The sequence below is a fragment of the Poecile atricapillus genome, chromosome W (genome assembly GCF_030490865.1).
Source record: "Poecile atricapillus isolate bPoeAtr1 chromosome W, bPoeAtr1.hap1, whole genome shotgun sequence".
Classification (NCBI taxonomy): Eukaryota; Metazoa; Chordata; class Aves; order Passeriformes; family Paridae; genus Poecile; species Poecile atricapillus.
The window spans coordinates 94,219,424-94,505,301 of NC_081288.1; the positions used below are offsets into that span (position 1 = coordinate 94,219,424).

The window sequence follows — 285,878 nt, forward strand, 5'->3', positions numbered from 1 at the left end:
GAAATTATAGCAACCCATCACCTGTGTGCTGCACTGTGGAATTTTCTGTCCAATCACTTACTATTACCCAAAAACCTCTAGAAGAAAACATGAAGAAGAAAGAAAAAGGAAAAGAAACAACAGTCTAAATCCTCCATCTTGCCTTCTGCTTTCTAAACTGACTTTTTCACCCAGTGACTTAAGAAACTCTCTAATCTACACACTCACACTTTTAGCTATTCTATCTAACTTTAACAGTTGTTTTCATGTATCACCATGAAAACATGCTCATAAATTTCATATTGTATGAAATTCAGTGTTTTTCTGGATCTCAGAGCTAAATATCAGAAACAAGTGCACACACACTGTGTCTCAGACTCCAACAGATGTGAGCCTGACTGGAAATGAGTAGAAGAAGCACCCTATTGTAACTGGCCCAGAAGCCACATGCATTTTGGGCATAGATTTCCTCCAAAGCTAGTATTTCAAAAACTAAAAAAAACTCAAGTAGGCATTTAAGATAGCAGCTGTAGAGACAGAAAGTGTAAAACAATTAAACACCTTGCCTAAACTATCAGAGGACCCATCTTCAGTAAGATTTCTGAAAGAGAAAGAACAAGTACCAAGTGCCACGTCAACAGTGCACCACCAGCAGTATAAAACAACTCTAAATGCTATGATCTCCATCCACAAGATGATTTGTGTGTGGATGCTAACTCTGGAGCAGGCAGCAAAGTGCCTGTGAAACTGCAAGCCTGAGAAGCTTGCCTGGGAAAAACATGAGAAAGAATTAAAACAATCCTCAGGGACAGAGGACAGCCTTGCAGGTGTTGTTTTCTATCCCTTGTTTTCTTTGCAAGAGAAAGTCAGAGGGTGTTGTGCCCCACTGACCAATGATGGTGATGTAGCAGTTTACTAACCAATAAGAGTTTCCTTTCTGTACTTTCCACGTATCGGTCTATAAAGAGACCTGAAGCAATAAACTAGAAAAAATTCTCCTGTTCTGACTCCATGAGAGTCTGTGTCGTCTCTTCCCAGCCGTTCCTTAATAGAGTGACAATCTGTGAGCTAGAAAACCAAAGAGTAGTCAACAAAACCCACTCACCCTTCAACAACCCCTATTAGCCTGTATGCAAATCTAAAAAAAATTAGAAATTGTCTGTAAGCTATCGTGCCTTAAATGAAGTGACTCCATTGTTGAGTGCTGCTGTGTGAAACATGCTAGAACTCCAGTATGAACGAGAGTCCTTGGCAGCAAAGTGGTACACCACTATTAACATTGCCAATGCATTTTTCTCCATTCCTTTAGCAACAGAAGGCAAGCCACAGTTTGCCTTCACCTAGAGGGGCGTGCAGTACATCTAAAACCAACTGCCCCAGAGGTGGAAGCACAGTACCACCATCTGACATGAACTGGTTCAAACTGCACTAAAAAAAAGTAAAGCTCCAAAACACCTGCAAAACATTGATGACATCATTGCGTGAGGGAATACGGCTGCAGAAATCTTTCAAAAAGGAAATAAAATCAACCAGATTCTCCTGAAAGCCGGGTTCACTACCAAAAAGAGCAAAGTTAAAAGACCTGCACAAGAAATCCAGTCCCTGAAAATAAAGTGGCAAAAGAAACAGTGTCAAATTCCCACCAATGTCATCAACAAGATCACAGCAATGTCTCCACCAACCAGCAAAAAGAAAATGCAATCTTTCTTAGGCGCCATAAAATTTTGGAAAATGCATATTCCTAAATACAGCCAGACTGTGAGCCCTCTCTACCCAATCATGCACAAAAAAGCACTTTCCAGTGGGGCCCTGAACAGCAACAAACCTTTGCCCAAATCACGCGGGACATCACTCATGCAGTAGCCCTTGGCCCAGTCAAAATAAGACCAGATGTGAAAAATGTTCTCTACTCTGGAGCCAGGAGCCATAGTCTGTCCTGGAGCCTTTAGCAGAAAGTACTTGGTGAGACTCAAAGCCGACCACAGATTCTGAAGTCAAAGCTACAGAAAGTCTAAAGGAAACTACACTCCCACAAAAAAAAATAAAAAAAATTACCAGCCTAAGAAAGAGTTCAAGCTGCCTCAAAAGTGTTTAGCACAAAAACACAACTCCTCCTGGCACCCTGACTACCGGCTGAAGTCTGCAATAAAGGACCCCTGTGGAATGGTACACAGTTTCCTGTCTCTCATCTATGCATCAGTTGGGGTAACCCATGAGCAAAGCTGGGCTGATCTGAGCCGATCACTAGAGCCGAAATCACTTCTAAAAGAGCTGATCACGTGAAGCCTCAAGCGGCTCCTAAAGGTTACCTGTCACCCTGAAAACTAAGCCTTCTGATCTTGTTTTCATAGTTTTAGTTACTTTCCCAGGAAAGTAACTATAAACATAAAGTGTTTATGCACTCCTTCTAAGAAACATCTTTGATGGACGTTTCACATGACCAGTGTGATTGGGAAGGTGGTAACTTAGTTATCCAATCCCTGGTCATTGTCAAGAATCTATAAATACTGGAGTAAGAAAATAAAGTTACTTTCTTTCTTGTCATACCACTGAGACGTGTCTGTGTGAATCATTCCATGTCCTTTAGCGACAGTTACTCCTGGCTGGAAACTGCCTGAGACTCCCTAGACAGCTGTTCCTTCTCCAATCCGGGATAGCTTGTGGCAGAGCTGGGGGTTGGACAGACCTCTAGCTCCAACCTCAACAGCTACCAGGGTAGAATAACTGTCTGTAAAAGTCCATCATGTAAATGCCCATTTCCCCAAGAGTAGGGCTAATGAAGACCACCAAAATAATAAGCAGGTAAATCAGGCTGCAAAAATAGAGGTGTCAAAAATAAACTTAAATTAGCAACACAAAGAAAAGTTGTTCCTAGCTCAATAAACTCATAATGCCTCAAGTCATCAAGGTGGAGATGCCATGTATAAGTAAGCACGAGACTGAGAAGTAAATTTAACCATAAACAGTATTTCTCAGGTTATCCATTACTGTAAAGCATGTGCTGTAATCAAGCAAGCCAAGCAGTTGAAGCCCCTATGGTATGGAGAGCGATAGTCCAAATATAAGTATGGGGAGGCCTGGCAAATTAACTACATCACCCTTCCCCAAACCTGCCAAGGCAAATGCTACATGCTCACAGTAGTAAAAGTCACCACTGGATGGCTACAAACCTACCCTGTGCCTCACGCCACTGCCCAGAACACCATCCTGGGCCTTAAAAAGCAAGTCCTTTGGAAGCATAGTACCCCTGAAAAGATTGAGTCAGACAATAAAACTAATTTCGAAAATAACCTTATAAACACCTGAGCTAAAGAACATGGCATTGAGTAATTGTACCATATCCCTTATCATACACCAGCGGCTGAGAAAGTAAAAAAATACAATAGACTGTTAAAAACCACCTTAAAAGCATTGGGTGGGGAATCTTTCAAAAGTTAGGAGCAGCATCTAGCAAGTGTCACCTAGTTAGTTAACACCCAAAGTTCCAGCAACCAAGCAGGCCCTGCCCAATCTGAGCCCCTGCATACAGTAAATAGAAACAAAATCCCAGTAGTATATGTCAAGACTTTGATAGAGAAAACAGTTTAAATCAATTCTGCTTCGAATACAGACAAACCCATTCATAGAGTTGTCTTCGCTCAGAGACCAAGCTGCACATGGTAAATAATGTAAAAAAATAAAACAACATGATGTGTACCTCAGGAAGATCTGATTGTTAGGTGAAAACCATAAGTAAATATCACTGCCCTTATCTGTATATATGTATACATATGTGTGTGTATATAATGTTTGTGTTTGTAAAGTTAAAACATATATTAATTTTGGCAATAAGTTGATGACATGAGGATAAGGGGTGGAATGATCTGGGGTGACTTTATGATGCCTGTATCCCAAATCACTTTGTTTATGTTACATATTAAGTTCTGCACCTTTAAAACTGTCTCTGAAAGCAAAAGGAGAGAAAAAGAAGCGTGCAGTTTGTGTTGAGAAACAGAACTCACTCCCTTGCATCCTACTCCTGGACTGTTTGTCTGCAGCATGGACAGACAGCGGGACAGAGCTCTCCTTTGATTTTAGTTAGTTTTTATCTAGCTGAGTCTGAGAAGTTCCCTGGACTGGTTTTTTCCTTTCTCTTGGATCTGTTCAAACCTGCTCTAGACTGAAAAACAGACAAACCTTGGGAGCACACACCTGTGGCCCACCAGGGCTTGGGTCTCAGCAATTTCTGGCTCCGGAGGGACTGATAAGAACCTGAGTGAGCTGAGCAACACCACATGAAAAAAACTTTTCCTGGATTTGCCATTTCATCGAACAGCGAGAGGTTTTATTGTTTAATATTATTCAATTGCTGTTAAATACACTTTTTTTTCCCACTTTTCTACAAGGAAAACTTTTCCTGAAACTTTTCCAGTTGGGAGAGGGGCTGCTTAAATTTGTTTCCTGTAAAGACCCCATTTAAAAGTTCTCTCCCAAATTTGCCCTAAACCAGGACAGGTGTACGTCCCTTCCAAAGATGCCAAGTAGATTTTACCAAAATACCCTTGAGTGGCAAAGTTTAAATATCTTCTGGTAATAGTATGTCAGTTAACAGTGTGGCCAGAAACATTTCCAGCTGTTTCAGCAACTACAGGATCAGTTTTTAAGTTATTTTTGGAACAAATAATCCCAAGATATGGTATTGTGGAAGCAATAGACTCAGGGAACTCATTTTACAGGAAAAAATCTTCAAAGGATTGTGATTACTTTAGAAATAAAATGAAACCTCCATAGCCCCTGGCACCCCCCGAGCTCATGTCAGGTTGAAGGAATGAATGGTGAAATTAAAAAATCCACCATCGGAAGCTGGTGATAGAAACTAAGATGCCATGTGTACGGCCCTTGCCACTGGCTTTAGCAAGAATAAAAGCCAGACCCAGAGGAGATATTCAGTTATCTCCCTTGGAATTGATTTTTTTAATTCCTTGCCCTTGTATTTCTCAGCCTAGTGAGGGGCTGGAAATAAGTGATGTATATTTAAAACAATATGTGGCCAGGATACTGTCTCTTGTGAAATCTCCTTGACAGGAAGCTCGGCTGACACAAGACCCTGCCTTTGGACTTTGCTGTTCATTACATCCAACCAGGAGATTGAGTCCTAGTTAAAGAGCAGAAAATACACCACTGGTGACAAAGTGGCGTGGACCTTTCCAAGTGTTACTGACCACAGAAACAGCTGTCAAGACAGCTGAAGGCAGATTTACCCATCACACTTGAGTCAAGGTGTCTGAAGCCCCAGAGATTTGGACATCTCAGCTGCAAGAGGACAGGAGGCTGTGACTGATACTCTGCAGGAGTGGACTGGATGAACAGCCAGGGCACCAGCATTGGGGGAAGTCTTGTGTGCCTACCTACAGACTGCTGAAATAGTTTGGATGTGCCGTGGCGACGGAAAACCCGGAGCATAGCGACTTCTCTAGAGAAACAGCCCTGAAAAGGGCTGGGCCGAAGCGCGTGTTAGCAGCTTCGGGTAGTCGAGTGATTTTAGCTCAGCTCAGCGGCGGCGTACAGGCGACACGGGAAGCAGGGACGAGAAAGCTGGTCCAGCGTTCCGCTAAGCACAAACCTTTATTCAGGCAGAGCTTTGGCGAAGGGAGCTAGCAACAGCAAATCCACCGAACAGGGAAAAACCCGGGATATTTATAGGAGAGGAGAGGGGTGGGGGGAAGCCCGAGATACCTGTATCGGGGTGGGACAGCAGGGGGGAACACCAATGGGGCACAACAGTTTAGCATAACTAACTCAGCCCTGGGAGCGATACATTGTCTCTCTCTGAGTGAAAGGTGTCTTGCTTCCAGGGGAGAGCTAGGATCTCGGGCTCAGCGGGCTCTTCCGCACCCACATGGATGGGCATCCCTCCTTTAGAATCTCCAGTTGTTGGGAGCTAATCCTCACTGGGTATTGTTTTCTTTATGTTTAGCTGTTTCTGTGCCTTCACTCATCCCAGGTGCTACAGAAGACAACATGAAAATTAGATTAGGAAATTAAATTACACCATTAGAATGTTTTTCTTAATAATCTTACCTTTATATTGTCAGTTAGGTTTGAGCCAGAGGTGGGAGAACCTTTTTTTAGTCCTAGGAGAAGTAGTAGGAAAAACTTTTAACCTTAGCCACTGCTGGATCTGCCGAAGGCCAGGAAGATCTGACAACAGGCCATGGGTAGCCAACATGCCTATTGCAGGCTACCTCCAGACTGGTCAGGTATATATTATGTAGGTGTCAGAGACTGAAATATAGTTTATGACTTAAACATTTTCATTAAGGACTTTTAAAACTGTATTACAAGAGCTGCAGAGATCACCACCACACCCTGAATGGGGCTCTGAGAGGCCTTACACCATTCGCTGAGGAAGATAAGTTAAAGCAACAGCTCAGGGCTGGGGACATTCACAAAGCACAAACCTAATACTAAGCACAAACCTTCGGGGAGGAGACCACAGTCCCAGGGCTATCAGCTGCCAGGCTCACACAGACCCTCACACCTCTGGTCAGAGGCAGTGAACACCCATCCTCCGTTGTGCAGAGGAGCTCAGCTGAGATGCCCCTTCACCCAAGGAAAAACTTATTCACAGTGGAGGGGGTGACATGGTGTGGTGGGTTTAGCACTAGCTAAAATTGCCAGGGTACTTACTCATTTCTTGCTGTGATATGTGGATTAGGAGGAGGGCAAAAAAGGCTCAGAACTTAAAAGGTATGAAAAAAACTTTAATAACAGAACTAAAAGAATAGTAAGAATCAGAATAAAACTTTCAGAACACTTTTTCTCTCCCTGTCTGACTTCTTTCTCAACTGACAACACAGAGACAACACTTGGGATTTAAATCAATAACCACTTCTACAATAGTTTTTCATCAGTTCCTGTAGGGAATTGTTTTCTCTTGTCATGCCGTGGAGACTTCTCAAGAAACAGTTCTCTTGTGGCCTTTCATTTCCAAGAATAGCAGCTGTGCAGGAAAAAATTTGCAATCGTGACGCTCCTCCCATTCTCACAGCCTTCCCACAGCTGAGTTAATGGACCATGTCAACTTATGGGGCATTTTTTTAAGGATGAGCTGTTCAAAAGCAAAGGTTGTCTTCATTTATCTCTGTGAATATCTTCATCTCTGGGAACAGAGATCTTCTCTCCCTGTGGGCAAAGGATCATCATCACTCTCATCTCTCTCTGTTCAAGCTTCTCATGGGATCACAGCTACTTCAATATTTGCTTTGCTTTATTATGGGTACCTCTGCTCACATTTACAGTTTGAACACTCCATCCCCCCATACTTTCTCATGAATTACAGGGGATGTTTTAGTCCATCTCCATGGCCTTACCAAAGAAACTTTCAGCCCCAATACCAGGGCATCTCCTCATTCTCCTTTCATCTGGGACTTGACTCCTTTTCTGACCTTGGTGTTTTCATGTTGTCTTTCTACATGTCATCACTGTCCTTGTCTCTCGCTGGAGAGAGGATCAAGTGCAGGAGTTCAGGACCTCTGATCAACAAACCAATATGATTATGCAGAATGTTGGGGAGGACGAAACAGGGAAACCTTATGAATATGACTGTTTAGAAAAAGTTCTGAAAATATGAAACCTAGAATCGAAATAAAAATGAAAGCTAGCTTTGAGCTATAGGATACTGAGTGCTAGTTAGTATATAACCAAAGAACAATAGCTTACCCAGCTGAAGGAGAATCCCTGTTGATTGAACAATACCCTTCTGCTGATAGAGAATCCAAAGGTCAAGCAGCAAGAGGAGAATTTGAAAGGTAGCTTTTAGAGTTTAAAATGTAACACTGTATTGTAATGTAGTAGTTCTTATAAGCTATATGTAAATTCTATAGAATGTGTGTCATGTATTGGTTGGTTACTGGGAATTAGAACATTCACCATAGAAAGAGATATAATGTACTGTAACAAAAACTTCGCTCGCTTACTTTTACCCTCTATTAACTTCTACACCTCTCTTACTTTTACCTGCCCTTACTTGCTCTTACCTTCTCTTACCCCCTCTTATGTCTCTCTCTCTACCCCCTTAATTACCTTCTTCCCTCATGCTCTCAGCCTCCCCTCTCCTCTCTCTCTCTCCCTCCCTGACCATGTTTAAGCTGTGGCTGGCAGCGTAAACGGATCCCTTCCTCCCTCTACATAAATAATAAACTGCTTAAACCTGAACAGCCTGACCCTGGAGAAGTCTCTCACCACGAATGTGTTTTGTACATCTATAGCAGAAGCCCTTTATTGTTTACATTATGCACTTATTTATAGATTCTGAAACTACTGCACACGCTGATCACACATTTCTTGATTGGTTCCTCTATTTTGTCCATGCGTTCAGCATGCACTTCTCAGTATATGTGATTGGTCACAGCCCAGGTGTTTGCCCCGTTATCTGGTTCTTGTGGTCTTGTTTTTCTGTTTCTCAGCCTCTTCTTTCTTATTTTAGAACAATTTATGTCTCAGCAACCTTAAGGAATTCCAGAGGGTCTGATAAGAAATTCTACAGACAGTTTGGCTGGAGCACACTATGGCCTAAGTTGTTCAGATACATTGCTATAATCAAGGTCTGCATGTCTCCTCTGGGCAGTGCAAGGGTTAATATTTCGCCAAGGCCTGCAGATGGTCGTGGGCAGTGGCCGAAACAGTCACAGTGATGAATTTCAGGCCACACTGGGCCCCTCCCTCTGCCTGGCAGCTGCTGGGGCAGTGTGGGGGCCGCGGTAGAGGCGGCCTGGCCAAAAGCCGGTCCCAGGGCCCAGCGGACCCCAGCTCAGCATGGGCCAGCAGCAGGGATGGAGCAAGGTTTAGAGACAGCAAGATGTTAGCAGCCGTGGCCTTGTGGCCTCCCGTCTCCCACCCAGTCACTGTTGGGGTTCAGCTTAGCCCTGCCAGGACGTGCAACCTGCAGTGGATTTGGGCTGGCCAGACTAGGGCCCAGCTACCTTTCAGGGCCGGAAGCAAGAGACAGATTTCCTGGGCTGGCTCGTTTTTAAAATGTAGATTTCACAGAGGCAGACCCAGCTTCTTAATAGTTTAATAAGATGTCAGTTCTCAGAGGTAGCCAGCTATTAGTTTTTGCTAATGACAGAGGAAGCTCTTAGCAGCCCACTCCTAGGAAAATCATTTCCGTGGGTGGCTTTTTTCCTCCTCACCAAATATCACTTAATACAAAACCAGCACACGCGATCCATGAAAGGCTCACCCAAAGGAGTCGCCAGACCCTGCACTAGAGACTGCAGATGACGCAACAGACGCTCAGTGTTGCAAGGGACAGTGTCAAACTGGCCCCCTGCAAGGGAGGCATATGGGCATTCCCAACGAGCCCAAAGAATATATTAATTCACTGAATTCTGTACTCTGGCATGGCACGGCATGGCGGCAGAACAGGGGACCCGCACCACCAGAAGAGCAGATGGAGGGGAGCAATGACACATTGCTGGGAACGTTGGATGGGTGATATACTTCCAATTAACACTTGTCGCTTTCTTTCTCTGTCCCCGCAACGCCCACTCCCTCCTTCCTTCCCCCCTCCCCTCCTCCCCTCCTCCCCTCCCTCCCTCCCTCCCCTTCCTCCCTCCCTCCCTTCCTCCCTCCCTCCCTTCCTCCCTCCCTTCCTCCCTCCCTCCCTCCCTCCCTCCCTCCCTCCCTCCCTCCCTCCCTCCCTCCCTCCCTCCCTCCCTCCCTCCCCCCCTCCCCCCCTCCCTCCCTCCCTCCCTCCCTCCCTCCCCCCCTCCCCCCCTCCCCCCCTCCCTCCCTCCCTCCCTCCCTCCCTCCCTCCCTTCCTTCCTTCCTTCCTTCCTTCCTTCCTTCCTTCCTTCCTTCCTTCCTTCCTTCCTTCCTTCCTTCCTTCCTTCCTTCCTTCCTTCCTTCCTTCCTTCCTTCCTTCCTTCCTTCCTTCCTTCCTTCCTTCCTTCCTTCCTTCCTTCCTTCCTTCCTTCCTTTCCTTTCCTTTCCTTTCCTTTCCTTTCCTTTCCTTTCCTTTCCTTTCCTTTCCTTTCCTTTCCTTTCCTTTCCTTTCCTTTCCTTTCCTTTCCTTTCCTTTCCTTTCCTTTCCTTTCCTTTCCTTTCCTTTCCTTTCCTTTCCTTTCCTTTCCTTTCCTTTCCTTTCCTTTCCTTTCCTTTCCTTTCCTTTCCTTTCCTTTCCTTTCCTTTCCTTTCCTTTCCTTTCCTTTCCTTTCCTTTCCTTTCCTTTCCTTTCCTTCCTTTCCTTCCTTTCCTTCCTTCCTTTCCCTTTTTCCTTCCTTTCCTTCCTTCCTTTCCTTCCTTTCCTTCCTTTCCTTCCTTCCTTCTTCTTTGCCTCTTTGCGTCTTTTACTATTAAATAAAATATGGCACTTTTTTTGTCACCAACATCTAAGCTCATTTGTTTTTAATCACGTTTTCGGGTATATTTTGAACCTTTCTGAGTTCGATCCATTTTATTTACAGAGACTTAATTTTCTTTGGTATTCTGTGTTTAAACCAGTTTGTAGCACTTGGATGCATCCAAAGGTGGGCAACAAAGTTGGTAAAAAGGCATGTCCTATGAGGAGCAGCTAAGGACACTGGGGTTGTCTAGTTTGGAAAGAAGTGGGGTGAGGGGTGACCTCTACAGCTTCCTGAGAAGAGCAAACAAAGAGGGAGTTGCTGATCTTTTCTCCCTGGTATCCAGTGGCAGGATGGATAGGACTAGTTGAAAGCTGCATCGGGAGAGGTTCAGAGTGGATTTTAGGAAGCATTTCATTACTGAGAGGGTGGTCAAACACTGGGACAGGCTTCTTTGAAAAGTAGGTGGTACTCCATGCCTGTCAGTGTTTAAGATGCATTTGGACAATGCCCTTAATAGTATGCTTTAACTTTCGGTCAGTCCTCAAGTGGTCAGGAAATAGGACAAGATGATTGTTGTAGGTCCTTTCCAATGAAACTATTCTATTTGATTCAATTCTATTCTGCCTTTGTGCTCTTGGAGATGGGTGGTTTATGGACTGCTGGTTCCTTTTACGGGCCTGAGATTAGCCATGACAGGGTATTTTTCAGATCCCCCACCCACCATTGTCTGTCTGCTCATTTGTGGGTGTGCGGATTAGAATTTTATCATATAACCTAACACACACTACTTGACTGTTGTTAAATGTTGCATTTTTAAAAAAACATAAAATGATGAGACTTACAGTGCTGAGCAGAGAGCATTCCATGCTTCACATTAGACTGCAATATATAACAGTTATTTTACATGAACTTAATTTGAATGTTCATTAGAAGTATTTATACACTTTTCCCAAGGGTTTCTCATACAAATGTCTTCAGGCACCTCAAAACCCAAATCAATTTAAAGTGCAACATCAAAGCAAACTTTCAGTGTTTACTCCTCTTTTGTAGTAGAGAAACACCTGACAACTTCAGTTACTGAAAATACATTTCACTCTTCTTCCGGCAACTGTTAAGGACTTTTAAGATATTATTAAATGTAGATTTTTTTTCTTTCAACAATTCTGCTATCATCTTGATACAGGACAGAGAAAATGCATTATAGATACTTATCTGATATTTCTGTGCTTTAAACTTCAGGTAGTCATTCAATTATTTTTTCATTCCTGTATAATGGGTTATAAACTTCAGTCAGTTTATCTACTGAATTATGACCATTTTTTTTAAATTTTGATTATGTCTAATCGGAAGTCTCAATCTACAAGAGGGAGAAATCCAATCATTAGTTTTAGTAATTTCCCTGCATTAATTATAAAAGAAACAAATTGAAGTCAAATAGAAAGTTACAGACTTTCTGAATTAACATACTTCAGATTTCACTTGTACTAAACATTATTACATTTTATAGTTTACCCAATAGACTTTCTGATACCAAACACCATTTTGTAGAGGACAGATAGATAGGGGAAGGTAGAAGTAGAGGAGTGTACACTTGTTTTTACTCCTTGCTCTACATTTCAAAATCAATCCACTCAACTACTCTTATTACAACATGTTCAAGCATAGTATAGGGGGAAAACAAGATAATTGTTTTTTTTTTAAAAGTATGAAGGTGTTTAAAAATCTGAGGAAATGGAGAAAAGTGAAGGATGCATAACTGCATTGAAAGCTTTTTATTTCCTTGTGGCTTACACAACTAATTCTGTTCACAAATCTTATGATGGTGCATTTTTAAGCAACTAAACTTCTAAGAGTCCAGCATTTCCTTGAATTCCATAAGAGCTTGACATTAAAATAGAACTCACCATATCAATGTTATATTTCTGCTCAACAAATTTAACACCAGTAGGAAGTCTGTTGTACATCTGCAAGTAAAATTGATTCAAAAGACTAGATCTTGTTAGAATACTCATATCTTCTTTTTGTGAAATGCAAAAACATTTAAGATAAGAAACCTTGTTGAGTTGCACTGCATGATACAATATCTGTAAGATCTCTCTGAACCTTTTTTACATCCTTCTACTTTCAGACTCAAAACATTATGTATGACATGATTTCTGACTTAAATGAAAGAAGTGAAGATTTTGAGAACAGAATTGTTACGCTGGAGACTAAACTGGAAACTTTAATTGGCAGCATTCAAGCTCTCCCTGAACTGATTAGCCAGACAATCAGCCAACAACAGAAGGATCTCCTTGAGACTCACATACAAAATTATAAACGTTGCCTACAGTGCTGAGCGATCATGGTCTTTGTCAAGATCTTCCTCCACAACACCACCAACTTCATCAGAGAGTAGCTAGAAGAGAATAAGTTAATCACTTTTTGCATCATATGGTTAATATTTTAGCTTTTATTGTAAAGCCATATGGTTCTAATCAGTGTTATCTGGGTTCTGATGTCAGAATCCTGGAAACCTGGACACAATATTAAAGGCCAAAATGAATTAAAACTGTTTTCCCCCTCTCCTTTCAGATGCACAGTGAATGCACTAATTATTGCTATATTAGATTGTTTCTCCTGTAATTTCATTAACTTTTTATTAATGCACTTTTAACAAAATTTATTCCCGTAGTATGTAATAAAAACAATGTAAAGGGTTATTTCTGCACAGATTTGCTTGCTTACTTGGACTTTAACAGTTAAAAAAAGGTAATGATCAAAAGACTTAATTCTAAAACTTTAAGTATCAAAATTCAAGTGTAATTATCCTTTAGGTATGAAAACACATTCTCTAAACTTTGCACTGGAGGGGGGAAAAATAAAAATCAAACAAAAAAATTTTAAAAATTAATGTTCATCTAAAAGTGTGCTTTTTATGTATAGTCATTTTAAAAGGTCACTGACAGGTTCAGTTTCTGAAGTGATTAATTTAAATTATAATTTACCCATGAAATCAGAAAGACAGTAATACAGAAGGAGCAGAGACATGTTAGGCAAGACAGAAGAATTGTTCTCCCAAACAATCAAAATTCCACAAAACAGTCTGAAACTCAACACACACTTTAGGCCTATTTATTATAAAGACTTTGACTTTTTGATGTAAAGTATATAACCAATGAGCACAAGTTAGCTGATGAACATAAGTTATATCCATCGGCATTGCTTGGTTATAAAAAGCTCAAGAGTTTCTCCAATACTTTTTTTTGTCCTTGGGAAATAAAATGACTTCACAGATTTTTTCCCTCCTAGATTAGCAGAATGGCTTGGGAGTGTTTTATTTAGATGGTGATATTTTGTGACTGGAAGCCCTATGCACAGTATTTACAGTTCTGCTTTTGTTTTTGTGAAGTTCTTTTGAGTTACCAAAGGAAGAGGTTGTTATAGTGGTAATGTTGTGCTAGTTCAGACCTCAGCTAGATGAGGTTTTTGAAAGGTGATAAGGCCATCTCATTTACAATACTGGCAGGATTAGATGTATTGATTAATAATATTGGGATTTAATAGTTAAATATCAACATTTTCTTCTTGTAGATTTTCCTTTTTTCCCATTCTCCCTTTTTTCATCTATAATTTTGAATATTTTATCCTGTTACTGAATGTGAATGCCCTTTCTGTATCTTAAATATTGCATTTTGTCATGCCAGCATGAACTCTCTTTTGCTTAGAAAATCATCATCTTTTTATATATTTCTAAATTGGATTTTTTTTTAAATTTTCCTCCTCTAGATTGTATAATTTTTTAAAGAACTTTAGTTCCATATTGAAAATTCTTACCAATCTGTTACAATTAACTGAATTAAGATCTAACTACAAGTACTGAGCTAGTTAATCCTGCTGTGAAAGAGCAACTGTTATCTTTCACCTCTCAATTCTCTGTTATACAGTAGGACTCCAGAGCCTGAACATAATAAATTATTTCTATAGCTTTATTCAAGCAGGATATTAGATGTAATAAAATTATTCATTGTAACAGAATTTTATAATAGCTGGCCAAATTCTTTTGTATTCTTTTTAGTTTTAAAGCAAACAACAAATGACAACATTGAATACTCTGGTTCAGTTTCTTAATTTACTTTAAAGTTCACTACAGATATTTTATCTGTATAATTCTAATAACTCTTTCCTTCTAATACCTGCTTTTGAAAAGTACTTCTATGTGTTGTGTTGGAGTCTGGGATACAGAGTGTGTGCTCTTGTTTCTGATACTTAGTTCTAAGATCCAGGAAAACACTGAATTTCATATAATATGAAATTCATGAGCATGTTTTCATGGTGATACATGAAAACAACTGTTAAAGTTAGAAAAAGCTAAAAGTGTAAGTGTAGATTAGAAAGTTTTCTTAAGTCACTGGGTGAAAAAGTTAGTTTAGAAAGCAGAAGACAAGATGGAGGATTTAGGGTGTTTGTCTCTTCTTCTTTCTTCATGTTCTTCTTCTAGAGGTTTTTGAGTAATAGTAAGTGATTGGTTAGAAAATACTGCAGTGTAGCACACAGGTGAAGGGTCATTGGGTCATTAAGAAAAATATTATACGTGTCTATTGTTAATTGGGTAAGAATAAATATAAAGATAAAAGAACTGCATAATTTGGGGCCATTTTGTGCTATCAAACACAAAGTGAGCCACAAGGCCTTGTTGTACCATCAGAAGAAGGAAATGTACCAGATTGTAAAGAATTAAGCTTGTGCAGCTAGTCTGGAGAGACCTGTCAAGTTTTGTAATGACCTAATAAACACGAGAAACAAGATTCTAATGAGCTCGGGAGTTTTTTTCAAACCTAGAGAACAGAGATAAGCAAAGCTCCCCACGAGGGAGGATCCCAAAAGAATTCAGTCCAAAGGAGACTGAGAAATCCAGGAAGAGAAAGAAAAATACAGAAGAAATGCAGCAGAATCAGAAAAAGAGAAAAAGGATTTTTTAGAGAAAAGTTACATGTTGGACACTAAATTATTCACATGGACACAGCTCAATGTGTGATAGGAAAAAGAGAGCTATTTATTCCATGGTTCCAGTATTTCAAAAACATTCTTTTGTGGCATTAGTTTATTGGTTAATTAACCTTTAAAAGATCTTGTGACCTGTAGTCTTGGGACCACTGACCAAGAAGATCTGGTGAATAAGGTGAAGACGTACTTGCTCCTTCATGAGACTGTAGAAAAAAATAATAAATCATGCTTTGAAACGTCTCCTTGTGATCCTGTCTCTCTCACAAAATCCCAACAGACAGGCAAGGAAGGAGAAGCAGTGAACTGGCTCTGTACATTAGGGGGTGTTTTGACTGTATAGAGCTCAAGGACAGTGATGATCAGGTTAAGTGTCTATGGATAAGAATCAGGGGCTGGCCAACAAGGCAGAGATTGTGGTGGGAGTCTGTTATAGACCACCCATCCAAGATTAAGAGGTGGATGTATTATTCTACAAGCAGCTGTCTGATGTTTCACAATCACCACTCCTTGTTCTTGTGAGAGATTTTAACCTGCTGGATGTCTGCTGGAAACTCAGAATCACAGAATCAGCTGAATTGGAAGGGACCCTCAAAGATCATTGAGTCCAACTCCCAGCCTTGCACAGCACCATCGCCAAGTCACACCATGTGCCCGAGAGTATTATCCAGATGCTTCTTGAACTCTGTCAGGCTTGGTGCTGTGACCACTTCTCTGGGGAGCCTGTGTCAGTGCCCAACCACCCTCTGGGGGAAGAGCCTTTTCCTGTTATCCAACCTAAACTTACCCTGACACAACTTTAGGTCATTCCCTTGGGTCCTGTCACTGGTCATCAGAGATCAGTGCCTGCCCCTCCTCTTCTCCTCTTAAGGAAGTTGTAGACTGTGGTGAGATCTCCCTTCAGTCTCCTCCAGGCTGAACAGATCAAGTGACCTCAACCACTCCTCATACTGCTTCCCCTCAAGGCCCTACACCATCTTCATTGCCCTCCTTTGGATGCACTCTAACAGCTTTATCTTATATTGTTGTGCCCAAAACCACACCCAGTATTCAAGGTGAGGCCACACCAGTGTAGAACACAGCAGGACAATCCCCTTTCTTGACTAGCTGGCAATGCTGTGCCTGATGCACCCCAAGACACAGTTGGCCCTCCTGGCTGCCAGGGTACTACTAACTCATCTTCAACTTGCCATTGACCAGGACCCCCAGGTCCCTTTCCGCAGTGCTGCTTTCCAGCATCTAATTCCCTAGTCTGTACATACATCCAGGGTTGCCCCATCCCAGGTGCAGAATCCACCACTTTCCTTTGATGAACTTCATATGGTTGGTGATTTCCCAACCTTTTAATTGGTCAAGGTCTCTCTGCAGGGCCTCCCTACCTTCAAGGGAGTCAACAGCTCCTCCCATTTTTATATCATCTGCAAACTTGCTTAGCATCCTTTCCAGTTCTGCGTCCAGGTTGTTAATGGAGATGTTGAAGAGAACAGGGCTGAGGATAGAGTCCTGTGGAACCCCACTAGTGACAGGTTATTGAGAGTCCGCCAGTTTATTCACCAGCCTTCACAGAAGTAAACGTGAACACCGTTTATTTCTATTATTAACACACCTTTTATAGGGTTCTACAGGGTCCGCGGGCTAAGCAAGTTACCATTGGTTAACACACACAGGTTTACATTTTTCTCTTACACACAAGGATATTGTTTTGCTTTACTCTCTCTTCTGCAGGAAGGTTTCAAGGACTTTAGCCTTTAATATCATGACTTATTTCAAAGGCTGGTTTGTGCAGACAGACCTTTACTAATATATAAAATATATCAACAACAGGTCACCAGCCTGATGTCACCCCATTCACTGTAACCCTTTGTGCCCGACCCATGACCCAGTTGCTCACCCATCACATGATGCATTTATCCAGCTGTGGTCTGGACATTTTGTCCAGAAGGATCCTGGGAGACAGTATTGAATGCTTTACTGAAATCCAAAAAATTATATCAACTGTGTCCCCTTAATCAACTAGGTGGGTATCCTTGTCATAAAAGGAAATCAGGTTTGACAAGCAGGACTTTCCCCTCATGTAGCCATGCTGGCTGTGACTGATGACTGTTATCTTTCAAGTGTTCTTCAACAGCTCTCAGAATAATTTTTTCCATTACATTACCAGTCACCGAAGTGAGATTAACAGGCCTGTAGTTTCTGGAGTCATCCTTCTTGCCCTTCTTGAAAATCAGGACAATGTTCACCAGCTTCCAGTCAGGTGGGATCTCTTTGGATTCCCAAGACTGCTCAAAAACCATCAAGGGAAGTTTTGTGATGGCATCAGCAGCTTTTCGAGGATTCTTGGCTGAATACCATCAGGCCCATAGATTTGTAGGGATCCAGGTGGAGCAGTGGATCCCACACAAGTTCAGGGTCGACTGGGAGTTGATCATTCTTACAGTCATGGTCCTTCAGCTCAGGGCACTGAGACGCCCTTGGTCTGTCACCTGTGTTGAAGAGAGGCAAATAATGTGTTAAACATCTCTGTCCCCATTTGTGAAGTGACCATCCACATCCTGTAATGGGCCAATGTTATTTTTGCACTGCCTATTGCCATTAATATATTTGAAAAAACTCTTTGTATTGTCCCCCACAGTTCTGGTAGCTTCAACTCCAACTGAGCTTTGGCTACATGAATTTTCTCCTTACAGTGGCAAACAACATCTCTGTATTCTTCCCACATCACCTGACCTTGCTTCCACTGGCCATTCACATTCCTTTTTTACCTTATTTCCAAGAGATGATCACTGTTCAGCCAAGCTGGCCTTCTGCCTCATATGCTTGTCTTCCAGCATTTTGGAATTGCCTCAACACAGGAGAGAGGAGACATTCCAGGATGTTCCTGGAGTATGTGGAAGAGAACTTCCTGACATAAGGGACCCTACCAAGGGCAGTGTGCTGCTAGACCTGCTGTTTACAGAGAAGGGCTGGTGGGAGATGTGGTGGTTGGAGGTTGTCTTGGGCATAGCAATCACAAAATGGTAGAGTTTTTGATTCTTGGTGAAGTATGGAAGGGGGTCAATAAAACCGCAACCTTGGACTTCTGGAGGGTGGACTTTGGCCTGTTCAGGACATTGCTTGAGAGATTCCCTTGGGAAAAAATCCTTTAAAAGAAAGGGGACCAGGAAGGCTGGACATAATTTAAAAAAGAAATCTTAAAGGTACAAGAGGAGGCTGTCCCTATGTGCTGAAAGATGAGCCAGTGGGGAAGAAGAGCGGCCTAGCTGAACAGAGAGCTGTCGCTGGAACTCAGGGAAAAAAAGAGTTTATGACATTTGGAAGAAGGGGCAGGACACTCAGAAATCACAGAAACACAGAATTAACTAGGTTAGAAAATACCTTTAAGATCATTGAATCAAACCTTTGACTGCTCACCACCTTGTCAACTACACCATGGCACTAAGTGCCACATCCAGTCATTTCTTAAACACCTCCAATGAAGGTGACTCCACCACCTCCCTCTGCAGTCCATTCCAATGTCTAATCATCCTTTCTGTGAAGAACTTCTTCCTAATGTCCAGCCTAAACTTCCACTGGTACAGCTTAAGGCCATGTCCTCTTCTCCTGTCAATACTTGCCTAGAAGAAGAGACTGACCCCTACCTGGATACCACCTCCTTTCAGGTAGTTGTAGAGAGTGATAAGATCTCCCTTGAGCCTCCTTTTCTCCAGGCAAAACAACTCCAGCTCCGTCAGTCACTCCTCATCGGACCTGTGCTCTAGACTCTAAAAAGAGTACAAGGATGTCATTCTGATAGTGGAAGATTTTACAATCATAGAAAATTTGGGGAGTTAGAAAGAAAGTTAGGCTTGGTAGGCCCTGGGAAAGTGTTTGTTGTGGTTTTAAAGTGTTAAAAGTAGGCCCTGGAAAATGTTAGGCCTTGTACTTGCTAGATCATGTGAAACTGCACCTGAGTAGTCAGTATATGATAAATGATATAATTGTTAGATGTGATTAGATATAATTATTGTTTAAAGAATCATGAGAAACTATGTTAGGGGGTTTGAGGCAGATCATGAGAAATCCATGCTCGGATTAAATCAATGTATACAATAGAACAAGGTAAGTTTAATAATTAATATGTAAGTTATATAACGATAGAGTATAAAAACATGTTCAGCTCAAAACCAAGTCCGGTCAAATTTGAGTATGTGTACCCCTGACACCCAGAGCTCTTAATAAAGCACCTTCATATGATCATTCTGTGATTATGTGTTCCTGAATGCTAACAGTAAGGTCACGTAGAAAGAAAATTCGAAAGGCAAAAGCTCAACTAGAGCTCAATCTGGCCACAGCTGTGTGTCCTAGTTACAGGAGTAGAGTGCCAGTTTAGCACTATGTGGATGTAACCAAACTTTGTACTCGACCCCCTCTGTGTCATTTCTGATGAACTGTCAATGATGGATTGCTTTCAGTAGCTGCCCAGTGAACACCTGACACCTCAGGCTACAAGCTGGGTGTTAAATGAGGGTCGTGGTTTTAAAGCAGTAACTAAAAAATTACTAGAAAACTTACTTATTTCTTGCTGTGACATATGGATTAGAACAAGAGCAAAACAGGCTTAAAATTTAAAAGGAATAAAGAAAGTTTATTAACAAAACTACAAGAATAAGAACACCAGAATAAACCTCCAGAAAACCCCTTTATCTCCCACTACCCAACCATTCCCTTGTTCACATGACAACATAGAGACAAAAAACTTTGGAACTTTGGTGTTTAAAACAGTCCCAATTCCTGCTAGAGTCTTTTCATCAGCCTTTGTAGAGAAACAGAAGTCTTCTTCTGCTAATCTATGGAGTTTCTCACAAGAAAGCTATTTCTGTTATAGCTTTCTATTTCTCTGATGCCAGCTGCCCAGAAATCCTGTCATCAGTTCACTCCTCCCATTTCACATCACTCTGAGGTGTGTTATGGGTCAAATGAGTCTAGGGATGTCATTTTAAGGATGAGTTATTCAAAGGCAAAAGTTCTCTTCATCTGTCTCTGTTAGCTTCTCTGGAAACAGAAGTTTTCTCTTTGCCTCTCAAAAGGCCACAAATCTTCAACTATTACTTCTCCCCCCTCTGTTCCAGCACCTCACTGTACCACAATTACTCCACCTTTTGGTCAAAATCCACGCTTTGAACACTCCATTCCTCCCAATATACTCTGTCATGAATTAAAGGATTTTTTTCAGAACACTATTGTCCATCTCCATAGCTTTAACAGAAAAATATTTAACCTTATAAAGCATCTCCTTATTCTCTCTTCCCCATCTTAACTCTTTTCTTCACGGTCTTTGATGGTTTTATGATGTCTTTTTTCATGTTGATTCTCTCTCTCTCTCTCTCTCTCTCTCTCTCTCTCTCTGGGAAAAAGGAGTAATCTGTATGTCTCATCCAGGTAGTAATAGAGTTAAAGTCTTGGAAAGCTGCAGATGTTCATGGCATCAGGTTTCAGTTCAGCAACAGAAACTGCAAACCGAGCCAGGCCGGCTAGCTCCGTTTCTTCCCCCCCCCCCGCAGCCTTGTCCGGCCTGGAGGGGGGGGAGGAGGCTGAGACAGAGCCTGTTACCTCTTCAGAAGCTGGAAACCAAAGAGAGCAAGAGAGCCCTGGCTTTACATCTTACGGTGGTGTTCACAAGTTGATCTCACTTTTGAATGGTTAAAACTGCCGCCAATTCTCAGAAATGACCGATAATTGGTCAGGAGAAAAGACTCCCATCAGCCACCAGCAGCTTCAACTTCCTTAGCTCCCAAAGCTATCTTAAAGGTAAAGTCACCCCATGACAATGAGATAAGGAAAAAGGCAAACCCTGTGAGGCAGAGTAGTGTTTCTTTTCTTTCACACAAATGACTCCACTGTGATAATTCCCTTCTGAGGAAGCACCAGCACAGTTACACCCAGCCTGGGGGGTCATCTCTGCTAATGGGCCATAATGGATTCAATGCCACCAGCAGAGTAGGCAGCTGCAAGGACTTAGACCATCAAAGACTCCCAAAATCTTTCATGACTCAGTGTTACATCATTCCCACCCTGGGGGAGGTACTGAGCATTCCCACCTGAACCTGAGTATATATAATCTTTGGGTTTGGGGAATTCTGGCACTACTTGATGGATCTGGAGGAGGACCATTACTTCAACAGGACTGTGACCACTGCTTTTTTACAAGACTGCAAACATTACTTGAACAGGACTGTGACCATAACTGATCAACAGGGTTCTAGGTTATACTCTGCCTTTGTGGGTTAAAACTAGTTTCTTTGTATCACTATATTGTAATCTCTTAAGTAAATTGTAACTCCAATCTGTAGTCTCTCGTGAGGCAGTTGAGTGGGGTTCATTTCTCTCACTGGTTTACTTTTTAAACCAGCACACTGTGAAAGAAAATAAAAAAAAAGTCTTTATTAATTGTCTTGGTTTGAAAAGACAGGTGTTTGCTAAGGAAGACAGAATTCTCCCTTGAAATGGAAAAAACGTAAAACCCAAACCCCCCCTCTGAATTATAATCTTGAAATCAAGGGGCTCTCAGGAAAAAATATGGGAATAGGAATAACAGATCTTTACTAAGAAAATTAAAATGCAGTAGTACCAAAAAAAAAACCAAAAAACAAACCACTGACAGAGTCAGAAAGTCAGAATACAACCTGACACCCTGTTGGTCAGGGTGTTGGTAGCAGTCCAATTAAATGATGGCTGCAGTTTTCTTGGAGTGACAGATGTGGTTCTGTTGAAGCAGTGGTCCTGTAGAAGGGTGTAGTTTTCCTCTGAAGGTCATGGTGGTGTAGATGGGTCTGGTCTTTCTCTGGGAATCTAGTGGAAAAAAGCTGACTGTGGTGTTCCAAATCTCATATTATATCCAGGTAGAAATGCTTGGCTCCTCCCCCTGGTTGGAGCATCTCACAATGGGATGATGTAATTTTATCAGTCATGCAGTGAGACTCAATGGCCCATTAACAGATGTCCCCCTGGAGGGAGGATGGGTCATGGAAGAGATAAAGCTCACTGCCACACCTGGCTTTAACAGCTGGCCCATTAACAAAAAATATCCCCCTGGAGTTATGGGAGATGGGTCATGGAAGAGATAAAGAACACTGCCCTACCTGGTTTTAACAGATGGTAATAGAATACATACTTTTGGTTACATCTTGCATTGCAACCCATGATATTAATACATTAACAAAAGGAGAGCCAAGGAAAATCTCCATCCTTTATTGGATGAGGAGGGGAACATTGTCTCCAAGGATGAGGAAAAGGCCGAGGTACTTAACATCTCCTTTGCCTCAGTCTTCAACAGTAAGACTGGTTATCCTCAGGGCAACTAGCCACCTGAACTGGTAGACAGAAACAGGGAGCAGAACAGACTCCCTGCAATCCAGGAGGAGGTAGTGACCTGCAGAGACACTTAGACACAAGTCTATGGGGCTGGATGGGATTCATTTGAGGGTACTGAGAGAGCTGGCGAAAGAGCTCACCAAGCCACTCTCCATCATTTGTTATCAGTCCTGACTAACCAGGGAGGTCCCAGGTGACTGGAGATTGGACATCCCATTGGCCATCTACAAGAAGGGTCAGAAGGATAAAGCTACAGGTCTGTCACCCTGACCTTGGTTCTGGGAAAGGTCATGTAGCAGACCATCTTGAGTGCCATCACTCAGCACATACAGGACAACTAGGGGATCAGGCCCAGCCAGAACAGGTTTAAGAAAGTCAGGTCCTGCTTCCCCAGCCTGTTCTCTTTTTATGACCAGATGCCCTGCCTAGTGGAAAGGCTGTGGATGTGTCTGCCTGGACTTCAGTAAAGCCTTTGATACTGTCTCCCACAGCATTCTCCTGGAGAAACTGGCAGCCCATGGCTTGGACAGGTGTGTCGCCCTGAAAACTCAGCTTCTGAGCTTGCTGACATGGTTTTCTAAGGACTTTCCCAGGACAGTAACTATAAACATAGATATGTGTACATTCTTTCTGTTACACATCTTGTGATGGGCATCTCTCATGGCCAGTGCAGTGAGAAAGTGTTATCCTGACCATCCAATCCCTGGCCGTGGTAAGAAGCCTATAAATCCTGGGAGGAAAAATAAACTCGGCTCTTTCTCTCACCACACCTCGACCTGTGTCCGTGTGATCTGTTCATCATCAGCGGCAACACAGGTGCACTCTTAGCTGGGTTAAAAACTCTCTGGCCCAGGGAATGTTGCTGAATGGTGCTGCATCTGTTAGCATTCGTGAACACACATTGTCATAGAATGATTATATGCAGGTGCTTTTATTGAAGAGCACGGGAACTAGGGGTATCAGCAACCCAAATCTAGCCCCATCGTCTTTGTCCAAAGTGCACATATTTATACAATTTCAGCTGTAGCAGTAATCACTATAACAACCTTATCAATATTGTTTTATTAAACCTTAGCCCATCCTTGTACGAACATGTATGAATCTTATCTCTAGGTATCTTAGAGACCCTGAGTACCAATTCCCATTACTATAAACATCTTAGCTTGCTGAACCATCCCAAATACCAAGCATTCTTGTGGCCTACTTTTACATGATTTTCAGAAACATTTAACCCTATAGTAACACATCCAGCTGATAGGTGGTCACTAGTGGTATCCACCAGTGCTCAGTATTGGGTCCAGCCTTGTTTGATATCTTTATCAATTATTTGGACAAGGGAATCAAGTGCACCCTCAGTAATTTTGCAGACAGCACTAAGTCGGGCAGGAGCATTAATCTGCTGGAGGGTGGAAAGGCTCTGCAGAGGGATCTGGACAAGCTAGATCAATGGGCTGAGGCAAATGGAATGAGGTTCAACAAGACAAAGTGCTGAGTCCTGCACTTCTGTCACAACAACCCCCTGCAGTGCTGCAGGCTTGGGAAGAGTTGCTGCAAAGAGGCCCAGTGGAAAAGGACCTGGTGGTGCTGGTCAAGAGCCAGCTGAACATGAGCCAGCATGTGCCCAGGTGGCCATGAAGGCAAATTGCATCCTGGCTTGTATCAGCAATATTGTGGACAGCAGGACCAGGGAAGTGATCGTCCCTCTGTACTTGGCCTTGGTGAGTCGGCACCTCGAGTACTGTGTCCCATTCTAGGCTCCTCACTTCACATAAGATATTGAGGTGCTGGAGCAAAATAAAATATTATAAGAATAAAATAGTAAAATATCATAATAATAATAATAACAACAGTAATGAAAAGGAGCATAACAAAAAGACAGAGAGGAATAAAACCCAAGAAGAACAAGTGTTTCACAAAATAATTGCTCACCACCTGCTGACCTATGCCCAGACACTTCTGAACAGTGATCAGCCCCTTCTGGCTAACTCCTAACAGATTATATACTGAGCATGATGTTCTAGGGCATGGAATATGCTTTTGCCGAGTTCAGGTCCTGGCTGTGTCCCCTCTCTAATTCTTGTGCCACTCCAGCCTTCTCACTGTCAGGCTACAGGAAGCTGAAAAGTTCTTGACTTAGTATAAACACAACTCAGCAACAACTAAAAATATCAGTGAATTATTAACATTATTCTCATATTGAATCGAAAACACAAGCTACTAGGAAAAAATTAACTCTATCCCAGGAGAGTATCCATCCCTTATTCCAAACCATTTGCATCATGCCAAGTCCCACACTTCTCAATATGGCATCACCTTTCCTATCTTGACATATACACACAGATATTATTCCCTTAGTCTATGGACCCTCCTTATAAAATGCCCATTGATTTCATTTATAGAATCACAGAATCATTTAGGTTGGAAAAGGCTTCTGAGATCGAGTCCAACCTTTGACTGATCCCCACCTTGTCAACTACACCATGGCACTAAGTGCCATATCCAATCATTTCTGACGCAGGCCAGAGATTTCTTGGGCTAGCTCAGGTTTTCTTTCTCTCTGGCTCGGGCCAGGAGGGGCTCGAACCAAGGCTACTGTTTTAGCCCCAGTTTGGGTTTGAGCTTTTCACCTCTTCTTTGAACACGTGTCTCTGGGGTCAGGCGAAGGAATGAAGGGAGCACTTTCTTCTGGTTTGCAATTCACAGATTTATTCTGTAAGGAGAAATACAGGAGAAAAGACAAAGGACAGGGGGTCTGAGCATCTCCTTTTAAAGGGTTAACACCTCGGGGGTTGGGAATTGTGAGAACCAGTTAGAAATTACAGCTGACGGACACACAAACTTTTATAAGATACAGACAGATAAAGATAAGCGATAACGGACATGGGAATTCTCTAATTAATTTCTGAGGATTAGGGTTTTTTTCACAGGCGGGAGACAGCGGGGTGGAGTTGCAGAGAGGGGGAGAGGGGGAGAAACTGAGACACCCGAGCCTCTGCCACTGGGACACAGGGAACCGGAAACACACAGGCCAAAGCAGCAGAGACACTGCGCCAGGGCCGGAGTAACAAAAGAGCGGATCCCCATCTGGGGGATAGAAAAAGCTCGATTTGAAATTCGTGAGGACAAAGTGCAGTACACCAGCCCATGGACTTACCTTGGACTCCAAATTCATGAAAGAAACATCGTACCCCAGCAGCTTGCCATCCAAGACGACCCAAAGACCCTGAGAGACTTGCACAGTTTATGTGGGTCCATCAACTGGATCCATCCCCTAATTGGAATTACAACAGAGGACCTTGCCCTCCTGTTCCATCTTCTCTGGGGCAACGGAGACCTGGACTCTCCATGCGCCCTCACACCAGAAGCCTGAGATACCATCACCGAAATTCAAGAAGCCCTGTCTTCACATCAAGCCCATCGCTTCAAGCCCAGCCTGCCTTTCCAGTTTGTCATTCTGGGAGAAGCCCCCCGTTTCCATGGACTGATTTTCCAATGGGACCCTCAACTCAGAGACCCTCTGTTGATACTTGAATGGATCTTTACAAACAGCCAGCCTACAAAAACAATTACCACCTTTGAGGAAATCATGGCACATCTAATTAAAAAAGCCAGGACCCACCTCCGCTCTCTTGCAGGGTGTGAGTTCACATGCATATACCTGCCACTGACTACTGGAGACTTAGAGCATTTGCTCCAGACCAATGAAAAACTCCAGTTCGCCCTGGATAGCTATACAGGACAAATTTCCATCCACAAACCAAAACATAAACTTTTTAATGCGGTCTTTAATCTGACCCCAAAATTGGTCCAAAGCAGGGCACCTCTCAAAGATCTAACTGTTTTTACAGATGGCTCAGGGTCATCCCACAAGTGTGAGATGACCTGGAAAGACCCCAAGAGTCAAAAGTGGGAATCTGTGTAGAAAAATTTTAACAGAGTAAAAGCATGAGATTTTAGTAAAAGCCTGTCTGCACAAGCCAACCTTTGGTATAAGCAACAATATTAAAGGTAATGTCCTTGAAACTCCTGAAGGAGGGAGAATGAAAGAAAAACAATGGCATTGTAGTCTGGGGAAAGAATGTAAACAATATGTATTAGTCAATAGTAGCTTGTTAAGCCCTCAGACCCTGTTGGACCCTATAAAAGTGTGCTAAATATAGAAATAAACTACGTTCACTATACCTCCATGAAGACTCTGAATAGTCTGAGCAGTTTCTCAATATCTGGCGGTTCGATCAGGGACCCCCTGCAGGCAGAATGATTTGGCAGGTCTGTGAGCGGTGAGACACGGACGAGGGCTGGTGGAGTGGATCCGTGAGCGGGAAGATGCGGACTTTGATCAGTAACAGGTAGGTGAGTCCATGCGCGGGAGGACTTGGACGCGGGCCGCTGGGGGAGGCAAAGAGCAGAGGAGTTGAGGAGGGGTCGCTCCCCTCCCCCTGCCCATGGGCTGCCGACATGGAAGTTGGGTTTGCGGCAGCACAAACTGCTTCTAAACATTATTGTTAAACGAAGTGAAGCAGTCAAGAATATGGACCTTGAAAAGCTCGTTTTATGGGCTAGAGATAATAGGCACGGGCGCCCCCAGGTCCCGCTGCTGCCTTTTGCAGCAGAAGAATGGAAAGACATAGGAGATTTGTGGAAGAAAATGATTACAGGGAAAAGCAAAGACACTGTCTCTCGGTCCAACTTGGCAGATTGTAATTAATACCTTAAAAAATAGAAAAGTGAGATATGCTGAGGCTGTGAGCCCCATAATTCTACCTGCGCCACAGCAGCAGCCATCTTTACCTCCCATTGCTGGGTGAGCATTCCTATCTATGCTGCTCTTGGAGAGAGGGAGGGAGAGTCAGAGAGAAGAAAATAAGAAGAAAGCGGCCCCACAGCAAACGCTGAAACAATGAACAGAATCTGTTCAGCAACGGCAGGATGTGATACATCCTGAACTATTTGCTCCACCTTTGAAGACACTTTTAACACCACAATCTTTTTTAAGTTCCAACTTTACTACCCTGGAAGAAGAGAAGCCAGATTTAAAATGATTTCCACCCGAACCAGGGGGACATGGGGGAAAGCACTGAGGTGTGCGCAGAGAATAAAGGCATCCCCAGGGCAAAGGCAGTGCAGAAAAAGCTCCAAGGCCAGGCTGGACAAATATCAGCAATTACAGAAACAGTTGAGCAGAAACAGGTGACTCAGACAGCTTCAAAGAGAGACAAAATAGCCAAAAAATCGCTAACTATATGGTATCTAGTTTGAAATTCATCACTGTAATTAAAGGTTAATAAGCTGCAATGATCACCGTTGTTACCACCTGGCCCTGAGAGGCTTTTCATGTAACATCTCCTGCTTTTGTAAAATCGTGCCCTTTTTCCTCTATCTGTGAACAACGAGAGAGATATTGAGAGAAAGAACTGCATTTGTTAAGGTTAACTTTGTGAAGTTTTTTTTTTTCTCTTCGTTTTTCCCCTCTGCGAGAGTATGTGGGGGATGACGGAGACATTACTCAAACCTTCTAGAGATAACAGCAGCAGAGAGCAGCAGCAGAGTGGGCAGTTCACTCCCCCCGCTCCCTCTCTAAGAAAAAGCACCGGGATAGTACCCAGTTTGTTAAAAAGTCATGATTTATTGGTTTTTTAAAATGTTTTTATATACCCTTTTAGAGTTAATTTTGTGTTTTAAGTAATTATAAGTATATGCGGTTGCGGGTGTCTCCACTCTGCTCCAGTGCGGGTGCTACTTGGTAACACTCACCCGTTCTCAACCACGCTGTGGAATCTTCTGAAAGCTACGGTTTGGACGCTGCTTAGCAACGTGTCTCCGTGCTTGAAGGCTGCAGCGGAAAACTTTTAAAGAGTTTGGGGCACAGACATTGTGTGGCAACACTCTCCTCATGCTCAACCACGCAGTGGCTTCCCCATATAGCCCAGGTGAGACGTTGCTTGGCAATGCCATCCCATGCTTGGAGGCCCCACTGAACACCAGGGGTACAGATGTTGCTTGGCAACGCTTGCCCTGAATTCAGCCACGCAGCAGCTCACCTCTAAAGACCAGGTGCCAACACTGATTAGCAACGGCCGGCCTGTGCCAGAGGGTGCCGCGAAACAGGTTTAAAGAGTCTTGGTATTGCGGTGCTTAGCAGCGCAAACCATACTCGAGATGGCCTTAAAGGGTGAAAAACCAGTCTTTTTAGTTACCAGTGATGGAGAAGTGTCTCACCGATGGAGAAGGTGTGGAGCAGCTTCCGTTGGGCGCCAGTTATTCATGTACAAAACACGCTCGTGGTGAGAGACTTCACCAGGGTCAGGCTGTTCAGGTATAAGCAGTTTATTATTTAGGTAGAGGGTGGAAGAGATCCATTTATGCTGCCAGACACAGCACAAACATGGTCAGAGAGGGAGAGAGAGAGTGGAGAGACAGGTCAGAGATCATGAAGGCTGAAGGTAATTACGAGGGTAGAGAGAGAGGGGTAAGAGCGGGGAGTAAGAAAGGAAGTTAAGAGAGGGGAAGAGAGCAAATTAAGAGATTAAGAGAGATTAAGAGTAAGAGTGGATCTTAAGAGAAGGTAAGAAGTTAAGAGAGTGAAGTTTTGTTACAATACATTATATATTTTTCTATAGTGAATATTCTAATTCCCAGTAACCAACCAGTACATGACACACATACTAAAAATTTACATATAGCTTATAAGAACTACTACATTACCATACAGTGTTACATTTTAAACTCTAAAAGCTACTTTTCAAATTCTTCTCTTGCTGCTTGACCTTTGGATTCACTGTCAGCAGAAGGGTATTGTTCAATCAACAGGGATTCTCCTTCAGCTGGCTAGGCTATTGTTCTTTGGTTATATAGTAACTAACACGCAGTATCCTATAGCTCAAAGCTAGTTTTCATTTCTATTTCAATTCTAGGTTTCATATTTTCAGAACTTTTTCTAAACAATCAGATTCATAGGGTTTCCTGTTTCATCTTCCCCAACAGCCCCCTTCGCTGAAGCCTGCATTAAAGACTCTCTGCAGAACGCCACATGGTCTTTCCGTCTCTTGTCTGCCTTGGCTGGTGTAACCCCTGAACAGAGCTGGCTGGGCTGAACAGAGCTGATCACAGAGCAGAAATCTCTGCTAAAAGAGCTGATCACTGAAGCCTTTGCCTGTGCTCCAAGGGTTACCCCTGGCTGGAGGCTGCCTGCAAAACCCCAGACTGCGGCTCTATCCGCTGGGACAGCCTGAATATCTGGGCTTGTTGCCAGCAGAAGCTGGGGGTTGGACAGGCCTCCAGGATCCAGCCAGCAACACACAGGGACAGTCTGTTCCTGTGCCCTCAAGATCTCTGTTTTGAAGCACGCCTACCTTTCCTGGACTCCTTTGATTTTAAAGGCCTCTTCCTGTCTTAGTTTAGGGCAAATTAGGGAGGAAAACTCTAAATGGGGATTTCCCCAGGGAAATGCCCCTCCCCACCAACCGGTCCAGGAAAGGGAAAAAAATTCCTTGGAGAGAAGTGGAAAAAGCTGTTTATTTAACAGAAAATTGAATAATATTAAATAATAAAACCTCTTGCTGTTCGATGGGATGGCAAATCTAGGAAGAAAAGTCCTTTTTATGTGGTGTAGCTCGGCTCGCTCAGTTTCTTATCAGTCCCTCCGGAAAGTGCCGAGGCCCAGGCCCCGGTGGGCCACAGGCGTGAGCTCCCGGGGTTTGGCTGGGTGTTCAGTCCAGAGCAGGCTTGCACAGATCCAAGAAAAAGGAAAAAAACAAAGGTCCAGGGAACTCTTCTGCCTCAGCTAGCTGAAACTAACTAAAAGCCAGAGAGAAACTCTGTCCCGCTGTCTGTCCGTGCTGCAGACACCACAGTCCAGGAGCGAGCTGTGTGGGAGTGATGTTTTTCTTTAACACAAACTGTGCGCTTCTTCTTCCCCCTCTCTTGCTCTCAGAGCCAGTCTTAAAGGTGCAGAACTTAATATATAACATAAACCAGACGATTGGGGATACCAGTATCATAAAGTCACCCCAGGACATTCCACCCCTTATCCCCATATCGTCAACTTATTATCAAAATTAATATATATATATTTTAACTCTACAACACATACATTATACAGACAAGGGAATTAATTCACGCTCTTCACCCAACCATCAGATCTCCCTGAGGTACACATTGTGTTGTTCCATCTTTCCGCATTATCCACCATGTGCAACCCGGTCCCTGAGCAAAAACAACCCCACGAATGGGTTTGTTTGCACTCGAAGTAGAATTGATCCAAACTGTCTTTCCTAACAAACCTCTGAGATGTACCGCTGGGACTTTGTCTCCGTCTACTATATACAGGGCCTCGGATTGGGCTGGGCCTGCTCGGTTGGTGGAACCTCGGGTGTTAACTATCCAGGTGGCCTTTGCTAGATGCTGCTCCCAATTTTTGAAAGATCCCCCACCCAATGCTTTCAAGGTAGTCTTTAATAGTCCATTGTACCTCTCCACTTTCCCTGCAGCAGGTGCATGGTAGGGGATATGGTACATCCACTCAATGCCATGTTCCCTAGCCCAGCTGTTTATAAGGTTATTCTTGAAATGAGTCCCATTGTCTGACTCAATCCTCTCAGGGGTGCCATGCCTCCAAAGGACCTGCTTCTCAAGTCCCAGGATGGTGTTCCGGGCTGTAGCATGAGGCACAGGGTAGGTTTCCAACCATCCAGTGGTGGCTTCTACCATCGTGAGCACGTACCGCTTTCCTTGGCGGGTTTGGGGCAGTGTGATGTAGTCAATCTGCCAGGCCTCCCCATACTTGTATCTGGACCACCGCCCACCATACCAGAGGGGCTTCAACCGCTTGGCCTGCTTGATCATGGCACATGTCTCACAGTCATGGATAACCTGAGAAATACTGTCCATGGTTAGATCCACCCCTCGGTCTCGTGCCCACTTATAGGTGGCATCTCTACCCTGATGGCCTGAGGCATCATGGGCCCATCGAGCTAGGAACAACTCTCCCTTGTGTTGCCAATCTAAGTCTATCTTTGACACCTCTATCTTTGCAGCCTGATCCACCTGCTCATTGTTTCGGTGCTCTTCATTAGCCCTACTCTTGGGGACATGGGCATCTACATGACGGACCCTCACAGACAGTTTCTCTACCCTGGTGGCAATGTCTTTCCACTCATCAGCAGCCCAGATTGGCCTTCCTCTGCGTTGCCAGTTGGCTCTTTTCCACCTTTCCAGCCATCCCCACAGAGCATTGGCTACCATCCATGAATCAGTGTAGAGATAGAGTTTTGGCCACTTCTCTCTTTCAGCAATGTCCAGGGCCAGTTGAACAGCTTTGAGTTCAGCAAGTTGGCTTGATCCACCTTCTCCTTCAGTGGCCTCTGCGACCTGTCGTGTGGGGCTCCATACGGCTGCTTTCCACTTCCGGTTCATCCCTACGATGCGACAGGAACCATCAGTGAACAGAGCGTAGCGTGTTTCTTCTGCTGGAAGCTGGTTATACGGTGGAGCTTCTTCAGCCCGTGTCACTTGTTCCTGCTCCTCTTCATCAGTGAGATCAAAGTTTTCACCTTCAGGCCAGTTTGTAATTATCTCCAAAATCCCAGGGCGATTTGGGTTTCCAATACGGGCGCGCTGTGTGATGAGGGCGATCCACTTGCTCCATGTAGCGTCGGTGGCGTGGTGGGTAGAGGGAACCTTTCCTTTAAACATCCACCCCAGCACTGGCAGTCGGGGTGCCAGGAGGAGTTGTGCTTCTGTGCCAATCACTTCTGAGGCAGCTTGGACTCCTTCATAGGCAGCTAAGATTTCCTTCTCTGTGGGAGTGTAATTGGCTTCGGACCCTCTGTAGCTTCGGCTCCAGAATCCCAGTGGTCGGCCTCGAGTCTCCCCAGGCACTTTCTGCCACAGGCTCCAGGACAGACCATGGCTCCCGGCTGCAGAGTAGAGCACGTTCTTCACATCTGGTCCTGTCCTGACTGGGCCAAGGGCTACTGCATGAGCGATCTCCTGCTTGATCTGAGCAAAGGCTTGTTGTTGTTCAGGGCCCCACTGGAAAGTGTTCTTTTTGCGGGTGACCAGGTAAAGAGGGCTCACAATCTGACTGTACTCAGGAATGTGCATCCTCCAAAAACCTATGGCACCTAGGAAAGCTTGCATTTCCTTCTTGTTGGTTGGTGGAGACATTGCTGTGATCTTGTTGATGACATCAGTAGGGATCTGACGCCATCCATCTTGCCACTTTACCCCCAGAAACTGAATCTCACGAGCTGGTCCCTTAACTTTGCTCTTCTTGATGGCAAAACCGGCTTTCAGGAGAACCTGGATGATTTTCTCTCCTTTCTTAAAGACCTCTTCAGCCGTCTTTCCCCAAACAATGATGTCATCAATGTACTGCAGATGTTCTGGAGCCTCACCCTTTTCCAGGGCAGCCTGGATCAGTCCATGGCAGATGGTGGGGCTGTGCTTCCACCCCTGGGGCAGTCGGTTCCAGGTGTACTGCACTCCCCTCCACGTGAAAGCAAACTGAGGCCTACATTCTGCTGCCAGGGGAATGGAGAAAAATGCATTGGCAATGTCAATAGTGGCATACCACTTCGCTGCCTTGGACTCCAGCTCGTACTGGAGCTCTAGCATGTCCGGCACGGCAGCGCGCAGCGGTGGAGTCACTTCATTCAATGCACGATAGTCCACAGTCAATCTCCATTCTCCTTCAGATTTACGCACAGGCCAGATGGAGCTTTTGAAGGGTGAGTGGGTTTTGCTGGCCACCCCTTGGCTCTCCAGCTCTCGGATCATCTTGTGGATGGGGATCACAGCATCTCGAGTTGTTCTATACTGCCGGCGGTGCACCGTCGAGGTGGCAATTGGTACTTGCTGTTCTTCCACTTTCAGGAGTCCTACTACAGATGGGTTCTCTGACAGTCCAGGCAAGGTGTTCAGTTGCTGGACACCCTCTGTCTCTACAGCTGCTATCCCAAATGCCCACCTAAGCCCCTTTGGGTCCTTAAAATACCCACTTCGGAGGTAGTCTATGCCCAAAATGCACGGGGCCTCTGGGCCAGTCACAATGGGGTGTTTCTTCCACTCATTTCCAGTCAGGCTCACATCAGCTTCCACTAAAGTAAAGTCCTGTGATCCCCCTGTCACACCAGCAATAGAAACAGATTCTGCCCCTACATATTTTGATGGGATTAGGGTGCACTGGGCACCAGTGTCAACCAAGGCCTCATATTTTCGTGGTTCTGATGTGCCAGGCCAACGAATCCACACAGTCCAAAAGACACGGTTTTCCCTAGCCTCTACCTGGCTAGAGGCAGGGCCCCTCTAAGCCTGGTTATCCTTCTTTCCTTGGGTATATGTCTTGGAGGTTCCTTCAAGAGAATCAGACATGTCATCATCATACTCGTCAGTTTGACTACAGGCTACTGGAGCGGCTTTCTTTTTGGTGGAGTATCCCCCCTGAGTCTTGCTGTCTTCCAATTCACGCACACGCTGTGCCAGAGCACCAGTAGATTTTCCATCCCATCTTTTCATGTTTTCTCCACAGTCACGTAGGAAAAACCACAGCTCAGCTCGTAGCTTTTTCTCTCTATCTGGGGAATTTCTGCGTTGAGTCCCGGGGCTCTTGGACTGTACTGCCGAGACTGGAAGAAGATCTTCCTTGAGTTTCTTGAAATTCTCTTCCATTTTGTCTTGGAGGTTTTGCATATCTGTTCTCACAGCTGCAATTGTTGCCTGCATGGGGCCATGCACGGTATCTGCATATGTTCGAAGTTTCTTCGCCATATCCAGCACAGTCTCCTCTCGGTCATCCCGCTTCATTGTTGCTAAAGCAGAAGCGTATTCTTGTGGCCCAAGTCGAACAAGTTTTCGCCACATCACAGATGTACATGGCACCAAGTCTGGATTTCTAGTACCTAAGTCACCCACGAAGACAATCTTTACTATTGCCATTTCTCTCAAGCGCTGAATCCCTTGTTCTATGGTTTTCCAACGAGTTTGCTGTATATAGAGATCGTCTGCACACAGATATCTTTGTGCCACACTTCTTAGGACCCGTTCCCAGAGACTGTAAGGGTCAGCCCCCCTCATCACTTCTTGATCGATAACCGGATCATGTGACAGGGATCCCAGATGCCTCGCTTCAGTGCCATCCAGAACTGTAGCTTCACCTGCAGCATCCCACAGACGGACTAACCAACTAATTATAGATTCATCAGGTCGTCGAGTGTAATCTTTTCTCAGGCCACGAAGGTCCTTCAGGGAGAAAGGTTCACCAGCGCCTTCTGATTTTTGATCAGTTGCTGGTCTTGAGGGTCCTTCCCCCGCATCGCCATTATCATCATCTACTGGCCGATCGGTTTTGGTTTTGAATTTCATACCTCTCGTGGTAGGACCAACAGACACTGGCTTAGACTCACTGTCTGGTTTGGCTGCTGGCTTAGGCTCACTGTCTGGTTTGGCTGCAGCTGGAGTGACTGGGGTAGCTGCTGATTTATCTGCCTGCCCTACAGTATCTAGCAGCGTGCGATAAGCATACACTAGGGCCCAGCTTATTGCAATGAAATTTTTCTTCTTAGAATCATCACAGCAATTCTCTTCCAGATATTTCCCTACTTCATCTGGGTTCTGAATTTGTTCACGTGAAAATTCCCAGGCTGGGGAATCAGAAAATTCCTCTAGAGTTCGGCCAATTCTCTCCCATTCTCTACTCCACTCAGGATTTTTCACACCTGAGCCTACTTCTGGGACAGGGGTTTCATTGGCTCCTCTGGATATCTCAGCCCTCACTCTAGAGAAGTTACAGGCCGTATAGAGGAAGCTTAACAGCTGAACTACCAGGAAAGTGACCAGGAAAGTGGTATCCTTAACACTCAGGGGAAACTGGATATTCTCAAAGAGGGACATAACAGATTCAAAGGAGAAGAAGGAAAGAAAAGGCTGAAAAGCCTCATCCCCTGCTCTTCCTCTAACAAACTGGGTACAATTACCAATAAACTCCCAAAATGTGCTACTGGGACTGGGAGGCAGGGTCGGGCGAAGAAACCATAAGCCAAACATACCTGACAGAAACTTCAGTAGTTCTATAAACTTCCTACAAATAATTATCACCAAGCCCAGCACAATAACCATTCTAATCCATGCCCCTCTATTGTGAAAGAGGGAAAAGACAAGTATTAAAACCTCAAAAACTTTTAGGGACCAGATCGACATGAAGGCTTCCACCCCGAGAGATATTATGTATCCAAACAACATGGCTACTGACTGCTTTATCTTAACACAGAATAAATACAACCAAAAATACAACCAACAATCAGTACAGGTTTTTCCACTTTCTCTCGCCCCGCACTGGGCGCCAAAAGCTGTAATTGTCTTAGTTTAGGGCAAATTAGGGAGGAAAACTCTAAATGGGGATTTCCCCAGGGAAATGCCCCTCCCCACCAACCGGTCCGGGAAAGGGAAAAAAATTCCTTGGAGAGAAGTGGAAAAAGCTGTTTATTTAACAGAAAATTGAATAATATTAAATAATAAAACCTCTTGCTGTTCGATGGGATGGCAAATCTAGGAAGAAAAGTCCTTTTTATGTGGTGTAGCTCGGCTCGCTCAGTTTCTTATCAGTCCCTCCGGAAAGTGCCGAGGCCCAGGCCCCGGTGGGCCACAGGCGTGAGCTCCCGGGGTTTGGCTGGGTGTTTTTCAGTCCAGAGCAGGCTTGCACAGATCCAAGAAAAAGGAAAAAAACAAAGGTCCAGGGAACTCTTCTGCCTCAGCTAGCTGAAACTAACTAAAAGCCAGAGAGAAACTCTGTCCCGCTGTCTGTCCGTGCTGCAGACACCACAGTCCAGGAGCGAGCTGTGTGGGAGTGATGTTTTTCTTTAACACAAACTGCGTGCTTCTTCTTCCCCCTCTCTTGCTCTCAGAGCCAGTCTTAAAGGTGCAGAACTTAATATATAACATAAACCAGACGATTGGGGATACCAGTATCATAAAGTCACCCCAGGACACTTCCCAAGGAACTCTCTGAGTAATTCTCCTAAGCAGGCCAAAGTCTGCCCTTTGGAAGTCCAATGTAAAAGTCTTATTGGTGTTCCTCCTGATTTCACCAAATATTGAGACAACATTTCATGACTACAATTTCATGATCACTATGCCCCAAGCGGCCTCCAACCACCACATCTCCCACCAGCCCATCTCTCTTTGTAAACAACAGGTCTAACATCATCCCTCCCAGCCAAGGCACCAAATAAATGTCATGGTTTTAAAGCAGTAACTAAAAAATTACTAGAAAACTTACTTATTTCTTGCTGTGAGATATGGATTAGAACAAGAGTAAAACAGGCTTAAAACTTAAAAAGAATAAAGAAAGTTTATTAACAGAACTACAAGAATAAGAAAACCAGAATAACTTCCAGAAAACCTCTTTCTCCACCACTACCTAACCATTCCCTTGTTTACATGACAACATAGAGACAAAAAACTTGGAACTTTGGTGTTTAAATTAGTCACAATTCTTGTTAGTCTTTTTATCAGTCTTTGTAGAGAAACAGAAGTCGTCTTCTGCTAATCTATGGAGTTTCTCACAAGAAAGCTATTTCTGTTATAGCTTTCTATTTCTCTGATGACAGCTGCCCAGAAAAAATCTGTCATCAGTTGTCTCCTCCCATTTCACATCACTCTGAGGTGTGTATGGGTCAAATGAGTCTAGGGATGTCATTTTAAGGATGAGTTATTCAAAGGCAAAAGTTCTCGTCATCTGTTTTTTGAGCCTCCTTGGAAACAGAAGTTTTCTCTTTGCCTCTCAAAAGGCCACAAATCTTCAACTATTACTTCTCTCTCTCTGTTTCAGTATCTCACAGCATCACAATCACTTCACCATTTGCTCAAAATCCACGCTTTGAACACTCCAGTCCTCCCAATATACTCTGTCAAGAATTAAAGGAGCTCTTTTTCAGAACACTATTGTCCATCTCCATAGCTTTAACAGAAAAATATTTCAGCTTGATTAAAGCATCTCCTTATACTTTCTTCCTCATCTAAAACTTAACTCTTTTCTTCACTGTTTTTGATGGTTTTATGATGTCTTCTTCATGTTATCCCTCTCTCTCATTCTTCTATCTCTCTCGGAAAAAGGAGTAATCTGTATGTTTTATCCAGGTAGTAAAAAAGTTTAAGTCTTGGAAAAGCTGCAGATGTTCATGGTGTCAAGTTTCAGTTAAGCAGCAGAAACTGCAAACCAAGCCAGGCTACCCAGCTCCATTTCTCCCCCCCTGCCCTTTGTGGCCTTTGTCCGGCCAGGAGGGGGGGGAGGAGGTCAAGACAGAGCCTGTTACCTCGTCAGAAGCCAGAAACCAAAGAGAACAAGAGAGCCCTGGCTTTACATCTTAAGGTGGTGTTCACAAGTTGATCTCACTTTTGAATGGTTAAAACTGCTGCCAATTCTCAGAAATGACCGATAACTGGTCAGGAGAAAAGACTCCCATGAGCCTCCATCAGCTTCAACTTCCTTATCTCCCAAAGCTATCTTAAAGGTAAAGTCACCCCATGACAAGTACTTTTATGAACTTCCTATAAATCATTATCACCGACCCCATCACAATAACTATTCTAATCCGTGTCCCTCTACTGTAAAAGAGTTAAAAGAAAGGTATTAAAACCTCAAAAAAGTCTGAGGACCAGAACCACATGAAGGCCTCCACCCAGAGAGACATTGTGCATCCAAACAACAGGGCTACTGACTAATACAGAGTAAGTACAACCAAAATACAATTAGTAATCAGTACAGGTTTTTCCACTTTCTCAGCCTCACGTTGGGCGCCAAGAACTGTATTTGTCTTAGTTTAGGGCAAATTTGGGAGAAAAACTCCAAATGGGGTTCCCCCAGGAAAGCAAAATTCAAACAACCCCTCCCCCCAACTGGTTTGGGAAAAAGAGATTTCCTTGGAGAGAAGTGGAAAAAACTGTTTATTTAACAGAAATTGAATAATATTAAACAATAAAACCTCTCACTGTTCGATGGGATGAAAAATCTCGGAAGAAAAGTCCTTTTCATGTGGTGTACCTCGGCCCGCTCAGGTTCTTATCAGTCCCTCTGGCACCAGAAAGTGCCAAGGCCCAGGCCCTGGTGGGCCACAGGCGTGAGCTCTTGGGGTTTGTCTGGGTGTTTTTCAGTCCAGAGCAGGTTTGAACAGATTCAAGAAAAAAGGAAATAAAGTCCAGGGAACTCTTCTGCCTCAGCTAGCTAAAACTAACTAGAGAGATTTCGTTGCTTAATATTATTAATTTTCTCATGTTTGTGAATTTGCTTGTTAAATAAACAGGTTTTTTTCCATTTTCTCCAAGAAGATCTTTGTCCCAAACCCGTTGGGGGAGGGCCTGCTGAAATCTGCATTTTTAGAGGAGACCCCTCTGGAAAGTTTCCTCACAAATTTTGTCTCAAACAGGGACAAGAGGCAATTAACACCCATCCTCCCTTACACAAACTGGATCAGTTGTAAAATCCCCCACCCTGAGAAGGACACATACACATGGGACATTCATGTGAGAGGCAGCTGAGAAGGTGTCATAAGCCATCAAAGAACTCCGAAGTGTCCCTGTTGAAGGTTATGATTTTTCTTTTTTTTTCTTTCTTTCAGGAAATGTTTCTCCCATTTGGTGCCTAAGAGATAATGAATGACTATACTTAAAAGACAAAATATGTGTCTGGGATGAGAAGGAGGGGGGAAGGGGTGCAGTTTGCTGCAGTCTCTTAGCTGGGGAGTGAGTTTGCATACCATGAGAGGTGGGGGGGGAGGGGGGTGGGCCTGACAGGCTTGGCTGGTGGTCAAGAGCTGGGCTCAGCCCTCTCTCTCTCTCCCTCGGCAATCAGATGAGAGACAGTTGTATTTTTCATTTTGGCCTGCTGCTGCCCAGAAGATTCACTGCTACTGCTGAATTGGGGAATTAGGACTTTACAACCAAAATTGTAAAATGGTGTGTTTTATTTCCATCAGCTGAAAGCATCAGGGACACATGGGGGATCATCCACCATACATGCATACCTGGTCAAGACAGGTTTCAGGTATAAATACATGTTGATCCCACAAACCCACACCTCCCTGCCTGCCCATTCTCCACCTTCCCTCGCTTGGTATTAGAATTAGCTGCCACGCCTCCTGGTGGTCAAGTTTGGTGGTCTTTGGGATGAAGGCAAAAATCTTCCTCAGTGATCGCTGTTTGACCTCTGCTTCTAGGCAGGTGCAGTGGAGGTTTGGCTCTCTCCCAGGTCAGCTTGCCGCACTCAAAACCACAAGTCTGGTCCTGGCTGATTTCTGGAGCCACAGGTTTCTGCTCTGTTGAATTTTCGCAATACCTAGGTCTTGCTTTGCTGAATTTTTGCAATATATCTTAATGGTTTTTACCTGGCAACTAAGTTCCTATGTGGTTTGTTACAAACTGTTCCTGCTATGTGTTCTATTTGCCCTCCATCTGTTTAAGCATAATATAGGTTTCTAAAATTTTTAATTTCCAGAACCATATATGTTCCCCATCTCACTGCAGAGTTTTGTCCTTCACTGTTTCTCCTTACCATGGATGAGCCTTTGCTCGCAAGAGTGGCCATTGAATTGGAACTTTTCAACACCCAACCTCGCTGGGAGGGACGGTCACCATCTGCTTGGGTGCTTCCGGAGAAACCCGGGACCCCCACCCCCTCCCTCTCTCCTTAGGGAGCACCTCCTGGCTGCTTGCAGGAGCCCGGCTGCCACTGCCATCACCAGGACATCACACAGGACACGTTAGAGGCAGAGGAAAACCTGAAACAACACCCCCTTCTCTACCTTCTGTCTTCTAGGACTGCCCAGCCCCCATTGTTTTCTGACTCTGCTTCAGGGGGTTTTTGCTACACTTATTTCGACACTCCACATCCTCCCTATCTCCCCGCTGCTCCTGCCACTGCATCAGGTTTTTTTCCTATACTTTGGTTGCCACCACGGATGTGCTTGCCTCTGATGTTCCAGCCTGCTGCTCTGAGGCTACTGCTACAGTCCAGTTCACCACCCTGAGTGGCACTGAGACCAGCTGCTCCCTGTGAGTTTTGCAAAAGGAGCCATCTTCTCTCTCCCCCATTGCCCGAGCCACCATTGCCAGTGGAGATGCTGCTGAGCCGTGCCAGTCAGGGACTATACCAGCGCCAGGAGCAACCATGCAGGTGGAACCTGTGCCAGGAGTGTCCCCTGTGGTTGGCACTGGGGGCAGCCCCGAGGCCAGGAGTGGACGGCTCAGTCTGGGATGCGTCCACGTGGCCAGGACTGCTCAGCTGAGACCGGCACAGCTGGGGCGGTGCCACGAGGCCACGGCTATCTTGGCATGGCTCAAAATGAACTTTGCTTAGCCACTTTTAGCCAGCCATACTGCAGACAGAAGGACAAAGGCAGCAGCAGCAGCTTCTCTTATTTTTTGGCGTCCCACATGAAGAGAAGGTGCAGGGTAGCGCCGGCAGCCAGTGTGACTCACATGGTGTCGGCGGAGACTGTGACCAACAGAGAGGCACAGTGAGCGATTTCCCTGATGGAGAACTTTGATGAGATCAACCTTTCAGCACTGCAGAACTCTATAAAAACTGTTTCAATTGATAAAGCTTGAGAACAAATGAACCTACGAACACCAATTCTCTCACAAATCAGGAAAATGAAAGGGTGAAGACATAGAGAAAACAACATGGAACACTGAGGTCAGTAAAGAAGTCATTCTAGATGGGAGGGGATTGAGGAGATTATTGGTGTGTAAAAACGCTCGCTCGCGTTGAGAGACTTCTCCAGGGTCAAGCTGTTCAAGTATAAGCAATTTATTATAAGGGTAAAAAAAGGGGAGACCCGTGTCCGCCACCAGCCTCGGCGTCCACGTGGTCCGGGGGAGGGGAGAGAGACCAGGTAGAGTAGGGGAGGTGAGGTTGGAAAAGGGGAGGGAGGGAGTAAGAGAACAACAGAGGGAAAGAGAGAAAAACCAGAGGGAGAGAGCAGGGAAGACGAGAGGGGAAGAAGCAGGAAGAGGGGGCTGAGAGTTAAGAGTGGGGGAGAGGGGTAAAGGAGTAAGAGGTAAGGGAGAGGAGTTCAGAGGTAAGAGAGAAAAGCTAAGAGCCAAGAGAGCGAAGTTCTTGTTACAATCCAATATATCCTTTTCTATCGTGAATATTCTAATTCCCAGTAGCCAATCACCCTGAGACACACCCACTAAAGAATTTACATACAGCCTATGCGCTTCCCTATATTAACATACAGTGTTGCATTTTAGACTCTACAAAGCTTTACAAGTTCTTTCCTTGCTTCTTGACCTTTGGTCTTTCTATTAGCAGAAGGACATTGTTTTATCAACAGGGATGCTCCTTTAGCTGGCTAGGCTATTGTTCTTTGGTTAACCAGTACTCAGTATCCTAGGACTCAAAACAGGCTTTCATTTCTACTTTGATTCTAGCCTTCATATTTTCAGAATCTAGTGCCAAACAATCACATTCATAAGGTTTCCCTGTTTCACCCTCCCCAACAGGAGATGCCTTAGTCTTGGGCTGAAATTCTTTTGTAAGGCTATGGTGAAGATATATTTGATATATCAGACTTTGTTTTTCCATGTAATTCATGGAATGCCTTGGGGGGATGTAGCATTCTAACTACAGCCATGAGCAGAAGCACCAGTGCTGAAGTAAGCAGATGTTGCAATAGCTGTGATCCAATGAGAAGCTTGAACAGAGAGAGATGAGAAACTTTGCCCCAGGGATAGAAGAAAACCTCTGTTCCCAGAGATGGATGAAAAGAACTTTTTCTTTTATGCTAGAACAGCTCATCCTTAAAATAGCACCCCAATAAGTTGACATGGCCCATGAAAGCAGCTGTGGGAAGGCTGCAAGGCATTGGGAGGGACTTTCACACTGCAGATTTTCCTTTTCCAGGTGGCTGATTCACTGTGACACTGACACCACAAGAGAACTGTTTCTTGTGAAGAGGGAGACTGAGAAAAGATTATTTTAGAGGTGGTAAACTGACTGAAAGTCCCAGGTTTTGTCTCTTTACATTGTCAATGGGAAAGAAAAGAGGGTGAGGGGGGAGAAGAAATGTTCTGAAGGTTTATTCTGGTTTTCTTATTATTTTTCTTTTAATTATGTTAATAAAGTTTCCTTTATACCCTTTAATGTTTTGAGCCTGTTTTGAGCTCCTCCTAATCCATATCTCACAGCAGGGAATGAGTAAATAATTCTAGTGGGTGGATTGGTATTTGGTCAGCACTAAACCCACTATAATAACTTACTTAAGGCTGAGCAAAGACCATGAGAGCCTGCATTACAAAACCATTCACATCAATCTCAGGCAGGCAGAGGGAGGTGTGTTACCCCATGTGTTGGTTTTACACAGCCTGGTTTTTGGTAGCAGGGGGGACCACAGAGGTGGCTTCTGTGAGAAGCTGCTAGAAGCTTCCATGTCCAGAAGAGCTAATCCCTGATGGCTCTGACGATGGACATGCTTCTGGCCAAGGCTGGGCCAATTAGAAATGTTGGTAATGCCTCTGTGATAACATATTTAAGTAGAAAATAAAAGAAAAAGGGAGAACAGGCTTTTTTCTAGCTAGAAGAGGAGGTGAGAACGTGTGAGAGAAAACAACATGGCAACACCAAGGTCAGTGGAGGAGGAGGAGGAGGTACTCCAGGTGCCAGAGCTGAGATTCCTCTGCAGGCTGTGGTGATGACCATGGTGAAGCAGTCTGTCCCCCTGCAGCCCATGGGGATCGACAAGGGATGCAGAGATGCACCTGCAACCCATGGGGGAGGTGCTCACGCTGGAGTGGGTGGATGCCTGCAGGAGGCTATGATCCAGTGTTGTTAGTATTCAGGAACACATAATCACAGAATGGTTATATGAAGGTGCTTTATTAAGAGCTCTGGGTGTCAGGGATACACATACCAAAATCTGACCCCACTTGGTTTTGAGTTGAACATGTTTTTATATTCTATTGTTGTATAGCTTTCGTATTAATTATTAAACTTACACTGTTCTATTGTGTACATTGATTCTATCCAAACAGGGATTTCTTGTGATCCCCCTCAAACCCCTAACATAGTTTCTCATGGTTCTTTAAACACTAATTATATCTAATCACATCTAACAATTATATCATTTAGCATATACTGACTACACAGGTGCAGTTTCACATGATCTTAGCAAGCACAAGGCCTAACATTTCCCAGGGCCTACCTTTAACACTTTTCCCAGGGCTTTCCAAGCTTAACTTTCTTTCTAACTCCCTGAATTTTCTATGATTTTGAAGTCTTTTACTATCACTGCAAGCCCAACCAGCAGGAAGCCCAGACGGCACAAATACAGAAATAAGACAAGGGATATTTGAGCCATTCATTTTATCCATAGATCACCTCACACAAGCCATTGCTGCAATGCAAACAGGAGCCATCAAAACATGATTCAAATGTGGGAAGCCTGGACATATAAGCAAATATTGCTCAGAGCCCATAAAAAATATAAAGCAATCTAATTGTTGTCTTAGATGAAAAAAAAAAAAAAAAGAGAAGACACTATATAAATCAGTTCCAATTTAAATATGACATAGATAGAAATCTTTTATCAGGAAAAGTGTTTCCCACCAAGTAAAACCACTGTGTGAAGATAAAACTAATAGTAGTGGCAACCATCCAAAATTTCTCCGAAGACAGAACACTTGGAGAACTTTGATCAGATCCTAGTCGTAAAATCATCAGCTGTTTCCCTTTTCCCTAATGATTCAAAGTTTTAGGGGATACTAATAGTGAGCTTATAACCTCTGTTATTTTTGTGTTTTATAGGTGACACCGACAAATAGTGACTGTTATTTAATATTACATGAATGTTTAAAAAATGTTGTTTTAACTTTCTCAAACAATTCCTGTGGATATATTAATTGTTTAATGTGAATTCACTGATTTTTGTGATAAGAATTATTTATAAGGTATTGCTATAGTAATTACAGCCAACTTTTATATCCTTTACCATTTCTTTGTGTGATCACCTACAAGACACGTCTCTTCAGGATCCTTTCCTTTTTGTTGTCTAGTTGCTTACATGTTCTTTTTTATCCAGACTACTTCTCTAGCCTATTGTTTCAATGGAGTTCCCAGAAAATATATTTGAGCTTCATCAAAAGCCTCTTCCAGACTGCTAGTTTTGTGGCTTCCTCAGTTATTACTATAAAGGCACTTCAGCAAAGAGTCCAGCTGTAATATTAACTTATGTTCCTGAGTTTTGTGCTGGATTTTTGAAGAAGTTTGCTGTGTTTGAAGCATCTCTATCCTGAAGGAAACTTCAGAGAGATGCAAATACTAGATGGTTTCATTAGTGTTTAACCCTAAGATTTTACACATAACTGCTATTTTTAAGAGCCTTGTTTTAAAATGTTTTAAGTGACATCCACCAATTAGAGTTTGGGCTGTGGCCAGGCCCTAGCTCTACATGGATGGGAAAATTGCCAACAAACCCAAATGTTTCCTGCATCAAAACTACATTCAAGTCATTTTGGCTTGACAATTTGACCGTATTAATATGACAGCTGAAGCCATTTTTAAAGTGAGCTTGGAGAATCATTATTCAGATGTGATTTTCCAATTCTCTATTGATCTGAAGTTTATCAGCTGTTGCAGACTCTTGGACAACAGTTTACTGTTATAGTGATTAGTAATTATATAATTTCACATGTGTTATTGATTGTGTGTATATCAAATTAATTCTTAATTGCTGTCAGTTTCCTTTTCACTACATGTATTGTTTTTCTCTAATGTTTCTTCATACTCATAACAAAAAAAATGTTAATAATGACAACTTATGTAGTTATTTCACATAGCTCTATAAAATTTTGCAAAACAAAACTAATCAATATTTTGTTTTCCATATCAAGGCCTATTTTTTACTTCCAGGTCTCATTAACACTCATTTTCTTCCTCATAAGTTTTTTGGGTTTTTTTCTTCTCAGCTTTAAATTAAGTTTGTCAATACTGTCTCTTTTTGCTTTCATTTTGGTTTTCAGATTCCAGCTTGTTTGTTGAGAGAGCTCATGGTTTTGCCTCCTTGCTGGAGCTGGTCTTTTCATGCTGGTCAGCTTTGGAGGTCGGAGTGCTGGGTGCTTCTCTGGGTCAGACTGGTGCTGCTTTGGATGTGGAGTTGAGCCAGGCTGGTTTGGTGTGGAGTTTGGGTTGATTTCTTCTCATGCTGGGTTGGGGATCTGGCCATCTTGGGCAGTTTGGGGGGCAGGGGCCCCAGGTCGAGCCACAGCACCCAACATTGTTAAGTTTGGACAGTCCAGAAGAGCTCATGAGTTTTTCCACTAAAGTGCTGTCATGGAGTTACTTTACCTTTAAGGAAAGTTGGAGTTGCTGGGGACTGCCTGCAGTCTTTCTCATGACCAATTATCTGTCATTGCTGAGAATTGACAGCAGTTTTAGCCATTGAAAAGTGAGATCAACTTGTGAACCCCACCTTAAAGTGTACAACCAGAACTCTGTTGCTCTCTTTGTTTTCTGGCTGTGAAAGGTAGCAGAGCTTCGGCCTCTCGCTCTCTGCCCGGCCACGTGGCCGGGCGGGGGCCGGGCTGGGCCTGCCGTTCTCCCGGCCGGGAGAATGGGGCCTGCGGGAGCTTGCTCCGAGCCAAGCCGGGCCAGGCCGGTTCTTGGCTTAGCTGCAGGTTTTGCCGTGATGGAATCTACCAGAAAACTGTCGAGTAAAGAAGAAGAGCTCTAAGCCTGCTGCAAGCAGAGACGGTGACTATGCTCTCCAGAGCAGCTATGAGGAACTTTTCATCGCAGACAGCTCCAGCTCCTGTTCAGCAGAAATCACCCAACCATCTACAAAAGCTTGGGCAAGATTTTAACTCTTTCTTATCCAGATGAGACTTTCGGATTAATCTTTTTATCCAGAGAGAGAAAAGGAGAGTGATCAACATGAAAAGAGACTTTATAAACTACTAGTGGCAAGAAAGAAAAGAAACTTCAAGAAAGGTAGAGAATTAAGAAGATGCTTTAATTAAGCTGAAATATCTTTCTGTTAAAACTATGGGGATGGACAATGAAGTCCTGAAAAGAACTCCTTTAATTCATGATGGAGTATGGGGAGGAATAGAGTGTTCAAAGTGTAAATTTGAGAAAAAGTAGAGTAATTATGGTATAGTGAAGTGCTGGGAGATTTGAAGCCTTGAGAGGCAATGAGAAAACTGTTTTCTAGTGAAGCTCACAGAAACAGATGAAGAATACTTTTTGCCTTTGAATAACTTATCCTTAAAATGCTATCCCCAAACTAATGACCTATAACACATTTCAGAGTGATGTGGAATAGGAGGGGTGGGCTCTGATAACAGCAGCTCTGAGCAGCTGATATCAGAGAAACGGGAAACTATAACAAAAATAGTTTTCTTGTGAGAAACTCCATAAATTAACAGAAAGGAACTTCTGTTTCTCTACAGAGACTGATAAAAGACTATAGAAAGAATTAAGAATTGTTTAAACCATCAAAAATTCTAAAGTTTTTGTCTCTGTTGTCATGTGAACAAAAGAATGGTAAGCAGTGAGAAATGAAAAGGTTTTTTCTAAAAGTTTATTCTGGTGTTCTTATTCTTGTAGTTTGTCAATAAACTTTCTTTATTCCTTTTAAGTTTTATGCCTGGTTTGCTCTTGTTTTAATCCATATCTCACAGCAAGAAATAAATAATTCTTTTTTCCCTTTTTTGTTAATTACTGGCTCAAAACCACGACAAGTGCAGAGGTTTTACACAAACAATTTAGAATTTCATTGCAGGATGCTCAAAAAATTATCACAACTTGTCCACAATGCCAGGGCATGATTAGCAGATTGGGTCCTAGAGTTAGCCCTTGTGTCCTGGAACCCTTGCAGTTACGGCAAACTGATATAAGCAGTGTTTTAGTCCCATGTCCCCAAAATAATAGTGTTATTCTTAATTTCAATTCTCCATGGCATAAGAACGTGATTAAATATTGCCAAAATTAGACTTACCCTGGGAGTGCTGGTGCAAATATGACTGTAAGAAAGCTTCCACCAGGTATCTTTCTAATCTGTGGGGATAGGGCATGGCCCTCAATTCCAGGTAATTTGTTTGGTAGACCTTGTTATTTAGGAAAATTAACCATGTTTGCCCCTAGTATGCACAAGATACTGAATCAAGTCTCAAGTCCAAGCCTCTGGAATTTCTCAAGGTTGCTATGGCATAAACTGTTCTAAAATAAGAAAGAAGCTGAGAAACAAATAAACAAGTCCACAAGAATCAGATAACGGAGGACATTTGAACACCTGCAACATGACCAATCACAAAACCTGATGAGTGCATGCTCAACGTGTGGACAGGATAGAAGCACCAATCAAGTAATGCATGATTGTGTGAACAGTAATTTTAGAATCTATAAATAAGTGCATAATGTAAACAATAAATTGCTTCTGTGAAATCATATTGGTTCATTGATTAAAAGTCCTGAGAGCCTGCATGTCATATTCTATGCTTTTCGGGGGGACCTTCACCATGAAGAAGACCAGCTGGAGAGGATCAATGGAACATCATTTGGATCCATGGAATAGTGATATTTTCCTTATTCTGTCTCTGTCACTCTCTCTCTGTTCCCCCCACCTATTTTCTATATTTTTCTTTTCTCTCTCTCTCTCTCCCTCTCTCTCTCTCTCCCTCTCTCTCTCTCATATTTACTATCAAATAAAACCCATACTATTGACATTGGCATATGGTCTTGTTTGCACCTTAATTCAGGCAGAGGCATTTCTAAGAACTTTAATAACTGGATCATAACACTTCCCCTTCTTCATCCCATGGGATGTTCAGTGCTAGTTCCATGGCAAAAAATATCATTTAAGTTATGTGTCTTGCTCTCCTGCATACATCCCATCTCATAGATAATCTAGCCTTGCTCTCCATATGGATTTTTGAAACACTGGTGCTGGTGTACATTATAGATCTGTTTATAGCAAATTCCTCACTTCCAGCCTTTACATTCATGATAGATTTCTACAGTGCCCTTGCAGTTCTTACAGAAAATCATAGCCAAACAATTAATTTCTCTTTTAATAGCTAGGGCCTTGTGCCTATTGAAACATGTTTCCAGGCCTCCTCAGTAGTCTGCAGCTGGGGCACCTTATCCTCCCTAAGTTAACTGTACAGTTGTGAGACAAGCAAAGTCAGCAATAATATTTATAGCTGGCATGAATAGCTCACCATAATGGGGTTGGTCAATCAATAAGGCAATTTATTAATTTGTTGATAAGGGACGAGCAAGCAGTGCTGGGGATGCGGGGAGTCCTTGCTCCACCAACACGTCTGCCTTACCCCTGGTCACTGGCTCTTTTATAGGCAGTTTCTTGTGGGGCTGTGTCATGCCTACTGTGCTGGGGTACAAGTCCAGGCAAGCTCGAACATGTTGGCTATCTCCCCAGCAGCAGTGGCTGGAAGCCCCCCACCAGGTCTGGACAAAGCTGCAACATGTTGCCAGGTTACACTCCTAGCAAGCAGGTAACAGCAGTAACAAGTTTGTTCGCACAAGCTCGCTGTTTCTTTATACATAAAGAGTGGGTATAATTCATAATTAAAGCAATTACACAGTGGAAAAAATTCATAACAGCAAAAGCTAGCAATTCACAGCAAAGGGATTTAAACAAAAATAATGGAATCATTATATTTTCCGTTGTCTCATGTCCATGTTTTACTTTAAGATCAGGATTCCTGTTTATACTGATCCCATGGTGTGTTTCCATAATGACACGAATCACTATATAACATCTCACATAGCTATGGCCATGGTTCTACAGTTTTTGAAAAAGATCACAAACCTTTCCCACTGTTGGGAGTTAGGTGTTCTTCCTTTTGTTCTTGCTCACCTGTGGAATTTTTACCCATCAGTGTGTGAAAAACGAGGTTCACATACTTTTTATAGAATTTAAAAGCTTAATTAAAAAAAAAAGACAATTAGGATAAAAAAATAAAGTATACAGATACGGCCAGTTGTCTCTGCATTCAGCCAAGAGAGCACACCTTACTAACAAAGGATTGTCCCTTAAAAACAGAATCCTACTACATATCCATAAATTCTCATACATATTCATACATTCTTCTTAGGATCTTTGGTGTTCTTCTGTTTAGTTTTCTCTTGCCCCCTTCCCAATAGATCAATCCTCTTGGTGCCATTGAGATTTACACTCTCTGATACCAGGAATGCAATAAATTCCTCCCCCCAGAGTTCTGGTCACTGCTGTCTTCATCTGGATAAGATAGTTTACAAAAGAAAAAAAGGGTCTCCAGCTATATTTTTCAGTCTTTGGGTTATACAGACAAAAGTAGTTTTTGTTTTAATACTATGTCATAGCTTAACATATATGTATTATACCACTATTTCTAACAGAAATAAAGGAAACTATGTTAATACAACAAAATTTCCCATTCTTATACACATAACATTCACTTTAATATTTGCAAAAAGCCAACAGTATAATATATAACTATAACAAGTGGCAGGAAAAATCTGACTGCTGGTACTTAGTGGGTGCTTAAGAAACACAAAGAGTTCGTCCGGGCCCAGTGGGGAAGGGGGGAAGGAAAAAGGGAGGGTGTAGGCAGTTTTGCTGGTTTCTTCGGCTTCGCACAAGGACACTGCTGGGAGCTGTTGCTGCAAAGAGAAGGGAATTCACCATCACCCAGACAGAGCTGCTGCTTCTTCTTTTTCCCTCTTCGTTGGTGGGCCTCGCACACCCTGTCCTATCGGGAAGTGCGGCAGTGCCAGACACTGCCACGGAGCTGCTGATACACCTCATCCACTGGCTCATTCCTGCCATTCCAGCTGGCTGTTCCTCCAAGTCCTGCAGGAGCACCGGGACTGACTGCCCGAGGGGGTTTGTGAAGCAAAGCATCTCCTCCATCCTTTCCCGTCTCAGCCGAAAAAGCTATCACGGGGTCCCTGGTTCTGTTTTGTTGTTAATGCTGTAGTTATTGTTGTTTGTTTGCCTTGCTATACATACTAGTAAAGAACTGCTATTCCTATACCCAGATCTCTGCCGGAGAGCCCCTTAATTTCAAAATTATAATAATTCAAATGGGGGGGGGGGGGAATCTAAATTTTCATTCCAAGGGAGGCTCCTGCCCTCCCTAGCAGACACCTGTCTTCCAAAACCAAGACACCCACCAATATACCTTCCTGCCATAGTTAACACCATAATAATGTTCCTCATGTAAAAGGAGGAAACAGGTCTTAGAATAGTGCAGTGGGTTTACCTTAGCTGGATGCCAGATGCCCACCAAGCTCTTTTATCATCATCTATTCTCAGTTGGACAGGGGGAGAAAAAAATTTGATAAAAGGCTATTGGGTCAAGGTAAGGCCAGGGAGATCACTCACCTATTATCATCATGGGCAAAACCGATTAGACTTGGGGAAATTAATTTAATTTATTACCAATCAGATTAGAGTAGGGTAATGAGAAATAGCCCCCCAGATCTTAAAAAATCTTTCCCCCAGCTCTCCCTTTTTCCTGGGTGTAGTGGTTTAGATTTGTCAATTCTGTTTCCCAGCCAACACACCAAATAAATGTCATGGTTTTAAAGCAGTAACTAAAAAATTACTAGAAAATTTACTTATTTCTTGCTGTGAGATATGGATTAGAACAAGAGCAAAACAGGCTTAAAATTTAAAAGGAATAAAGAAAGTTTATTAACAAAACTACAAGAATAAGAACACCAGAATAAACCTCCAGAAAAACCCTTTATCTCCCACTACCCAACCATTCCCTTGTTCACATGACAACATAGAGACAAAAAACTTTGGAACTTTGGTGTTTAAAACAGTCCCAATTCCTGCTAGAGTCTTTTCATCAGCCTTTGTAGAGAAACAGAAGTCTTCTTCTGCTAATCTATGGAGTTTCTCACAAGAAAGCTATTTCTGTTATAGCTTTCTATTTCTCTGATGCCAGCTGCCCAGAAATCCTGTCATCAGTTCACTCCTCCCATTTCACATCACTCTAAGGTGTGTTATGGGTCAAATGAGTCTAGGGATGTCATTTTAAGGATGAGTCATTCAAAGGCAAAAGTTCTTTTCATCTGTCTCTGTTAGCTTCCCTGGAAAACAAGTTTTCTCTTTGCCTCAAGCGGCCCCAAATCTTCAACTATTACTTCTCTCCTTCTGTTCCAGCACCTCACTGTATCATAATTACTCCACCTTTTGGTCAAAATCCACGCTTTGAACACTCCATTCCTCCCAATATACTCTGTCATGAATTAAAGGAGTTTTTTCAGGAGACTATTGTCCATCTCCATAGCTTTAACAGAAAAATATTTCAGCTTATAAAGCATCTCCTTATTCTTTACCTTTTCTGAAGCTTAATTCTTTTCTTTACTGTCTCTAATAGTTTATAAAGTCTCTTTACATGTTGATTACTCTCTTTTTCTCTCTCTGGATAAAAGGATTAATCTGCAAGTTTCATCTGGGTAATGAAAGGGTTAAAATCTTGCCCAGGCTTTGTCGATGGTTCTGTGATCTCTGCCAGAGCAGCGGCTGGAGTTGTCTGCAATGGAAGATTCTTCATGGCTGCTCTGAAAAGTGTGGTCACTGTCTCAGCTCGCCGCAGGTCAAGAGCTTTTTCTTTCTTTACTCGGCAGTCTCTGGTGAATTCAGTCACAGCAAAAACTGCAGCCGAGCCAGAGACCAGCCTGGCCCGGCCAGATCCCGGGGAGAAACCCCGCAGGCCCCATCTCCCAGCCGGGAGCCACAGCAGGCCCAGCCCTCCCCCTGCCTGGGTCACATGGCCTGGGCAGGGGACGGGAAACCAGCTGGAGCTCTGTTACCTTTCACAGCCAGGGAACAAAGAGACAAAGAAATTCCCAGGCTTTACATCTTAAGGTGGTGTTCACAGGTTGATCTCACTTTTCAATGGTTAAAACTGCTGTCAATTCTTAGAAATGGACAGCTGTTGGCTAGGATAAAAACTCCCATCAGCCTCCAGCAGTTTTAACTTTCTTAGGTGTTTCTCTTTTTCTTAAATGCCAATCTATCACACTGGGCTTAACTTTATTCCCACTTTCTCTACCTCCTCCCCATGAGCAGAGCAGAGGGACAAGGAACGGGGATTGTGGTCAGTTCATCACACATTGTCTCTGCCACTCCTTCTTCCTCACACTTTTGCCCCTGCTCCAGCGTAGCGATGCCTTGAGAAGGCTGACCTAGAACAGAGGCTAGACAGAGTTAAAATAGGTGTTTATTAAAAGGCCTTAATAGATACACCTTGGACAGTACAAGAGCCTGGCCAGGGCTACACCCAAGATGAACCCAAAATGGTCGCAAAATGGATGACCGGTCACGAGGTTTCACACTTTTATAAGTTTTGGTCCAGTTGCATATTGGAGTTAATTGTCCAATTATAGCTTTAGGTTATGAAGTCACTTTGTCCATGTTTTCTCTCTTCAATTCACTGTTTATACTTTTTGGGCCTGAAGCTTGTACGATTGTCCTTGGTTTCAAACTGAAAAAGGGTTGTTTTGTCTACCTACCCTGTGAAGAGGACCTACTAACACTTAATATGAAGCTCAGAGTTACATTAAAGCAGCACAGAATCTGAAAATATGAAAGCTAAAATTTAAGGCATCAGTAGGGTCCCGCCCTTTCATGGGAGACAGTCTTCCATGAACTTCTCCAGTGTGAGTCTTTCACATGTGTCCTTTCCATGGGGTGCTGTTGGAACCATGGACACAGAATTTCATGCTTTCTGTGCTGACAGGCACAGACCCACAAGAAAACACTGTGTTTGACCTGAGGCCATGGAAAAGGCTTCCAAAATTAATACATAGAACTGAAACTGTGAGTATGTAGGTTAAACAGAAGTGTGTTATATCACTTGGTAGAAAAATTAGACTTTAAGGTTTTAGACTATTGTCACCCTGAAAACTCAGCTTCTGAGCTTGCTAACATAGTTTTCTAAGACTTTCCCAGGACAGTAACTATAAACATAGAGATAGGTATACATTCCTTCTGTTACACATCTTGTGATGGACATCTCTCATGGCCAGTGGAGTGGGAAAGTGTAATCCTGACCATCCAATCCCTGGCCATGGTTAGAAACCTATAAATCCTGGGAGGAAAAATAAACTTTCTCTTCCTTTCACCACACCTCGAGTTGTGTCCATGTGATCTATTCGTATCCAGCGGCAACAGACTATAGTAATATGTATGCATCAAGATGAAGGGATTAGGGCATTAACCTGCCTTGTTCTTTCTTCCTTCTTCTTCATCTTCTCCTAGGGTTCTTAGGTAATATCAGGTGATTAGATAGAAGAATCCACATTGTGGGACACAAGTGTTTAGTTATTGGGTTATAAGTGAAAATAAGTTACTTGGCATTTCATTATTGGGCAAGTTGAAACTTAAAAGACCTTGAAGAGATTCATCGCTCTCCATTTTGTAGCATGCTAGCCTAGTGTACATAGCTCCTCACTGTCTGTAAATATGTAATATAAATAAAGAAGAATAAACATCCTAAGCCCAAACACAAAAGCAGTCTCTCTCTCGTTAATCTTAGTCCTGAGGAAAAGAACTGAGCTATCAGTGTCACACCCCAACAAGGTGCAGTCCTTCTGGAATAGATTGCTCCAGCATATGTACCCCATGGAGTCAGAAGTCCTGCCATCAAACTTGTTCCTCTCTTCACAGGTGCACAGGTCCTGCCAGGACAGACTCTCCACAGTGTCACAGCCTCATCCTAGCACATCCACCTACCCTGACATGAAGTCCTCCACGGGCTGCAGGTAAATCTCTGCTCCACTGTTAACCTCCATGGGCTGCAAGGGAATAACCTCCCTTACCATGGTCTTCACCACAGGCTGCAGGGGAATCTCTGCTCTGGCACCTAGATCACTTCTTACCCTTCCTTCATCACTGATCTTGATGTCTGCATGGTTGTTTCTCTCATAGATTCTCACTCCTTTTTTCTGGTTGCTGTTACACAGCATTTTTTTTCTTAAATATGTTATTACAGAGGCACTACCACTGTCATTGATTGACTCAGCCTTGGTCAATGGCAGATCCCTCTTGGAGCCAGCTGATACTGGCTTTATTGGATATATGGGAAGCTTCAAGCTTTGTCACAAAAACTATCCCTGTAGTCCCCTTGGCTACCAAAACCTTACCACACAAATCTAATAGATCTAATACTAATGCTTTGCTTTAAAATCCCTCAACACTTTTTCATCTCAGACAGGAGGAGGATGTGTATATTAACACTCTAGATCTTCAAACAAGGGGATGTCACTCAGCATGACCTTCCTGTTGCACAGACCACCTCAGTCCATTAGGTAGCTTGTTTACTCCACTTATTAATTCTGCATCTGTCAGGTCCCCCACAGCTCAAAGTGCTACAATATTCATGGCAAAACAGAGATTATTATCACTGTTATTTAGATAAATTAAATAGCACCACTGTCAGTCTATAATTTTGGAATGGGGGACAGACTGCAAGATTTTGCTTACCTGACCCCCAACAGCTTTGACAACATTTATAGCCAGGAGGAAAGTCTGATCAAAACAGAGGGCTCTTACTTTGCAAGAAAGTACAGGCCCAGTCTAAAAATTTTGCAGCATTCATATTACTTAATACTGAGAGGATATAAAGACTCATGAATGCTGACATCTTCAAGATGGAGCTCAACATAATCACCAGGATCAAACAGCTGGCATGAATAATCAGAAATTTGCTCTATATCATGAATAAATGTTTCATAAGCCGTGAGAAGTGATACCTGACCAAAATTAACAAATCTGTGTTCTTCTACATTTTGCCTATCCCTGAACCTCCGGATTTGACGTTTCCAATGCCAAACATTTTCTATAGAAGCCACGGAGCTTTCTGTTGCCTTCTCTACCACCTCTACTGAATTTCAGGATGAGGGTAAAGTTGGGTTTTCAAATGTCCACTCAGGACTTGGGAGGACAGCTGATGGTCCTACCTGGAAAATATCATCACTGTGTTCAACAGCCTCTCCCTCTGCAGGGGGTTGCAGTAACTGGCAAGTCCCTTACAGAGACAACATATCTTCTAACCTAGTGGGAGACACATTCAGTGGCCCAGAAAGTTCAGGAAAGCAGTTTGCATATAGGGCCCTTCTGGTCCCCATAAACCTTTGCAAACAAGATGCTTGCAGCAATGCAAATAATTAGCAGTTCTGTTGTGATTTTTTTTCTGGTTTCCTAGAAACAGGAAAACATTCCCACCAGCTCTTTTATCACCACCATCCTACCTGTTACTTCTTTGTGCCCAGAAATAAATATTGTCTTTCAGCTCTGCAGCATGCCCATTGCTCTTACTGATCCATTTCCTCTTTCTGCAATAGCTGAAAAATAGCTGAAAATAGCTGAAAAAATCCCCTAAGAGCACAGGGATGCAGTCTCTGTCCTAAAGCCTGGGTCTTGCTGCTTTCACAGTAATCACTAACAGGACACTCTCAATTACTCAGTCTTCTGCTTCTTTGCAGAGTGCCCTAAGGCAATCACTGACTGTTGGTAGTGCCTCTGTGATAAAATTTTTGAAAAAGGGTGTGATGGATTAGCATTTAAGAAACAAAGAGAAACACCTAAGGAAGTTTAGGCTGCTGGAAGCTGATGGGAGTTTTTTCTCCTGGCCAATTCCTGAGAATTGACAGTAGTTTTGACCATTGAAAAGTGAGATCAACCTGTGAACACCACCTTAAGACCTAAGCCTGGGAACTTCTTTGTCTCTTTGTTCCCTGACTGTGAAAGGTAACATAGCTCCAGCTGGCAACCCCTGTCCCCTGCCCAGGCCATGCGACCTGGGCGGGGGGTGGGCTGGGCCTGCCGTGGCTCCCGGCCGGGAGATGGGGCCTGCGGGGCTTCCCCTGAGCCCAGGCCAGGCCAGGCTCTGCTGCAGCTTCCCAGGAAGTCTCTGGAATGGCTGAATCTTTTCCCAGGGGGGCCCTGGCTCTAGGCGCCACTGAGCTGAAATCTGGCACCATGAACACCTGCAGCTTGAGCAAGATTTTAACCCCTTTACCACCCAGATGAGACTTGCAGATTTAATCCTTTTTCCAGGAAGAAGGAAAGAGAGAGTGATCAACAGGTAAAGAGACACCATAAACTATCAAAAACAGTGAAGAAAGGAATTAAGCTTCAGATGGGGGAGAGAAATAAGGAGATGCTTTATTAAGCTGAAATATTCTTCTATTAAAGCTATGGAGATGGATAATAATGTTCTGAAAAACTCCTTTAATTCATGACAGAGTATATTGGGAGGAATGGAGTATTTCAAAGTGTGGATTTAAGAAAATGGTGAAGTAGTTGTGATCCTATAAGATGCTGGAACAGAAAAAGAGAAGTAATAGTTGAAGATTTGTAGCCTTTAAGAGGCAAAGAGAAAACTTCTGTTTCCAGAGAGGCTCACAGAGACAGATGAAGAGAACTTTTGCCTTTGAATGACTCATCCTTAAAAATGACATCCCTAGACTGATTGACCCATAACACACCTTAGAGTGATGTGAAATGGGAGGAGACAACTGATGACAGAGTTTTCCAGGCAGCTGGCATCAGAGAAATAGAAAGCCATGAGCAAAATGGTTTTCTTGTGAAAAACTCCATAGATTAGCAGAAGAGAACTTCTTTTTCTCTGCAAAGACTGATGAAAAGACTATAGCATAGTTGGGACTGTTTTAAACACCAAGTTTTTTTGTATCTATGTTGTCATGTGAACAAGAAAATAGTTGAGTAGTGGAGAAAAAGGGTTTCTAGAAGTTTTATTCTGGTGTTCTTATTCTTGTAGTTTTGTTAATAAACTTTCTTTATTCCTTTTAAGTTTTAAGCCTGATTTGCTCTTCTTCTAATACCTATCTCACAGCAAGAAATTAGTAAGTTTTCTAGTGATTTTTTAGCTAATGCTTTAAAACCATGACAAAGGGTAAAAAATACTCTGCAGCAGCTGTGAGAGTGAAGTGAGAGAAAAAAACCTGCAGACACCAAGGTCAGTGAAGGAGGGGGAGAAGGTGCTACAGGCAGTAGAACAGAATCCCCTGCAGCCTATGGAGAAGACCATGATGATGCAAGTTGTCCCACTGTAGCCCACAGAGCACCATATCAGACAGCAGAGCAGACATCCACTCTACAGCCCTTGGAGGACCATGCACCAGAGCAGATGGATGTACCCCAAAGGACACTGCAGCCCATAGAAAGGAGCCCACACTAGAGCATGTTTGCTGGCAGGACTTCTTACCCCGTGGAAAGGACACATGCTGGAGCAGTTCATGAAGGACTGTATCCGTTGGGAGGGACTCCAAGCTGGAGCAGGGGAAGAGTGTGAGAAGGGAGTAGCAGAGACAAACACTTATGAACTGATAGGAATCCCCATTGCCTGTCTCTCTGTGCTGCTCAGGGAGGGAAAAGGAGATAGGAGAGTTCATATAATCATTGAACCATAGAATATCCTGAGTTGAAAGAGACCTTCAGTGATCATCAAGTCAAACTCCTGCCTCTACACAGAACAACCTTAAAAATCACATGTTGAGCACTGTACAAATATTTCTTGAACTGTCAGGCTTGGTGTTGTGACCACCTTCCTGGGGAGCATGTTCCAGTGCCCAACCACCCTCTGGGAGAAGAACCTTTTCCTAATATACAAACTAAATCTTCTCCGAGGCAGATTCATGCCATTCCCTCAGGTCTTATCACTGGCCACCAAAGAGATCAGTGCCTGCCCCACTGCCTCCCCTCGTGTGGAAGCTTGTCTTGGTTTGAAATACAGGTGTCTGCCAAGGAAGGTGAGAACCTCCCTTGGAATGAAAAATATGACCCCTTTCCTTCCAAATTATTATAACTTTGAAATTACAGGGCTTTCAGGCAAAGATATGGGAAAAGGAATAACAGTTCTTTGCTAGTATATATATGTATAACAAGGCAAACAAACAACAACAATGGCAGCAACAACAAACAAAACCAGAAACCTAGTAACAGCCTTCTTTCAGCTGTCAGGCACTTTCCCCTTTGGTGTAGTTATAGTTACAGCCGGTAGGGGTGCTGTTTGCTCCTGGCCAGGCAGGGCAAGTGCGATGATTGCCCCCAGCTGCAGAGGGCGCTGTGGCACGAGCTCAGCCACCTCTCTGCATGTTGGTAATGGTGGCTCAGCTGGCAGGAGAGCTAGAAAAGGGCTTCCTTTATTACCTCACAAGGGCGGCCATTCCCGGTGCCCCTCCAGATAGCAAAATGGGCTGTAGCAGGAATCTTGGAAGCAGCAAGCTGGAATAGCAGAGGTGAGCAGACCCCGGGTGACAAACACAATGTAGCAGAGACTCCAGAGCCGTGCCAGAAGCTGCAGGGTGGCCGGTTGTTGGGTTACAGTGTAGCAGGAAGCCTTGAAGCAGTGGCAGAGAACAGCAGACTGCCCTGGGTAGCTCACCAGTGATGGCTGATACTGGGGTCGGGGTGTGCAGAGGGGGTGGTCTCCATCAGGGAACAGTATGCTCCCGGGTCCTGGCACAGCACGCACTGGCTCTGGGCTCCCAAGCAGCAGAGCTGAGAAACAAGCCTGTAAGCTCCAGTCACAGTGACAAAGGGAAGGAAAAAAAAATGGGAAAAAGTTACACTGCAACAGTATCCCTTGACTGCAAGGACGCAACCGCCCCTCACAGCCCCCCAACCCACTACTCTCACAGGACATCCCGGGCTGGCTTTCACCCATCGTGATATTCATGAAACTGGGGGAGGGAGGGGGGAGGAGCAACAACCAACCTGGACACAAAACAAACACAAAACTGGGTATGGGATAAAAAACCATCCCCAAGACAAAGCTGTAGGCTGTTATGAGGTCTCCCCTCAGTTTCCTCTTCCCCAAGCTGAACAGACTAAGTGACCTCAGCTGTTCTTCAGATGACTTCCCCTCTAGACCCTTCACCATCTTTCATAGTCCTCTTTTGGACATTCTCTAATAGCTTTATATCTTTCTTATATTGAGGTGCTCAAAACTGCACCCAGTACTTGAGGTGAGGCCCCACCAGTGCAGAGCAGAGTGGGACAATCCTGTCCCTCGACCAGCTGGTGATGCTGTGCTTGATGTCCCCCAGGACACAGTTGTCTCTCCTGGCTGCAAGGGCACTGCTGACTCATATTCAAATTGCTATCAGCCAGGACACCCAGGTCCCTCTCTGCAGCACTGCTTTCCAGCATCTCATTCCCCAGTCTGTCTGTACATTCAGGGTTGCTCCATTGCAGGTGCAGAACCTGTCACTTTCCCTTTTTAAACCTCATATGGTTGGTGATTATCCATCTCTCTAATTTGTCTAGGGCTCCTTTGAGGGAGTCAGCACTTCCTCCTAATTTAGTGTCATCAGCAAACTTCCTTAGTATACCTTTGAATACTACATCTAACTTGTATGAAGACATTGAAGAGAAGTGGCCTTGAAATAGAGTCCTGTGGAACCCCACTAGTGACCAGCCACCAGCCTGATGTAACCCCATTTGCTATAAGTCATTGAGCCCAACCCAACAGCCAATTGTTCACTTGTGTTGTGGTTTTAAAGCAGTAACTAAAAAAATCACTAGAAAACTTACTTATTTCTTGCTGTGAGATATGGATTAGAGCAAGAGCAAAACAGGCTTAAAACTTAAAAGGAACAAAGAAAGTTTATTAACAAAAACTACAATAAGAAACCAGAATAAAACTTCTAGAAACCCTTTTTTCCCCCAACTACCCAACCATTCCCTTGTTCACATGACAACATAGAGACAAAAAAACTTTGGTGATTAAAACAGTCCAAATTCTTGCTATAGTCTTTTCATCAGTCTTTGTAGAGAAAAAGAAGTCGTCTTCTGCTAATCTATGGAGTTTTTCACAAGAAAACTATCTTCTTCATGGCTTTCTATTTCTCTGATGCCAGCTGCCCGGAAAACTCTGTCATCAGTTGTCTCCTCCCATTTCACATCACTCTAAGGTGTGTTATGGGTCAATCAGTCTAGGGATGTCATTTTTAAGGATGAGTCATTCAAAGGCAAAAGTTCTCTTCATCTGTCTCTGTGAGCCTCTCTGGAAACAGAAGTTTTCTCTTTGCCTCTTAAAGGCTACAAATCTTCAACTATTACTTCTCTTTTTCTGTTCCAGCATCGTATAGGATCACAACCACTTCACCATTTGCTCAAAATCCACACTTTCAAACACTCCATTCCTCCCAATATACTCTGTCATGAATCAAAGGATTTTTTTTTTCAGAACACTACTGTCCATCTCCAAGCTTTAATAGAAGAATATATCAGCTTATTAAAGCATCTCCTTATTTTCTCTTCCCCCTCTAAAACTTAATTCCTTTCTTTACTGTTTTTGGTGGTTTTATGGTGTCTCCTTACATGTTGATCACTCCCTCTCTCTCTTCCTCTCTCTCTGGGAAAAAAAAGGATTAATCTGCAAGTCTCATCCAGGTAGTAAAAGAGTTAAAGTCCTGCTCAAGCTGCAGATCCCCATGGTGTCAGGCTTCAGTTCAGCAGCAGAAACTGCAAACTGGGCCAGGAACCGGCCTGAGCCCAGCCGGACCTGCTTCCCCCCCCGCCCCCCACCCCCCCCGCGGTCTTGTCCAGACTGGTGGGGAGGGGAGGAGGCTGAGCCGGAGCCTGTTACCTCTTCAGAAGCCGAAAACCAAAGAGAACAAGAAATTCCTGGACTTACATCTTAAGGTAGGTGTTCACAGGTTGATCTCACTTTTCAATGGTTAAAACTGTGGGTGCGGAGGAGCCTGTGGGGCCTGAGATCCTGGCTCTCTCCTGGAGGCAAGACACCTCTCACTCAGAGAGAGACAATGTATCGCTCCCAGGGGTCTTTGAGTTAGTTATGCTAAACTGTTGTGCTTCATTGGTGTTCCCCCCTGCTGTCCCACCCCGATACAGGTATCTCGGGCTTCCCCCCACCCCTCTTCTCTCCGATAAATACCCCGAGTTTTCCCCTGTTCGGCAGATTCGCTGTTACCAGCACCCTTCGCCGAAGCTCTGCCTGAATAAAGGCTTGTGCCTCGGTGGAACGCTGGACCAGCTTTCTCGTCCCTGCTTCCTCTGTTGCCTGCCCGCCGCCGCCGCCGCCGAGCCGAGCCGAGCTGAGCTGAAATCACTACTACCACTGAGCTGAGCTGGAATCACTCGACCGCTCGAAGCTGCTCACACGCGCTTCGGGCCAGCCTTTCTCAAGGCTGCCTCTAGAGAAGTCGCGGTGCTCCAGGCTTTCCGTCGCCGCGGCAACAAACCACTGTCAATTCTCAGAAATTGTCAGTTATTGGTCAGGAGAAAAAACTCCCATCAGCCTCCAGCAGTTTCAACTTCCTCTGCTCTCAAAGCTAATCTTAAAGGTGCAGAACTTAATATATATATAAAGCAGGCAATTGGGAATACCAGTATCATAAAGTCAGCCCAGGACAACTTGTCACATTATTTATTTATCTGACTGTATGCTGGACATTTTGTGACTCCCAGTTGGGAGTGACACTGAGCATAAGAAGAAGGGAGTGATTGGGAGAAAAGATGTTTTTATATTTGTTCTTATTTCTCATTTTTCTACTCAGTTTAATTGGCAATAAATTAAACTAATTTCTTGTAGTGGTTTTAAAGCACTAGCTAAAAAAAACACTAGAAAACTTTCTCATTTCTTACTGTGAGATATGGATTAGGAGAAGGGCAAAACAGGCTTAAAACTTAAAAAGAATAAAGAAAGTTTATTAACAAAACTACAAGAATAAAAAAACAGAATAAAACCTCCAGAAACCCTTCTTCCCCATCACCCAACCATTCCCTCGTCTGACAACATAGAGACAAAAGTTGGTGGTTAAAACAGTACCAACTATGTAATAATCTTTTCATCAGTCTTTGTAGAGAAGTTTCCTTTTGTCATTCCATGGAGAGTTCTCCACAAGAAAACAGTTTTCTCATGGATTTTCATTCCCTTGATGCCAGCCGCCCGGAAAAACTCTGACATCAGGCCCCTCCTCCCATTTCACACCACTCTGAGGTGTGTTCATGGGCCATGAACTCAAAGGGTGTAATTTTAAGGATGAGTTATTTAAAGGCAAAGGTTCTCTTCATCTGTCTCTGTGATCATTTCTGGGAACTGAGGTTTTCTCTTTTTTTTCCTGGAGGCTGTGTCTCCATCAACTCTCACTTTTCTCTCTCTGTTCCAGCATCTCATGGGATCACAACTACTTCATTATCTGCTCAGCTTCATCAATAGTTTACTACTGAGAAATCACTCAGACTATTCACTGAGTCCTCATGGAGGTATAGTGAACGTCGTTTATATCTATCTTTAGCACACTTTTATAGGGTTTTACAGGGTCCGCGGGCTTAGCAAGTTACTATTGGCTAATACACGTTGGTTTACATTTTTTCTCCCGTACACAAGGATATTGTTTTTCTTTCATTCTCTCTGCTTCCAGAGAGTTTCAAGGATATTAGCCTTTAATATTGCCACGTATACCAAAGGCTGGCTTGTGCAGATAAACTTTTACTAAAATATCATGCCCACCTTCTGTTAAAATATTAACTACAATTCCCCCTTTCCCTTTTTGCACAAGCCAGGCTTTAGACGAGACTCATTCTACACTTCTACGGAGACAAGATAACATACAACTTAAAACTACTATCCCAATTAACACTATGAGCAAAATTCGTCCCCCTTCTAGCACAAGAGACCTCAACCATCCAGTGATGCTCCAGCTGGCGAACCAACTTCCAATGGGGTCACTATCTTCTTTCAGGGCATGTAACCCATTCTGTAGTTGTTGTAGTTGCTTGTGGATGGAAACTGAGTGATCAGTAAGATTCAAGCAGCACATGCCTTCAAACTCCTCACAACCATGTCCTTGTGCCAAGCGCAAGAAGTCAATTGCAGCTCGATTTTGCAATACTGCATGACGTACACTACTCACATCAGCTGAAAGTTCACTTAACATTGTTGATGTTAAGTTCAGTTCTTTCTTGGTCCAACAAGAGAGCCTTTTTAGATTTGACAAGCCTTTAGCCGCAGCTGTTCCTGGGCTGGAAAAGGCGGCTAGCCATATTATACCACAACTCCAAAAGTCTGGGTCTCTAACATCATCACAATGTATTCAGGCTTCGCTTTGACTGTTTGATGTTTTTTATTTTTCCAGCTATATTTAGCAATTGGTGTAAGTTTGGATGGAACAAAGTTTCCCAAGGTAACAGCATCCTCTGTGTGGGCTAGCAGGAATTCCATTCCATGCTCTATCTCCACAGATTAAGAATATTGAACTAGGTAATTGCCTTGGTAATCGACCTGTGAGATTGCACCGTGAATAAAAAGCTTTACTTTCAGTGTTAGTAACGAGATCAACTATAGGGTTAACTGTAGCCCAGTGTTGCATTACTTTGTTGGAGTGGCTTTTTGTCGGGGCTCAAACATTACCCATCCACCTGAAGTATTTTTGGAACCTAACAAATCAAATTCCTCTGGAGGCCCTATGGTAACATTAAGAACTTCAATAATTTTTTCTTGCCAGCAGGCTTCAAGTTGTCTTAATGTGAAACCAACAGTGCGATTGCACTCTTGCAACATTGCCAATTGATTCAGTCGAGTCTCATTACTAATTAAACCTTTAAATGCTTGAGGATCCCATTCAGGGACTCCTATGAGACATGTGCAAAAAGGATCTCCAGGTGTAGCTAGACTTAGACACATTGATTTTTGGCCTGTTAAGTGTGCTAGAATGACCCATATGTTCTGTCACTTTTGTATGTTATTGAGCAGACAGTTGGTTGGGACTATACACAGTTCAATTACCTTAAGCAGTTTGTTCCATGCAAATGACACCATACTTGCAAACTCACAGTTAAGGCTTTAACGTTAAATGAACTTTTAATTATGCTTACACTAACTCTTGAAGGGGAAATACTTACACCTTATACTAATGTCTTTACTAAACTTACCAATAACCTACAAATAACAATTACGATACAAACTAAAACTCTTTATCTTAAACTATTATCTACTTTTAACACACATGCTCTGGTATATATGCAATCTAAGCGTGAACACAATTTGTTTAAAGGGTAAAATACACAGCTACAATTTGCTTTATATACAGTTAGATGGAGTCTCTACACTCTTTTAAATCTTCTACACAATTTTTCTCACAAAGAATGATTTAACACAATTCAGTCTTGAAACATCTGCTGCTCTCGTGATGTCAGCTGGCAGCCCATCAGTGACTGACTGAGGGCATCGATATTCTGATTGTTCTTCAGATCCTTCGTGCCTGGTTTGGTCCATTGGCTAGGCACCCATAGTGGTCCAGCATCTGTGGAAACACAACTGTAACTGTGCCCGTTAAACAGCAGTGGATTTGGTCCCTCCCAGATACCTGTCTTTGGGTCCTTATAATGTAATTTAATTTCTGGGGTAGCTTGCATCTTTATCTGACTATTATGAATTACCACTGGGGGCTGCTCTAAATCTCCAACTAAACTGAGGAAATTTAGAGTGAATAACATTTGCTGCAATTGAATGACAGGTTCTGATTGTTCAGGTGTTTTCTGTTTACTTAAATACTCTTTAAGGTCTTATGGGCTCTTTCTACAATGGCTTGTCCAGTGGACATATGGGGAATTCCAGTTACGTGTTTGACTCCCCATTTTTGTAAGAACCGAGAAACTCGTGTTCCTACATATGCAGGCCCATTTGTCTGTTTTCAGTTCTTTCGGAACTCCCATTACAGCAAAGCAAGCTACTAAATGTCGAATTACATGTATGCTTCTCTGTCCTACTTGTGCAGTGGCCCAAATCGTTTTTGAAAAGGTATCTACTGTGACGTACATAATTGAGGTGACCAAATTTAGGCACATGTGTTACATCCATCTGCCAGATTTCACAGGCTTGAAGACCCCTAGGGTTAACACCTAAGCCTAGAGTGGTTCCATATTGATTGCATTGTAGACAGGATTTTACAATGACTTGTGCATCTATTGAGCTGATATTAAATTGTCTCTGTAAGGCTTTTGCAGCTTGATGGAAGAGAGCATGGCTCTCTCTTGCAGCTGTGAAAGAGTCTCTTGGTGCTGCAACAACAGGACTGACAAGCGTATCAGCTTTTGCATTGCCTTCTCTGAGACCTAATTCCGTTTGATGACTGCGGATGTGAATGATGCAACAAGATTCTTCTCTATCTTCAATAGCTCTCTTGATTTGCAAGAATAGTTGACACAATTGCTTATTATTCGGTGACTTGATGAGAGCATCTTCAATACGTTGTACCACTCCTACCACATATAATGAATCTGATACAATGTTCAGCTTTCTGTCTCGCCAACGAGACAATGCCCATGAGATGGCTGTAAGTTCTAATGTCTGCAGTGAGTTGTGCATCTCCATCTATGGTTTTGCTTTTCCAACTCAAGTCTTCTTGCCAGGTACAGGCTGCTTTTTTCTGTCACTTTCCTGCATCAGTGTATACTGTAAGGCCTTCTACTGGTTGTTGCATTATTTTGGGCTGTTGCAACCATTGCTGCTTTAAGATGATCTGTAAGCGTAGATCTTTAGGTTGCATGTTATGTACAGTTCCTGGATAATTGAGCAGCACTAATTGAATCGATTCTGAGTGTCTCAGCATCCATTCAAAGTTTTCTATCTTTATCAGTAGACTAATATGGTCTGGTTCAGCACCACTAATTTCCATAATTCGCATTCTCGCCCTTTTTATGAGATAAGCAATTGCTTCTGTTCTCTGCCAAATACTCATTGGTGGCATATGCTGTGTAAAAATCCACTCAAAGATTGCTAAAGGGTCTGCACATTTCATTGATAATCTCACTGACTGTACCTTCTTGACAGGCTGACACTCCTTGATAGGCTGCTTGGCATCTTGACAGCTCTCAGGTGGGTCTTCTCCCCCTTTCTCTTTTTGCCAAGCAGGCCACTGGAATATGATATCACACCGGGCAACAGGATGGTTACAAATCAAAAGTCCTAAAGGCACATCTGGTAATCTTCTCTTTGCTAGCATTGAAAGCAGTTTCTTCCCTAGGGATGTGAGACATTTCTTCTGGTCTATAGAAAGGGTAACAGGAGTTTGTGGATCTGTGCCTTTTAAAAGGCTCATTAAAGGTGCCATCTCATCATTTCTGATACCAGCAATGGATCGTACCCATTGCAGATTTCCAATAAGTTTCTGTGCATCATTGAGAGTGGTGATCTCATTAGTCAATTCTAATTTCTGTGGGCGGACTGATGAAGATGTCAAAATCCACCCTAGATATTTCCATGGAGCTTGTTTTTGAATCTTCTCTGGGGCAACCACCAAGCCTTTTGCTGCGAGTTGAGCGGTGATAAATGCAAGGTCATCATCTTGGAATGGATCACATTGACAGAACAAGATATCATCCATGTAGTGATAGATAATTGTCTGAGAAAGTTTTGCACGCATGGGTGTCAGTGCCCAGTGCACAAAGAGTTGGCACATTGTTGGAGAATTTTTCATCCCCTGTGGAAGGACCACCCACTCAAATCTTTGTGATGGACTTACTTTATTGATTGATGGTAAGGTGAAGGCAAATCGCACTGTGTCCTCTTTTTACAGGGATATTGTGATGAAACAGTCTTTCAAATCTATAACTAAAAGATGCCATTCTTGTGGCAACATTGTGGAAGTGGGCATCCCTGGTTGTAATGCTCCCATTGTCCAAATTTGGTCATTTACCTTGCGCAGATCATGCAGCAATTGCCACTTTCCAGATTTCTTTGGGATGACAAAGATTGGAGTATTCCATGGGCTGAGCTATGGTTGGATGTGTTTTGCTTGTAGCTGTTCTCTGATAAGTTCATGTGCAATTGCCAGCCGCTCCTGATTGAGAGGCCACTGCTCAACCCACACTGGCTCGTTAGATTTCCACTGAATCCTTGGGGTCGGCAGCCTGTCAGCAGTGGCGACTACTGAAAAAGCAATTGGACAGAAAAGGTTAATGTTGCTCCAAGCTGGCTGAGAACATCTCGACCAACGAGCCCTACAAGGCTCCCAGGCAAAGGCATGACGTATGGACATAAAGTGGTAGTCTATCCCTCAGGAAATCGAAACTGAATTGGATGTATGCTTCTCAGTGGTGTGGAGTATCCTCCTATACCTTGTACTGAGCTTAAGGCTCTGTGGAGAGGCCACTCTCTTGGCCACCAAACTTGGCTGACGATGGTGACATCAGCTCCTGTGTCTAACATCATTGTAACATTTTGCTGATTCATTCTCTGGCACGGGATGATTTCAACTACTGGTCAATGGTTCATTTGTTGAACAAGATTCACCACTGTATCTCCTGTAGATCCAAATCCTCTGTCTCCACATCCAGGAGCACTTTGAAAAATGTCCTTCTCAGTTGCTACCTTTTTAAACAACACCAATTGAGGGATTCTTGTCCCTTTTCTAATCGTGAGTGGAGGAGCTAAGGTGTAGGCACAAATTTGGATTTCGCAGGTATAATCAGCATCAATAACTCCTGGGAGAACAATAAGTCCCGCAACTCCAGCAGATGATCTTCCAATTAGCAAAGCACCAAATGCACTGGTGGCAGAATAGATGGGTCCTGTAACTCCAGTTGGGATTTTATGGATGGTGCTGTCGATGAGAGTGACATCTACTGATGCTGCCAAATCAATTCCCAGGCTTCCCCTGGTTGCTGGTGGGTTGAGCAGCTGTACAGAGTTGGGCCGGCTACTTGTGTCCCTGCACAACAGCTCTTCGCACTCTTGCTCATATTTTTTGTGAAACGACATGTAGTAGTAGCATGGGTATCCATCTGGCATCAATCACACCACACGGTAGCTTGGCAGGACTTTCAAAAGTGTCCTCTGTTGCCACATTGGAAGCAAATGTTTGTAGGCATAGTGAAAGGTTTACGTCTATTTCCCAATTTACTGACCACAGCAGCAAGTAGACTTGTTGGTTTTATGGCTTCTGCAACTGCATTGGCTACAAGTTGTTTTTGTTGTGTCTGATTAACCCACAGGGCAATATCTAGCATGTCTCCCACATCTGCTTGTTTCAGGAGCGTGGCAAGGATAGGCTTTATCTTTGAGTTAGCATTCTCAAAAGCTAACAGTTTAAACATGTTCTGTTTGGCTTCCTCAGTCTTGTCATTCTGAGCTTTCAGGGCTGCTGACAGACGATTGATGAAATGAGGATATGGTTCTGTGAGGCCTTGCCATACTGTAGTGAAGGAAGGATGAGATTTAGAATCAGGCACAGCATTGAAGGCTTGACCAGCAAGCTGTGCAGACAAATGATGCATTGCAAGGGGGTAGTTTAACTGTACAGCCATGTGACTGTAGACTCCTGAACCGGTGATCATGTCAGGATTAAGTCCATACAGTACATCATTCTGATCTCGAGGTCGATTGGCTTCTAGATCTGCTAACCTTTTCCATTCCTTCTCCCACACCATAAGTTGTGATGGAGTTAAAAGCAAACGTGCTAAATTCTGGCTGTCTATGGGACTGTTAACATCAGAGGTGAACAGCCAGTCCAATGCAGTGTTTGCAGCTTCAGATTTAATGCCATGCTCAGTAACTGTCTTTTTGGCTTGCTGCAAAATTTTCCAGTTGTGTTGTTCATAGCGTGGATTTTGCTGGTCATATAAAATGGGACAAGCAATTGTTCCTGTTGCTTGCCATTCTCCTTCAAGGATTGCATCTCTAATGATGCCAGTCCACCTTTGCCTTGCTTTTTGTTTTCTGCTCTCTTCTTCTAGGGTAGTAGAATGAGAGCTGGAACAAGATTGTGGTGTTAACAGTGTCTCTAAAGGTGGAGCAGATGGTTCAGGATGCATCATGTCCTGCAGCTGCTGAACTGACTCTGCTTGCTGCTTTGGTTTTTGCTGCAGAGCTGCTTTCTCTTGATGACACTGTGCTCCATTTGCATGTAATGTCTGCTCAATCTGAGCTTGCAGCTGTTGCACAAGCTGTTCTATTTGTTGTTGCCATTCCAGTAGCTCTTTCTTTGATGTATCATTACAATTAATTGGCTCTTCTCCCGCTGGAGGTCGTCCGTCCTCTGAATGCATTGAGATGTCATCATCCGGGGGGAGAGGGACATCTTGCGCCTTTCCCCAGTGAACAGTAGATGGCAGCAAAGGATAGCTTTTTGGTTTGCACTCCAAGGCTCTTACTTCCGCTGACATGTGAGGCTCTGCCTGGCTGGTGCTGGCGGCCTCTTCTTCTGGAGGAGCCGTTGTCGCTCTATTGGGAACAGCGAGAAGAACGACACAGACTCTCTTGGGAGTCGATCGGGAGAATTTCTCTCAGTTTATTAGCTCAGGTCTTTTTAATAGACCGATACGTGAAAAGTACAGAAAAGAAACTCTTATTGGTTAGTAAACTAACACATCACCATCATTGGTCAGTGGGGTACACCACCCTTTGACCTTCTCTTGCAAGAAAACAAGGAATAGACAAACAGCACCTGCAAGGCTGTTCTCTATCTCTGAGGATTGTTTTAATTCCTCTTTATGAATTCCCAGGCCACTTTCCCAGGCAAGACTGAGAAAGCTATGTGGCCTGCAATTTCCACAGGCACTGTGCTCTCTATTTCAGAGTAAGCATCCATAAGCCGTCATTTCTACATCCGCATATGACGGGGTAACTTCCGGTTTGGGCTCTGCCAGCGCGGACCCACCCACTCCAGTGCTCCCCTGGGATTTTAAAAGTTCTGATACGGTGCTACACTGCCTTCCTGTGAGCCCCTTCGCTGACTGAACGTGCCCAACCCCAAAGAAAGCACCCAGATGGCTGATTGATGTGGCAGGAAGTGACTGCGGCACGTCTGTCTCGGGCCAAGCCATGGCTTCCAAGGCAGTGGCCGCGACTGTGGACTCCACCTTCATATCTCTTAAGGTATTCAACACAATTTTCCAAATCAAGCCGAGAGCTACCGCATCTTTGCTCTTCCCCGTGATCACCTTTTCCCACATCAGATCTCCTATATCTTTCCATTCTTCCACTGCAAAGAGCAGCGGCAGCGCCTGAAGGCGCCCGTTTTCTTTAGCCCATAAAACGAGCCTGTCCAGGTCTTTTTCCCTGACTGCTTCACCTTGTTTAACGATAATACTCAGAAGCAGTTTTTTCGCTGCCACAAACTCAACTTCCATGTCGGCAGCCCATGGGCGGGCAGAGGGCCGTGACCCGTCCTCACCTCTTCCACCCTTGGCTTCCCCCAGCTGCCCGCATCCGCGTCCTCCCGCACACGGGCTAGCCTACCCAGTACCGATCCGCGTCCGTGTCTCTCCGCACACGAATCCGTTCCACCAGCCCTGGTCCGCATCCGTGTCTCTCCGCGCACGGACCTGCCAAATCCCCCGGCCCTCAGGGTCCCAGATCGGAGCGCCAAGTATTGAGAAACCACTCAGACTATTCACTGAGTCCTCATGGATGTATAGTGAACTTCGTTTATTTCTATCTTTAGCACACTTTTATAGGGTTTTACAGGGTCCGCGGGCTTAGCAAGTTACCATTGGCTAATACACATTGGTTTACATTTTTTCTCCTGTACACAAGGATATCGTGGTTCTTTCATTCTCTCTGCTTCCGGAGAGTTTCAAGGACATTAGCCTTTAATATCGCCACTTATACCAAAGGCTGGCTTGTGCAGACAAACTTTTACTAAAATATCATGCCCACCTTCTGTTAAAATATTCTCGACAGATTACTTCTGCTCAAATCTGCACTTTGAAATACTTCATTCCCCCCAAAATATTCTTTCATGAATTAAAGGAGTTTTTCAGAACATTATTGTCCATCTCTATGGCCTTAACAAAAGAATATCTCAGCTTATTAAAGCATCTTCTCATTCTCTTCCTATCTGAGGCTTGATTCCTTCCCTCACTGACTTTGATAGTTTATGTTGTCTCTTTACATGTTGATCACTCTCTCTTCTCCTCTCTCTGGAAAAAGGATTAAATCTGCAGGTCTCATCTGGGTAGTGAAAGGGTTAAAATCTGGCTCAAGCTGCAGCAGGTATTCATGGTGTCAGATTTCAGCTCAGCAGGGCCTAGAGCCGGGGCCCCCCTGGGAAAAGCTACAGCCACCCTGCTGGAACAGGAGCTGGAGCCTTCCCTGGAAGGCTGCAGCAGAGCCCGGCCCCAGCCTGGGGCGGTGGGAAACCCTGCAGGCTCCATGCCCCGCCTGGGAGCTGTGGCAGGCCAAGCCCAGACCGTGCCTGGGGCCTCATGGCCTGGGGGGGGGGATGGGGGGGAGGGGAAACGGGAGCTAGCTGGAGTTCTATTACCTTTCAAAGCCAGAAACAAAGAGAGAGCTAGAAGCTCCTGGGCTTAGGTTTAAAGGGTGGTGTTCACAGGTTAATCTCACTTTTCAGTGGTCAAAAAACCTGTAAATTTTCAGAACTAGCTAGCTATTGGCTAGTTCTCAGGTAGAGAAGAAACTCACAGAAGCCTCCAGCAGCCTATCTCAGAGCCTTAATTTTCGTGGGTGTTTTCTACTTTTTCTTAAATGCCAATCCATCACATTTCTCCAAGTCGAGTCTGTTTTGCCCATGGTGGCAATTGCTGAGGGATCTCCCTCTCCTTATCCTGACCCATGAGGTTTTCATAGTACTTTCTCCCCCTGTCCTGTTGAGAGGGGTGAGTGATAGACTAACTTGTGTACCTGGTAACCAGTCAAGGTCAACTCACCACCCTGTCTGCCAGGACCCTCAGGTCCTTCTCTGCCAAGCTGCTTTGCAGCTTGGTGCCCCCCAATATATATTGGTGTATGGATTTCTTATTCCCCAGGTGCAGGATTTAGCAGTTCCCCTTGTTGAATTTCATGAGACTTTACTTACTTTGGTGTCTTTATGTTGTCTTTCTGCATGTCATCACTTTGTCTTTTTCTCTCCCTTGAGAGATGATTAAGGTCTGCAAGTCTCATCTGTGCAGTGAAAGGGTTAATATCTTGTCTTGGCCTGCAGATGGTTATAGGCAGTGGCCAAGCAGTCACTGTGATGGATTTCAGGCCGCGCTGGGCCTCTCCCTCTGTCCGGCAGCCGCTGGGAGGGGTGGGGAGGGGCTGGCATGGCCCGAACTCGCCCCCAGGGCTCGGTGCGGGCCGATGGCGGGGGCAGGGCTTGGTGTTAGCAAGATGTTAGCAGCTGTGAACTGGCCCAACTTCAGCCGGCGGCCTGCAGCCTTCCATCCCCCCGCCCACCCCGCCAGGCTGCGGTGGAGTGGGGCCAGCCCTACCAGATGTTATAAATGCAATGGCAAAATAAGGTCAATAAAAAGCAATTTATTATAAAACAATTTAAACACCTGCAACGAAAGAGAAAAACCACAATAAATAGGTCAGCGCAGTGCTGGGTGGACAGGGGTCTATACCCAAGGTATAGGTGTTCCCAAATCCACCCTAGAGGGTTCTCTGGCCTGGGTTTTTATAGGGATTTTGTGTCCTAAGGCCAAATTCCAAGCAGGCACCATTCACCAAGGGTCCTTGATTGTTGGATGAATGGATTTCCTGGTGTTGGAGAATAGAGTCCATAGACGTTCGGGCAGAGTCTCCTCATATGTAAAAGAAGTTCTGAGTGTTGCTTGATTTCATTTTGGTTCGGGCCATCAGGATGGAGTGGTTGGATCCGGGTTGGAGCCGATGAATATCTCGGCTGGGCTTCTCCCTTTGTCCAGTCTGATTGCTTCTTCAACAGTGGTCTGCAAGGCGGGGTGCTCAGGTCTGGTGATGATTATCTTGTCCGAGCTCGTTCTTTTGTCAGCCTGATTGCTTCCCTAACAGTGGTCTGCAGGGTGGGGTATTCAGGTCCACAACCAGCTCGTTCCTTTGTCAGCCTGATGGCCCGTGTCCTGCTCATTCTCTTCGGTTGATGGGTGCTAGAATCGTTATCTAGGTGCAGCTAGAATTGTTATCTCCTGAATGGGAATTCGGGACTAGATCTGGGGAAGGATTCTTTGGCCACACTGTATTTTATATTTTATATTATTATAGCTACAAATGTATTTATTTAGACCTCCACCAATTTTTATTCATAAGTCCATTTATCACACAGAGCTCATTTAACTTTTGTGAAAAATGAGGTTCACATATTTTTCTTATAGAGTTTAAAAGTTTAATTAAAAGACAATTAAGAGATAAAAATAAAGAAAAGTATACAGATACGGCCGGGTGTCTCTGCATTCAGCCAAGAGAGCACACCTACTAACAAAGGATTGTCCCTTAAAAACAGAACTTTACTACATATCCATAAATTCTTATACATATTCATACATTCTTCTTAGGATCTTTGGCGTTCTTCTGTTTAGTTTTCTCTTGCCCCCTTCCCAATAGATCAATCTTCTAGGCGCCATCAAGATTTACATTCCCTGATAACAGAAATGAAATAAATTCCTCCCTCAGAGCTCTGGTCACTGCTGTCTTCATCTGGATAAGATAGTTTACAAATGCAGGGGGGTCTCTAGCTATCTTCTTAAGTCTTTGGGTTATACAGACAAAAGTAGTTTTTGTTTTAATACTATGCCATAGCTTAACATATATGTATTATACCACTATTTCTAAGTTTCATCAATAACAGAAACAAAGGAAACTATATTAATACAGATAAATTTTCTAATCTTATACATATAACATTCATTATAATATTTGCGAAAAGCCAATAATATAATATGCATTTATAACAGAACAAAACCCGCGCAAGAAGCTCAAGGCTTCCTGCTCCCCTGGACCCACCTTAAAGCTACAGCAAACATTTATGGTCAAAAAGCAGACAATCAGGAATAGAGTATCATCATAAAATCACCCCAAGACACCTTTCTACAGACAGGGTTTTCACAGTGTGCTGGTTCCTGATCAGAGGCCCATTCAATGCAGCACAACTCAGGGTTCCCACCATCTGAAGAAACATAACGTTATCTATATTATCTGTTATAAATACCTATGTAGTTGCTGGCTTTTGCTATTATGTATTGGCTTTTGCAAATTATTATTAATCACAACAATTTTGATATAGTACAGTTTGTAATCACTTTTAACTGTTTTTGATATAGTATAATTATTGAGAGACCGCCAGCTATTCACAACCCTTCACAGAAGTAAACGTGAACGCTGTTTATTTCTATCTTTAGCACACCTTTTATAGGGTTCTACAGGGTTCGCGGGCTAAGCAAGTTACTATTGCTAATACACACAGGTTTACATTTTTTTCTCCTATACACAAGGATATTGTTTTGCTTTACTCTCTCTTCTGCAGCAAAGTTTCAAGGACTTTAGCCTTTAATATCACGACTTATTCCAAAGGCTGGTTTGTGCAGACAGGCCTTTACTAATATATAAAATATAACAACAATTCCCCTGTCGCCGCTGAAGATGAATAGATCATATGGACACAGGTCGAGGTGTGGTGAAAAGAAGAGTTTATTTTTCCTCCCAGGATTTATAGGCTTCTGACCACGGCCAGGGATTGGATGGTCAGGATAAGACTTTCTCACTGCACTGGCCATGAGAGATGCCCATCACAAGATGTGTAACAGAAAGAATGTACACATACCTATGTTTACAGTTACTGTCCTGGGAAAGTCTTTAGAAAACTATGTTAGCAAGCTCAGAAGCTGAATTTTCAGGGCGACATTCCCCCTTTCTCTTTTTGCACAAACCAGGCTTTGGATGTGACTCATTCTATACTTTTATGAAGATAAGATAACATACAACTTAAACTGTCATCTCAATTAACACTATAAGTAAAGTCCATCCCCCTTCTAGCACAAGAGACCTCAGCCATCCAGTGATACCCCAGCTGGTGAACCAACTTCCAATAGGGTCACTATCTTCTTTCAGGCCACATAACCCATCCTGTAGCTGTTGTAGTTGCTTATGGATGGAAACTGAATGATCAGCAAGATTCAAACAGCACATGCCTTCAAACTCCTCACAACCATGTCCTTGTGCTAAGAGCAAAAAGACAATTGCAGCTCGATTTTGCAATACTGCATGATGTAGACTACTCACATCAGCTGAAAGTTCACTTAACATTGTCGATGTTAAGTTCAATTCTTTCTTTGTCTAACAAGCGAGCCCTTTTTGAGTTGCTAAGCCTTAATTCATTCAGGCTTCGCTTTGACTGCTTGATGTTTTTTATCAGACACATTCAGCAATTGATGTAAGCTTGGATGGAACAAAGTAAGTTTCCCAAGATAACAGGGTCCTCTATGTGGATTAGCAGGAATCTCATTCCATGCTCTATCTCCACAGATTAGGAATATGGAACTAGGTATTCGCTTTGGTAATCGACCTGTGAGATTGCACCGTGAATAAAAAACTTTACTTTCAGTGTAACGAGATCAGCTATAGTATGGATGCTAAATCTGAACCAGGGTGCCTGTAGAAATCACAGGCCACATAGCTCTCAGTCCTGCCTGAGAAGCAAGTCTGGGAATTTCATGGGAGGATTCAAAACAATCCTCAAAAACAGAAAACAGCCTGCAGGTGTTGTTTTCTGTCTCTTGTTTTCTTTGCAAGAGAAAGAGGGGTGTTGTGCCCCACTGACCAATGATGGTGATGTAGCAATTTACTAACCAATAAGAGTTTCCTTTCTGTACTTTCCACGTATCAGTCTATAAAGAGACCTGAAGCAATAAACTAGAGAAATTCTCCTGTTCTGACTCCATGAGAGTCTGTGTCATCTCTTCCCAGCAGTTCCTTAATAGAGCGACACTATAGGGTTGACTGCAGCCCAGTGCTGCATTACTTTGTTAGAATGGCTTTTTGTAGGGGGGTTCAAACATTATCCATCCACCTGAGGTATTGGTGGAACCTAAGAAATCTAATTCTTCTGGGGGCTCCATGGTAACATTAAGAACTTCAATAATTTTCGCTTGTCAGCAGGCTTCAAGTTGTCTTAATGAGAAACCAACAGTGTAATTGCACTCTTGCAACACTGCCCATTGATTCACTCGAGTCTCATTACTAACTAAACCTTTAAATGCTTAAGGATCCCATTCAGGGACTCCTATGAGACAGGTGGGAAAAGGTATATATGTAGTCTAAGCGTGACAGCAATTTGCTGAAAGGGTAAGCACACAACTACAATTTGCTTTATATACAATTAGATGGAGTCTCTACACTTTTCTAGATCTTCTGCAGAATTTCCTTCACAAACAGCCTATGATTTAACACAATTCAGTCTTGGAATGTTCACTGCTCCCGTGATGTCAGCTGGCAGCTGATCGGTGACTGAGGGCTTCGATGTTCAGGTTGTTCTTCACATCCTTCTAAATCTTAAAACAGAAGATAACTGAAAAAATTGGTAGAGACACAACATCATAATAACAACACAAAATTTCTGTTGGCAACTGTCTGTGTAGTGTTCAGACACAACTGTGTCCTGACAGGTCCACTTCTGATCCATGTCTGGAGTACCAAGGCTGTGTGATGACATCTCTGTTCACTGGATTTCATGTGTTCAGAGGCAGACAGTCTGGTCATATGAACAGGTGACCTTTTTGAACCTGTCAACAAAACACAGACACTTCTTCCCTTGAAGTTAATGAATTATGCTAATCAAATGCTTTTAGGGCATCAATTTCCCCCCTTTTTTTAAAAAAAATAAAAATAAAAATGAGATGTACTTCTGTTATACACATCAACATTAACACAAAACCATATACACAATGAATAAAAACTTATGGCAGTTAAAATCAATCAAATCATAAACATTATTAATAACATGTTATTGCTGTGTGTAATGTTCGCTCACGGTGAGAGACTTCTCCAGGGTCAAGCTGTTCAAGTATAAGCAATTTATTATATGGGTAAAGAGAGGGGAGACCTGTGTCCGCCACCAGCCTCGGCGTCCACGTGGTCCGGGGGAGGAGGGAGAGAGCAGGGAGAGCAGGGGAGGAGAGGTTGGAAAAGGGGAGGGAGGGAGTAAGAGAGCGAGGCTCTTGTTACAATCCATTATATGCTTTCCTATAGTGAATATTCTAATTCTTAGTAACCAATCACTATGAGACACACCCACTAAAGAATTTACATACAGCCTATGCACTTCCCTATATTAACATACAGTGTTGCATTTTAGACTCTACAAAGCTTTACAAGTTCTTTCCTTGCTTCTTTACCTTTGGACTTTCTATCAGCAGAAGGACATTGTTTTATCAGCAGGGATTCTCCTTTAGCTGGCTAGGCTATTGTTCTTTGGTCATATAGTAACTAGTACTCTGTATCTTATGACTCAAAGCAGGCTTTCATTTCTATCTCGATTCTAGGCCTCATACCTTCAGAATCTTTTGTTAAACAATCATATTCACAAGGTTTCCCTGTTTCATCTTCCCCAACAGTATGTAATATAAAACTACTATTAACTACTAAAACACTGCACCAGCATCCCATAGTTTGCAAACAGAAACAGAAAAAATCAGTGAAGGATTGGATAACCACCTCTGGAAATGATTCTCCAAGCCCACTTCAAAATTGACCCAGCTGTCATGTTAATAGGGTCAAATTGCAAAGTCAAAAAGTGACTCAAATACTGATTTGGAACAGAAAACATCTGGATCTGTTGGCAAACATTCCATCCAGGTAAAGTCAAGGCTTGTCCAGGGCCTTAGACTTTAAACTGGAGAGATGCCTCTTAACTCATTTCTAAAACAAGGTTCTCAATAGTAGCAGCTTTGAGATGCTTACAGCACAGCAAACTGTTAAAATGCATTCGTACAAAGCAAATGATCAGAAGCTTTAGGTACCAGACCAATTAAACCATTCAGCAGTTGGTTTAATCTGAAGCCTCTCCCATGGCAGCTGACCCTCAGCAATGGTACATTTTCTTGAAATTCTGGAAACACTGAAAAATAAGAAAGCTATAAAAAACAAAAACTGCAGAGATTGAAACAAACAATAGAACTTCCAATGAAGTCAAGGGTGTCACAGACTGCATTCACTTCTATTCATAAGCAAGTGTTCATCAGTGTTCTATCAGCTGTTTTAGTTGTAGTTATCTTCATCTCTCTAGGAAAATAACTATACTTTGCAGTTTAGACAAGTGTCTCCAATAAAACATAAAACAATTTAAACTAAACAATATTTAAACTTAATAAAAATTATAACAAAAGGAAATAACAAAACTTAACCTTAAAAGAATATCCAAGTTATAAAACTTAACTTAAAAACATTCAAGCCTAAACATAATAAAACTTGACTTTTCTTAATTCTATTAACACTTAATCTATATTAAATAAAAGCATAACTTATTCTGTTACTACAAAAAGGCAACTAAAAGTTTGATATATACCTTTTAAACACAATATAACAGTAACATGGATTCACTATAAAGATTATAAAAATGTAACAAATACATTACAATTCTATGTCATCTAGCTTTGAGAATAACTCACAATAACTGCAAATGTTACTAAAAATACTTATTCATAACAGAAATTTGCCTAGTATATGCGTAAGTTGGTTAGGATTTTAAAGTGCAGTTTTTCTAGAGAAAAACCACAATAGCACAGGATTTGGCAAGTTGTCATTCAGCTTTTGTAGCACTTTTCAGGAACATCAAGTCCAATTCTTAAGCTAATATTCAAAATCCAAATTGGTATATATGCAGTTATATGTGTTTTATATAACAAAAGGACTCACATTGAAATTACCTTATTAAAATTGTGGAAAAAACAAGCAAATAGATAATATATGCTTTAACTTAACTTTGTCTTGTAAAGTTCTCTTAACTAATTATTTTTTAAACCACAAATCTCTTTTATAGATAACATTAATTGGAAGGTTTTCTTAGTAGCTGTAAATCATACCAGATTTTAACCTTATGTCCTGGTTTAGGGCAAATTAGGGAGGAAAACTCCAAATGGGGATTTCCCTAGGGAAATGCCCCTCCCCACCAACTGGTCCTGAAAAAAAAAAAAAAAAAAAATTTCCTTGGAGAGAAGTGGAAAAAGCTGTTTATTTAACAGAAAATGGAATAATATTAAATAATAAAACCTCTTGCTGTTCGATGGGATCAAGTTTAGGAAGAAAAGTCCTTTTCATGTGGTGTAGCTCGGCTCGCTCAGGTTCTTATCAGTCCCTCTGGCGCTGGAAAGTGCCGAGGCCCAGGCCCCGGTGGGCCACAGGCGTGAGCTCCCGGGGTTTGGCTGGGTGTTCAGTCCAGAGCAGGCTTGCACAGATCCAAGAAAAAAGGAAAAAAACAAAGGTCCAGGGAACTCCTCTGCCTCAGCTAGCTAAAACTAACTAAAAACCAGAGAGAAGCTCTGTCCTGCCGTCTGGCCGTGCTGCAGACACCACAGTCCAGGAGTGAGATGTGTGGGAGTGATGTTTTTCTTTAACACAAACCGCGCGCTTCTTCTTCCCCCTCTCTTGCTCTCAAAGCCAGCCTTAAAGGTGCAGAACTCAATATATAACATAAACCAGACGACTGGGGATACCAGTATCATAAAGTCACCCCAGGACACCTTAGGTTTTAAAACTGATTATTGCAAGGTAACTTCTGTTAATATTCACCTTAAACACCTTTTTTTGAAAAGGGGCTTTTTAAACGTTCAAAGAATCACAATAATTTCTCTAGTAAAACTCTAAAAACTGCAACTGCATAAACTCATAATTACTTAAAACACAAAATTAACTCTAAAAGGGTATATAAAAACATTTTTAAAAACCAATGAATCATGACTTTTTAACAAACTGGGTACTATCCCGCTGCTTTTTCTTAGAGAGGGAGCAGGGGGGGGATGGACTGCCCGCTCTGTTGCTGCTCTCTGCTGTTGTTATTGAGAGGAATGATGAGCTTGTCTTTACAAACAAGCTGTGGGTCAGTTGATAAGATGTAGCTATCAGTGAGAGACTACGGAAACAATGGGATGGATTCCAGTAGAAGATCAAAGAGGCACTGAAAGAACACTATGAATTCCATAAAAGTTAAGAAGGGATTATGCATTGGGGGTGGGGGGGAAGGTATCGCCGCCAGTATCAGGCGTTCCGGGAAGCCTGTACCTCTCAAGTACCTCAGCCTATGGGGAAAGGGAGAAGGGACAAGCGGCCGGGAATTAGGATTAAAAAGGAGGCTGCGCCCTCCAAAAATTTGAGAGACCCCAGGGGAATGCGCCATGGCCTCTCCCTTTATTCGAATAAAGTAAAAGGACTCCTCTGTCTCCTTTTTGGACATAAACCTCTGGTGTTTGTGGATTAATTTTCCTGATAATTTTGGGGGGCTCATCCGGGATTTTTCCACCGCCCGGGGCGGCGGGCAGCGAGCGGAGCTGAAGGCGCTCCTCACCCAGTTTCGGTGATCAGCTCCCCATGGTGGCGGCCAGCACCGGGCGATCGATTGGGTTCCCGAGACTGTCCAGGAGACAGATGAGTGGCGCACCAGGGGGGTCCGTGAAGAGTCCACAGGGAAGGACCACTGAAAATCTCACCGGTGAGTAAAATGGGATCTTTGGGGAGCAAGTCTGGGAGGGCACCCAGGGAGGGTAGCACAGGCAAGCCTGGGAGGGCACCCATGTGTTAAGAAAAAAAGGAGAAGAGAAAAAAAGGGGGGAAGAGGAAAATGGTGAAGACTGGGATGTTTTTCATCACCTTCCCCCGTCTTGTCCTCCGGTGTTACCAGCTGACCCAGGGCCAGCTGAAGACGCCCTGTATCCTCACCTTCCAGGGCAAAGGGATCAGGGAAATGCTGTTCCTACAGCTCCACCTGAGAATAACAATGGTGTGGGCGGGGGGAAGCAGCATATCATATCACCCCCTAGAACTAGAAGGGGAACTCAATTTAGAGCATCAGAAGCCCCCTGGACCCAAGAGACAGGGGTCTATCAAATGCCACTCCGCCAAGTCCCTTTGGGAGGTCAACGGGGAGGATTTAGGTTTGTAGTTGTACCACTTACTACCCAGGATATAAGAGGATTGAAAAAAGAATTACCCCCATACTTGGACGATCCCATAGGGGTGGGGGAAAAGATAGAAGAATATTTGGGAAATGCAGATTATACCTGGAAAGACCGGGATTTCCTTTTGGGGATTTTGTTTGGCCATCAGAGAAACGAATGATTTTGCAAAAAGCTCGGCAGCTGTGGGAAGATGAACATCCACAGGCAGTGGGGGGTTCTGGACCTAATGTACCTATAGTGGATGATGCCATCCCACAGGTGGACCCCCAGTGGGATCCAAATAACCAGGCCAGCCTGGCTCACCTCCGTGATTACCGTGCTTATTTGATTAGGGCAATCAAATCAGCAGCTCCTAGAACTAACAACATAGCTAAGGCTATGTCGTTAGAACAGGAGAAACATGAAAGCCCCTCTCATTGGTTAGAGAGGATTAGGGATGCCTTGCGTAAGCATGGGGGAATGGACCCTGAGGGGCAAGCCTTTGACACATTGTTAAAAGTACAATTTGTTACTAAGGCTTGGCCTGACATAAGGAAAGGAGTACAAAAAGATCAAGAGTGGCAGAATAAGCCTCTAGAAGAATTGGTGAGAAAAACACAGCAAATATATGTAAGAAGGGATGAAGAAAAAGTAAGAGCTAAGGCAAAGATGATGGCAGAGTTTTTGCAGCCCCAAAAGAATAAACCACAAGGTCCAAGGGGTCCCCCGGGGCAGAGGGGACAGGGTCGGCCATAAAGAGGTGTCCAGGGCATTCCCTCCTCGACAGGGGAAAACCGACCGAAACAGCGGCTGGGGAGGAACCAATGTGCCATCTGCAGGAAAGAAGGGCATTGGAAAAGGGAATGCCCACAGAAAGAGCTGGACCCACAAGAGGAAGAAGTCCAGAGGATAATGGAAATGGATTGTTAGGGATGTCAGGGGCTTCCATTATACCAGGGACCCACCACTCAGGAGCCCTTGATAACTTTTAAGGTGGGTCCGGATCAAGAGGAGGTGTGTTTTCTAGTAGACACAGGTGCCTCTTGATCCACCTTAAATTTTATACCTAAAGGAGGGAAACTGTCAAAAAGGTCATTGGTTATTCAAGGAGTAAGCGGAAAAGATGAGCGAGTGCATTTTATTCAACCGCTGTTAATAGATATGGGGGACAAGTTTGAAATGCATGAGTTCCTGTTTGTTCCTAATTGTGATTGTAATTTACTGGGAAGAGATTTGATGGCAAAAATGGGAATGCAAATCAGTATTATAAAAAATGACACTGAGTCCAGCACTGTAATATCTTTGTGTAAAATGTCTGAGAGAGCTTATGCTGAAATAGATCCGGAAGTGTGGGCAGCCCCGGGGAATATGGAAAATTAGACATAGAGCCTCTCCAAATTACTTTGAAGCAACCAGGACAAGTTGTGTCAAAAAAGCAATACCCTCTTTCAAGGGAGGGAAGGGGTTACAGCCTATCATTGAGTCCCTGCTAAAGGCAGGTCTGTTGGAACCGTGCATGTCTCCTTATAACACCCCTATCCTGCCAGTTAAGAAACGAGATGGAACCTACAGAATGGTGCAAGATTTAAGAATAATAAATAAAATTGTCAAATCAAGGCATCCCACAGTTCTGGATCCCTATACGATTCTGAACCAGGTCCCCTCCTCACATCAGTACTATTCAGTACCGGATTTAAAGGATGCTTTCTGGGGGTGTCCGATTACAGAAGAGAGTAAACAGTATTTTGCCTTTGAGGGGGAACAAGAGGAAGGAGGTAAAATAGTAAAACAGCAATTGACTTGGACAGTCCTCCCACAGGGTTATACAGAGTCACCTGTTTTGTTTGGACAAGCTTTGCAAAAAATACTAAGAGAATTTACTCCACCCTCCGGAGTTAAGTTGTTACAGTATGTGGATGATTTACTGTTATCAGGAGAACAAGAGGAAATGGTTGAAAGAGCTACTGTGAAACTGCTTAATTTTCTTGCTAAAAAAGGACTTAGAGTGTCTGAAAAGAAAGCACAGTTGGTAGAGAAACAGGTCAAATATTTGGGGCATATTTTAACTGGAGGGTTACGGTGTATTGATCCAGAAAGGATACAAGGAATTCTACAAGTACCATTACCCCAAACAAAAAGGGAATTACGGCAGTTCTTAGGGTTGGTATGATACTGCCGAGTGTGGATAGAAAACTTTTCTGTTGTGGCCAGACCTTTATATGGCTTTTTAGCACAAGACAGTCCTAATGTTGTAGTATGGACACCAGAAGGAGAACAAAGTTTTAAAAAATTAAAAGACAAATTGGTTAAGGCCCCAGTCCTAGCTCTTCCAGATACAGAAAAAGAATTTGAATTATATGTAGATGTTACACAAGGTCATGCAAAAGGAATTTTGGTTCAGGAGCATGGGGGAACACAGAGACCTGTTGCCTATTTTTCAAAAATGTTAGACCCGGTCGCCAGAGGCTGGCCCCATTGTTTGCAAAACTGTGCAGCCACAGCGCTGATGGTGGCTGAGGCCCGAAAGCTGACAAGGGGGGGTTATCTGATTGTTAAAGTTTTACACCAGATTAAAGCTTTGTTAACTGAGAGAGCCTCTAAGTGGATGACCAGCTCTCGGTTGTTACAATATGAGATGTGTCTATTAGAACAGGAGGATTTAGAATTTAAAAGCAAGGAAGGTTTTAACCCAGCCTCCTGTTTGAATGGCCCTGAGGAGGGGAGCCAAGGCAAATTCCATGATTGTATTCAAGTAATAGATCTGCAAACTAGGGCAAGGAATGATTTGCGAGACATTCCATGGCCTGAAGGGGAAAACGTGTTTATTGATGGGTCTTCAAGAGTGATAGAAGGAAGACGATTTACAGGGTACTCTGTCGTGAATGGAAAGCAATTAAAGGAAGGGGGGAGGTTTCCACCCACTGGTCAGCTCAGACGGCCCGAGCTGTATGCGCTTGTGAGAGCCTGTGGGTTATACCGAGACAAGACAGTAAATGTTTTTACTGATTCTAAATATGCATATGGTGTGATACACGCATTTGGGAAACTGTGGGAAGAGAGAGGTTTATTAACCTGCAGAGGAAAAACGTTGGCTCATGAGAACTTTATCTCCCGCCTATTAGAGGTGGTGAATTTACCAAAAAAGGTAGCAATAATACACATCAAGGGACACCAGGCAGGGTGCTCGGAAGAGGCAATAGGAAACAGACTGGCTGATGAAGAAGCTCGGAAAGCTGCATTGTTGCCAGAAATCTCTAAGTTACTTCCCTTGCTCCCAGTAACTGCCCCCTTGCCAGAGAAGCTGTCTTTTCCACCAGAAGAACTTGAGATAGTTAAAAAGAGTGGGGCAGAAGAAAGAGGGGGTAATTGGTTTACAAGAGATGGTAAGCAGTGGATACCAAAAGCTTTAGCCTCACAACTGCTAAAACAGCTCCACAAAGGGAGTCATTGGGGCTCCCGAGGGATAGCAGAAGCCTTCCTAAAAATGTATGCTGCTGTGGGTCTTTTTGTTCTGGCAAAACGAGCTGTTGATGGTTGTTTAATTTGTGCTAAGACAAATAACAAAGTTACAAAGAAACTGGCCAGGGGTGGGAGACCTTGGGCTGTACATCCCTTCCAAAGATGCCAAGTAGATTTTACTGAGATGCCCCGGGTGGGGAAATTTAAATATCTTTTGGTGATAATATGTCAGTTAACAGGATGGCCAGAAGCCTTCCCTGCTGTTTCAGCAACCACAGGGTCAGTTATTAAAGTATTCTTGGAACAAATAATTCCAAGATATGGGATGGTGGAAGCAATAGACTCAGATAGAGGAACTCATTTTACTGGAAAAATTCTTAAAGGAGTAATGACTGCTTTAGGGATACAATGGAACCTCCACACTCCCTGGCATCTCCAAAGCTCAGGCCAGGTTGAAAGGATGAATGGAGAGATAAAAAAACATCTTCTGAAGCTAGTGATAGAAACGAAAATGCCATAGCTGCGGCTCTTACCACTGGCTTTAGCAAGAATAAGAGCCAGACCCAGGGAAGATATTCAACTATCTCCTTTTGAATTGATGTTTGGAATTCCTTATCCTTGTAATTCTCAGCCTGGGGCGGGGGTAGAGATAAGTGATGTATATCTAAAACAGTATGTGGCTCGGATACTGTCTCTTGTGAAATCTCTTCGACAGGAAGCTCAGCTGACACAGACCCTGCCTTTGGACTTTGCTGTGTATAATATCCAACCAGGAGACTGGGTCCTAGTTAAAGAGTGGAAAGAAGCACCCCTAGAGGCTAAGTGGCGTGGACCTTTCCAGGTGTTGCTGACCACAGAAACAGCCGTCAAGACAGCTGAACATGGGTGGACACATCACACTCGAGTCAAGGTCTCTAAAGCTCCAGAGATTTGGACATCTCAGCTGGAGGAGAAGGATGGGAAGCCGCGACTGACACTCCGCAGGAGTGGACTGGAGCAGTAGCCGGTGCGTCAACATCGGGGGAAGCCCCGAGTGCCTACCCACAGACTGACTGATGAAATTGTATGGGCATCCCTACTCTCAAATCTCCAGACACTGGGAGCCAATCCATGCTGTCATTGCTTTCTTTATGCTAAGCTGTTTCTGTGCTTTCACTTGCCACAGGTGGTGTAGAAGACAACGTGAAATTGAAAATTAGAAATTAGATTATAACACTATTAGAATGTTTCTCTTAATAATTTTACCTTTATATTTTCAGTTAAGTTGGGGTCTAAAGTGGGAAAATAATTTTTTTACTTTAGGAGAACAAGTAGCAAAGACCTTTAACCTTAGGAACTGTTATAAATGCAAAGGCAAATTCAGGTTAATAAAGAGAAATTTATTATAAAACAATAAAGAACAAACAACGAGAAAAACCACAATAAAATGGGCAGCGCAGCGCTGGGTGGACAGGGTCTATACCAAAGGTATAGGTGTTCCCAAATCCATGCTTGAGGGTTCTCTGGTCTGGGTTTTTATAGGGATTTTGTGTCCTGAGGCCAAATTCCAAGCAGGCACCATTCACCAAGGGTCCTTGATTGTTGGATGAATGGATTTCCTGGCATTGGAGAATAGAGTTAGTAAATGTCTGGGCAGAGTCTCCTCATATGTAAAGAGGTTTTTAATGTTCCCAGATTTCAATTTTGGTTTGGGCCATCAGGATGGAGTGGTGGGATCCGGGTTGGAGCGGATGGATATCTCGGCTGGGCTTTTCCCTTTGTCCAGTCTGATTGCTTCCCCAACAGCGGTTTGCCAGGTGGGGTGTTCGGGTCTGGCGATGAATATCTCCTCCCAGCTCGTTCTTTTGTTAGCCTGATGGCTCCTGTCCTGCTTATTCTTTTCGGTCGATGGGCGCAGGCTAGCATTGTTTTCTCCTGAATGGGAATTCGCAACTAGATCTGGGGAAGGACTTTTTGCCACACTGTTTTATTTTATATTATTACAAATATATTTAATTTGACCTTTACGAATTTTTATACATAAGTTTATCTATTACAGAACTGTTGGGTCTGCGGAGGGCCAGGGGGATCTGAAAGCTGGCCATGGGTGGCCAGCCCGGTTGAGCCTAAATGGTGGGTTAGCACCCTGAGTGAAGTCCATAATGGAACAGGATTTTGGGACAAAGAAGGAAGTCCATGGCAGCTTCATTCTTCTGAAAGAGGCATTTATTGCCTAAACAGAACAGGAAGCACATATGTGGGAAAGAGCGTTTGTGACTGGACTTTATCTTTGGGTTTAGATTGTTGGACCCCCAACTGCCCTCCTTATGACTGTTCCAGATATCAAGGCAGATGGAATCAAATGCATGTTAAGCTCACTAATGGTAGCTGGGTAAGGTGTTCCTTCCATAATTACCAAAAAGATTTTGAAGGCTGTAAAGCAGTGGGGAAGGATAAAATTTTTGACCCTTTATTTTTAAGCTGCCCCCGGGATAATTCCACAAGTCCGACACATGTTGTCCGAGACTATCAGTGGAAACGGCAACACCGGAATAGAACTCGAACCCTTTTCAGTAAGTTCTGGTCCAGATCTAATAAAACAGATCTGGGATGTGACTGCAAGTGGAAACTTCATGTAGGAGCTTGGAAATGTCAATATTGTGATTCTTATGGCAAGGCGACTATTGTTGGTGGACCACTAGGCCCTGGAAGCAAGCTGTATTTTGACCCACCAGTTGATGATGAAAATTGGAAAGGTCCCTTCGCTAATGGGACCTGGGCTCTAAAGGGGCATTACTGGATTTGTGGCCAAAATGCTTACCGCAGGCTACCCCCAAACTGGTCAGGGATATGTTATGTGGGGTATATTAGACCATTGTTCTTTCTGCTACCACAAGTTCAAGGAAATCAGTTAGGAATCAAAGTATATGATGATCTAATTGGAGAAAAGCGGTCCATTGATACATCCCTGGTTGGAAAGAGCACCCAAAAGTGGGGAAAAGATGAATGGCCACCTGAACGAATCATACAACATTATGGACCAGCTACCTGGAACCCAAATGAATTAATATCAGGTGCCAGAGAACCCATTTATAATCTAAATCGGATAATTAGGTTGCAAGCTGTCTTTGAAATAATAATCAACCAGACAGCTACAGCTCTTGACCTTCTTGCTGACCAGTCTACTCAGATGAGAAATGCAATATTTCAACATCGGATGGTATTAGACTACTTATTAGCAGAAGAAGGGGGGGTGTGTGGAAAATTTAATGACTCAAACTGCTGTTTGCAAATAGATGACAATGGAAAAGTGGTAAAACAAATAACAAAAGGAATAAAAAAGTTAGCCCATGTACCGGTCCAAACATGGAAAGGATGGGAATGGGACATGTTTTCATGGTTACCTGGTGGCCTATGGGTCAAACAAATGCTTTTTTCCTCTTATGTGTTGTATCAACTCTAATCTTTTTACCATGCATGATCCCTTGCTTAATACAACTCATTCAACATGTGATCAAAGGAATGCAGGTAGTAGCCGTGCCTACTGACCCAGAGATAGCTACAAAAGGGCAGAAAGTAATGCCACTGCAAATAGTTGCAAAGCCAAAAAAGACCCAAGAACAAGAAATTAAGTCAATGATAACTAAAGTTTGTAAAGACAATTACTAACAAAAATTAAAAGAGGAGGGATTGAGAGGAATGATGAGCTTGTCTTTACAAACAAGCTGTGGGTCAGTTGATAAGATGTAGCTATCAGTGAGAGACTACGGAAACAATGGGATGGATTCCAGTAGAAGATCAAAGAGGCACTGAAAGAACACTATGAATTCCATAAAAGTTAAGAAGGGATTATGCATTGGGGGTGGGGGGGAAGGTATCGCCGCCAGTATCAGGCGTTCCGGGAAGCCTGTACCTCTCAAGTACCTCAGCCTATGGGGAAAGAGAGAAGGGACAAGCGGCCGGGAATTAGGATTAAAAAGGAGGCTGCGCCCTCCAAAAATTTGAGAGACCCCAGGGGAATGCGCCATGGCCTCTCCCTTTATTCGAATAAAGTAAAAGGACTCCTCTGTCTCCTTTTTGGACATAAACCTCTGGTGTTTGTGGATTAATTTTCCTGACATTATCTTTCTCCACATCCCCCACATACTCTCGCAGAGAGGAAAAACAGAGTGAAAGAAAAAACTTCACAAAGTTAACTTTAACACATACAGTTCTTTCTCTCAATTTCTCTCTCGTTGTTTGCAGATAGAGGAAAAAGGGCACGATTTTACAAAAGCAGGCGATGTTACATGAAAAGTCTCTCAGGGCCAGGTGCTAACAACGGTGACCATTGCAGCTTATCAACTTTTAATTACAGTGATGAATTTCGAACTAGATACCATATAGTTAGCAATTTTTTGGCTATTTTGTCTCTCTTTGAAGCTGTCTGAGCCACCTGTTTCTGCTCAACTGCTTCTGTAATTGTTCAGCATGGCCTTGGAACTTTTTCTGCGGTGCCTCTGCCCTGGTGGTGCCTTTGTTCTCTGCGCACACCTCAGTGCTCCCCCATGTCCCCCTGGTTCGGGTAGAAACCAATCGAAATTTGGCTTCTTTTCTTCCAGGGTAGTAAAGTTGGAACGTAAGTAAGATTGTAGTGTTAAGAGTGTCTCTAAAAGTGAAGCAAATAGTTCAGGACATATCACATCCTGCCGTAGCTGAACAGACTCTGCTTGCTGCTTCGGTGTTTGATACAGAGCTGCTTTCTCTTGATAACGCTGTACTTCGTTTGCATGTAGTGTCTGCTCAATCTGAACTTGCAGCTGTTGCACGAGCTGTTCTATTTGTTGTTGCCACCCTAATAGATCTTTTTTCGATGCACCATTATAATTTACTGATTCATCTCCTGCCGGTGGTTGCCTGTCTGTTGAATGTATCAACACGCCTAGGGGGGAGAGCGATGTCCTGCAGCTTTCCCCAGTGAACAGTAGATGGTGGCTGGCAATCTGGGGCTCTGATTTCTGATGACGTCTGAGGCTCCACCCAGCTGGGGCTGGCACTGTCTCCTTCCAGAGATGAGTCATTTCTACATCTGCATACGGTGGAGTAACTTCTGGTTTTGGCTTCGCTGACGCGGACTCAGCCGCTCAGGAGCACCCCTGTGATTTTAAAAGTTCCGATACAGTGCTACACTGCCTTCCTGTGAGCCCCTTCACTGGCCGAAAGTGCCTAACCCCGAGAAAGGCACCCAGACAGCTGATTGATGTGGCAGGAGGTGACTGTGATGGCACATCCGTTTCAGGTCTCACCATGGCTTCTACAGCGGCGGCTACGACCCTGGACTCCGCCTTCATATCTTTTAAGGTATCCAACACAATTTTCCAGATCGAACCGAGCGCTACTACGTCTTTACTCTTTCCCGTGATTGCCGTTTCCCACATCAGAGCCCTTATATCCGTCCATTCTTCCACTGCAAAAAGCAGCGGGGGCACCAAAAAGTGCCAATTTTCATTAGCCCATACATCGAGCCTTTCCAGGGCCTTTTCCCTGCCTGCTTTGCTTCATTTAACAATAATGCTAAGAAGCAGTGTTTTAGCTGCCGCAGACTCCACATCCTTTTGTTGTGCGGCCACGGCGGGAGGACGGTTGCGACCCCTCACTTACTTCTCCACCTTCGGACTCCCCCAGCGACCTGTCTCCTTTTTCCACGGGTCGCCTATCTGGTACCGATCCGAGGTAGTGTCTATCCGCGCTCAGATCCACTCCACCAACCTCGTTCCAAGGCCTCGTCCCACCGTGCGTGGACCCGTCGAAGCCCCCCTGCCCGCAGGGTCCCTGTTCGGGTGCCAGATATTGAGAGACCGCCAGCTATTCACAACCCTTCACAGAATTAAATGCGAACGCCGTTTATTTCTATCTTTAGCACACCTCTTATACGGTTCTACAGGGTTTGCGGGTTAAGCAGGTTACTATTGGCTAATACACACAGGTTTACATTTTTTCTCCTATACACAAGGATATTGTTTTGCTTTACTCTCTCTGCTGCAGGAAAGTTTCAAGGACTTTAGCCTTTAATATCACGACTTATTCCAAAGGCTGGTTTATAGAGAGTTTTTTAGCAGAGGGTGGGCACGATATATTAGTAAAGGCCTGTCTGCACAAACCAGCCTCTGGAATAAGTCGTGATATTAAAGGCTAAAGTCCTTGAAACTTTGCTGCAGAAGAGAGAGTAAAGCAAAACAATATTCTTGTGTACAAGGGAAAAAATGTAAACTTGTGTGTATTAGCCAATAGTAGCTTGCTCTGCCCGCGGACCCTGTAAAACCCTATAAAAGGTGTGTTAATAATAGAAATAAACAGCGTTCACATTTACTTCTGTGAAGGGTGGTGAATAGCTGGCGGACTCTCAATACTGGTTTGTGCAGACAGGCCTTTACTAATATATAAAATATAACAACATATAATTTGTCAGCTTTTGTGGCCAATACCCTAGCCATGTGTAGTTTATATCTATTAGTGTGATAAACATATAGTTTAGGCTTTTGTAAAATATTAAAATAGAGACTATGTGTTGTGCATTGTAATGATAACTTTTACAGAGGTAGCTAATGTCTTTATTTTTATAATTAACTGACAATAGAGAGAATAACTCAGATAAGTTTGTGGAAATAGCTAAAACTGTCTGTTATAAATCCATATTGTGATATTGGCTTTTTGCAAGTATTAAGATGAATGTTATATGTTATATGCTTTTGCTATGTCTTTTTCTCCTGCTAGCAAGTTGTAGGCGTAGGTCAAGAAGAATTTTGAATATTAGGGCTAGGTCCTGTCTGTACAAAGCAAGATAACCCCCAGTGGACAAGATGATGGGGCCCAGGCTGCTATCAGCACTGACTGCCTGCAGAGGAAGGAACCCCAGCCCAAATAAAAGGGTGATAAGGAGGAATCAAACTTCTACGATGCGTGCTCTAAAATGGCGGACCTGGGGAGTGGCTACGCAAACTAGTTCTTGGAAAAGTTTGAATATGCATTAAACTCCTACAGCAAAATGGGATAAAAGGAGTGCTCCAAATATACCAGGTGTGCTCTTGGCAGAGAGCCAGGCACCCAGCCGTTTTAACCCTTTGCTTTATTATCTTTGTCTCTTAATCGTCTTTTTGTTTATATTAAATCTTTTAAAATTTATTAAGTGAGTGGACCTCGTTTTTCACGTCTGTATGATTAGATAACATTGAAGGAACCACACAGATAAAATCAAAAGAAAGGATATGAAGAGGGCTTCTGCCACTCACCCTTTGACTATCAATAACTCCCCATTTGTTGTTGTGAGGAAATGGCATACATGTTGTGAGGAAATTACATACATGACTCCCAAAAATCAAATCTACACTATTGTATGATGGGTCAGGGGTCGAACTAAGCTAAAGAATTCCTGGAACATGTAAAAGAACTCAAAGGAATGTTTGAATATGTATAATCTTCATGAATATGCATTTGATCAATGCAATGAAAAAGTATATAAGAAGAGCTGTTATAGTAAACTGGTGTGTATCTAGCTACGGCTATGCACCCAGCACTGTAAAAGTCCCTTTTTATCTCTTATTAAACTTTTAAAATTTTAAAAGAGTGAGGCTTCTTTCTCAAACTATCCTCTTCCTCTTTACAGTTTTAGGTCTAATAAATAGCATTTTAAATGATACAGAGTCTAAGTGCTTTTCTTACCATCATCATCATCTTGAAGCAGCACCTCCTGGTGCAAAACACCCTCTTCCCTCTCTACTCCCAAATCCCTATCCCCCCAGTCCCCTTCTGCCCTCTCCCCCATCCCTCCCTCTTTGCACCTCACCACATTCTCTCCCCTTTACCCCCAACACTCCTTTTCCTTTACTTCTCCCCTCTTCACCACAACCCACTTGTGGGTACGGAGGAGCCCGCTGGGCCCGAGATACTGGCCCTCCCCTGGAGAGGAGATACTTCTCTGTAAGAGCGACACAATGTCGCTCCCAGGGGTCTTTGAGTTAGTTATGTTAAACTGTTGTGTTTCATTGGTGTTCCCCCCTGCTGTCCCACCCCGATACAGGTATCTCGGGCTTCCCCCCGCCCCTCTCCTTCCCCATAAATATCCCGGGTTTTCCTCTGTTCGGGAGATTCGCTGTTACCGGCACCCTTTGCCGAAGCTTTGCCTGAATAAAGGCTTGTGCCTCGGTGGAACGCTGGACCAGCTATCTCGTCCCTGCTTCCTAAGTTGCCTGCCGCCGCTGCTGCCGAGCTGAGCTGAAATCACTATACTATTACTGAGCTGAGCTGGAATCACTCGACTGCTCGAAGCTGCTCGCATGCGCTTCGGGCCAGCCTTTCTCAAGGCTGCTTCTGGAGAAGTCGCGGTGTTCCAGGCTTTCCGCCGCCGCGGCAAGTGGCGCCCAACGTGGGGCTTTGAAGAAGCCCTGAAGAAGCGTCCGCCTGCACCTTCAGCTGTGAGGCGAGCCGCCGCTGGAGCCGCCACCCCTCAAGGAAGCTTGCTTGCGTTCTAGCAAGAAGCGATCCAAGAGGCTGCGACTGGGACCCTCGCTGACCATCTGGGGCAAGGGAAAGCCCCTGAGGACCGGTCGCCAGGTGACCACCTACCCAGCAGCTTTGTTTTCGCCCGCCGGCATCTGCCAAAGAGAAATTGTAAGTGTATCCCGTGAAAGGTTTTTTTTTCGGGCTTTTTTCTTTTTTTTGCTGTTTCACTGCTGGACGGGGAGTGAAAAAGGATGGGGAATGAGTCCTCTGTATTGAGGCTGACCCCACCTGAGAGGGACTTTTATATCCAAGTTGTAACTACCTTAAAAGCGGGAAATTTTAAGTTTTCTAAAGGGGATTTAAAAAGATTTATTCATTGGGTTTTTAAGCATTTTAAGATTAATTCGGACTCTGCTAAATCAGGATTTTTTTGGGATAATGTGGGGAGAAAGTTATATACAGTTCAAGCTAAAAGGGATTTTTCTGTTGCAAAGTTCTTTCCTGTGTTTCAAAATATTATTTTCTCATTGGAAAAAGAGGGAAAAAAAGAAGAGGGAGTTTTGGGTCCCCAGTTAAACCCCCCAACCCCGTCAGCCCCTCCAGGTGTCCCTGAACCCCTTTCCCTGTCTGAGAGCCAGTCGGCGGGTGGACATTGCCCCCGGGCACAGGGCTGCTGCCGTCTCCCTGACACCCCCCCACTGTCTCTCTACCCGCACCAGGGTGGCAATGGCCATGCCGCTCTGGGTCTTTCCTCTACCCTTTCTCCTATGCCCTCACACCCGGTTGTGTCCCCCCCAGTTCCTAGCGTTAGCACAGATGGCGCCGGCAGCGTGGCCAGCCCCGCCATTTTGTCCCACTCCCACCCCGGTTTTCCCGCCCTCGATGCCCAAAATGGCCACTTTCCCGCCTTCACCCCTTCTCTTCCTGCCGCGTCCTGTTCCTCCTCCCCCCCCACTGCGTCGTTGGGTGTAACCGCATCGGGCCCTCCCGCATCCATCAGGAAACTACTCCTCGTCGCGGACCCCGGTCCTGTCCTTTCGTGCCGGGGCCCCGTCCCCAGCTGCGCTCCCGCTCCAGGGTCCCAGTGCCCCGGAGGTCGGGACGGCTCCGCCCGGAGCGGGGCCACCCCCGCTTCCCCACGCAGCCACAAAAGGGCCAGCTCTAGACACCTGAGCCGGCCCCGCGCTGCCACCAAACACCCCCCATCTCCACTAGGAGATGAGAGCAGTGAATCTTCTTATTCAGATTCTGAGTATGAAGATCACTGGGCTGAGGTGCAGAGGGAAGCCACACGGGCAGGGAACTCAGCTCTGTCCCAGAAAATACTTGCCTTTCCTGTAATAATGAGGAGAGACAGGACAGGGGCACAGGTTGCTGCATGGGAATCCCTTCACTATAGGGAACTGCAGGAACTTTGTAAAGCTGCCGAGGAACATGGCAGGAGTTCACATTTTTTTAAACACTTGCTGGAAGCCTCCTTCTCTGCCCATGTCATGGTCCCGCATGACATCAAAAATATTATGAACTGCCTCCTCTCTCCAGCAGAATACATGTTGTGGGAGAGGCAGTGGAAAAAACATTTAAAGCAATTGGCAGATGTTTATGCAAGAGATGCTAACAGACCCAATTTTACTTTAGAGCAATTAGCAGGAGAAGGAGATTTCCAAAAGCCCCGAGATCAGGCCCGGGATCTGCCTGAAGCAGCCTTACAGGATATAGCTAATGCTGCCAAGATATCTCTTTTTACCACCCCTGATGATAAAGTGCCAATGCAGTGCTTCACCAATATTAAGCAGGGGGCAACTGAGTCTTTTATTAAGTATATTGATAAGTTAAAAATAGCCATTGAAAAACAGATAGAGAGCCCTCAGGCACAAAAAGAATTATTAGTAAAAATAGCAATGGCCAATGCTAATCAGGAGTGCAAAGCAGTTTTGCGAGCCCTCCCTCTGGACCCCGAAACAACCATAGATCAGATGGTTGAAGCCTGCACCAAACACTCCTCTGCCTCAAGTGAGAATACAGTGGCACTTGCAGTGGCTAAAAGAGTGGCAGAGGCGATATCTGGAGCTTATGCTGCAGACCCCAATAGAAATTGTTGTTTTAATTGTGGTGAGCCTGGACATTTTTTCAAAGACTGTCCGGAGAGACATTCTATACAACCGCCAGCCCACCAACGATTCCCCAGACAGAACTGGCATTCGGGAAACTTCAAGCAGAGCACGGGACGGCCCCGCGCTTCGACATGAAATCAAATGCCGCACCGTTCCACCCCTCCTGCCAAACCCACCATCCTGCCTCCACGGGGGCCCCGATATTAAGCCCAGCAGGTGGAGCGCTTCAGATGGGAACTCGGCGTCAACTGGTAACTAGACTCTCTTTATATATGAAAGGTGACTGTGTTTACAAAGTCCCCACAGGGAAACGTGGACCACCAGGCGGTCCCTCTAACATCTTAATACTTGGGGATCCAACTAACTGTCCAGGACAAATTCAGACTGTTCCTGAAGTCCAGACTATATACCCTGGAGATGAAATTTCCATCTCTTTGGCCTGCATAGACCCTCCTTATTATTTAAAGGAACAGATTCCTGTGGCACAGGCCTTTTTACTTCCTAGTGACTGCCCAGATCATGTTCCCCTCAACCCCAGTGCTATGTGGACACAGGTTGTGGGCTCCTGCAAACCCATTGTGGACTGTAGCCTGTCTTGTTATGGGGAAAGGATTCAGCGCCCAGGAATGATAGACACTGGAGCAGATGTTACCATCATCGCCCGCTCCGAGTGGCCAGACAATTGGGAATGACAACCTGTGGCAGGCATGATTTCAGGAATTGGAGGGATGACAGCCTCCATGAGGAGCAAACGGAATATTGTCATCGAAGGACCTGAGGGACAAATGGCAACCATCAGGCCATTTGTGGTGAGAGCACCAATCACCCTCTGGGGACGGGATCTCCTGTCCCAATGGGGAGCTTCTCTGAGGATTCCCAGCAGGGATTTTTAGTGGGGGTCACTGAGAAGCGCGCCACGCCTACCATCCCCCAACTCACCTGGAAACAGCACCATCCAGTGTGGGTTGATCAGTGGCCCCTATCTGAGACCAAACTGCGCGCACTGGAAGCTCTCGTAGAAGAGCAGCTTGCCAAGGGCCACATCACTGAGACCAATAGCCCTTGGAACTCCCCTGTCTTTGTCCTACGCAAACCAGGCAAAGACAGGTGGAGACTCCTTCATGACCTCAGGAAAATCAATGATGTTATTGAAGACATGGGCCCCCTCCAGCCTGGCATGCCCTCCCCTTCAATGCTCCCCCGGGATTGGAAGCTGGCTGTCATTGACATAAAGGACTGTTTTTTCAACATACCACTCCATCCTCAGGACGCCCCCAGATTTGCATTCTCGGTTCCCTCTCCAAACAGACAAGCACCTTTAAAAAGATACCATTGGCTAGTCCTTCCTCAGGGGATGAAAAATTCTCCTACCATCTGCCAATGGTACGTGACCCGCATCCTGTCACCTGTGAGGACCCTGTTCCCAGATGCTGTCATCCTCCACTACATGGATGACATCCTGGTTTGTGCTGCTGACGATGACTATCTGCACCGGACTTTACAAAAAACTATCCAGACAATCGAGGACGCTGGATTTGAGATCCGTGAGGACAAGATCCAGCACACCTGCCCGTGGACCTACCTGGGACTCCAGATCCGTGAGCGGACCATCGTGCCCCAGCAGCTGACCATCAAAGACGACCCCAAGACCCTGCGGGACTTGCACCAGCTCTGTGGGTCCATCAACTGGATACGCCCTCTGCTTGGGGTAACAACAGAAGTCCTTGTACCCCTCTTCAACCTGCTCCGTGGCAGTGAGGCCCTCGACTCACCGTGCTCCCTCACACCAGAGGCTCGAGAATCCATCACCAAGGTCCAGGAGGCCCTGTCTTCGCGGCAAGCCCACCGGTATGAGCCCAGCCTGCCCTTCCAGCTGGTTGTCCTGGGTAAGGCCCCGCGCTTACACGCACTCATCTTTCAATGGGACACTGCATTGAAGGATCCTCTCCTTATCATTGAGTGGATCTTTACACATAACCAGCCCACTAAGACTATCACCACTCCACAAGAAATCATGGCTGAACTCATTAAAAGAGCTAGAGTCCGTCTCCGCACTCTTGCAGCCTGTGAGTTCACCTGCATCTTCCTCCCATTGGCAACTGGAAGTTTGGAGCCTTTGCTCCAAACCAATGAGAGCCTTCAGTTCGCTCTCGATAGCTATTCAGGCCAAATTTCTATACACCCACCTGGCCACAGACTTTTCAAAACCACATTTAATTTGGTCCCCAAATCATTACAGAGCAAAACACCGCTCCAGGCCCTGACGGTTTTCACAGATGGCTCAGGGAAATCCCACAAGTCAGTCATGACTTGGAAGGACCCCAGGACACAGAAATGGGAGTCTGATGTCCAAGTGGTCGAGGGATCACCACAGATTGCTGAATTAGCAGCCGTTGTCAGAGCTTTTGAGAAATTCCAAGAACCTTTCAACCTGGTGACTGATTCGGCTTATGTGGCTGGAATAGCTATGAGAGCAGAACATGCATTTCTGAAAGAAGTCTCTAACCCAAATTTATACAAATTGCTTTCTGAATTAGTATATCTTATCTCTCACAGAAAGCAACCTTACTATGTCATGCATGTGAGGGCGCACACCGACCTCCCAGGTGCCATTGCCGAAGGAAACAGGAGGGCAGATGCCATAGCCATGCCTGCTGGAGCAGCCAATGTCCCTGACATTTTCGCACAAGCGAAATTGTCCCACCAGTTCTTCCACCAAAATGTGCCTGCACTGATGAGAATGTTCAGACTACCCAGAGACCAGGCTAGAGCAATAGTTGCCACCTGTCCTAATTGCCAATCGTTCCAAATACCTGTCGTTAACTCCGGGGTTAACCCCCGAGGACTTAACAGCTGCCAGATATGGCAAACCGATGTCACTCACGTCCCATCCTTTGGGAGAGTCAAATACGTACATGTCTCCGTAGACACCTTCTCTGGTGCAGTGTTTGCCTCAGCCCATGCAGGAGAAAATGCCAAGCACACCATCCGACATTTTCTCCTTGCTTTTGCTACCCTGGGAGTCCCAGAACAAATTAAAACAGACAATGGACCTGCTTACACCTCTCACAAATTAAGAGACTTTTTCAATGAGTGGGGGGTGAAACACACCACGGGCATTCCTCATTCCCCTACAGGGCAATCAATAGTAGAGAGAACCCACCAAAACCTAAAAAGAGTCCTTGATCACCAGCGGGGAGGAACAGAGATCATTCCTCCCATTGAGAGGCTCTGTAAGGCTCTATATGTCATGAACTTTCTAAATTGCTCGCCTACAGAGCCTGACCCCCCTGTAATACGGCACTTCTCTAACTCAACTCATGCCAAACTCACCGAGAAGCCGCCGGTGCTGATCAAGGATCCTGAATCACAACGGACATCAGGACCCTTCCCACTGATTACCTGGGGGAGAGGGTATGCGTGTGTGTCCACACCATCAGGACCTAAGTGGCTCCCAGGGAAAAATGTAAAACCTTACTTAGGCCCTACAAACCCTGCACCAGATTCAGAACTTTCAAAGTCTCCTGAGACCCACACAGGTCCAGAAAAACAGCAGCCCACTGCAGCCTGGAAGCGGAGATGTCGTCGGAGTCCACAGAACCGACCTGCCACCAGACCAACAACCAGAGGCCAAACCATCCTACCAGAGCTGCAACGAGACGACTGCCAACGTCACGCCTGACACCGTGACAGTACACAAGTCTTCTTAACTCCCTCCCCCTTCCCCTTCTTGCCCTCGTTGCCTAGCCCAAATTGCCAGCTTACACCCAAGTGCACCTCTGTGCTGCTGCTGGTGTTGGGTCTTGTGTTCCAAATACACAGAATAACCTTGCTTATAATTGGTGGTTTTGTTTTTGTTTGGTTTTTTTTTTTGTTTTTTTTTAAAAGAGGGGGGAGACGGGAGAGGAAAGGGAGAAAGAAAATAGCTCCCCCCCTCTCCAAAAATTAGAGCTAATCTTCTATGTCCTGTTGTAGAAAATGGAGAGCAAAACCATCCTTGAGTTCCTGATGTCCCTGATTATCTGGATGCTCCTGAAAACATCAGCTGTGGATGCCTGGCTAGTAGCACAGCCCCAGGAGAACGTGTGGATCACCCTCGCAAAGACACTCCAACAAGACCACATGTGCTTGTCCATGGGCAGTGCCACCAACCCTCTAGACCTTTTGCTCCTGGCCCATGGACATGGCTGCGAGGAATTTAACGGACTGTGCTGCTTTGACCTCTCCAGCCCCAGTGAAGGCATCCACGCTCGCATCCAGAGACTCCAACACACGGTCCAGGAACTCCAAACTGAAAAGGAGCCCCAGTGGCTTGAGGACCTTTTTGGGAACTAAGGGCTCAAAGGATGGGTTGCCTCCCTCCTCAAAAATATTTTTTTTTTTCTTGGGTTTTCCTAGTTGTTATTATCTTCCTAAGTATGTTTTCATGTTTTAAGAAGCTATCAGCTAACTCTCTAGGGGATGCCTTTTTAATAAATAAAGAAGTGGGAGTTGTGGGTACGGAGGAGCCCGCTGGGCCCGAGATACTGGCCCTCCCCTGGAGAGGAGATACTTCTCTGTAAGAGCGACACAATGTCGCTCCCAGGGGTCTTTGAGTTAGTTATGTTAAACTGTTGTGTTTCATTGGTGTTCCCCCCTGCTGTCCCACCCCGATACAGGTATCTCGGGCTTCCCCCCGCCCCTCTCCTTCCCCATAAATATCCCGGGTTTTCCTCTGTTCGGGAGATTCGCTGTTACCGGCACCCTTTGCCGAAGCTTTGCCTGAATAAAGGCTTGTGCCTCGGTGGAACGCTGGACCAGCTATCTCGTCCCTGCTTCCTGTGTTGCCTGCTGCCGCTGCTGCCGAGCTGAGCTGAAATCACTATACTATTACTGAGCTGAGCTGGAATCACTCGACTGCTCGAAGCTGCTCGCATGCGCTTCGGGCCAGCCTTTCTCAAGGCTGCTTCTGGAGAAGTCGCGGTGTTCCGGGCTTTCCGCCGCCGCGGCACCCACTCTCTCTACTTTCCCCTCTTGCCCTTCTCTTCAACCCCACACCTCTGTGCCTCTTCCCCTCTCCCCTTCCCTCCATTCTTTCCCCCTCTCTCACTTCCTGTCCACCTTCTAACTTCTCCCCATTTTCCCCATTTCCCTCTTCCTCTTAGCCCTCTCCCTACCACCTTTTCCTTCCCCCAACCATCCCTCCCCCACCTGATTGCTTCTTCATCCTCCCATGATAGGTAGTTTAGAATCATAGAATCATTAAGGTTGGAAAAGACCTTTAAGATCATCAGGTCCAACTGTCAACCCAGCACCACCACCATATTCACCATAAACCCATGTCCTCAAATGCCATACCCACGTTTTTTGAACAGTTCCAGGGATGATGACTCCATCACTTTCCTGGGCAGCCTGTTACAATGCTTTACAAATCTTTCTGTGATTTTTTTTTCTTAATATCTAATCTAAACCTCCCTTGGTGCAACTTGAGTCCATTTCCTCTCATTTTGTCACTTATTACCTGGGAGAAGAGACCAACCCCCACCTGGCTTCAACCTCCTTTCAGGTAGCTGAAGAGAGTGATAACATTTCCCTTGAGCCTCCTTTTCTCTGGGCTAAACAACTCCAGCCCCCTCAACCAGTCCTCATAAGACTTGTGGTCCAGACCCTTCACCAGCTTCATTGCCCTTCTCTGGACACACTCCAACACCTCAATGTCTTTCTTGTAGTGAGAGGTCCAATACTGAACACAGTAGTTGAGGTGTGGCCTCACCAGTGTGGAGTACAAATGAACAATCACTTCCCTGATCCTGCTGGCCACACTATTTCTGGTACAAGCCAGGTTTGCCATTGGCCTTCTTGGCCACCTGGGCACACCCTGGCTCGTGTTCAGCCACTGTCAACCAGCACCCCTAGGTCCTTTGCAACCCGTTTTCAAACCATTCATCCCATTTTACCTTTACAATTTATTTTCTAGACTAATGCCTTTTTGCAAAAGACAAAAAGATGTGGGGAAAGCAAACAGAGTTCTGCAAGTCACAATCTTTTTATTTTTCATCATTCTTTATAAGGTTCTGCCTCCTCCCTTTGCAACTATGAGGCTCTCACTTCACCGTCACAGTAATCAGGCATGCTACTGTTATCTTAAATTTATTATGGGAAAGCTCCTGCAGCAGCCAAGAGCTGTGCAAGGTTTGGAGCTCCCCTTCCCCATTCTGAAACACACATCCCTATCCTTTGTAGCCTAACACTACTAAGAGGCAGAATGGGGAAAAATGCACAGAAAAGTATGGGAATATCCCACTAAAATGGTTTAGTTCGCCTATGAAAAATTAGTATGTTACTGTGGCCACAAGGTCGCCCACTCTTAGCACTTTGCAGCCTAAGCAGAAACACTGAAAATTATCAAGACTAGGTAAAACCCACACATGTGCTGCGGTAGCTGTTGCAGGCAGGCCGGCGTTTACCTTTCTCAGCTGATTGAGAAGTTACCCAAGCACTCTCAGTGTTTCATGAGTCAGGCAGCCAGGACGGGGCAGGAAGCATCAGAGCATGTGTCACGGCTCGCTATGCCTCCCCAAATGACAGAGAGGGCTTTGCAAGCCATACTGGAAAAGAGAGGGAATGGGAAGTACCATGAACCACCTCGCTGAGCTTATCCCCTTCCTTAAGGCTGCTGTCGGGTTGCTGCCATTTCTCACTCTCTGGCGTCTTTACTAGGGGACGAGGGAGACCTCCGTGCACCCGCAGAGGCGCAGCCCCACCACTACAGCGGTGTGTTCTACAACAGGATCAAGCAGGGAGGCTCTCTCTCTGCCCCCCGTGGCACATGGGCAATTGTCAGAGGCCAAAATGGTGAAGGAGGCCGTGTCTCTGGTGAATACCAGGAGAAAGCAGTCTCTCCTAATTTAGAGGAAGAAGGGGAGAAACCCATCCAGTTACACATAAGATACGCTCAACTCCGCGGCTTTCTCTGCGCTGGGTGGTACTGATCCTCTTTTCTATTGGCTGCGTACTTACTCTTCCTTCTCGTTTGCAGTAGCAGTGGCTATCGGACAGAGAAGGAATGAAGAAAAAAGAGAGAAATAATTAAATATCCTAAATAAACAGGTAGAGAAGGAAAGAAACTGGGAGATCTTGATCTTAGGGCGGTAAAGAGCCGAGGGGTGCGAGCAGTCAGGTTTTTTTACAGTAACAACAGAAGAGGGAATAGAGGTGGGAACTCAGGAAGCGGGGTGTGGATTATAAACGGCGGAAGAGGAAGAGGGACCTACGATTCACTGTATCGTGGCGCCTGGGAAGTCACTGCTGGTGGATCCGCCCCCCCCGGAGGGAGGGAGGAAGAGAGAGAGGGAGGTGGAGAGATACAGGCCGGCCAGCCGGCTGGCTGGCTGAGGCCGTTGAAACAAATACCTCTTTACTTCACCCCGCCCCCCCCCCCCCCCCCCCCCCCCATTTCTTTCCCTTTTTTGTTGCATGTTCGCTTCGCGTTTGGGGGTCAGTGCGTAAAGCGGGAGGGACGTGGCCTAAAGCGACGCCTGAGCAGCCCAGCGGGAGCCTAGGGACAGGCCTGGGCAGCAGCCTCCACATTAGGATGTCCCGACATGAAGGTGAGAGACCCACGACCGTGGTGGGGGGTGGGGAGGGGATGTCCTTGAGCCCTGTACGGCCTCGCTTGTCGCTGTGTGAGGTGGGTCAATATGGCGGCACCGTCGCTGAGAGCGGGGCCTGTGGAGTCGGTCGCGAAAAGTGGCCATGGTGGGAGGAGGAAGGCGGCGGCCAAGCCTTGCTTTGTAGTGTTGCGGGAGGGGAGGCTGTGGTCGTGTACTTTATGGGTAGGCTCTGAGTCCTTTTTCTGTCGCCACTAAGCACGCATACCAGGGCTGAGCTTGCTGAGGTTGAAGGGCCTACTGCAGTTTGAAGTGGGCCTGGTCTCTGCCACTCCTCACTAGCCCGTGATTTGGGCCTTGCCTCGCCCCGGACAAGGAGTGTGTCCGAGGCAGATAATAGAGGGTAGGAGACAGAAGAGCTGTTTCTTTTCACTTCCTTCACTGTTTGAAAGATGAGCCTGAGAGGTGGGCCTGAAGGAATCTGTTTTGAGGGAAAGGAGGAAGGTGTGGGGGGTGGGTGGGCATCTGAGTGTCTTGCTGATGTGCCCTGGGAGTTCTGAATGGCATGATGTGAAGGGAGGAGTGCAGAAGAAGAGGAGGTGGGCTTGGCTTGATATGCTCCCTGTGAGGGGAAGTACCCTCAGGTTTCTTAGGGTATGGAGGAAGAGGAAAAGGGATTGTGGGGCATAAGGCTCGGGGAGAGCAGTGCTTGGAGGGAGTCGATGCAAAAAGGGTGGCCTGGAATCCAGAAGTGGATTGGGGTGTGGTCTACTTGGGTATCATGAAGATGGGTGAGGGGGTTGAATGGTAGGTGTAGAAGGAACTTATGCAGGTAATTGGCTGTGGTGTTGGCATTGGGAGAGTTTGTCTTGTTCAAGTGTAGTTTGTTTTTTGGTAGCTTTGGCAGGTTGAGAAATAATATATTCTTTTCAACTTTTGTATTTAAAAAGAGGAAGCATGCCAGTCTAGTACCAGCTTTTGTAGAGGTCATCATCTAAGTATTTTGTGTGTTTGTCCTTGTTTTTATTTTTGGTGTATTTTTCTTTGTTTTGGTCTTTTTTTTTTCCTATGGGTATATGAAGAGGATAGTTAAGGATTAATAAAAATATGAGGAGGATGGAGAGAAAAATGAAAGAAGGGAATTTATGTAGAGAGGAGTTATGTGTAAATAAAATTGCTTGGTTTTCTACCCCTTTTTACTGGTAATTGCACTAAAAATATTATGTAGAAGTTCTACCTTATATCTTGAAAGGATAATTTTTGGCTCTGTTAGGAACTAAATTTAGCACCTGTCTCCATACATAATTTTGAAACTCCTAGAGCTGTGAGAATAATCTTTTTAAAAAGAATTGAGATATCTTTATTTAATCTTGATGTTTCTAAAGCAATGTGCTGGAAGACTTCAATTTTTGGGAGTAATACTGACTTAGAGATGGAGGATTGGGATGATGGCTATTTGGTGTATAGCTAGAGCATTTTGTTAGTGTGCATGCTTGCCTAAGACTAGACTTGCCCAAATCTACTAATCCTTTTTTTCTAGTAAAGGTACTAAATCCTCTTGTTACTTTTCTGATTAAGATGTGGCGTATTGTGTGTTTGTTATTTGTTTATGGTGGTGTGTGTGGGGTTCGTGTTTTTGTTTGGGGTTTTTTTATCTTTGTTTTTTTGTTTGTTTTGGTTTGTTGGGGTTTTTTTCTGCTGTTGGTTTTTTTTGTTTTGTTTTTTTTCCCAAAGAGTGTGTGATAATTCAGATAATGAGGCAAATGTGAACAACAAGAAGTAAAGTAAGGGTTAATAAAAAGGTTTTGTGGCTTTGTTGGAAAAAGTACTCCATAAACTCCTGCTGTGATAGAGATCCATGGTATGTGATTTAAAGCAAGGTAGTAGGATGTGGGTTTGTTAGATTATACTGGTTAAAGCCACAAAAGTAGTATGATGAGTTGTGATGTTTTATTAAAAGAGAATTTTAAAAAATGTGTTCCTGATTGATAGAGGTTAGGTTTTGATTTTTTTCTGGTGTATGTTTTGTTTGTAGTGCAGGGAATAATGTTTTTCTTAGTCTTATCAGCAAAAATTTAAATATGGAAATAATGTTAAGCATGGTTTTGTAAAAAAATAGAAATGGATATATTGGTGTCCTTTGAAGTTGCAGATTTTTAAAAATTAAAATAGTTATATTCTAATAAACTGTTGATAGTAATGTTACATTGTTGACATAAATATCCTATATTAGGAAGGAAAAACTTCATCAAAACTGAAAAGATAAAGCTGCAGCAACAGTTGTACTTTTGTGATAGATTTTATAGGAACCTGGTTTTTCTTGAGTTTTCTTAATGTTTTCTTTTATTCCTCATTTAACACATTAATTTTATATTTGTTATAAGTTTTGGATAAGTTGCCTTGATATAGGGTCTGTGGTTGGCTGAAAGTTCTCAATCTGTAAGATGACGGAAGTTGTTCTTGCAAGGATAAGGTATAGGAGAAAAGTGAGCTTCAGACGTGTTAATAAATTGTATCACTGCTCTGTGTTTTTTTTATCAAAATGGCTTGGTTTTGCCAGAATCAGTTTTGTGATGGGGAAGAGTGTGTTTGAGAAGATAAATGCTGGAGAATTTGAAATTCCAGTGTCTTAGGCCTCTTAAATAAGTACCTGATGGAAGTATAAGCATACTTTTAATCAGGGTCTCTTATTGCTTTCTTTACTTTGTGGAGAGAAATTAAGTCCTGTTGTGATAAGAAGTTGGTTGGGAGACAGGAAAAGAGAGAATAAATTTAACCGTTGGCCTTTTGCCATTGACTGCTGCATACCTTCAAAAGTGGAATGGGTATAGAACTGGAGAAATTATCCAGAGTGGAGGATGTGAGGGAGGGGAATAGTGGAATAGAAATGTTAGCAAATATGACAATTATTTGAGCTGGAGTGATTAGAAGGTCTTCCAAGAAACTTTAGAAAGATCTAATGCTCAATAATGAGTGACACAAGGTGAGCAAAATTAACTTGTGTTGAGAGGAAAAGCAATATGGAAAAACTAACTTTTTGTGTACCTTAGTGTTTACTTCATCTGTATCAACTTGGGAAAGGTTGGGGGGTATCAGTGTGGATTATCATGCTTGTTTTTACTGCTACTGTGTTTATTGGTTAGATATGAAAAATCTTACTGCATTCAAGAAGCTGTTCAGAACAGTAAGGTTTTCAAGTTGAGTATTCAGGAGTTGGGATGTGCCAGAACTAGATTGTGCAGAGAAACCTAATTCAGACCTTTGAGCACATGCACTGTGAAATTTAATAGCCACATATTATCTTTGTTGTGTTCTACCTTGTCAAGGGTGTAAAGGGAAGGAGACTGTTGTATGTAGGGGAGGACCAGATGAGACATTGTAGAAAGTAAGTATTTCTGGGAGTTCAGAAGTGAGTACAGGCAGTTACTTGATTCATACCTTTTACAGTCTTTGGTTCAAGGTTGGAGCCCTTTTTGAAGATGTCAAAGTATCTTGAGGGTTTTATTCAAGTGATTAGGTTTGTTCTTTATTTGTGGCTTGCTTGATTGCAGTGCATTACATATTCATGAATAACCTGTGTGATGGCCTCCATGGTCAGGTCCACCCCTTGATCATGAGCCCATCTGTATGTTGCATCCCTTCCTAGATGTCCTGATGTTTCATGGGTCTGTTGGGCTATAAATAGCTCACCCTTCTGCTCCCAGTCCAAGTCTACCTGAGCTATTCCAATTTTGGCAGCCTTATCTACCTGTTCATTGTTTTGATGTTCTTCAGTGGCATGATTTTTGAGCATGTGAGCATCTACATGACTGTCCTGGTTTAGGGCAAATTTGAAGGAAGAAACCTCCGAATGGGGTCCCGCCAGAAAGCAAATTCAAGCGGCCCCTACCCCAACTGGTTCAGAAAAAGATTTCTTTGGAGAAAAATGGAAAAAAGCCTGTTTACTTAACAAGCAAAGTATCCACAAGCATAAGAAAAATGAAAAATATTAAACAATAAAACCTCTCACTGTTCAAACAGATGGCAAATTCAGAAAGTCCTTGTCGTGGAGTGTAGCTTGGCTGTCTTAGTCTCTTATCAGTCCCTCCGGTGCTGGAAAATGCTGAGGCCCAGGCCCCGGTGGGCCACAGACGTGAGCTCCTGGTGTTTTTCTGGGGTTTTGGTCCAGAGCAGGTTTGAAGAGTTCCAAGAAAAAAGCCACAGTCCAAGGAACTTCTCTGTCTCAGCTAGCTAAAAAACTAACTAAAAAGCAAAGGAGAGCTCTCTTCCGCTGTCTGTCTGCGCTGCAGACAACTGTCCAGAGAAGGGTGAAGTGCAGTTTCTGAAAACAAACTCCACGCTTCTTCTTTCCCCCCTTTCACTCTCAGAACCAGTCTTAAAGGTGCAGCACTTAATATCCAACATAAACAGAACAGATGATTGAGGATACAGGCATCATAAAGTCACCCCAGGACAATGACATACCTTCAGAGTAATTTTCTACCCATGCAGTGATGTCCTGCCACAATGCAGCAGCCCAGATGGGTTTGCCTCTGCGTTGCCAATTGCTGCTCTTCCATTTCTATAGCCACCCCCATAGGACATTAGCCACCATCCAGGAGTCAGTATAGAGTACAGGCTACTTTTCTGTCTCAGCAATCTCTAGGACTAGTTGGATGGCTTTCACTTCTGCAGTCTGACTTGACTTTATCATAGATGCCTTAAGGCTATTCTTAAAGTAGTTCTGTGACCCTCATGAGTCAAGCTAGTATTGGTAGGTGTTGCTATAGACATTTCAGATAGCTGCCTGAAGGAATGGAATCTGCAGAGCACAAATTATTAGGCTCAGTGCATGGCATCATATTGAAGAGATTGTATTTAAATGGTGTTTTCACATATATGTGTGGGTTTTATACTGTGTAATGGTGTGAGGGTTACTCCTTCTGTTTCTTGTATCCTGGAAGCAGGAATGATTTAAGCAGTGTGACCAGAAATCTGAATAAGGACCTCATCTCTGATAGGATTGTTGAGAATCATATGTAAAAATATGTCAGTCTATTCAGGAATTGAAAAACCCCAACACAGCAGTTTGAAATAATAATTGCTTGGGGGTACAGAACCGAATAATTTGTTGGAGGGTGCTGGGATGGATGTGTTCTGAATAACTGTACCAGATCAGCAGCTAATGACTTCTGTTTGTGATGCTTGTATTGAATTTCATGTTAAACTTGCTACAAAGACATTGTTCCCTTTCCTCAAATGCTCTTTGTTAATTAATGCTTTTGAAAAAAATGGATTTTTTAAACTGTAGAATAATGTGTTAAACCTCTATAAACTGCAAGAAGCTGTCTGCATTCTTTTTTGTGACAGTAAGGACTTGAGTCTCAGCTGTATCATGCAGTTATAGTAGTCTGTGCTGCTTTAGTTTCTTTTGGTTCAAACGAGGCAATAACTTTCAATTATTAGATTTATATAGTTCAATAAAAAATAAGTTCAGGAGGCTAGAGAAGTTGCATATAAACAGTAGTGTCAGGAGAATTAATCCACAAACACCAGAGGTTTATGTCCAAAAAGGAGACAGAGGAGTCCTTTTACTTTATTCGAATAAAGGGAGAGGCCATGGGGCATTCCCCTGGGGTCTCTCAAATTTTTGGAGGGTGCAGCCTCCTTTTTACCCTAATTTCCTGGCCATATGTCCCTTCTCTCTTTCCCCATAGGCTGAGGTATTTGAGAAGTACAGGCTTCCCAGAATGCCTGATACCTGAGACACCCCCCCCCCCCCCCCCCATGCATAATCCCTTCTTAATTCTTAACTCTTGTGGAATTCATGGTGTTTCCTCAGTGCCTCTTTCATCCTTCAGTGGAATCCATCCCATTGTTTCTTGTTATCTCTCAGTGATAGTTTCATCTTATCTCAGCAGACCCACAGCTTGTTTGTAAAGACAAACCTGTCATTCCTCTCAGTAGGGTTGGGGATCCTTTTGTTTTCTACCTGTGGTTGTTCTAAGGCCTCTGCAAATGGTGCAGAAGAAAAGCAGACCTGTTTTTTAGCTCTAACTTGAAAAAGTTTGAGCTATTTTTGTAAAATACATTCTGTGGTCAATATTACAATTGCTACACTAGGACCTTTGCTATACCATACCCCTCTTTGACAGGCTAATGCAAGATTTAAAAAGTTTTAGACATCTGTTGGTATTGTCAGGAGGCTGGTATGAGGTGCCGAGCTATTTCTGAATGAGTGTTCTGCAAAGCAGCATTACCAATGCTGTAAGGTGGTTACTGCTATGGAGTGTGTGGCAGTACATAGGAGGAAAACAATTCATGCTTAGGATCTCCTGCAGGAGTCAGCATGGGCTAAGATGTTGAAAAGTTTCTTTAAAGTAGTACTAGGTGTATGCAAGTTCTGTGTTACAGGTAGACTTACTCTATAGGCTAGAGCGTCTCCCCAAATGCTACCTTCTTAAAAATTGCTCTGAAATTAATTGATGGAATATTAAGCTTATGCCTGTGTATGCATAATTTTTTAGGCTAGAGAACTGTGCTGTCTTGATGCGGTAAAAGAGCAAGGGTGATAGAGTTGTATGTTTCTGTCATGTATTCTTAGAAGGAAACATGAGAATACAGCACATGGGTGAGACCATCTTATGTGCAGCATCAAATCAAAGAATACTTTGGACATCTTTCAGTAGATCAGGCTGCTCAAAGCTTCATCCAGTCTGACCCTGAACACTTCCAAGGATGGAGCAACCTTCCAACTTCTCTGGGCAACCTGTTCCAGTGTCTCACCACCTGCTTTCAGTTCAAAACTGTTACTCATTGTTCTGTCACTATAGGCCTTGGTAAAAGTGTCTCTGTCTTTCTTATAAGTCCCCTTTTAACTATTGAAAGACCATGATAAAGTCTATCCCAACTCTCTCAGCTTTTCTTCATAGGAGAGGTGTTTCAGCCCTCTGAACCCTTTTGTGGCCCTCTTGGACTTCATCTAACAGGTACATGTCTGTCTTTTACTGGGGACACCAGGGCTGGACTCAGTACTCCAGGTGTGGTCTCACAAGAGCAGAGCAGAGGGGGATAATCATTTCCCTTAACCTACTGGCCAGGCTTCTTTTGATGCAGCCCAGGATACAGTTGGCTTTTTGAGCTGCAAGCACATACTACTAGCTCATGTTCAATTTTTTATTCACTAGTATCCTCAACTCCTCTGCAGTACTGCTCTCAATCCATTTATTTCCCAGCCTGTATTGATCCTGGGAATTGCCCTGACCCAGGTGCAGGACCTTGCATTTGGCCTTGTTGGACTTCATGAGGATTCCATAGGCCAACTCCTCAAGCCTCTCAAGGTCCCTCTGGATGGCATCCCTTCCCTCTAGGGAATCAACTGCACCACTCAGCTTGGTGTCATTTGTAAACTTACCAAGGGTGTACTCAGTCCCAGTATCAATGTTATTAATGAAGATATTAAACTATTTTGGTCCCAATAAAGATCCCTGAGGGACACCACTTGATGTCCACTTGGACATTGAGTCGCATGTTATGTGCATCTCATGTTTTTAAAGAAGGTGCTAACTACTGGAGGTCCATTTCTTGTGAGGGTGAGCATTTCCTCACAGGCATTTGACGATTTCAGATTGCTCATAAATCTACTGAGCAAAAATGAGTCTTTTGAATGGCTGTTGTGGTTTAGGAATGGTACTCCCCAATTTAGTACTCCCACTAAAATCACGCTGCTGTTCGATAACCCCCTCCCTTTTCCCCCTGCCCCCTTAAGGTGGCTGGAAGGGAGAATTTGAGGTACAAAAGGCAAAGATCATGGGTTGAGATAAGAACAATTTACTGGAAACAGCAATGAGATAAGAAAGGAACAGCAACAATCCTAATAGCAAAAGTATACAAAAGAGAGAGTGATTCACATGCAAAAAAAAAAAAAGCTTTACCACCAAAACAATAAACAATGCCTGACAGCTTTCCCCCCACCACAGTTTTTTTGACTGGAAGGAAGGAACCCTTTCTCCTTGGAAGCCTCAGAGTCCTGGCCACACCCCCTCCCAGCTACTGGCCAAAACCAGGTCAATGGCATTTGAATTAAGCTCAATAGAAAACAAGATAAGATCTTATAAACTAACTTTTCTAAATTTTAAAGTTGGAACTGTTTGCTCTTCAGTATTTCAGCTGTCATATCTCTTTCCTTGAGATACTTCTACACTGTTACCTCGTGGGTTTTTTCTGTATTTTTAGCATGTCGCCTTTGTTTATTATCTAGGTTTTCTTCCCGAGCCTCTGATTTCCTTTCTACTTCCTAGTGGTCAGTACATGTACAAACATACTATGCTTGCAGCAAGACAACACTGGACCTTTCTTTTGAACTAACTTAAAGCATTGTCTTTCCTCTTAGCTTTTATATGCAGATCAGAGACATGCTTTTCCTGTTTTGTGACATTATTGTGATCTCTGGACTGGTATTTTCATGTCCTAACTTCTATAGGCAGTTTTTACCATATTGCTCAGTTGTGAACCTCAATCAAATCTATATTCTCTCCTGTTATTTATCAAAACTACTTGGTCTTATTTTGCTACCTAGCAGATTTTTAAGTCCAAACTTCTAACTTGTATCTCAGCTATTATCCAATTTCTTTAGCTAAATATTAGATTTAAAAAAATCTTGCTTCTATGAAGAAGTGAACAAGACTAAAATATACTGACTTAAAGATCAAGGGGAATCTTAGATAATTATGATTTTTTTTTAATGTGACTGCATCATATAAACGGCATATTTGACAGAGTAGCTGTTTCTTGATTTCTAGCTATATTTTAAATTTCCTAATTATCAGTAATTTTGTAAGCTTTTCTAATAGGTAGGTCACTGAAATAATAATTGGTGTAGATTTGTCAAACCTATTACTATTGTTGACCCCCTCAACCTGTTAAAATATTAAATAATATTATATTATTTTGTGCCTTTTCTTTTTGTAGTTGTACCTTGGGGTCTGAGTATAGAATTAGGAATCATGAGATCTGGATTTTGATGCTCTCTTTACTTGTACCTCAATTTATGGAGTGGGATACATGTGTTTTGATGCAGTGATTTATTAACTACAGTGCTGCGTTGTATATTTCAATGTAATGGTATAATAAAGTTTGTATTTCCAGAAAGCTAGTTCAGCAAATAAAGCAATATCTTTGTAGCATAGAATCACTTAAATTTAAGAAAAAGGATTTTTTTATTTCGAGTTCAATGTTTTAATTTTTAAAACTTGGTGTGTATGTTTTGTTCAGTTAGTCAGTTACTAAATTTGAGATCCCATACTAAGCCTTTTCAAAGGGATTTATGTTGAGAATAAAACCACAGTGACTATTTTAAAGGAACTACTTTGGAGTCATTATCCCCCAAATAAAAATGCTCTAAGTAGTGGTCTTAATGTGTTTTCAATTTCTACACATGCAGAAATAGATGTTTGTTGGCTTTTTATGTGATTCTTCTGTTTTTTAGAAATGAAAGTGAATTCTCTCTTCTTGTAATGAAATTTTCTAATGATTTGGAGGCTAATGAAATTGTATTTCTATTTGTTCTTTACAGTATGTTGATCTGCTGTCTGGTGTTGACAGAATTAGGAATTTTCTTTTTCCCAGCTGTAGGAAGTGATGTATCTTCTAGCTGCATTACACTGAAAATGAAGCTGCATAATGTTTTGGTTGTAAGTCAGATTTTTATTTTCAGAGGATGGGTTTTCACACTGTCTCGGTTTTGGAAGACAGGTGTCTGCTAGGGAGGGCAGGAGCCTCCCTTGGAATGAAAATGTAGACCCCCTCTCTCCAAATTATTATAATTTTGAAATCAAGGGGCTCTCAGGCAGAGATCTGGGGATAGGAATAACAGTTCTTTACTAGTATGTATAACGAGGCACACAAACAACAGTAACTACAGCATTAACAGCAAAACAGAACCAAGGACCCTGTGATAGCTTTTTCGGCCGAGACGGGAAAGGATGGAGGAGAGGCTTTGCTTCACAAACCCCCTCGGGCAGTCAGTCCCGGTGCTCTTGCAGGACTCTGAGGACTGTTTAGCTGGAACGGCAGGAATGAGCAGAGATCCTGGGTCAGTGGATGAGGTGTATCAACAGCTCTGCAGCGGTGGCTGGCACTGCTGCACATCCCGACAGGACAGGGTGTGTGAGGCCCACCAACGAAGAGGGAAGAAGAAGAAGCAGCAGCTCCGTTTGCGTGATGGTGAATTCCCTTCTCTCTGTAGCAACAGTTCCCAGCAAAGTGTCTTTCTCTGAAGCCGAAGAAACCAGCAAAACTTCCCCCTGCCCTCCCTTTCTTCCTGCCCCCCTTCCCCCCTGGGCCCTGGCCGAACTCTTTGTGTTTCTTAAGCACCCACTAAGTACCAGCGGTCAGTTTTTCCCTGCAACTAATGGGTAAAAATTCCACAGGTCAGCCAGAACTAAAGGAAGGACACTTAACTCTCAACACACACATATTCTAATTTAAAAAAGCACAATAGTTTCACTTAAATGTTAATTTTTATTGAAAAAATTAATTATGAATGATTTCTCACCATAGTAAGTAGAGGGTGATGGTGGTTGGAAACCTCTTGTGGGGGAGTGAGGCACTCATCTACTAGCCTGACTTACAGTCTTGGGAGGCTTGTTGCCTATCAGTGACCTGGATTTGGACAGTGGCAGAAAGAGCAAAGACTCATCTATCCCTTTTTGCTCATACATGTAGATGCCCATGGTAATGCTAGGGTGATCTTGAGTGTATCAAAAGTCTTTATAGAGATGTGGGGAGCCCAGAACACTGTCTGAGCATGCAGGGACAGAGTTAGGAAAGCCTGAGATCACCTGGAGTTGCAACTAGAGAGGGATGTGGAAGACAGCAGGAAGGGTTACATGGGCAGCAAAAGGCCCGGTTTTCTTCTCAATGAACATGTAAAAGGCTGAGGTAATTGGGTACTAGATGCCACTTTGCCTTAGTGTCATGGTTTAATTATGGGACATTCACTTGAGAGTTGGACTTGATCCCTGTGTGTCCCTTCCAACTTAGAATATTGTCTGATTCTATGAAGAATCATCAATGTTTTATAAGATTAGCCTTAAATTAAGAGAAAGCTGCCAGCTAGTCTCCCCTAAGTACCACACACCAGCTTGCTCACTCTCCCCCTGCAATGGGATGGGGAGGAGAACTGGGGGTAAAAAAAGGTAAAACTTGTGGGTTGAGATAAGAACAGGTTAATAATTGAAATAAAATATAATAATTAACTGTAATGAAAAGGAGAGAGGGGGGAATAAAACCCAAGAAACACAAGTGATGCACAGTACCATTGCTCACCACCTGCTGACTGATGCCCAGCCAGTCCTCGAGCAGTGATTAGCCATTCCCAGCTCTCTGTTATGGAATATCCCTTTGGCCAGTTCAGTTCATTTGTCTTAGGTGTGCTCCCTCCCAGCTTTTTGTGCACCTGCTCACTGGTAGAGCATGAGACACTGCAAAGTCCTTGACTCAGGGTGAGCACTGCTGGGCGACAGCCAAAACATCTGTGTGTTATCAACATTATTCTCATACTGAATCCAAAACCCAGTAATGTACTAGCTACTAAGAAGAAATTGGACTATTTTCCAGCTGAAACCAGGATTCTTGGTTTTCAGTGGTAAGATCTGCCTTCTGGCCTCTCAGGTACCAGAGCCTAGTTGACAGTCTGCAGGAGTGAAATATTGCCCACAGTAGACAAGGATTAAGTTAGGGACCACTTAAGCCAATTGCAGTTACAAGCCTGTGGGACCAGATGAGATGCCCCTGAGGGTGCTGAGGAAATTGGCTCATGTTATTGTGAGCCTGCTCCATCTTCTCTGAAAGACCATGGTGATTGGTGGATGACTTGGGGAGGAAAAAACCCAAACATTATTTCAATTTTTAAGAAGTAGGATCTGGGAAACAACAGGCTGGTTAGCCTTGCCTCAGTCCTTGGAAAAATTAAGGAACAAATCCTCCTGGAAGTCATGTCTGAGAATATAAAGTGCAAGAAGGTGGTTGTGAGCAGACAGCATGGATTTATCAAGGATAAGTTGTGCCTGATTGTCTTCCCTGCATGACTGGCTGTGTGGACAGGGGGAAAAATGGTATATGTTGACTTTAGAAACACTTGACATGGTCTGCATACCTCACAAATTTGGTGAAGTGGATGATAAGGTGGGTGGAAAACTAGCTGGACTGTGTAATGGTTTAAAAAAAAAAACCCCAAACCCAACAAACTGCTTGAGACCCTCCTTCCCTTCCCCATGACAGTGGAGGGGAAAACAAAGAAAACAAGACTGCATGAGGTTTAAAACAGAAGTCACAATTTTACTTAGGTGAACAAAAGTGCCATGTGGCTCTGGAGAACAAAGTACTGTGCCAAACAGATTTCCATGGTTTAACACCTTCTCCAGACAGACAAAACAATGGGGAACAGGGGCAAAGCAAAACCTGGAAGGTATTAAAGGATTTGCTCTGTAAAGATGCTGATGTGGGTTCCTGCATGGCAGTGGCTGGCAAAAGCTGCAAGCAGCCCGCAATGACAGCTGTGGCAGCCCCACCAGTGGTGGTGTACAAGCTATTCCTCTCCTGGTGCCTATCGGCCATGTGGTCCTAACCCCCAGTCCAACATGCCCTCTCCTGCCTGTGCAGCAGCAAAAATGGCTGACCTTCCATTTCTATCTGTGGGTCTTAGAGACAGTCCACTAAAGATGATGTAAGGGGGTGTAGAATACACAATTTGGACTCTGCCTCCTATCCCTGTAACTAGAACATATTCCACCCCTTATTCTATACCATCTATGTCATTCTCAAATTAATACCCTTTAAACTATATGCATATATATATATATAATATTTACACAAGCACAGGTATTATTTCAGTCATCACTGACCATCCTTCAAGATTTGAGTTAATTTTGTGCTTGACTGGTCTTTATGGTATACAGTGGCAGTATGTCTCTGAGACAAGTTTATGAAGAAATGTCCTGAAATGAATGTCTCCTCTAAAGAAGGCAGGTTTCAGCACTCCCTCCCCCACCACTGATACGAAAGGAATTTCTTGAAGGAAAGTGAAAAAAACCTGTTTATTTAACACACACAAAGTGCACGCAGGCATGAGAAAAAAAGAATAATGTTAAATATTAAAACCTTGCTGTGGAGAAAGCTGGTGAATTCAGAGATCTTTCTGTAGGTGTCTTGGCTCCTCCCGAGGTCCGGAGCCAGGATGGGGCATCCTGGGGCCTCCCCGCCTGCTCCCGGCGATGGTCTGTTCTTGGACCAGAGCAAAGATGAACAGTTCCAAAAGAAGCCACAGAAGTCAATGGAAAAGCTGTATGCAGTCCTGGGAAAACTTCTTGCCTCAGCTAACAAGAAAAAAAAGAAGCTAGCTAAAAGCAAAGCAATTAACTCTCCCTCTTTCTGCTGAGAAAGAATGGGGGAGGATGTGTCTGAACACAAACAGCAGAAAGAATTCCCCTGGCTTCCCCCCCTCTCCCAGACCTAGCTTAAAGTTACAGGACCCATGTCTAGGCATAAAGCAGATGATAAGGAATACAGTATCATAAAGTCACCACAAGACACAGTATCATTCAACAACCAGAATTACATAGGCAATTCAACATTACAGAGGGTTCTCACACCAAATCAAATCCCTTTGGGGTACACATTGTGTTTCTCCCTCCTGCATTATGCACCAAGTGCATCCTGGTCCTTGAGCAAAAAGAATCCTGCAGAGGGGTTTGCCTTTGCTTGAGGCAGGACTAATCCAAACTCTTTCCTAACATGTTTCTCATATGCACCACAGGGACTTTATCTGCATCTGCTGTATGCAGGGGTTCTGATTGGGCAGAGCCAGCTCAACTGGTAGAGCTGCTAGTGTTAACTAACCTGGTGGCCTTTCCCGAAATGCAGTTGGGGTGTGTAGTGGTTTAGATTCGCCAATTTGAATTTCCTGGCCAACGCACCAAATAGCATGGTAGATTTTAGCGCTGGCTAAAATCACCAGGGCACTTACTCATTTCTTGCTGTGAGATAAGGATTAGGAGAAGGGCAAAACAGGCTTAAAAAGGAATAAAGAAACTTTATTAACAGGACTACAAGAATAAGAAGCATCAGAATAAAACCTCCAGAATACCTTTCTTCCCCCTGCCCAACTTTTGCCTTTCCCAACTGACCATGTAGAGACAAAAGCTGGAATGTTAAAGCAGTACCAACTATACAACAGTCTTTCATCAGTTCTTGTAGGGAGAGTAGTTTTCTCTTGTCATGCCATGGAGACTTCTCCACAAGAAACAGTTTTCTTGTGGATTCTCTTTTTTATGAATAGCAGCCACCTAGGCAAAAATTTTGCATCGTGACATTCCTCCCATTTTCACTGCCCTCCTAGAGGTGTGTCCATGGGCCATGAACTTATGGGGTATTATTTTAAGGATGAGTTGTTCAAAGGCAAAGGTTCTCATCTGTCTCAGTGATCATCTCTGGGAACAGAGGTTTTCTTCTCTCCCTGGGTGCAATGGGTCTTCCTTACTCTCATCTCTCTCTCTCTATTCAAGCTTCTCATGGGATCACAGCTACTCCAACATCTGCTTGTCTCCATCAATGGATGCCTCTGCTCAGATCTACAGTTTGAATACTTCATCCCCCCTATACATTTCTCATGAATTAAAGGAGATATTTCAGTATATCATTGTCCATCTCCATGGCCCTACCAAAAGAATATTTCAGCCTTTTGCGGCATCTCCTCATCCTCCTTCCATCTGAGTCTTGACTACTTCTTTTACTGACCTTGGTGTCTTCATGTTGTCTTTCTACGTGTCGTCAGTCCTTTTCTCTCCCTGGAGAGAGGATCGAGGTCTGCAGGTCTCATCTGTGTAGTGAAAGAGTTAATATCTTGCCCAGTGCCATATCAGTCATGGTGTTGGATTTCAGGCTGTGCTGGGTGCCTCCCTCCGCCCGGCAGCCTCTGGGAGGTGGGGGGGGGGGGGCAGGGCTCACCCTGGAGCTGTCGGGCACTGGAGGAGGCTTAGTGTCAGTGAGATGTTAACAGCCGTCGCAGCCTCCATCCCCCGCCCAGGAGCCGCTGGTGTCCAGCCTGGCCTCCTTTAGGCCACACCGACCATGGGGGAGGAGGGCTGGCCTCATCAGAGCTGTGTTACCTTTCAAGGCCAGGAGCAAAGAGAAGCCAGTTCCCGGGCTTGTAGTTTTTAAAATGTGGATCATCACAGAGGTGGATCTAATTTCTAAGTAGTGCAAAATGTTGACAGTTCTCAGAACTAGCCAGCTATTTGCCTGTTTCAGGCACAGAGGAGGCTCCTAGCAGCTTCTCTCAAAGAAATCACTCCCGTGGGTGTTTCTTACTTCTTTCCCCAAATGTCAATGTCAAGCCACCACAGGGTGTAACAGGCCTTGGATCCTTTGTATCCCCGACTCCAGAACCCCAGGGGTTGTCCTTGATTCTCCTCTGATATTTTCTGCCAGAGGCTTCAGGAAGGACCATTCTCCCCAGCTTCAGTGTAGAGCATGTTCTTCATATCCTGTCCTGTCCTGACAGGTCCAAGGGCTATTGCATGATCAATCTCCTGTTTAATTTGTTCAAAAGGCTGTTGTTGTTCAGGGCCCCATTTAAAATAATTTTTCTTCCGTATCACAAGATAGAGAGGGCTTACAGTCATACTTTTCTCCAAAGCTTCCTCTGCTGTGTTCCCCCATTTTTGCAGTGAGGGTGACTGCAACAAACCTTTAGGTCCCCTGATTTCAGGGCAGAGGGTGGCGAGAAAATAAATAGGAGTGGGAGCAATGGTTGGAACCAGGAAAATAACACTTTAATAAGGAATGAAAGAAAATGGGGACAATGCCCAAAAGCCGAACAACAATAACCAGGGGGAGCTTCGTGAGGGTGACCAACCAAAGACAAGAATAAAGGAAGGCACAACGATATATAACCTTAGGGGACAAACATTCTAGTAGCCTAACCATATAGGGAGCAACATTACCCAGTCTGTAACTGACACATAACTTATTTAACATAACAACAGAGGGGTATTTTGGGAAAGACTTTTAGATTGCTGTAACTTAAATGAAAGATTCCCACAGCTTCAGATTGATAGGTGGCTCTTCAGAGGCAATAGCTGGCTCAGGTTTGTGGCCAAGGCTGAATTCCACACCCCATATGATGACATCATCAATGTACTGCAAATGTTCTGGAGCCTCACCCTTTTCCAGTGCAGCCTGGATCAGTCCATGACAAATAGTGGGACTGTGTTTCTACACCTGGGACAGTTGATTCCAGGTGTACTGCATGCCCCTCCAGGTGAAAGCAAACTGTGGCCTGCACTCTGCTGCTAAAGGAATGGAGAAAAACACATTAGAATGTCGATGGTGGCGCCACTTTGCTGCCTTGGACTCGAGCTCATACTGAATTTGAGCATGTCCAGCACAGCAGCACTCAGTAGTGTGACTGTTCAGGCCACAATAGTCTACTGTCAGTTTCCATTGGACTTACACACTGGATATATAGGACTATTAAAGGGTGAGTAAGTCTTGCTGACCACTTCCTGGCTCTCCGGTTCACAAATCATCTTATGGATAGGAATCACGGAATCTCAGTTGGTGCAGTATTGCTGATGATGTACTGTTGCAATAGCAGTTGGAACCAGTTGCTCTTCAAGCCTCAGCAGTCCTACAGCAGAAAGGTCTTCTGAGAGACCAGGCAAGGTCTAGTTTCTTCTGTCTGCACAGCAGCTATTCTAAAAGCCCAACGGTATCTCTTTGGGTCTTTGAAATACCTGATTCTGAAATAATCTATTCCAAGGATGCATGGGTTCTCTGGACCAGTCACAACGGGGTGTTTTTGCCATTCCTTCCCAGTCAAGCTCACTTCAACTTCCAGTGCAGTCAGCTGCTGAAATCCCCTGTCACCCCAGAGATGGAGATAAATTCTGTCCCTACATATCTTGATGGCATCAGGATGCATTGTGTGCTCGTGTTAACTAGAGCATTATACACTTGTGGGTCTGATGTACCAGGCTGTTGCCGCTGGAGATGAATAGATCACACGGACACAGCTTGAGGTGTGGTGAAAGGAAGAAGAGAGTTTGTTTCTTCTCCCAGGATTTATAGGTTTCTGACCACGGCCAGGGATTGGATGGTCAGGATAACACTTTCCCAACTGCACTGGCCGTGAGAGATGTCCATCACAAGACGTGTAACAGAAGGAATGCATACATATCTCTATGTTTACAATTACTGTCCTGGTAAAGTCTTAGAAAACTATGTCAGCAAGCTCAGAAGCTGAGTTTTCAGGGTGACACCAGGCTATCGGATCCAATAGATCAAATAGATCCAATTGATCAAATTGTCAATTTCCTCTACCTGGCGGGAGGCAAGGTCCCTCTAGTTCTAGTTATGGTACTCATTGCTCCCTCCCTGTAAATATGACCTGGAGGTCCCTTCCAGAGGATCGAACATGACATCATCCCTTCTCTTCTGCCTAGGGGCGTGTCCATAGGAAACTGGAACAGCATTGTCTTAGTTTAGGGTAAATTTGGGAGAGAACCTCCAGATGGGGTTCCCTCAGGAAAGCAAAATTCAAACGACCCCTCCCCCCAACTGGTTCGGGAAAAAGATTTCTTTGGAGAGAAGTGGAAAAAACTGTTTATGTAACACAAATTGAATAATATTAAACAATAAAACCTTTCACTGTTTGATGGGATGGCAAATCCAGGAAGAAAAGTCCTTTTCATGTGGTGTAGCTTGGCCCGCTCAGGTTCTTATCAGTCTCTCCGGCGCTGGATAGTGCCGAGGCCCAGGCCCTGGTGGGCCACAGGCGTGAGCTCTTGGGGTTTGTCTGGGTGTTTTTCAGTCTAGAGCAGGTTTAAACAGATCTAAGGAAAAAAGAAAAAAAAAAGTCTAGGGAACTCCTCTGCCTCAACTAGCTAAAACTAACTAAAAGCTGAAGAGAAGCTCTGTCCCGCTGTCTGTCTGTGCTGCAGACACTACAGCCCAGGAGCAGGATGCGGGGGAGTGATGTTTTCTTTCAACACAAACTGCACCTTTCTTTTTCTTCCCTTTCACTCTCAGCCAGTCTTAAAGGTGCAGAACTTAATATATTAACATAAACCAGGCGATTTGGGATACTAGTATCATAAAGTCACCTTAGGACAAGCATTTATCCTTGATGAGTTTCCTGTGGTAGTTTTCCTCCTTTCAACTCACGTACTCTTGCTGCTAGGGCAGAGGTGAGTTTTCCATCTCATCTCCTTGTGTCTTCTCCATGTTCATGCAAGTAAAACCACAGATTACCTCTCTCCCTGGCTTGGGGGATGCCTGCTCCTAATAGCAGAGACTGGTCTGTATTGGTGAGACATGGAAAGTTTCTTCCTTAAACTCCTCTCTGAGTTTCTGGTGTCACCTTTCAACTTTTTCTTCCCAGTTCTGGACATGCTTGGCCAGTTCTGTTTCCACAGCTGATACATGGGCCTGTAATGGGGTGGCAGTAGTGTCTTCATATATCCAGAGTTTGATAGCCAAAGCAATCACTCTGTCTTCTCCCTCCTTCCATTGCAGCAATGCTAAGTAGTGGGATTATATCTTTGGCCCAAGCTGTACAAATTTCCGCCACATCTGTGATGTACATTGAATGCAGTCCAGACTTTCAGGGAATTGCGCATCATCTGAAAAAATTATCTCCATCACAGCTATTTCTCTTGGGCACTGGATACCTTGAACCATAGTGATTCACTGGCCTTGCTGCACATAGAGGTCTTCTCTGTAAAGGTGTATTTCCCTCATTTGACAGGAGTTGCCTCCAGAGGCTGAGATTTTCTTGCTTTTTTCCAATCCTCTGGTCAATAACCACATCCCAGGACAGGGATCCCAGTTGCCTGTCTTCACCACCATCTAAGTTTGTATTGTTGGCTGTGGCATCCCAGATTTGGAGCAGCCAGGTCAATATAGACTCATCTGTCTGACAGGTGAACTCTTTACGCAGCTCACGCAGGGACATGGATTTAATGATTGTATCTTCCACTGGTTGTGAAGGTTCTTCCTCCCCTTTGTCACTCACTATGTGAACTGATTTGGTCTTGGATTTCCTCTTTGAATGGGGGCAACTGCTAATGGCTTGGGCTGTCCTTCTGGTTCAGCTGCAGGTCTTAAAGAGGCAGTCTACTAAAGATGATGTAGATGGGGCGTAGAATACACAATTTGGACTCTGCCCCTATCCCTGTAACTAGGACAGACTGCTAGACTTAGAGGGTTGTGATCAGCAATGCAAAGTCCAACTGGTGGTCAATTACTAGTGGTATTTCTTAGAGATGGATACTGGGGCAAATTCTGTTCAATGTTTTTAAACAGCTGGATAACACAACTTTGTCCTCTGTCTACAAGTTTGCAGATAAGACCAAATAGTGGGAAGCAGTCAATATGTTATAAGGCTGGGCTGTTATTCAGAAGGACCTCAATAGGCTGGAGAAATGGTCTGGTAGGCACCTCATGCAGTTCAACAAGGACAAATGCCAAATCCTGCGCCTGGGGAGGTAAACACCCCACACCAGTTCAGGCTGAGCACCAACTAGCTAGAAAGCAGCTTTGCAGAAAAGAACATGAGGGTCCTGTAAGATAAACTGAGTATGAGACAGCAGTATGCCCTTCTAGTGAAGTTCTAGCAAATACTGGGCTGTTTCAGCAAGTGTAGTAGCAACTTGAGGGAAGAGATGGTTTCCTTCTATTAAGCTGTGGTGGTTTGACCCTGGCTGTATGTCAGGCATCCACCAAATCCACTCTATCACTCCCCTCAGTTGGGCAGGGGAGAGAAAATGTAAGAAAAAGTTCATGAGTTGAGATAAGGACAGGGAGAGATCACTCACCAATTACCCTCATGGGCAAAACAAACTTGACTTGGGGAAATTACTGAATTTATTACCAGTCAAAATCAGAGCAGGATAATGAAAAGTAAAACAAATCTTAAAAGCACCTTCCCTCTACCTCTCTCTCCTTCCCAGGCTCTACCTCCTTCCCCTACCCCAGTGGCACAGTGTAGCGGTTTTAGTTTGAAACTGGGCAGAAACACCAATTTAGTGTAGTGGTTTAGATTCGCCAATTTGAGTTTCCTAGACAATGCACCAAATAATGTGGTGGGTTTAGCGCTAGCTAAAATCACCAGGGCACTTACTCGTTTCTTGCTGTGAGATATGGATTAGGAGAAGGGCAAAACAGACTTAAAACTTAAAAGGAATAAAGAAACTTTATTAACAGGACTATAAGAATAAGAAGCATCAGAATAAAATATTGAGAAGCTTTTTCCTCCCCCTGCCTGACTTCTTTCCCAACTGACAACAGAGATAAAACCTGGGATTTTGAATCAGTTACCAACTCTACAATAGTCTTTCATCAGTTCTTTTAGGGAGAGGAGCTTTCTCTTGCCATACCATGGAGACTTCTCCACAAGAAACAGTTCTCTCATGGCTTTTCATTTCCACGAATAGCAGCTGCCTGGGAAAATCTGCAACCATGAAGTTCCTCCCATTTTCACAGCCTTCCCACAGTTGAGTTAATGGGCCATGTCAATTTATGGGGTATTATTTTAAGGATGAGCTGTTCAAAGGCAAAGGTTCTCTCCATCTATCTCTGCGATCATCTTCATCTCTAGGAACAGAGGTCTTCTTCTCTCCCCAGGGGCAAAGGGTCTTCCTCACTCTCATCTCTCTCTCTGTTCAAGCTTCTCATGGGATCACAGCTCTTCAGCATCTATTTTGCTTCATCATGGATACCTCTGCTCACATCTACAGTTTGAACACTTCAACCTCCCATACATTTCTCATGAATTAAAGGGGATATTTCAGTGTATCATTGTCCATCTCCATGGCCCTACCAAAAGAACTTTCAGCCCCATTAGGGCATCTCCTCATTCTCCTCCCATCTGAGGCTTGACCCCTTTACTGAGATTGGTGTCTTCATGTTGTCTTTCTATGTGTCTTTTCTCTCCCTTGAGAGAGGATCGAGGTCTGCAGGTCTTATCTGTGTAGTGAAAGGATTAAATCTTGCCCAGGCCTGTGGATAGTCATGTGATCTCTGCTGGGGGCATTGGTTGGAGCTGTTTATGCTGGACGATTTTCAGTGGCTGCATTGGGGGAGGGCAGCTAGGATCTCAGCCCAGAGGTAGCATGCCACGGACCGATGGCTTCCCCTCCCCCTGCCTGGCAGTTTCTGGTGAAACTCAGTGGCAGCAGAATTTCAGCCGAGCCGAGGGCCAGCCTGGCCCAGCGGCACCGCTGGAAAGGGCTTGGCCGGCTCTCCCCTGGGAAAGGGCCCCAGCCACCTTGCCGGAACGGGACCCGGAGGGCTTCCCGAGAGAGGCCAGTGCCGCAGCAGAGCCCCGGCCTGGCCCTGCCAGGCCGTACAGGCCGAGCAGGGGCTGGCCCCCAGTTACCTGTTCAAGGCTGGAAGCTAAGAGAGTTTCCCAGGCTTGTCTGTTTTTAAAATGTGGATCTCACAGAGGCGGATCCAACTTCTAAACGGTTCAATCACTTGTCTATCTCAGAACTAGCCAGCTATTGTTTTTTTTTTTCCAGGCACAGAGGAAGCTCTCAGCAGCTTCTCTCAGAAAAATAATTTCCGTGGGTGGTTTCTTCTTTCTTACTAAATATCAACTAATGGAAAACCAGCACACACAGGGAGGCAGGGACTGTAGGTTACAGTCAGTTTATCACAGGTGGTTTCTGCTGCTGTTTCCTCTTCAGGGAGAGGAACCCTTCCCCTTCTCCATCTTAGGGTCTTTTCCATGGGTGACAGTTCTCCACAAACTTCTCCAACGTGAGTCTTTCCCACTGGGTACAGCTCTTCATGAACCAGTCCAACGTGGGTCCCTTTTCATGGGAGGCAGTCCTTCAGGCACAGTTTGCTCCAATGCCCTATGTGGTCCCAAGTCCTACAAGGAAACCTGCTCTAGTGTGGGCTCCTCTCTCCATGGGTCTGCAGGTCCCTGCCAGGACCCTGCTCCAGCATGGGACTACCATGGGTTCATAGCCTCTTCTCAGGCATTCACCTGCTCCAGCATGGGTCTTCTCCAGGGGCTGCAGATGTAACTTGGTCCCCATGGATCTCCATGGGCTGCAGGGGCACAGCTGCTTCACCATGGTTTTCACCATGGGCTGCAGGGGAATCACATCTCTGATGTCTGGAGCACCTCCTCCCACTCCTTTTCCACTGACCTTTGTTGTTCCTCTCACATATTCTCAATCCGCTCTTCTCTGGCTGCAATCCTGTGCAATAACTTTTTCTTTTTTTCTTCTTAAATATGTTGTTACAGAGGTGTTAATACCATCTCCAATTTGCTTGGCCTTGGCCAGGTCCATCTTGGAGCTGGCTGGCATTGGCTCTGTTGGAAATAATGGAAGCTTCTGGCATCTTCACACAAGCCACCCCTGTAGCCCCCTGCTACCAAAACCTGGCCACGCAAACCCAATGCACCATTTGGGACTCCAGGTGTAATCTCTTGTCCAGTTCTGGGCTCTCTAGTACAAGACAGACATGAACATGTGGTGTAGTTGACATGCCTGAGGGACTGGATTCCATCCAGGGGGACCTGGACAAGCTTGAGAAGTGGTCATATATGAACCTCATGAGGTTCAACAAGGCCAAGTGCAAGGTTTTGCACCTGGGTTGGGGCAGCCCCTGGTATCAATCCAGACTGGAGGATGAACAAATTGAGAGCATCCCTGCTGTCGCCCTGAAAACTCAGCTTCTGAGCTTGCTAACATAGTTTTCTAAAGACTTTCCCAGGACAGTAACTGTAAACATAGATATGTGTACATTCTTTCTGTTACACGTCTTGTGATGGGCATCTCTCATGGCCAGTGCAGTGAGAAAGTGTTATCCTGACCACCCAATCCCTGGCTGTGGTCAGGAGCCTATAAATCCTGGAGGGAAAAATAAACCTCTCTCTTTCCTTCACCACACCTCGACCTGTGTCAGTGTGATCTATTCATCTTCAGCGGCAACACCTGCCAAGAAGGACTTGGGGGTGCTGGTGGATGAGAGGTTGGACATGAGCTGGCAATGTGAATTTGCAGCTCAGAAACCAGCCATGTCCCGGGCTGCATCCAAAGCAGCGTGGTCAGTAGGTCAAGGGAGGTGATTCCTCCTCTCTACTCTGCTCTTCTCTGGTGAGGCCCCACTTGGAGTGCTGCATCCAGCTCTGGAGTCCTCAGTACAAGACATGGACCTCTTAGAGTGGGTCCAGAGGAGGGCCACAAAAGTGATCAGACGGGTGGAGTACCTCTCCTATTAGGAAAGGCTGAAACAGTTGGGGTTGTTTAGGATGGGCTCTGGGGAGACCTTATTGTGGTCTTTCAAGGTTTGGGCTTATAAGAAAGACTGAGTGAGCCTTTTTAGCAGGGCCTTTTTCAGTAGGACAAGGGGTAATGGTTTTAAACTAAAAGAGGGTAGATTCAAATGTTTCTCCATCACTGGAAACATTCAAGGTTAGATTGGATGGGGCTCTGATCAGCCTGATCTAGTTAAGGATGTCCCTGTTCATTTCAGGGGGGTTTTGACTAGATGATCTTTAAAGGTCCCTTTCAATCCAAATGAGCAGCATCTCTGTATTCTTCCCATGTCACTTGACCTTGCTTCCACTGGCCATATACATTCCTGTTTTGCCTTATTTCCAAGAGAAGATTCCTGTTCAGCCAAGCCGGCCTTCTGCCTCGCCTGCTTGACTTCCAACATTTGGGAATCACCTGCTCCTTTGCCCTTAGGATGTGATGCTTAAAAAGTGACCAGCAGTGATGGACCCCAGCACCTGTAAAAACATTTTCCCAGGGGAACGAACTTACTAGTTTCCTGAGCAGCCTGAAGTCTGCTCTTCTTGTGTTCAGGGTTGAGGTTTTTCTGGCACTTTTCCTTTTGTCACTAGAGATTTTAAACTCAATTGCTTTGTAGTTGCTGTGGCTAAGGTGGCTGCCAATCACCACTTCACTCACAAGATCCACTCTATTGACAAGCAGTAGGTCGAGGAGGGCATCTTTCCAAGGTGGCTTCCTTAGTACCTGTTCCATGAAGTTGTCATCCAGGTTTTTAAGAAATCTTCTGGCCTGGATTACATGATGCTCCCAGTTAATTTCTGTCAAGTTGAAGTCTCCATAAGGACAAGGGCAGTTGACTTGGAAGTGTTCCTTAGCTGTTCAAAGAATAATTCATTGGCGTCATTGTCCTGGTTAGGAGGTCTATAGTAGACTCCCACAGTGACATCTGCTTTACTTTCTCATCCCTTGATTCTTACCCAGAGGCTTTCAACTGTTTCATTGCCAACTGTGAGCTCCATACATTCTAATCCTTCTATTACATAGAATGCCACCCCCTGCCTCACCTTCCCTATCTATCCCTCCTGAAGAACCTGGAACCATCCAACAGGGCACTCCAGTCACAGGACTCATCCCACCAGGTTTCACTTATGCCAATGATGTCAAATCTCTGGGACTGGGCCAAAGCTTTGAGCTCCTCTTGTTTGTTCCTCATGCTGTGTGCACTGGTATAGAAACATTTCAGGTGTGGCACATTGTAGCCAACACCTCGTGAAGTATATTGAGGGATCCCATTAGTGCTTGTTTCCTCAAGTTTTGGCACACTGTCCCATCACTCAGCACTGGCAAGCCTGGTTTTGTCCCCCCTTCCAATCTAGTTTAAAGCTCTATCAATGAGCCCTGCTAGCTCCTGCGCTAGAGCTTTTTCCCCTCTGAGAAAGGTGTATCCCACCAGGTGTCAGTAGACAAGGTGTTGAGTAGATCATCCCATGGTCAAAAAACCCCAAAATTTTTCTGCTGACACCAACCTCAGAGCTACATAGTGACCTGATGGATCTGCATATTCCTATCAATATTATTCCTTGTTACCAGAAGATTCAAGGAAATCAGTCTGTGCTCCTGATCCTTCTACCAATTGCCCCAGGGCCCTGAAGTCTCTTTTAATTGCCCTCAGACTTCCCTTTGTTATTTTGTCACTGCTGGCTTGAACAACCAATAAGGGATAGTAACCAGAAGGCCTTACTAGACTGGAAAGTTTTCCAGTAATGTCCCTTATCCAAACCCCTGGGAGACCACAGACTTCCCTGTGAGTTGGGTCCGGTCTGCATATTGGACCCTCCATTCCCCTTAGGAGGGAGTCTCTTATTACAACTACTCTCTTCTCCTCTTAACAGAGGAGATCGTGATGTACGTACAGGTGGGGTTGCTTTAGGAGGCCCCTCTATCCCAGAAGGACCTTCGCCCATCTCATCAGTTGTCTGGCCTTCTAGTTCCAGGGCCTCATACCTGTTGTAGAAAATGCCAGTCCTACTTGTCAAATTTTGAGAAGGAGGAGGAACCTTCCTCCTGGTACATGTGACCTGCTTCCAGCCTTCCTCTTTAACAGAACGTTGACTAATTACCCTGCAGGGTTCTGAGTCCACCTGCTTCTCCACTACAATGGAGGCTTGAGACTCCTGAGAGTCTTGGGACTGTAGTGTCTCTGAAAATAACTGTTCAATCTCTTGCTCGTTCACTCAAATACTATGTAGCTTGTTCACTTCTTCCTGTAGCTCCTTCACTTGGCGACACAGCTCCTCAACCACAGCACATCTTCTGCAAAAGAACTGCTTGTCTGCCCCAGCCTCACATAGAGGCATCAAGCATTCCCAGCAACCTGTGACCTGGAGAGCTGCATCTACCATCAGCAGGTAGGTCTGTCTGTCTGGAGGCCTCTTGGCACAGCTGGGTCAGTGACTCCCACAGCTACAGGGGATTGAGCTCTATGGCATGTCAACACCATAACTGAGGAAGCATACACTAGTACGCTAATGTTGGGGTTTAAGATTCTATCTTTTGTTTCTTTCTCTCAAAGAATTTTCCCCCATATGTGTCACTAGGAGACAGTATCGACCAGGTACTTAAGAGAGACATAAGAAGTGGCTTCAGCTCAGGGGAGGGGTACAACTGGCTACTCTCTCTTTTTACCTGGGGGTTTCCTCTGGGAAGGGCAGAGATACAGTGAGAATTGGTCTGGAAAAAGAAGGGGCTGGGACAACTGCTAGCTCTCTTGTGCTTGGCTTCGGAGGAGGACAGTTGGAGCTGCTGCTAGGGGGAGGGAATTCACTGCTGCCGCCGGAGCCCAGACCAGTCCTGCTGCTTCTGCTGTGGGGTGAGCATCTGCTTGTGAGAGCAGTCACTGAACTGGGACCTTATTAGCACCCTACCTCACTAAGAAAGGACTTTCACTATCTGCACTTGTGCCTTGGGGGAAAACCCCGGGATCCCAAGCCCTTTCCTCTCCCAGGGACCCTTTTCTCTGCCCTGCTCGGGACCCAGGCTGCCGCTGACCCTGCCCCGCCCCACCCCTTCTGGTTTTTTTGGGTATTTTTGCCACTGCTCCGAGTTTTCGCTACACTGTAGCTCTGTACCCCCTGCCCTGTCGGGACGCCCCGCAGTTCCAGCTACAGCTGACAGGTTTCTGATACATCTCATCTACCACTCCAAGACTTTGCTCATCCCTGCCTTCCCACCTTGCTACTCCGAAGTCCCTGCTACAGCTCCTTTTTGCTGTCCAGAGGGGGCACCGGGATCGGCTGCCCCTGAGGGTTTGTAAAGGAAGCCCCATTTCCATCCCTTCCGCTGAACCCATCTGCCATTGTCCATGTAGACAGCCGGACTCGTGCCACAGCGCCGCCTGCAGTTGAGGGGGAGTCATCGCACCTGCCCTGCCTGTCTGGGAGCCTGCCAGCACCCCTGCCTGCTGCGACCGTAACTACACCAAAGGGGAAATTGCTTAAACAGTGGGAAGAGACTGTTTATTGGGCTTTCTGCTCTTGTTTGTTGTTGTTACCATTGTTGTTGTTTGTTTGCCTTGTTATACATACACACACTATTAAAGAACTGTTATTCCTTTTCTCATATCTTTTCCTGAAAGCCCCTTAATTTCAAAATTATAATAATTCAGAGGGAAGGGGGTCATATTTTCCATTCCAAGGGAGGCTCCTGCCTTCCTTATCAGACACCTGTCTTTCAAACCAAGACAGCTATTAAGGCTGGGGATGAAAGGATCTCTTTGTGCTCTTCACCAGCTACCAAGACTTTGCTGCATCTATTGGCTGCTCCCAGATGATCAGAGAGGAGCCCTTCCTGCTTGTTCTTCCTGTGCAATGTGCCGTGCAAACTGCCATGCCATGCCTACACTGCATGCCATGCCCGTTTTCCCACTCCTGTTTGCTGTTCTCTAGATCGCTCACTCTCCCTAGAGCCATTTAAATCTCTCTTGGATGCTGTGTTGGTTTTGCATTGCCTGTTTCTTGGTAGTGGGGGGGCCACAGAGGTGTCTTCTGTGAGAAACTGTTAGAAGCTTCCACCATGTTCGGCAGAGCCAATCCCTGATGGCTCTGAAGATGGATGTGCCGCTGGCCAAGCCTGGGGCAATTAGAGATGGTGGTAACGCCTATGCAATAACATATTTAAGAAGAAAATCAAAACAAAATTTGGCATGCAGTTGTAATTTTCCAGCCAGAGAAGAAGAGGAGGTGAGAACATGTGAGGGAAACAACTATGTAGACATCGAGGTGAATGAAGAAGGAGGGGCAGGAAGTGCTTCAGGTGCCGGAGCTGAGATTCCTCTGCAGGCCATGGTGACGACCATGGTGAATCAGGCTGTCCCCCTGCTGCCCATGGGGGTCCATGGGGGATGCAGAGATCTATCCGCAGCCTGTGAGGGAGGTGCTCACACCAGAACAGGTGCATGCCTAGAGGAGGCTGTGATTCAGTGGGAGACCTGGTGGAGAGAGAGGGCCCCTGCTTCCAGGCTGGAGCAGACTGTCCTTGGAGGATTGCACCCCGTGGAAGAGTGACCTATGCCACAGCAGTTTTGGGAGGACTGCTGCTCGTAAGAGTGGATCCACATTGTAGAGGTTCACAGAAAACTGTCTCCCATGGGAAGAGACTCCATGGTCTCACAGGGGAAGGACTTCTCTCCCTGAACAGCGTAAGAAAGCCTCAGGTGATGAACTGACCAAAACACCCAGTCCCTGTCTCCCTGCACTGTTGGTGGGAAGGAAGGAGGGGTTAGGGGAAGAAAAGGTGTTTTCAAGGGCTTATTTTACTTCTCATTATCCTCCTCTGACTTTGTTAGTAATAAATTCATTTTGTACCTCTAAGTTGAACCTGTTTTGCCCTTGGAGTGTTTTCTCTCGGTCCTTATCTCAACTAATGAAGCCTTCATTACATTTTTCTCTCCTCTGTCCAGCTGTGGCAGGGAAGGGTGAGTGAGCAGCTTTTGTGGGTTCCTGGTGTTTGGCCAGTGTCAAACCAAGACAGATGGTTCTGGCAACGCCCCCTCTTCATCTGATTGGCTGCCGGGGGCTTCCGGGTCCACACGAGGCTCGAGGCTGCTGCTCATTTGTTCCTGAGCTGGTGACCCCCCCTGTACAGCCTGATCTAACCCTCACCCCTGGACTTACCTCAGTTGCTGCTACTGCCACTTTTACCTCACCAAGTGTGGCGTGTAAAAATTATGCAAGACTGGAACAGGATCATATATTTTGGATACTTCCTGTGTATGTCAACAGGAAAAAAATTAGAAACTTTAAATAATGAAACCATTGGGATGACCCTTGCTTATGAGACCAAGGGAATGCAACATGGATGTGTGGTATGAAAGGCAGATGTTTGGGTGGTGTATTTGGAGAAAGTACAAGCCGATAGCGAAGAAGCACGTGCACTAATGAGTTAAAGAAAGAAGTTGGGCAGAGGAGCAGAACAAGTTTAAAGCTTGAGTGAAGTAGGCATTAAAGTTCTTAAAGCTTTTTATTATAAAGACTGTATAATTCTCATATTAAAGATAGTATGTTCCTAGTATTACTTTTCCTCGTAAACAATTGTAGTTTCTGTGTTTTTTTTAACTGACTAAAAAAGAGATATTCTCTGTGATTATGAGTGGGAGTGGTTGTGAAGCCATTCTCTTTGTTATGTTTCCATTATAAGGAAATGTTTGAGAATTCCTCAAGGTAGAACATGGGTAATACTTTAATGATCTATCATAAGGGTTTTTATGTTCTACTATAAATTTTTACTTTTTTTCACTACACTTGTATTATTTTGGGTTCAGACAAACCCTTAGTTTTGCAAGTCAGACCATTGTCTGGGCATGAGACCTGCTGAGAGGAATCAACAGATGAAGCTCCCCTTATATTACTGTGCAGACTCCAAGGAATGTGTGTGTGAGTGTGTGTTCTGCCTTCAGGGATATAGGACTCATAGGTTGCAGGGGAAGAGCATTTTGGGATTGTACAAGACTTAGTATATGGTACTTAAAGGACAATTATCAAATGCCTCGACTAGTCTTCTTAGACGAGGAGGTTTTTTATTTTGCATGCATACATAGTGCTCTAAATGCCAGCAGAAGGGATCATGGAATTATAGGGACTCCTGAGCCTGAGGTCTCAGCAACTGGAGTGTCTTCCAGTTGTGTTGGTGTCGTGGTTTAAAAGCATTAGCTAGAAATTCACTAGAAAACTTACTCATTTCTTGCTGTGAGATATGGATTAAGAGAAGGGCAAAACAGCCTTAAAACTTAAAAGGAATAAAGAAAGTTTATTAACAAAACTACAAGAATAAGAAGCCAGAATAAAACTTCCAGAAAACCCTTTTCCCCCAGCACCCAACCATTCCCTTGTCCAACTGATAACACAGAGACAAAACCTGGTGGTTAAAGAAGTCCCAACTTCGCTATAGTATTTTCATCACTCTTTGTAGAGAAAAATAAGTTTTCTTTTGTCATTTAATGGAGAGTTTTTCACAAGAAAACCATTTTCTCATGGCTTTCTATATCTCTGATGCCAGCCGCCTGGAAAACGCTGCCATCAGTCTTCTCCTTCCATTTCACACCACTCTGAGGTGTGTTCGTGGGCCATGGTTCAAGGGGTGTCATTTTAAGGATGAGTTATTCAAAGGCAAAGGTTCTCTTCATCTGTCTCTGTGATCATCTCTGGAAACAGAACTTTTCTCTTTGTCTCTTAAGGGCCCCAAATCTTCAACAACTCTCACTTCTTTTTTCTGTTCCAGGAACTCATAAGATCACAACTACTTCATCATTTGCTTTGATCCACACTTTGAAATACTCCATTCCCTCCAAAATACTCTGTCATGAATTAAAGGAGTTTTTTCAGAACACTATTGTCCATCTTCATAGCTTTAACAAAAGAATATTTCAGCTTATTAAGGCGTCTCCTTATTCTCTTCCCATCCGAGGCTTAATTCCTTTCCTCACTGGCTTTGATAGTTTATGTTCTCTCCCTCTCTCTGGAAAAAGGATTAAATCTGCAAGTCTCATCTGGGTAGTGAAAGGGTTAAAATCTGGCTCAAGCCGCAGCAGGTATTCATGGTGCGGGGTTTCAGCTCAGCGGTGCCTAGAGCTGGGTCCCTTCTGGGAAAAGCTTCAGCCACCCCGGAGGCTTCCTGGAGGCTTCCCGGGAAGCCACAGCAGAGCCCGGTGGCCTGGGGCTGTGGGAAACCCTGCAGGCTCCATCCCCCACCTGGAAACCATGGCAGGCCGAGCCCAGCCCCCCCCCCCTCCCCGCCAGGCTGCATGGCCTGGGGAGGGGACAGGAGCCAGCTGGAGTTCTGTTACCTTTCAAAACTGGAAACCAAAGAGAGAGAGAAATTCCCAGGCTTAAGTTTTAAAGGGTGGTGTTCATAGGTTGATCTCACTTTTCAATGGTCAAAACTACTGTCAATTCTCAGAAATGGCCAGTTATTGGCCAGGAGAGGAAACTCCCATCAACCTCCAGCAAACCTTAACTTCCTTAGATGTTTCCTACTTTTTTCTTAAATGCCAATCTATCACAGTGGGTGTGTGTAATAGCTAGTAAAATTCAAGCTGGACTAGCCAGAAAGTAGGATGAGAGGCTTGGGAGCCAGATATTGGAGAGATGGTAAGTTGGAGGCAGTTACTGGAGAGACCAGAGGATCTCAGAGAGAGCTATTGGAAAGGCCATAAGTCCAGATGAGCCACTAGAGTGAGCTATTTGTGTGTACATGTGTCTGTGTGAGGCAACTGGCAGACCAGGGAATTCAGGTGCCAGTTCTGGATTGACTGAGTGTCTAAGGCCAGTTACTGGAGGAGCCCAGTGCGTGTGTGTTTGCATGTGCGCATGCATGAGGTCTGAGTACCAACAGCTGGAGTGAGGCTGCAGGCTTTGAGAATTCTTATGCCAAATTGCCAGGAATGGGGCTGTATTGGTTTAGGGCAAAATTTGGGAGGAAACCTTTGAAGGGGTCCTTCTAAAAAGTAAATTCAAGTGGACCTTTCCTTCATCTGTTTGGGAGATATAATTTTTTTTCTAAAAAAAGTGGAAAAAACTGTTTATTTAACAAGCAAAGTATTCACAAATATGAGAAAATTAATAATATAAAAAACCTGAACTTTTTATTGTTCTGAAGAGATGGTAGATTTAGAGAGAGAGTCCCTTTTGTGGGGTGTAGCTCGGCTCACTCAGTCTCTTATCAGTTCTTTTTGTACTGGAAAATGCTGTGTCCTGAGCCCCAGTGGGTCACAGGTATGAGCTCCTGGGTTTTCAGTCTAGAGCAAGGCTGATCAGTTCTAAGAAAAAGTAAAGCTACAGTCCAGGGAACTTCTCTGCCTCAGCTAGCTAAAAAAACTAAAAGCAAAGGAGAGCTCTCTCCTGCTATCTGTGTTGCAGACAACATGCACCGAGAGAGAGAGAGAGCTGAAGCTCTTATCTCTAAGTTTTTAAATACAGCCACAAAAAAATTTCACCACTTTTCTTTCTCTCCCCCTTTGTTCTCAGATTTAATTTTAAAGGCACAAAACTTATTTCTGGGCTAAACAGATGAATGGGGATACAATTCAGCATCATAAAGTTACCCTAGGACATTCCACCCCTTATCCCCATATCATCAGCTTACTACCAAAACTACCATATATTCTAATTCTACACACACATACATTTATCCATCCATATATATAATATACAGTATACAGTTATATACAGACAATGGCAATGACATTTAGCAAACAGTGATATTTACACATGGTTTTCATCCAACAATCAGATGTCCTTGAGGTACACATCGTGTTGTTCCATTTTTCTGCATTATTCACCATGTGCAGCTTGGTCTTTGAGCAAAGACAGCTCCATGAATGGGTTTGTTTGTATTCAAGGCAGAATTGATCTAAACAGTCTTCCCATACAGACCTCTGACATGTATCATTGGGACTTTGTCTACTGTATGCAGGGGCTTAGATTGGGTAGGGCTTGCTTGGTTGGTGGAACTTCAGGTGTTAATTAACCAAGTGGCTTTTGCTAGATGCTGCTCCTAATTTTGAAAGATCCCCCACCCAATGCTTTTAAGGTGGTTTTTAACAGTTCATTGTATTTCTCGACTTTGCTTGCAGTTGGTGCATGGTAGGGGATATGGTATACCCATTTAATGCCATGTTCCCTAGTCCAGGTGTGTTGCCCTGAAAACTAAAGCCTTCTGATAATGTTTTCATAGTTTTAGTTACTTTCCCATGAAAGTTCTATAAACATAAGTTGTTTATCACATTCCTTCTAAGAAATGTCTTTTGATGGACATTTTGCATGATCAGTGTGCTTGGGAAGGTGGTAACTCAGTTATCCAATCCCTGGTCATTGTCGAGTATCTATAAATACTGGAGTCAGAGAACAAAAGTTGGTTCTTTCCTGTTCTAACACTGAGAGGCGTTCGTGTGAATCATTTAGTGTCCTGTTCTTAAAATGAGTCTTGTTGTTTGATTCAATCTTCTCAGGGGTACTATATCTCCAAAGGACTTGATTTTAAATACTTAGGATGGTGTTATGGGCTGTAGTGTGAGTCACAGCATAGGTCTCTAACCATTTTGTGGTGGTTTCTACCATTGTGAGCACGTAGTGCTTACCTTGGCGTGTTTGGGGCAATGTGTTGTAGTCAATTTGTCAGGCCTCTCTATATTTATATTTGGACTACTGCCCAGCATATCATAGGGGGGGGTTTACTTGCTTGGCCTGCTTGATTGCAGCACATGTCTCACAGTCATGGATAACTTGAGAAATATTGTCTATGGTTAAATTCACTCCTTGGTCTTGTACCCACTTATAGGTGGCATCTCTACCCTGATGACCTGAGGCATCATGAGCTTATCGAGCTAGGAATAATTTTTCTTTGTGTTGCCAATTTAAGTCTATCTTTGACACTTCTATCTTTGTAGCTTGATTTACCTGCTCGTTATTTTGGTGCTCTTCATTAGCCCTACTCTTGGGGACATGAGCATTTACATGGCAGACTTTCATAGATAGTTTTTCTATTCGGGCAGTGATGTCTTTCCACTCTTTAGCAGCCCAGATTTGTTTTCTCTTAGGCTGTCAATCAGTCTTATTCCACCTCTCTAGCCATTTTCACAGAGCATTGGCTACCATCTATGAATCAGTGTAGAGGTAGACTTTTGGCCACTTTTTTCTTTCAGCAATGTCTAGGATTAGTTGAACGGCTTTGAGTTCAGCAAGTTGGCTTGATCTACCTTTTCTTTCAGCAGCTTCTGCAACTTGTCATGTTTGGCTCCATACGGCTGCTTTCCACTTTTGTTTCATTCCTACGATGCGACAGGAACCATCAGTAAAAAGAGCGTAGTGTGTTTCTTCTGCTGGCAGTTGGTTGTATGGTGGAGCTTCTTCAGCACGTGTCACTTGCTGTTGTTTCTTTTCGCCAGTGAGACCAACCAAAGTTTTTACTTTTGGGCCAGTTTGTAATTATTTCCAAAATTCTAGGGTATGGATGCTAGCTCTGGAGAGCTAGCCTGGGAAGTTTTAAGGAGGAATCAAAACAATTCTTAGAGACAGAAAATAACTGCCAGGTGCTGTTTTCCTGTCTCTTGTTGTCTTTGCAAGAGAAGGTCAGGGGGTGGTATACACCACTGACCAATGATGGTGATGTAGTGATTTATTAACCAATAAGAGTTTCCTTTCTGTACTTTCCACGAACTAATCTATATAACAAGCCTAAAGGAATAAACTAGAGAATTCTCCTGTTCTGACTCCCTTGAGAGTCTGTCGTTCTTCTTGCCGTTCCTAATTAGAACGACACTAGGGTGATTAAATTTTTTAGTACAGGCATGCTGTGCAATGAGAGCAATCCTTTTGCTCCATGTGGCATTGGTGGCATGGTGGATAGAGGGAACTTTTGCTTTGAACATCCACCCCAGCATTGGTAGTCAGGGTACTAGGAGGAGTTGTTTCAGTGTCTGTTACCTCTGAGGTGGCTTGGACTCCTTCATAGGCTGCTAAAATTTTCTTTTCTGTTGGGGTGTATTTGTCTTTGGACTCTCTGTAGCTTCAATTCTAGAATACCAGTGGTCAGCTTCGAGTCTCACTAGGCACCTTCTGCCAAAGGCTCCAGGACAGACCATGGCTCTCGGCTGAGGAGTAGAGCACGTTCTTCACATCTGGTCCTGTCCTGACTGGGCCAAGGGCTACTGCATGAGCAATCTTTTGCTTAATTTGGGCAAAGGCTTGCTGTTGTTCAGGGCTCCACTGGAAAGTAGTTTTTTTTGAGGGTAACTAAGTAAAGAAGGCTTACAATTTGGCTGTATTCAGGAACATGCATTTTCTAAAAGCCTATGGCACTTAGGAAAGCTTGTGTTTCTTTTTTGTAGGTTGGTGGAGGTGTTGTGATTTTGTTCATGACATCGGTGGGAATTTGGCGTCATCTATCTTGCCACTTCACTCTTAGGAACTGGATCTTTTGAGCAGGTCCTTAAACTTTACTCTTTTTGATGGCGAAAGCAGCTTTTAGGAGAATTTGGATGATTTCCTCTTTTTTTTTTTAAATATTTTTTGCTGCCCTGTTCCATCACACAATGATGTTATCGATGTACTGCAAATGTTTTGGAGCTACAGTCTGGGGAACTTCTCTGCCTCAGCTAACTAAAAACAATAACTAAGAGCAAAGGAGAGCTCTCTCCCACTGTGCTGCAGACAACACACACCAAGAGAGAGAGAGAGCTGAAGCTCTTATCTCTATGTTTTTGAATACAGCCACGAAAATATTCCACCGCTTTTCCTTCTCTCCCCCTTTGCTCTCAGATTTAATTCTAAAGGCAGAAAACTTATTTCTGGACTAAACAGATGAATGGGGATACAATTCAGCATCATAAAGTCACCCCAGAACATGGGCTAGCTACTGGAGGGATTCTTATTGTGCATATGCATGTATTTTCCATTAATGATCTTTCATCCTGATCAGCCGGAAAGAGGAACAGGCCATTAGTGCTGTTTCTGAGAGTGCTGCTGTATTTTTCTGTATTGCTCTGTGTGGCTGGCTTTGTAAGCACATATTTTGTGCAAGTGTGCCTATTTGAAATACACTCTCACTTAGTCTTGCTTCTTTTTTGACCTGGTACTGTGGTAGCCTTGCCTGTACTGAGCTACCAGCTTCAGCACCTCCTAATAGAGTATACCCTTACAGTAGTTTAGATTCACCAATTTGCGTTTCCCAGCCAACGCACCAAATAATGTGGTGGGTTTTAGCACTGGCTAAAATCACCAGGGCACTTACTCATTTCTTGCTCTGAGATATGGATTAGGAGAAGGGAAAAACAGGCTTAAAACTTAAAAGGAAAAAGGAAACTTTATTAACAGGACTACAAGAATAAGAAAACAGGATGAAACCTCCAGAAACCTTTTCTCCCCCCACCCAACCTTTTTCCTTTCCCAACTGACAATGTAGAGAAAACCTGGGATGTTAAAGTAGTACCAACTATACAATAGTCTTTCATCAGTTCTTGTAGGGAGAGGAGTTTTCTCTTGGCATTCCATGGAGAGTTCTCCAATAGAAAACAGTTTTCTCATGGCTTTTCATTTCCACAAATGGCAGCCGCCCAGTCAGAAATTCTGCCATTGTGCTCTCCTCCCATTTTCACAGCCTTCCTTGAGATGTGTCCATGGGCCATGAACTCAAGGGGTATTATTTTAAGGATGAGTTATTCAAAGGCAAAAGTTCTCTCCATCTGTCTCTGTGATCATCTCTGGGAACAGAGATTTTCTTCTTCCCTCCCTGGGGACAAAGGGTCTTCCTCAGCTCTCATCTCTCTCTCTCTCTGTTCAAGCTTCTCATGGGATCACAGCTACTCCATCATCTGCTTAGCTTCATCAATGGATATCTTTGCTCAGACCTACAGATTGAATACTTCATTCCCTCCAAATACTCTTTCATGAATTAAAGGAGTTATTTTTCAGAACATTATTGTCCATCTCCAAGACCCTACCAAAAGAATATTTCAGCTTATTACAGCATCTCCTCGTTCTCCTTCCATCTGAGGCTTGACTCCTTCTTTTACTGACCTTGATGTTTCATGTTGTCTCTGTACATGTTGATCGCTCCTGTCTTTTTCTCTCTTTGGAGAGAGGATCAAATTCTGCAGGTCTCATCTGTGTAGTGAAAGGGTTACATCTGGCCCAAGCCACGGCAGGCAGTCATGGTGTCAGATTTCAGGCCGGCAGCTGCTGGGAGGGACCTGTGCAGGCCAGGAGGAGGATGTTGGTGAGATGTCAGCAGCCGTGGCCTGGCCCAGCCTAGGGCCGGGGGCCACCCCACCAGAACGGGATCTGGAGGGCTTCCCAGGAGAAGCCAGCATTGCAACACAGCTTGGCCTGGCCTGGGGAGTCCTCCGAAGTCTCCATCCCCCGCCTGGGAGCCGCTGGAGTCCAGCCCAGCCCCCCGCACAGGCCTCAGGGGAGCGGGCCAGCCGAACCAGAGTTCTGCTACCTTGAAAGGCCGGAAAGAAAGAGGAAGAAGTTCCCGGGCTTGGATTTTTAAAAGGTGGTATTCACAAAGGTGAACTTACTTTTCAGTGGTGCAAAATGCTGTTAGTTCTCAGAACTGGACAGCTATTGGCCTGATCTCAAGCAGAGAAGAAACTCCCAGCAGCCTCTCTCAGAGAAATCACTTCCGTGGGTGTTTCCCATTTCTTTCCCTAAATGCCAAACTATCATAACCTTTTAGATAAAATAGCCAGTTTCCACCTAGCCTTGTGTAAAGGTAAGAGTTTACGAAGAAAAATGATTTATACTTTTTGTTAAAGAAGAGTTCGGACCCTGGGTTGTGAGGCAGTCAGTTTATTTCAGCTCGAGCTGAGTGCCTCCAGAGAGGTACTCTGAACAAAGAAATCCTTGGGCCTTTATACTTTTACAGTCTGTGTACCTGATCTTCATGTGCACTGCGTGTACCACTTGGTCCAATAGTGATTTATGGTCTGGGATCTTCTAGCACCTCATTGTATTCTTTCTCCATGTCCACATGGGCAGGCCATTAGCTGCTCTTCAGTTTGGGCCAGCCTTTGCGCCCTCTTCTCAGTACCAGGGTCTCAATCCCTTAAATGAAGGTATCCAGTCTTTCTCTATTTCCTCCCCTGCTTAGCCATTTATGCTAACGAATGGAGTTCATTTAAAGTGTACCTATGCCAAGTTTTGAGCAGGGCCCACTCGTGCTAAGCTGTGAGCAAGTTACAATTGAACTTAAACCTACACAATTAATTTCTAATATTCTATAAGTAAACTTATTTTAAATCCCAACAATCCCCCCTTTGGTTTTATTCAGCATGCCTGCTAATATTTTAGACAGAATTCCTAGAATTTCTTAAAATGCCTATTCATTTTCAATATTTTAATATATAATATTAATGTAAGTGATAGACATAACAAAATCAAACCCAACAAGACTATCATGGGATGCAACATGAAGTTAGCAATTTCTGTGGTTGTCAGTGACCAGCCTTCTTACAAGTGAATGATGAATCCAGGAATCTTTTCATGCAACTTTACTGCATAATAAGTATGCTGTAATACAGTGTAAAGACCATTTCAGTTCAAATTTATTCTTTCTCTGATAATTTTTTACCCATACTTGATCTCCAGGTTGAATATAAATATACTTTTATTTCAAGTGGCACTCCCTGATACCAATAAGCTTGTCTCCTGTAAGTTTCAAAAGTTTGTTGTGCATACAATATCTATTGTGTCACTCATTCATCTCCATCTAATAGGCTGGTCCTTGCCAAGATATAAGTCCCAGGCACTGCCAAATGTCTTCCAAACAATATTTCTGGCAGACATAGTCCTGTGGGTTGCTTGGGTGCATTTCTTATCTTCCATAAAACTAGTTTTAGGGCTTCTGGCCATTTTAATGCTGTGTGCATACATACTTTGGCTAAATTTTCTTTGATTGTCCTATTCATCCTCTCTACATTCCCTGACAATTTGGATTGTTAAGGAGTATATAACTGTTGTAAAATTCCCAATACCTTAAATATTTGAATACGTATAGCTGCTCCAAAATGTCAGACTACCTGAATCTGTTATTTCTGTTACTCCATACCTAGGAATTATTTCCTTCAGTAAAATTTTTACTATGGTTCCTGAACCTTCCTTTTGGGTAGGAAAAGCTTCCACCCACCCCAATAATTGCTCCACTGTCACCAACAAATGCTTATATGCTAATGATGATGGCATGTCTGCATAATCATGTACTGAAAAGGAAAGTATGCTGGGGATTGTACACCCTTATGTATGATCAAGGGTCTTGGTAACAATTAAATGCAGACAAGTTTTGCATCCCCCCACAATCCTTTTTGCAGCAGCATAAATTCCCAGTGCTGCCCACATTCATGGCACTTGGTTTGTGATGTTTTCAGTGCTGCTGTGAGATTGATTGTGGAACCATCTTACAATGACCAATAAATACTTTATTCAGTAAAACAGCCTTTCATCCAATTGTCCACACTCCATCTGTCTTGGACAGCTTCTCACTTTTCCCAGTTTCTTCTCCAGTCATACCTCTTTAGATAATTCAGTTATACCTGGTAAGTTCAGTCCTTCCAGATTTGGAGTCACAAGCATAAAAAGCTGTACCTGCTGTCTGGCTGCTGCTTTTGCTGTGGCATTGGCCAAAGCATTTCCTTGGGGTATGGGCTGCACAGTGTATCACTGATATTTGCTCTGGGAAATGTATAGCCTTTAGCAGTTTTTTTATCTCCTTTTCCATTTGCCACTTCTTTTCCTGATGTAGTTAGAAATTCTCTCTCCTTCCATAGCATCCCTACAGTATGACAATCCAAAAGCATATCGTGAGTCAGTATAAATATTCACTCACCTGTTTTTACCTTTTCACTGCTTGTATAAGGGCTATCAGTTCTGCACCTTGTGCACTTATTTCTGCTAGCAAGGCTTCTGACTCTCTTACACCTTCGTCATCCACAGCTACATATCCCATCACACACTTTCCATCCTGGTAATATGACGATCCATCCACATACAGGGTTAAATCAAGGTTTAACATAAGTTCATCTTTTAAATGCTCCCATGGTTTGCTAGGTGTCATAATGACACTTCTGCAATCCTAGTGTGGAGTACCATCTTCTGGCAATGGCAAGAGCGTAGCAGGGTTCAAGGGATTACAACACCTTAAAATGATGTTGTCTGCCATCAGCAAAATAAGCTCATACATATGAGTTCTTTGTGGTGGTAGGGCCTGAGTTGCATATTAATTCAAGAATATTTCCACCTCATGTGGCATGAGTATGTACAGCTGATGTCCTCAAATCCAAGAATGGCTCTTTTCTACCATCTCAGCTGCTATGACTATAGCCCTAGTACACTGAGGAGTACCAGATCCAACAGGATCTAACTTAGCTGAATAATATGCTACAGTCATCTAATGTGATCCGAGTTGCTGTGTATTTACTCCACTAGCTACTCCCTTTCTCTCATGTCTATGCAAATAAAAAGGCTTAATATAGTCTGGCAAATCTAATGCCAGTGCACTCATTAAAGCTTTCTTGACAGTTCCAAATGCTTGCTTTCTTTCTGGGCCCCATGTCAAAGGTTCAAATTCTTCCTACTTTTTGGCTTCAGCTAAGGGTTTCATTAACTCTCCCTGCCCCAGAATCCATGGTCTACAGAATCCTACTTGTCCTAAGTAAAACCCTTAACTGCTTTTTTGTCTCTGGCTGGGGTAAATTTATGATCACTTGAATTCTGTCTGGATCTATTAACCTCTGCCCTTCTCTTAGGATGAATCCCAAATACTTCCGCTTGACACGGCTGTAATTTAGATAGAAATGCAGTGTCCTTTCTCAGACAATTTGTTACCTTTCTCTCTTTGCCTCCTTTGGGCTCAATTCTCTGTGGATACAACTTTTCTCTAGTCTCTCAGCCTTCCTTGGGCTGAATTCTTCTGGGATCCTCCCTCGTGGGGAGTTCCACTTATCTCAGTCCTTATTATTCAACGAAAACTCCCGGGCTCATTAGATTCTGGTTTCTCGTGTTTATTGAAGGATCCTTACAAAACTTGGCAGGTCTATCCAGACTAACTGCACAAGCTTAAATCACCACAGCCTGGCTCATCTTGTTCTAATGATACAAAATGGCCCCGAACCACGCGGTCTTTTCACCTTTATACTAACTTTTATCCTATTAGCTACAGACACGTATATTGTTATTATATCTCAACAAATAAGTTTTCTATATCTACTCACGTAATTAAAAGTGCGACTAACTCTAAACCAATTATATTTTGTGCTTTTATAAACTGCAGAAGCATGGAGAAGAAGGAAGAAGAAGGATTAAAAACTACACCCTTTTTCCTCCATCTTTACTCCACGTGTGGAACCCTCTTAAAACTTATACTTTCACCTCTGTGTCAAAAGAAACATTTTTCTACCTTCTATTTAATTTCTTACAAACTCTGGCTTACTCAGGGATATTTGGAAGCCTTTTTATCAGTATTATATATAATTGATGTATTTTTTAAAGGATTACATAGACAGAGAAATGTCCCTGCATTTCTAGACTCCTACACAATTCTGTACATAACTGGCATATACTGTACACTTATCTTTTGAATTACTATCAATAAATCATCCACATACTGTACTAACACTGAATCTATGGGTAGTTGTACATCTTCCAAATCTCTTTTCAATATTTGTAAAAATATATTTGGTGCTCCTGCAAAGCCTTGAGGCAACCTTGTCCAAGTTAACTGTTTCCCTTCCCAAGTGAAAGCAACCAGTAGCTGGCTTTCTTCTTCCATTGGAATACTAAAAAATGCAGTAGTTAAATCTATGACCACAAATACTCTTTCCCAGTGTGGAATTTGTAATAAAATTGTTGATGGATCTGGTACCACTGGATGTGGCACTATCACATGCTCATGATTTTTTCTTAGGTCCTGTATAAATCTATATCCTGGACTACCCTCTTAATTGATTCTGGTCGTGGTAACTGGTAATAATGGGGTATTATAAGGGGATTCACATTTCCTTAGAATACTGTTTCTTAAAACCACATAAATTAGGTTTTGAATACTTGGAAGTGCTTCCCTGGGGATAGGATACTGCTTTACTGCAGGTGGAACACCCCCCTTGGTTTTTATCTGCACTGGTTATGCTCATTGCAATAGTCCTATATCTGTGTTTGTCTGGCTCCACAATAACTTTGGGACTTTCTTCAATTCTGAGGGTATTCCAAAAGCATTTCTGGTTGTACCTTCTTTCAGTTTTTCTTTTATCATATTAATTCCCATAACATCTAAATCTATTCCTTCTGATGCCAACCTTATTTCTACATCCAAAGCTTGCAACAGATCCTTTCCCAGGAGACACACGGCTGAGTCCTCAGCTATTACAAATCTTCTTTGTGTGCTCTTACTTACAAATCCTCTGCTCCTATCCTGAAAAATTTTTGCCAACACTGGTGCCAATAAACTCACTTTCTGTTCTTTCTTTTACACCTTTCATTCTTCCACCTTTTTCCTTTTTTCCCTTCCACATATACAAATGTGGACACAGTATTTTTTAACATTTATTCTTTTACTGTACTAGATTTCAGCTAGGTTCTTTTTACCTCTAGATGACAAAAACTGAGAATAAAGCATATGAGCCTCTATATATACATTTACACTTGAAACAACTAAATGGCTTTGCTACGTCCCCAAGCTAAGTCTCTGGGGGACCACAGATAATAGCTGTAAAATGTTAACACGCGCGTAGTATTTGGTAGAGCTATGGGTTGCATAGCAGTGGAATTAGACACTGCTTGCAGGGACATAGGGTACAGCCCTGCAGTTTGTGGCAGTGGCAGGGAAAGGAGCAGAAGCAATCAAGGGGCAGAAAGAATAAAGCAACTGTGATTGCAGGGGGGTGGGTAGAAGCAAAACCCACCGGAGTGCCTGAAACAGTCAAAGCACCTTCAGTGTAGACAGAAATGTCCTCCCTGGTGTCTGATACAGGTTCTGGGATTGTAAAGACAACTAAAGATTTGAGGGTTGAGATAATGAGAGAGAGAAATCACATAAAGGCTTGGGTTGATCAAAATAAACATTTTCCTTCTTCACAAAGTATATATGCCAACACTATAAAGCCGTTCAATGACTCAACTTGCAAAAGAATAAACAGACTACATGATTTTTACACTAGCAAACAACATGGCTCTTCCTGAATGTTAGAAAACTAAGTCTGATGGTGATGGTGAACCATCACTTTTCTCCCCATCCCTTTTTTTACCATAGGTGAGCTTGTATTACAGGTAAAATCACTGTAGATGCACTGTGCTCTCACAGCAAATCTATGTTAAATATTTTAATTTAAAATTACTCAGTGACACCAGCACTTCATATTGGCATATTGGCATATTAGCACTTCGTATTGGCGCCATAGCTGAACCAGTGTTTAACAATATGGGGAGCTAATCTCTGGCTAAATGAATCATCTAATAGTAAAGCCTCAAGATAAAATGTAGTCAATCCATCCAGACCTCAGATTTGGCATTTTAAAGTTTAACTTCATGTAAGCAGCTCACATTTTTGCAAAGGGTAGCTGGAGGGCTTTGATCTTGTACCCTTATAAACACCCAAGATGAACTTACACCACAGGAACTTAAACAGAAGTAATGTAAGTTCTTAATATGATTTTCCTGGGAAATGGTATTACCTTATTTGCCTAGTTAACTCCTTGAAAATGGCAGGAACAGTGAGAAAACCATATGTTTCCACATAATACAAATCATAAAGCATCCTCAGCTTAGTATATAGTCTGTGGCTTGCTGCCAGCAATTCTTTTTCAGAAGCACCAAAACTGGGAAATCTGCTCTGAACTTCTTTGCTGTTCTGTCAAAAAGTATAATTTCTATAGAGTACTAGATATGCACATCCCTGTTCTTTAATAGACCTATTACAATGCTTTCTGCCCTTTGTCAGAACAGCATACAAATGTTTGTGCCTATTCAGCATTTTAAAGCTTATGTCTAACAAGCATCTTTTCCCAGAATCACTCTAGGAACTGAAAAACAATACTGTCACCATTCAGAATTTCACCTTCCTCGTTCAGAAATACTAGATTGTGCATTGACTTACAGAAGAAGTGAGACAACTAGGCTCATAAACACAAACACAGGTGAAGCTAAAAGTCACTAGTGCTTCTTATTAAATTCCAGCAGTCTCACATGAGTCCCTATACTGGTCCAAGTCTCCCAAAATTCAAGGCCATGACTAAAGCTCCTCCAGTAACCTCTCATTAGTATATATTTCCCAGCATTTCAAGGTTGCTAAGCACTAAAATAATTGATCAGGTGTGGCGGGTTGACCTTGGCTGGCCACCAAGTGCCCACCAAAGTGCTCTCACTCTCCCCCTCCTCAATAGGACAAGGGGAGGAAATAAAATGGAAAAACTCATGGGTCAAGATAAAGACACGGAGATTGCTTACCCGTTACTGTCAGGGGCAAAACAGACTCTTACATGGGGAAAATTAATTTATTGCAAATAAAAATAGCGCAAGATAGCAAAGAACAAAGACAAAACTAAAACCACATTCCCCCTCCACCCTTCCCAGGCTCAATTTCACTCATGATTCTTGTACCTCCTTCCCCCACAAGAAGTGCAAGCAGATGGGGAATAAAGGGTTGCAGTCAGTTCAAAACACTTCATCTTTGCCGCTAATTCTTCCTCACACTTTTCCCCTGCTCCAGAGTGGGGGGTCCCTCACACAGGATTCAATCCTTCACAAAACTGCTCCAACATGGGTCCTTTGCCACAGAGTACAGTCCTTCAGGAACAGACAGCTCTAGCATGGGTTACCCGTTGGCCATAGATCCTGCCAGAAAATCCTGCTCCTACATAGGCTATTTCTCCTCAGGCTGCAGTTCCTGCCAGGAGCCTGTTCTGGTGCCTGGCCCTCCACAGGCTGCAGGGCTGCTCTGATGTGGTCCACCACAGGCTGCAGGGGAACATCTGCTCCAGAGCCTGGAGTAACTCATCCCCCTGCTTCTTCACTGACCTTGGTGTCTGCAGGGTTGTTCCTCTTGCATTGTTCTCATTCTTCCCTCACAGCTGCTGCACAGTGCTTTTTACCCTTTCTTAGATATTTTATCACAGAGGCACCACCAGCACTGCTGATTGGCTCAGTTTTGGCCAGTGGCAGGTCTGTCTTGGAGCCAGCTGGAATTGGCTCTGTCTGACATGGGGGCAGCTTCTGGTATCTTGTCACAGAAGCCACCTCTGCAGCCCCCCTGCCCACCCCCCCGAAGATCCTGGCAAGTATTCTTACAGACTTATATAACTGCACACTAATTTCACTAGATCTCCAAGCTATCTCTGACATCAATCTACTTGGTTCATTGCCCCATCACAACCCAGAACTTGAACAAGGTTTCAAGCACAGATTACCACAGAATCACAGAATGGTTTGGGTTGGAAGGGACCTTAAAGATCATCTAGTTCCAACCCCCCTGCCATGGACAGGGATGTCAGTCACTAGATCAGATTACCCAGGACCCCATCCAACCTGGCCTTGAACATTTCCAGGGATGGGGCATCCACAGCCTCTCTGGGCAACCTATTCCAGTGCCTCACCACCCTCTGAGTAAAGAATTTCTTCCTAACGTCTAATCTAAACCTTCCCTCTGTCAGTTTAAAACTGTTCCCCCTTGTCCTATCACTATCTATCCATGTAAAAAGTTGCACTCTCTCTTTTTTAGAAGCCCCCTTCAAGTACTGGAAAGCCTCAATGAGATCTCCCCTGAGCTTTCTCTTCTCCATGCTGAACAATCCCAGCACTTTCAGCCTGTCTTCATAGGAGATGTGCTCCAGCCTTCAGATCATCTTCGTGGCCTCCTCTGGACCCGCTATAACAGGTCCACATCTTTCTTCTGCTGAGGACCCTAGACCTGGACACAGTACTCCAGGTGGGGTCTCATGAGGGCAGAGTAGAGAGAGAGAATCCCCTCCCTCAACCTGCTGGCCACACCTCTCTTGATGCAGCCCAGGATGTTGTTGGCCTTCTGGGCTATGAGTGCACACTGTTGGCTCATGTCCAGGTCTCCCTGGATGGCATCCCATCCTTCTGTTGTGTCAACTGCACCTCTCAGCTTCGTGTCATCTGCAAACTTGCTGAGGGTGCACTTGATCTCACTGTCTGTGTCATTGATGAAGATCTTGAGGAGCCCTGGTCCCAAGAGAGAGCCCTAAGGGACACCACTTGTCACCAGCCTCCACCTGGACATAGAGCCATTGACCACAACTGGCTGCGTCCATCCAGCCAATTCCTTATTCACCAAGTAGTTTGCCCTTCAAATTCCTGTATCGACAATTGGGAAATAAGGATGTCGTGTAGGACCGTGCCAAAGGCCTTACAGAATTCTGGGTAGATGACATTGCTTGGTCTTCCCTTGTTGACCATTGCAGTCTCTCCATCATAGAGGGTCACCAGATTGGTCAGGTACGATTTGCCCTTAGTGAAGCCATGCTGGTGGTCTTGGATCCCCTCCTTGCCTTGCATGTGCCTTAACATTGCTTCCATGAGGACCTGCTCCATGATCTTCCCAAGCACACACAGAGGTGAGACTCACAAGTCTGCAGCTCCCCGGATCTTCCTTTCTCCCCTCTTTAAAAATAGGAGTGATGGTTCCCTTTTTCTAGTCACCGGGGACTTTGCCTGACTGCCATGACTTTTCAAAAATGATGGAGAGTGGCTTGGCAAGAACATCACCCAGTTCCCTCATGATCCTGTGATGCATCTCATCAGGTCCCGTGAACTTGTGGCTATTCAGCTTCATCAAGTGGTCTCAAACCTGCTCTTTGCTTACAGTGGGAGGGCCATTGCTACTCCAACCCCCACCTAGAGGTTCAGGGCCTTGAGAAACAGGAGAAATCTGACTGCAAGTGAAGACTGAGGTGAAGAACTATCAATTACGACCAGTTCTCCCTTCTCATTTATTGGGGGTGGGGGGATGGTGTGTGCACTCTCCTTGGCATTTGTTTATGACCTATGTACTTTTAGAATCCCTTGAATTATTATTTGAAATTATGGGGCTTTCAGGCCAAGATATGGGAAAAGAAATAACAGTTATTTTCCAGATATGATAGTTTGGCATTTAAGAAAAATAGTAAAAAACACAGAAGTGAAGGCTTTGAAAGAGAGGCTGCTGGGAGTTTGTTCTCTGCTTGAGCCCTGGCCAATACCTGGCCAGTTCTGAGAATTGACAGTATTGTTTACCAGTGAAAAGTGAGATCAACCCTCTGAATACCACCTTTTAAACCTAAGCCTGGGAGTTTCTGGTTCTCTTTGTTTCCAGCTTTGAAAAGTTACAGAACTCGGCTGGCCCCTCTTCCCCCCCGCCCCCCAGGCCCCTGCGGCCGATGGGGGCTGGGCTCGGGCTCGGCTTCCCAGGACTCCCGGGCGGGGGGATGGAGTCTGTGGTGGCATCCCCCTGGCCCCAGGCTGTTGCCAGGCTCTGCTGCAGCCCTCCTGGGAAGCCTTCTGTCTGGAAAACCTGCCACTGCCTTTCAAGTGCTGATGAGCTGAAATCATACACCATGAATACCTGCCCGGTTTTGAGCCAGATTTTAACCCTTTCACTACCAAGAATCGGCCTGCAGATTTAATCCTTTTTCCAGCGAGAGGGAAGTGAGAGTGATCAACAGGTACAGAGACAACATAAACCATCAATGTCAGTGAAGAAAGAATCAAGCCTCAGATGGGAAGGAGAATGAGAAGATGCTTTAATGAGCTGAAATATTCTTTTGGTACGGCCATGGAGATAGACAATAATGTTCTGAAAAACTCCTTTAATTCATGAAAGAATATTTTGGGAGGAATGAAATATTTCAAAGTGTAGATATGAGCAAAGGTATCCATTGATGTAGCTAAGTAGCTGGTGGAGTAGTTGTGATCCCATGAGATGCTGGAACAGAGAGAGAGAGGTGAAAGTTGTTGAAGACCCTTGGCCCCAGGGAGAAAAGGAGACAACCTCTGTTCCCAGAAATAATCACAGAGACAAATGAAGAGAACCTTTGCCTTTGAATAATTCATCCTTAAAATAATACCCCTTCAGTTCATGGCCCATGAACACACCTCAGGGTGGTTTGAAAATGGGAGGAGGGCCTGATGGCAGAGTTTTTCCGAGCAGCTGCCATCATGGGAATGAAAAGCCATGAGAAAACTGTTTTCTTGTGGAGAACTCTCCATGGAATGACAAGCAAGAACTCCTTTCTCTACAAAGACTGATGAAAAGACTATTGTATAGTTGGGACTGCTTTAACCACCAGGGTTTGTCTCTATGTTATCAGTTAGACAAAAAAATAGTTAGGTAGCTGGGAGGAAGGGTTTTCTAGAGGTTTTATTCTGGTTTCTTATTCTTGTAGTTCTGTTAATAAACTTTCTTTATTCCTTTTAAGTTTTAAGCCTGTTTTTCCCTTCTCCTAATCCATATCTCACAGCCAGAAATGAGTAAGTTTTCTGGTGATTTTTAGCTAGTGCTTTAAAACCGCTACGCCAGAATATATATATATGACAAGGCAAAAAAACAACAACAGCCGCAGGAACAACACACAAAACCAGAGACCCAGCAACATCCTTCTTGGCTGTCAAGCACTTTCCCTTTCAATATAGTTATGTTCACAGCTGGCAGGGGCGCTGTCGGCTCCTGGCCAGGCAGGGCAGGTGTGGTGATTCTCCTGCGGCTGCAGGGGGTGCTGTGGCATGAGCTCAGCCACCTTTCTGCATGCGGATAATGGCGGGCAACCCAGTTGAAGACATAGAAAAGGGGCTTTCTTTACAAACCCACAGGGGCAGCCATTCCTGGTGCCCCCCTGATTGGCAGAATGGACTATTGTAGGACCTCTGGAGCAGCAGATGGAATGGCCAACATAAGCTGACCCTGGGGTGGCAAACAAAATGTAGTAGAGATTCCACAGCCATAGCAGGAACCGTGGGGGGGGTGGGCAGACATAGGGTATAGGCTTAAAGTATCGCCAAAATCCAGAAGCAGCAGCAGAAGAGAGTGGGGCTGGGCAGCAGCAGCCAGGCTCCTACAAGTAGCTGGGAGATGCTCCCTCAGAGTTTGGTGGGTCTCTGGGTCCCAGGTTTTCCCCTGGGACACCCGAGTAGATGGTAAAGGTCCTTTTTTTGTGAGATCGGGTGTTCAATAAGGTCCCAGTTCAACAGTCACTCTTACGAGGAAAGCCTCAGTCACGGTAGAAGCAATAAAAGACAGAACTCCATGGTGGCAGCGAATTCTTCTCACAGCAACTGCAAACTGGCCATCTCCATCTCCAATCCAAGAGCAAGAGAGAGAGAAGCTGAGTCCATCCCCTCACCCCCGAGCCAAAATCTCGTGATATCTCTGCTCTTCCCAAGAGAAAGCCTCTCAGCTATGAGAGTGCAGCCAGCTGCACCCCTCCCTCTCCTCCTTGGCTACATCTTTTGTCTCTTTTAAGTACTGAGATGGCTTGGACTCCTTCATAGGGTGCCAGGATTCCCTTCTCTGTTTGGGTATAGTTGGCTTTGGACACTAACTCAGGCTCCAGAATATGAGTGGTCAACCCCAAGTCTCACTAGGCACCCTCTGACAAAGGCTTCAGGAAAGACCATTGCTCCCGGCTGCAGAGTAGACCACATTCTTCATCTCTGATCCTGTCTTGACAGGGCCAAGGGCTATCACATGAGCAATCTCCTGTTTGATCTGGGCAAAGGCTTGTTGCTGTTCAGGACCCCAGTGGAAATCGTTCTTGCGGGTGACTAGGCAGAGAAGGCTCACAATCTGTCTGTAATCACTCGGGAATGTTCATCCTCCAGAAACCTATTGCGCCTAGGAAAGCTTGTGTTTCTTTCTTGTTGGTCGGTGGAAACATCACTGTGATCTTATTGATGACCTCAGTGGGAATCTGACACCATCAATCTTGCCACTTCATTCCTAGGAACCGGATCTCTCAAGCAGGTCCCTTGACTTTGCTTTTTGATGGCAAAGCCAGCTTCCAGGAGAATCTAGATGATATTCTCTCCTTTCTCAAATACTTCTGCTGCCATGCTTCCCCCACACAATGATGTCCTCAATGTATTGCAGATGTTCTGGAGCCTTGCCCTTTTCCAGTGCAGCCTTGGATCAGTCCATGGCAGATGGTGGGGCTGTGTTTCCACCCCTGGGGCAGTTGGTTCCAGGTGTACTGCATGCCCCTCCAGGTGAAGGCAAGCTGTGGTCTGCACTCTGCTGCTAGAGGAATGGAGAAAAATGCATTGGCAATGTCAATAGTGGCGTACCACTTTGCTGCCTTGGACTCCAGGTCGTAGTGGAGCTCCAGCATGTCTGGCGCAGCAGCGCTCAATGGTGGAAACACTTCATTCAAGGCACAATAGTCCACAGTCAATCTCCATTTCCCTTCAGATTTGTGTACAGGCCAAATGGGACTGTTGAAGGGTGAGTGGACCTTGCTGACCACCCCTTGACTCTCCAGTTCACAGACCATCTTGTGGATGGGAATCACAGCATCTCAATTTGTCTGGTACTGCCAGCGGTGCACTGTCAAAGTGGCAATTGGTACACGTTGCTCTCCCCACTTCAGAAGTCCTACTGCAGAAGGATTTTCTGACAGTCCAGTCAAGGTGTTCAGTTGCCTAATGCCCTCTGTCTCTACGGCGGCTATCCCAAATGCCCACCTGAGTCCCTTTGGATCTTTGAAATATTCGCTTCAGAGGAAGTCTATGCCCAGAATACATGGGAACTCTGGACCAGTCACAATAGGGTGTTTCTTCCACTATTTTCCAGTCAGGCTCACCTCAGCTTCCAGCAGGGTCAACTGCTGCAATTCCCCTGTCACCCCAGCAATAGAAACAGGTTCTAGTGCCATATCCCGATGGGATTAACATGCACTGCATGCCAGTGTCGTCCAAGGCCTTGTATTTTTGTGGTTCTGATGTGCCAGACCATCGGATCCACACTGTCTAAAAGACAAAATTGTCCTGTGCTTCTACCTTGCTAGAGGCAGGGCCCCTCTAGCCCTGGTTATCATTCCCTCCCTGGGCATACATTCTAGATGTTCCTTCAAGGAGATTGGATATGTCATCCTCCCTTCCCTTATATTTGGCAGCTCAGCTACGGGAAAATGGAGCTACATCCCTTCTGGTGGAACTCCCTCTCTCAGTATTGTCCTCCTTCATTTCACACACCCGTGCTGCAAGGGCAGAAATGGATTTTACATCCCACTTTTTCATATTTTTCCCATGGTCACAGAGGAAGTATCACAGGTCAGGTCGTGGGGTGTACCCTCTCTCCCTAGCTGGGGTACGTCGTCTTCTGATAACGGCCTCTGGTCTATACAGATGAGATTTGGAGAAGGTAGTCTTTAATCTCCTTCCTGAGTTTCTGGTGATTCTCCTCCATCCTGTATTCCATTTTCTGTATGCACTCTGACAGACTGTCGTTCTAGTTGGGAACGGCAGGAAGAACGACACGGACTCTCAAGGGAGTCAGAACAGGAGAGAATCTCTAGTTTATTGCTACAGCCATGTTATATAGACTAGTTCGTGGAAAGTACAGAAAGGAAACTCTTATTGGTTAGTAAAGTGCTACATTACCATCATTGGTCAGTGGGGTTCACTACCCCCTGACTTTCTCCTGCAAGGAAAACACGGGAACAGACAAACAGCACCTGCAGGCTGTTTTCTGTCTTTGAGGATTGTTTTGAATCCTCCCATGAAATTCCCAAGCTAGCTCTCAGGCAGGGCTGGCAGGCCATGGGGCCTGCAGCTTGCTCTAAAGCTAGCCTCCACAGACAGACATTTCCACTGCTGAGATTATTGCATGTGTTCGGCCATGCACAGCATCTGCATCTTCATCTGAAGCTTCTTCACCATAACAACAAGCATGGTCTCATCTCCTCATTCCACTTCATCATTGCTAAAGCAGAAACGTATTCTTGTGGCCCAAGTCATACGAGTTTTAGCCACATCACTAGTGTACATTTTACCATATCTTGACTCTTAATTGTTTGGTCAGCTGAGAAAACCATCTCTACCACTGCCAGTTCTCTCAAGCATTGAATCCCTTGTTCCATGGTCTTCCAAAAGCTTTGCTGTAGCTGGAGATCTTTTTAGCACAGGTGTCTTTCCTTCAAGCTTCTTAAGAGCCATGGTCAGAGGCTGAGAGCTTCAGTCCCCCTTGTCATCTCTTGGCCAATATCCACATTATGTGACAGAGGTCCCAAATGCCTCGCTTCAGTGCCGTCCAGAATTATACTGTCACCTGCGGCATCTCAGGTTCGGACCAACTAATTTAATATAGATTCATCAGATCATCAGGTGTAATCTTTTCTTAGGCTGCGAAGGCTTTCTATGGACTCTGTCCATAGAAATAATGACTCAATAATGATTTCTGGTTTAGATTCCTCTCCTGGCTCCCCATTATCATCCACTGGGTGAATGGATTTGGTTTTTTATTTCCTCCTCTGGACAGGGGCAACGGGCAATTGCTATTGGCTTAGGCTCCTCACCTGGTTTAACTGCAGCCTGAGTGACTGGGATGTCTGCTGATTCATCTTCCTGCCCCTCTGGCTGTATCTGCTGCCCTACAGTATCTAGCAGTGTGCGGTAAGCATTAGTCAGGGCCTAGCACATTGCAATGAGCTTCTTGTTGCTGGAGATTTTGGTCTCCTCAGGGCTGAGATCTCTTGGGATACTCCCTCACAGAGAGTTGCTTTTAGTTCTGTTTCAGGAAGGATACTCTAAAGGCTCGTTAGGCTCTTTTTCTTGTGTTTATTAATATATTATCAAAAGACTTGGCAGGTCTTCCCCAGACTTTCTGCTCAAGTTCAACCCACCATCACCTGGCTCAAATTGGCTCGAAAGGCACAGAATGGCCTCAAAATACGCAGCTCTTTATATTTCTTTATATATATATATATATATATTTTATTTTTTTTCCACCCAATTAATAATAGACACGTAAATTCTTTTTCTTAGCGACTCAGTGATTATCACCTGTGTGTTGCACTGCGGCATTCTTTATCCAATCACTTACTATTGCCTAAAAACCTCTAGAAGAAGAAGATGAAGAAGAAGAAGGACAAGAGACAACATCTTAAATCTTTCATTTTGTCTTCTGTTCTCTAAATTAGTTTAAACTCTTAACTTTTTCACTCAGTGACTTAAGAAAACTCTCTAATTTACACACTTACACTTTTAGTTTTTCTATTTAACGGTTGTTTTCATGGTGTTATATGAAATTCGGTGTTTTCTTGGATGTCAGAGCCAGGTATCAGAGATAAGGGCACGTACTCTGTGCCTCAGACTTCAACACTTCTCATTAGAGTTGTCGTTGCAATTTTCTTTCAGATATTTCCCCACATCAGCCGGATTCTGCTTTTGTTCAGGGGAGAAGTTCCAAGCTATTGGGTCAGAGAATTCTTTCAGGGTTTGGCCTATTTCCTTCCACACCCCACACCACTCAGGATTTTCCATGACTGAGGCAGATGTCTGGACAGCCTCTCTGGAAATCTCAGCCCTAATTCTAGACAAGCTGCAGAACATATAGCGGAAACCTACCAGTTAAAACACCAGAAGGGTGATATCTTTACCATCCAGGGGAAACTGAACATTCTCAAAAGGTGACATGCCAGATCTGAAGGGGAAGAAGGACATGAAGGTCTGGGAAACATCATCCCCTACTTTTCCCTTAACAGACTGGGTGTAATTACTAATAAATCCCCAAAGAAGGCTACCGAGACCAGGATGAAAAAACAACAGAGCATACACATGATCAATAGGTCCCAATACCTCTGCTAAACGTGCATAAATTATTAGCACTGAGTACATCAATACGGCAATTGTGATTAGTGTCCCTGATTTGTAAAAGGCCAGGGACCAAATAGCCCCTATATATAGATAGGTAAAGATGCCTAGATTCCAGAGAGCCATTATTAAAGTAAGCAGCATGGTGACCACTGGTTGCTTTACCCCAATACAAAGTGTTTCAACCCAGAATGTAATTGTTTTTTCCACTTACTCTTGCCCTTCAAGTTGGGCACCAAATTTTCTCTCTGTTTAGAGACAAGTTTAGGAGAAAACGCCCTAGAACGAGTGTTTCCTCTAAAGAAAAGGATTTCAGCAATCCCTTTCTGCCAATGAGAAAATGAATACTAGTGGAAGAAAGTGAAAAAAAACCACAACTGTTTATTGACAAAGTGCCTGCACAACACAGGGAAAAAAATGAATAAATGCTAGATATTGAATTGTCAGAACCCCACACACACCCAGTCACAGCAGAACAAAAAAACCAAAATGTCAGGGAAAGAAACAAAACAGCTGGCTGGCCATGTGGGAAGGAGGAACAAAATGGCACTCCGTTTCTGTCCCAGGGAAGAAAAAAACAAAGGTTCATGCAACAGCTCGAAACAAACAGATGGGAACTTGGTGGATCTCTGATGTTGGTCTCCTCTTCATAGCAGATGAAGCTGATGGATTTAGGGTCCTTTCTTTCACTGGATTGGCTTTTCCCAAGGTCTGGCTTAGATGGGGTGTCCCTGCAGCTCCCCCACCAGTTCCAGCCGATTGGCTCCCGTCAACTGTCTGATCTCAGACCAGAACCAAGCCGAACAGTTTGAGGAAAGAAACAAACCCAAAAGACGCTAAAGGATTGCTCTTGCAGCCTTCAAGGCCAGGGAAAATTAAAAAAAACAAACTTCTTGCCTGAGGTAACAAAAAACCAAGCTAGCCAAGCAACAAAGTAACACTGGTCCACATTGCACCCAGCACTCCCAGGAGTGAGGCTTTCGAGAAAGCCCACACCAGAGCCTCAAGGCTCCCTTGCCTCCCCTGGACCCACCTTAAAGCTACAGCAACCATTTCTGGGCATAGAGCAGACAATTAGGGAATAGAGTATCATCATAAAATCATCCCAAGACACTCATCCTTCCCTGAAACTGGAAAAATCGAGAACACTACTAGTGCTCCTGATCCTTCAACCAGTTGTCCCACGGCCTTGAAGTTTCTTTTGAATGTCCTTAGACTTCTTATTGCAACCTAATGTCTGCCTACATGAAAAAGCAATAATACATAATAATCTGAGGGCTGTACCAGGGTAGGAAGTTTCCTTACCATGTCTTTAAGCTGGGCCCTGGGAAGGCAGCATACTTTCCTTAAGAAACTGGAATTTCTGTTCCCCTCAGAAGAAAGTCTCTTCTGACAAGAACTCATTTTTTTCTTTATGGAAGTGATTTTGACGCAGTTTATAGGGTGACTTAACCTTGATGACATCTCTAACCCAGATAAACCAGTGTCCTCATCATTGTTCAGTTCCACCTTTCAGTCCTCCTATTGTTTGGTGAGGTAGTCATGGAAGATACATGCCTGCTGTGCCAGGCAGGAATTTGTTGCGATTCCCCATATCCCTTAAAACACTGCATTCTGCCAAGTGGAGAGAGGATAAGTGTGCTGGTTTGAAAGCAAACCAGTGGGAGATCCCATGTCAGAACTGCAATTTAATAGGAAAATTAAAATCAATTGCAGTAGTACAAAAACACTGACAGAGTCAGAATACAACCTGACACCCTGTTAGTCAGGGTGTTGGCAGCAGTCCAACTAAATGGTGTCTGCAGTCCTTCTGGAGTGACAGATGTGGTTCTGTTGAAGCAGTGATCCTGTAGAAGGGTATAGTTTTCCTCTGAAGGTTCAGTGGTGGTGGCCTGGTCTCTCTCTGGGAATCCAGTGGAAAAAAGCTGACTGTGGTGTTCCAATTCTCAGATTATATCCAGGTAGGAATGCTTGGCTCCTCCCCCTGGCTGGAGCATCTCACAATGGGATGATGTAATTTTATCAGTCATGCAGTGAGAGTCAATGGCCCATTAACAGAAGATGTCCCCCTGGAGTTATGAGGGATGGGTCATGGAAGAGATAAAGAACACTGCCCCACCTGGTTTTAACAGATGGTAATAGAATACATACTTTTGGTTACGTCTTGCATTGCAACCTAAGACAATAGGGAATCCTCTGTATCATATGTCCTGTCTTTCTGATAGGTCTGTCCCAGGGAAGGTAGTGTGCAATTCCTGTAGTCTATCTCTCAGACTCCTGCTCTTCAACCTACTCACCTGTTGGAGCTCTGCTACTAAACTCAGGAGTTCCTCTATCGTGGTGTATCTCCCACAGGTGTTTTTGCTATTGTTGTCTGGCATAAAAGTAGGGCACATCCTGCAGATTGACACTTGGGGTTACAGAGTGTTCCCATCAGAGCTGTGTCAGTCAAGGCAGGTGCAGTGTTTAGAGAAGCTGTGGCCTTCGGACAGGTAGATACCATTGCTCCCTAGTCAGGCCAGTGGTGTTACCGTGCCATTCCATGCAAACTGCTATGCCATGTCCTGTTTGCCTGCCCTAATCACTAGGGCTCCCTAGAAGCTTTGTATAAGTGTGTGAGCTTGGCTGCTGTTTCCCCTAGTCCTGCTTGGGTCTTGTCAGCTGCTGTTGGACAAGGTGTGAGCTCCTAGCACCTCTTTCCTCTCCCCTGAGGTTTCCTCTCCCTGTTTCAGGAGCCCTGCCTGTGCACACGGGCAAGAGCACTCAGCTGCAGATTGTGCTGTCACTGGAGCTGCTCGTCTTGGTGACCATAGACCATGTATTTTAATTTGCTTGTGAAGAGATGGAGTTATTACTCTCTACTTTGCAGCTGTAACTTATTCTAATTAAAATCTGTTATCTTTCTTGTGTATATGTTGAGTAGAAAGTAATTGTGGCTTAATGTCTTCAAGAGTGCTTCTTTATTTACAATGGATATGTTCTCTTTAACTGTTTTATATTTACATTAAAATATTCCCGCTTTATCTAGTAATTAAATTGAAGTCAATATTTCCATGCTTTTCCTGTGAAATACTTGTCAGGAAAATTAATCCACAAACACCAGAGGTTTATGTCCAAAAAGGAGACAGAGGAGTCCTTTTACTTTATTTGAATAAAGGGAGAGGACATGGGACATTCCCCTGGGGTCTCTCAAAATTTTGGAAGATGCAGTCTCCTTTTTATCCTAATTTCCTGGCTGCATTTCCCTCTCTCTTTCCCCATTGGCTGAGGTTCTTGAGAGGTACAGACTTCCCAGAATGCCCAATACCTAAGATTCCCCTCTAATGTATAACCCTCCCTCTTAATTTTTAATTCTTATGGAATTTATGGTTTTCCCCCATTGTTTCTTTCATCTTATAATACCCAATTTAATTTATCAACAAACCTACACTTTGTTTGTAAAGGCAAATATTTTTTTTTTTTCCATTCATCAATCAATGGAATCCTTCTCATTGTTTCTTTTATCTCTCAGTACTAGTTTCATCTACCAGCAGACCCACAGCTTGTTTGTAAAGAAATCCATAATTCCTCTCTTACTGAAACAGGATAGAGCCACTCTGGGATAAGACTGTGTCCTGGTTTAGGACAAATTTGGGAGAGAACCTCCAAATGGGGGTCCCCCCCAAAAAGCAAATTCAAGCGGCCCCTCCCCCAACTGGTTCAGGAAAAAATATTTCCTCAGAGAAAAGTGGAAAAGACCTGTTTATTTAACAGAAATTGAATAATATTAAACAATAAAACCTCTCGCTGTTCAGTGAGATGGCAAATCCAGAAAAAAAGTCCTCTAACTGTGGTGTAGCTCGGCTCGCTCAGGTTCTTATCAGTCCCTCCAGCACTGGAAAGTGCCAAGGCCCAGGCCCCAGTGGGCCACAGGCGAGAGCTCCTGGGAGTTTGGCTGTTTTTTTCAGTCCAGAGCAGGTTTGAACAGACCCAAGAAAAAGGGAAAAAAAATCCAGGGAACTCCTCTGCCTCAGCTAGCTAAAAACTAACTAAAAGCAAAAGAGAAGCTCTATCCCACTGTCTGTCCTTGCCGCAGACAACACCGTCCAGGAGCAGGATGCAGGGGAGTGAGTATTTTTCCTCAACAGAAACTGTGTGATTCTTCTTTCTCCCCCTTTGCTCTCAGAGCCAGTCTTAAAGGTGTAGAACTTAATATGTAACATAAACAAGGAAATTTGGGATACAAACATCATAAAGTCACCCCAGGACAGACTGACACAGGAAGCAAGTTATTGAAAATTTTATCTCAGACTGATGTCCTTGAAATGCTATTTGTGAGGTCTTTTCATAACCCTGAAGTGTGGGAACTGACAAATAAGAGATTTTTAGGCTTCAGGCATTAGCTTGAGCCTGTGTGAAACTAAGTCACACAACTTTCTCACTCTGGCCTGAGAAATCATAAGGAGGAATCCAAACAATCCTCAGAGAAGGAAAACAACCTTTGCAGGTGTTCTTTGTCACTTTGTTGTTTACTTGCAAGAAACCATCAAGGGGTGGTGTTCCTAACTGTCCAATGATGGTAATATGTTATTTTATGACCAATGAGAATTTTACCTTTTTGGACCTTCTTGGAACTGTCTATAAAAAAATAACTGGAAGAATAAAACTTGCTCTCTTGTGAAACCAAGCCAGAGAGTCTGTCGTCACTTCACCATTCCTAATACAGAGCAACACTGAAGTCTTGTGTATCCTGTGTAAGCTAAATATGAAATTTCCAATGTTATTTTTACCTGCTCCTAATATTATTGGGGAGTCAAATGGAAAAGTCTTCACTGTTGAAAAAGAAAGCATGTTGTTATTTCTGCTATGTGTGGTGGTTTAAAGCACTAGCTAAAAATCACTAGAATACTTAATCAGTTTTTGCTGTGAGATATGGATTAGGAAAAGGGCAAACCACGCTTACAACTTAAAAGAAATAAAGAAAGTTTATTAACAGAACTACAAGAATAAGAAACCAGAATAAAACCTCCAGAAACCCTTCCTCCCCACCACCCAACTTTTCCCTTGTTCAGCTGACAACCTAGAGACGAAACCTGGTGGTTAAAGCAGTCCCAACTATACAATAGTATTTTCATCAGTCTTTGTAGAGAAAGGAGTTCACTCTTGTCATTCCATGGAGAGTTCTCCACAAGAAAACAGTTTTCTCATGGCTTTTCATTCCCATGATGGCAGCCGCCCGGAAAAACTCTGCCATCATGCCCTCCTCCCATTTTCAAACCACCCTGAGGTGTGTCCATGGGCCATGAACTGAAGGGGTATTATTTTAAGGATGAATTATTCAAAGGCAAAGGTTCTCTTCATTTGTCTCTGTGATCATCTCTGGGAACAGAGGTTGTCTCCTTTTCTCCCTGGGGCCAAGGGTCTTCATCAACTCTCACTTCTCTCTCTCTGTTTCAGCATCTCATGGGATCACAACTGCTCCACCATCTGCTTAGCTTCATAATTGGATACCTTTGCTCAAATTTACACTTTGAAATACTTCATTCCCCCCAAATACTCATTCATGAACTAAAGGAGTTTTTCAGAACATTATTGTCTATCTCCATGGCTGTACCAAAAGAATATTTCAGCTTATTAAAGCATCTCCTCATTCTCATTCCATCTGAGGCTCGACTCTTTCTTTTACTGAATTTGATGGTTTATGTTATCTCTGTACATGTTGATCACTCTCGCTTTCCTCGCTCTGGAAAAAGGATTAAATCTGCAGGTCTAATCTTGGTAGTGAAAGGGTTAAAATCTGCCCCATGCCACAGCAGGTATTCATGGTGTCGGATTTCAGGTGTCTCAGCCCAGCAGCTGCAGGGAAGGAGCAGACAGTTCTTGACCTAGAGTCGTCTGTGCGGGCCATGGGGGGATGTCAGCAGCCCTGGCCCGGCCCAGCCTAGAGACACCCCCCCGCCCCTCCCGGAAAGGCTTCAGCCACCCTGCTGGAATAGGATCTGGAAGGCTTCCCGGGAGAGCCGAAGCAGAGCCCAGCCCCAGCCTGGGGCTGGGGAGAACTGAGTCTCCATCCCCCGCCTGGGAGCTGCTGGAGTCTGGCCCAGCCCCCTCCTCCCAGGCCAGACAAGGGGGAGCGGGGGCCAGCCGGAGATCTGTTACCTTTCAAAGCCGGAAACAGAGAGCCAGAAGTCCCCGGGCTTAGGTTTAAAAGGTGGTATTCACAAAGTTGATCTCACTTCTCGGTGGTGAACAATACTGTCAGTTCTCAGAAATGGCCAGCTATTGGTCAGGTCTCAAGCAGAGAAGAAACTCCCAGCAGCCTCTCTCAGAGCCCTCACTTCCGTGGGTGTTCTTCACTTTTTTTTTCTTAAATGCCAAACTATCACATGGTGTAAGGCTGCTCATTTTTTAATTTTGGGTATTCAAGTTATCTTATTGGATTTCACACCTTAGTTTTGTTTGTAATTTTAGAAATCAATCCCAGTGTGAGGTGATATTTGAACCCTAATATTATTTAGCATTAGTCTCCTTTTCTGGACATCAGATCAGATGTTCATCTTAGTCTGATAAATACTTAGCTCCTCATTTCTGTTTATTTTTATTAGATATTAACCAAATGTTATGGCATAAGAATAAATTATATTTGATTGGGAAGATGAGAATAAATATTGGACTATATATATTTAATATGTTAATATTAGGCATGTTGCATATAGAATGCTTGTATGATAACTTCTCTGAAATTTTCAGCCATGGTAGAGGTGAAAAGTGTGTGATATACCAGAATAGTGAGTCCAATGTATTTAAGCAAAACAACCTTTTCCTTTTCTCTTTAAGTTATGGGACTTTTAAGCATCTCTTGATTGATCCATAAATTCAAAATGCTCACCTGTAGAAATTGAGTAATATTACTGAGAAGAGCATACTGTTGAGTAATGCCTTCAGGAGTGAGGTTTGATCATTTAAAGTTGTGATGAGTCAAAAATGCTTTAGGCTTTTAGCTTAATGCTACCCTTTATCAGAATAATGTTGCATTAAAAAGCAAGCATGTTTTATCCACAAGTGTCTTGGTTTAAAGACAATTTAATGGGGATGTTCTAAAATGAGTTATGTCCCCTTAGTTTTAACCAATCCCTTTCCACCAATAAGGAGAAATCATACGAGTAGATATAAGTGAAAAAACAACAATTTACTAACAACCGAAACAGCAATAGGCAAAAAAACCCCACAGTGAATAACCACTAGATACAAAATTGCTAAATCTCACAGATTCCCCAGGAACAAAGTGATGCCCGAAAGATAGGCTGGAAATAAAACCTCATAGACTGGTGTCTATAAAGCAAGTATTTGTTTATTGCAATGCTGGAGGTGAGGGAGATTTCTCCTCCTAACTTACCCACCATTGTCAAGTGCTGCAGTAAGTATTGCTTAGTGTTACTGTGTCATTATAACATCATCATATACGTGCCAGAACTAATTTACATAGTATGTTCTCATGGTTATTAGATAGTTCTTTTGCACTGCGCTTGAGCCTCCCCAATTCGAGGGTCGTCGGGGGTCTTTGATGAAGGCTTCCAAGGTTGTCTTTGCATCTGAACTTTTCAACTTCGTCTTTGGAGCATGCACAGTTACAGTGTTCCTTGGTCTTGTCTGGTCCTAATTGGCCTAAATTCTTTATTTTGTGGCTAATTTGCTTTACATTTGCCAGTTTCTCATTAGTACTATACTTATCTATCTCTGAAACTATCCACCTGGTGAGGTTTTTTTCTTATTTTTTTTTCTTGTCTATTCAGCATTAAGCAAATAGTTAACCATATACTAGCCATTACATTGTATAGAAAGTTATTTATATCAGGTTATATAGGTATAAAAAGTTATGATTCAGGTTATATTGATATCTTATGACTGAAGCTATATAAGCACCTTGTAACTTTGACCTAAATTATATAGGCATCAAGTCCCCCCTTTCTTTATTCCTTTGTGAAATCTTTCACAAGTTATTTTGTGGTCTCTGCGTGCGTTCTCTTAAAATATGTTCCTCTTTTCATTATATGCCTCAACTGCTTACTTTTGCAGTCATCATAAGAAGTTGTAGCCTGTTTGCAACACCAAAAATACATTGACTGAATACACAGGTACAGAGTAAATTGTTAAAAACCGATAGGATATTGGACAAAGACCCTCTAACTAATTAAAGTTAGAAAGAGGTATTTTTATTCACCGGTGGGCAGCACAGAGATCATCCCCAAAAGGCGTTACCGCTTCGAACAAGGTTCTCTTCCCTTTATTTATTTCCCAAAATCTTACATACAATACATATGCATAACCTCAGCACCTCCCATCCCCATTCAGTATTAAAATGAGGCTATTAGTCCTTCACGCATGTGCAATTCTTCTCTTGATTTGGGTCTCAAATTGGGTCAGCGGTCCTTGAAGGATGAAGTCAGGAAAGTCTTCATCAGGTCTCTGTGACCTTTTGGCATGATCCAAGGCCCCCTGCTTGGTGATTGATGAGTATAGAGTCCAGGTGCTGGCCATTGTTCTCACTGGTTTCAATCTGTTCTTATAACAGTTCACTTACTCCACTTTCTTCTATAAACAAGCTCATAATAGCAAACAATATAACAATTAGCTCTGGCTTAAGCATCTAATAATCATTAACTTACCATTTGCTTATCTGACTTACATCTTGATCATTATAAATTGCTCCTAACCCTTAGCTAAATCTTAACCCTTCAAAAATCATGATTCAAAAAAATGATTATTCCTAAAAACAAAATTCTTATGAATTACTGTTTTAGCCAATTGAAATTTTGGCCCCAAGACCTAAGTGTTTCTCCCAAGTGGGCTGTCCAAGAAGTGTCATCTTTTGTTACTTCTGAAGTACCCTTGCATGTTGCCAGATTGTATGTATATCTGTTGCTATTTGCCCTGATTTATTTACATACGTACAACAACTAGTATTCAGTAGTGTACGAACTCGTCCCATTTGTGCTGTAATCATATCCAATACCATTCAGTTTTGAAGTACTTGTTTCAGGGAATTGACTTCTGTTTGCAACTGTCCAATGGCATCTGTTGCTGTATTTTCAATTATTTCTAATTCTGCTAAGATGTTCACTTTTGCAATTTCTAACTGTGCTATTCTTATAGGAAATACTAAGGCCCTGACGAAGCTGTGAAAACCTGTGTTATATTTAATTAGAGGGTTGGACGGTACACTTCAACTTAATCGATTTTTCTAAACTTTTCTCTAAATTCCCCTAACAATCCCTGTAACTGAGCTAGTGTGATTTATCATCTGTATGTGCGAGACAAGATACCCCATGGTACATTGTCCTGTCCAATTTCCGGGAAATTGTTTATGGGCTATTCCATTTCCACACAACCACAAATAACCACGTGGCAAATCACAACTCACTGTAATTCTTATTAAGGGGTTGTTAGTATGTCTGGCATACAAATAGTTGTGCCACTGTTGTGAGGGGACAAGTAAAGTTATGTTGAACCAGACCCATGGTAAGGGAACAATTTTGGTCCAATTGCTACTGTTCTTAAATAACCAAGATTGGGTCTTGCAAAATTTGATTCTATATAAGTAACAGATTGATTGACAAGTGTTAACTGAAAAGGAGATGTTCCCATACAGGAGCCTGGCCATTCACATTGGTGTCTATGCTCATACAGGGAATACAGGCTTAACTTAGTTCGATTACTAGAGGGTGTCCCCAACAATGGTGAGTGTAACTGTTGTACTTCTCCACACAACCAAGAATTCTTTATTTTAGTATGGTTAGCTATGGATTCAAGCAAAGTTCCATAATTATTAGCATTGAAGGTTATAGTAACTTGTCACAAAGTAACAAATCATAACAATGTATTCATAGTTGTCATGGGGTGACTTTACTTTTAAGATAGCTTTGGGAGCTAAGGAAGTTGAAGCTGCTGGTGAGTGATGAGAGTCTTTTCTCCTGACTAATTATCGGTCATTTCTAAGAATTGACAGCAGTTTTGACCATTGAAAAGTGAGATCAACTTGTGAACACCGCCTTAAGATGTAAAACCAGAGTTCTCTTGTTCTCTGTTTTTCCAGCTTCTGACAAGGTAACAAGGCTCTGTCTTGGCCTCCTCCCCCCCTCCAGGCCGGACAAGGCCGCAGAAGATGGAGGGGGGGGGAGAGGAGAGAAACAGAGCTGGCTAGCTTGGCTTAGTTTGTAGTTTCTGCTGCTGGACTGAAACCTGACACCATGAACACTTGCAGCTTTCCTAAGACTTTAATTCTTTTACTACCTGGATAAAACGTACAGATTACTCCTTTTTCTCAGAGAGACAGAGAGAGAGAGAGACAATCAACATGAAGAAGACAGTAAAGAAAAGAGTTAAGTTTTAGATAGAGAAGAGAGAATAAGGAGATGCTTTATAAGCTGAAATATTTTTCTGTTAAAGCTATGGAGATGGACAATAATGTTCTGAAAAAACTTTAATTCATGACAGAGTATATTGGGAGGAATAGAGTGTTCAAAGTGTGGATTGTGAGTAAAAAGTAGAGTAACTGTGATACAGTGAAGTGCTAGAACAAGTAGAGCAAAGATTTGAAGCCTTGAGGGCAATGAGAAAACTGTTTTCCAGCGAAGCTCACAGAGACAGATGAAGAGGACTTTTGCCTTTGAATAACTCATCCTTAAAAATAACATCCCTAGACTCATGGCCCATACACACCTCAGAGTGATGTGAAATGGGAGGAGAAAATCTGATGACAGATTTCCGGGCAGCTGGCATCAGAGAAATAGAAAACTATAACAGAAGTAGTTTTCTCATGAGAAACTCCATAAATTAGCAGAAGAAGACTTCTGTTTCTCTACAAAGACTGATGAAAAGACTCTAGCAGGAATTGTGACTGTTTTAAACACCAAAGTTACAAAGTTTTTTATCCCTATGTTATCATGTGAATAAGAGAATAGTGGGTAGTGGGAGATAAAAGGGTTTTCTAGAAGTTTATTCTGGTGTTCTTATTCTTGTAGTTTTGTTAATAAAGTTTCTTTATTCCTTTTAAGTTTTAAGCCTGTTTTGCTCTTGTTCTAATCCATATCTCACAGCAAGAAATAAGTTTTCTAGTAAATTTTTAGTTACTGCTTTAAAACCACGACAGTAGTTTACAGCTGATTTTCAGTTTCAGTCCATCAGTATCAACAGCCGTTGCAGTCCATCATTTAACAGGAAATTTCATGACTTGGGTGTAATGAATCCAGGTAGGTCTCTCTTTTATGCGAACCACAGTGAAAGTTGTCAGAAGGACTTGAAAAGGTCCGTCCCACTTCTCCTGTAGAGGATCACCTGAAAAATTCTTAACATATACTCAGTCACCAGGATCAATTACATGCAATTTATGATCTGTCTGCTTAGGTTGATTTTCAAACACTGTATTAAATTTCTGATGCAATTGTTTGTTTATTGCCTTCAAATATTCACAGATATATTGATTGCCTCCTTGAGCCAAATTTTCATAATGAGTATCATTCAGTCCATAAGGTCTACCATAAAGAATTTCGAATGAGCTAACCTTTTCTTTTGATCGATGTTTCACCTTGAGTGGCACAAGTGCGATAGGTAGAGCTTGGTACCAATACAAATTGGTTTCTGGGAAAATTTTTGTTATTTGCTGTTTAATCATATGGTTCATTTTCTGTACTTGACCACTAGCTTGTGGCCTGTAGGGGGTATGAAGCCACCACTGAATTCCTAACACTTTGCTGATTGCTTGCACAATTTGCACAAAAATGCTGTGCTGGTTTTGCATTGGAGCCAACCACGGAAGTGATTTTTCTGAGAGAGGAGCTGTTAATTGCTCCTTCCGTGCCTGACAAAATCAATCAGTGACTACTTTTGAAGACTGACACCCGGTTAGACCACTTAGAGTTAAATCCGCCTCTGTGAACACACATGTAAAGACGAACAAATGCCCGGAAGCTCTCTTCCTGCTTTCTCGCAAACACTTTACCCCCTTCCTGGTAAGTTGGCCACTGGGAGGGGGGCGGGGGGAAGGGAAGCCCGAGCTGAGCCGCAGCACGGGCCATTGCTGGGCCCCTGCCTGCAGTCGCCGGGTTGGGCCGGCTCCACCCCCAGGCTAGGCACAGCAGGGCTGAAATTCTGCCGCTGCTGAGTTTTGCCCGCAACTGCTGGGCGGGGGAAGGGGAGACCATGGGGCCCCAGCCAAAGCTCTTCCGGGCCACGGCTGGGCCCCTGGCGTGCTGCAGCTAAGCCCTAGCCTAGCTGATGAGATCCTAGCCGTTCCCACCCCAGTGTGGCCCCGATTCATCGTAAGCAGCTCCGGCTGCAGCCGGGCAGAAATCATATGACTACCCACAGGCCTAGGTGAGATATTAACTCTTTCACTGCACGGATGAAACTTGCAAAACATTGATCCTCTCTCGGGTGAGAGAAAAGGACAGAATGAAGACACCTAGAAAAACAACATGAAGACACCAAGGTCGGTAAAGGAGTCAAGTCTCAGATGGGAGGAGAATGAGGAGATGCCCTAATGGGGCTGAAAGTTCTTTTGGTAAGGCCATAGAGATGGACTATGATACACTAGAATATCCCATTTAATTAATGAAAAAGCATGGAGGGGATGGAGTGTTCAAACTGTAGACATAAGCAGAGGCATACATAATGAAGCAAAGCAGATATTGAAGTAGCTGTGATCCCATGAGAAGCTTGAAGGAGAGAGAGATGAGAGTGATAAAGACCCTTTGCCCCCAGGGAAACAAGAAGACCTTTCTTCCCAGAAATTAAGATGATCTCAGAGATAGATGGAGAGAACCTTTGCTTTTGAACATCTCATCCTTAAAATAGTACCCCATAAGTTGACATGGCCCATGAACACAGCTGTGGGAAGGCTGCATGAGATGGGAGAAACTTCAAGATTGCAGATTTTCTGGGCGGCTGATATCCATGGAAATAAAAAGCCACGAGAGAACTGTTTCTTGTGGAGAAGTCTCCATAGCACAGTGAGAGAAACTCCTCTCCCTACAAGAACTGATGAAAGACTATTGTAGAGGTGGTAACTGATTTAAAATCCCAGGTTTTGTCTCTGTGTTGTCCGTGGGAAAGAAGAGTTTGTGGGGAGAGAAGTGTTCTGAAGGTTTTATTCTGATTCTTCTTATTATTTTAATATTTTTTTCTTTATACCCTTTAAAGTTTTAAGCCTGCTTTGCCTTCCTCCTAATTGTATCTCACAGCCGGAAATAAGTAAATAATTCTAGTGGGTGCACTGACGATTTGGTCAGCACTAAACCCACTACAAATGCGTTCCCCTATCAGAGGAAATTTCCCTGAGTACTCCAAACCTAGGGATGATTTAATTTAGCAATGTTTTTACTACCTCTCATACTTTTTTTGTTCTACAAGGGAATGCCTCTGGCCACCCAGAAAAGGTGTCAGTTAATACCAATAGGTATCTGAAACCCTCCTTTCTTGGGAGATCAGAAAAATCTATTTGCCATACTTCTTCTGGAAGTTTTTCTGTCAATCACTCCTTGTTATAGCCTAACTGTTGTATTTGGATTGTTCTTTAAGCAAATGTCACATTGTGATGTTACTCCTTTAATGACTTCTAACAAACATGGGCCTGCAACTCATGCTCTGAGATATTGGTGGAGGGGGTCTACTCTCCAATGAGTTTTATCATGTTCAGATTTCACATAGTGTTTCAAAGCTCTTTCAGGTATTACTAATTGGCCTGTTTCTAACTGTCCACATCCATTCTCTAGAAGTTTCTCCAAAGCAGTAAAATCATGGACAAAGGAATCTCACTATTTAAAGCTAGAAATTGGTATGTGTCCTAGTTTAGGGCAAATCTGGGAGAAAAACTCCAAATGGGGGTTTCCCCAAGGAGGAAAAAAAAATTCAAATGACCCCTCCCCCCCCAACTGGTCCGGGAAAGGAAAAAAAAATTTTCTTGAAGAGAAGTGGAAAAAGCTGTTTATTTAACAGAAATTAAATAATATTAAATAATAAAACCTCTCGCTGTTCGATGGGATGGCAAATCTAGGAAGAAAAGTCCTTTTCATGTGGTGTAGCTCGGCTCTCTCAGATTCTTATCAGTCCTTTCAGCGCTGGAAAGTGCCGAGGCCCAGGCCCCGGTGGGCCACAGGCGTGAGCTCCTGGGGTTTGTCAGGGTGTTCAGTCCAGAGCAGGTTTGCACAGATCCAGGAAAAAAGGGAAAAAATCAAAGGTCCAGGGAACTCCTCTGTCTCAGCTAGCTAAAACTAACTAAAAGCTAGAGAGAAGCTCTGTCCCGCTGTCTGTCCATGCTGCAGACACCACAGTCCAGGAGCGGGATGTGGGGGAGTGGTGTTTTTCTTTAACACAAACTGCGTGCTTCTTCTTCCCCCTCTCTTGCTCTCAAAGCCAGTCTTAAAGGTGCAGAACTTAATATATAACATAAACCAGACGATTTGGGATACCAGTATCATAAAGTCACCCCAGGACAGTATGTTTATTATAGCTGGGCAGCATGTGAAGTCATCTCCCAAAGATGTGCGCACCCCACCACTGCCCCTCATTTTGTACTTACTCCCTAAAATATTACATATGCATATGTCTTGGTTCTAGAAGACAGGTGTCTGCTAGGGAGAGCAGGAGCCTCCCTTGCGATGAAAGAATGTAGACCCCCTCCCTCCGAATTATTATAATTTTGAAATCAAGGGGTTTTCAGGCAGAGATCTGGGGATAGGAATAACAGTTCTTTACTAGTATAACCAGGTAAACAAACAAACAATAACTACAGCAATAACAAGAAAACAGAACCAGGGACCCCGGGACAGCTTTCTCAGCTGAGACGGGATGGAGGAGAGGCTTTGTTTTCACAAACCCCTCGGGCAGTCAGTCCTGGTGCTCCTGCAGGGCTCCAAGGAAACAGTCAGCTGGAACAGCAGGGACGAGCTGCGATCCTGGGCTGGTGGATGAGGTGTATCAGCAGCTCCACGGCGATGCCTGGCAGGACAGGGGGTGCGAGGCCACCAACCAAAGAGGGGAGAAGGAGAGGCAGCAGCTCCGCGACCCAGCGCACCAATGTCCTTCTTCCCCGAAGCCGAGGAAAAAAAGCCAGCCAAAAACTGTCCCCACCCTCCTTTTCTGCCCCCTTCCCCGCCACCCTGGGCCCGGCTACTCTTTGTCCTTTGTGAGCACCCTTAAGTACCGGTAGTTAGGCTTCCCAGCACATAATGGGTAAAAATTCCCACCTAACCCTCAACACTATCCACCCCGAATTTTTTCCCATACCAAAATGTTACATCAAATATTAAACCTTTAAATTATACACTAACACATACTACTTTAACTATATACATATGTACATGCAGATACAGATACAAGCACAGTGTCATGGGTAGTTCACCCTAAAACCAGGTCCCCTTGGGGTATGCACCGGGTCTCTCCATCTTTTTGCATCACCCACCAAGTGCAACCCGGTCCTTGAGCAAAGACAACCCCACGGATTGGATTGTCTTTGCTGGAGGCAGAATTAACCCAAACAGTTTTTCCCAGCATACCTCTCATATGTACCACTGGAACCTTATCTCCATCTGTCGTTCTAAAGGGCTCAGATTGGGCAGGGCCTGCTCGGTTAGTGGAACCTCGGGTGTTCACTAACCATGTGGCTTTTGCTAAATTAATCTCCCAGTTCTTGAAAGTTCCCCCACCCAGCGCCTTCAAGCTGGTTTTAAGCAGGCCATTGCACCGTTCAACTTTTCCAGCAGCCGGTGCATGGTAGGGGATATGATACACCCACTCAATGCCATGTTCCCTAGCCCAGCTGTTTATAAGGCTGTTCTTGAAATGAGTCCCATTGTCTGACTCAATCCTCTCAGGGGTGCCATGCCTCCAAAGGACCTGCTTTTCAAGTCCCAGGATGGTGTTCCTGGCAGTGGCATGAGGCACAGGGTAGGTTTCCAGCCATCCAGTGGTGGCTTCTACCATGGTGAGCACGTAGCGCTTTCCTTGGCGGGTTTGGGGCAGTGTGATGTAGTCAATCTGCCAGGCCTCCCCATACTTGTATCTGGACCACCGCCCACCGTACCAGAGGGGCTTCAACCGCTTGGCCTGCTTGATGGTGGCACACGTCTCACAGTCATGGATAACCTGAGAAATACTGTCCATGGTTAGATCCACCCCTCGGTCTCGTGCCCACTTATAGGTGGCATCTCTACCCTGATGACCTGAGGCATCATGGGCCCATCAAGCTAGGAACAACTCTCCCTTGTGTTGCCAATCTAAGTCTGTCTTTGACACCTCTATCTTTGCAGCCTGATCCACCTGCTCATTGTTTCGGTGCTCTTCATTAGCCCTACTCTTGGGGACATGGGCATCTACATGACGGACCCTCACAGACAGTTTCTCTACCCTGGTGGCGATGTCTTTCCACTCATCAGCAGCCCAGATTGGCTTTCCTCTGCGTTGCCAGTTGGCCTTTTTCCACCTTTCCAGCCATCCCCACAGAGCATTGGCTACCATCCATGAATCAGTGTAGAGGTAGAGCTTTGGCCACCTCTCTCTTTCAGCAATGTCCAGGGCCAGTTGAACAGCTTTGAGTTCAGCAAGTTGGCTTGATCCACCTTCTCCTTCAGTGGCCTCTGCGACCTGTCGTGTGGGGCTCCATACGGCTGCTTTCCACTTCCGGTTCATCCCTACGATGCGACAGGATCCATCAGTGAACAGAGCGTAGCGTGCTTCTTCTGCTGGCAGCTGGTTATACAGTGGAGCTTCTTCAGCCCGTGTCACTTGTTCCTGCTCCTCTTCATCAGTGAGACCAAAGTTTTCACCTTCAGGCCAGTTTGTAATTATCTCCAAAATCCCAGGGCGATTTGGGTTTCCAATACGGGCGCGCTGCGTGATGAGGGCGATCCACTTGCTCCATGTAGCGTCGGTGGCGTGGTGAGTAGCAGGAACTTTTCCTTTGAACATCCACCCCAGCACTGGCAGTCGGGGTGCCAGGAGGAGTTGTGCTTCTGTGCCAATCACTTCTGAGGCAGCTTGGACTCCTTCATAGGCAGCTAAGATTTCCTTCTCTGTGGGAGTGTAGTTGGCTTCGGACCCTCTGTAGCTTCGGCTCCAGAATCCCAGTGGTCGGCCTCGAGTCTCCCCAGGCACTTTCTGCCAAAGGCTCCAGGACAAACCATTGTTCCCGGCTGCAGAGTAGAGCACGTTTTTCACATCTGGTCCTGTCCTGACTGGGCCAAAGGCTACTGCATGAGCAATCTCCTGTTTGATCTGAGCAAAGGCTTGCTGCTGTTCAGGGCCCCAGTGGAAATCATTCTTTTTTCGGGTAACCAGGTAGAGAGGGCTCACGATCTGGCTGTACTCAGGAATGTGCATCCTCCAAAAACCTATGGCACCTAGGAAAACTTGTGTTTCCTTCTTGTTGGCTGGTGGAGACATTGCAGTGATCTTATTGACGACCTCAGTGGGAATCTGACGCCGCCCATCTTGCCACTTTACTCCCAGGAACTGGATCTCTCGAGCAGGTCCTTTGACTTTGTTCTTCTTGATGGCAAAGCCGGCTTCTAGCAGAATCTGGATGATCTTTTCTCCTTTCTCAAATACTTCCACTGCTGTGTTCCCCCACACAATGATGTCATCAATGTACTGCAGATGTTCTGGAGCCTCACCCTTTTCCAGGGCAGCCTGGATCAGTCCATGGCAGATGGTGGGGCTGTGCTTCCACCCCTGGGGCAGTCGGTTCCAGGTGTACTGCACTCCCCTCCATGTGAAGGCAAACTGAGGCCTGCATTCTGCTGCCAGGGGAATGGAGAAAAATGCATTAGCAATGTCAATAGTGGCGTACCACTTCGCTGCCTTGGACTCCAGCTCGTACTGGAGCTCCAGCATGTCCGGCACGGCAGCGCTCAGCGGTGGAGTCACTTCATTCAATGCACGATAGTCCACAGTCAATCTCCATTCTCTGTCAGACTTGCGCACAGGCCAGATGGGGCTGTTGAAGGGTGAGTGGGTTTTGCTGACCACCCCTTGGCTCTCCAGTTCTCGGATCATCTTGTGGATGGGGATCACAGCATCTCGATTTGTCCTATACTGTCGGCGGTGCACTGTCGAGGTGGCAATTGGCACTCGCTGTTCTTCCACCTTCAGGAGTCCTACTGCAGATGGGTTCTCTGATAGTCCAGGCAAGGTGTTCAATTGCTTAATGTCCTCTGCCTCCACAGCAGCTATTCCAAAAGCCCACCTGAGTCCCTTTGGGTCTTTGTAATAGCCATTTCGAAGGAAGTCCATGCCCAGAATACACGGGGCCTCTGGGCCAGTCACAATGGGATGTTTCTGCCACTCCTTCCCAGTCAGGCTCACCTCAGCTTCCAACAGAGTCAACTGCTGCGATCCCCCCGTCACCCCAGCAATGGAAACAGGTTCTGCCCCCACATGTCCTGATGGCATTAGGGTACACTGTGCACCAGTATCAACTAAAGCTTCGTATTTTTGTGGCTCTGATGTGCCAGGCCATCGGATCCACACCGTCCAAAAGACCCAGTTTTCCCGTGCCTCTTCTTGGCTAGAGGCAGGGCCCCTCTAGCACTGGTCATCCTCTCCTCCCTGGGCATACATGCTAGAGGTTCCTTCAAGGGGATCATCCTCTTTTCTGTAATATCTGGCAGTTTCGTCACGGGAGGCTGAGGCTATTTTCACTTTAGTGGAACCTTTCTGGTTACTGGTTCCCTGCCTGAGTTGACGCACTCGTGCTGCCAGGGCAGAAGTGGGTTTCCCATCCCACTTTCCCATGTCTTCCCCATGGTCACGTAGAAAGAACCACAGCTCAGTTCGTGAGGTGTACCCTCTCTCTCTAGCTGGGGGACGTGGGGCTTGGAGTTTTGGGCTTGTGACCCGCACTGGTGCCATATGGGAACTGCTCTTCCTCATCTCTTCCCTCATTTCCCTCATCTCCTCTTTGAGTTCCTTAATCACAGCAGAAATCTTAGCCTGATGTGGGCCATGGACCATACTGTCATAATTTCTAAGCCTGGTGGCAACAGAACCCACCGTCTCTTGGCCGTTATCGGCATTAATCGTTGCAATATAGGTGGTGTAGTCACGTGGCCCTAGATTTGCCAGACTCCACAACATCTGCCCAGTGCACCTGACTTTGTCGGGGTCATTATCATGCTGTCCACCCCTTCCAAAAAGGACCTCTAATATTGCCACTTCTCTCAGCTGTTGGATCCCTTCCTCAATGGTTTTCCATTCCCTTCTATGATAGTGCTCCTCCATTCTCTCTCTATGGACAAACCTTTCTCTTACACTCATCAAAAGCCGCTCCCAGAGGGAAAGGGGCCCTTGCTCCCTGACGAATATCTGATTCACACCTGAGTCCTGCGTTAAGGGTCCCACATTCCTTGCCTCACCACCATCCAGCTGCACGCCTGTACCCATAAGGTCCCAGACCCGAAGTAACCAGGTGGTATAAGGCTCACGCCCTCGCCTCACAATGTCTTTTTGTAACTTACGGAGACTGTCATATATCAGAGACTCAGTAATGATTTCAACTTCTGGCTCCCCTGTGGGTTGTGAGGACCCTCCTTTCTTATCCTTATCAGCAGGGTGCTGTGATTTCATCTTAGACTTCCTCGTTTCCACAGGGGCAACAGCTGCTGGCTGTGACTGCCCTTGTGGTTCAGCTGGAACCTGGATGGTTGTAACATCTGTGGGTTCCACTGCTGCACCATCAGACTCTCCCTCTTTGGGGCAGGGGAAGGGTTTCCCAGCAGCTGAGTAAATGCACTCCTTTAGCATCTGGCCCATCTCATGCATCTCCTTCACCAGCACCCCCACCCACCCTGGGTGGTTCATTTCTGAGGTGGGCTGTGGGGCAGGGGCAGGCTCTGGAGCAGCACTCCCTGGGGCAGGGGCAGGCTCTGGAGCAGCACTCCCTGTCTCGGGCAGGGGCAGGCTCTGGAGCAGCACCCCTAGTCTCTGGGGCAGGGGCAGGCTCTGGAGCACCACTCCCTGTCTCTGGGGCAGGGGCAGGCTCTGGGGCAGCACCTCCGGTCTCTTTCCCTTTGTCTCTGAAGGCTAGGTAGAACAGGCCTATCAGCAACACCAGCCACTGTATGATGTCATTAGCATCCAGAGAAGATTTTAGCCCTTTGAAAACTGGCGGGGTAGGCCCAAGGAACTGGGTGAAAGGTTGGGAGAAAATTTCCCCAGCTGTCTTTTTCTCCCAGTAGGTACCATTATTAAAGTAACCTGAAAACCATCCAGTTAGTGTGTGACAGCTCTGAATCCATGAGCCCGCCGTCCAGAGGACGTTAAACATCCATGAATTCCTCCCCTTATCAACCCACAAAACAAGCTGGATAATAGCCACAGTAGCCTTAGTTATAGGACCCATATTTAGGTAAGGTGCAGCAAATGGGAGAAATATAGCTGTGACCACATGGCCCACAAACCTGGGTAAGCTAAACAACATGGTTCTACCTAACAAGGTTTCTAAATCCAGCACACAAAAGTTAGGTTATTTAAGAACTGTTATTCCTTTTTTGCCCTTTTTCTCTCAGTGCCCCACGTTGGGCGCCAAAATCTGTCTTGGTTCTAGAAGACAGGTGTCTGCTAGGGAGAGCAGGAGCCTCCCTTGGGATGAAAGAATGTAGACCCCCTCCCTCCGAATTATTATAATTTTGAAATCAAGGGGTTTTCAGGCAGAGATCTGGGGATAGGAATAACAGTTCTTTACTAGTATAACCAGGTAAACAAACAAACAATAACTACAGCAATAACAAGAAAACAGAACCAGGGACCCCGGGACAGCTTTCTCGGCTGAGACGGGATGGAGGAGAGGCTTTGTTTTCACAAACCCCTCGGGCAGTCAGTCCTGGTGCTCCTGCAGGGCTCCGAGGAAACAGTCAGCTGGAACAGCAGGGACGAGCTGCGATCCTGGGCTGGTGGATGAGGTGTATCAGCAGCTCCACGGCGATGCCTGGCAGGACAGGGGGTGCGAGGCCACCAACCAAAGAGGGGAGAAGGAGAGGCAGCAGCTCCGCGACCCAGCGCACCAATGTCCTTCTTCCCCGAAGCCGAGGAAAAAAAGCCAGCCAAAAACTGTCCCCACCCTCCTTTTCTGCCCCCTTCCCCGCCACCCTGGGCCCGGCTACTCTTTGTCCTTTGTGAGCACCCTTAAGTACCGGTAGTTAGGCTTCCCAGCACATAATGGGTAAAAATTCCCACCTAACCCTCAACAGCATAGGATTACACAATACACCTAATACATATTCATTGTCTGACTCAGCCCACTCTTGCATTGTATGGTAATGAGCTCCATGCCCCTCTGGGCATGCTCAGTTCTTCTTTTGAAATGGGTTTGGGGTCCTTTTTAATGAAATCTTCCTTTTCCTCGGGCGTGAATTTTTCAATTGTGTCCTGTTGGCAGCTCTCCTGGTCCTTTTGGACATAGTTCAGATACCTTGCCTGCAGGTGCAGACACGGTTCCTTCCTTTCCACAATATTCCATTTTTCTTGTCTCCTACTAACACAACTTAAGACAAGTAAATGATATATGGTCTTATTTTAATTAAGCTTTAAGACAAGCAGAATGATATATATATATATATCTCCTTGGTCTATTCATTTCATCTTGGCAATTATTGTCTATGTATTCCTTCTGCAAGCAGAAGGTGTATAGCCTAACTACACCTAGTAATCATTAACTACTCCATTTGTAATCTGATGGCTGATAATTTACTGGTTGCCCAGTATCTACTTCAGTGGGTATCAATGCAGTCACTCTTTTCTTTCAGCGCCCAGCCTAGCTTCATAATCTGCCAATCTGGTACTTTCTTCAGGGAGAGTGTTACCTCTAGAGTGTCCCTGGCACTGCATAATTGCCACCTGTTATGGGAGTTTCACTGCTTCAAGGAGTCTGAGGATGTCGGTTGCATATTTGACAACTTTCTTCTGAGCTGTTAAGAGCCCTCTTTCTCTCCAAATCACGCCATGAGCATGGATAATCCCATAAGCATATTTGGAGTCTGTCCAAATATTGATGATTTTTCCCTTGGCTAGCTCCAACGCTCGGGTTAGAGCTATCAACTCTGCCTTTTGCGCTTAAGTTACTCCAGGTAATGAATTTGACTCAATTACCTTAGAGACAGTGGTTACAGCATACCCAGCCACCTGCGTCCCTTGTTTCATGAAACTGTTGCCATCAGTAAACCAGTTGTTGGCATCTGGGAGCAGTTCTTTCAGGTCTGGGTAGCTGGAGTACACAGTCTTGATGGTTTCCAGGCAGTCGTGTACCACTGATTCACCTTCAGATTTTCCTTGCAGAAAGGAAGCAGGGTTAACAATGTTAGTTACTCGAATGTCAATGTCATCAGATTCGGTCAGAACCGCTTAATATTTCAGAAACCTTGAAGGAGACAACCAGTGATTTCCTTCCTGCTCTAGGACAGCCAACACTGTGTGTGACACTACAACAGTTGTCTTTTGTCCTAGCATGAATTTTCTTGCTTCCTTGATGTTCATTATAATTACTGCAACTGCTCTAAGGCAGGTCAGCCACCCCTTGCTCACAGTGTCCAGTTGCTTGGAGAAATATGTTACTGCTCTTTTATAAGGGCCCAATCGCTGTGCTAAGACTCCCAGAACTATCTCCTGCTTCTCATGTGAAAACAGACAAAAAGGCTTACTCACGTCAGGAAGTCTGAGGGTTGGGGCTCTCATAAATTCACGCTTCAATTCTTTGAAGGCCTTGTGAGCTTCAGGAGTTCATACCACAGCACTCTGAAAGACCTTTACCAGTTCATATAATGACCTCACAATTAGTCCATAATTATATATCCACAACTGGCACTAACCTGTCATTCCAAGAAAAGCGTGAAGTTCTCTTACAGTTCGTGGCTTAGGTGTTTGGCCAATTGCTTCTTTCCTTGCAGTTCCCAGAGATCATTGTTCTCCAGAGATCTCGTATCCAAGGTAGGTCACCTGTTGTTGCACCAGCTGAGCTTTCTGTTGAGAAACTCGATAGCCATTTAGTCCCAAAAAGTTCAACAGGCTCACTGTCCACTCAAGGCACTCTTTAACAGTTTTTGTAGCAACCAACAAGTCATCTACATATTGTAGAAGTGTACCTTCCCCAAGTGGAGATTGCCATCGCTCTAATTCTTTAGCCAATTGATTTCCAAAAAGAATGGGACTGTTTTTGAACCTTTGAGGTAACACTGTCCAGGTAAGCTGGCTTTTCCTTCCTGTACTAGGATTTTCCCATTCAAATGCAAAAATCATCTGACTCTCTCCTGTGAGAGGTAAGCAGAAGAAAGCATCTTTGAGATCTATGTCTGAAAATCAGATTAAATCCTTTTGTAATTTTATTAGCAGTGTGTAAGGATTAGCAACTACCAGATGTATACTTTTAGTAATTCCATTAACTGCTCGCAGATCTTGTACTAGTCTGTATGTTCCATTAGGTTTCTTTACTGTCAATATGGGGGTATTAAATTCTCTTTCAATAGTCTTGATGCTAAAAACTTAATAATTATGGGCTCTACTCATTTTCTATCTTCCAGTCTTAGGGGATATTGTTTCTTAGCTACTGGTCTGGCTCCTGTTTGTAATTCAATAGGATCAGCTAATTTTGATCTTTCCAGACTATCAGTATCCCATACCCCTGGGTACACTTGATTTAATATTTGTTTCAAATAGGTGTCATTATTTCCTGTCTCTGACTCAATTGTTAATCCTAATGCTAAAACTAATTTGTCTTCTGGCACTTTTAATTTTATTTCCCCTTCTTTAAATTCAATTGTTGCTTCCAAATTTTTTATTAAATCCCTGCCTAACAAAGATTTAGGTGAATTAGTTAAATAGAGGAATTGATGCATTCCCATCCTTTCCCCAGTTTTGTATTTAAGTGGTTTTAAAAAGAATGAATTTTGTGGTTGGCCCGTGGCTCCCTTGACTCTAATGTATTTTTCACTTTTAGGTGCCAAAACTTGATTCAAAACTGAAAATGTGGCTCCAGTATTTATTAAAAATTCAATTTCTTTATCATTCCCTAGTTGCATTTTAACCAGTGGATCCACTAGGGTCAGATCTGCCAGTCCCCATCACTCACTGTTACCTACAGCTGTGGTGACAGGCTCTTGCACTTGATTTGCCAAGTCAGGGCACCAGCACTTGCAGTGACTTTCTCTTTTACAAAATGCACACTGATTCCATCACAGTCTGAGTTGTAATTGATTTGAGCTTCCTCTGCTGCTTCCACCTCTGCTCTGTTTTTGACCACACCCACTATTCTGGTGCTGATCCAGTGCAGCCACTATAGCTGTGGCCAGCTTTTTCTGTTTTTGCTTGTCCCTGTTATATACTCTCCAAGCTTTTCCCATTAATGCTTCCAGGTCCCTGCTTGCTAGCTCAATATCACACCAATCAGGGTCCTGGTTACTTACAACCAACTCAAACCTTTTTGCAGCTTTCCCAGGATCTTCTCTAGTTTCTAACTTCAGCTATTCAGATCGCTAGTAGAAAAGGGAACTTTCACTCACATTACTTCTCCCCTGGGACCTATTATTTCCCAAAGAGGGGCTATTAAAGGCAAAACCTTTTTTGTTTTACTTCTCATTTGTGCTGTTATTGGAGTCGCTGAACTTCTTTCCTCACCAGGATCATCCATCTCATCCTCACTACTGCTTGGGTTTGACAGGAAGGGGAATGGTTGGAGGAGAGTGTGCAGCTGGCCTTGGATAGTTCAGCTGTAAATCCTGGACATGTATAACACTGTCTCCTTCATGCTTGTCTGCTAACTTCAAACACCTCTGCCCTATACTGCATCCAGAACATCTCTTCATCTTCCGCTTGTTATCCTTTTCTAATGCTAACACAAAATAATCCTGCGGAGCCAAATTTATGCCACATTCCCTCTGCCACTCGGGCTTATTTCTCAAAGTAAAAAAAAGATCTGCATACATTGCTTCATCCTACTTCGATTCCCTCCTTCAAAACAACATTAATTGCAACAAAGTATTGTAATTTAAAGTACTATTCACAGGCAATTTTCCCCTGGTGTCTAATTGATAAAGAGACTACCATTGGTTGCAATATTTTAATAAATCACTTTTCTTTAGGTTACCTCCTGGAATGCCTCCTAACTCCCTCCAATGGGCCAAAACACACCCTAAAGGGCTCTTTTTTACTATTTCCTTACTGATGGAACTACCCATTTCAATGTAACTTCAATTGTATGTGATGGCACTTTATAGCAAGAATACAAATCCTACTTTTGTCAGCTCTCAGCCCTCACACACAACATCACGCACACAGCGGATATCGGAGGTGTGACAGACTCCAATGTTTTCTTTTACAATAAAACACTCACTGTGCACCCAAGGGTCACACAACCACGGGACATCAAACTGGCACAGTGTTCCACACAGGAAACAAGGAACTGGGGTCTTATAAATGGAAGGAATGAAACAGGGTATTGGAGCAGGATGGGACATGGATTAAAACTCTTAGCAAAGCAAACCATAAGAGCTTCTGGCAAACACCCAAACAGTAACAGCTATAAAGGCACCAAAACAGACAGTGAAAACTTTTGGCAGATACACAGCAGGCAGTAACAGCTGTTAGCACACACACTGAAAAGAAGCACTCATTTTAGACAAAACAGACAAAACAACACATACAATAATCAAACTCAAAATTCTAAGACCAAAATCAATAGTAAAAATCATCAGACTTCTTTCAGGGACTTTAACCTATTCCTTCGGGGACTCTAACCCCTTTGTATCAATTGCAGGAATTCTCCTGTGATACTGCACCCTGTGAGGGACATCTCCCCCATCTAACAGGAGTTTCCTAACCAAACAAACCAAGAATATTTAAAATTAAAAATACCTTGAATTTTAGCAGTCAGTTAGTCCTTGTCTGCCCCCACAGAGAGCCAGTGAAGCGAGGACTCTGTCCAGGAAAATCTCAGGACACGCCAAGGGAGTACCCAACTCCAATGGATCTTGCAGCCAGGCAGAGAGGTCCTGCCATGCTAGGTCACCAAAACTGATGCCCGAAAGAGACTGGAAATAAATCCCCATAGACCGATGACTATAGAGCAGGTATTTGTTTATTGCAGCACTGGAGGGGAGAGAGATATCTCCTCCTAACTCACACACCTTGTATATTTATACAAGAAGTATTGCTTAGTATCACTATGTCACTACAACATCATCACATATGCACCAGAAGTAATTTACATAGTATGATCTCATGGTTATTAGATAGTTCTTTTGCACTGAACTTGCGTTGCCCCAATTTAGGGGTCATTGGGGGTCTTTGATGAAGGCTTCCAAAGTCGTCTTTGCATCTGAACTTTTCAACTTTGTCTTTGAAGCATGCACAGTTACAGTGTTCCTTGGTCTTGTCTGGTCCTAACTGGCTTAAATTCTTTATTTTGTGGCTAATTTGCTTTACATTTGCCAATTTCTCATTAGTACTGTACTTATCTCTGAAACTATCCACCTGGTGAGGTTTTTTCTTTTTTTTTTTTTTCTTGTCTATTCAGCATTAAGCAAATAGTTAACCATATACTAGCCATTACATTGTATAGAAAGTTATTTATATCAGGTTATATAGGTATAAAAAGTTATGATTCAGGTTATATAAGTATAGAAAGTCATGATCCAGGTTATACTGATATGAGGTTATATATATGTGAAAAACGGGGTTCACATATTTTTTTATAGAATTTAAAAGTTTAATAAAATGACAATCAGGAGATAAAAATAAAGTAAAGTATACAGATACAGCCAGGTGTCTCTGCATTCAGCCAGCCAAGAGAGCACACCTTACTAACTAAGGGTTGTCCCTTAAAAACAGAACCTTACTACATATCCATAAATTCTCATACATATTCATACATTCTTCTTAGGATTTTTGGTGTTCTTCTGTTTAGTTTTCTCTTGCCCCCTTCCCAATAGATCAATCTTCTTTGCGCCATCGAGATTTACATTCCCTGATAACAGAAATGCAATAAATTCCTCCCCCAGAACTCTGGTCACTGCTGTCTTCATCTGGATAAGATAGTTTACAAATGCAGGGGGGGTCTCTAGCTATCTTTTTAAGTCTTTGGGTTATACAAACAAAAGTAGTTTTTGTTTTAATACTATGCCATAGCTTAACATATATGTATTATACCACTATTTCTAAGTTTCATCAATAACAAAAATAAAGGAAACTATATTAATACAGCTAAATTTTCTAATCTTATACATATAACATTCATTATAATATTTGCAAAAAGCCAATAATATGATATGCATTTATAACACCCAGGACAACAAGCAGCAGGTTTTTTAATGAAACCTGGTAGCCATAGTTATTCTGATAGTGAAGAGAGGGTACATTGGTATAAATGTCATTATTTGGGTCTGTTTATTAGTCCATGTATGTACTTGTGTAATGGTAATTATCAGTAGAAAAACTGAAAAAGTCTCCTTGCTATTTTCTAATGTAAAATGCATCAAAAACTTTATTTAAAAATAAGCCAGGTTATTTTTATTTTCTGATCATTTACATGAGGCCATTCTGAAGAAGGTGCAGGAAAACTGTTTCCACTGAATAGGAAATAATTTAAAAAGCTTTTAAGAAGTCATTGTCACATCATGTAAATCAGAAATTCATGAAGCTGAATTCTTATCACAACTTGTTTATTCATTTGCCCTTTTTTTTTCCCTGCTTATAATTGAACCCCTCCTGAGTGTGTGTTTTTCCTCAAAACCTGAGATTAATTAGGATGCATTCAATTCACTTTGTCATTCTGTTATCTTTCAGTGTTTTGGGGTTTTTTTTGTGGTGTTTGTTTTTTTTTAAGGTATAGAGGGGCAAACTTCTAAAATTTTAATTAATTTTATATAATTTTAATGCAGTGTATGGATTTAAAAAAACAATTGAATTTCTGAGGCTTTTTTTCCTTGATGCTTTTCTCTCCTGTTACATAAAAGGGTATGAAAGTAGTGTGTTACGCCACCTTCTGTCACATTATCAAAATGAAAACATGGTATTTTAGAATGATATGAAGAAATACTAGCTTGGAGAGATGTTGTGAGAATTCTCTCTATGTAATTTTACTTTCCTCCCTGGACCTGACATCACAAACAGTAGTGTGAGTTGATACTAGATTTTTATCTGAAAATAGAGTTTATAATTAGGAAATGACCATTGGGATATTTGCAGTTTTGAGATCTTGATGATCTTCCTCTACTAATCCTCTTGGAGTCAATGTCAGTGCTTTCTTCCAATAATATTGTTTCTATAAAATTTTCTGCATTTGCACTGAACTATGAAAAGCTTGTTTAAATTGATCCTAAAGGAGGACTTCAATCAAAATATTGCATGTGTTGTACACACTAGATATTATCATGAAGGCCTTTAATTTACTACTGCAATGATGGAAGATTTTGTGGGCCTTGACAGATGAAAATATGATGATGCTTCCTTTGACCTTATCTAAATTAAAAGCAGAGAACCAAAATGACACTGAGAAAATTGTAAAAATCTTTAGAATGAAGGTTTTTCCTGATCCAGGCAGTATGATTGATTTGCAGTACAAAGTTTGAACTGTCAAAAGGAAGAAGCTGAAGAGATGATGCAACATAAAATTGAGATGTATTCAAAGTTATTCTGTACTTCAAAATAGAAGACCTAAATTTCTACTCTCGGATATGTTTATGTAGTGAAAAATGGTTCTGGCATTCTTCAGAATTTAATTATTAGAGAGTATAAAAATAAACACAAAAGCCAGGGAGGGGTGGTGTTATGTGTTGGTGGTGGTGTGTGGTTTTGTGTGACTTGTGGGATGGTCTGCAGTGGACTCTGTTTTGTTTTCACAAACTGTACTATTTAACCTTGAGAATGTTTTGAACCAAGCTTTCAAACAGTGGAAAAAAGTGATTAAAAAGAATTTATATCCTAACAAATTATCATTTTGAGTGCGTGACTGGTTTTTATTTTACTTTAACTTTCCGTTTGGGTGATTACTGCCTTTTTAAAGATAGGCTTAAAATTGAGTCTTATTGTGCATCAGCTCCATAAAAGCTTCTTGGTTGAATTCCTTTCATTGTTGGGGGCTATAGCAACAAATCTGTATTATTAAACCAATGTGAAATTATTGTTGTTTTCAAGCAATTCTCTTTGTTCACAGGTGTCAGCTGTGATGCATGTTTAAAAGGAAATTTTCGCGGTCGCAGATACAAGTGTTTAATTTGCTACGATTACGATTTGTGTGCAACTTGTTATGAGAGTGGTGCAACAACAACGAGGCATACAACTGACCATCCAATGCAGTGCATACTAACAAGAGTAGATTTTGGTAAGTAATAATTTAATTTATATTAAAGCTGTTTGCAGTAGTTAAAAACTTGTATTTTATTTCACTACTTGGGAACTTTTTCCCCTCCAAATAGCATGCTGAAAATCATAGCAAATTCCTGTCTCCTGATAAAAATCTTATTCTGTCTTTGGTTCTAGCATATGAAATATGTTTTATTCTTTTGGGTTAAGTGTTTTGGCACACAGCAAATTATCAGACTATTAGATAGGTATCTGATAAAAAAGATTGCTCCTAAATTAACTTTCAGTTCAAAAGGTACAACAAAACTACATGCACCCACCCCTCCTCCCCTCAATATGTTGTACCAGAAATTACCATGGTGAAGAAGAGAAATAATAGAGTTTAGGGAAAATGTTGGTTTGTAATTACATCAGGGGTTGTTAATGCAGCAAGAATGGTAGTCTTCAGTGAATGTGGAAGACTAGTGGCAAGGGCTAGGAAGTAGTCCTCTAAATTACTGGTTTTCTTCCCTGAGTCATTTCTATCACATCATATTTATAACACAAGTGTTATAATTCAGGAGATACTTTCATGGCAAATCTTTGCATTTAAAGCATTGGATACTTATTTCTTCATATACCTGTTTTAAGATTACAAGGTTAATGATTTAATAAAAACTGTTTGTAGTGATTCTTGATTCTTGATAGGCTGGAGAGTTGGGTGGAGAGAAACCTAATGAGGTTCAATAAGGGCAACTGTAGGTTCTGCACCTGGGGAGGAATAACCCCAAGGACCAGTACAGTTTGGGGGCTGACCTACTAAAGAGCAGCTCTGCAGAGAAGGACCTGGGAGTCTTGGTGGATGACAAGTTGGCCATGAGCCAACAGTTTGCCTTGGAGCCAGGAGGGCAAGTGGGATTCTGGGGTGCATTAGGAAGAGTGTGGCCAGCAGGTTGAAGGAGGTGATCCTGCTCCTCTGCTCAGCTCTAGTGAGGCAACATCTGAAGTACTGTGTCCAGTTCTGGGCTCCTCAGTACAAAAAAAGACAAAGAGCTACTGAAGACAGTCCAGCAGAGGTTACAAAGATGATTAGGGGTCTGGAGCATCTCTCTTATGAGGAGATACTGCAAGTGCTAGGCCTGGTTAGTCCAGAGAAAACTGAGAGGCGATCTCATTAATGCACATAAATATCTCAAAGGCAGTTGCCAAGAGGATGGTGCGAGACTGTTCAGTAGTGCTCAGCTACAGGACAAGAAAGCAATGGCCATAAACTAAAGCACAAGGAGTTCCACCTCAACATGAGGAAGAACTTCTTTGCATTGAGGGTGGCAGAGCACTGGAACACGCTGCCCAGGGAGGGCATGGTGTCTCCCTCTCTGGAGACATTCAAAACCCGCCCAGATGTGTTCCTGTGTAACCTGCTCTAGGTGACTCTGCCTTGGCAGGTTTGGACTAGATGATCTCCAGAGGTCCCTTCCAAACCTAACAATTCTGTGATTGTAGTGTAGATATGGTTGAAGTTTTTAATTATTTTTAGTAATTTTTTTAGCTTTTTGATTAAAAAAAAATATTGGATATACACATTATGCTATTTCCTATATGCATTTAAAGCTCAAAACAGCTGAATATACCAATATATAGCTTCTTTCTCAGAGCTCTCTGAGCAGAGAAGTATCTCATTTATATATAATTGTCCAGTAGCTGCTTGCCCTTAGCCTGCCTTGTAATGACTTTGAAATCTGTATTCTGAGAATCCAGAGTTTGGAGAGACAAATTTAAATATACAAATCTAGTTTTGAAAATCATATAATTGAAGTTTCTAGATATTTCTTCTTAAACTTTTCTGCTTATTCACAAGGTAAAAATATTTGTATCAGTATATATTAATTCAATGTTGTGGTCACTATTTGAGATATATGGTTTAAACTTATTTGTTCCCTGAAGACAGTTATTCTTGTATATTACATATAGGGTTAAATGACAGCATCATCATAAACATTAAATATATATAATTCATAGGGAAAAGAGGACTGATATATGCTTGCTCATGGAGCTATAAATTAACATTCAATGTTGACTTTTAAAAAGTTCTTCCAATCGTCTTGTAAATGTTCTGTGCATCTAGAAAATATCTAGGAAACCACAGTATTTTTCTTTGAAAGTCTCTAAGTAAGCACACCTTTGGATTAGTGTGTTACTCATATCATTTTTAAAAATCCATGAGAGATACATGTGGACAAGTAGAGGCTTGTCTTGAACAGAGGGTGTTCCCCAAGCAACTGACCCCAGACCCACTGAAAGAGACAGCAAGGGGCAAAGCCTGCACCAGGCAGCACAGGAGATTTAGGCAGGCAAAAATAATCAGTCCAGCTGACTGCAACGAACAAGCATATATATTTCTAGTAGGCAGGCACACAGCAGCAGCATGGTGGCCACCTGACAAAAAGCAGTGTTCTCTGCTTCTCCTGAGCTTCTAGCATCTGGAAAAACCAATGGAGACATATAGACAGAGCTCCTATTCAAGGATACAACCACCCAGGTTTCTGGCTGTGGGATGTCTGAAGGGATATTCCTAGAGATGGAAAGTGATTGCAAGCAAGACTGTGGGAGCTGTGACCAAATTGATGAACTGCTCTGCTTGATGGCTAAACTTCAGGAGGAGGTGAGCAGCAGACAGGAGTATTTGAGAGTCTAAGAGGGGAGATTCATCAATGGAGCTGTACTCTGCCATCTATGATGTATAGAAACCGACTCAATATGGCCACTATGGAGGCAGGTCCAGGATCTTTCTGCCAGAGGAAAGGCAGTATCACAAGGGATAAGGAAAGGTAGAAGAAAGTTACAGCATGGAGCAGTAAGAGAAAGTAACCTCCTTACCTGCTATAATTTCTAACGTCCCCTGCTTCTCTGTCACCACTGTCCGCCCCGCAGCAGCCAGGGAGACAGGAGAGATAGATTAGCTTGTGAAAGAAGAACCTAAAAACGAGCTCTTTCCCTTGCTGAGATGGTGGTTACAGCTTTATTTCTTGGGATCCTTCGGAGTGAAGTAGCAGGAGGGAAAGAGGAAGAGGTATTGATAAGCACTCCTTTTTGAAGACAGGGGGAAAGGGGTGGAGGGAATTCACACAACCAATAAGGGGAACTGGGGAGAACAAGATAAGTGAAAGAACTTACAAGTCTACATTTTCGGGGGTACATTCTTTGGGTCATACCATTTTTCCTAACTTCATTACAACAGCTCACCCTTTCTTATTATATAAAAATTTTTGAAGGGCTATGAGATTATCTTGATACCAGTCAGGAGTTTGTCCACCACTCATGATTGACGGGCCGGTTAAGTTGCTTCCTGTCCACTAGCTCTATGTGGTTGATCTCTGAGGTAGTAGAGACTAATTTTTTGAGAGCTTTTAAAACTAAACAAGGGACAATCCCGAAGGCTAGCACAATTAGAAACAGAACAACAAAAACCAAGATTGCTTTGATTATAGAGGTCCACCATCCTGTGAGTCCCCAGCCTTTGAACAGCTCACTAAACCAGTCCTCAGCTTCTTGCTTCACTTGTCCGATCAAGTTCTTCATCTCTCGGAGGGCTCCGTGGACGTTGGGAGCTTTTGAGGACAGGTTTAGGCAGCAAAGTCTTTCAAATTCCTGGTATTCATGTCCATGCAGCAGCAGAAGAAAATCTATGGCAGCCCGATTTTGGAGTATGGCCTGTCTGGTAATCTCTTCGTCTTCGAGGAGAGAGCTGAGAGTGACTGATGTTAAGTTGGCCTGTTTAATCACCCAGCACTCAAGCTGTCCTAATTCATCTAGTGCCTTAGCAGCTGCAACCCATGGAAGAAATATGGATGCAGCAACCCTTTTTTATTTTGCCCAATGAAATATATCCAAATTGCAATTTGAGTCTAAAATACCAGTGCTTCTTTTGTGGATTTCATGGGTCGAATTGTCTTTCCTAGTCCATCTAATAATTTGGGTTTGGTTGGGTGCAAACAGGGACAGCCACCCAAAAGTGCAAGGCCACCCTTGAAGGCGAGATGGGACTCCTGCCTATGCTTTATCTCCGCATATAGAAATATACCTTTAGGGAGGATTCTTGGATGTGAATGCCGAAGATCGTCCGCTAAGACCTGGCTTAGCGTACTACACGATTGTTTTGCTTTGTATTCTTTTCGATACTGGATTATGTGATTGTATAGTTTTGTGTCTGGCAGTGAATTGTAAATGAAGTGAACACAAAAGGGTGCAGGGGAAGAGCCTAATAGATCTAATTCTTGGGGCTCTTTATTAGCTCTGGGCAGTACTGGTAACCACTTTTCTATAGGATTTTTCACTGCCACAGCTCACCGTTTACGATTTTCATGTGGTTGGTCACTGTGTGTTTTAGGCATTGTATTAAACTTGGGATCACTAAATCTGGCTGTAAAATCTTCAGCCTGCAGGTGTCGTTCTAATTGGGAACGGCAGGAAAGAACGACAGGACTCTCAAAGGAGTCAGAACAGGAGAAATCTCTAGTTTATTGCTACAGCTATGTTATATAGACTAGTTCGTGGAAAGTACAGAAAAGAAACTCTTATTGGTTAGTAAAGTGCTACATTACCATCATTGGTCAGTGGGGTTCACCACCCCCCTGACTTTCTCCTGCAAGGAAAACACGGGAACAGACAAACAGCACCTGCAGGCTGTTTTCTGTCTTTGAGGATTGTTTTGAATCCTCCCATGAAATTCCCAGGCTAGCTCTCAGGCAGGGCTGGCAGGCCATGGGCCTACAGCCTGCTCCAAAGCTAGCCTCCACATGCAGGGGGATTCCTACCAGACAGGTGGACATAGGGTCTTTTGCTGCTGCAGTGGACAGGCAGATATTGTCTTGTTGAAGTGTGTGTGCCAGGGTCACCCAGATGTTGTCGTGGCTGAGGGACGATCCAGGCAGTTGTCAGGCTGCTCAGAGCAAGCAGGAGGATAGCTGAGGTAAGGCTCATCATGGGTTTGAGTGTGAGGTAAGTTTTTTCTAAAAGAAAAGAAACAAACATTTTTAAAACATATTGTCAGTCAATGTATGCAGGTCAGAGAGTAACCAGAGGTTAGGAAGGTTTCTTCTTGTTTTTCCTGGAGGTGTCTTCTTTTGGAAGCAACTGCCACTTGTCTCTCTTCTTCTGCTGGGGCTGGGTTTTTGGGAACAAAAGGCTTTACCCATTTTTGAGGAATCTATCAGGGGCCTGTAGGGGTGGATACACAGGCGTAACCACGGCCCCAGGTGACAAGTTCATAGGGGCCTTTGGTTTGCCAAGTTTCAGGGTCCCTGATTAAAACTGGTGGATGGTGTGATAACTTAAACTGATCACCACTGTTAAAATGCCAAGTCACTGGAGGATTCATGTTTTCAAATGAACAGTTCAGGAAATTGATGGTAAACGTAGCTTTGCAAAGCTTTTGTTGTGAAGACATCCACACTGTCTCACTACTTTGCCTGGCTAGGACTTGTTTGAGTGTCTGGTGTGTACGCTCAATCACAGCTTGACCAGTGGGGGAGTGGGGGATGCCAGTTTTATGTTCCACTCCCCACTGCTGGACAAATTCCAGGAACTCCTTGGATTTATATGCTGGGCCATTATCTGTTTTAATTTCCCTAGGGATCCCCAGCACTGAAAAGGCCTGTACTAAGTGTTGTTTGGCATGTACAGATTTTTCTCCTGCATGAGCAGAGGCATACACTGCTCCTGAGTATGTATCAATACACACATGTACATACTTCAGGTGACCAAAACTGGGAATGTGAGTGATATCTGTTTGCCACATCTCACAGCTTCCAAGGCCTCAGGGATTAACCCCGATGCCCAATGATGGCACTGCCTGGAGCTGGCATTTTGGACAGGTAGCCACAATGGCTTTAGCCTGATCCCGTGTCAGCTGGAACTGACAAATCAGTCCTGGCACATTTTGATGGTATTGCTGATGACTTAACTTAGCCTGTTGAAACACATCTGGGAGACGTACCTTTTCAGCTGGGGCAGCAAGGGAATCAGCTTTCTGGTTTCCCTCAGCGATTTCACCTGGTAAATCGGAATGCGATCTTATATGCATCACATAGAAAGGATGTTCTCTATTTGAAATCAAATAAATCAGTTTTGAGAGCAATCTAAAGAGATGTTCGTTCTCAATGTCCTTGAGAACTGCCTGCTCTGCTCTGGACACCACTCCTGCTACGTAGGCTGAGTCAGTAACCAAATTAATTGATTCTGAAAACTTCTCAAAGGCTCTCACGACCGCAGCCAGTTCAGCTATCTGAGGTGATCCTTCTACAAACTCAACATCAGCTTCTCGATGCTGAGTCTGTGGATTTCTCCAATTCATCACCGACTTGTGAGAGGTTCCAGATGCATCAGTGAGCTCTGTAAGAGCTTTGAGTGGCCTTCGGCTCCTTTTTTCACAAGGAATGAGGTGGAATTCCTCATGAAACAATTTGTGTGATGGTGCATGGACCGATATTTGCCCACTATAGCTGTCCAGAGCAAACTGAAGATTAGCATTGCTCTGCAGCAGGTGCTCAAACATCTCCTTGGTCAGTTTCTCAGGGGAGTGTTTGCCTTCTCCAGAGAGTCTGACCGGAAGGTGAATACGCATAAGGTCACAACCTGCCAGTTCCCGCAGCGTTACCCTGGCCTTTTGGATCAGCTGAGCCATCAGCTCTTGTGGCTTGGTGATAGTTTTGGGTCGTTGATGGGAGGGGAAGACCTATTCTATTATTAAGAGTGGATCTCTCTGCCCCTCAGCCCACTGGAATATCAACCCATGTAAGTGTGGTAATTTCCCCAGGACAATAAATTTGAAAGACAGCTCCGGTTTAAAACTATGTGCTTGTCTTTCTGTCAAGGCTCTTTGTGCTTTTTCAATTGCAGTTTTTGCTTCTGGAGTCAGCTCTTTGGGAGACAACAACTCTCTATCCCCTTTCAATAAATTGAGCAGGGGGCTCAGGTCTTCATTAGTGAGACCTAGCCAGTGTCTGACCCAGTTTAGTGACCTGCATAGGGAATGGAGATCTGCTAGAGGTTTAGGATTGCTAATGATTTCCAATTTCTGTGGAACAACAGTCCGTTTAGTGATCTCCAGGCTCAGGTATTTCCAAGGTGGAATCAGTTGAACTTTGTCTTCCTGCAATTGGAATCCAGCAGAGGTTAAAACTTTACCACTAGGTCAAGGGTGTCTTGCAGCATGTTGTTATTGGCACAGCACACTAACACATCATCCATGTAGTGCAAAATGATGGCATCTCTTTTTTCAGCACGCACTGGGGACAGTGATGACCCCACATACCACTGGCAGATGAAAGGGCTCGCTTTCATCCCCTAAGGTAGTACTCTCCAGTGGTACCGTTTTATTGGGGCTTCTCAGGTAATTGTGGGAATGGAAAAGGCAAACCTTGGTGCATCAGCTGGGTGCAGGGGAATTTGGAAAAAACAGTCTTTAATATCTAGCACTGCTAACAGCCAATTTTGTGGTAACATAGTCGGGGATGGCATACCTTGTTGAAGAGACCCCATGTCCTCTATTTTTTGTTTATTTCTCTCAAATCCTGAAGGAGGCACCACTTATCTTTCCCTGGCTTTTTTATTACAAATACCGGGGAGTTCCAAGGGCTGGTTGTTTCTACTATGTGTCCCTTGGCCAATTCTTCTTCCACCAATTTTTCTAGCACCCCGAGTTTGTCTGCTGAGAGGCCACTGGTTCACCCAAATTGGATTATTATCTACCCAAGATAACTTTTGGATAGGATGCTCTACAGTGGCCTCTTCTAAAAGTCCTGGGGTGTCTCAGGAATTGTTAATTTCACTCCCCACTGGGACATGGTGTCTCTTCCCCACAAGGGGCACTTGTAATCAGTGACAAAAGGTCAGACATTAGCTAATCTACCCTCCAGGCCTTCAATCTGGACAATAGCTTTAGAGATTTTTTCCATTTTTACTCCTCCAACACCCTGTATTTTGCCTGCCATGGGTTGCAGTTCCAAATGTGAAGGCCACACTTTTTCAGGTATGATAATCACATCTGCCCCAGTGTCAATCAACCCTTCTACATGGAGATGTTCTGATTTATGTGTTAGGTTGCACCCCATAATGGGTTTGTCTTCACCCACCACTTCTGCCCAGTATACTCCTGGTGCTTCTTTATCTACTGGGACTTCTGTTGGAACAAGGATCACTTATGCTATTATCTGCCTTTTGGCTACATAGAAGGGTGGTTGAGGACATCTTGCCAAGAGAATGAGGTGTGTTAGGTCTCCCTTAATTGTCATGGGAGCTACCTCAATCTCTATTGGTGTGTGTGCTGTGTCTCCAATAACAAAATACCTACTATCCAGTCCAGCCAGGTCTTGTGAATTGTCCTGCAAGTCCCCTCCAATGACAGTCCAACGATTAGATCTGAAACAAAAAGCTTTAGTAGTTACAAGTCTGAATCGCTTTTGCGGTTACCAGATCTTATTAGGCAAGCGTTCTCCACAATTATGTTTCTGCATTCTCTCACCCCACTCCCTTTCCTCCCCTTTTCCCATTAAAATAGAGTATTTTTCCTGTTTCAGGTCTGTCATATTTATGTTCTCACACCTGACAGCACGGTGCTTTAAATTCAGTTTTTTTGTTGATTTGCTATAACTTCTTTCTGGTGTTTCCCTTGTTGCTGGGTTTGAGGACAGTTCCTTGTAAAATGTCCTGGCTTCTTGCACTGGAAACAGATGATGTGCTGCAGCTGTTCTGGTGACATCTGTGGCTTGTTCATCCTGGGTGTTACAGCTGCTACAGTCCTTGGGTTGAATGGTTCTGGTTTCTTGTCATGTGCACTGTACAGATCTGCTTTCTTGGCACATGCTTGTATCATATCTACTATGGTGGGTGGAGGATAGATGGGCAGATTTAAAATCACTTTACGGCAGGCCTCGTTGGCATTTCTTTGTGCCATTTCTTTAATCAATTCTGCTTGTGCTGCTGGTTCTTGTACTTGCTGTTGTATCTGCAATCTGAGGCGGTCTACAAACTGCAAGAAACTCTCGGATGGGAGTTGATTAATATTAACATAACTAACTTGGGTTTCGAGTGTAGGTATTTTATTGTAAGCTTTTTCTGCTACTTCACAGATTTTATCTAAAATAGGTTTTGTTAGCACTTGAGCCTGATCTTCAGGCTTAACCCACCTCCCATCCCCACAGAGGTGTTCAAAAGTAATCTCATTATTTTCTGCATCTTTTGCATCCTGTATGCTTATTTGAGTTCATCTAGGAGGTCTTTTAATGACCTTTTGCATGAACTTTCCCAAAAATCAAATTCAGTGGGTGTTAGGACATACCTGAAGAAATCTTTGATGTCAGCAGGAACTAACTCCTGAGATTTTAAAGTAGCTTTAATCATTCTTTTTAATATTTCACTATTTTTGCCAACTTCATGTTGTATTTTACATATCTCTCTGATATCATGGTAAGAGAAAGGCTGATATTGTCTATTAGTTCTTTTTTTACCAGTAAATATTACAGGTGCAGCAGTAGGCATGTCTTTATTTTCCCCAGAGCCTGTATCTCCAGGGTTTCCCTGCTCAGCCCCGCCCCCACCGGGTAATGGGGGCTCTGCCTCACTCCCGGTTCAGTGAAGGGACTTATCTGCACTCCCAGTGGGCCCAGTGGGCTTCGCCTCACCCCCCAGCCGGTGGGGTGTCCCACCCACAGCCCCACAGGGGCTGGGCAAGGACACATCCCCCCGCCCCCCGGGGAGCAGGGCCAGGACATCCCTTTCCCCGCCCCCCCATGGGGGCAAGGGGCAGGGCCACCCCTCTCACTCCCCCCCTCCTCATGGGGACAGGAGGCAGGGGCATGGAGAGAAAGATTGCAACGTTTGGAGGTGGGTTTGCAAGATGATGTCATGCTTGAGCAGGGTGTAGTAGGAGGTAGGAATATGTGGGAGGGAGAGGAGGAGTTATGGGAAGAGTAAGGGAAATGGGTGGAGTGAGGTGGATAGAAAGAGTCATGGGAAGGGGGAGGGAGATAGGAAGGGGGTTCGTCCACGTGGGTAACTAGCACATGGCCAACTCCATTTTGGACTCCAGGCATGTGGAGATATGGGGATTTAATGGTCGGAATATTGGAGTATAGGGAAGTCTCTGGTAGTTTTTGCAACACTATCAAAGCTGGGGGGCTGAATGAGACACATGGATCCGGAAATGGGATTATTACAGTGCATTTCTTGAGTTTCTGGATTTGTTCCATGTATCTTTTTCAGCACAGGAGCAGAAGGTATGGGTAAAGAAGTATGAGATACTGATGAAAGCTGCAATGGCTGTTTTTTTATGTCTTTTTCTCTGTTGATCAATTATTTTCAAATTATAAGAAAAACTGGGAGATATTTTGAAGCATTTTTGTCTCCATCTTCTATTTTTAGAGTTAGAATGTTGCCAATTTGATCCCATGCAGAGATAGAATTTACTTCTGACAAATCAAGCTGTGGAATGTTATGAGATAACCACGATGTGAAACATTTCAACTTTTTTCTAGAGATCTTAACATTAATAGTACTTAAAAATTCTTGCAATTTGGATTCGAAATTTGGTTGGAGTGTAGATATTGTAGATCCCATTCCTGTTATTAAAATTGTGTTTTCACAACTCCTTTTTATCTTGTTTTACTGTAAAAGCAACAAAGCGGTGGCGAGGCAGGCATTTTTTTTTTCTCTCAGCTTGCCACCCCCCACACACACTGGGTTGAGATAAGCTGTACTGCGGCTGTCGCTGCCTGAGCCGCGTGGCTGCCCTGCGAAACATATTACGACCGGCTCTGCGCGGAACCCGCAGTTCGGTCCCCCCACCGCGCGGGGGAGGGCTCCCACGCCGCGGCCACAGGTCACACTGTCCGGAGTGGCCTGGCCGCTGCTGCCGGTCACCCGTGCGGCCGTCTCCTCACGCAGCCCGCGCTGCCGCGTGGCCCGCCCACCCCACAGCTCTGCCACGTGGCCTGCCCCACCGCTTGCGGGGACACATCACCGCCACCGGCTTGGGCGCGCGTTCAGCTGATCCTGGCTCGGCTCGTGCATGCTGCACAGGCTGTGCCTAGGACTGTTCCGCCCCGCTTTCACGTTCCCTGCCGTGCCAGCCGGTCTGACTCACCACTCTTACGTTGCCGAGCAGTAGAAACTTCTTCTTTGTGAATTGACCTTCTCTGGGCGTGAGAAAGCTACCAATTAGTTCCTTGTAAACTATATTTTAGCTTTTCAAGGTAGCTGACATGCCCAGGCTTGTGAAACACACACGTGTGTTTCCAGACAGTTTTTTGGGGGTCTAGCCCACCCAAGGACGCCACCTGCTATAATTTCTAACATCCCCTGCCTCTCTGCCACCACTGTCCGCCCTGCAGCAGCCAGGGAGACAGGGGAGATAGATTAGCTTGTCAAAGAAGAACCTAAAAATGAGCTCTTTCCCTTGCTGAGATGGTTACAGCTTTATTTCTTGGGATCCTTCGGAGTGAAGTAGCAGGAGGGAAAGAGGAAGAGGTATCGATAGGCACTCCTTTTTGAAGACAGGGGGAAAGGGGTGGTATGGATGCTAACTGTGAAACAGAGAGCACGGTGCCTGTGGAAATTGCAGGCCACATAGCTTTCTCAGTCTTGCCTGAGAAAGTGGCCTGGGAAATCATGGGGAGGAATTAAAACAATCCTCAGAGACAGAAAACAGCCTTGCAGGTGCTGTTCGTCTGTTCCTTGTTTTCTTGCAAGAGAAGGTCGAGGGGTGGTGTACCCCACTGACCAATGATGGTGATGTGTTAGTTTACTAACCAATAAGAGTTTCTTTTCTGTACTTTTCACGTATCGGTCTATAAAAAAGACCTGAGGCAATAAACCAAGAGAAATTCTCCTGATCGACTCCCTAGAGAGTCTGTGTCGTTCTTTTCGCCGTTCCTAATAGAGCGACAGGGTGGAGGGAATTCACACAACCAATAAGGGGAACTGGGGAGAACAAGATAAGGGAAAGAACTTACAATTCTACATTTTCGGGGGTACATTCTTTGGGTCATACCATTTTTCCTAACTGCATTACAACACTTATCCTCTAAGTTACACTCTCACATACCTTTATAGAACATGTACAAAGCCATGGGTATGGTAAATGAAGCTCATAATGAGAAAGAGCAGGAACCTGTGCAAGCAGTTTTGTCAAGGTCAGAGACCAAGCCCTCGCAACAAAACCTGTATTAAGACCAGCGCCAAGAAGAAACAACATTGAGTTGTGGTCATTCATTCCCTCCTGTGTGGAGCAGAAGCACCTGTTCTCAGACCAGACCCTCTTTCCAGGGAACCTTGCTGCCTCCCTGGGGCCTGAATTAGGGATGTTGCCAGAGGATTGAAGAACCTAATTCAACCTTCAGACTACTATCCATTCCTGCTCTTTCAACAATGTACAAACAATGTCACAAAAAAAAAAAAAGGTCAATCAAAAGAGACTTTAGAACCCAGGGAAGAATCCTAAAAAGTTCAGGAGCACAGGTAGTGTTTTCCTCAATCCTTCTAGTAATGGAAGGAGACTTTGGAAGAATCAGGCAAGCCCAGGATATCAATACCTGGCTCCAGGACTGGTGCCTGTACCAAAACTTTGGGGTTTTAAACCACTGAAGACGATGTATGCTGGGGCCTGATGGGTTCCACCTGTCCTGGATGGGACAAATGGGTCTTTGGGCTTAAGCTGGTGGGACTAATCAGGACAACTTCAAACTAGAATCAGTGTGGGAAGGAGATACCTAGTGCAGTCCTGTTGGTAAGCCAAATATGGGCATAAAAAGGCTGAGAGTCTGTGGGTAAAAATCAAGAACCAGGCCAAAAAAGGACACCTGGTGGTGGGGGTCTAGTAGAGGCCAACTGATCAGGAGAATCCTGTCAACAAAGCCTTCTTATTTCAGCTACTAGAAGCATCACGCTCACAAGTTCTCATACTGATGGGGAATTTCAGATTTCAACTACCAGGACTGGGAAAGCAATACAGATGGCTGTAAGCAATCCAGGAGACTCCTGGGGTGTGTAGACGACAACTTCCTGGTCCAGGTATTAGACAAATGTCCTGGTTTAGGGAAAATTTGGGAGAAAACCTCTGAATGGGGTCCCTCTAGAAAGCAAATTCAAGCGGCCCCTCCCCCAACTGGTTTGGGAAAAGATTTTCATAGAGAAAAGTGGAAAAAAACTGTTTATTTAACAGAAATTGAATAATATTAAACAATGAAACCTCTTGCTGTTCAATGAGATGGCACATCCAGAAAAGTCCTTGTCATGGGGTATAGTTCGGCTCACTCAGGTTCTTATCAGACCCTCCAGCGCTGGAAAGTGCTGAGGCCCAGGCTTCACTGGACCACAGGCATGAGTTCCCGGTGTTTGTCTGGGTTTTCAGGCCAGAGCAGGTTGTGAATAGATCCAAGGAAAAAGGGAAAAAAACAGTCTGGGGAACTTCCCTGCCGCAGCGACGGAAAGCCCGGAGCACCGCGACTTCTCTAGAGAAACAGCCCTGAAAAGGGCTGGGCTGAAGTGCGTGCGAGCAGCTTCAGCCAGTCGAGTGATTTCAGCTCAGCTCAGCGGCGGCAGGCAGGCAACACAGGAAGCAGGGACGAGAAAGCTGGTCCAGCGTTCCACTAAGCACAAACCTTTATTCAGGCAGAGCTTCGGCGAAGGGAGCTAGCAACAGTGAATCCCCTGAACAGGGGAAAACCCGGGATATTTATAGGAGAGGAGAGGGGCGGGGGGAAGCCCGAGATACCTGTATCGGGGTGGGACAGCAAGGGGGAACACCAATGGGGCACAACAGTTTAGCATAACTAACTCAAAGAGCCCTGGGAGCGATACATTGTCTCTCTCTGAGTGAAAGGTGTCTTGCTTCCAGGGGAGAGCTAGGATTTCAGGCTCAGCGGGCTCTTCCGCACCCACACTTCCCTGCCTCAGCTAGCTAAAAAACTAACAGCAAAGGAGAGCTCTGTCCCGCTGTCTGTCCTTGCCACAGACAACACAGTCCAGGAGCAGGATGCGGGGGAATGAGGGCTCTTTCTGAACACAAACTGCAAGCTTCTTCTTTCCTCCCCTTTGCTCTCAGAGTCAGTCTTAAAGATGCAGAACTTAATATGTAACATAAACCAGGCAATTGGGGATACAAGCATCACAAAGTCACCCCATGACAACAAACCAACCAGAGGTGAGGCATTACATGACCTGGTGCTCACCACTGCAGATGAGCCCATTAAAGAGGTTAAGACTGGAGGCAGCCTGGGCTGTAGTGACCACACCCTGGTTGAGTTTGTGATCTCAAGAAGTGTGAGCCTGGCAAGGAGCAAAGTCAAGACCCTGACCTTTGCAAGAGAGAACTTCCAGCTGTTTAAGGAGTTGGCGAATGAGATAACTTGGGTAACTGTCCTTAAGGACAGAGGGGTTGACCAGAGCTCATAGCTCTTTAAGGACACTTTTCTTAAGAGTGCAATAACTCCTTATCCCAGTCTGTAGGAAATCAAGCAAGGAAGGCTGGATACTGGCATGGCTGAGCTAGGATATCTTCCTCAACATGCGGATTTAAAAGGAAAGGCACAGCCAGTGGGAGCAGGGACAGGTGACCTGGGGAGAGTACAGGGACAGGGTTTGGATGAGTAGGAATGGGGTCAGGAAAACAGAGGCAAAGATAGAATGGAACTTAGCAAGAGATGTGAAGAAAAACAAGAAGGGATTCTAAAAGTACATAGGATGCGGGCATGGATGCCTTCATTGGGGCTGGAGAGGTTAAAGCAGCACAAACCATCTGATTCCTCGCAGCCGTGTCCATGGGCCAGGAGCAGAAAGTCTATGGCAGCTCGGTTTTGTAGCGTAGCGTGCCTAACAGTCTCTTCATCTGTCAGGAGGTCACTCAGGACAGAGGAGGTCCGGTTGGCCTGCTTACCAAGCCAACACTCCAGGTGAGAAGGCTCACCAAGGGCTTTAGCAGCAGCCGCCCACAGCAAAAATGCTGACATCACCACCCTCTTCGTATAGGACCGATCTTTAATTTGGCTATTGCAATTTTCATCTAATTGGGCGAGATCTTTCTTTTGGCAGGCCAATTCATTCCTTTTCAGCCAATCATGTATTAGAGTTGAATTTGGAGTGAGGATGGTAAGCTGTCCAAGTGTGCAAGGACCTCCCCGGAGTTGGGAAAGGATTCCTGCCCACACTCTATCCCCACAGATCGAGAACACTCCCCAGGACAGCACTCTGGGATAGTGAGAGGAGGTGGATCGTGTGCTGCTGGTGTAATTGCACCATTTGGACTGACTGTAAATTTTACTGTTGGGAGTCACATTTTTCCTTGATTTAATCGCCTTTTGGTATTTTGAGGCAGGCCATGCATTGGCTACTGGGTGATAATTAAAATTTATGCAATAGGCAGCTTTGGAGGATCCCAAAAGCTCTAATTCCTGGGGTTCCTCTGGTGCATGGGGCAAGATCTTTGTCCACTCATCCCAAGTGTCTACTGGGTTGGGTTCTTTCCCTGTGAAAGGATATTCATGGGGCTTTAAAGGAATCCCCCTACCAGGCAGGATGACAGAGGGTTGGTGGCGCTGCCCATGGACAAGCACATGTGGTCTTGTTGGAGTGTCCTTGCGAGGGTGATCCACACGTTCTCCTAGGGCTGTGCTACTAGCCAGGCATCCACAGCTGATGTTTTCAGGAGCATCCAGATAATCAGGGACATCAGGAACTCAAGGATGGTTTTGCTCTCCATTGTCTAGAACAGGACATAAAAGATTAGCTCTAATTTTTGGAGGGGGGGGGAGCTATTTTCTTTCTCCCTTTCCTCTCCCGTCTCCCCCCTCTTTAAAAAAAAAAAAAACAAAAATAAAAAAAACCAAACAATTATAAGCAAGGTTATTCTGTGTATTGGGGACACAAGACCCGACACCAGCAGCAGCACAGAGGTGCACTTGGGTGTAAGCTGGCAATTTGGGCTAGGCAACGAGAGCAAGAAGGGGAAGGGGGAGGGAGTTAAGAAGACTTGTGTACTGTCACGGTGTCAGGCGTGACGTTAGCAGTCATCTCGTTGCAGCTCTGGTAGCAGGACAGTTTGGCCTCTGTCTGGTTGTTGGTCTGGTGGCAGGTCGGTTCTGTGGACTCCGACGACGTCTCCATTTCCAGGCTGCAGTGGGCTGCTGTTTTTCTGGACCTGTGTGGGTCTCAGGAGACTTTGAAAGTTCTGAATCTGGTGCAGGGTTTGTAGGACTTAAATAAGGTTTTACATTTTTCCCTGGGAGCCACTTAGGTCCTGATGGTGTGGACACACACGCATACACTCTCCCCCAGGTAATCAGTGGGAAGGGTCCTGATGTCCGTTGTGATTCAGGATCCTTGATCAGCACTGGCAGCTTGTCTGTGAGTTTGGCATGAGTTGAATTAGAGAAGTGCCATATTACAGGGGGGTCAGGCTCTGTAGGTGAGAAATTTAGAAAGTTCATGAGATATAGAGCCTTACAGAGCCTCTCAATGGGGGGAATGATTTCTGTTCCTCCCTGCTGGTGATCAAGGACTCTTTTTAGGTTTTGGTGGGTTCTTTCTACTACTGATTGCCCTGTAGGGGAATGAGGAATGCCCGTGGTGTGTTTCATCCCTCACTCATTGAAAAAGTATCTTAATTTGTGAGAGGTGTAAGCAGGTCCATTGTCTGTTTTAATTTGTTCTGGGACTCCCAGGGTAGCAAAAGCAAGGAGAAAATGTCGGATGGTGTGCTTGGCATTTTCTCCTGCATGGGCTGAGGCAAACACTGCACCAGAGAAGGTGTCTACGGAGACATGTACGTATTTGACTCTCCCGAAGGATGGGACGTGAGTCACATCAGTCTGCCATATGTGGCAGCTGTTAAGTCCTCGGGAGTTAACCCCGGAGTTAACAACAGGTATTTGGAACGATTGGCAATTAGGACAGGTGGCAACTATTGCTCTAGCCTGGTCTCTGGGTAGTCTGAACATTCTCATCAGTGCAGGCACGTTTTGGTGGAAGAACTGGTGGGACAATTTTGCTTGTGCAAAAATGTCAGGGACATTGGCTGCTGCAGCAGGCATGGCTAAGGCGTCTGCCCTCCTGTTTCCTTTGGCAATGGCACCTGGGAGGTCGGTGTGCGCCCTCACATGCATGACATAGTAAGGTTGCTTTCTGTGAGAGATAAGATATACTAATTCAGAAAGCAATTTGTATAAATTTGGGTTAGAGACTTCTTTCAGAAATGCATGTTCTGCTCTCATAGCTATTCCAGCCACATAAGCCGAATCAGTCACCAGGTTGAAAGGTTCTTGGAATTTCTCAAAAGCTCTGACAACAGCTGCTAATTCAGCAATCTGTGGTGATCCCTCGACCACTTGGACATCAGACTCCCATTTCTGTGTCCTGGGGTCCTTCCAAGTCATGACTGACTTGTGGGATTTCCCTGAGCCATCTGTGAAAACCGTCAGGGCCTGGAGCGGTGTTTTGCTCTGTAATGATTTGGGGACCAAATTAAATGTGGTTTTGAAAAGTCTGTGGCCAGGTGGGTGTATAGAAATTTGGCCTGAATAGCTATCAAGAGCGAACTGAAGGCTCTCATTGGTTTGGAGCAAAGGCTCCAAACTTCCAGTTGCCAATGGGAGAAAGATGCATGTGAACTCACAGGCTGCAAGAGTGCGGAGACGGACTCTAGCTCTTTTAATGAGTTCAGCCATGATTTCTTCTGGAGTGGTGATAGTCTTAGTGGGCTGGTTATGTGTAAAGATACACTCGATGATAAGGAGAGGATCCTTCAATGCAGTGTCCCATTGAAAAATGAGCGCGTGTAAGCGCGGGGCCTTACCCAGGACAAACAGCTGGAAGGGCAGGCTGGGCTCATACCGGTGGGCTTGCCGCGAAGACAGGGCCTCCTGGACCTTGGTGATGGATTCCCGAGCGTCCAGCGTGAGGGAGCGTGGTGAATCGAGGGCCTCGCTGCCACGGAGCAGGTTGAAGAGGGTGCAAGGACTTCTGTTGTTACCCCAAGCAGGGGGCGTATCCAGTTGATGGACCCGCAGAGCTGATGCAAGTCCCGCAGGGTCTTGGGGTCGTCTTTGATGGTCAGCTGCTGGGGCACGATGGTCCGCTCACGGATCTGGAGTCCTAGGTAGGTCCACGGGCAGGTGTGCTGGATCTTGTCCTCACGGATCTCAAATCCAGAGTCCTCGATTGTCTGCATAGTTTTTTGTAAAGTCCGGTGCAGATAGTCATCGTCAGCAGCACAAACCAGGATGTCATCCATGTAGTGGAGGATGACGGCATCTGGGAACAGGGTCCTCACAGGTGACAGGATGCGGGCTACGTACCATTGGCAGATGGTAGGAGAATTTTTCATCCCTTGAGGAAGGACTAGCCAATGGTATCTTTTTAAAGGTGCTTGTCTGTTTGGAGAGGGAACCAAGAATGCAAATCTGGGGGCATCCTGAGGATGGAGTGGTATGTTGAAAAAACAGTCCTTTATGTCAATGACAGCCAGCTTCCAATCCCGGGGGAGCATTGAAGGGGAGGGCATGCCAGGCTGGAGGGGGCCCATGTCCTCAATTACATCGTTGATCTTCCGGAGGTCCTGAAGGAGTCTCCACCTGTCTTTGCCTGGTTTGCGTAGGACAAAGACAGGGGAGTTCCAAGAGCTATTGGTCACAGTGATGTGGCCCTTGGCAAGCTGCTCTTCTACGAGAGCTTCCAGTGCCCGTAGTTTGGTCTCAGATAGGGGCCACTGATCAACCCACACTGGATGGTGCTGTTTCCAGGTGAGTTGGGGGATGGTAGGCGTGGCGCGCTTCTCAGTGACCCCCACTAAAAATCCCTGCTGGGAATCCTCAGAGAAGCCCCCCATTGGGACAGGAGATCCCATCCCCAGAGGGTGATTGGTGCTCTCACTACAAATGGCCTGATGGTTGCCATTTGTCCCTCAGGTCCTTCGATAACAATATTCCATTTGCTCCTCATGGAGGCTGTCATCCCTCCAATTCCTGAAATCATGCCTGCTACAGGTTGTCATTCCCAATTGTCTGGCCACTCAGAGCGGGCGATGATGGTAACATCTGCTCCAGTGTCTATCATTCCTGGGCGCTGAATTCTTTCCCCATAACAAGACAGGCTACAGTCCACAATGGGTTTGCAGGAGCCCACAACCTGTGTCCACATAGCACTGGGGTTGAGGGGAACATGATCTGGGCAGTCACTAGGAAATAAAAAGGCCTGTGCCACAGGAGTCTGTTCCTTTAAATAATAAGGAGGGTCTATGCAGGTCAGAGAGATGGAAATTTCATCTCCAGGGTATATAGTCTGGACTTCAGGAACAGTATGAATTTGTCCTGGACAGTTAGTTGGATCCCCAAGTATTAAGATGTTAGAGGGACCGCCTGGTGGTCCACGTTTCCCCGTGGGGACTTTGTAAACACAGTCACCCTTCATATGTAAAGAGAGTCTATTTACCAGTTGATACCGGGTTCCCATCTGAAGCGCTCCACCTGCTGGGCTTAATATCAGGGTCCCCGTGGAGGCAGGATGGTGGGTTTGGCAGGAGGGGTGGAGCGGTGCGGCATTTGATTTGATGTTGAAGCTCAGGGCCGTTCCGCGCTCTGCTTGAAGTTTCCCGAATGCCAGTTCTGTCTGGGGAATCGTTGGTGGGCTGGCGGTTGTATAGAATGTCTCTCCGGACAGTCTTTGAAAAAATGTCCAGGCTCACCACAATTAAAACAACAATTTCTATTGGGGTCTGCAGCATAAGCTCCAGATATCCCCTCTGCCACTCCCTTAGCCACTGCAAGTGCCACTGTATTCTCACTTGAGGCAGAGGAGTGTTTGGTGCAGGCTTCAACCATCTGATCTATGGTTGGTTCGGGGTCCAGAGGGAGGGCTCGCAAAACTGCTTTGCACTCCTGATTAGCATTGGCCATTGCTATTTTTACTAATAATTCCTTTTGCACCTGAGGGCTCTCTATCTGCTTTTCAATGGCTATTTTTAACTTATCAATATACTTAATAAAAGACTCAGTTGCCCCTTGCTTAATATTGGTGAAGCACTGCGTTGGCACTTTATCATCAGGGGTGGTAAAAAGAGATATCTTGGCAGCATTAGCTATATCCTGTAAAGCTGCTTCAGGCAGATCTCGGGCCTGATCTTGGGGCTTTTGGAAGTCTCCTTCTCCTGCTAATTGCTCTAAAGTAAAATTGGGTCTGTTAGCATCTCTTGCATAAACATCTGCCAATTGCTTTAAATGTTTTTTCCACTGCCTCTCCCACAACATGTATTCTGCTGGAGAGAGAAGGCAGTTCATAATATTTTTGATGTCATGAGGGACCATGATGTGGGCAGAGAAGGAGGCTTCTAGCAAGTGTTTAAAAAAATGTGAACTCCTGCCATGTTCCTCGGCAGCTTTGCAAAGTTCCTGCAGTTCCCTATAGTGAAGGGACTCCCATGCAGCAACCTGTGCCCCTGTCCTGTCTCTCCTCATTAATACAGGAAAGGCAAGTATTTTCTGGGACAGAGCTGAGTTCCCCGCCCGTGTGGCTTCCCTCTGCACCTCAGCCCAGGGGTCTTCATACTCAGAATCTGAAAAAGAAGATTCACTGCTCTCATCTCCTAGTGGAGATGGGGCGTGCTTGGTGGCAGCGCGGGGCCGGCTCAGGTGTCTAGAGCTGGCCCTTTTGTGGCTGCGTGGGGAAGCCAGGGTGGCCCCGCTCCGGGCGGAGCCGTCCCGACCTCCGGGGCACTGGGACCCTGGAGCAGGAGCGCCGCTGGGGACGGAGCCCTGGCACAAAGGGACAGGAGCGGGGCCCGCGACGGGGAGGGATTTCCCGATGGATGGGGGAGGGCCCGAAGCGGTTACACCCAACAACGCAGTGGGGGGGGAGGAGGAACAGGACGCGGCAGGAAGAGAAGGGGTGAAGGCGGGAAAGTGGTCATTTTGGGCATCGAGGGCAGGAAAACCGGGGTGGGAGTGGGACAAAATGGCGGGGCTGGCCACACTTCCGGCGCCATCTGTGCTAACGCTAGGAACTGGGGGGGACACAACTGGGTGTGAGGGCATAGGAGAGAGGGTAGAGGAAAGACCCAGAGCGGCATGGCCATTGCCACCCTGGTACAGGCAGAGAGACGGTAGGGGGGCGTCAGAGAGACGGCAGCAGCTCTGTGCCCGGGGGCAATGTCCACCCCCCGACTGGCTCTCAGATAGGGAAAGGGGTTCAGGGACACCTGGAGGGGCTGATGGGGTTGGGGGGTGTAACTGGGGACCCAAAACTCCCTCTTCTTTTTTTCCCTCTTTTTCCAATGAGAAAATAATATTTTGAAACACAGGAAAGAACTTTGCAACAGAAAAATCCCCTTTAGCTTGAACTGTATATAACTTTCTCCCCACATTATCCCAAAAAAATCCTGATTTAGCAGAGTCCGAATTAATCTTAAAATGCTTAAAAACCCAATGAATAAATCTTTTTAAATCCCCTTTAGAAAACTTAAAATTTCCCGCTTTTAAGGTAGTTACAACTTGGATATAAAAGTCCCTCTCAGGTGGGGTCAGCCTCAATACAGAGGACTCATTCCCCATCCTTTCTCACTCCCCGTCCAGCAGTGAAACAGCAAAAAAAAGAAAAAAGCCCGAAAAAAAACCTTTCACGGGATACACTTACAATTTCTCTTCGGCAGATGCCGGCGGGCGAAAACAAAGCTGCTGGGTAGGTGGTCACCTGGTGGCCGGTCCTCAGGGGCTTTCCCTTGCCCCAGATGGTCAGCGAGGGTCCCGGTCGCAGCCTCTTGGATCGCTTCTTGCTAGAACGCAAGGAAGCTTCCTCGAGGGGCGGCGGCTCCAACGGTGGCTCGCCTCGCAGCTAAAGGTGCGGGCGGACGCTTCTTCAGGGCTTCTTCAAAGCCCCACGGTTGGGTCGCCAGTTGCCGCGGTGGCGGAAAGCCCGGAGCACCGCGACTTCTCCAGAAGCAGCCTTGAGAAAGGCTGGCCCGAAGCGCATGTGAGCAGCTTCGAGCAGTCGAGTGATTCCAGCTCAGCTCAGTAATAGTATAGTGATTTCAGCTCAGCTCAGCTCGGCCCGGCGGCGGCGGGCAGGCAACACAGGAAGTAGGGACGAGATAGCTGGTCCAGCGTTCCACCGAGGCACAAGCCTTTATTCAGGCAGAGCTCCAGTGAAGGGTGCCAGTAACAGCGAATCTCTCGAACAGAGGAAAACCTGGGATATTTATGGGGAAGGAGAGGGGCAGGGGGAAGCCCGAGATACCTGTATCGGGGTGGGACAGCAGGGGAGAACACCAATGAAACACAACAATTTAACATAACTAACTCAAAGACCCCTGCGAGCGACACATTGTGTCGCTCTTACAGAGAAGTATCTCCTCTCCAGGGGAGAGCCAGTATCTCGGGCCCAGCGGGCTCCTCCGTACCCACAAGCACAGTGCATCTACAGTGATTTTACCTGTAATACAAGCTCACCTATGGTAAAAAAAGGGATGGGGAGAAAAGTGATGGTTCACCAGCACCATCAGACTTAGTTTTCTAACATTCAGGAAGAGCCATGTTGTTTGCTAGTGTAAAAATCATGTGGTCTGTTTATTCTTTTGCAAGTTGAGTCATTGAACGGCTTTATAGTATTGGCATATATACTTTGTGAAGAAGGAAAATGTTTATTTTTATTAATTAATGAAATTGACAGCGATTACATGTACATAAGTGTATATATAAAGAAGTTATATAAATAAAGTAATGAGCTATTCTGCTTGAAAATAACCATTCCTAAAATGTCATATTTTTCCAGATTTGTATTATGGTGGAGAAGCTTTCTCTGTAGAGCAGCCACAGTCTTTTACTTGTCCTTATTGTGGAAAGATGGGTTATACAGAAACATCTCTTCAGGAACATGTTGCTTCTGAACACGCAGAAACATCAACAGAGGTGGTAAGCTGCTTCAGCGTTGTTTTTAAATTACAGTGAAAGTATATGAAAATATCCAGAAAATGAGGTGTTTTTTTTTTTTCTTGAAGTATGTGGTAATTTAAATGCTGACCAGGAAGGTATGTACCATACATACATACACACACATTATGCTGGTGTTTTTTTCTATTGACTCCTTGAGGTATTAACAGTGCCTACATCATCACCTTTACCTCACTGTAGAGTTTCTCACAGCACTCTCTCAGCAGTGAGTCAGTTATGCAGCTGAGTCCCTGGATCCTTGGAGTGCAGGCCACTAAATCCTGGTGTTACAAAAAAGGTTAAACCTTTGTAAAAATAAAAACTTTTTAAAATATTGATATATTGATTTTCAATATATTGGTTTTTTTTATAAAGTGGCTCTTGCTGTTTCCTTCAATCCTTCCACTTGTTTTTTCAGATGATTTCAACAGTGACCATTGATGCAGAGCAATTACATACCATATAATAGCCTACTGCAACAGTCGTTTTGCTTCTGTTTTTGTCAGTAAGCATTCTCTTCAAGTCTTCTCAAATCTTTACATCTAGATGTTACTGTTGCTTGTGCCAGAAGGTCTGAAATTTTTCTGAAAGGCAAGGTGACTTCTTTGCTATGGAAACAATAAAATAATAAATAACTTGGATTTTGATACTCTTAGAAACAGTTTGTTCTCAACCCTCATTACAGTGTTAAGAAACTACATGCTTGCACTGCTTTGTGTTCAGACAATTTTCTTTTTAGAAAAGTCCATAGCCCTGTGTTTCGATTTCCCTTTATGGTGCAGGTTTATGTTTTGTATTTATTTCTAATACCCACTTCACTAATTCAACAGTTATGTGTGTTATCAATCCTAGGTTAAATTCTTGAACAAGAAGTTTGGGTATCTTTCCAGCAGTAGGGAATATATTGATATTTGTGTGTGAATACTGTTTTGCCTGAGGAATGTATGATTACAGAAGGACATTGAGGGAACTGTTGTCTAGCTATTTTTCTTGTAGATCCCTATAAAAATGTGCATGCTTGAAGGAAATTTTTTGAGAACTTATGTGGGAGAAGGAGAATCTCTCTCTTTAGTGCCTGCTAAGGGCCTTATATCAAGGAGTAGTAAAAGAATTAAAACTGATATAAGACCCCCAAAAATTCTCTTGACGAACCTCTTAAAAGGGCTCAAGGTTTTTCACGTATTCTGAGTTAGACACACAGGAGAAATACCATCAAGATATTCTCAAGAGGTCTAAACAACAAAAAAAAGCTTTACTGGCAACTTCAGAAAATCAGAGAACTTTGGTAAAAGTTTAGAGCAACAGTCAGTCAACATACAGCATTTCACAAAGTATTAACTCATTCAGCTTAGCAAACTCCAAGCCCATTTGATTTTAAGTTAGTCAAAACTCCAAGAAGAGGGAATTAGAAGAAGAAAGAGAGAATAAATACAAAAAAAAACCCCAAACATAGCTGCCACTCCTGGTTCCAGCAGTGTTCAGCTGATAGAAATTCCAAGAGGAGGTAGGGTCAAAATGTGTGCTCACTTCATGCTTCAGTTTAAGTACCCTTTGGCTTTCCTGAGCCCTTCCCTCAGGTGGGACTTCTGGTCATCTGGCCACTCTGGGGCTAGATTGAGGCTCTAGGGATGAGATGTGGAGCATTGCCTCCAGTGTGCCAGTGATTGGCAGCCATTGTGGGGCTGGGATACAGGCCCAGGGAGAGTGGGGTATACAGGGCACTGCATCACCTCACCAAAGGCAAGGCCTGATCTGCTTCTTCCCCTCACACATACACCTGAAATGTTTTGAGCCAGCAATGTCCTCCAGTCTCTCACAACTGGTCAGCCTGTTCTGAGACTCAAAAGTGTCTTGGTCTTCCCTAAAAACATATTAATTATTGGTATATGTTTTTTCATTTTTAGATTTAAAACTGGAGTAATTATTATTTCTCCATCAAGTGATTAAGGATAATGGTCAGAAATGTGGGACATGTTCAGATGGATGTGGCTGGAATTATGATGATTGTTACTGTTGATATTGGGTTTCAAAAGCAGGATTCAGGTAGAGGGGTCATTTTTAGGGTTGCAGGTCTGAAAATTGTAAGAAATGCAATCAGATATCATCTTTTAATCAAGTTTCAGAATGAAGACATCACTTTTCTGCTACTCAGTCACACTTAGCAGATTCATTTTGTATTTAGTAAGGCAGCAACTAGACTGAAGTGAAAGGTCCAGGGTGGGGGGTGGGTCAACCTTGGCTGGCTGCCAGATGCTCATCAAGCTGCTGTCTCTCACCTCCCTCCCCAGCAACAGGATGGGTAGAAAATATGGCAAAATGGTCATTAGTCAGGATAAGGAGGGGCATTACTCAGCTCCTCAACATTGCCTGCAGCTTTCTTCAGAGCACATCCACCTGATCTGATGTGGGGGTCCTTCAAGGGCTGCAGGGGGACAACCTGTGTCACCATGGTCTTCTCCACTGGCTGCAGGGGAATCTCTGCTCTACTGCCTATAGCACCTCTTCCCCCTCTTTCTCCACTGACCTTGGTGTCTGCAGGGTTATTTTTCTCATATTTCCTCACTCCTCTCTCACAGCTGCCACTGTGCAGTTTTTTTACTTTCTTAAATATATTATTACAGAGATGTTACCACCATCACTGATTGGCTCAGCTTTAACTAGGGGCAAGTCTGTCTTCAAGCTGATTTGAACTGGCTCTGTTGGCCATGGGGACAGCTCCTGTTGTCTTCTCAAGCCAAAAAGTCTTTAATGCATACAGCAAAAAAGAGAGCATGGCACAGATCAGATAAACTAATATTGAGAATGGATAAGTTCATATTATGGTCAGCAGTGGTTAAACAGCTATAATAATTCTATGTTCCCTCTAATATGCTCTGGTCAAATCTGTCATCTCAAACCCTTTGAGTCCTAGGTTGCATGCAAAAAATACTGGTCATGGTTTAATCCCAGCTGGCAACCGGCATACTCAACTGCTTGCTCATTTCTCCCCTGCCCCTAGGGGGATGGGATGGGATGGGATGGGATGGGATGGGATGGGATGGGATGGGATGGGATGGGATGGGATGGGATGGGATGGGATGGGATGGGATGGTGGGGGGAGAGAGAATAAGAAGGGTACAAGTGCAAAAACCTGTGAGTTGAGATAATAGGGAAAGCAAAATCTGCCTATGCAAGCAAAGCAAAATAAGGAATTCATTCCTTCCCATTGGCAGGCAGATGTTTAGCCATCTCCACAAAGCAGGGCTCCATCACGTGTAATGATTTCTTGGGAAGAAAAACACTGTAACTCTAAATCATCCTCCTTTCTCCCCTATGTTTTTTATTGCTGAGCATGATGGCATATGGTATGGAATATCCCTTTGGTAAGTTGGGATCAGCTGTCTCAACTCTGTCCCCTCCCAACTACTTGTACATCCCCAGTCTACCTGCTGTTGGGGCAGTGTGAGAGACAAAAGATCTTGAAGATGTTTGAGAACTGTTCAGCAATAGCTAAAACATTGGTGTATTATCAACACTCCTTTGGTCAAAAAGCCAAAGCATAGCAATATATGGACTACTATGAAGAAATTTAACTCTATCCTAGCCAAAACCAGTATACCTGTATACATGGGGAGGTGATGGTAATAAGGGAACAGATACAGAAACTGTTGAGTCAACTGTGATGTTTGGAGGTTAACTAGCTAAAGGCTTTTTAATAATATCCTGGATTTTATTCCAAGTAATATGGTGATTTGTTTATTTTAAGGGATGTTAAGAGCATGTCTGCCTTATCCAGCTCAGGACTCCCTTCTGCTCAGCTGCTGAAGCCCAGCCTGGGGACCTAGGGCCCATGTCCAGGCTGAGGGATGCAGCTGCTACTTTCCCATTTGCAGGTTCTACCACTACTGAAATCAAGCATATATTTTGGAGACCTGTACACACACGGAGGACACTGACACATGCCCCATCACACATGACCACAGACATAGTGCTGCCTTCAACAGCACCTACACGTAGGACTTGCATAAAATATAAGCAGCCAAGTTCCCTTCTTCCTTTTCACCTGGTAGAGATAAAAGGCTGCTGCTAGTGAAGGTACATGATGCTCTCTAGATTCACAAGCACACGTGTTCACTGTGATCCTTTGAGTACTGGCATGGCCCTCTTTGTCCAGTACCCCTGCCTGGATCCCAGGCACTCTCACCTGCTTCACAGGTCTCCTATTTGCCAGCTAGTCCAGCTTGATGCTGACTAGCAAATAAGTACTCATCTCACAAGCATTCCACATTCACAAGTCCCCCTGGGCATACTAGCACAGACTCTTGCCTGCTTAATACTCCTGCCTAGACTTGAGGCTCTTCTCTACTCATTTTCTAGGTCCAGATTGAAGTTTGGTAGCCAATACACATACACACAAGGCTTGGGGAAAATGCAAGCAGCCACTCCCTTTTCCCCAGCAGCTGGCACCAGGCACCACATAGGCTGTGACTGGTTGTCCTGCTTCAGCTACCAATGCTGGACCCCTCACTCATGCTGATTTCCCCCGTTAGCTGTGTTTTGGGACACATACTGTTCCTGCCCCAGTGGCTGGAGGCAGAGACCATGACTCACTCTGGTAGCTGATCTTAAGACCCCATTCAGTCCAGTAGCCAACACCACAGACCAGGGTTGCCTGCACCTCTGGTCTGACTGGAGTAGCTGGCACCAAATACACTTATGACAGTTCCCCCAGCAGCAGGCACTCCAGGCACAAAGTTTGTAGTACCCACCCTAGGTCTAAAGAGCTATGGCCCCTCCAACTACTGATACTTGTTCCAGTAGCTGACACCACAGGCCACAGAGACACCTATAACCCTAGTCTGACTCCAGTATTTGGCACCAAGTTTTGTTCATACATACACAGGTCTCACCAGTAACTGGCACTTGGTCCTTGCAGCATACATACACATGGGATAGACAGTGACATTATGCAGAGATTGTTAAAATTTAATAAGAAGATATAGGAAGACAGGGCAGGCTGTGGTGATCAGGCTCAGTCAGACAAACTTATTGACCACCTCTGTTTTACATGTAATCAGTCTATACACATTTCTCTCTACCCTCCCCTTTGTTCTTCCTGGCTCTCCCCCCTGCATTTTTCTTCATAGGTTTGTATGGTTCTATGGATTCCCTCACCCCTCCCAGTCTGGAATCTCCCAGCTAATTTACAGCCTTATCAGTTGCAAAATCCAGGTTGATATCCTTGGAAGAGTAGTTAAGACTTAGCATATACTGTGTCAAAGTTTCTCCTTTCTGGCTTATTAACGTGATCTGTCAAGCTTGAAGGCTGGCCTGCAAAACTGTTGCAAAGGACTTTTAAGGCACACTTCTCTCAGGTGGTTGCAGTCATTGGGAGGAAAAATCAAAATAATAAATGAAGGTTGCTATGGCAGTAGGTGTCCCTAGACTTTTTTAAAATGTGGGTTTAGGCTTAAGAGAAAAACAAAACCATAATTCTATCTCTCAAAACACTTGGTAGGAATAAGGAATTTCTCTGCCAAATTTCTACTTGTGTTACTGTGGTAGGTGGTCTCAGTTGGAATACTTTAATGAATATTCACATCTGGTTTCATTCTCCTTCCTACACTTCACTGGTGAGATGAATGAGAAGTTGCTTGGGGGCTCAAAGAGCGGTAAATGAACTTGATAATGTCATATGCAAGTACATTCAAGCAGTAAACCTGTGTAATTAGACCTACTATCTGTGCTCGAATTGACATATAACGACAATATTGAAAGCTGAAACATTGCAGATAGGATTTGAAAATTTTGCTTTTTGGTTTCCATGGTATTATTAAAAGCATAATTACAAGGAAAAGTGAGACTTAAAAGGATGCTACAATTAACAGCTGTTTGAACACATTTACTGTTTTAAATTGTGGCTGTTTAGGTGTAGGATTAGAATGTGATATTTAAAGTATAAGAATCCACATCAAGTGATCAACTCTGGATTGTGTTTTGTGATTTGTGTAAAGTTGGTTTTGTTTGGTTTTTTTCCTCACTTTGTTGTTTCAGATCTGTCCAATATGTGCAGCATTACCTGGAGGGGATCCTAATCATGTCACAGATGACTTTGCAGCTCATCTTACACTGGAACACAGAGCTCCTAGAGATTTAATATCCTTTCTTAAGTTGAAGGAAAAGGGATAGACTGTTCCTTATGATAGCTGTAACTACTTGTTCTGACTTCTGTAGTGAAGTGGCTACATTGGTTTAGCTTATTTTTTAGCATTGGTGTTTAGTTATAGGGGAACTATATATCTGAATTTTTTATAAGTATATATATATATATATATATATATCAGACTGTGAATAGGCTTTAGGTGTTGCTTGACAATGTGGGTGTGTGCTTTTATTTCTGATAGTGAAAGGTTTTAAAGATCTTTCTGGCACCCAGCTGCTTCTTTCTGCAATTTTTACCCTTCTTGGCCATTAGTTCTGATGCTATTTTGTGTCTGGGAAAGCAGCAATCCAGATGCAGTAGTGTTTTATAGATAATTAGAAGACTGAAAGCAGATTTCACTAAAAGCATATGTGTTAGAAAATGCTTTGAAATTGAGGGATCTTAAATGTTTGATTAGTTTTATTACTGTATTTCAATAGGGTAGTTTCAGCCTCTTATTTATTGATTTTTTTAAAGATATAACTAGAAGACCTATCAGGAGACTTCCTAGGGATTAGGGCTATCTTTGTTAACTGCAAATTGTAGTGCTATAACTACTCTCAGTGACTGAAGAGCTCAAACTGTCAGTTTCTTTGCATTTCTAAGTACAATTTTCTTTCTATTACTTGGCCTTAGGAATAGTAATGTGGCTTATTTTTTGCTGTACAAATATTTACAACATAATTTCAGAAGATACTCTTACTTCATGGAAGTACAGGCCATCATAAAAAGCTCATTAAGTGATCTTTCTGTATCTCATTTTAAAAAATGCACTCCTAGTGTAATTTGATAGTGCCCTTTTTTGTTCAGGGCTTCTTATAAAAAAAGAAGGCCTAACAACTCAAGTTCATTATATCAACTGCTAGCAACATTAGAGGAAATGGTTTCACTTTGGTTGTTGTCTGTATTTAAATTTTTTATCATTTAAATTGTCAGTCCAAATTGCACAGGGAAATTGACTTCCTATTGAAGTGGATGAAGTGTTGGATTAGAATTCATGCTTCTGAAGCTTTTACTTCCCCTCCCACATCGGTGATGTCAGATAACTTTTAATTGGGAAATTTATGTTTATTACTAGCTACATAAAAGCTAAAGAAATCAGAATAATCTTTTCAGTTACTGAGTAAGGCCACAGTGTCAGTCATCACAAAACTGATGGGGGAAGTCTATATAAATAATTATAGTAAATGCATGTGAAAGTTTGCGTACAACAATACTTTAGCAATCAGTGTTGCCAAGTTCACAAAAATGTATAGTTTATGGACTAGTTCTTGCATGTTGTGTGCTATTTCACATCTTCTGACAGCTAAGACTAAAAGGAAGAAATGGGGGAGAGATTTCCCCCTGCCCAGTTGCTATCAGCTTAGGAAAGGATATAGTCTTCTGTGTATCAGTTAGGAGGGTGTTTAAAGCTGTTTTAAATGGCTGCACATATTTCTTGTGAAGAATCCTGTGCAGACACTGCAAGATACCACCTTTATCCCTGGAGACTCTGGACAGCTCCTTAAATTCCAGTTTCTTTCTTAAACAATTTTCAACTGTTTTACTGTTTAAAGCATTGTCTTGACCTTGTAAATGATTCTAGCTTGGTTGTTTTCAGTATATGCTTGCAATGAGTTAAGAGTTCCAAATGCTTTTTTAACCGCAGCATAGTTGGGTGAGACATCAATATACTCTTGACTAGTATATTTAAATAATGTTGTTTTTCTTGAAAACACTTTGAAAGGTGCAGTTAGCAAGCTACTACAATACTTTTCTAAATGAGACCAAGGCTGGAATTTTTCAAAGTATTTATATTAAGGATGTTCTAGTTATCTTATTTTCCAAGTTTTCTTTTAAAAAAGACCAGAATTGGGACATTTTTCTGTCAGATGTAGCTATGGAAAGCTCCCCAAACTACCTGAGACCAGCAGTCAATCAGTAAAATATTAATGACAATGTTCTGTCACTACCAGTATCCAGTATCAATAGATTCAAAGGAGGAACAAACCAATCTGTGCTAGAGAACTATATTTTGTCTCAAGGAAGATTTTTTTCCCCCTCCTAAATCCTGCAAGTGAAATGTTTTATGCTCTATAGTATAATAGATTTAAAAGAGTAAATTCTTCCTGAAAGTATTTATTATAGTAACTGGATATTCTTACGTGCCAAAAGAAGTCTTAATTTTTCAGTCTTAAATTTTTCAATTCAGCAATATCATGAGAAAATGAATTCTACACCATAATTGTGCCTTGTGGGATAAGACATTGGGTAACAGTCTGCTGCAGATAATAGATTTTATACAAGTGATCAACATGCTATTTTTGAAAATAAAAAAAAAATGGAGATAAGGTGAGCTAAAGCTACTAGTTTAGAAATTGGAAAAATATCATATGTATAAGTACATTATTTCCTAGCTTAGTAGTTAATTGCACTAGTGCTTCTTAAGGTAAAAGGAAGCTTTACCTAGACTGTCTTGGGAGAACATATTTGTGTGGTAAGAATAACAATAAAATTTTGTAGATCATTTTCAGTATTTAAGTACTTTTCTTTCCCAATTTTGATGTTAAAATCCTTGTGTATTGAGTAATATGTTCTGCTGAATATGCATCATCAATTGTAGCATTACCTAGTAGAAACTTTAATCCATAAGGCAGAAAATCCATCCTGACATTTTTTAAACAAGATAAAAAGCCTGGGAAAGATGAATTTGGTGCAAGGAGCCCTGGGTGCCTTGAGTTCACATCTACAAATCTGACTGGCACCATAGCTATGATTACATTGCACTTATAAAGTTGAATCATTGTTTTATGAATGAGGAATGTGTTGCCTGATTATTCAGTCTAGTAAACATTCTTGCTGTTTAATAGTTGATAAAAATAGACTTTTCTTAACTGCTTGATTATGATGAATCTAGTGGCGTTCGGCATGTACGTAGAATGTTTCACCCAGGCCGAGGTTTGGGAGGCCCCCGTGCACGAAGATCAAACATGCACTTTACTAGCAGTTCCAGCGGTGGGCTTTCATCTTCTCAGAGTTCATATTCTCCAAGCAATAGAGAAACCATGGATCCTATAGCTGGTAAGAGCTGTAACCACTGATTTTAGATCAGAGTCCTTAAATAGACTTTGAAACAAAGTCCATTATGAAAATGGTTGTCTTATTTCTGTTGGTTTGGGGTTTTTTTAAATGCTTCCCAATGTCATAATTGATGGGCATTTACTGATGAAAAGTGTCCTTAATTGGATTGTCTACAGGGATTGAACCTGTAACTTCTGAAATGAAAAACATGGCCCCTTTAGCTTGTGCTTTTAGAGACTTCTAAGCTCATTCCCATGACTGACCTGTTCACAGGTGGCATCAAAGAATAGTTGACATTTGAAAAAACCCTTTATCATCACCTACTACAACCCCATCCAACTTCCCTCTGTCACTGCCCCCAAGCAAGGCCACCTAGAGCAGGTTGCTCAGGACCATGTCCAGTCAGGTTTTGAATATTCTTAACAATGGACTCCACAACCTCTCTGGACAGCCTGTTACAGAATTTGGTCACCCTCACAGTAAAAAGTATTTTCTTGTGTTCAGATGGATTTTTTTTTTTTTTAATTTCTGCCCATTGCCTCTTGTCCTGTCAGTGGGCAATAGTGTTTGGGTTCCTTTTCTTCATTTCCTCCCATCAGGTATTTATATACACTGTTACAATTCCTCCCCCTTCAGCCTTTTCTTTTCCAGGCTGAAGAGTCCTAGGTCTCTTAGCCTCTCCTCATGTGACATGTATGCATGCATTTTTGAATTTTTGAGTGGATGGACAGCAGGATGGGGGCTAGGGGAGCAAAGTCCCTCCCACTGTAAGTAAAGATCAGGTTTATGACCATCTGAGGAACCTGAACGTACATAAATGTGTGAGACCTGATGAGATGCATCCTAGAATCCTGAGCAAATTGGCTGATGTAGTTGCCAAGCCACTCTCCATGATATTTGAAAAGTCATGGCAGTCAGGTGAAGTCCCCAGTCACTGGAAAAAGAGAGACACCACACCCATTTTTTAGAAGAGTAAAAGGACAGCAAGTCTCAGGCCAGATGCCACAGCACATGCACCGGTGTAAAAGATGACTTTAGGAAGAAAGTGTTACTAAAAGTCATAATCATTGGAGACTCTGGGATGGGAAAGACATCACGCATGAACCAGTATGTGAACAAGAAATTCAGTAACCAGTACAAAGCTACAATAGATGCAAGCTTCCTGACAAAAGAGGTCATGGTGGATGACAGGCTAGTGACAATGTAGGTATAGGCTATAGCACTCCAAGAACAATTTCAGTCTCTGGGAGTTGCCTTCTACAAGGGAGCAGACTGCTGCATCTTGGTGTTCGATGTCATGGCCCCCAACACATTTAAAACCCTAGACAGCCCAAGGGATTAATTCCTCATTCAGGACAGTCCAAGAGATACTGAGGACTCCTTTTTTTGTGCTGGGAAATAAGATTGACCTAGAAAACAGACAAGTCACCACAAAACAGGTGCAAGCCTGGTGCTACAGTAAAAACAACATCCCCTACTTTGAAATCAGTGCCAAGGAAGCCATTAATGTGGAACAAACTTTCCAGACAATTGCATGGAATGCACTTAAACAGGAAACTGAAGTGGAGCTTTATGATGAATTCCCCAAACCCATCAAACTAGACAAGAATGACTGAATGAAGGCTTCTGTGGAGAGTTGCAGCTGCTGAAGGGAAAGGGAGGGGTTGAGCACAGTCCTTCACAAATGAATATCATACTTAGTCCCTCAAACACACAGCCCCTCTTCTGTGTTTAAAATTAAATTTAAAAAAAAAAATTCCATCTCCAGCTGCCAAAATCTACCCATCTCCCATAAGCATCTGAGTCCCACACTTCAGAGCTCATGTCCCCACATCATCCACATCACACTTCATGGTAACAGACCTTTCTCTTAGTTTAGAATGGAAACTCTCATATGTTTGAAACTGAATCTAATTCCAGGTGTCCAATGAAGAGAAACTGTTTACAGGTAATCTGTGTAACAAGTTACATACATTTTTAACTGTCTCGTATTTTCCACTGTGAAGGCTGCAACTGGAAAGGCTGATTACCCATAGTTCGTTACAAGTTCAGTGCTCAGTCTGACTAGGTTGAGTTTTGTATCTCTGTTAATGCTTGTTACTTTTAACTAATCTGATCTTTTTGCAGTATCCATGTATTATGTAATGCTTCCTTAAGAAAAATCTTATAACACATGTTAATATATGCAACCAATTAATTTTTTTTTTAAAAGAGAGAACCCTGGATACTCCTGACCATTCAGCCTCATCTCTGTGCCTGGTAAGGTCATGGAACAGATCCTACTGGAAGCTATGTCAAGGCACATGGAAGGCAGGGATTAGACACAGCCAACATGCCCTAGGCAAGGGCAAATCATGCCTAACTAATCTACTGGCTTTCTATCATGGAGGGACTGTGGGACTGCATTAGTGGACAGGGAAAGAGCTATAGATGTCATCTGTCTGGACTTCTGTAAGGCCTTTGACTCAGTCCCTCCCAACATTCTTGCCACTAAATTGGAGAGAGACAGGTTTGATGGGTGGACTGTTAAATAGATAAGGAACTGGCTGGATGCCTGCATCCAAAGAATTTCAGTCAATGGCTCAATGTCCAAGTGGAAATCAGTAACAAGTAGTATCCCTCAAGGGTCTGTATTGGGACTAGTACTATTTAATATCTTTATCAATGATGCAGAGGGATTGAGTACATCCTCAGCAAGTTTGCAGATGACACCAAACTGAACAGAACAGTTGATTCTCTAGAGGGAAGAGATGCAATCCAGAGGGAACTTGAAAGGCCTGAGTAGTGGGGTCATGGGAACCTCATGAAGTTCAACAAGGCCAAGTGCAAAGTCCTGCATCCAGTGTGCATCCAGTTCTGGGGTCAGCAGTACAAAAAAGACATGGACCTGTTAGAGTGGGTCCAGATGAGGGTCACAAAAATGATCAGAGGGCTGGAACACCTCCTATGAAGAAAGGCTGAGAGAGTTTGGGTTGTTTATCCTGGAGAAGAGAAGGCTCCAGGGAGACCTTATTGCAACCTTTCAAGATATAAAGGGGGCTTATAAGAAAGACAGTTGTTGAGGTTATTTTATGAGGGCCTGTAGTGACAGGACAAGGGGCAACAGTTTTGAACTGAAAGAGGATAGGTTTTGATTGGACATAATGAAGACTTTTTTTTTACAATGAGGGTAACTGTAACTGGGACAGGTTGCCTAGGGAAGTTGTGGATGCCCCATTATTGGAAGTGTTCAAGGTCAGGTTGGATGAGGCTTTGAACAACCTGATCTAGTGAAAGATGTCCCTGCCCATGGCAGGGGGGGTTGGACTTGATGATCTAATGTAAAATCTTAGAGATATCAATCTTACACTCATATAGTGAAAAATGATAAGTGTCTATCTTAGTTCTCTCTGTATCTTCCACTTGGGTAGATTCAGACAGCAGTAAGATATCTTACAAAGTACTCTTTTCCAGTCAGAACAAAACCAGTTCTCCCACTCTTTCTTCCTGTAATATGTTCCAGCCTTCTGATCGTCTGGGTGGCCCTCCACTGGATTTGCTCTGTTATGTCCATGTGTCTCTTGTCTTGGGAAGCCTAAAACTGAACATAGAACTCTGGATGTGGCTTTGCCCAGTGCCAAATAGAGGGGGAAAATCACTTTCTGAGACCTGCAGGCTGCACTCCTGATACTAAAAATATCCCAGCAAAAGAGGATGAAAAATTTTCTGTCATCTTAATGACTTAAGTTAGGTTGTGGGTCTTTAAAGCACTAGAGTTGGTGCAAGAAGGGAGGATGTTTGTGTCCTGGAGTCCTGGAGTGCAACACTTCCTCTTACAGTGGGTGTTAGTTTAGCTGAGTTAAACATGAAGTGGCTGCCTTGGTTTATTTCAGCCTCACAAGACCTTCCCATTTAGGGCCATGTGCAATAAAATTGTATTCCTTTGAGTCTTGTCTTTTTTCTTTTTTCCTTTTTTTTTTTTTTTCTTTTTTTTTTTTTTTTTGTGTCAATGTTTTTTGTATTCAGATAATGAGGTGCAGCCTGACTGGGTGTCTGTATCATGCCAAACCTGTATCTCAAATTCACAAATTCACATCTGCTACTAGTGTTCTGTTAAGCTGTACTCAAAGTGATCTTACAAACAGCAAGGAAAAATATGTGTCTTACCCGGCAGTGTTAGAAGTCTTCTTTTGTATTGAGGTAATAATTAGTACATATTACCAGAAGTTAGAACTTGTGCTTGTAACAGACATTTACGCATTATTTCTTTTTCTCCTTGTGGCTGTTATCAGTAATTAGTGAAATAAAATATTATTGGTAGCTGATAGTGATATGATTAGCTGTGCTGATTAAAAGTGACTTGAGCATTTACTGTTGGCATTCCAAGTGTTCCAGATGCAAAGAATTACGGCATTGTGCTTTAGTCCCCTAAGAAAAGCCTAGTTTCAAAGGATTATATCATGAAAGTGAGATGGAAGGAAAATTTTCATGACCTGTAATAATGACTTGCAGCTTTAATGAGGATTGGATGGATAAGGAAAAAAGGTAATCTACTACTACTGCCCTCGTATCATAAACAACAAAGTACTACTCACAACTTTGTGTGGAATATAATATAATATGTATTATAATATGTATTATTATTAATGTTTATTTTGGGAAATGCTTAGCATGTGCATAATTTGTCACAGTCTTGAACTCTGGAGGAAAGGAATCCAGGATAGATTTAACTTTTTTATCATTAGAATTTCTTTTTCTAGCAGAGGTCAAAAGGTGCACAAAAATAAACCCCTCCTGTGTTCAAATATTTTTCATATAATACAGCATTTTAAAAGCCTTTCTGAACTGAATATTTCCTAAAAATGTCTGAAATTATGCTATAATTATTTGTCTTTTCTGCAGCACAGCTTCCCTCTGGAATATGCATTGAAGGTGCATAAAGTCACCAACTGAAGTCAGAATTGAAGGGGATAATAACTATTTTGACTAACTTGAAGATAAAATTTTAGCAAATTCTTGCACAGGATATTGCTTATATGGTATTCTCCATAGGTTGACCCTTATCAGTTTAAAAAGCTTTAAGCTTCGACTCTTTTTTATACATAGTTCTTTAAATATTTCTTAATCTTCCCATGGGTTTTGAGACATGGGGTGCTTGTAATGGACAGCCCATGAAGCTTTTCCAATCAATACGATTTGTTCATTAATTTCATCAATGAAAGTTTTTAGAAAGCAAAGAAATTGACATACTGGTATTCAGAACATAATTATGCTCTTGTGTGATATGTATTTAAGCAGATTTCACTGGAGAAACTTCTCTCTTTCCTGGCAGAGCTTTTATCTCAGTTATCAGGCGTGAGACGTTCTGCAGGGCAGCTCAATTCTTCTGGCCCTTCTGCTTCTCAGTTACAGCAGCTGCAGATGCAACTGCAGTTGGAAAGACAGCATGCACAGGCAGCAAGACAACAACTGGAAACTGCACGCAATGCAACTAGACGCACTAACACAAGCAGCATACCCACCACTCTTACACAATCTATAGCAGCAACCAATACATCTAACACAGAAAACAATCATCAGACTATACAGAATTCCCAGTTTCTTCTTATGAGGTAATTTGGTTTGTGGTTTTAACTCTTGTTCCATTTCTGTTTGCCTTGTCTTGTTGTGGGCATAGAATTCAGTGAAACTACTGCCAGATCACTAATGAAGTTTGTAGTTGAGATACTATGCTTTTGTTTACATTTGTAACATCATCTTTTCAACCCTGCTGTTTGTTCCTAGGCAATGAATAAATATTACTTGTTGTTTCTCGATTTGAAGAGAAACATGGGATATTGCCTTGTTAACCTGTGTTTGTTTATTCTACTACTTCTAAGACAAGAGCCTCTACAATAATGTTTCAAACTTTTATGCTGATAATGTGAGGAGAGAGAACGTTAGTTTTATTTAATAGGAAATGAAACTTTAATGTGAAGGTTGAATAGAGGTTTATATAAAAAATATTTTGGATAAAAAAACAAAGAAGGATTATGATATTAATAACCAGCATGCATATCTGTTTCAGAAAGTATAGTTAGATCCTACAGTTCTATAGAACAGAATAGTTCAGTTGGAAGAGACCTACAACCATCATCTAGTCCATTCTACTATAGAAGAGTTGCCCACTCATTCCAGTTCTTTTCGGAGGTTTAGAATATTGGTTTTCTGGATTCAAGGGGAAGGATGTTTTTCAGTTGCATGTTGAGAAAGAACAAAAGCATTTTAAGTAGTTCTTGTGTCTAGAAACTGGGGTTGTGATAAGTTATTGCTGTCATGTTGATTTCTGTCAAAACTTGTGATAATATCTCAATCCAAAGCTTTTTGAAAATCATAACTTTAAGGAATGTATTTGCAAATGTCAGTCACTGATCTTGTGAGTTAGGATAGAACTGAAGCAAGCAGTTCTCTTGCTTCTGTTAGGTGATGGTGCATGGACTGATAAGTGAAGGGAATGATGTACTGTGCTTTGGGAATCTCTGGGCATTATGTGTGTAGTACTGTATTTTGTGTCATGCTTGCATTTAGAAGTTGTCCTGGAGAAAAAATGAGCACTTAAGAGATGACTAGAGAATTTTAATGCCCCTTAAAATAAAATCCCTCTGAGGGGAAACAAACTTCGGAAATAGATTTTTTTCCTCCTTCAGCCTTAGAATCTACTTCTATGAAGGATTTTTTTTAAGCATCTAGGAACAAGTTTGTTAAATGTTTGTATTCTTGCATCAGGAGTGCCAGATATTGTCAGATATGTACATGTCAAGAGAAGTGCAGTGGTACCTAGGTTGTTTCTCAAAGGAATGGCTTTCAGGTGTTATTCAGCATGCATCAGTCCAACAGTTTAGGCAATTAGTGAAAGCCCATTTTGTTGATGATACTACTAAGCCCGTCTTATCTTTCTGTGTTGCTCTGCAGGTTGAATGATCCTAAGATGTCAGAAGCAGAGCGTCAATCAAAAGAAAGCGAACAGGCAGATCGCAGCTTGTTTGTTCAAGAGCTTCTACTGTCCACTTTGATGCAGGAAGAAAGTTCCTCTTCAGATGAGGATGAACGGGGAGAAATTGCTGATTTTGGTGCTATGGGCTGTGTAGATATTATGCCTCTAGATGTTGCTTTAGAAAACCTAAATTTAAAAGAGAATAATAAAGGAAATGAGCCTCCTCTTTGATGGCATCCCACTTTGCAGATAATGTCCTCTGTGCTGTATTTGCCAATGAAAGTGGACAACAACTATCTTGGGTTTGTTTTGGTGATTGTAATTTCAGGTCTGTCACTCTTGTTACATTGTGTACATTCAAAGGAAAAGAGAAAATATATATACGATAATCATTTCCACTTAACCAATTTTTACTTTTAGCAGATAAATATAGGTTGCAGTGCAGAGAAAATAAAAGCTCTGTGTCCTGTAGCTTGACGTGCAAAAAAGCTCTCCTAATACTCCACATTCAAACTGAAGAGGAAAAAATGAAAAAAATCTCTAATGAAGCTGCTGTGTGTATTTATGAATATTAATGAATAAAACTTGCTTGGATGGTTTACCTTAACTACTGTATGAATTTTATTTCTGTGTGAGTTTTAGTGACCTTTTAATTTAAAAAATCTTAAGTACAAGGAGTGAAACTATAAAACACCAAAGCTTTCCCATTATTCAAAAGTAATGTGACCAAAAAGAAAAATAAAATTAATGCTCACTAGCAGTTTGCAGCCATGAAGTAGCCTTTGAGTAACACATGACCAATAACCTTTTTATGTGCTCTCCCTGTGTATTAATGAAAACTCTGCAATGGTCTATATTTTTGCTTACATAGTGTGACGTTTTGCTGTATTGTGACCACTGTGTTGCCCTCTTAGACATCATATCCAAGTGGAATTGAACTTTGTAGTCATCTGTAGGAGACAAAAAACAAGGGCCACTACTGGAATCTACTACAAAGGACTTCTGTGTACCCTAACACAAATTTTTGTTCAACTTTCTTTAAAGTCTTCCTTTTTGTGTTAAATATACTTTATTTAGGTATAAACTATTCATATATTCACTGGTGGGGGGGGGTGTGTTAACCCGGATTATGTTGTTTTAGTTTTAAGACTTCATAGTCCTTATAATTTGGAGTTATGTATTTATTTCATAGTTTACAGAGACTCCTTAGTCTTCAGAGGGACTGAGGATTTGACTCCCCAGATATCTCCATATGTTAAAATTTGGATTCTTAATGCTAACTTCCTATCAACCTTGGTGAAAGAAACATGACACTTGGTTGTGGAGGAGGCCCAGTCCTCTGACAGGCATCCTCCCTGGAGATTGATCCCCTAAGATAAGATAAAACTGCCTAGTCACTGTGACTAAGCTGTCGACTCCTTCCTGCCTTGGGACCCCATGTTATCTCCCTGTTAACCACTGGTCACCTTATCCCTGTCTCAAACCATTGGTCCCCTTCCTGATTCTCCCCTTCCCTATAAAACCCAGCTTTTGCCCAGATCAGGGGTTAGACCATCACTTGCCCCCTTTGCTGAAGTCTGCATTAAAGACTCTCTGTGGAATGCTATATGGTCTTCCCATCTCTTGACTGCATTGGCAGGGGTAACCCCGGAACGGAGCTGGCTAGGCTGAACAGAGCTGATCACAGAGCAGAAATCACTGCTAAAAGAGCTGATCACCCGAAGCCTGTGGCCATGCTCCAAGGGTTACCCTTGGCTGGAGATTGCCTGCAGAACCCCGAACAGTGGCTCTGGCCCCTGGGACAGCCTGACTATCTGGGCTGGTTGCCGGCCGAAGCTGGGGGTCAGATAGGCCCCCAGGACCCAGCTGCAACACTTGGTCTGGATGAGATTTGGGTCTTGAATAGAAACATGATGGGTTTCAAACTAAGCATGGGATGTGTTCAGCAGTCTGGCCTTAGCACACAAAGGTAATATTTTAATAATGATTCTACACAGAAAGTACCAGCATGATTGCTCATTTGACATGCAGTGAGACTGGAAGAACTGTGAGCTTTGACAGTACCTCTAACTTATGTCCCTCTGTCTTTTAAAGAAATGAGAGCCTTTTTTTAACCTATCTTGGGCATATTATTTAAGGGTATGGACTGTTACAGATTACTTACGGACACTGTAGCTTGTCTCAAAAGCCAAGTGTCTACATGTGCATGCATTTCTGTCTCTGGGCCCCTGTCTGTTCACAGAATTGTGGAATGATTGATGTTGGAAGGGACATCTGAAGGTCCCCTGGTCCAACCACCCTGACCAAGCAGTGCCTCCTAGAGGTGGTTACCCAGGATCATGTCCAGGAGGATTTAGAACATCTCCAAGGAGGGATACTCCACAACCCCACTGGGCAGCCTGTTCCAGAGCTCAGTCACCTTCACAGTAAAAAAGTGTTTCCTGATTCTCAGACAGAACCTCCTATGTTACAACTTGTGCCCATTGTCTCTTGTCCTGTCACTGAGCACGACTGAAAAGAGACTGTCTCCATCTTGTTTTCATCCTCCCTTCAGGTATTTATACACATGGGTGAGATGCCCCCTGAGACTTTCTCTAGAATAAACAGTCCCAGCTCTCTCAGCCTTTCCTCATAGGAGAGGAGCTCTAGTCCCTTGACCATCTTCATGGCCCTTGGTTGAACTGTCTCCAACATGTCCATGTGTCTCTTGTAATGAAGCACCTCTGTGTAAGGCAGCACAGGAAGGCAGCTGGGACAACCACAAACATATGACTAAAACACAGACTAAAATTTTTCCCGTTACCTTGCTGACCCAGGGGATTCCCAAAGCAACGCCCAGGCAGAGGCACACAAGTGGAGAGACAGGCACCGTTAAACTCAGTCCATGACAGAGGATCACTGGCTGCTGTTCACACTGGTTTATCAAGGGTTATTCTCAGCTTCAAGGTCACTTGAGCAATTTACAGTCCTCCTTGCCAATCTTCCACTTTTTAACCCATTCCTCCCAACATTGCACCCCCTCACTCAAGAGACCACTGCTGCTGGGTCTGGAAATGTGGGATAGGGAATTTACAAAGGCACTTACAAAAACATATGGGAAAAGGAATAAGCATCTAATGCTCTGAGTTAAGTGTCCCACCCTTCTTGGCAGGGACTTAAACCACTCAACTAGCCAGGCACTACCAGTAGGTTGTGTGATTTGGTGTATTAAGTCCTGAAGATGTTGAATATCATCCTTCATGCCAGCTGATTCAGCAGTCAGGTTGAAGCAGCCTTCAAACTCAGCAGTGTTTATGATGTTGAAGAGGGCAGTAGTTTATCAGTAATCAATGTTCCTTGGTGTACAGCAGTTACAAAGTTAAGGCAACAATTACCTTGGATGTCTAAGTTAAACCTTGCACAAGGGCACATCAGGTGCTTTATAGTCACTACTCAGAAAGAATAGGTTAGTTACAGTAAAAAACAACCACACACAGCCACACACAGGTATTTACAAAATGATCTTGCAGAAAGGTATCCAAAGTATGTGCTCATAGTACAAGCCCATGAGCCAATCTGTGATAAGGGAGGAAAATAGGAATGTCATCTCCTTCCAGTAATACATATGCTGTTGCTCCAGCTCCTTCTGCTAAAATTATTCCAGGCCTGGTATCTTGAGATGGGGTGATAGCCCACACAGATTGAAGAGTTTTGGCTTATGTTTTTTCAGATCAAACTTAAATTTGATGTTGGGTCTGTGTTGAAGATACCTGAAATTCAAAAACTCAACAATATGATATTGACATAGTGTATAGAATAAGGGGGAAAGAGTACAGAACCACACTGCATTGTCAGGGATTATTGCATGAATGTTCACATCTAGATTATTAGGTTGCGGTCACACCACAGAATCCATTGGTGTAAACAATTCCATTTCCCCTGTGCCTAATATTTTGGGAGAGACCATCTGAAAGAACTTCAGTCCTCACTGTGTTTTGTACTGGTGGTATAGAGTCATGCTATTTTGGCCTGTGATTCTTCTATTTTCTTGCTGTTCCCAAACTACAGCTTAAATTCATTTTTCCATCAGGTTATAATGTATAGCAGAGTCTTGCAATCCCTTGGACCAAAATACTACAGATTTTTTTCAACTTTTCATCCCAGTCATCTGCCACAATCCCCACAAGGCTATATTATCCAGAATTGATACTTCTAATTCAAAAGAATATCCTTGCCTAGGAGTGTGTAATTGAGCATACTCAATCAAAGTGTTTTGGCAGGCATTTGAGCTAGGTTGGGGAGAGGGGGGAGAAGCTGGTAGAATTCTTTCAGTGCGGTTTTCGCACATCCTCCCCCGGGTTCTCTTTTGGCTGTGTTGTCTAGAACAGATAGAGAGGACATCTTTGCTTTTAGCTAGTTTCTTTTTTGTTAGCTGAGGCAAGTTTTTCCTGGGACTGTGGCTTCTTCTTCTGGAACTCTTCAGCTCTGCTCTGGTCTGAACCACCAGAACATCGCCTGGAGCCCCATGTCATGGCCTGGAGAGGAGGCCCTGGAATGCCATACCCTGGCTCTGGATCTTGGGAGAGCAAGAGCAGGACTCTAAAAAAATCCACCAGTTTTCTCCATGAGAAGGTTTATTATCTAACATTATTCATTCTTTTTTTTGTGCCTTCGTGCATCCTGCTTGTTAAATAAACAGGTTTTTTACTTTCGTCCAATAAATTATTTTCAAACGTGTGGGGGAGGGGTTGCTGAAACCTACTGTTTTTTAAAGGAGACACCTTTTTCAGGAAGTTTCCTCCTAATTTGTCTCAAACCAAGACAAAGAATTTGGCATCCAAGGCATGGCAGGAGAATGTGAAAAAAAGCTCTAATATTAACATTTTGGTTTTAATCATTTTGTATTGGGGTAAAGCAGTCAGTAGTCACCATGTGGTTTGATGCAATAATGTCTTTCTGGTACCTAGGCCTGTTTGCCTATCCATAGATAGCACAAATTTTGTCCCTGGTGTTATAAATCCATATTGTGATATTGGTTTTTCGGAAGTATTAAGATGAGTGTTATGAGTTATATGCTTTTGCTATGTCTTTTTCTTTTTTCTCCTGCTAGCAAGTTTTAGGCGTAGGTCAAGAAGAATTTTGGACGTTAGGGCTATGTCCTGTCTATACAAAGCAAGATAACCTCCAGTGGACAGATGATGGGGCCCAGGCTGCTATCAACACTGACAGCCTGTAGAAGGAACCCCAGCCCAAATAAAAAGATGATAAAAGAGAAATTAAAACCAAATGCTCGTGCTCTAAAAAGGCAGACCTGAGGAGTGGCTACGCAAACTAGTTCTTGGAAAAGTCTGAATATGCATTAAACCCCTACAGCAGAATGGGACAAAAGGAGTGTTCCAAAGACACCAAGTGTGCTCTTGGCAGAGAGCCAAGCACCCGGCCATTTTAACCGTTTGCTTTATTATCTTTGTCTCCTAATTGTTTTTTTTGTTTATATTAAACCTTTTAAAATTTATTAGGTGAGTGAACCTCGTTTTTCACATTGGCATGTAACTTGTACAGAGCAGTGGTATGAATCAGGCTTTGCTATACTGATGTGTGTCCTGGGGTGACTTTATGATGCTTGTATTCCCAATCGCCTTGTTTATGTTACATATTAAGTTCTGCTCCTTTAAGACTGGCTCTGAGAGCAAAGGGGGAGGGGGGAGAAGAAGCACGTAGTTTGTGTTGAGTAAAAACATCACTCCCCCACATCCTCCTCCTCGACTGTGGTGTCTGCAGCATGGACAGACAGTGGGACAGAGCTTCTCTTTTGCTTTTAGTTAGTTTTAGGTAGCTGAGGCAGAGGAGTTCCCAGGATGGTTTTTTTCCCTTTTTTCTTGGACCTTTTCAAACCTGCTCTGAACTGAAAAACACCCAGACAAACCTCAGGAGCTCACGCCTGTGGCCCACCGGGGCCTGGGCCTCGGCACTTTCCAGTCCCAGAGGGACTGATAAGAACCTGAGCGAGCTGAGCTACACCACATGTAAAGGACTTTTTTTCCTGGATTTGCCATTTCATCGAACAACGAGAGGTTTTATTGTTTAATACTGTTATAAATGCAAAGGCAAATTCAGGTTAAATAAAAAGAGAAATTTATTATAAAACAATAAAGAACAAACAACGAGAAAAACCACAATAAAATGGGCAGCGCAGCGCTGGGTGGACAGGGTCTATACCAAAGGTATAGGTGTTCCCAAATCCACGCTTGAGGGTTCTCTGGCCGGGGTTTTTATAGGGATTTTGTGTCCTGAGGCTAAATTCCAAGCAGGCACCATTCACCAAAGGTCCTTGATTGTTGGATGAATGGATTTCCTGGCATTGGAGAATAGAGTTAGTAGATGTCCGGGCAGAGTTTCCTCATATGTAAAGAGGTTTTTAATGTTCCCTGATTTCAATTTTGGTTCGGGCCATCAGGATGGAGTGATGGGATCTGGGTTGGAGCCGATGAATATCTCGGCTGGGCTTTTCCCTTTGTCCAGTCTGATTGCTTCCCCAACAGCGGTCTGCCAGGTGGGGTGTTCAGGTCTGGCGATGAATATCTCCTCCGAGCTCGTTCCTTTGTCAGCCTGATGGCCCGTGTCCTGCTCATTCTTTTCGGTTGATGGGCGCAGGCTAGGATTTTTATCTGGGTGCCGGCTAGCATTGTTTTCTCCTGAATGGGAATTTGCAACTAGATCTGGGGAAAGACTTTTTGCCACACTGTTCTATTTTATATTATTACAAATATATTTATTTTGACCTTTACGAATTTTTATACATAAGTTTATCTATTACAATATTATTCAATTTCTGTTAAATAAACAGGTTTTTTCCACCTCCCCAAGGAAATCTCTTTTCCCAAACCAGTTGGGGGGAGGGGCCACTTGAATTTGTTTTTCTGAGGGGACCCCATTTGAAGGTTCTTTCCCAAATTTACCCTAAACCAGGACAAATAGAGTTCTTGGTGCCCAACATGGGGCTTGAAAAAGTGGGAAAAACCTGTACTGATTACTAATTGTATTTTGGTTGTACTTACTCCTTATTTGGGATAAAGCAGTCAGTAGCCATGTTTGAATGCATAATGTCTCTCAGGGTGGAGGCCTTCATGTAGCTTTGGTCCCTAGACTTTTTTGAGGTTTTAATACCTTTCTGGTCCCTAGGTTTATTTTCTTTTCCAGAGATAGCTCCAGTATTGTCCTTAACATGTAGCTTTTACAGTAGAGGGGCACGGATTAGAATAGCTATTGTGCTGGGCTCGGTGATAATGATTTATAGGAAGTTCATAAAAGTACTGAAGTTTGTGCCAGGTATGTTTGGCATATGGTTTCTTCATCCAACCCTGCCTCCCAGTCCCAGTAGCATGTTTTGGGGCTTTATTGGTAATTGCACCCAGTTTGTCAGAGGAAGAGCAGGGAAGAAGGCTTTTCAGTCTTTCCTTTCCATCTTCTCCTTTGAATCTGTTATGTCCCTTTTTGAGAATGTTCAGTTTCCTTTGAGTGTTAAGGATATCACTTTCCTGGTATTTCAGCTGGTAAGCTTCCTCTATACAGTCTGCAACTTCTCTAGAGTGAGGGCTGAGATATCCAGAGGAGTTTATGAGATCCCTGCCCCAGAAGTAGACCCAGGTGTGGAAAATCCTGAGTGGTGTGGAGAATGGGAGAGAATGGGCAGGACCCTGAAGAAATTTTCTGATACTCCAGCCTGGGAATTTGCACGTGAATAAATTCAGAACCCAGACAAAGTGGGGAAATATCTGGAAGAGAATTGCTATGATGATTCTAAGGAGAAAAAGATCATTGCAATAAGCTGGGCCCTAGCGTATACTTATTTCACGGTGCTAGATACTGTAAGGCAGGGAGATAAATAATGTCCCTGATAAATAAACGGTGATAATGATTTATAGAAAGTTAACAGAGGTACTGGGAGTTGTTAAAAATTAGTATGGTCTGTTGTTTCTCTGTACTAGTCTCGGTGGCCTGCTTTGGTAGTGTCAGGAAAATTAATCCACAAACACCAGAGGTTTATGTCCAAAAAGGAGACAGAGGAGTCCTTTTACTTTATTCGAATAAAGGGAGAGGCCATGGCGCATTCCCCTGGGGTCTCTCAAATTTTTGGAGGGCGCAGCCTCCTTTTTAATCCTAATTCCCGGCCGCTTGTCCCTTCTCCCTTTCCCCATAGGCTGACGTACTTGAGAGGTACAGGCTTCCCGGAACGCCTGATACCTGCGATACCTTCCCCCCCACCCCCAATGCATAATCCCTTCTTAACTTTTATGGAATTCATAGTGTTCTTTCAGTGCCTCTTTGATCTTCTACTGGAATCCATCCCATTGTTTCCGTAGTCTCTCACTGATAGCTACATCTTATCAACTGACTCACAGCTTGTTTGTAAAGACAAGCTCATCATTCCTCTCAGTAGTTTATTAGTAATTGCACCTAGTTTGTTAGAGGAGAAGCAAGGGATGAAGTTTTCCAACCTTTCATCTCCTTTTTCCCCTTTAAATCTAGTACGTCACTTTTTGAGAATGTTCTGTTTCCCCTGGATGTTAAAGACACCACCTACCTGGTATTTTATCTGGTAAGTTTCCTTTATATGGTCTGCAGCTTGTCTAGAATCAGGGCCGAGATATTCAGAGGGGCTGACCAGGCACCTGACCCAGGCGTGAAAAATCCTGCGTGGTGTGGGGAATGGGAGAACATGGGCCAAACCCTGAAGGAATTCTCTGCCCCAATAGCTTGGAACTTTCCCCCTGAACAAATTCAGAATCCAGCTGAAGTGGGGAAATATCTGGAAGAGAAGTTCAATGACAACTCTAATGAGAAGAAACTCATTGAAACATGCTAGGCCTTGGCATATGCTTATCATACGCTGCTAGATACTGTAGGGCAGCAAACAAAGACAGAGGGGCAGGAAGATAAATCAGAAGACACACCAGTCACTCAGGCTGCAGCTAAACCAGGTGGAGAGCCTAAGCCAACGGCAGTTGCTCTTATCATGAGGAGAAAACACAAAACCAAAACCAATCGCCCAGTGGATGATGATGATGTGGGGGAAGTACCCTCAAATCCCCTAGAGGACTCAGAATCAAAAATCATTATTGAGTACCTGTCCATGAAGGACCTTCATGGCCTAGGAAAGGATTACACCCGATGAGCTGATGAATCTATGTCGCCCTGAAAACTCAGCTTCTGAGCTTGCTGACATAGTTTTCTAAAAACTTTACCAGGACAGTACCTGCAAACATAGATATGTGTACATTCTTTCTGTTACAAGTCTTGTGATGGACATCTCTCATGGCCAGGTGCAGTGGGAAAGTGTTATCCTGACCATCCAATCCCTGGCCGTGGTCAGAAACCTATAAATCTTGGGAGGAAAAATAAACTCTCTTCTTCCTTTCACCACACCTCGACCTGTGTCCCTGTGATCTATTCATCTTCAGCAGCAACAAATCTATAATTAGTTGTTTAGTCTGTATTTGGGACACTGCAGGCGATAATACAATTTTGGATGGTACTGAAGTGAGGCATTTGGGATCCCTGTCACATGATCCAGTTATCAACCAAGGCATGGCAAGGGGGCCTGACTCCTTCAGTCTCTAGACACAGCTCTTGAGAAGTGTAAAAGAAAGATATCTGTGCCCAGAAGATCTCTAGCTGCAGCAAACCCCATGGAAGACCATAGAACAAGGGATTAAATGCTTGAGAGAAACGGCAGTGGTAGAGATAGTTTTCTGAGCTGTCCAAACAACAGTCCAGACATGGTAAAATGCATACCAGTTATATGGCTAAAACTCATACGACTTGGGCCACAAGAATACGTTTCTGCTTTAGCAATGTTGTAATGGAAAACTGCTCAGACTATTCAGAGTCCTCATAGAGGTATAGCAAATGTCATTTATTTCTATTTTTAGCACACTTTTATAGGGTCCGACAGGTTCCGCAGGCTTAGCAAGCTACTATTGGTTAATACATATTGTTTTACATTCTTCTCCAAGTACACAATGCCAATTTTTTTCTTTATTCTCGCTATTCCAGGAGAGTGTCAAGCACACTGCCTTTAATATTGTCGCCTGGATTGAAAGCTGGTGTCCTGGGGTGACTTTATGATACTGGTATCCCCAATCGTCTGGTTTATGTTATATATTAAGTTCTGCACCTTTAAGACTGGCTTTGAGAGCAAGAGAGGGGGAAGAAGAAGCACGCAGTTTGTGTTAAAGAAAAACATTACTCCCCCACATCTCGCTCCTGGACTGTGGTGTCTGCAGCACGCCAGACAGCGGGACAGAGCTTCTCTCTGGTTTTTAGTTAGTTTTAGCTAGCTGAGGCAGAGGAGTTCGCTGGATCTTTGTTTTCTCCTTTTCTTGGATCTGTGCAAGCCTGCTCTGGACTGAACACCCAGCCAAACCCCGGGAGCTCACGCCTGTGGCCCACCGGGGCCTGGGCCTCTGCACTTTCCAGCGCCGGAGGGACTGATAAGAACCTGAGCGAGCCGTTCACCACATGAAAAGGACTTTTCTTCCTAGATTTGCCATCCCATCGAACAACGAGAGGTTTTATTATTTAATATTACTCAATTTCTGTTAAATAAACAGCTTTTTCCACTTCTCTCCAAAAAAATTTTTTTTCCCTCTTTTCCCGGACCAGGAAGTGGGGAGGGGCATTTCCCTGGGGAAATCCCCATTTAGAATTTTCCTTCCTAATTTGCCCTAAACTAGGACAGCTGGCTTGTGCAGACAGGCTTTTACTAAAATATCATGCCCTTGTTCTGCTAAAATATTCTCTACAATGATGAAGTGGAATGAGGAGAATGAGACCATGCTTGTTATGGTGAAGAAGCTCCAAGTGTATGCAGATGCCGTGCATGGCCGAACACATGCAGGAATCTCAGCTGTGGAAACATGTCTGTCAGAGAGCATACAGAAAATGAAAGATAGGATGGAAGAGAATCACCAGAAACTCAAGGAGCTTAAAGAGGACCTTCTCTAACTCTCGCCAGTACAGACTAGATGTTTTGTTACCGGATGCAGACATCCCCCAGCTTGGGAGAGAGGATACACCCCACAACCTGTGATAACTCCTGTGTGACCATGGGGAAAATATGAGGATGTGGGATGGAAAACCCACCACTGCTCTGATGCAAAGGGTGTGTGAACTGAGGGAGGGCAAGACTCAGAGAAGAAAGTTCCACCAGAAAGGAAGTATCTCCAGTTGCCTGTAGCCGAGTTGCCAGATATGATGGAAGAGATGACATGTCCAATCCCCTTGAAGGAACCTCTAGAATGTCTGCCTAAGGAGGGAAGGACTAGAGGGGGTGTGCTTCTAGCCAGGTAAAGGCCAGGGAAAACCACGTCTTTTGGACTGTGTGGATTCATTGGCCTGGCACATCAGAAACACAAAACTATGATGCCTTGGTCGACACTGGTGGCAGTGCACGCTAATCCCATCAAGAGATGTGGGCGCAGAACCTATTTCTATTGCTGGTGTGAAAAGGGGATCACAGGATTTGACCCTGTTGGAAGCTGAGGGGAGCCTGACTGGAAATGAGTGGAAGAGGCATCCCATTATGACTGGCTCAGAGGCCCCATTGTCTCGGTTCTGGGAGAGAGGTGTCTGCTAGGGAGGGCAGGAGGCTCTCTTGGAATGAAAAATGTAGACTCCCTCTCTCCGAATTATGATAATCCTGAAATCAAGGGTCTCAGGCAGAGATCTGAGGATAGGAATAACAGTTCTTTACTAATATTTATAACAAGGCAAACAAACAACAATAACTAAAGCATTAGCAAGAAAACAGAACCATGGATTCCGTGACAACCTTCTCAGCTGAGACGGGAAGGGATGGAGGAGAGGCTCTGCTTCACAAACCCCCTCGGATGGGCAGTCCCGGTGCTCCTGCAGGGCTCTGAGGAACACTCAGCTGGAACAGCAGGGATGAGCAGAGATTCTGGGCCAGTAGCTGAGGTGTATCAGCACCTCCGCGGCAGTGCCTGGCACTGCTACATGTCCTGGCAGGACAGGGGGTGCGAGGCCACCAACGAAGAGGGAAGAAGGAGAAGAAGCAGCAGCTCTGTCTGGGTGATGGCGAAATTCTCTTCTCCCCACCGCAGCAGCTCTGCGCCCAGTGTTCTTCTCTGAAGCTGAAGAAACCCGCCAAACTGTCCCAGCCCTCCCCTTTTCCTGCCCCCTTCCCCTCCTGGGCCTGGCCGAACTCTTTGTCTTGTCTTAAGCACCCACCAAATACCCGCAGTTAGATTTTTCTCTGCAACTAATGGGTAAAAATTCCACAGGCAAGCCAGAACTAAAAAAAAAGACAACCCCCATTATCTACCCTGAAATTTTTCCATACCAAAATGTTAAATTAAATATTACACTTTTAAATTATACACAAACACCCACTACTTTAACTATATACATATGTACATGCAGATATAGATACAAGCACAGCGTCATGGGTAGTTCACCCTAAAACCAGGTCCCCTTGAGGTATGTGCTGGGTCTCTCCATCTTTTTGCATCACCCACCAAGTGCAACTCGGTCCCTGAGAAAAGAGCCCCACGGGTGGGATTGTCTTTGCTGGAGGCAGAATTAACCCAAACAGTTTTTCCCAGCATACCTCTCATATGTACCACTGGAACCTTATCTCTATCTGTTGTTCTAAAGGGCTCAGATTGGGCAGGGCTAGTTTGGTTAGTGGAACCTTTCATGTTCACTAACCATGTGGCTTTTGCTAAATTAATCTCCCAGTTTTTGAAAGTCCCCCCACCCAGTGCTTTTAAGCTGGTTTTAAGCAGGCTATTGCACTGTTTAACATTCCCAGCTGCTGGTGCATGATAAGGGATATGGTAGACCCACTCAATGCCATGTTCCCTAGCCCAGGTGTTTATAAGGATGTTTTTGAAATGAGTCTTATTGTCTGACTCAATCCTCTCAGGGGTGCCATGCCTCCAAAGGACCTGCTTTTTAAGTCCCAGGATGGTGTTCCAGGCAGTGGCATGAGGCACAGGTTAGGTTTCCAACCATCCAGTGGTGGCTTCTACCATTGTGAGCACTTAGCGCTTGCTTTGATGGGTTTGGGGCAGTGTGATGTAGTTAATCTGCCAGGCGTCCTCATACTTATATTTGGACTAACGCCTACCATACCATAGCGGCTTCAGCCGCTTGGCCTGTTTGATCGTGGCACACATCTCACAGTCATGAATAACCTGAGAAATACTGTTCATGGATAGGTCCACCCTTCGGTCTCGTGCCCACTTATAGGTGGCATCTCTCTTCTGATGACCTGAGGCATCATGGGCCCATCGAGCTAGGAACAATTCTCCTTTGTGTTGCCAATCTGGGTTTATCTTTGACACCTCTATCTTTGCAGCCTGATCTACCTGCTCATTGTTTCGGTGCTCTTCATTAGCCCGACTCCTGGAGACATGGGCTTCTACATGACAGACCTTCACAGACAGTTTCTCTATCCTGGTAGCGATGTCTTTTTACTCATCAGCAGCCCAGATTGGTTTTCTCCTACGCTGCTAATTGGCCCTTTTCCACCTTTCCAGCCATCCCCACAGAGCATTGGCTACTATCCATGAATCAGTGTAGAGGTAGAGCTTTGGCCACTTCTCTTTTTCAGCAATGTCCAGGGCCAGTTGAACAGCTTTGAGTTCAGCAAGTTGGCTTGATCCACTCTCAGTAGCTTCTGCGACCTGTCATGTAGGGCTCTATATGGCTGCTTTTCACTTCCGGTTCATCCCTACAATGCGCCAGGAACTATCAGTGAACAGAGCATAGCATGTTTCTTCTGCTGGCAGTTGGTTGTACGGTGAAGTTTCTTCAGCCCGTGTCACTTGTTCCTGCTCCTCTTCATCAGTGAGACCAAAGTTTTCACCTTCCGGCCAGTTTGTAATTATCTCCAAAATCCCAGGGCGGTTTGGGTTTTCGATATGGGCGCACTTTGTGATGAGGGCGATCCACTTGCTCCATGTAGTGTCGGTGGCATGGTGGGTAGCAGGAACTTTTCTTTTGAACATCCACCCCAGCACCGTTAGTCAGGGTGCCAGGAGGAGTTGTGCTTCTCTGCCAGTCACCTCTGAAGCAGCTTGGACTTCTTCATAGGCGGCTAAGATTTCTTTCTCTGTGGGAGTGTAGTTGGCTTCGGACCCTCTGTAGCTTCGGCTCCAGAATCCCAGTGGTCGGCCTCGAGTCTCCCCAGGCACTTTCTGCCAAAGGCTCCAGGACAAGCCATTGTTCTCGGCTGCAGAGTACAGAACATTCTTCACGTCTGGTCCTGTCCTGACTGGGCCAAGGGCTACTGCATGAGCGATCTCCTGCTTGATTTGGGTAAAGGCTTGTTGCTGTTCAGGGCCCCAATGGAAATCATTCATTTTTTGGGTAACCAGATAGAGAGGGCTCACGATCTGACTGTACTCAGGAATGTGCATCCTCCAACAACCTATGGCGCATAGGAAAGCTTGCGTTTCCTTCTTGCTGGTCGGTGGAGACATTGCAGTGATCTTATTGATGACATCAGTGGGAATCTGATGTCATCTGTCTTGCCACTTTACCCTCAGGAACTCGATCTCTCGAGCAGGTCCTTTGACTTTGTTCTTCTTGATGGCGAAGCCAGCTTCTGGCAGAAATTGGATGATCTTTTCTCCTTTCTCAAAAACTTCTACAGCCGTGTTCCCCCACACCATGATGTCATCAATGTACTGCAGATATTCTGGAGCCTCACCCTTTTCCAGGGCAGTCTGGATCAGTCCATGGCAGATGGTGGGGCTGTGCTTCCACCCCTGGGGCAGTCAATTCCAAGTGTACTGCACTCCCCTCCACGTGAAGGCAAACTGAGGCCTGCATTCTGCTGCCAGGGGAATGGAGAAAAATGCATTGGCAATGTCAATAGTGGCATACCACTTTGCTGCCTTGGACTCCAGCTCGTACTGGAGCTCCAGCATGTCCGGCACGGCAGCACTCAGAGGTAGAGTCACTTCATTCAAGCCATGATAGTCCACCGTCAATCTCCATTCTCTGTCAGACTTGCGCACAGGCCAGATGGGGCTGTTGGAGGGTTAGTGGGTTTTGCTGACCACTCCTTGACTTTCTAGTTCTCGGATCATCCTGGGGATGGGGATCACAGCATCTCTATTTGTCTGATACTGCTCGGCAGTGCACCGTCGAGGTGGTAATTGGTACTCGCTGTTCTTCCACTTTCAGGAGTCTTACTGCAGATGGGATCTCTGATAGTCCAGGCAAGGTGCTCAATTGCTTAATGTCCTCTGCCTCCACAGTAGCTATTCTAAAAGCCCACCTGAGTCAAACCTTTGGGTCTTTGTAATAGCCATTCCAAAGGAAGTCTATGCTCAGAATACATGGGGCCTCTGGGCCAGTCACAATAGGATATTTCTGCCACTCTTACCCAGTCAGGCTCACCTCGGCTTCCAACAGAGTCAATTGCTGCAATCCCCCCGTCACCCCAACAATGGAAACAGGTTCTGCCCCTACGTCCTGATGGCATTAGGGTACACTGTGCACCAGTATCAACTAAAGCTTCGTATTTTTGTGGCTCTGATGTGCCAGGCCATCGGATCCACACCGTCCAAAAGACCCAGTTTTCCTGTGCCTCTTCCTGGCTAGAGGCAGGGCCCCTCTAGCACTGGTCATCCTCTCCTCCCTGGGCATACATGCTAGAGGTTCCTTCAAGGGGATCATCCTCTTTTCTGTAATATCTAGTAGTTTCGTCACAGGAGGTTGAGGCTACCTTCACTTTAATGGAACCTTTCTGGTTAATGGTTCCCTCCCTGAGTTGACGCACTCATGCTGCCAGGGCAGAAGTGGGTTTCACATCCCACTTTCCCATGTCTTCCCCATGGTCACATAGAAAGAACCACAGCTCAGCTCGTGGGGTGTACCCTCTCTCTCTAGCTGGGGGACATTGGGCTTGGAGTTTTGGGCTTGTGACTCACACTGGTACCATATGGGAACTGCTCTTCCTCATTTCTTCCCTCATTTCCCTCATCTCTTCTTTGACTTCCTTAATCACAGCAGAGACCTGAGCCTGCTGCGGGCCATGGACCATACTCTCGAAATTTCTAAGCCTGGTGGCAACAGAACCCACTGTCTCTTGGTTGTTATCAGCGTTAATCATTGCAATATTGGTGATGTATTCACATGGCCCTAGATTTGCCAGACTCCACAACATCTGCCCAGTGCACCTGACTTTGTCGGGGTCATTATCATGCTGTCCACCCCTCCCAAAAAGGACCTCTAATACCACCACTTCTCTCAGCTGTTGGATCCCTTCCTCAATGGTTTTCCAGCCCCTTCTATGATAGTGCTCTTCCATTCTCTCTCTGTGGACAAACCTCTCTCTTACACTCATTAAAAGCTGCTCCCAGAGGGAAAGGGGCCCTGGCTCCCTGATTCAAACCTGAGTCCTGGGTCAAGGGTCTCACATTCCTTGCCTCACCACCATCCAGTTGCACACCCATACCTATAAGGTCCCACACCCAAAGTAACCAGGTCGTATAAGCCTCATGCCCCCACCTTACAATGGCTTTTTGCAGATTACGGAGACTGTCAAATGTCAGGGAATCTGTAATGATTTCAACCTCTGGCTCCCCTGCGGGTTGTGAGGGCCCTTCTTTCTTTATCAACAGAGTGCTGTGATTTCATCTTAGACTTCCTCACTTCTACAGGGGCAACTGCTGCTGGCTGTGACTGCCCTTCTGGTTCAGCTGGAACCTGGACGGTTGTAATGTCTGTGGGTTCCACTGCTGCACCATCAGACTCTCCCTCTTCGAAGCAGGGGGAGGGTTTCCCAGCAGCTGAGGAAATGCACTCTAGCTTCTGGCCCATCTCACCTCCCTCACCAGAACCCCCACCCCCTCTGGGTGGTTCATTTCTGAGGTGGGCTATGGGGCAGGGGCAGGCTCGGGGGCAACACCCCTAGTCTCTGGCACTGTGTCAGGTTCTGTGGAAGCATCACTCATCTGTGGGGCTGTGTCAGGTTCTGGGGCAGCATATCCAGTCTCTGGGGTAGGTGTCAGGGTGCTTATCCCAGTCAATTTCCCTTTGTCTCTGAATGCTAAGTAGAACAGGCCTATCAGCAACACCAACTACTGTATGAAGTCATTGGCATCCAGAGAAGATTTTAACCCTTCGAAAACTGGTGGGGTAGGCCCAAGGAACTGGTTGAAAGGTTGTGAGAAAAATTCTCCAGCTGTCATTTTCTCCCAGTAGGTACCATTATTAAAGCAACCTCAAAACCATCCAGTTAGTGTGTGATAGCTTTGAATCTATGAGCTCACCTTCCAGAGGATTATAAACATCCATGAATTCCTCACCTTATCAACTCACAAAACAAAGATAATAGCCACAGTAGCCTTAGTTATAAGACCCATATTTAGGTAAGGTGCAGCAAATGGGAGAAATATAGCCATGATCACATGCCACCCGAACTTGGGTAAGCTAAACAACATGGATCTACCTAACAAGGTTTCTAAATCCAGCCCACAAAAGTTAGGTTATTTAAGAACTGTTATTCCTTTTTTGCCCTTTTTCTCTCAGTGCTCTCAGGCCCCACGTTGGGCACCAAAATCTGTCTCAGTTTTGGGAGAGAGGTGTCTGTTAGGGAGGGCAGGAGCCTCTCTTGGAATGAAAAATGTAGACCCCCTCCCTCCGAATTATGATAATCCTGAAATCAAGAGTCTCAGGCAGAGATCTGAGGATAGGAATAACAGTTCTTTACTAATATTTATAACAAGGCAAACAAACAACAATAACTACAGCATTAGCAAGAAAACAGAACCATGGATTCCGTGACAGCCTTCTCAGCTGAGACGGGAAGGGATGGAGGAGAGGCTTTGCTTCACAAACCCCCTCGGATGGGCAGTCCCGGTGCTCCTGCAGGGCTCTGAGGAACACTCAGCTGGAACAGCAGGGATGAGCAGAGATTCTGGGCCGGTGGCTGAGGTGTATCAGCAGCTCCGCGGCAGTGCCTGGCACTGCTACACGTCCCGGCAGGACAGGGGGTGCGAGGCCACCAACGAAGAGGGAAGAAGCAGCAGCTCTGTCTGGGTGATGGTGAAATTCCTTTCTCCCCACTGCAGCAGCTCTGCACCCAAAGTGTTCTTCTCTGAAGCTGAAGAAGCCCTCCAAACTGTCCCAGCCCTCCCCTTTTCCTGCCCCCTTCCCCTCCTGGGCCTGGCCGAACTCTTTGTCTTGTCTTAAGCACCCACCAAGTACCTGCAGTTAGGTTTTTCCCTGCAACTAATGGGTAAAAATTTCACAGGCAAGCCGGAACTAAAAAAAAGGACACTTAATGCCCAACACCCATTCATTTTGGGCAGACTTCCTCCAAAGCAGGTATTTCAAGGACCCAAAGGGTCTCAGGTGGGTGTTTGGGATAGCTGCTGTGGAAACAGAGGGCATTAAGGAATTGAACACCTTGCCTGGACTATGAGAACCCATCTGGATTAGGACTTCTGAAAGGGGAAGAGCAACAAGTACCAATTGCCACTTTGACAGTGCACTGCCAACAGTACTGGACAAATCGAGATGCTATGATTCCCATCCCCAAGATGATCCATGAGCTGGAGTATTGAGAAACCGCTCAGATATTCTGCCGAGTCTTCACAGAAGTATGGCAAATGTCGTTTATTTCTATCTTTAGCACACATTTATCGGGTCCGACAGGGTCTGCGGGCTTAGCAAGCTACTATTGGTTAATACATATTGGTTAAATTATTTTCCCCAGTACACAAGGCTATTGTTTTTCTTTATTCTCACTGCTCCAGGAGAGTTTCAAGAACACTGTCTTTAATATTGTTGCTTGGATTTAAAGGCTGGCTTGGGCAGACTGGCTTTTACTAAAATATCATGCTTTTACTCTATTAAAATGATTCTCTACACTGGAGAGCCAAGGGGTGGTCAGCAAAACCCACTGACTCTTCAACAGCTCCATTTGGCCTGTGTGCAAGTATGACAGAGAATGGAGATTGATTGTGGACTATTGTGCTTGGAATGAAGTGACTCCACTGCTAAACGCTGCCGTGCTGGACATGTTGGAGCTCTAGTACAAGCTGGAGCCCAAGGCAGCAAAGTGGTATACCACTACTGACATTGCCAATGCATTTTTCTCCATTCCTCTGGCAGCAGAATGCAGGCCTCAGTTTGCCTTCACGTGGAAAGGCATGCAGTACATCTGGAACCGACTGCCTCAGGGGTGGAAGCACAGTCCTACCATCTGCTATGGACTTATCCAGGCTGCACTAGAAAAGGGTGAGGCTCTAGAACATCTGCAGTACATAGATGACATCATTATGTGGGGGAAACATGGCAGAAGTGATTGAGAAAGGAGAGAAAATCATTCAGATTCTCCTGAAAGCCGGTTTTGCCATCAAGAAGAGTAAAGTCAAGGGACCTGCTCAAGAGATTCAGTTCCTGAGAGTGACGTGGTAAGATGGTCATGAAATTCCATAGATTCCATAGAATGACATCATCCTATTGTGAAATGTCCTGCCCTGGGCGACTTACCAAACATTCCTACCTGTATATAATCTGACACTTGGGACACCATGATATCACCACTGGATTCCTAGAGGACAGGAGCTCTTGATAACCACCATTGGACCTCTAGGGAAGGACCAGACCTTTTTACAGGATCACATCCATTACTCCAATCAGACTGCTGTCACCAGCCTGACTAACAGGGCATCAAGTTGTATTCTGACTTTGTTAGTTTAAGCCAGTGTTTGTATACCATTGCCTTTACTGTAATTTTTCATACTAAATTGTAGTTCTGACTTGGAATCTCTTGCAAGATATTTGTGTGGAGTTAATTCCGCCCAGTGCTTTGCTTTCAAAGTAGCACACCAGAGTAAGATCTCCTTGTGCTTACGGCTCATCTTTGTCTAGCTTGGAAGGACTTTCTTGAGCCTGTACCAGCAAGTCTGTTTTCTGCTGCTTTTTTGTGCAGTCATTCCCTATAAAGAGAAACTTATTAGTGAATAGCAATAAATAATTATGAACAACTAATTTACAATCCATTATTATTATTTCTTCTTCACAAATGAGAACTAACCTGATTTGAATTTCACACATTATATTTTCAAGAATGGGGTTAAGACAGTCTTCTGTTGCCGCCCATATTGCTTGGTTTTATTAAGTTCAGAGGTAGTTTACCCCAGTTGCTCCCCGGTCATAAAGAATGGTTTGTCCCCAGGTGCCCATCATGGTAAACCCTTCCCATTTTTCCAGATTGTTCCCCATCCATCACCCTAATCCTGCCCCTAAGCCCTGTCAATCTATGTGAACCCCCACCTTTTGTTCCAGTTCTTTCCCTGCCTATCATCCCTTCCTCGACGCCCTATTGATTGTACAGTTGCTTTCCCCCCCCCCGGGTCCCTACCATTGGTCCTGCATATTGTAATCCCCACCCTTAACCCCTCCGTTGCTGTTGTCCCATTGGTCACCATACGAGCCGCCCACGGTCCTTAAAACCTGGCGCATGGGGGTGCCCAGGGTCTCGGCTCAGACCTCTCCCCTGTGATCCCAGCCCCGCACCTGTTGGAATAAACTTGTTCCTGGGAAATCGGAGGAGTTTGAGCACTCTTTCTCCCTTCGCCGCATCCTGTGTCGCCCTGTAAGCCCTAACGCCAGAGCGCAGAGGAGCTCTGGAGGTTCCAGGTTGAGCCTCGCAGTGCTAGCCTGGTTCCCCACTCCTGCCGCTGACATCGGCCACAGCTAGCCGAGGCAAAAGAGGCCGATTCGGGCAGCGACAGATGACGCTCAACGCGGGGCCTCTCGTGAGGCGTGGAGACCCCCGGAGAAGTCGGTGAATCTACGCACTTGTGTGGATTTTACAAAAGACTGTGAGCGGCAGCTACCCCGGTAGAGCAGACTCATTTTTGTCGAGTGCTGCTCCTGGGGATCGAGGTGGCAACCGTCGACGTGCCGACGATCGCCTCGGGGTTTGTGGACGTCTCCTGCAGCACCGGTCTGGAATTGGGTGAGTAGCCCCACGTGGGGGACGAGGGGGTGTGCAAGTGTGTGCAGCTCCCCCTGCTGTGTGTTGGTGTGCAGCTCCCCCTGCTGTGTGTTGAGAATCCCTCGGGGAGGGAGTGTGGGGTAGCCCAGTTCAGACCCGTACTTTGTTACGTGTGCCTTTAGCTGCAGGGGGTGGTGGGAATTGCTGTGCTGGGGTTAAAAAGATGGGCGCACGTCTGTCAGCACAGCAAAAAAGAGTTTTCTACCAAGTTGTGACTACCCTTGAAGGAGAGAGTAGACGGTTTTCTCGTGGGAGGGTGAAACAGTTTGTGAGATGGCTGTTCCTGCATTTCCCCAACTTCACCCCAGACAGAGCAAACACCGTAGAGTTTTGGAATGAAGTCGGAATAAAGTTAACAGAGTTAGTAAATGAAGGAGATACATCGGCTGACAAATTTGTAACATTGTTTATCTTAATTCAGTCTGCCGTAATAAAAGAAAAAAAATTGCAGGAGCAGCTGCCACAGACTGCCCCGGTTTCCCCAGTTTCCCCATCCCCGTGTTCCTCTCCCCCTGATCCCGAGTTGAGGGAGACCTGCGGAGCGACCTGCAGTGCAGGTTGCCCTGTTCAGGGTTCCCCCAAGGGTAACAGGATCCCTGGCCCCCCACGTCTCTCCCAGAACCCCTGCCCTGGTAGCCCTGGCCAAGTTACCAGAGCACTTTTCGATTCCCCCGTCTCCCCAGTTACAAACCCTCAGCTAAACATTTCCCAAGTTGCAAGTCCCCAGTTTTCACCCTCAGACCCCCGTGCCTCAGTTTCCCCCAGTTTCCAGTGTTCCCCTGTGTTCCCCTACCCCTCTCCTAACCCTCAAGAGGGCTCCCGGAGGGCACAAAATGGCGGGGACCACATGGCTGGGACCTTCCCTTGTGCCTCTTCTCCCCATAATCCCTTTCAGACCCCCATGAACAACCCTTTCCTCCCTAGCTCCACCCCTTCTCCCTACCCTAACTCCACCCAGTTCCCCTCGAAAACCTCCTCCTCCTCAGGGGCGGGCCCCTCTGAAGTCATGCACCTAAACCCCGCCTTTTCTGATTGCCGCTCCTCCCCCTTGCCCTCCTCCTCAGTCGGTCCTCCAGTCCCGCCCCCTCCGGCTCCTGGTTCCCACGCCCTTTCTTCCGGTTCCCACGGTACCACACCCGGTTCCCATACTTTGGGAGCTAGAGGTGGTAAGCCTGGAAGCCAGAACCCGGAACAGGTAGAAATCCCCCTTGCCGCACCGGTGACTTCTAGTGGAAGGGGGGGGCGGTCCCGGGAATGGGAAGCCCTCTCCTTCCAGACTAAGAGAGAGCTGTGCAAGGCACAGAAGGAGTTTGGGAGAGGTAGTGAATATTTTAAAGGTCTATTAAAAGCTACCTTTTCTGCGAACGAAATGGTGCCCAGTGATCTGAAGGAGCTGTTTTCCTGCCTCCTTTCCACAGCTGACTTCAGGTTGTGGAAACAGGGGTGGAAGAGATCATTAGAGACCATCCTTCCAAGCCTCTTGCACAGTATTGATAGATGTATAGATGGAGTCCCTCTGACTTTAGATCACTTGTGCGGTGAGGGAAATTGGGACAAGCCAGAGGAGCAGGCCAGGGTATTACCCCGGCCTGTCCTGATTAAAATCATGGAGGCCGCAGAAAAGGTTTTCAATACATTACCTGAGGAGGGACCCCAGATAAATTTAATGAGTATTTTCCAGCTCCCTAATGAACCTTTTAATAAGTTTATCAATAGATTGCAAGCCCAGGCAGAGAAGCAAGTAGAAGAGGCAAATCTACAAGAACAGCTTGTATTAGAAGTGGCAAAAGCCAATGCCAATGACATTTGTAAACAGATAATTTTCAGTTTGCCTCTCTACCCAACCCCGACACTAGACATCCTCATCGAAGCCTGCTCCAGGAAGGTGCCGATGATGGGGATGTCCAGAGCCATCCCACCGCAACAGTTGAGACGAGCGCCTACGGCAGCAGTGACGCAGTTTCCACCATCACCAGCGCGTCAACCACTGTGTTTCCGCTGCAGGCAACCTGGACATCTAGCTAGGGACTGCCCGGCAGAGCATCCTAGCCAAGGGAGCAGTGCGGGGGCGAGGGCAAACAATACAATAATAAAAAAAAACTAGGGGAGCTGCGCGAGCCTGCCCCGCGCGAAGCGATAAATGGGGCAGGCCTTGCGGGGGAGGGGGGCTTTTCACATCAGGCTTGGACACCCAACCGGACGCGACATCTAACCACCACCAAGGACATCCTCTTTCAAACCCAGCACTGGACAGTAGTTGCTGTGGATCCACTGGAGGGAGGCAAGAAAAACACTGGATGTGACTGTAAGTACATCGCCATCGGGGACACTAAACACACACCCCCAGAGATTGAGATCTCCCCGATCACCTTCCCAGAGGGTCCGGAAGATCTCCTCCTCTTAGCGCGCTGCATTCACCCACCATATTTTCTCCCAAAGGGGCAAATCATAGCCCAATATATTCCTGTCCCGGAGGGAGTCCCAGTGGACGACCACGCACCAGGCGTCTACTGGACAGAAATAGTGGGTGAGGAGAAACCCATCATCGATTGCAGCATCAAGCAGGGTGCGGAATCTGTCCATCTGAAGGGTCTGCTTGATACGGGGGCAGATGTGACGATCATCCCCCAGAGGAGATGGCCGTCACATTGGGAGCTGCAACCTGTGGCAGGGAAAATTCAGGGTATAGGGGGTACTCAATTAGCGCAAGTATCAAGGAGCGTAGTGCAAATTATGGGGCCGGATGGGCAATTGGCAAATTTACGCCCATTCATTGCGGATTTCCAGGTTCCCTTGTGGGGGAGAGACCTTATGTCACAATGGGGGGTAAAGATTGAAATCCCGAAAACCCCTCGGGATTTTTAATAGCGGCCACTGTAGAGCGCCCCTTCCAAAAACTTGATTGGACCACTGATGAAGCAATCTGGATTGATCAGTGGCCGCTTCGAAAAGACAAATTAAAGGCGCTCAACGAGCTCGTGGAGGAGCAATTATTAAAAGGTAATCTTGTAGAGACTACCAGCCCTTGGAACTCCCCAGTATTTGTTATCCGGAAGCCGGGGAAAGACAAGTGGCGGCTCCTTCACGACCTTCGTGCCATCAATAAAATCATTGTTGACATGGGACCCCTCCAACCAGGGATGCCTACTCCAACGATGCTCCCCCGAAATTGGAATCTGGCCGTAATTGATATAAAAGACTGCTTCTTTCAAATTCCCTTGCACCCTGATGACGCCCCACGGTTTGCCTTCTCGGTGCCCACCCTCAACCGAGAAGCCCCAATGAGGAGATTCCACTGGCGGGTGTTGCCACAAGGCATGAAGAATTCACCCACCATCTGCCAGTGGTATGTCTCCTCATTGCTGTCTCCCGTGCGCAAAGAGATGGGGGAGGTCATCATCCATCACTATATGGATGATGTCCTAGTGTGCGCCCCCCATGACGATCTACTCACCCGATCACTTGACCGAGTGGTTAAGGCTTTAACATCTGCAGGCTTTCAACTCCAGGAGGATAAAGTTCAACGGATGCCACCCTGGAAGTATCTGGGTCTGCGGATTGCTGAGAGGACCGTTGTGCCTCAAAAATTGGCAATAAACAGCAATCCGAAAACCTTGTCAGACCTTCACTCGCTGTGTGGGACCTTAAACTGGGTCAGGCCTTGGCTGGGCCTTTCCACTGAAGACCTAGCCCCCCTCTTCACACTTTTGAAGGGGGAGAAAGAGCTGAGTTCTCCCAGGACCCTGACCCCAGAAGCGAGGAAAGCCCTGGAGAAAGTAGAAGAGGCCCTTGTTGAAAGACAGGCGCATCGGTACGAACCGACCCTGCCTTTTGAGTTTATTGTGCTCGGGAGAATGCCACACCTCAGTGGGCTGATTTTTCAGTGGGACCAGGGCTCAAAGGATCCCCTCTTAATCATAGAGTGGGTTTTCTTGAGCCATCAAAGGTCCAAAAGTGTCACCCGGCCACAGGAGCTGATGGCTCAGCTCATCGGGAGAGCTCGGGCCAGGCTTCGGGAGATGGCTGGGTGCGACTTTGCATGCATTCGGGTACCAGTCAGCTTGTCTCGGGACAAAGAGTCCCCAAATAAGCTGACAAAAGAGATGTTTAATCAGTTACTTCGGGAAAATGAGACACTCCAGATTGCTTTAGATAGTTTTGAGGGCCAGGTCTCTGTTCATGCCCCTGCCCACAAATTTTTCAATTCCAAATTCGAACCAATTCCAAAAGAAGTACGGAGCAGGAAGCCCCTCAAAGCCCTGACTGTGTTCACTGACGCATCCGGGGCATCTCACAAGTCTGTGGTGACTTGGAGAAATCCTGAGACTCAGCAGTGGGAAGCAGATGTTCAATATGTGGAGAGATCTCCACAGGTTGCTGAGTTGGATGCAGTCGTCAGGGCCTTTGAGAGGTTCTCTGAACCTTTCAATTTAGTCACTGATTCGGCCTATGTTGCAGGGGTGGTTGCCAGAGCAGAACACGCTGCCCTGAAGGAGGTCTCTAACCCAAAATTGTTCGAGTTGCTTTCTAAATTAATATATACTGTTTCCCACAGGAAGCAACCATTCTTCGTGATGCATGTGAGGTCGCACACAGATCTCCCCGGCCCAGTAGCCGAGGGAAACCAGATGGCTGATTCCCTCGCTGCCCCTGTTTCCATGGCTCAGCTCCCCGATCGGTTCCAACAAGCTAAGCTGAGCCACCAAATGTTCCATCAGAATGTGCCTGGCCTGGTCCGCCAATTCCACCTGCGGCGGGATCAGGCCAGAGCCATTGTGGCCACATGCCCCCATTGCCAGACCACCGTCATGCCCTCTCTAGGGGCGGGGGTGAACCCTCGAGGCCTGGGGAGCTGTGAGGTGTGGCAGATGGATATAACTCACATTCCCGAATTTGGCGGGCTGAAGTTCGTACATGTATCCATAGACACTTTCTCAGGGGCAGTCTTTGCTTCTGCCCACACAGGAGAGAAAGCCGAGCAGGTCTGCAAACACCTCTTGCAGGCTTTCTCTGTGCTGGGGGTCCCCAAAGAGCTAAAGACAGATAATGGCCCAGCATACATTTCCAGGAAACTGGAAGAATTCCTGCAGAGTTGGGGAGTGACACATAAGAGAGGCATCCCACACTCCCCCACCGGCCAAGCGATTGTAGAGCGAGCCCACCAGTCGCTCAAACGCGTCCTAAAACGTCAATGGGATTCAATGAAAGGTTGCGCCCCTCAGGATAGGCTATCAAAGGCGCTGTTTACTATCAATTTTCTGAACTGTACTGATACTAATCCCAATCCTCCAGTGGCACTGCACTTTAACTCCACCAGCAACTACGAGCTCCAACATCGCCCTCCAGTGCTGGTCCGAGACCCAGAGACCCAAAAGATCATGGGTCCATTCGATCTGGTGACCTGGGGGCGAGGTTACGCTTGCGTCTCCTCGCCCCAGGGACTAAGGTGGATCCCACAAAAGTGGGTGAAACCTTATGTCCCAAAACATCCTACCAGGCCACCAGATGAGCAAGAGGATGCCGCTGCGTCCGTGCAGGCCGCCCCAGTAACCCCCGAGGACGACGAGGAGGAGGAATGTCTCGAACCCCTTTTCTCTATTGATTTTTTGCTCTCCCTTTATGTTAACTGAAGTATTTGTTTTCCTTTAATTTTAGAGAGCCATCAGAAAGATGACCACCCCGAACGTCGCACTAGCCACCGTGCTCCTACAGGATGGGGTGTCTCCGGATGGCTCTCTTCTGTTATAAGAACCATATTATAGATTGTTTTTGTGAATTTTATTAGGTACATTCGCGGTATTGCGGAAGTGGTTAATTCAATTTATCCTTTCTTTGTTATTCCCCCCACGGCAAGTTAACTATGTTGATGTAAACCCTCTTTCCCCTCCTCCTCCTCTTCCCTCTCCCACTCCTGAATGGTTTGCTGTACCCTCTGCTCCCCTAGACCCCACGCCTTCCTCTGTTTCTTAAAAGGAAAGGGGGAGATGTTGCCGCCCATATTGCTTGGTTTTATTAAGTTCAGAGGTAGTTTACCCCAGTTGCTCCCCGGTCATAAAGAATGGTTTGTCCCCAGGTGCCCATCATGGTAAACCCTTCCCATTTTTCCAGATTGTTCCCCATCCATCACCCTAATCCTGCCCCTAAGCCCTGTCAATCTATGTGAACCCCCACCTTTTGTTCCAGTTCTTTCCCTGCCTATCATCCCTTCCTCGACGCCCTATTGATTGTACAGTTGCTTTCCCCCCCCCCGGGTCCCTACCATTGGTCCTGCATATTGTAATCCCCACCCTTAACCCCTCCGTTGCTGTTGTCCCATTGGTCACCATACGAGCCGCCCACGGTCCTTAAAACCTGGCGCATGGGGGTGCCCAGGGTCTCGGCTCAGACCTCTCCCCTGTGATCCCAGCCCCGCACCTGTTGGAATAAACTTGTTCCTGGGAAATCGGAGGAGTTTGAGCACTCTTTCTCCCTTCGCCGCATCCTGTGTCGCCCTGTAAGCCCTAACGCCAGAGCGCAGAGGAGCTCTGGAGGTTCCAGGTTGAGCCTCGCAGTGCTAGCCTGGTTCCCCACTCCTGCCGCTGACATCGGCCACAGCTAGCCGAGGCAAAAGAGGCCGATTCGGGCAGCGACAGTCTTCCTTTCAATAAATTCTCATTTTATCATTATGAAAGTTTGCAGTAACTTTTGAGTAACCAAACTACCAATGTGCCAGGTCTTGAACGTGTATTTCAACACATGAACACATAGTGCTATGCAATCCTTTTAGAAAGCAAACCCCTTGCCTCTCAGAAGCAGAAGCTTCCTCCCAGAAGTTGAGCTAGAAGAGTACTTCTCAATTCACCCTCTATGAAACACTAACTTAATAGAAGTGGTGAGACCATATTTTGGTGTTGGTGGATACCAAGTTGAACATCCTTGTGCTAAAGAATGCCAACAGCATTCTGGGTTGCATAAGGAAGAATGTTGCCAGCAGGTTGAGAGATGAGAACCTTCCCCTCTACTCAGCACTGGTGAGTCCACATCTGGAGTCCTGTGCTCAGTTCTGCGCTCCCTAGTACAAGAGAAAGGAATATGATGGAAAGAGTCCAGAAATGGGCCAGAGAGATGATTCAGGGACTGAAACATCTTTCATACAAGGAGAGGCTGAGAGACCTGGGATTGTTTAGTCTGGAAAAGACAAGGGCTTAAGGGGATCTCATCAATATCTACAAATGCCTGAGGAGAGGGAGCCAGGCTCTTTTCAATGGCACCCAGTGAGAGGACAAGAGGCAATGGGCACAAACACAGGAGGCTCCCTTTGAACATAAGTAAACTCTTCTTGACTGTGAAGGAGGTGTTTTTTAGACTGAAACAGGTTGCCCACTGTTATAAATGCAAAGGCAAATTTGGGATAAAATCAAAGAGAAATTTATTAATAAACAACATAGAAAAAAACAGAGAGAAAAACCACAATAAAAATGATCAGCGCAGCGCTGGGTGGACAGGACCTACACCCGAGGTGTAGGTTTCCCAAATCCACGTTTGAGCGCTCTCAGGCTTGGGGTTTTATAGGATTTTTAAGTCCTCAGGCTAAAATTCCGAGCAGGCTCCATTCACCGAGTATTCTTGATTGTTCGGTGAATAGATTTCCTGGCTTGGAAGAATAGACCTGACTTGAGTCCGGACAGAGTCTCCTCATATGCAAAGAGACTCTGTATGTATTTTAATTCTGAGTTATCAATGTGATCCGGGGTTGGTGCTGATGGAAATCTCGACGGAGCCTTCCCCTTTGTGTTCCAATGATTGCTTTTCAACACCGGGATGTTCAGGTCTGGCAAGGCCTATCTTTTGGGGCTTGTCTTTCTTTTGTCGATCAGATTGTTCCCTACAGGAATCTGCAGGGCGTTGCTCGGGTCCGGAGGCAGGTAATTTTCCCCGAGCCAGCTCCATTGTCGTTTTGATGATCCGTGTCCTGTCTGTTTGTCCGAGTTGATGGGCCTGCTTGAGTTCGTTATCTGGGTGTGGGTGGCAATCAGTGGTTTTTCCGGAGAGAATCCCGTTCTCCCCCTCCGCAAGGAGAGGCCTTTTACATTTCATATTTTTATGTCATTGCAAACACATTTGTCTTAGTTATAACCTTCGAATTTTTAATACAAACAATAATTTATTACACCAGAGAGGTTGTGGAGCCTCCATTCTTGGAGAGATTTAAAACCTGTCTGGACATGGCCTTGGACTACTGTGTCTAGGTGGGTCTGCTTGAGCAGGGGAGTTGGATCAGATGATCACCAATGGCCTTTCCAACCTTAGCTATTCCATGATTCTCTGTTTTTGAGAGAATTTGTGTCTTTAGCAGAAGCTAGCAGCTATGAAATATTCCCACTATTGAATATCAGGGAAAAGAAGATAATCACATACTGACTGGAAGAACCTGACCAGTATGAGATGATAGAAGCCATGGTGGATTGTGGATAAAATCAGAGACTAATTAAAAGGAAGAAGCAACTGAAGCTATCACTAATAATTTTCTTTCAAATGACAGTCAGGCTACTGAACTATATATATATATCTCACAGTTCAGCAACGTCTTCGCTTACCAGTGGGGCCAAGTCACCTGAAAGTGCTGAAACAGAGAAATTAAGAATTAGAAAGAAATGCGTGACTAAAAGGGGTGTCTGACAAAAACCATACCCTGACACCCTAATTCACAAGAACAGGAAAAAGAATCAGACTGCAAGATGAGATAAGGAGCTGGAATACACAAACAAGATGCAAAGACAAAGGCACCACATGATGAAGGAGATTCCTCGGACCCTAAGCCGGAAGAAACGGATTTGAAGTCCCAAAAGGCGGCCAAAGGACTGAAAGGGGCATGGAGCTAATTGTAATATGAAGTGAAGACAGGTGGGGTTAGGAAATTAATATGTATTAGGCGTATCGTGTAAACCTAGTCTGTAAAGGATAAAAAGGGAAAACCCAATCAAAAAGGTGTGCATACTTTTGGAGGAGATATCCCCATGCACCTCAGCGCTGAATAAATTCATACCTGCTCTTATAACTACTCTGCTAGTTATAGAGTTCCTTTATTCTGCACATCAGTGCCTTTAATACAAAAAAGATCTAAATGCTCTTCTTAAACACCATTTTACTCTCCTACTCACAAACATAGCAGGAACATAAAACAGCAAGAAGGAAACTCTTCCAAGGGAAGACAGAGTGAAATGGTTTAGCCTCTATGATGAAACAGATGCATATTACAGGGGTTCAGGGACTCCTATCAGGAGAACAGTTTCAAAGAAGCCACACCCTATCAAAGGTAAGTCTTGAACACATTTGCTAAAGGTGAAAAATTCCCTACAAAAAGGTGTGTAGCTCATATACAGTTTCCTTATTCTTTGAATAGTGTAAATGATGCTTGACTGTACTCACACATTTTCATATGGAGTAAACAGAATGAAAGAATCAAATACCTACAGCTTGGTAAATGCCACAAGCAGAGTATCAGGTGTGCACAAAACTATAAATTAATTAAACCCTTGATAAACACTTGTGGTAGTTTAGCATTTAGGAAAAAAGTGGGAAATAGCCACAGAAGTTATTTATCTGAGAGAGGCTGCTGGGAGTTTCTTCTCTGCTTGAGATCAGGCCAATAGCTAGCCAGTTTTGAGAACTGACAGCATTTTGGACCACTGAAAAATAAGATCACCTTTGTGAATACCACCTTTTAAACCCAAGCCTGGGAACTTTTGTCTCTTTGTTTTCCGACCTTGAAAGGTATCGGAGCTCTGGTGCGGCTGGCCCCACTCCCCCATGGCCTGTGCGGCCTGGTGGGGGGGGGCGGAGCTGAGCCAGACTCCAGCTGCTCCCTGGCGGATGGAGACTGTGGGGCTTGCCTCGGCCCCAGGCCGGGCCGGGCTCTGCTGAGGCCCCTCCCGGGAAACCTTCCGGGTCCCATTCCAGCGGGGTGGCTGAAGCCTTTCCCAGGGGGCCCCCTGGCCCTAGGCTGGAATGGGCCACAGCTGCTGACATCTCAGTAATACCCTATCACCCCCCCATGGCCTGCACAGATGGCTGCAGGCTGAGGACCATACCCATCCACTCCAGGCTGAGAGACACCTGAAACCCAACACCATGAATACCTGCCGCGGCTTGGGCCAGATTTAACCCTTTCACTACCCAGATGAGACCTGCAGACTTAATCCCCTCTCCAGAGAGAGGAAAGTGGGAAATTGACATGTAAAGAGACAACATAAAATATTAAGGTCAGTAAGAGAAAGAGTCAAGTTTCAGATGGAAGGAGAATGAGAAGATGCTTTAATAAGCTGAAATATTCTTTTGGTAAGGCCATGGAAATGGACAATAATGTTCTGAATAACTCCTTTAATTCATGAAAGAGTATTTGGGAGGAATGAAGTATTTCAAACTGTAGATCTGAGCAAAGGTATCCATTGATGAAGCTAAGCAGATGGTGGAGCAGTTGTGATCCCATAAGATGCTTGAACACAGAGAGAGAGAGATGAGAGCTGATGAAGACCCTTTGCCCCAAGGGAGAGAAGAAAACCTCTGTTCCCAGAGGTGATCACAGAGACAGATGAAGAGAACCTTTGCCTTTGAATAACTCATCCTTAAAACCCTTGAGTTCATGGCCCATGAACACACCTCTGAGTGGTGTGAAAATGGGAGGAAAGCATGATGGCAGAGTTTTTTTTTTTCCAGGATGCTACCAGTCATGGAAATGAAAAGCCAGAAGAAAACTGTTTTCTTGTAGAGAACTCTCCATGGAATGACAAGAGAAAACTCCTCTCCCTACAGAGACTGATGAAAAGACTACTGTATAGTTGGTACGTCTTTAACATCCCAGGTTTTGTCTCTACGGTGTCAGTTGGGAAAAGAAAAAGGTTGGGTGGGGGGAGGAAAGGTTTCTGGAGGTTTTATTCTGGTTTCTTATTTTTGTAGGTCTATTAATAAACTTTCTTTACTCCTTTTAAGTTTTAAGCCTGTTTTGCCCTTCTCCTAATCCATATCTCACATCAAGAAATGAGCAAGTACTCTGGTGATTTTTAGCTGGTGCTAAAACCACCACAACACTACATAAACAACTAAGATTAACCTTTTTATAATTTTTAAGTTTGGAGATTCTTACCATATTATACCAGGCACTAAGAAGAAACTTCTCTTCCATTTCTCTTTTGTGGTAGTGCATATTTCTGGGAGTTACTCAGTTCTCTGTGAATCTTCTAGGCAGCTGTGACGTGTTTTTCCCCTCCCCTCCCTGTCCCTGAAATGTTATCCCATTGGTTGGTGTTGTACGTCCCCCCGCCCCTCTCCCGAGGTTTGAAAAAGCCCGGGAAGGAGAAACCCGGTCTCTTCTCCCCTGGAAACCAGCCAGAATAAACATCCTCCGTTACCCCGGAGGGAGAAGCAGCACTTTTTGGTCTTTTCTTGGTCATGAAGGATCTCCCTGACCCCTCCATCGACAGAGCTAGCTTGGATTACTTCATGGGGCTAAGGGAAGATCGCTTCACTCGTTGACTCTTTGTTTTTCCATATTCTTTCTAAAACAAAACAACCCCCATATATTTAAAATTATTTAGCTGCAGATAACAGTAAATATTAGAGAAGCATAGCCTATACCCAAAAATGAGAAAACACAAAGGATCTTCTGGGAAACATGGAAATCATTACCTCCAATGAATGGAATATACTGTCACATTCCTGCAACTGATTTTTTTAGTACCTGAATCTCAGGAGCTGCACCCTGGTTTTGTTTAGGATCTAAGGTGTGGATAACCTGTGAGAAGAAAACCAGTTTGTTTTATAACCACATAAGCAGCATAGAAGGGACATGTAACATGCCATTATAATAAAGTAAAATGGTATTTCAAAGTGTCAAGTGCTTAATTTTAAAAGACTGTCATATAATGCAACCACATCTCTCCTGTAGTAAGACAAAGGTTCTAAATTATCAACCAGGATGATGGAAACTATCTCTAAACAAAAATCATGAAGTGTCACACATCATATGAAATGTGCTCTAACAGGACTGTCACAAAAGTGTTAATGGGAGGAAGCAAGACTTCAGAAGTTCAATATTTTGGACAGAAGGAAGTAGTTCCTACCCCCATTATGTACTGCCATAGGGCGAGAGCATGTGAAACCTTCCCTTGAAGCCTTTTTCTCTTTATAGCTAAGGATTACCTATCTGTTACCCCTCAACTCACTCTTCACTGAACTCAAAGACTACTTCTATCTGGAAAGAGGCTGTGATTCAGGGATCTGGAGTACTAGTAATGCAAATTTTAGAAAGTTTTGCTGCAACCAAGAAGAATCCATGGTAGTGCATGTGTGATGAAGTTTCTGCCACTAAGTAAGATGAAGGGAACAACTAAGTACATTTTTATGTGGTGCTCATCAGAAGCAGAATTTGAGTACTAATAAATGCTCAAGAACAATTCCAGTAAAGGCCAAGGTTTTAAAGTTTGTCCTAGCTGAATAACTGTCCTAGCTGAAAAACAGTTAAAAATCGTGAACCCTAGCATAGACACGACTTCAGCCAAACTGCATCTCTCACTGATAAGCCTGGAAGAGCTTCTACAAAAAAAAAAAAAAAAAAAAGGTTATCATAACATCAAGATGGGGTTAACACCATGTCTGTGTTATCTACTACCACTTAGGAATTTTAAAGAGCCATGTCTGAGTAACTCTAATATAAATCTGTATCAGTGGAGCACATATGTGTACAGAAGTAATACAAAAGGTTTTGTTAGATAGTAGTCACAAGTATAGATAGTTTTATTCATACAGAGTGAAAATGTGGTACAGCCTGTTAGGGAAGGATCAATAACTTGGAACCCAGACACTTACACTTTTGACCTTTTCCAAATACTCTTTGTATTGTTCTTCCATTTGCTACATTTCTTCATCTTTTTTTTCTGCAAAGCTTCTTGTAATTCTTCAATTTTGAGTACTTTATGTCAGGATATGAGAATAAAATAATTACATTGAATTTATTTGCATACATTTAAGCAGATGTTAAGCCTGCAGTTGGGACTTTATTTCAGTTAAGAGAGGCTTCAATAAGGAATGAAAAATGCTTATTGATGCTGTAGACACAATAAGCTTAATTCAAAACCTCAGAAATACATATGAAAAATGGTATATTTTGCAGGTCAAATAAACTGTAGTTTAACAGTCCTAAGTTACAATTAGGATTCTTGCTCATATCTGCCCAAAGGTAGTAATGACAAAATTCTTCATATTGTGACATGAAAACACTCCAGTTATGTTTTCTTCACACCATACTCAAGAAGTGATACAGACCAACATGACAGTTTTACTGTACAGCCAAGTTCCCGTGTTGATTTAAGAATGTGCCATGCCACTACTACTTGTGCAAGCTATACATCCTACTTGCATCTCAGAGAAAGATCAAATTTGTCACCATCGTTCATATAGTATATAACATTGGTGTCTGGTTCTCAGACAATGATAAATATTTGAGAACTATCTGTTTTGTAACCTCATTTTTCAATTTTCATTTGTCTGTCATTTACAATTTTTTTCTCTAAGCATAATGAAAACACTAAGATGACTGGGTAAGATTTCTATCACTGATCTGCTGCAAAACCAATTGAAGGTATTCATCAAGACTATAGATGCTGTTTTTCCAAATTTTATATAATTGTGGCACAAACTTCTTGGCCATAATTAATTTCAGTTAAAAGAATGCAAAGAAAAAACACACATGCCATTTATCCTATTCATTCAAACAAAGAAGTTTAACTAACTGGTTTTGTCATATCAAGATTGAAGCTCAGCCCAAGATGTTTTGCAATTTGCAATTCACGTAAGCCAATCACAAGGGAGGTGACTAACAAATTAACTTTTATTAAGGAAACTCTAATATTTATAACATTTTATAACCTTTAACATTTAAAACTTTTATTAAGGAAAGAAACAAAATACTTTCCTTTAAAGTTTTCCCATAACTTCCACAGAGCAAGTGCATGACAAATACCCAGGCTTTCCATAGGACACTATTTTCACAAGGTTGCAGTTACAGAATTTGCTTTAGGTCCACAACAAACCACAGACTGGTGGGGGTGTTCCCCACAAGGTATGACTTGCAGCATTGGCTTCATAACTGAAATTTGCCAATTCTGGCTTTTTACAACAAAACATACAAAAAGCAGAGGGGTGTGGTCCCCTCCAAACTGGAGCCATTCTGCACAAAACTTCACGTAGACAAATGTACTAAATCCTCAAATTAATTTACTACAATTTTTACAATTCTTTCAGAGAAAGATGTGTTCAAACTTCTGAGCCCACAGAAGAAACCACAATTCTCACAACTCTTTTGAACGATCAAAAAAATTCTTTAGACAATTTTCCCCCTCGGGGATAAAAATTAAGGTGAATCGAGAGGTCTTTGTTTTTACTAAGACACACACCTCTCCTCGATCCAGATCCACTTTAAAAGTTGACAACAGCTCTAGGTTGGTGGATATAATGAGAGCTTTTGACACTCTTAACAATCAATTTCTCTTATCTTCTGGACTTTCTCGGCAGTCCAGCTGTTTTTGGCTTTTTTGCAGACATTGCCGTTTTCAGTGTCCTATGCCCTGAAGACAGCACACTGATCTTTTCTCAACCGCTGTTTGGCTTGGGTCTCCCCTGCTGGGGAGAGAAAGCCTCTGCCACTTCCTTGTGCCCGATCCCGTCCCCTCTGTCCCGGGGGACCCCTTGGACCTTGCGGTTTTTCCTTCTTTGGCCTGAAAAAGGCTATCACCTTCGCCTTTCCTCCTTGTGCTCACTCTATTTACCACACACCGAATACCAGAGCCAGTCCCTGTCCTGCCACACTGTCCAAACAGCTCCTCCTCGCTCCAGTGCTCCCGGCGGGCATGGCCGGCAGCACCACAGGCAGCCAGGGCGTCTCGCAGCCTCAAAGGGCCAGCAGCTGCTGCTGCCCCTGCCCGGGGCCGGTGGGGTCAGGCACTGCCCAGTGCTGAGTCCCAGCAGCCTCACAGGCCCCCAGCCAGTGCTCCTGGTCCTGCACCTCCACTGCTGTCCCTGCTTCAACCACATCTCTCCACACTCTCCATTAACCAATTCTGTTCCAGCACACCAACACAATCCATCCATCTCCTGCTGTCAAAGACTCTTTCTTGACTCTCCTTATTGCCCCCCCAGCCCGGGCGTGGATTCTCGAGATCCCTTCTAGTTCTATGGGGGTGATATGATATGCTTCTCCCTTCCCCCTACACCACTGTTATTTTCAGGTGAAGCTGTAGGAACAGCATTTCCCTGATCCCTTCTAGTTCTGGAAGGTGAGGATACAGGGACTTGCAGCTGGCCTTAGGTCAGCTGGTAACACCTGTCAGGAAAATTAATCCACAAACACCAGAGGTTTATGTCCAAAAAGGAGACAGAGGAGTCCTTCTTCTTTATTCGAATAAATGGGAGAGGCCATGGGGCATTCCCCTGGGGTCTCTCAAATTTTTGGAGGGCGCAGCCTCCTTTTTTATCCTAATTCCCGGCCGCTTGTCCCTTCTCTCTTTCCCCATAGGCTGAGGTATTTGAGAGGTACAGGCTTCCCGGAACGCCTGATACTTACGATACCTTCCCCCCCCCCCCCCCCCCCAGCATGCATAATCCCTTCTTAATTCTTAACTTTTGTGGAATTCATGGTGCTCTTTCAGTGCCTCTTTGATCTTTTAGTGGAATCCATCCCATTGTTGTCTGTTGTCTCTCACTGATAGCTGCATCTTATCAGCAGACCCACAGCTTGTTTGTAAAGACAAACCCGTCATTCCTCTCACCAAGATGTTTTGCAATTTGCAATTCATGTAAACCAATCAGAGGTCTGAATATAATCTGAATTTTAGAGCTTAGGTACTCAGAAAAACAGGCACCTTTCTTCTCTGCCCCCCACAACTAAGGCATATTAAGTATGGAAGAATTACATATTCATCAACTACTCAGCTCCTGAACTTCATCTGTATCGGCAATTGAGAGAGATGGGGACAACTGAGTGGTGATCAGAATCCGAATTTACTGTGGGCTACATATGCTTATATACCATTCTAGGAAGGCTAGTAATCTTTTACTACAATGATTGGGTTAAACATCATACAAACAAGCTTATACATTTTTGCAACATCTCTTCTACTTGCAGAAATTGATTCAATCTTCCCTGTCGCTAGTCTGATCCAATCTTCTTGCAATCTTCAAAGCTCTGTTTGTTCTTTCCAAGGCATCCTGTCTCGGTTTTAGAAGACAGGTGTCTGCCAGGGAGGGCAGGAGCCTCCCTTGGAATGAAAGAATGTAGACCCCCTCTCTCCGATTTATTATAATTCTGAAATCAAAGGGCTTTCAGGCAGAGATCTGGGGATAGGAATAACAGTTCTTCACTAGTAGAACCAGGCAAACAATCAACAATAACTACAGCATTAGCAAGAAAACAGAACCAGGGGCCCCGTGACAGCTTTCTCAGCTGAGACGAGAAAGGATGGAGGAGAGGCTTTGTTTCACAAACCCCCTCGGGCAGTCAGTCCCGGTGCTCTTGCAGGGCTCTGAGGAACAGTTGGCTGGAACAGCAGGGGTGAGCAGAGATCCTGGGCCAGTAGCTGAGGTGTATCAGCAGCTCCGTGGCAGTGGCTGGCACTGCTACACGTCCTGGCAGGACAGGGGGTGCGAGGCCACCAACGAAGAGGGAAGAAGGAGAAGAAGCAGCAGCTCTGTCTGGGTGATGGTGAAATTCCCTTCTCTTCACCTCAACAGCTCCGCCCCCAAAGTGTCCTTCTCTGAAGCTGAAGAAAAGCCGCCAAACTGTCCTCACCTTCTTTATTTCCCGCTCTTTTCCCCCCTTGGGCCCGGCCAAACTCTTTGTCTTCTCTCAAGCACTCACCAAGTACCCACAGTTAGGTTTCCCCCTCAACTAATGGGTAAAAATTCCACAGGCAAGCCAGAACTAAAAAAAAAAGGACACCTAACCCTCAACATTATCCACCCCGAATTTTTTCCCATACTAAAATGCTACATCAAATATTAAACTTTTAAATTATTCACAAACACACACTAATTTAGCTATATACATATGTACATGCAGATACAGATACAAGCACAGTGTTATGGGTAGTTCACCCTAAAACAAGGTCCCCTTGAGGTATGTGCTGGGTCTCTCCATCTTTTTGCATCACCCACCAAGTGCAACTCGGTCCCTGAGAAAAGACAACCCCACGGATGGGATTGTCTTTGCTGGAGGCAGAATTAACCTAAACAGTTTTTTTCAGTATATTTCTCATATGTACTACTGGAACTTCATCTCTATCTGTTGTTCTAAAGGGCTCAGATTTGCAGGGCCTTTTCGGTTAGTGGAACCTTGCGTGTTCACTAACCATGTGGCTTTTGCTAAGTTAATCTCCCAGTTTTTGAAAGTCCCCCCACCCAGTGCTTTTAAGCTGGTTTTAAGCAGGCCATTGCACCGTTTAACTTTTCCAGCAGTGGGTGCATGGTAGGGGATATGGCACACCCACTCAATGCCGTGTTTCTTAACTCAGGTGTTTATAAGGCTGTTTTTGAAATGAGTCTCATTGTCTGACTCAATCTTCTCAGGGGTACCATGCCTCCAAAGGACCTGCTTTTTAAGTCCCAGGATGGTGTTCCGGGCAGTGGCATGAGGCACAGGTTAGGTTTCCAACCATCCAGTGGTGGCTTCTACTATTGTGAGCACGTAGCGCTTGCCTTGGCGGGTTTGGGGCAGTGTGATGTAGTCAATCTGCCAGGCCTCCTCATACTTATATTTGGACTAGCGCTTACCATACCATAGCGGCTTCAGCCGCTTGGCCTGTTTGATCGTGGCACACATCTCACAGTCATGAATAACCTGAGAAATACTGTCCATGGATAGGTCCACCCTTCGGTCTCGTGCCCACTTATAGGTGGCATCTCTCCTCTGATGACCTGAGGCGTCATGGGCCCATCGAGCTAGGAACAATTCTCCTTTGTGTTGCCAATCTGGGTTTATCTTTGCAGCCTGATCTACCTGCTCATTGTTTCGGTGCTCTTCATTAGCGCGACTCCTGGAGACATAGGCATCTACATGACGGACCCTCATTATCAAATATCATACTAATCAGGTCCAAAGTACTTTCTGTCTTTTCAATATCTCCCCCTTCCTTTTCTACCAAAAATATTCCTGTAATGGTACTGGGATTTTGTGACAGAGACAGGACCACGGGGAGAAGTCTTAAAGCATGATTTATTATTCTTCTTTTACAGTCTCATGAAGGAGTGTGTCTTCACCACATTTGCCAGATGTTCTTAGTCAGTGGTCACAAGACTACAGGTTACAAGGTCTTTTAAAGGTTAATTAGCCAATAAACTAATGCTACAAAAGAATGTGTCTACTTTCACACCAATAGTTGATTATTTTTATGTCTTTGCCACAGTGCGGACTTTCTTAACCAATCATATAATGACACACAAAACTAGTTGTTATACTTTAAACGTCTTATTACTTTTATAACTACTTCTATATCTTAACTTTAAAACCTTAAAACTTCTTACAACCTAACTTAATGTCTTTCTATTTAAACTCATATTTTTATTTATGATTCTAAGTCTGGAAGTTTCCTCCAAGGCTTTAAATCAAACCCTGTGTCCATGTCTATATCTAAACTTGTATTTACGAGGTCTTGAGAGCTTTCTATGCTTGGAATTCCCACATAATGGCCATATTAATTAATCTCTGCACACACTGAAGCAAGCAAGGTATCATGATTAATACAATTATTATCAAAATCAACACATAAATACCAATCTTAAAAAAAATCTTTTAGCCAGGTTGTCAAACCCCAGCCACTAAATAAATTATCCAGCCAAGATCCAGATTATATCCTTAGTTTAAACACACTATCCTTTAGTTGCTGTATGCTTTTATGGATAGACTCTGAGTGATCGGACAGGTTCATACAACACATTCCATTAGTCTTCACACCCATGATCTAGTGCTAAAAGCAAAAAATCTATTGCTGCCCTATTTTGCAAAGTATCATGCCTTACACTGTCAACATGTATTAATAAGTTTGATAAGGCAGAGCTGGTGGCATTCTTCTGTTTTGCAAGCCAACAAGCTACTTTATTTAATTGACTTAAAGCCTTTCTTGCAGCCAGTCCTGGCAAAAGAAAAGAGGCCAAATACATCTGGGTCTCAGACAACAAAGACAATTTATCACCGCAGTATTCATCAAATGCATGTAAACTGTGCACAGGCGCCCCGGAAGCCGGTGTCTCCCAGCTTTTCCACGTGGTAGCTGCTTAGTTTTTTTTGTTTCTTTCTTGGTGCTGTGGCATGCCACGTGGTTTCTAGCAGTCCCCGGCTCGCCGCGGGGGAGGGGCAGCACCGCTCCCCCACCACGGTCCTGGCCACATGTTTTTTAGCGGCTCAGCAGAAGCGGCTGTGGCTGGACTTAGCAGTTTGTGTCTTACCCCAGTGTGTGTGAGGGGGAGCCAAACTGAGAGAAGCCTGCCACTGCTGGCTTTGTTGCTTTTGTGGTGAAAGAAGATAAAAACTAGGTGTGCTAACAGCTTTTTAATGTCAAAGATGGGATCACAGCTGTCTGCACCCCAAAAGAATTTTGAATCCAAATTACAAAATCTTTTAAGTACCACAGATGTTAAGATTTCTAGAAATAAGTTGAAACATTTTATCTTATGGCTGTCTCATTACTTCCCACAGCTTGACATGCTAGATGTAGATTCTGTCCCTGCATGGGATAGGATTGGAAACATGTTAATCCTTAAAGCAGAGAAAAGAGACAGATCTGCTTCAAAATATCTCCCGTTTTTTCTTTTAATTCAGAAAGAACTGCTTAACAGAGAAAGAGAGGTGAAGAGGCAGCCACCGCAGTTTCCATTGGTTTCCCCTAACGCTTCTTCCAAACCCTCTGCTCCTGAGCTGAAAAAGATACATGGAACAGCCCAAGAAACACAGGAAATGCACTTTGACACTGCCATTCCTGGTTCCATGTGTCTCCTTCAGCCCCCCATCTCTGATAGTGCTGCACAGGCTATCAGAGATCTTTCCCTGTACCCATTTACCCTGGTTGTGAAAGGCAATGACGCCCCCTATCCCCATGTGGCTGGAATCCAAGATGGTGCTGGTCATGTGTCAGCAGGCCACATGGGGGGACCTCCATTGTACTCCCCTTCCCCTTCCCGTAACCCCTTCTGCCCACCTGTCCCCACACACAATCCCTACCTTTGCTCAGACATTCCTCCCCTCTCCACCATTCTCTCGCCCTGCCTGACGTCACCCTGCGACCCCACCTCCAGATGTTGCAATCCTAGTTCCCATGCCCCCTCCCCCTGTCCCCATGGTGGGGGTGGGAGTGGGAGGGATGGCACTGCCCCCTGCGCCCACAGGGGGACAGAGGGAGGCTTGTCCCGGCCCTGTCCCCCTGGGGGGGGGGGGGAATGGGTCCCCACCCAGCTCCTCCGGGAGTGGGGCTGGGCCCCTCCCCGGACCCAGTAGTGGGGCGGGGCCCCCTGGCCCTGGCAGGGGTGGGGGTGGGTGGGGAAACCCAGGAGATATAGGCCCTGGGGAGGATGAAGATATGCTCTCAGCTGCTCCTGTAATATATACTGGTAGAAAAAGAATTAATGTACATTACCAACCCTCCTCTAACCAAAATATAAAAGAAATTTGCAAAGCCCAAAGAGAATTTGGTAAAGATAGAGAAGTACTGAAAGGAATGGTAAGGGCTACATTAAAATCTCATGAGTTAGTTCCTGCTGATCTCAAAGACCTCTCCTGGTGTCTCTTAACTCCCTTCGAGTTTGATCTTTGGGAAAGCTCATGGAAAAGGTCCTTAAAAAACCTCCTAGGGGAGCTTAAGCAAAGCACACAGGATGCAAAAGATGCAGACAATAATGGAATCACTTTGGAACATCTATGCGGGGAGGGAATGTAGGCTAAACCTGAAGAGCAAGCACAGGTTCTAACAAAATCTATTTTAGATAAGATCTGTGGTGTAGCAGAAAAGATTTTTAACCAGTTACCAACAGTTGAAACCCGAGTCAGCTATGTTAATATTAAACAGCTTCCATCAGAAACTTTTTTGCAGTTTGTCGACGGGCTTTGAGTGCAAATACAAAGGCAGGTGGAAGTACCAGTGGCACAGGCAGAACGGATTAAGGAGATGGCTCAAAGAAATGCCAACGAGGCCTGCCACAGAGTGATCTTGGGACTGCCCATTAATCCTCCACCCACTATAGCAGAAATGATAGAGGCGTGTGCCAAGAAGGCAGATCCTGTATAGTGCACAATACAGGAAGCCAGGACTGACAAACCCAAGGACTGTGGCAGCAGCAACACCAGGAATGAAAAAGCCACAGATGCCATCAGAACAGCTCCAGCATGTCATCTGCTTCCAGTGCAAGAGGCCAAGACATTTCACCAGGGACTATCCTCAAAGCCAGCACCAAAAGAAACACCAAAAAGAAGCTGTAGGAAATCAACAAAAAAACTGGAGATGAAGCGCTTTCTCGTCCAGCGCAAAGACACAAATGAAGCTGACCCAAAAATAAAAAAAACCTATATTTTAATTGAAAAAAAGGAGAAAGGGAAGCGGGGTGAGAGACAGCAAAAAAAAATTTTTGGGGAAGCGTGCCGAACAAAGTCTGGCAGCCTCAAAAGTGATCCAGACTTGTAACTGCTGAAGCTTTTAATTTCAGAACTGACCGTTGGACAGTCATTGGAGTGGACCTGCAGGACAATTCACAAGACCTGGCAGGACTGGCTAGTATGTATTTTGTTATTGGAGACACAGCACACACACCCATGGAGATTGAAGTGGCTCCCATGACAATTAAGGGAGATTTAACACACCTTACTCTCTTGGCAAGATGTCCACAACCAACCTTCTATTTGATCAAAGGGCAGATAATAGCCCAAGTGATTCCTGTTCCAACAGAGGTCCCAGTAGATGATAAAGCACCAGGAGTTTACTGGGCAGAAGTGGTTGGTGAAGACAAACCCATTATGGGGTGTAACCTCACTCATGGATCAGAGCACCTCCATGTAGAAGGGATGATTGACACTGGGGCAGATGTGACTATCATACCCGAAAGGGTGTGGCCTTCACATTGGGACTTGCAACTCGTGGCAGGCAAAATACAGGGTGTAGGATGCCGCTGTTGAACACAAAATGAGTCACACAGATGCAGTTCGAGGTGTGGTGAAAGAAAGAGCGAACTTTATTTTTCCTTTCAGTATTTCTAAGTTTCTGACCACAACCAGGGATTGGATAGTCAGGTTAACACCTTCCCAACTGCACTGGCCGTGAGAGATGTCCATCAAAAGGCATATCTTTAATGGAATGTATAAACACTTATGTTTATAGTTACTTTCCTGGGAAAGTGGCTAGAGCATGTAGAAAAACAATATTGAGGGCCTGATTCTCAGGGCGACAGTAAGAGGGACAAAATTGGCAAAAGTCTCTAAGAGTATTGTTCAGATCAAGGGCCCAGACGGAAGATTGGCTAGTGTCCATCTGTTTGTCACCGACTACAAGTGCCCCCTGTGGGGGAGAAACACCATGTCCCAGTGGGGAGTCAAACTAACCATCCCTGAGACTCCCCAGGATTTTTAGAAGTGGCCACTGTTGAGCGCCCCACCCAAAAGTTAACATGGCTGGATGATAATCCAGTCTCGGTTAATCAGTGGCCATTCAGTAAGCAAAAGCTCAGGGCGCTGGAAGAGCTCATGGAAGAACAATTAGCCAAAGGCCACATAGTAGAAACAACCAGCCCTTGGAATTCCCCGGTCTTTGTAATAAAGAAGCCAGGGAAAGATAAGTGGCGCCTCTTTCAGGATTTGAGGGAGATAAACAAGAAAACTGAGGACATGGGGTCACTCCAACCTGGGATGCCCTTCCCAACAATGCTCTCACAAAATTGGCAATTGGCGGTTCTAGACCTTAAAGACTTTTTCTTCCAAATTCCCTTATATTGAAAAACTGCTCAGACTATTCAGCCAAGTTTTCACAGAAGTATGGCGAACATCATTTATTTCTATCTTTAGCACACTTTTATAGGGTCTGACAGGGTCCACGGGCTTAGCAAGTTACTATTGGTTAATACATATTGTTTACACTCTTTTCCCCAGGACACAAGGCTATTGTTTTTCTTTATTCTCGCTGCTCCAGGAGAGTTTCAAGGACACTGCCTTTAATATTGTCACCTGTATTTAAAGGTGGCTTGTTCAGACAGGCTTTTACTAAAATATCATGCTTTTACTCTATTAAAATGTTTCACTACAATTCCTTCTTTATCTTTTTGCGCAAGCCAGGCTTCAGACACGATTCGTTCTACACTTCTACAGATACAAGATAACATACAACTTAAAACAACTATCCTTATTAATACTATAAGTAAAATTGGTCCCCCTTTCAGCAAAAGAGACCTCAATCATCCAGTAATGCCCCAGTTGGCTAACCAACTTCCAATGGGGTCAATATCTTCTTTCAGGGCATGTAACCTGTTCTGTAGCTGTTTTAGTTGTTTGTGGATTTAAACTGAATGGCCAGTAAGGTTCAAACAGCACATACTTTTAAACTCTTCACAACCATGTTCTTGTGGTAAGAGCAAGAAATCAATTGCAGCTTGATTTTACAATACGCCGTGACGTACACTACTTACATCAGTTGAAAGTTCACTTAACATTGTTGATGTTAAATTCAGTTCCTTCCTGGTCTAACAAGCTAGCCTTTTTTAGAGTTGACAAGCCTTTAGCAGCAGCTGCTCCTGGAGAAAGAAAGGAGGCCAGCCATATTATACCATAACCCCAAAAGTCTGGGTCTCTAACATCATCACATTGCAATTCATTCAGGCTTCTCTTTGACCGTTTGATGTTTTTTATTTTACCAGCTATATTCAGCAATTGGTGTAAGTTTGGATGGAACAAAGTAAGTTTCCCAAGATAACAGGGTCCTCCATGTGGGCTAGCAGGGATTCCATTCCATGCTCTATCTCCACAGATTAAGAATATTGCACTAGGTAATCACCTTGGTAATCGTCCCGTGAAATTGCACCGTGAATAAAAGGCTTTACTTTCGGTGTTAGTAATGAGATCAATTATAGGGTTAACTGTAGCTCAGTGTTGCATCACTTTGTTGGAGTGGCTTTTAGTCCGGGGCTCAAACATTATCCATCCACCTGAGGTATTGGTGGAGCTTAACAAGTCAAATTATTTCTGGGGGCCCTATGGCAACATTGAGAATTTCAATAATTTTTGCTTGCCAGTAGGCTTTAAGTTATCTGGACGTGAAGCCAACAGTGCGATTGTACTCTCATAACATTGCCAATTGATTCAGTCGAGTCTCATTACTAACTAAACCTTTAAATATTTGAGGATCCCATTCAGGGACTCCTATGAGACAGGTGGAAAAAGGATCTCCAGTTGTGGCTAGGCTTAAACACATTGATTTTAGCCCTGTTAAGTGTGCCAGAGTGACCTATATGTTCTGTCACTTTTGGATGTTAGTTAGCAGACAGTTGGTCGGGACTATATACAACACAATTACTATATGCAGTTTGTTCCACACAAATGACACCATGCTTTCAGAATCACATCTAATAAGGCTTTCGTAATTTGTTGAATGAATTTCTTTAAGGTTTTGTCGTGGTTTTAAAACAGTAACTAAAAAAATTACTTATTTCCTGCTGTGAGATATGGATTAGAGCAAGAGCAAAACAGGCTTAAAACTTAAAAAGGAATAAAGAAAGTTTATTAACAAACTACAAGAATAAGAACACCAGAATAAACTTCCAGAAAACCCATTTTATCCCCTACTACCCACCATTCCTTTGTTCACATGACAACATAGAGACAAAAACTTTGGAACTTTGGTGTTTAAAACAGTCCCAATTCCTGCTAGAGTCTTTTCATCAGTCTTTGTAGAGAAACAAAAGTTTTCTTCTGCTAATCTATGGAGTTTTCTACAAGAAAGCTATTTCTATTATAGCTTTCTATTTTTCTGATGCCAGTTACCTGGAAATCTTGTTATCAGTTCACTCCTCTCATTTCACATCACTCTGAAGTGTGTATGGGCCATGAGTCTAGGGATGTCATTTTAAGGATGAGTTATTCAAAGGCAAAAGTCCTCTTCATCTGTCTCTGTGAGCTCCACTGGAAAACAGTTTTCTCATTGCCCCCCAAGGCTTCAAATTTTTGCTTCACTCTGTTCCAGCACTTCACTGTATCACAATTACTCTACTTTTTACTCAAAATCCACACTTTGAACACTCCATTCCTCCCAATATACTCTGTCATGAATTAAAGGAGTTTTTTCAAGACCTTATTGTCCATCTCCATAGCTTTGACAGAAAAATATTTCAGCTTATAAAGCATCTCCTTATTCTCTACCTTTTCTGAAGCTTAATTCTTTTCTTTACTGTCTCTGATAGTTTATAAAGTCTCTTTACATGTTGATTACTCTCTTTTTCTCTCTCTGGATAAAAGGATTAATCTGCAAGTCTCATCTGGGTAATGAAAGGGTTAAAATCTTGCCCAGGCTTTTGTAGATGGTTCTGTGATCTCTGCCGGAGCAGGAGCTGGAGCTGTCTTCGATAGAAGATTCTTCATGGCTGCTCTGGAGAGTGTGGTCGCTGTCTCAGCCTGCCGCAGGTCAAGAGCTTTTTTTCTTTTCTTTACTCGGCAGTCTCTGGTGAATTCCGTCACGGCAAAAACTGCAGCCGAGCCAGGGACCAGCCTGGCCCGGCCAGAGCCCGGGACAAGCCCCGTAGGCCCCCATCTACCGGCCGGGAGCCGCTGGGCCCGGCCCAGCCCCCGCCCGGGCCGCATGGCCTGGGCAGGGAATGGGAGGCCAGCCGGAGCTCTGTTACCTTTCACAGCCAGAAAACAAAGAGGACAAAAGTGCTCTGACTTTACATCTTAAGGAGGTGTTTACAAGTTGACTTCACTTTTTAATGGTTAAAACTGCTGTCAATTCTTAGAAGTGACTGATAATTGGTCAGGAGAAAAGGCTCCCATCAGTCACCAGCAGCTTCACTTCCTTAGCTCTCAAAACTATCTTAAAGGTAAAGTCACCCCATGACAGGTTTAAAGTTAAATGAACTTTCAAATATGCTCGCCCTAACTCTTGAAGGGGGAATACTTACACCTTATACTAATACCTTCTCTAAAATTATCAATAACCTACAAATAACAATTATCACACAAGCTAAACTTTTTATCTAAAACTATTCTCTAACTACTTTTAACACATGTGCTCTGGTATTCATGCAATCTAAGCAATTTGCTTAAAGGGTAAAAATACAGTTACAATTTTGCTTTTATATACAGTCAGATGGAGTCTCTACTCTTTTAGATCTACAAAATTCTTCTCACAAACAGACTGTGATTTAACACGATTCAGTCTTGGAATATCCATTCCTTCTGTGACATCAGCTGGCAGCCGATCTGTGACTGACTGAGGCCATTGATGTTTGGACTGTTCTTCACATCCTTCCAAATCTTAAAACAGAGAATAACTGAAGAAAATTGGTAGAGACACAACATCATGATAACAACATAAAATTTCTGTTGGCAAACTGTCTGTGTAGTTTTCAGACACAACTGTGTCTTGGCAGCTCCACTTCTGATCTTGTTTGGAGTACTAAGGCTGTATGGTGACTTCTCTGTTTACTGGGTCTCATGTTTTCAGAGGCAGACAGTCTGGTCAGATGAATAGGTGACTCGAACCTGTCAACAAAACACAGGCACTTCTCTCCTTGAAGTTAATAAATCATTTTGACTTAGCTGTGGTACACCCAATTGTAAATTCAAATTATATGTTTATAAATTTTTTATATAAATATTTCATTACTGTGGTCCAAATTTCTAATGCACATATTGCACTAATCAAATGCTTCTAGGGCATCATTTTCCCCTCATTTTTTTTAAAAAAAATGAGATGTATTTCTGTCATGTACATCAATATCAACACAAAACCATATACACAATGAATAAAAACTTATAGCAGTTAAAATTCAATCAAATAATATACATTATTAATAACGTATGATATAAAATTACTATTAACTACTAAAACACTGCACTAGCATTCCATAGTCTGCAAACACACCACAAAATCAGTGAAGGATTTGATAACCACCTCCGGAAATGATTCTCCAAGCCTACTTCAAAATTGATCCAGCTGTCATATTAATAGGGTCAAATTGCCAAGTCAAAAAGTGACTCAAATACTGATTTGGAACAGAAAACATCTGGATCTGTTGGCAAACATTCTGTCCAGGTAAAGTGAAGGCTTGGCCAGGGCCTTAGGCTTTAAACTGGAAAGATGCCTCTTAACTCATTTCTAAAACAAGGTTCTCATTAGTAGCAGCTATGAGGTGCTTACAGCACAGCAAACTGTTAAAATGCATTTGTACAAAGCAAATGATCAGAAGCCTTAAGTACCAGACCAATTAAACCATTCAGCAGTTGGTTTAATCTGAAGCCTTTCCCATGGCAGCCGATCCTCAGCAATGATACATTTTCTTGGAATTCTGAAAACACTGAAAAATAATAAAACTATAAAAAACAAAAACTGCATAGATTGCAACAAACAATAGAACTCTCGATGAAATCAAGACTGTCACAGACTGCATTCACTTCTATCCACAAGCAGGTGTTCATCACTGTTCTATCACAGCTGTTTCAGTTGTATTCATCTTCATCTCTCTAGGAAAATAACTATAGTTTACAGTTTAAACAAGTGTTTTCAACAAAACGTGAAACAATTTAAATTAAAAAATATTTAAACCTGGTAAAAATTAATTATGACAAAAGGAAATAACAGAACTTAACTTTAAAAGAATATCCAAGTTATAAAAGTTAACTTAAAAACATTTAAACCTAAACATAATAAAACTTAACTTTGCTTAATTCTATTAACACTTAATCTATATCAAATAAAAGCATAACTTAACCTTGCTCTATTATTACAAAAAGGCAACTGAAAGTTTGGTATATACCTTTTAAACACAATCTAACAGTTATAAAAATGTAACAAATACATCATAATTCTATGTCATTTGGCTTTGAAAATAACTCATAATAACTACAAATTTACTAAAATACTTATTCATAACAAGAATTTGCTTAGTATATGCTTAAGTTGGTTAGGATTTTAAAGTGCAGTTTTACTAGAGAAAAACCACAACAACACAGAATTTGGCAAATTGCCATTCTGCTTTTGTAACACTTTTCAAAAACATCAAATCCAATTTTTAACTAAAATTCAAAATCCAAATTGGTATATATGCTGTTATAGATGGTTTTTTTATAACAAAAAGACTCACATTGAAATTACCTTATAAAAATTGTGGAAAAAACAAACAAATGGGTAATATATGCTTAACTTAACTTTGTCTTGTACAGTAAAGTTCTCCTAGCTACTTATTTTTTAAACCATAAATATCTTTTGTAGATAACATTAATTGGATGGTTGTTTTATTAGTAGCTGTAAATAATTCAATATTTTAACATTAGGTTTTAAAACTAATTATTGCAAGGTAACTTTTACTTCTGTTAATATTCACCTTAAACACTGTTTTTTTTAAAAGGGGCTTTTTGAACTTTCAAAGAATCACAATAATTTCTCTAGTAAAACTCTAAAAACTGCAACTGCATAAACTCATAATTACTTAAAACACAAAATGAAAAGGGTATATAAAAACATTTTTAAAAAACAATGAATCATGACTTTTTAACAAACTGGGTATTATCCCAGTGCTTTTTCTTAGAGGGAGCGGGGTTGGGTGAACTGCCCGCTCTGCTGCTGCTCTGTTGCAGTTATCTCTAGAAGGTTTGAGTGAAGTCTTCATCATCCCCCACATACTCTCACAGAGGGGAAAAACGGAGAGCAAAAAACCTCACAAAGTTAACTATCACAAATGCAGTTTTTTCTCTTAATATTTTTCTTGTTGTTCACAGATAGATGGAAAAGGGCACAATTTTACAAAAACAGGTGATGTTACATGAAAAGCCTCTCAGGGCCAGGTGGTAACAACAGTGATCATTGCAACTTATTAACTTTTAACTACAGTGATGAATTTTGAACTAGATATCATATAGTTAGCAATTTTTTGGGCTATTTTGTCTCTCTTTGAAGCTGTCTGAGCCACCTGTTTCTGTTCAACTGTTTCTGTAATTGCTGATATTTGTCCCGCGTGGCTTTGAAACTTTTTCTGCAGTGCCTCTGTCCTGGGTGTGCCTTTGTTCTCTGCGCACACTTCAGTACTTTCCCCCTATGCCTCCCTGGTTCGGGTGGAAACCGATCTAAATCTGGCTTCTCTTCTTCCAGGGTAGTAAAGCTGGAACTTGAATAAGATTGCGGTGTTAAAAGTGTCTCCAAAGGTGGAGCAGATAGTTCAGGACGTATCACATCCTGCCATTGCTGAACAGATTCTGTCCATTGTTTCAGCATTTGCTGTGGAGATGCTTTCTCTTGATGACACTGAGCTCCACTTGTACTTAATGACTGCTCAATATGAGTATGTAGTTGTTGCACAAGTTTTTCTATTTGTTATTGCCACTTCAATAGATCTTTTTTCGATGCATCATTACAATTTACTGTTTTTTTTCTTGCTGGTGGTTGCCCGTCTTCTGAATGCATCGACACGTCTGGGGGGAGAGGGACGTCCTGCGGTTTTCCCCAGTGAACAGTAGATGGGGGCTGGCAATCTGGGGCTCTGATTTCTGCTGATGTTAGAGGCTCCGCCTGGCTGGGGCTGGCGCCATCTCCTTCAGGAGACGACGTCATTTCTACATTCGCATACGGCGGAGTAACTTCCAGCTTGGGCTCTGCTGTTGTGGTCTTTCCCACCCTGGCACACTTCTGAGATTTTAAAAGTTCCGAGACTGACCTACACTGCCTCCCCGTGAGCCCCGTCACTGGCGGAACGTGCCCAACCCCAAAGAAAGCACCCAGACAGCTGATTTTCCCTGTGATCGCTTTTTTCCACAACAAATCTCCTATGTCTTTCCATTCTTCCTCTGCAAAAGGCAGCAGCAGGACCTGGAGGCATCCGTGCCTATTATCTCTAGCCCATAGAACAAGCTTTCCAAGGTCCATATCCTTGACTGCTTTGCTTCAATTAATGATAATGTTTAGAAGCAGTTTGTGCTGCCGCAAACCCATCCATGCTAGCAGCCCTGGGCGGGGGGAGGGGAGCAACCCTTCCTCCTGGGTGCCGATGCACACTCGCCTTCCGTCTTCGCCCCAGCTTCTCCGCCCCCGGTTTTCACCACCACATGCAAACCCGCCACCTGGTACCGATCCGCTTCTGCATCTCTCCGCTCACAGATCCACTCCGTCGGCCCGGCTCGCTTCCATGTCTTCGCGCATGTGGGCCCGCCAAATTCCCTCTGCGAGCAAAGGGTTCCTGGTCGGAGCGCCAGATATTGAAAAACTGCTCAGACGATTCAGCCGAGTCTTCACAGAAGTACGGCGAACGTCGTTTATTTCTACCTTTAGCACACTTTTATAGGGTCTGACAGGGTCCACGGGCTTAGCAAGTTACTACTGGTTAATACATACTGTTTACACTTTTCCCCAGGACACAAGGCTATTGTGTTTCTTTATTCTCACAGCTCCAGGAGAGTTTCGAGGACACTGCCTTTAATATTTTAATTTAATATTTTTAAGCCACTACCTGGCTTAAAAGGCTGGCTTGTACAGCGAGGCTTTTATTAAAATATCATGCTTTTACTCTATTAAAATGTTTCTCTACACCCTTACACCCAGCAGATGCACCACGGTTTGCCTTCTCAGTCCCCACAGTCAACCGGAAGGCCCCAATGAAACGATACCACTGGAGAGTACTACCTCAGGGAATGAAGTCCAGTCCCTTTATCTGCCAGTGGTATGTAGTGTCATTACTGTCCCCTGTAAGCACTGGAAAAAGAGAAGCCATCATCCTGCACTACATGGATGACGTGCTTGTGTGCTGCCCCAATGACAACATGCTGCAAGACACATTTGACCTAGTGGCTAAAGTTTTAACCTCTGCTTGATTCCAATTGCAGGAAGACAAAGTTCAAAGGATGCCGCCTTGGAAATACCTGGGTCTGGAGATCACTGAGCCACCCGTTGTCCCGTAGAAATTTGAAACCATTAGTAATCCCAAAACCCTAGCGGATCTCCATTCACTGTGTGGGTCCTTGAACTGGGTCACACCCTGGCTAGTTCTCACTAATGAGGACTTAAGTCCCCTGCTCAATTTATTGAAAGGGGAGAGAAAACTGCTTTCTCCCAGGGAACTGACTCCTGAAGCAGAAACTGCAATTGAAAAAGCACAATGGGCCTTGACAGAAAGACAGGCACATCATGTCAAGCCTGAGCTGCCTTTCAAATTTATTGTCCTGGGGAAATTACCACACCTACATGGGTTGATATTCCAATGGGCCAAGGGGAAGAGAGATTCACTCTTAATCATAGAGTGGGTTGTCTTCTCCCATCAACGACCCAAAACCATCACCAAGCCACAAGAGCTGATGGCTCAGCTGATCCAAAAGGCAAGGGTGAGGCTGTGGGAACTGGCAGGTTGTGACTTTGTGTGTATTCACCTCCCATCAGAATTTCTAGGGAAAAAAAACACTCTCCTGAGAAACTGACCAAAGAGATGTTTGAGCACCTGCTGCAGAGCAATGCTAACCTTCAGTTAGCTCTGGACAGCTACAGTGGACAAATATCAGTCCATGCACCATCGCACAAATTGTTTCATGAGGAATTCCACGTCATTCCTCATGAGAAAAGGAACCGTAGGCCACTCAAACCTCTTACAGTGTTCATTGATGCATCTGGGACATCCCACAAGTCGGTGATGACTTGGAGAGATCCCCAGACTAAGCACAGGGAAGCTGATGTTGAGTTTGTGGAAGGGTCACCCCAGATAGCCGAACTGGCTGTGGCCGTGAAAGCATTTGAGGAGTTTTCGGAGCTGACCAATTTGGTTATCGACTCAGCCTTTGTAGCAGAGGTGGTGTTCAGAGCAGGGCAGGCAGTTCTCAATAACATCGAGGACAAGAATCTCTTTAGGTTGCTCTCAAAACTAATTTATTTCGTTTCAATTCGAGAGCATCCTTTCTATCTGATATATGTGAGGTCACATACTGACTCGCCAGGCGAAATCTCAGAAGGGAACCACAAAGCTGATTCCCTTGCCGCCCCAGCCGAAAAGGTACGTCTTCCATATGTATTCCAGCAGGCCAAGCTGAGCCACCAGCAATTCCATCAAAATGTGCCAGGACTGATCTGTCAGTTCCAGCTGACACAGAATCAAGCTGAGGCCATTGTGGCCACCTGTCCCAGTTGCCAGCTCCAGGCTGTGCCATCGCTGGGTGTCGGGGTTAATCCCCGAGGCCTTGAGAGCTGCGAACTATGGCAGACAGACATCACAAACACTTTGCCAGTTTTGGTCGCCTTAAGTATGCACATGTGAGAATTGACACATACTCAGGAGCAGTGTATGCCTCTGCTCATGCAGGAGAAAAAGCTATACATGCCAAACAACACTTGGTACAAGCCTTTGCAGTGCTGGGGATCCCTAGGGAAATTAAAACGAATAATGGCCCAGCGTAGAAATCCAAGGAGTTCTTAGAATATGTCCAGGAGTGGGGAGTGGAACACAAAACCAGCATCCCCCACTCCCCCACAGGCCAAGCTGTGATTGAGCGTACCCACCAGACACTCAAACAAGTCCTAGCCAGGCAGGGCAGTGAAGCAGTGTGGGAGTCTCCACAACAGAAGCTCTGTAAAGTTATGTTTACTATCAGTTTCCTGAACTGTTCATTTGAAAACATGAGTCCCTCAGTAGCTCGGCATTTTAACAGTGATGATCAATTTAAGTTGTCACAGTGTCCGCCAGTTTTAATCAGAGAGCCAGAAACCTGGCATAACAATGGCCCCTATGAACTTGTCACCTGGGGGCTCCGCTACGCGTGTGTGTCCACCCCTACAGGCCCCTGATGGATACCTCAGTAGTGGGTAAAGCCTTTTTTTCCCAAAAGCCCAGCCCCAGCAGAAGGAGATGGAAAACGACTGGCAGTTGCTTCCAAGAGAGGACGCCACTGCAAAAAGCAAGAGGAAACCTTCCTAGCTTCTGGTTATTCTCTGACCTGCACTCCCTGACTGTGAACATGCTTTATAAATGTTTGTTTCTTTTCTTTTAGAGAAAACCTACCTCCCACTCAAACCCATGATGAGCCCTGCCTCAGCTGTCATCCTGGGTTTTTGGGAAAAAAAATGCTCTCACGGCCACAGCCAGTTCAGCTATCTGGGGTGACCCTTCCACAAACTCAACATCAGCTTCCCTGTGCTTAGTCTGGGGATCTCTCCAAGTCATCACCGACTTGTGGGATGTCCCAGATGCATCAATGAACACTGTAAGAGGTTTGAGTGGCCTACGGTTCCTTTTCTCATGAGGAATGACGTGGAATTCCTCATGAAACAATTTGTGCGATGGTGCATGGACTGATATTTGTCCACTGTAGCTGTCCAGAGCTAACTGAAGGTTAGCATTGCTCTGCAGCAGGTGCTCAAACATCTCTTTGGTCAGTTTCTCAGGAGAGTGTTTTTTTTCCCTAGAAATTCTGATGGGAGGTGAATACACACAAAGTCACAACCTGCCAGTTCCCACAGCCTCACCCTTGCCTTTTGGATCAGCTGAGCCATCAGCTCTTGTGGCTTGGTGATGGTTTTGGGTCGTTGATGGGAGAAGACAACCCACTCTATGATTAAGAGTGAATCTCTCTTCCCCTTGGCCCATTGGAATATCAACCCATGTAGGTGTGGTAATTTCCCCAGGACAATAAATTTGAAAGGCAGCTCAGGCTTGACATGATGTGCCTGTCTTTCTGTCAAGGCCCATTGTGCTTTTTCAATTGCAGTTTCTGCTTCAGGAGTCAGTTCCCTGGGAGAAAGCAGTTTTCTCTCCCCTTTCAATAAATTGAGCAGGGGACTTAAGTCCTCATTAGTGAGAACTAGCCAGGGTGTGACCCAGTTCAAGGACCCACACAGTGAATGGAGATCCGCTAGGGTTTTGGGATTACTAATGGTTTCAAATTTCTACGGGACAACGGGTGGCTCAGTGATCTCCAGACCCAGGTATTTCCAAGGCGGCATCCTTTGAACTTTGTCTTCCTGCAATTGGAATCAAGCAGAGGTTAAAACTTTAGCCACTAGGTCAAATGTGTCTTGCAGCATGTTGTCATTGGGGCAGCACACAAGCACGTCATCCATGTAGTGCAGGATGATGGCTTCTCTTTTTCCAGTGCTTACAGGGGACAGTAATGACACTACATACCACTGGCAGATAAAGGGACTGGACTTCATTCCCTGAGGTAGTACTCTCCAGTGGTATCGTTTCATTGGGGCCTTCCGGTTGACTGTGGGGACTGAGAAGGCAAACCGTGGTGCATCTGCTGGGTGTAAGGGTGTAGAGAAACATTTTAATAGAGTAAAAGCATGATATTTTAATAAAAGCCTCGCTGTACAAGCCAGCCTTTTAAGCCAGGTAGTGGCTTAAAAATATTAAATTAAAATATTAAAGGCAGTGTCCTCGAAACTCTCCTGGAGCTGTGAGAATAAAGAAACACAATAGCCTTGTGTCCTGGGGAAAAGTGTAAACAGTATGTATTAACCAGTAGTAACTTGCTAAGCCCGTGGACCCTGTCAGACCCTATAAAAGTGTGCTAAAGGTAGAAATAAACGACGTTCGCCGTACTTCTGTGAAGACTCGGCTGAATCGTCTGAGCAGTTTTTCAATATCTGGCGCTCCGACCAGGAACCCTTTGCTCGCAGAGGGAATTTGGCGGGCCCACATGCGCGAAGACATGGAAGCGAGCCGGGCCGACGGAGTGGATCTGTGAGCGGAGAGATGCAGAAGCGGATCGGTACCAGGTGGCGGGTTTGCATGTGGTGGTGAAAACCGGGGGCGGAGAAGCTGGGGCGAAGACGGAAGGCGAGTGTGCATCGGCACCCAGGAGGAAGGGTTGCTCCCCTCCCCCCGCCCAGGGCTGCTAGCATGGATGGGTTTGCGGCAGCACAAACTGCTTCTAAACATTATCATTAATTGAAGCAAAGCAGTCAAGGATATGGACCTTGGAAAGCTTGTTCTATGGGCTAGAGATAATAGGCACGGATGCCTCCAGGTCCTGCTGCTGCCTTTTGCAGAGGAAGAATGGAAAGACATAGGAGATTTGTTGTGGAAAAAAGCGATCACAGGGAAAATCAGCTGTCTGGGTGCTTTCTTTGGGGTTGGGCACGTTCCGCCAGTGACGGGGCTCACGGGGAGGCAGTGTAGGTCAGTCTCGGAACTTTTAAAATCTCAGAAGTGTGCCAGGGTGGGAAAGACCACAACAGCAGAGCCCAAGCTGGAAGTTACTCCGCCGTATGCGAATGTAGAAATGACGTCGTCTCCTGAAGGAGATGGCGCCAGCCCCAGCCAGGCGGAGCCTCTAACATCAGCAGAAATCAGAGCCCCAGATTGCCAGCCCCCATCTACTGTTCACTGGGGAAAACCGCAGGACGTCCCTCTCCCCCCAGACGTGTCGATGCATTCAGAAGACGGGCAACCACCAGCAAGAAAAAAAACAGTAAATTGTAATGATGCATCGAAAAAAGATCTATTGAAGTGGCAATAACAAATAGAAAAACTTGTGCAACAACTACATACTCATATTGAGCAGTCATTAAGTACAAGTGGAGCTCAGTGTCATCAAGAGAAAGCATCTCCACAGCAAATGCTGAAACAATGGACAGAATCTGTTCAGCAATGGCAGGATGTGATACGTCCTGAACTATCTGCTCCACCTTTGGAGACACTTTTAACACCGCAATCTTATTCAAGTTCCAGCTTTACTACCCTGGAAGAAGAGAAGCCAGATTTAGATCGGTTTCCACCCGAACCAGGGAGGCATAGGGGGAAAGTACTGAAGTGTGCGCAGAGAACAAAGGCACACCCAGGACAGAGGCACTGCAGAAAAAGTTTCAAAGCCACGCGGGACAAATATCAGCAATTACAGAAACAGTTGAACAGAAACAGGTGGCTCAGACAGCTTCAAAGAGAGACAAAATAGCCCAAAAAATTGCTAACTATATGATATCTAGTTCAAAATTCATCACTGTAGTTAAAAGTTAATAAGTTGCAATGATCACTGTTGTTACCACCTGGCCCTGAGAGGCTTTTCATGTAACATCACCTGTTTTTGTAAAATTGTGCCCTTTTCCATCTATCTGTGAACAACAAGAAAAATATTAAGAGAAAAAACTGCATTTGTGATAGTTAACTTTGTGAGGTTTTTTGCTCTCCGTTTTTCCCCTCTGTGAGAGTATGTGGGGGATGATGAAGACTTCACTCAAACCTTCTAGAGATAACTGCAACAGAGCAGCAGCAGAGCGGGCAGTTCACCCAACCCCGCTCCCTCTAAGAAAAAGCACTGGGATAATACCCAGTTTGTTAAAAAGTCATGATTCATTGTTTTTTAAAAATGTTTTTATATACCCTTTTCATTTTGTGTTTTAAGTAATTATGAGTTTATGCAGTTGCAGTTTTTAGAGTTTTACTAGAGAAATTATTGTGATTCTTTGAAAGTTCAAAAAGCCCCTTTTAAAAAAAACAGTGTTTAAGGTGAATATTAACAGAAGTAAAAGTTACCTTGCAATAATTAGTTTTAAAACCTAATGTTAAAATATTGAATTATTTACAGCTACTAATAAAACAACCATCCAATTAATGTTATCTACAAAAGATATTTATGGTTTAAAAAATAAGTAGCTAGGAGAACTTTACTGTACAAGACAAAGTTAAGTTAAGCATATATTACCCATTTGTTTGTTTTTTCCACAATTTTTATAAGGTAATTTCAATGTGAGTCTTTTTGTTATAAAAAAACCATCTATAACAGCATATATACCAATTTGGATTTTGAATTTTAGTTAAAAATTGGATTTGATGTTTTTGAAAAGTGTTACAAAAGCAGAATGGCAATTTGCCAAATTCTGTGTTGTTGTGGTTTTTCTCTAGTAAAACTGCACTTTAAAATCCTAACCAACTTAAGCATATACTAAGCAAATTCTTGTTATGAATAAGTATTTTAGTAAATTTGTAGTTATTATGAGTTATTTTCAAAGCCAAATGACATAGAATTATGATGTATTTGTTACATTTTTATAACTGTTAGATTGTGTTTAAAAGGTATATACCAAACTTTCAGTTGCCTTTTTGTAATAATAGAGCAAGGTTAAGTTATGCTTTTATTTGATATAGATTAAGTGTTAATAGAATTAAGCAAAGTTAAGTTTTATTATGTTTAGGTTTAAATGTTTTTAAGTTAACTTTTATAACTTGGATATTCTTTTAAAGTTAAGTTCTGTTATTTCCTTTTGTCATAATTAATTTTTACCAGGTTTAAATATTTTTTAATTTAAATTGTTTCACGTTTTGTTGAAAACACTTGTTTAAACTGTAAACTATAGTTATTTTCCTAGAGAGATGAAGATGAATACAACTGAAACAGCTGTGATAGAACAGTGATGAACACCTGCTTGTGGATAGAAGTGAATGCAGTCTGTGACAGTCTTGATTTCATCGAGAGTTCTATTGTTTGTTGCAATCTATGCAGTTTTTGTTTTTTATAGTTTTATTATTTTTCAGTGTTTTCAGAATTCCAAGAAAATGTATCATTGCTGAGGATCGGCTGCCATGGGAAAGGCTTCAGATTAAACCAACTGCTGAATGGTTTAATTGGTCTGGTACTTAAGGCTTCTGATCATTTGCTTTGTACAAATGCATTTTAACAGTTTGCTGTGCTGTAAGCACCTCATAGCTGCTACTAATGAGAACCTTGTTTTAGAAATGAGTTAAGAGGCATCTTTCCAGTTTAAAGCCTAAGGCCCTGGCCAAGCCTTCACTTTACCTGGACAGAATGTTTGCCAACAGATCCAGATGTTTTCTGTTCCAAATCAGTATTTGAGTCACTTTTTGACTTGGCAATTTGACCCTATTAATATGACAGCTGGATCAATTTTGAAGTAGGCTTGGAGAATCATTTCCGGAGGTGGTTATCAAATCCTTCACTGATTTTGTGGTGTGTTTGCAGACTATGGAATGCTAGTGCAGTGTTTTAGTAGTTAATAGTAATTTTATATCATACGTTATTAATAATGTATATTATTTGATTGAATTTTAACTGCTATAAGTTTTTATTCATTGTGTATATGGTTTTGTGTTGATATTGATGTACATGACAGAAATACATCTCATTTTTTTTAAAAAAAATGAGGGGAAAATGATGCCCTAGAAGCATTTGATTAGTGCAATATGTGCATTAGAAATTTGGACCACAGTAATGAAATATTTATATAAAAAATTTATAAACATATAATTTGAATTTACAATTGGGTGTACCACAGCTAAGTCAAAATGATTTATTAACTTCAAGGAGAGAAGTGCCTGTGTTTTGTTGACAGGTTCGAGTCACCTATTCATCTGACCAGACTGTCTGCCTCTGAAAACATGAGACCCAGTAAACAGAGAAGTCACCATACAGCCTTAGTACTCCAAACAAGATCAGAAGTGGAGCTGCCAAGACACAGTTGTGTCTGAAAACTACACAGACAGTTTGCCAACAGAAATTTTATGTTGTTATCATGATGTTGTGTCTCTACCAATTTTCTTCAGTTATTCTCTGTTTTAAGATTTGGAAGGATGTGAAGAACAGTCCAAACATCAATGGCCTCAGTCAGTCACAGATCGGCTGCCAGCTGATGTCACAGAAGGAATGGATATTCCAAGACTGAATCGTGTTAAATCACAGTCTGTTTGTGAGAAGAATTTTGTAGATCTAAAAGAGTAGAGACTCCATCTGACTGTATATAAAAGCAAAATTGTAACTGTATTTTTACCCTTTAAGCAAATTGCTTAGATTGCATGAATACCAGAGCACATGTGTTAAAAGTAGTTAGAGAATAGTTTTAGATAAAAAGTTTAGCTTGTGTGATAATTGTTATTTGTAGGTTATTGATAATTTTAGAGAAGGTATTAGTATAAGGTGTAAGTATTCCCCCTTCAAGAGTTAGGGCGAGCATATTTGAAAGTTCATTTAACTTTAAACCTGTCATGGGGTGACTTTACCTTTAAGATAGTTTTGAGAGCTAAGGAAGTGAAGCTGCTGGTGACTGATGGGAGCCTTTTCTCCTGACCAATTATCAGTCACTTCTAAGAATTGACAGCAGTTTTAACCATTAAAAAGTGAAGTCAACTTGTAAACACCTCCTTAAGATGTAAAGTCAGAGCACTTTTGTCCTCTTTGTTTTCTGGCTGTGAAAGGTAACAGAGCTCCGGCTGGCCTCCCATTCCCTGCCCAGGCCATGCGGCCCGGGCGGGGGCTGGGCCGGGCCCAGCGGCTCCCGGCCGGTAGATGGGGGCCTACGGGGCTTGTCCCGGGCTCTGGCCGGGCCAGGCTGGTCCCTGGCTCGGCTGCAGTTTTTGCCGTGACGGAATTCACCAGAGACTGCCGAGTAAAGAAAAGAAAAAAAGCTCTTGACCTGCGGCAGGCTGAGACAGCGACCACACTCTCCAGAGCAGCCATGAAGAATCTTCTATCGAAGACAGCTCCAGCTCCTGCTCCGGCAGAGATCACAGAACCATCTACAAAAGCCTGGGCAAGATTTTAACCCTTTCATTACCCAGATGAGACTTGCAGATTAATCCTTTTATCCAGAGAGAGAAAAAGAGAGTAATCAACATGTAAAGAGACTTTATAAACTATCAGAGACAGTAAAGAAAAGAATTAAGCTTCAGAAAAGGTAGAGAATAAGGAGATGCTTTATAAGCTGAAATATTTTTCTGTCAAAGCTATGGAGATGGACAATAAGGTCTTGAAAAAACTCCTTTAATTCATGACAGAGTATATTGGGAGGAATGGAGTGTTCAAAGTGTGGATTTTGAGTAAAAAGTAGAGTAATTGTGATACAGTGAAGTGCTGGAACAGAGTGAAGCAAAAATTTGAAGCCTTGGGGGGCAATGAGAAAACTGTTTTCCAGTGGAGCTCACAGAGACAGATGAAGAGGACTTTTGCCTTTGAATAACTCATCCTTAAAATGA

General features: G+C 44.1%; 1 protein-coding gene and 1 pseudogene across 5 annotated transcripts; both read left to right on the forward strand.

The window, feature by feature from the left end:
* Positions 1 to 102,949: 102,949 nt before the first annotated feature.
* Positions 102,950 to 225,299, forward strand: LOC131591645 (E3 ubiquitin-protein ligase KCMF1-like). Of its 5 annotated transcripts, XM_058862571.1 has the most exons (8): positions 102,950 to 103,109; positions 128,674 to 128,811; positions 185,408 to 185,575; positions 208,342 to 208,481; positions 214,533 to 214,634; positions 217,566 to 217,740; positions 223,052 to 223,331; positions 224,671 to 225,299. In XM_058862571.1, the coding sequence occupies exons 3-8, from the start codon at positions 185,545 to 185,547 to the stop codon at positions 224,921 to 224,923; spliced, it is 981 nt and encodes a 326-aa protein (XP_058718554.1). In that variant the 5' UTR covers positions 102,950 to 103,109; positions 128,674 to 128,811; positions 185,408 to 185,544; the 3' UTR covers positions 224,924 to 225,299. The 5 variants fall into 5 exon arrangements, with proteins under 5 accessions (XP_058718554.1, XP_058718552.1, XP_058718553.1 ...); XM_058862569.1 differs by lacking the exon at positions 128,674 to 128,811; XM_058862570.1 differs by lacking the exon at positions 128,674 to 128,811 and having other exon boundaries at positions 208,342 to 208,478.
* LOC131592464 (ras-related protein Rab-7a-like) lies at positions 218,166 to 219,477 on the forward strand (annotated as a pseudogene).
* Positions 225,300 to 285,878: the final 60,579 nt, after the last annotated feature.

What these genes read in the sequence shown, in the direction of transcription:
- LOC131591645 (XM_058862569.1), top strand. An exon ending in CAGAAACATCAACAGAGGTG is followed by an intron (nt 208,482 to 214,532) that starts GTAAGCTGCTTC and finishes TTGTTGTTTCAG; the next exon opens with ATCTGTCCAATATGTGCAGC. An exon ending in TCCCAGTTTCTTCTTATGAG is followed by an intron (nt 223,332 to 224,670) that starts GTAATTTGGTTT and finishes GTTGCTCTGCAG; the next exon opens with GTTGAATGATCCTAAGATGT.